Consider the following 243,793-nt stretch of genomic DNA (forward strand, 5'->3'; position numbering starts at 1 on the left):
TGGAAGAGAACGATGGAAAGATCAGCACAAGGAAACTTGAGGATGAAATAGGAATAGATCACACTACAGCGTTTCGAATTTTGAAACGACATAAATACTATTCCTTCAAATATGAAAAGCACCAAGAGCAATGAGATGGGGACGAAATACGGCGGCAGGCCAGTTTTGTTTTGATATGATGGAAAGAGCAAACACGGATAGGGAATTTTTAAAAAACATGGTCCACTGACGATGACGAACGCACGTTTACCTTAAATAATGAACCCAATGTTCAAAATTATCGATATTGGAACAAAGAAAACCAACACAGGTTTGTCGAAACAAGGACGCAATATCCACAGAAAGTAAATGTTTGTGCAGGGATATTCGGACACAATATTATCGGGCGATTATTTCTTACGCGAAATTTAAATGCAGAATATTATTTGGAACTACTCGAAAATCATATTTTAGCTGCTTTACATGATGCCGCTAGGGAAAATCAGGATGTTTGGTACCAAATGGATGGCTGCCCGGCACATAGTACCCTGGCTGTTCGGGAATATTTAGACAATAGTTTTAACGGAAACGTTATTGGCCTATATCATACAGTAAATTGGCCAGCAAGGTCTCCTGATGTATAAATGATTTCTTTCTCTGGGGCCAGCGAATTTTATGATCACCGAAGCCGAATATTTGAACATCTTAAATCCTAAAGTTCTAACAATTTAATAGTAGGTACCTAAATTAATAAGTTATTGAATATTGAAATAATACTATAATTAACCTTGTAATTGATTACTTTATTTTACTTTAATTCATATTAATTTGTATTTATAAATACATCTTTAAGGTTTCCGATATAGGAATGAGTTTTCAACAATAATAAAGCACTAAATAGGTAAATTTCTGAAATGACAACTTCATTTGACAGTTATCTTTTACGTTGACTGGTGCTGGTGCTCATAACTAAAAACAGGTCCATAAGAAAGGAGAAATATTTAAAAAGAAATCGGCGATAACTCGTAAACGGGCTAATCAAAAATGTCGAAAGTTATTCTTTTGAATGTGGGTTTTAGTGCTCTTCAATAAACCTAAATAGAATTATTCTCTAAAATAATTAGGGAAGCCAATAATTGACCCCATTAAAATTTACATGGGATTTCCTGTGTCCCGTCCGACGATACAACACCGGTATGTAGGTTATTCAGCCATTTCGAATTATGCTGTAACCTCCCTCACATATTTAGATATTCTCTTTGTAGTTGGGCCCATTGTTGGCTATGCGGCGGGCCAAAGTTATCGCTGCTAATTTCCTAATATCATAATCCCATTTCAGGTTTGGTCTTGTTTTAGGTCTTTTAATTCCTCGTGGATACTATGGTGTAATTTTTGTGGTCCATCTGCTGTCCGTCTTTCTTGCCAGGTATTTTGCCCATTGCCACTTGAGGGACTTGATTCTGTGGATGACATCTATGACCTGTGTCTTTTGTCGGATCCATTCTATTCTTTTATGGCCTCTCTTGGTTATTTCCAGCATATTTAGTTTCATTGAACGTTGTGCAACCTGCAGTTTCCTTATAATTGCCGTTTTAAGTGCAGCACACATTGGTCTAACGTTTTCTTCTTTAGATAAAGTGATATTCTAGATTTGAATATGATGTCTTCCAAATATGAAGTACTCCATGCTAACTTAATTCTTCTGTTGGGGTAGTAGAGATTGCGAGTTGTGTATTAGCTGTCCCAAATGTATATGTTCCTCTACTATTTCCAGTTTTGTCTTATTTATTAGAATATCTTTTCTATCTACTAGGACGTTGTACCATAGTATAAGGAAACTAGTAGCTTTACTCCTTGTCAAATCCTTTGTTCTTTTTCTGCCACTTTATATGACCTTGTTCTACCGTCCCGTGACCACTGACGTAGCTGTATATATATCGTCGTGGTCTATAACTAGGCAAAGTATAGTCGTGGCACTCGCCATAGTTTCACAAATATGTATTTAGGAAAATATGAGTGCACAATAAAATAAAATAAAAAAAATTGATCATCGAGTAAAAACTTGCTTGAAAACAGAATATTTTCACATTTCGTGTAGGTAACAATTCTTCTGTATCTGAAAAACTTCTGATGGGAAGAAATGCGGAAAAAATATATAATGACATATTTTTATATTATTATCTATTTCAGAGATTTTCTACAACTTTTTTTGATTTAAAACAAGTTTAATTTTCTGTAGATAACTGGATTCGGCATAAAATGCTGCATATAGTACACTGTCTTTATTTAAAGCACACTGCGGTGTTGCCATTCTATTTCTTATTTACTAAAGCTTTGGTTAAAAACATTATATACGAAAAGTGGTAAAAAACTAGAGTGAATATCACTTTATTAATACTTAGCTATGTTTTCTTAAACATGAAGGATACCAGAATAAATTCGTGTAGAAAAATTTACTTTATCTTATACAGGATATTTTTTATGGCGTCACCAAAATCGTAATATTTAAAATGTTGTATCTCATTTTTTTTTAAATTCAACACCTTGTATATTATTTTTCTTTCAGATGTAGAATTAAAAGGTGAACATTTTTTGTATTTAAAGTGTTCTTAAATTTTTAGCCGTTTTGCAAATATTTTCTGGATTTCATTACATATGGGATTTTCAATGATAAAATATCAAACAAAGATCATATTAGGTGGCTTTGATAAAAATCTACTGTTGAAAGAGCCATATGTAATATAATACTATGAATATCTGCGAAACCGTTAAAAATTTAGAAACACTTTAAATAAAAAAAATGTTCACTTTTTAATTCTGCATCTGACAGAAAAATAATATACAGCCAAAAATAATACCATTTTAAATATTCCGATTTTGGTGACGCCAGAAAAAATACCCTATATAGAATAATATATATAGAACGATGTAAAATAATTAAAAAAAAACTAACTTTACCATAACTTTTTTTGTGACACCCTGTATATAACAAAATATTTTAGGATACGCCCCTTATAAACCTTGAAACATATGAATAAAACTTTTTTCACATCTTCGACAACGACGACGATATTGGACTTCCTCGCACTAATGGGCCACCCTGTATATTTACGGTGGTTTAAAGCTAGGTGTAGCACTTTTCTTCCCTCAAATATAAACCCAATATTTTGTCTATAATATTTTGAATATTGTTATACAGGGCGGCCCATCGAAAACGTTCCGCAAGGCATAACGGCCAGGGTAATTTTTTTTCAGAAAATTCAAAAACACGTCAATTTTGTTTGTGAGGGGGACAACTCAAATAGGAAGGGGGGTCAAGTGGTACCGCAATGAAAAGGGCTTTCTATTCTCTATACTTTCCTGCTTCGTTTTTGAAGATCGGTCGAGTCGTTGAGAAAATATGAAGGATTGAAATTTGGAAAGTTTTTTAAACATTTATCGGAGTAAATGATAAGGATAAATTCCTTCGACAAATTTGCTGTTTTTTCTTATTATTTCTAGATGTTTGCAATCGGGTTGCGGAGATATTCAATGAACGCCATCCTGACAAACACCTTTATGGCAAAATTGTTCGCCAGTTAGTAGCAAAATTTCGCGAAACTGGTTCCGTTATGAATAAAGAGAGGCAGAGGGAAAATCCTGTAGTAAATGAAGCTACGGAGGTATTCGTATTGGGCCAAGTTGCCATGGACAGTATTCTGAGTACAAGAAAATTAGCCAATGAGACCGGGGTGAATCGTACAAGTTTCCAAAGGATATTAAAAAAATACACCCGTACAAAATTCAGTTGGTACAAGAACTCAACGAAGACGATTTTGATCGTTGCTTGCAATTTTGTGAAGCTATGAGTGAACGAGTGACGAATGATAATAATTTCCTATTTAATGTGTGTTTTTCGGATGAGTGTACTTTTTGCGTACATTTTGAACGGTGTAGTTAATCGGCACAACTGTCGGTACTGGGCTGAGGACAACCCCAGGGTTTTTCACGAGGTGCACACACAAAACCCTCAGAAACTGAACGTGTGGGTTGGTATTTTTGGAAATTCTATTGTGGGTCAGTTTAACGATATTGAGAAGAACTTCAACGTATACAACACGTCACACGAACAGCTATCTAGCAACTACCGCACCTGATCGTTCAACGTTGTGGCAAGTGAAAAAATGCGTAAACATCTAGAAATAATAAGAAAAAACAGCAAATTGGTCGAATTTATCCTTAATTATCATTTACTCTAATAAATGCTTAAATAAACTTTTCAAATTTCAATCCTTCATATTTTCTCAATGACTCGACCGATTTTCAAAAACGAAGCGGGGAAATATGGAGAATAGAAAGCTCTTTTCATTGCGGCGCCACTTGACCCCCCTTTCCATTGGAAAAAAGTTGGGGTATGACACCCCCGCTTAGAGGGTTGAATATTTTGCAATCAATTTTGGGGCAAAAGTTGTCTCCCTCACAAACAAAATTGACGTGTTTTTGGATTTTTGAAAAAATAAATACCCTGGCCGTTATGCCTTGCGGAACGTTTTTGATGGGCCACCCTGTATATTACGACCACTTATAATAAAAAATAAATAAAATAAAAAAAACATAAAAAATACAGTCCACTAAACTTATAAGAGATTATGCTATTATAAAATTCTTTCAATTAAAAAATATGAATAATTTGTGGAGACTTTAGATGTACAAAATATTTACTCTAAAATTGTTTCAAAAACCAATCTATATAAATTATCTCGTAAATTATTATTGGAATGAAAATTTGATGGCAAAACCCCTGACCAAGAAATATTTTCATGTGCATATTTGAGACAACCTGTATATCTAAAAAACTATTTTTAAAATCTGCCCACATGCTAAAAAATATAATAACATTTAATTAATTACACAATATCTCAGCTTCTAAAATAAACAAAAATATAATTAAATGTTTATTGATAATTACTATCAGCTTGCCGATTTACATCCGATGGAAATCTAAAAAAACGCAAAGAACAATTTTTTGAATTATTACTACAATTAATAGCAGCACACAGTAAGGCACTCATTTTTTGTCAATCCATCTCTGTGCTGGGACGCAACCATAGACTTAAAATAAAATATAGACTGAGCATCTCATTCATAAATAGCTGGAACATGCGGTCAGACACTGTCTTGTTATTGTTGTGTTATTGTTTTAGGTTATAACGAGTGCGACACGAGCGATAGATAGGTTGTCTCTGTCGTAACGGTCGTTCCCCGACGACTCTGCCGAGAAACACAACACTGTCTTTCGTTTCTCAAGTACACCTGAACTCTCCGTATCATAGCCGGGTAATTTTTTTATTTTAATGAAGCTATAATTAAATTAAAAATATATCGTATTTAAACTTTTTTATATTTTATTAAGATTTAAGAAAGGTTTTTTAAATAAAAGTTTATAAAAAACGTCTTAGAGTCCAAAAAGGATAAAAATAATAAAATACACGTTATAGAAGAAATTTTATAATCGAAATTACGTAATTTTTGAAATTAATAATAAATTATTAATTTTACTCAAACATTTACAACCCCTAATATTAATCAAAACAGGATCTATTCCACAGATATAATAGAATCGGCGACAGGGAGAGAAAAAAAATATGATTGTTGTAATTTTTTTTCTGGTTAAGTGATGTCTTATGTAAATTAGAGAAAACATAAATCTGTTCCATTAAAGCAAGGAAGGTGATAGGAAGTGGATAAAATGAAAACTACATTTATTTAACTCGATACTGTCTTTATTATACCGGGTGCGTCTCAAAAGTGGCTCATCCCCATAATTTTTTTATATTTTCAAATAAAAAAACAAGATTTAGTTTGTTAGTACATGACATAAATTAGGATTGATTGACGCATTCAATTGTTTTTGGTCACTTCCTGTTTCACCGGAAATGACTATAACTTTTAATTTTTAAACGGCACCCTTGCTATATTTCTACTTTATTCGATAGAAAATGACACTCTGAATAGAATGACACATCATATGTCAACTTTTGACATTCTCGCATATGGTTTAATTGTAATTGTAACACGCGGTTCATAACGACAATTTGACTCGAAATACCAAGTGTGTGGTATGAATATATTCATAAAAAAATGCTTTTTCCAAATATGCTAATGAGTCCCTTGTTCCCTTGTTCCATTTGAAAAAATTGACATATGTATGATTAAAAATACGATTTGTACATCTTTTAACCGGCCTAGACAAGACACGAAACCCATTAGACGATCAAAACTATTTTTCCAAAGCTCTTTGATTAAAACTTAGTGTTTTTAACAACACCATGGCACCCTGGATTGAAATTTAAAATTGGATTTGTTTTTAAGCGACAATGTGAAAAGTTGACATATGATATGTCATTCTATTCAGAGTATCATTTTTTATCGAATAAAGTAACAATATACCGAGGGTGCCTGTAAAAATCAAAAGATGTAATCATTTCGGTGAAACAGGAAGAGACCAAAAACAATTGAATATGTCAATAAATCCTAATTTATGTCATATACCTACTAACATACAAATCTGTTTTTTATCTGAAAAAATAAAAAGTTATAGGGGTGAGCCACTTTTGAGACGACCCAGTATATTAAAAATATTGTTTCATAATGTAATATCATTTTAAAATTCTTGTATGTTATTTTAGATTCTGAAGATAATTTTAGAATAAACCGGAATATATTTTTAATAAAAACATTATTAATTAGTAACAGGGTTATAATTATGATTTTGTTACAATGTAAGTAAGTAAATAATGTAATGTAAGAGAAAAAATTCAGATTTTACATTTTACTAAAATATTATCTAAATAAGCGCCTTTCTACAACAACGCCACTGACTCCTAATGGGTAAATTGAAAGTTGCCTACCGGTCAAAAGTCGTTTCAAGACTTAAATATTATTTAAGTCAAATTTCCCGACGCACAAATTTGGCACTGGCGAACCATATTTTATAGTTTTTGAACAGAAAAAGTCAATAAAATAAACACTTAAGGACTACAAGCTAAGAAAATGCGTTAATACAGACGGGGAGATAGCGGCAACAGAGCTTTACCGCACACGTGCGACACGTACTACAAGGTAATAAATGAATGAATAGGCTCCCTCGCCTCTAATCGGTGTTGTCATATTGTAAAGAACTTATCCTTATTAAACAGTATCCGACTTATAATTTAGTAGTATAAGGACTATTTAATACATCTATGGAATATTAAAACCTACTTTATTAAACTGTAGTATTAATATCTCAATATATGTGTATAACAAGAAAAAAAATATTGATAATATTAAAGACGTAACAACATAGGCTGGATGAGGAAGGCTCGGTCGAGTGTACCCAGAAGTAAACATGTGTACAAAAAAGGTTGTTTGTCCGCGTTGAGATGTAAATAGTGTAGTCTATATTTTATTTTAAGTCTATGACTGAAACGCTTTGCAATCTGCCGATATTCGAAAGATTGCAAAAACTGGCAGAATATTTGCGAGAGTGCAACTACTCTTTTTCTTAAACTACGGTTGTACATTACTTTAGTTTTTGCTAAATTTATTTTGAGATCTAATTTATTGCTGACTGTATTTCGTTCGCTAAATAGTGCTTGTGGTTCTTCAGGAGTATTGGCAATTAGGACTATGTCATCAGCGAATCTTAGATGGTTAAGATATTCTCCATCTATTTTTATTCCTTTGTTGGTCCAGGTGCCAGATTGTTTTTTGAGATACGGGCTCTTGCCAAAACTCTAAAACTGTATGATGAGTTTTAACTCAAGAAACGAAAAAAAAATAATAGAGCTATATAGTCGCGGTGATTAATTTCCCGCTTTCATAGAATCTACATCTACATCCAGATTGGATATTATTTATGACTGGAAAAGGGCGTAGTTTCAAGAGCTTCGTGAATCTAACTAACCGTATTCTATTATTTAATCCCTCCAAATTGAATCATATTTCCTCAGTATTTTCCTCATGCCGAACTAGACTTACAATATTACCTCCTCTCCACCTTTTATTGAGCTCGCTGCATCGGGGATCGGAAAACTAAGCACCCTCGTTCGGAGAGAGGGTGTATATATTCAAAGCGAGTTTCTCTCTGGCCGGGGCAGGTAGCAGGAGCATCGCTCGTTCCTGCCGATGCCAATGACCCCGGAAAACCCGCCGCGGCGCTGGCCAGCCAGCGCGGTCCCGGAGCCGCCCCAACCGACAACAGCGCCTCTCCCGGAGACGGCTGCAGCGTATCCATGGTTACTACCCCTCCCGCTACCGCCGCCACCCTCGCGCTAGCGATCTCACCCTCCCCTTGTTCACCGCAGCGGCAGCATGGAAAGCGGGATCCGGTGCTGCTATGCTGCTGCTGCAGCTTCCTATGGTTTTTCCCCCCGGTCCGTGATCGTCTGGATGCGTATTGGGTCCGGGGTGTGTAGGAAAGCGGTGCTTGCGAAATTTTAACGACGATAAATGTTGATTATGCTGATGATTGTGTACTTAAGGTGGAGTTCCAATTAACGGACACAATTACAATTTTGATTAGTGGCAACGGCCGCGGGCCAGCTACGCTGAGACACCGATTCCCGATAAATCACCTAAGTGCATTGCCGCGCTTTTCCTTTGAAGGAAATTTATTTTAAAAAAATGTTAAATTGTTAGATTTTAAAATTATTAAATTGACAAGAAAAATTATGAAATTAAAAAGTTATAGAGAACCGAAAAAAAATAAATAAAAAAACAAGGTCTTATTAAACTGTGGAGTGTGCGTGCAAATAGGCCCTAGCTCTGCCGAAGAGATGGGGTGCGTTTTAAGCGCCACTGGCTTTGCACATGATAAGCCAGAAAACCCCCAAGATATTCTTAGAATCTAACAAGACTTGCTTTAAAAAAAAATATTAGAAAGATAAAAAAATTAAGGGATGAATGAAACACTAAATTTGATGACGTTATATATACTAAATTTAATTAAAAATTGAAAACTGAACCGTATGTACCTTGAACTCTTGAACCTTGAATCTTGAAATTAATATTTAATCTGAAGTTACCTTGCAGGGCTTCACAAAAAATGTAGTTTTTTCCTAACAGATGAATGTCCAAATTGCTGGATTCAGAAAGCAGAAATTACTGGAACAGGTGGTGGTTTTATGTTTCTCTTCCCAAGAAAATCGACGATGACAAAGAAATAAAACAAAAGGTTTTCCCTGTTGAGAAATAATTTGAATAGTATAAATCACACTAGACAAAATGGCTATCCAAAAAAAACAAACTTACCAGCCACGAGCAGATTAAAATCTCGTATAAAACGGCTCAGAGATACTTTTAAAAGGTAAGGTACAACTCAAACAGCAAAAGTATCCCTTATAGTTCTAGTCAGTGATTATCCTCAACAAACGGGTAAAACAGGAAAATTCCATCAAATTAAACTGACCAGCACACCTGCTTTGAAGCTGGAGGGAAAAATGGGAAACGTAGGTTTCCCATTTTCATCGATCAGATAGAGTTCCGGTCTGAAGAAATTTGATTTATATTGCAAAGTTGCAATTTAATATTCTGGAAATTTAGAAACATTGCCAAAATAAACATTAGAATTAGAAGTAAATTCCAATAACCATTCAAACACAAACATACCAAACTTTATGCAGGTGACGATGCATACACAATATTAGGAAAAGGATGTCGATTATGCAATCAATAATTATCAACCAACATCAGAATTGAAAATACCAACATCAGAATTTAAAGAAAGTACTGCTCAACCTGACAACAGCGTGTGTGCGCCGAATTCACTCATCTTAACTGATCTGAACAATTCAAATATAAATGACATTATTAATAATAATTGTTAACCTTACAATTTGCAGAAACTAAACAAATGATAAATTTCAACAAATATGCAGGTAAATAACTTCATTTTGAGCTCTATAATGAAATAATATTTTAGAGACAATCCACACTTGATAATAAATCTTCTTAGATAATATAAGGGTAAGCAGTACCGCAGAACTACTAGAAATTACGGCAAATATGCTAACATTCAGAAACATAAACAAGTCCAGAAATTAAAAGTAATATTTTGGTGAATTTGATTATATTAGCATAAGAGTTTCTTAAACATATTTCTTGTATACTAATGTACATAACTGCTGTGCCAATAGGTACTGAATAATTTCTAACAAGAAATAAATCTTATTTTTTTGGGTATTTGAATTGTTTCATTGGTTGATCCAGTTTCTCTTCTTCTTCTTCTTCTTCTTTTAGAAGGCGTATCGCCTGTTTAGTTCCGGTTTCCTCCTCGTCTAAGCAACTCTTGCGAGGTTGACTGCCAAATGTCTTGCCAACGTTTAGGTGGTCGTCCAGTAGGTCTTCTGCCATGGGGTACGCTGTTGCTAATTATTATGGCCATTCTGTCGGGGCCCATTCTATTGACATGCTGGTTCCATTCTCTTCTTCTCTGCCTTATCCATCTGACAACGTCGTTTGTTTGGCACTTTTCTCTTATGTCTACATTTCTCTGTCTGTCCCTCAATGTGTATCCAGTTATCATTCTTAAGGTCTTCATTTCAGTAGTTCGTAGGATTCTCTTTGTTACTGATGTTTCAGCTCTGGTTTCCGCACCATATGTCATCACTGGTCGTATGCAGGTTTTGTATATTCTTGACTTACATTCTGTACTCAAATGTTTGTTTTTCCATATGGGATATTTAAGATGTCCTGATATTGCGGCAGCTTTATTGGCTTGTTTCCTTACTTCTTCTTCCAGGAATCCTGAGCTTGTAATTTTGCATCCGAGGTATTCGAATGACATTATCTAATCAATAGTTTTGTTTTTTATTACCAATTTGCACCGTAGAGGCTCCTTCGTAATGGTCATGCATTTGTCTTATTTGTGGAAATTTGCATGTTAAGTTTTTCTGCCTGTCTGTTAAAAGCTTGTAGCATTCTTTGGAGGTCGTTCTCTGACTCTACAATAAGTACTGCGTCATCGGCATAGCATAATATGTTTACTTTATGCATTCCCATTCGATATCCTAATCCAGTATTCTTGACGGTTTTTATTACTTGATCTATGATTGTGTTGAATAACAGAGGGCTGAGGCTGTCGCCTTGGCGAATACCAGTTGTAGTTCGAAGATGCTGCGTTAAGGTAAAGTTTGTTCTTATTTGGGTTGTCGTGTTTGTGTTTAAGTCCTTGATAAGTTCTGTGAGTTCTTTCGAGACATTACTGCTTTCCAAATGGTGATGATGTCTTTTAGTTGAACTCTATCAAAGGCCTTTGTTAAATCTATAAAACATAGATAGGCTGGAGAGTTATATTCTAAGGATTTTTCAACTAGTTGCCTGAGTATGAATAGTGCATCGGTAGTTGATCGGTTTCTTCGGAATCCTTGTTGTTCCTCGCTTATTGGCACTATTGAGGAGATTTTGTCCGCAATGATCTTAGTCAGAAATTTTAGCGAGGTGCTCAGTAATGTTATTCCTCTATAGTTTGCTGGGTATGTTTTATCTTCCTTTTTAATACACATATGGTATTTTTTATACAAAAAAAAACATTTTTTATACAAATGGGTATTGTTATACCTTGTTTCCATTCTTCTGGTATTTTCTTATGTTGTAATATAATGTTAAACAGTTTTGTTCCAACAAACCAACTTTCCAACACATTTACTATGAATTATTGATACACAAACAAATAAACATATTATGTATATTAATAGATAAAAATCTATAAATCCTAATCTAAATGACTTCATGTCTCCTTTAACGGAAACAATTGTTAAAAATCATGAAATGTTCAAGAAGCATCCGATGTCTTAATTGAAGACATCGGATGAAGAATCTTCAGAGATATTGAGGTTGATAACATCAGAAGCTTTATTGTAACCAGGCCAGTAGAACCAGGCCTGTTTAACTTAGTAGCTTTTTAAACAAATATGAGAATTAAGACACGAAGGAGTGTATAAAAAGCTATCTACACCTTCAGATGTTTCTGGAACATACCATAAAAAGCATCATTGTACTAGAAACTTTCAATTTATTATACTTTAACAATTTTTTTCACAAAAATAGGTGTTCAACAAAAAGATTTACACATTTTTTACAACAATCTTTAAATATCTTTGAAAATGAGAGTTTCTAAGTATTGAACAAGCGGTCTAGAACAAACTACAACCCTTAAGACAATAACAAACTCTTCAAGTCACCATGTTTCTTATGGAAAAATCGTATAACCGCTCTCTGAGGATCTCCTCCCTTATTCTCCAACGTTCAAAGAAAGATCTATTAGTGTTTCGACTGACGTAAGAATCCAGAAGGGTAAAACGAGGTAAAAGGACTGGTAAAAAGGGATAGAAATACTCTAAGGGAATATAGCCAGAGACAGAGAGCGATGCCTGGCGATTTTTTGCCGGATCTCCCGGACAATTGGACGATGTCCGCTACAGTATAAACTGGACGTTTTAATATATTAGGCATTCTTTTGTGTAGTATCATTCCCTATTTGCTATTTCGTTTTTCCTGTGCCTCTTATTCAAATGGAATTTGTTTGGGGAAATAGATAAACGTGTGGACATTATGCGTCAAAGGATATAAGTGAATGTATTTTTTCATTCAAATATTGTTATACAGGGTGTTTCAAAAAACATTTGTCATATCTCGTGGAGAGATTCGTCAAGTAAAAATAAATTTATTTTTCATATCAACATAGGTCCGGTTCTGCTTTGTTTCGTAGCTACAGGGTGTTAAACTCTTAATATTCTTTTGATTTATTATAATTTTCTGCCAAGTACTTTTAGTAATTCGAATGAAATTTTGAGGGTAAAAGTTACTATAAATGCGACATATTTTGTAACTTTGTAAAAGCATGTACGCCACTGACTTTTTTTTCTCTTGTTAGCAAAATAGAGTAAGTAGTTTAATGCCGATTAAAAGTCGTATCTTGATATTTTGTCGATTTCGGTTTCCTTGATGAGATAAACGCAATTTTATTAATTTGCCTTGATCCAAGTCTAATAGCAACCTTTAAAACTTTTAATATCATTAACTTGCGAAAGTACTAAATAAGTACTCATTGATTCATCATCAAAAATATAAAAGAACGTTCCTATAAACATGGGTATGGAAATGCAGAATCTTAAATAGCATTATTTTTTATTTGAAATTGCTATAGGTTGGACTAATAGTAGTAATAATAACTAATAGAAATAATATTTAATAATGAATTAGGTAAAATATATAAATTATTAATTTTATTTTTATTTTAATTTTATTAATTGTGATCAATAAAATTGCCTTTAGCTCATCAAGGAGGCCGAATTCGACAAAATATCAAGAGATAACATTTAATTGGCATTGGCCTACACAATTTTGATATTAAAAGAAAAAATCAGTGGCGTAAATGTTTTTTTTTTAAATATTCCAGTGATAAGTCATATTCACGTCCCTGATGAATTTATCTCCACTTTGTTAGTATTAAAATATGTACCTAACACTTATAGTAACTTTTGCCCTCAAAATTTCATTCAAATCACTATAAAAGTACTTGGAAGAAAATTACAATAAATGGAAAGAATATTAAGAGTTTAACATCCTGTAGCTGGCGAAACAAAGCAGAATCGGACCTATAGTGATGTGAAAAATAAATCTTATTTTTACGTGAAGAATCTCCCCACGAAAGATGGGACATGTCTTTTGAAACACCCTGTATACATGGCTGGTCCGAATTGTATTCCGGAAACTTCGGCAGCCTATTCAGCAGATAAAAATAAGTAAAAAAGTTCGTATAAATCCCCTAAAATGCTTAGTTTCGGAAATACAGGGTGCAGAAGTTTCATTTTTATTTCGATAAAAATTCGATAAAAAATTTTCGTTTTACTTTTATTTTTTTCGAATTTTTGAACAAGTAACTTCAATATTTGGATGAAAGTTGTCTGAAAGATGTCTGGGAGTTTTTTGACATGAGAAATTTGATTTTGATGTCAATATGGGCTCTTTCACAAAAAATAAAATAATCCTTGATTTTGATGTCCTAATGGGCTCTTTCACAAAAAATAAAATACCCAATTCAAGGACAAAATCTGAAATAGAAGACTATTTTCAGTATATTTATCCAAAAAAAATAGTTCCATGACATTGATTAATTTTTTTATAGGCTCTCAAAATTGCTTTAATTTGAAATAATTTTAAAGTGCCAATTGATGACGTATGAAAAATACGCCCAATCACATTGCAGAACCGTACTCGTGCGCCAGCCAACAACTGGCAACATTGCGATTTCAATTGACCAGCACCACCTCAACTCAAAGCTTATCAACTTGATAAGGGCAAGACAAATATGGCGGCGAAGGCAGCGCATTATTAAATTGTTTACCTTTTACCTGAAAAGCCGGTAGTGGTTTATCGTTCCGATTGCATACCAGCAATAATTAATTATCTCTAGTTTGTTGTGCTTCTGCAACACGTTTGTTAAGTTCTTAGTGTTCAGTGCATGGTGTGATCAGAAAATTGTGATAAAATAACAGTGTAATAAAAATCCAAACCAGACATTCCACATAGGGAACTTCAAACTTTTGTGCTTGTCGTACTCCTCTATTATTAATTATTTTAAGGTAAGAACTAGAAGTATTTATCAAAATATTACACCTAAATGAGTAAAAAGCCTTCACCGCCAGTCTGCATAGTACTTTATAATGGTTACTTACAATAATCAAAAGATAGGTATTAAAGGGTAGGTATTAACATTTTATTGTAGCATGCCTTTTACATGCTCTGTTCTAAATTGTCACGGGAATAGAGGGGGTCCCAAGGTTTCTGCTTTTATATTCCCCAAAAATAACGAGCTTCGTAAAAAATGGTTGGCAGCTATTAAAAGAGATAATTTCACTCCTATTAGTAGTTCTCGGGTAAGAAGTACATTAAATATGCCTCAAAAAGGCCAAAGACCAAAGCCTCTGTTACCCTAGTGAGGATGTAGTCATGGCTACTGCTTACACTTACCTCACTATAAGTAAAATATTGGAAGAAGGATCAAGCTTTTCACATCAAAAAGATCACAGGAAGATACTGACAACATTGACATTTGAAAATATAAATGGCCTGGCTGTAAGTTTTTTTTAGGTCACAATTGCCCCTCACATACGTCAGAATTTATTACTAAATCAATCTTGTTCAGAATATCCAATATTTTATTGAAGAACTATGCAAAAAAAAGGAATGACGTCTTTACCACAAAGACAATGCCCTATGTAAAGAGAAAGAGTAAAGAAAACTAAGCTAAGCGTAAGTTTTACTTGCGAATCCCCAAAAAGGTATTTAGTTTTTTTTTTCTATATAAAATCTTGAAACATATATTATATTTTTTATTTATCCTCACCTATTATAGTTTAAATTTATTCCCATTTGTGTAATGCTGCAAAACATAGAAAAATATTCCATATTTTTTGACCGAAGCCAGTGTAGTTTATAATTCCAAGAGCATTTACCAAGGCTTTTACTAAGACAAGTAACTTCCTATACTGTCCATAATAGTATATATTTATCAAACGTTCAGTAAATTCTAAACTATGGTAGGTAAGTGTTTGCAATTGAATATTTAGTTTATATTGCTATTTTCTGTCATATATATTTCTGGTTACTTCTTTTTCCAATGATTTTGAACACCCTATATATGCTACCTCAAGTTTGAATATTTTAACACTACCTATTTTCTGAGAAAGCAGACCTTTTTATAAAAAGTAACTAACTGATGTTTTCATAAAAGTAATAATACAAAAAATTCCACACTTATGTGGAGAACTTTAGACTCCCTGTATATTAAAAAATTAGTGAAATATTACGTAATGTAACCCGACATTTGTGTGAAAAAGGTCTATTTGGAAATAAAACAGGTTTTAAAATACGCGCCATATAAAGCACTTCTATCTCCGCCATATTGGAAAAGGTTGAATGGCCTTGTGTGGAGGTGGTGGTGGGTCAGCATGGTGGCCCGGCCGCGGCCGTGTTGCCGCTTTTCAACATGCCAGGTGTGACGTATTAAAAATAAAGTGCGAATTTTGATTCTGGACTTTTTTGTTTTTATTTATTTTCTTCGACTTCAAATTTCTCGAAAGAACGACTTCAAATTTTTCGAAAGTGAGATAGCAGAAAATTCTAGAATTAATTGCTTTGTTCAATTATGCTAATTCCAAAATATAGCGAAAGAGCCCATTGTCGAGGGCGCCACCTACATATTTTTTAACTGGTTTGAAGTGTAATAACTTTTCATCCATACCTGCATAAAACTACCCAGTGAAAAAAACTACCCATTCCTTTAAGGGTGAAGTCGTTGTTACGTTACCAGGCCCTTCTTGTGCTATATGAAGCAATAAAACGCAGATACGTAACTGTTCTCTAATGTTCCCTAAATGTGACAAAACTTTGCTCACTGGGTACTAATTAAAAAATATACATTTACGGCGTTTTTTATGTAAAAAAGGTCTCTTGGTAAAAATACCTACGAGTAATGGTTCTCGAGATATTTGCAATCGAATTTATCAATACCTGACATAACCAACACTGATATAAATTAAACATGTTGACTAAATGTGTTATTAGAGTGAAATCATAAATTTTCAATGTTTTTGTGGTAAAAGTTCAACAGAAACTGTTTTATCATCATTTTTTCGAAGAAAAATTTATGATTAATTAAGAAAAAAAAAGAAGTTCCTAAATTTACCATTTCGGTCAAATAACTACCTACGCAAAACATGTTCATTTTTTGTCAATAATGACATGTATTGACTATTTCCGTTCTAAATATTGTTACGGATCCCGTGGGGCCACTATATAAACTCACGATAAAATATTTAACGAATTTATTTGTTTCACCCTGTACACACAACTTATACTATTTACAACACAACTTATGCAACTACTATTACTCTAACGGTATTTCGCGGTATTTTCAAACTACAGACTATCTTCAGACTTTAGACTTCAAACTTTAAACTTGTCCAACTGTCAAAGCGCGGGCCTTATATGCCCCCTGGCGGTTGTTTCTAGATTTTTCTAAATAATTCTATAATTTTCTTTACTTTCTGGCGAATGCGCCAGGTTCCTCAATGCACCGTTGCGGTTATGCAACCAGTAATACACCTTGACCTTAACATTGCCCCCTTCTCAAATTTGATCGTCCCGATCAAGGTTTCCTGTCTGGTATCTCTTAATCGATCGAGATGAACTACTTTCATCTTACTTCTAGGGCTGCGTTGAATCCGGTACACAACATCATTTATCCTCTTGATGACTGTATAAGGACCTTCCCATGCTGGAGTTAACTTTGGGGACCTTCCTTTCTTGCGCTGTGGGTTATACAACCATACCCTATCGTCTTGTTGTAATCCCGTAGAATTAGCTCTGAGGTCGTAACGAGCTTTCATCCGGTCACTGGCTAGCGTAATCTTACTTCTCACGGTCTTATGAATTCCCAATAGCACAATTTTTGATGCTAAGCGTCTTATTGGTAGAAGATTTGATCCTTGCATGCAGTTGCTCTAGGTTGTAATTTAACGTATTTTTTCTAATCTCATTTTATAATAAATTAGTGTATAAATCTATATTTAAGAAAATGGCAAAAGCACCAGCAGTTGGTATTGATCTTGGAACAACTTATTCCTGTGTTGGAGTATTTCAACATGGAAAAGTTGAAATTATTGCTAATGACCAAGGAAACAGAACCACTCCGTCATATGTAGCCTTCACAGATACGGAGCGTCTTATTGGAGACGCTGCCAAAAACCAAGTAGCTATGAATCCCACTTCTGACACCAATTGTTACGGATCCCGTGGGTCCACTATTTAAACTCACGATAAAATACTTAACGAATTTATTTGTTTCACCCTGTACACACAACTTATACTATTTACAACACAACTTATGCAACTACTATTACTCTAACGGTATTTCGCGGTATTTTCAAACTACAGACTATCTTCAGACTTTAGACTTCAAACTTTAAACTTGTCCAACTGTCAAAGCGCGGGCCTTATATACCCCCTGGCGGTTGTTTCTAGACAAATAGGAGTCACAATGACACCAAACCAAAGCAAAATCAAATTTTTTATGTTAAAAAACACCAAAACACCAATTTTCATCGAAATATTGACGTTGCTTCAGAAATTATTTGGAAAAAATCGAAATAAATATGAAGCTGCCGAAGTTTCCAGAATACAGTTCGGATCACCCTGTATTCGTTCTCGCTTAATAGGAAATGTCTAAGGTATATACATCAGTAACAAAAGCAGGGATAATGTCGTTTAGCGCAAGAGTAGTGACTCAGACCACCCCCTTCTTTCACTTAATAAGATAAATTACGATCGCGAAGGGTGCCCAGGGGGCTCTAGGTAAAAGGGGGCACGCTTAGGCCTTAAGTAGCGGGCCGTCATATTTCATCTTGGAATACTTGGCCCCTTAAATCACATCTGAGCAGGCCGGGGCGATAAAAAGAATATTAATGTACGGAAATGTAAGGAGATTTTGGAGAAAAATCGATTTTTTTGGTATCTGGATCCTTTTTTCTTACTTTTTTTGTATCTCTAACTAGACTTTGAGTAAATAATCTACAGGGTGAGTCAACGATTATCTCGTTTGTTTTGAGAATAAGGAAATTAATTTTACAAGGGTGAGTCAACGATAGAGTAAAGTCAATTCCCTTATTTGTTTCGAGGTTTACAAAAAATATTAAATATAAAAGTTATAGGGACGGTTAAGATACACATTTTAAAATTATTAAGTATAGAGTATAAAGGGTGCTTCAAAAAAGTGTGGCGAATATAATATACAAGGTGCGTCTCAAAAGTGGCTCACTCCTATAACTTTTTTATTTTTTCAGATAAAAAAACGAGATTTGGTATGTGAGTAGGTATATGACATTTTTGGTCACTTCCTGTTTAACCGGAAATGACTACAACTTTTGATTTTTAAATGGCACCTTCGAAATGTTTTTACTTTATTCGATAGAAAATGACATTCTGAATAGAATGACATATCATAATATGTCAACTTTTGACATTCTCGCTTAATAAAAAATTGTATTTTAAAATTATTTTTATTATGTTAAAAATACTAATTTGTTATCAAGGAGACTTGGAAAAATAGATTTGATCGTCTAATGTTTTTAGTGGCTTGTCCTGGACAGAAAAAAAATTCTCAAATCGTATTTTTAATCATAATTCAATTTTTTCAAATGGAACGAGGGTGGCTCATTAGCATATTTGGAAAAAGCATTTTTTTACGAATAATTTGATACCATACACTTGGTAATTCAAGTCAAATTTTTGTTACAAACCGCAAGTTATAATTTCAAATAAACCATATGCGAAAATGTCAAAAGTTGACATATGACGTGTTATTCTATTCAGAGTGACATTTTCTATCGAATAAAGCTTTGAATAAGAAGACTAAGGAAGGAGCATATCAAAAATGGCCGACTTAAATTCCGGTTTATAAGTGCCGTTCTAATTTTATTTAAAAAATGTAAAACTATGATGTAGGGTAGGCGTGGGGTAGACTCAATAATTTTTTTTATATTTTACGTTGTGAATAAATGTTGGTAGTTATTAAAATTGTTATAAAATATAAAATTCTAATAAAAATAGATAAGTTATAATAATTATTTATAACAATAAACATCCGATACGTTACTGAAGCAGGTAAGTCAAATTGACGTATCTAAATTCTTTGACATCTAATCTTTGACAAATAGTAAATAAAAGCAAAAATGCAAGAAAAAATATACAATTAGGTAATTTACACTGCTACAATTTCCATCTAGATTTACTACCTTTATACAACTATCAGTAGTCGAATGTAAAAAGCAAAACAACATGACCAGATTGAACGTACGGGGTCTAGAAAACAACAATACCGCCGACGCCCTCCGGGAAGCCATCAAAGAATCACTTCCACTGATAACTTCAATCTCAGTATTGGAAGCTGAACAAGGCTGGACACAATTAAGGGATGCGATTCATAAAACCAGCGAAGCAGTACTGGGAAAGTCGAACAAAAAGAAACAACCAGACTGGTTTGACGAAAATCAACCGCATATACAGGCTTTGTTGGAACAAAAGCATAGAGCATATCAAGCCGTCACTGCAAATCCACATAATCCAAGACTGGTAGACAACTTTAAAGCAGCCAACAACACGCTTCGAAGAGAACTGCGCCAAGTAAAGGATAACTGGTGGTCACAAAAAGCGAATCAGATTCAAGAGTACGCCACGCATCACGATTATCGTAAATTCTTCGAGGTTGTAAAGAAGTATACGGCCCAACTAAGAAGGTAAGCTGCCCAATCATGGCTCAAAATGGCGAACTTCTAAAAGAGGAAGAACAAATTAGAAATCGCTGGAAAGAACATTACAGCCATATCCTTAACCAAGAAAACAACCCCAATATGGAAGCATTAAACACAATACCTCAGTATAACAGCCTCGATGTATTAGACATCCCAATAACAGAACAAGAAATAAAGACCTCCATAAAACAGCTTAAAAACAACAAATCAGCTGGCTGTGACGATATTCCGGCGGAAATCTATAAGTGTGCAAGTAAAGAACTTATTGGTCATCTTAAGGCTCTCTTTGATGTCGTATGGGAAAGCGGAGAGGTACCTCAGGATTTTCGCAATGCGAATATAGTGAATATATTTAAGAACAAAGGAAGTGCATCAGACTGCGGAAATTACCGGGGAATTTCGCTATTGGCTATCGGCGGAAAAATTCTTGCAAAAATAATGTCAAACCGCCTGCACCCATATATAGAAAAAATCCTTCCAGAATCGCAAAGGGGTTTTCGTACCAACCGCGGCACCGTCGATTCCATATTTTCCATCCGTCAACTACAGGAAAAAGTAAAAGAGCAGGAGTCTAAACTTTATGTTGCATTCATCGATCTAACAAAAGCCTTCGACTCTGTGAACAGAGATGCGCTTTGGGCAATTATGGAAAAGTTCGGAGTACCCAACAAATTTCTTACAGTGTGTAAAAGCCTCCAAAACAACAAGTCAAGAGTGTCACATCATGGATCACTGAGAGACCCATTCCTAACAAATACAGGAGTTAGGCAGGGATGTGTCTTAGCGCCTCTCCTATTCAACATATTCATGGCAGCGCTCTCCATTATAGTGGACAGCAAACTGCAGGAGAGAGGATTGGGCATTAGATACTGATATGACGGCGGTCTGTTCAACATAAAAAGACTCAGGGCAAAAACACGTACAAAATTTATCACAGAACTTCAATACGCTGACGACTGCACTCTAGTTGCAAACACGGTACAACAATTACAAGAAATGTTGAACACATATACCTGGGCATACGAGGCTTTGAGCCTTAAGCTAAACATCGACAAAACTAAAATCATGTGCACTCACCCGGAAGATCACAACAATGCTATAAAAATCGGAGAAGAACTATTGGAATATGTGGCGGAATTCAATTACCTTGGCAGTTTGATTTCGGAAAAGGCCAATATTGACTCTGAAATTCAGCACAGGATTAGTAGCGCCTCAAGGGCATTCTGGAAATTAAAAGACAGGGTTTTTACAATCATGACTTGAGTACAAAAACAAAACTTGCAGTATACCGAGCAATTATAATCCCCACCATGATATATGGGAGCGAAACCTGGGTGCCTTACCGCCGACACATGAACGCATTGAACAAGTTGCAACAGAGACACCTTAGACAACTCTTAAGAGTCCGGTGGTTCCATCATGTCTCAAACGTATCGGTCCTTGAAAAATCTAACTGCGAGAGTATTGAAGTCATGGTCACAAAATCCCGCTTAAGATGGGCTGGTCACGTATGCAGAATGCAAGAAAACCGCATACCAAAATCTCTGCTTTACGGTGAGCTTGTGGACGGTAAGAGGAGGCCGGGTGGACAACTGAAAAGATACAAGGACATTTTCCACGAAAATTTAAAGGGAATTAACATGCAGAATGAGTGGGAAAAAGCAGCTCACAATAGAACTCAATGGAGAAGGGTTGTAAACTCAGTTAACAGCGGCAACCAAAAAGTAGAGAGGCAACAAAGCAATGAGATTTTTGAATGTCCGGAGTGCGGTAGGCAGATAACATCACGTATCGGGCTTTTCAGTCACAGAAAAGCTCATGAAAGAAAACGCCTTGCGTGACCATTTTCTTTATGTGTGTCGAATACTCGTCAGCGAGTAACGGCTGTATGTATGTATATGTAGTAGTCGAATAAATAATAAATAACATAAAATAAGACTGACAAATCCACAAAATTTCAAATCAAATTCAAATGTGTCAAATGAATTGTCAAACAGAACTGTCAAGGATCCCCACTCTAGAGTCCTTTTCCCGCCCACCATGCATGAATACATGGATAGCATTATGCTCCTTCCTTAGTCTTCTTATTCAAAGGAATAAAGTAAAAAAATACCGAGGGTGCCATTTAAAAATCAAAAGTTGTAGTCATTTCCAGTGAAACCGCAAGTGACCGAAAACAATTGAATACGTCAATCAATCCTAGTTTATGTCATATACTAAAATACCAAATTTCGTTTTTTTTAACTAAAAAAATAAAAAAGTTATAGAAGTGAGCCACTTTTGAGACGCACCCGGAATGTTTTCTTAAATACAGCACCCCTATTTTTTATTTTATTTTTGGATTCTGGGTAAAATACCATAACATTTTTATATATAATGTTATATATACTCTGTTTTTTTTCTCAGGTAAGATTTCGACAGACGATGACAGAAGAAAAGCAGATGACGTCCCATACCAATTTATTTATTTTACTAAAAAAAGTTTCTAATAATTTTTAAGTTAACTATGGATGGGTTTAAATATAAATTCGTCATGCGTCGTCACTTGTTGTTTTTAACCAGTTTTATTGGTTTATTTCAAAAATGACAGATCGTATTTCAATTTTATTGGTTTGGCGGAACGATGAACGACAAACGGACGCCGATGCGTATGAACCCGCCTTTAGATTTTTGACGTTTGTCAAAGTCTTGCCAAATTATAGGTTATAATTTTGTGACAATTTTTGTCAAATACCCTGCGTTTTGGAAGATGATGCATTTTGATTCGTGTTATTACGTGTGTTTTGTGTCTTTTGAAGTCAAGTGGAGGAAAAATTGAGTGAAAATTAACTGTAGAACCCAGAGCACAGTTTATGGTTAATACTCGCTGCCCAGGCAGAAAGTATTATACAGATACACCAATAAAGTTACTATCAATAAAGTTCGTATACCATCTCGTCGTAGATAAGTGCATCTCGAATATGGTAGAAGGACCATACTAAACACATACTAAAAACTGGAGTAGCTGTAAAATATCGACATCACACGATAGGTAAATAATGGATTTTAGTACTGCAGAAAAATAATGTCAAAAGGTACTGGTTTAAAAAAAAATAAGATTAAAGTTAATTAATCAACCTGTGAGGTATAAAATTTGGTAAGTGTTATTCTTAATAAAGTAGTTTGTTTTATTTATGTTGGTTTTATTTATTCCTGCGGAATATTACAAATTTGTATTTGTACATAAGTTATATTGATAAATATAATCATAAATGCGGGAAGTTTCATAAAGCTTGAAAGTAAGAAATAGTTCTTTTTTATATTTTTTGGTATGTGGTGTCTTGTTTTTGTTTGTTTTGTATTAACGCATACCGTTTTTTATTAAATAAAATAACTCGATTACATTTTTTCAGTTTTATACAGTTTTTTTTCACAATATTTTGAAGTTACTTGTCAGTCAAATTTTAAATACATATATATTAATTTCCTGCTGTGCGTTCCAGTTGTACCAACTTATTTCTTTGTAAAATAAAATAAACTACTTTGAAATTAAAATGACAGACACATCTATCACTGTCAAGGATCTTCTCGTTGGACAGACTATACCTAAAATTAATAGTATTTGTTATATTTAAATTTGTTTAAACAAATGTTAGATTGCAGTGTGGTAAAAAATTGTCAGTGATGCCATTGTTTCTGAAGTTGGACAACTAACATTTTCAAATATGGTTTATTTGAAATTGCAACATGCGATTCGTAACGACAATTTGACTGAAAATACCAAGTGTGTGGTACCAAATTATTCGTAAAAAATGCTTTTTCCAAATATGCTAACGAGCCACCCTCGTTCCATTTGATCAAATTGTGATATGATCAAAAATACGATTTGGGTATATTTTCCCAGGACAAGACACTAGAAACATTATAGACGATCAAACTGCCATGGCACTCTAGATTAGGGTGCCAACTTTCAAAATAAAAAACAGAGGATGAGAGGGCAAAAAAGAAGCACAGGCAAAACATTTTTTAAAACTTCGCCCAAATGTCTAGAATTTACCAAGTCAAGGGTATACGATTGGTGTCTTTCTTACTGTCTTAAAAATATTTATTACTCAAAACTTGTTAAAATAAAACAAAGCATTTTCAAGAAACTTTTTTTTCAAAACATAATCTAACAGTAAGTAAAATTAAAATAGTTAAACATGTTTTCCGCTTCCAGAAATATATTTCTTGAACATTAATATTTCTTCATTTTCTTTTCTTTACAAACGAGACGGAGTGGCGAAAGACACAGATTATAATAATTTTTTGAGGCATTGTAGTGATAGACAAATATTTTTTTAGATTTTGAGTTTGGTATGTAAAAATAAAGAGGACCTTTTTAATACGTGAGAGGACAGAGGAGAATGAGATCAAAAAGAGGACTGTCATCCGGAATAGAGGACGGTTGGCAAACCTACTCTACATTGAAGTTTAAAATACAATTTTGTTTTAAGCGAAAATGTCAAAAGTTAACACAGAGTGTCATTTTCTATCGAATAAAGTAAAAAAATTACGGAGGGTGCCATTTAAAAATCAAAAGTTGTAGTCATTTCCGGTGAAGCAGGAAGTGGTCGAAAAGAATTGAATACGTCAATAAATCCCGATTTATGTAATATACTAACAAAACAAATTTTGTTTCTTTATCGCAAAAAAAAATTTGTGGTAAAAACTTTTGAAAAACACCCGGTATAAAGACACTTTTTTACCGGATACTAACAGTATTTTATAAATGCTATTTTATATTAACAATATAAATTTTCATTGATTAATTATCCAATGTCTTGAGCCACAAAGCAAAGAAAAAAACATTCCCTATACAAAATTGGATCCATTACGAACACCGGGGGTTCCTGATAACGAATTTGATGAAAGTAGAGGGAGGCGAATGTAATAAAACAAATAAGGCACGTCTTTTTACCCCTCCTGTATCCCTCCATGTTCCTTTTTACCAGTAGGAATTGACAGAAATCCGACAAATTCAAAATCTCTCGGGACCAATTGAATTGGGTATGCAGCCAGCTTGTATACAGTATTATAAGGGGTGACAACGAAAAAGTGGATTGTTAGGTTTTTCTTTGCTTTTCTAGATAATATTGAAATACTTGTTTTTTTTTTCTCAGGTAAGATTTCGACATGACAGAAGAAAAGCAGATGACGTCCATACCAATCCATTTATTTTACTAAAAAAAGTTTCTAATATATTTTAAGTTAACTATGGATGGGCTTAAATATAAATCCGTCATGCGTCGTCTCTTGTTTTTAACCAGCTTTATTGGTTTATTTCAAAAATGACAGATCATATTTCAATTTTATTGGTTTGACGGAACGATGAACGACAAACGGACGCCGATGCGTATGAACTCGCCTTTAGATTTTTGAAGCTTGTCATATTATAGGTTATAATTTTGTGTCAACTTATGTCAAATAACTGCGTTTTGGAAGATGATGCATTTTGATTCGTGTTATTACGTTTGTTTTGTGTCTTTTGAAGTCAAATGGAGGAAAAATCGAAGGAAAATTAACTGTAGAACCAGAGCACAAATACCAATAAAGTTACCATCAATAAAGTCTGTATACCATCTCGTCGTAGATAAGTGCATCTCGTATATGGTACAAGGATCGTACTAAACATATACTAAAAACTGGAGTAGCTGTAAAATATCGATATCACACGATAGGTAAATAATGGATTTTAGTACCGCAGAAAAATAATGTCAAAAGGTACTGGTTTAAAAAAATTAAAATTAAAGTTAATTAATCAACCTTTAAGGTATAAAATTTGGTAAGTGTTATTATTAATAAAGGAGTTTGTTTTATTTATGTTGTTTTATTTATTCCTGTGGAATATTACAAATTTGTATTTGTGCATAAGTTATATTGATAAATATAATAATAAATGCGTAAGATATGTAAGATAAAATTCTTTTTTATATTTTTTTGGTATGTGGTGTTTTATTCTTGTTTGTTTTGTATTAAACTAAAAAACTAAAACTAACTCGATTACATTTTTTCAGTTTTATACATTTTTTTCACAGTATTTTGAAGTAATCACTTTTCAGTCAAATTTTAAATTTCCTGCTATGCGTTCCAATTGTACCAACTTATTTCTTTGTACAATAAAATAAACTACTTTGAAATTAACATCGTTGGACAGACTATATATGTTCACTTATTTTACCGTGACATACTATGCTTGGTACAACCCTACCCAGGTAAATGAACCCTTTTTACCACCGGAACATCTGTACCGTACCATAAAGGATTTTCTTCTTCGGTTTTTTTCTTTGATTTTTTTACGTAAAAGCGGAACCCATATGGTCAAAAAATAACGAAATAAAGGTAAAAAACACCAATTTGAGTGTGGTTCACATCTGGCCCTTTTATTCACCAGAGATTGCGTGTTGGTTCTTACCTGGTCTTGTATCGCCCACAAAAATGACCGAAAAATGATACCTTGTATTGAAAAAGGATAGCAACTGTACCTAGTGTGCCAAAAAAGGAGTTTTTAGAGATAATTTTGTATAATAATTTAGATTATTTGTCATTCAAATTTTTAATCTGCTACAAGAGAAATTAACTAATAACTAACCTATGTATTACTTTGATTAAAAAATATCTATCCTTAAAATATACAGGGTGGTCCGAACTGTATTTCGGGAACTCTCCAACAGCAAAGTTCTATCAGTGTTTGTCCTAAAATGCTTAGTTTCAGAGATACAGCGTGTAGAAGTTTCATTTTTATTTCGATTTTTTCCAAATAGTTTCTGAATTAACGTCAATATATGGATGAAAATTGGTGTCTTTGACATGGTTTTTGACATGAAAAATTTGATTTTGATGTCATTATGACTCCTACTTGTAGAGGGCGCCACCTACATATTTTTTAACTGACTTGAAGAGTAATAACTTTTCGTCCGTACCTGTATAAAACTACTGAGTAAAAAATATACATTACATTTGTGTCAAAAGATCAACAGAAACTGTTTTATCAACATTTTTTCGAAGAAAAATTTAGGATTAATTTAAAAAAAAGTTCCCGAATTTATCATTTCAGTTAAATAACATATACAGGGTGGTCCGAACTGTATTCCGGAAACTTCGGCAGCATATTCTGCAGGTTAAAATAAGTAGAAATGTTCGTATAAATGTATGTCCTCAAATGCTTAGTTTCGAAGATACAGGGTGTAGAAGTTTCATTTTTATTTCGATTTTTTCCAAATAATTTAAGAAGTAACTCCAATATTTGGATGAAAATTGGTGTCTCGGAGTTTTTGGACATGAGAAATTTGATTTTCATGTCAATTTGACTCCTACTTGTAGAGGGCGCCACCTACATATGCTTTAACTGGTTTGAAGAGTAACAACTTTTCATCCATACCTGTATAAAACTACCAAGTGAAAAAATATACATTTACAACTTTTTCTACATAAAAAAGGTCTCTTGGTAAAAATAGCTACGAGTAATGGTTCTCGAGATATTTGAAATTGAAATTATCAATACCTGTCATCATTGACAAATTAAACATGTTGACCAAGTAGTTATTAGACCGAAATCTTAAATTTGAAATCTTTTTGTCCCAAAAGTTCAACAGAAACTGTTTAATCATCATTTTTTCGCAGAAAAATTTATAATTAATTTAAAAAAAATAAAAATTTATTATTACAATCAAATAACTCTATTCAACGTGTGCTTATTTTTTGTAAATTTTACAAAAAATAAGCAAAAAAGTTTTATACAGGTACCGTCGAAAAGTTATTACTCTTCAAAAGAGTCAAACGTGGGTGGCGCCCCCTACAAATAGGAGTCATTTTGACATCGAAATAAAATTTCTCGTGTCACAACTCCCAGACACCAATTTTCATCCAAATATTGATGTTAATTCAGAAATTATTTAGAAAAAATCAAAATAAAAAGGAAATTTTTACACTCTGTATCTCCGAAACTAAGTATTTTAGGATATACATTTATACGAACTTTTTTACTTATTTTTATCTGCAGAATATGCTGCCGAAGTTTCCGGAATACAGTTCGGACCACCCTGTATATGACATATATTGACTATTTCTATTCTAAATATCTTGAGAACGGTTGCTCGTAGCGATTTTTACCAAGAGACAATTTTTACGAGGAAAATCATGGAAATGTATATTTTTTCACTCAGTAGTTTTACACAGGTACGGACGAAAAGTTATAACTCTTCAAAACAGTTAAAACACATGTAGGTGGCGCCCCCTTAGAATTAGAATTTAGAATGAGTGGGAGGGGGTTAATCACTTCGACCTTAGAGATCCATTGTGTCCCCCTTTCTTGAATCATAACTCATCATACAGTCCCAGGGCTTTGACAAAAGCCAGTATCTGGGACGGTTTTATAGAGGGTAGTTCTCCATCTCCAATATCAGTCGTACCAAAATTCATGGCACGAATGGTTGTCGTCTCGGCGCACTCAGTGATGAGGTGTACTGGTGTTTCCCCATCTTCCCCACAGAATCTGCATTCGCCGTTTCTTCTTAGTTTCAATCTACTGAGGTGTTCGTTGAGGAGACAGTGTCCTGTTAAAAACCCCGTGACAATCCGAAGATTGTTCTTACTCAGACCCAGGAAGATCTGTGATTTTTCTTCATCATAAGCCCTCAGAAACTTCTTCGAGTGTCTTAGACCATTGGAAAATTTCCATTCCAGGTTGCGGATGGAATCTTCCAAGTTCTTGAGTTCCGCCTTGAGTTGGTTACCACTTGGAAAGCAGAACGGTTCTGGTTCAGTTAGTGGAGTGTTCGCTGCTTTCCTAGCTAGATTATTTGCTTTTTCATTGCCTTCTATCCCTTGGTGAGCAGGCACCCAGTGTAGGAGGACTTTGTTTTCTTTGCCTAATTTATTCAGCTTCTCTATGCATTCTTTGACCAATTTCGAATTGATTGATACTGAGTTGATCGCCTTTAACGCTGCTTGACTATCAGATAAGATGGCTATTTCTTGTTTCCGATAGTTCCTATCTAAGATAAGTTGTACGCATCTCTCGATAGCGTAGATTTCTGCCTGTAGGATACTAGGGTAAGTGCCCATTGGTTCAGAGTAATTAGCTCTCGGCCCAAACACTCCGATCCCTGTTCCCGTATTGGTTTTGGAAGCATCAGTATACCAAGTTATGGTATGGTCTTTTAACTGCTGGGCAAGCGTTTCGCTCTTCCAATCCTCCTTATTGCTTGACATGTTTGTCAAAGTTGTACGTTCTTGGCATATCGTCCACTGGGAGTTGCAGAAGTGGTATTTCCTTTTTGAGGGTGTTCCAAGCCCCTGATCTGCCAATTCTCCCAGTACTAATTCCGTTAGTGACCATTCTAATCATTGTCGCATTGGCATATCTACCAATGACAATGTGCAGTGGTGTTAGATCTAGAATGACCTCAATTGCTGCTGTTGGACAGGTTCTCATGGCTCCTGTGATGCAAACACATGCTAGTCTCTGGACTTTGCATAGGTTTAGCCTTGCCGTCCGTTGCTCTAGTTTTGTGTACCAGGCAACTGCTCCATAAGTAATCATGGGTCTTACTATCATGGTATACATCCAGCGCAAAATGTTAGGGAGCAGCCCCATCTATTTCCGGCCAGTCTTCTGCATATCATGAGAGCCTTTATGGCTTTGCTGGTAGTGTTCTTAATATGCCTGTTCCACAGGAGTTTACTGTCCAGGGTTATTCCCAGGTATTTAACTTCCTGTGTTGGCAGTATTTCCTTTCCATCTAGTTGGATTCTTTTCAAGTTTTTCAGACTTCGCCTTCTGGTGAATGGCACTATCGCGGTTTTGTCTGAGTTGATAGTCAGCCCGACAGTCCTACACCATCTCTCAGTGATACGGAGTCCTCTTTGGATAATATCACACAAGGTGCCTTCATGTTTCCCCCGAGCGATCATGACTATGTATTCCCGCTAGAGTTAATTCATCTAGTAGTTCATTCACCACCAAGCTCCACAGCAAAGGGGAGGTTACTCCACCAGGGTGGCGCCCCCTACAAGGAGTGATATTTACATTAAAATCAAATTTCTCATGCCAAAAAACTCCCAGCTACCAGTTTTCATTCAAATATTGACGTTACTTCAGAAATTATTTGGAAAAAATCGAAATAAAAATGAAATTTCTACACCCTGTATATCTGAAACTAAGCATTTTAAGACATATATTTATAGGAACTGTATACAGGGTGTCCCAGAAATAAGTGCAAGTATTTTAAAGGGTGGTATTTATCGATAAAAGAAACATATTTTTCCTTTATCATTTTTCAAATAAGTCTCAAATAACGGAGTTATTTTACTTTGAACATTTCCAAAAAAAATATTTTTTGCTAAAATTTTGAGAACCACTGGACCTTTTCTGGATTTTCTTTATTCTAAATTTAATCTACTACCTACGTTGCCATATTATCAAGAAATTATATTTTTTGACTAAAAACTAGAAACATTTCCAAAATTTTTTTCAAAAAATTCCGAATTTTCCAATTTTTTTTTCGCGAAAAAACCTTATAGGCATGTTTCTGGGGTTGAACTATACTTCCAGTTAAAATACTTGCATTTATTTCTGGGATACCGTGTATTACATGCTAAAAATGGATTTTGAATGTGTGTACCATTTTTTCTGTAGACAGAAACGTTTACACAGATACTGATTGGGGCTACAAGAAGACTTGAAAACTGAAGCGACAGCCAGAAAACACCAAATTTGTTTATAAATGTATTGCATTAGATAACAATGTAATTATTTATTACTATGTACTTACACCAAGCTACACTGAAAACTTAAAACTAATCTAATCTAATGTCAACAAACATCATTAAAAATAGCCAGAATGCGTTTTATTTTTGTTTTCCTTGTCTTTACATAGGATTAAACGTAATATATATTATTTAAACTGTGGTAATACACATTCAATGTTACTCGATATAAAATTGCAATTAAAAATTTACCGAAGGAAATACAGAAATACAAGGTGGCCCATCGAAAACGTTCCGCAAGGCATAACGGTTAAGGTATTCTTTTTTTCAAAAAATCCAAAAACACGTCAATTTTGTTTGTGAGGGGGACAACTTTTGCCCCAAAAACGATTGCAAAATATTCAACCCTCTAAGCGGGGGTTTCATTCCCCAACTTTTTTCAAATGGAAAGGGGGGTCAAGTGGCGCCGCAATGAAAAGAGCTTTCTATTCTCTATATTTCCCCGCTTCGTTTTTGAAAATCGGTCGAGTCATTGAGAAAATATGAAGGATTGAAATTTGAAAAGTTTATTTAAGCATTTATCAGAGTAAATGATAAGGATAAATTCCTTCGACCAATTTGCCGTTTTTTCTTATTATTTCTAGATGTTTACGCATTTCTTCACTTGCCACAAGGTTGAACGATCAGGTGCGGTAGTTGCTAGATAGCTGTTCTGTGACTTGTGTGTTGAAGTTCTTCTCAATATCGTTAAACTCACCTACAACAGAATTTCCAAAAATACCAGCCCACACGTTCAATTTCTGAGGGGTTTGTGTGTGCACCTCGTGAAAAACCCTGGGGTTGTCCTCAGCCCAGTATTGATAGTTGTGCCGATTAACTACACCGTTCAAGAAGAAAGTACACTCATCCGAAAAACAAAACACATTAAATAAGAAATTATTGTCATTCGCCACTCGTTCAATTCACAATTTTGCTATAAAGGTGTTAGGTTAGGTTAGGTTAGGTCAGTCGGGATGGCATTCATTGAATATCTGCGCAATCCCATATATTCATTATTTTTAAAATAAAGTTCGATTATTTCCACTTTATATGCAAGTGAGTACACCGTAATTGATAAAAAGTTAAACGATATTGAGAAGAACTTCAACGCACAAGTCACAGAACAGCTATCTAGCAACTACAGCACCTGATCGTTCAACATTGTGGCAAGTGAAAAAATGCGTAAACATCTAAAAGTAATAAGAAAAAACAGCAAATTGATCGAAGGAATTTATTCTTATCATTTACTCTGATAAATGTTTAAATAAAGTTTTCAAATTTCAATCCTTCTTATTTTCTCAATGACTCGACCGATTTTCAAAAACGAAGCGGGAAAATATAGAGAATAGAAAGCCCTTTTCATTGCGGTACCACTTGTACCCCCCTTCCCATTTGAAAAAAGTTTGATTTTGCAATCATTTTTGGGGCAAAAGTTGTCCCCCTCACAAAAAAAATTGACGTGTTTTTGAATTTTTAAAAAAAATACCCTGGCCGTTATGCCTTGCGGAACGTTTTCGATGGGCCACCCTGTATAATAAACTTAAGCTGTAATATAAACAGAATGTAATGTATAAAGAGTTTCCGGAGATGCACTTAAACTATTAATATTATAATGAACAAACGTGATATTAATAAAACTTGTTTTAGTTGCAGTCAAAAAATGAGGAATTTTTATTCTTAGTATTAATAATATTAATAATAGTAACAACTGGCAGAGAAGTTTTTATGCTATATCTACAGGGTTGTTCACCACATACGACACGGCGTATTGTGGCTAAACGATTAGATTTTTACAAATTGTAAGTTTTGGGTTCGTTGAAGGACTATTAGAGCTACAATTTTAAAAATAATTTAAGATACAGAGTGTCCCAAATAAGTAAAAAATATCATAGTTGTATTTTTTGTGAATAGAACACTCTTATTTTATTTTTAAATTCTACTATTGAAATAAAGATAAAGCTGATTAAGGTTTATCACACTTAAACCTTACCGTTTTTGAAATATTTTCAATTTTGTGAAATTGCAGTAAAAAATTTAAGGCTTTATTTCTTCAAGAGTATCAAAGTTTTTAATACTACATATTTACTGAAGATTATTTATTGATCAGTTATTGTGTTGCAATAATAAAAATTATACTACCTTATACAGAACACCCTGTATATTTTACGTTCAGATGAGATTGAACCGATGTAAAAATTGTCTATCAAATTGTATTATACCATTTTTTACCTATCTCGTCAAGTTTTCATAGAAAATGCATTTTCTTATAATTTAGACCTCTTTTATCATTATACCTATGGAATATTGACATTTTAGATTATTTTTAAAGATGTAACAAATTTTCAACGAGTACAGATACCAATATTGTCGATATAGCTCGCTTATTTCATTAAAAAAAACTGATTATTTTTTGTTAAAGAAAAACCAATTAATATGATTCCAGTATTCAAACGACATTAATTGACTGTTTACGTTGATTAATAATAATAATTGCTCCAAATACTAAAAAACTGAATTTTGTCTGTGTATTAGACAGTGTGGTAAAAAGTAACACCTTATAAATTTTAATTAATTTTTTGACAAATGCTATTTATAAAAACATTCATTTTTCATAACTTATTATTATATTGATTTCTGAGTCAATCCCACATTTATTTAGAATAATTTATTAATTAAAACAATTAAGTATGTTTGTACTAGTTTTAACTAATTTTTGGTCGGAAATAATGGTGGTATATTTAATTGTCATACTCTTTTACAAAGATTTAAATAGTTTTATTTTTGTAAACCAATGGGCTTGCAATATTATTCTTTTTACCATCTATACATTTTGTAGTTATATGTGTTGCTTTAAAAAAAATCTAAAATGTCAATATTCCATGGGTATAGTGATAAATGAGGTCTAAATTATAAGAAAATGCATTTTCTACGAAAACTTGAAGGGATAGGTAAAAATGGTATAATACAATTTGATAGACAATTAAATTGTGCATCTGATTCACGTAAAATATACAGAGTGTTTTATTTAAATTAAACAAGTTATTGCCGTTTAAAGCTAGTAATTATTTAATATACATTTTTGGACACTCTGTAAAAGGTAGTATGATTTTTATTGTTGCATCACAATATCTGATCAATAAATAAATTTCAGTAAATATGTAGTATTAAAAACTTTGATACCGTTGGAGAAATGAAGCTTTAAATTTTTTACTGTAATTTCAAAAAATTGAAAATATTTCAAAAACGGTAAGGTTTAAGTGTAAAAAACCTTAATCAAATTTACCTTTATTTCAATCGTAGAATCTAAGAATAATATACAGGGTGTTCCATTTAAAAAAATACAACTATAATATTTTTTTACTTATTTGGGACACTCTGTATTTTGTAAAATTGTAGCTAATATTTTAAATTGTGGCTCTAATAGTCCTTCAACGAACCCAAAACTTACCATTTGTATAAATCTAACCGTTTAGCTACAATACTCCGTGTCGTATGTGGTGAACATCCCTGTATATGATTAAAATAGAAAAATGAAGACATTTAATCATTAATCCTATTGTATATATTAATATAATAATTATTCAAAACTATCCTATCTGCAGGAAAATTCAAACCATACTGCCCCCCTTTTTTGACTGCCACTGGCTGACACCCAGCACCACCCATTCCTTCCAGAAAAATTCTAATTCCCAGACACAGATGGCGAATTTGCCGCACCAAAATTACCGAAATATCGAACATATAAAGGAGGAAGCTTGTGAAATGGGGAGGTGGGGGTTTACCGCAGTCTCCCCCTTCCCCCACATTCATTCAGCACCGGAGGAGTAAGGAGGGAACGAGCAATTTTACGTATTTGCGCCAGAATGCCTTTTGGAAACTAATTAAAGTGTAATTTTGTATCTTAGAGTGACATTTATCTGGAAAATTCTTATTATTAGTATTTTAATCAAATTAAAACGATATTATTTCTTATATCCTTTTCTGTATTATCGTAATTTAGAATCTTAATGATGCGGAGGGTGATTTTCTGTTTATCAGTGACATTTATCTGGTAAACTTATTTCTTATGTCTGTTCCATTAATGGAATTGAAATGAACGCCGAATTTATCGTAGAGATAATAATTATATTGAAAATAAAAAAAGAATTTTGGACTTCCATTGTCTTTATTTATTTTGATTAACACGACAACGTTGCGGTCAGAAAAATTACTGACCGTTATCAAGTGTAAACTAATCTAATTCCTCAAATTATTGAGCTTTTATTCTACTACTACTACTACTATTGCCATTACTCGTTGACGAGTATTTGACACGCATTAGAAGATGGTTACGCAAGGTTTTCTTTCAAGAGCTTTTCTGTGACTGAAAAGCCCGATACGTGGTGTTATCTCTCTTTCGCACTCTGATATTCAAAAATCTCATTGCTTTGTTACCTCTTTACTTTTTGGTTGGCGTCTGTTAACTGAGTTTACAATTCTTCTCCAATGAGTTCTCTTGTGAGCTGCTTCTTCCCACTCATTCTTCATGTTTATCCCCCCAAGTTGCATTTTCACGACTTGCGACCACATGTTTACTAAACACAACGTTGGATTAGTTACAAAAAATAGTTAGCTCCCTACCTTGGGTATTAAAATAAATATAAACGTTTTTATAACGTTGTGCCGACGTTGGACTAGTACTACAGCAAAGTAGAAGCTTCTGCGACGTCGAAGAAACGTTGTCTTGTAACCTTTTTTGCTTAAGTGAACTTTAGGTGATTCGGACAACGTAGTTACAACGTTGGACAATATAGAGTTTTCCGACGTCAGTTTCAGGACCTATTCCAACGTTATGCAAACGTCGTCAGTTTTACTAATTCCGACGTTGTTTAGATTTCCTTATTCTTACGTTGGTAGGACGTCGAGTCACCACCTTTATGCAACTGTATTGAACCATAACCTTAAATCTGAAATTTTCACTTCATTGTTCTGTTCAGTCAGACAGTTCAGTGCTGTTTTTGTTTTTATAAAAAAAACTTAATTAAAATGGGACATAAGAAAGGTACATATAAAACTAAATTTAAATATACATCGACATATATTACCGATAGTTTATCCACTCCCTTGTTTATTTAGATTATAGAGGGGGCAGCACAAGCTAGACTCTAGGATGACTAAATTAGGCAATCTTGCGACTAGTGTACTACCTGTTAAGGCCGAACTGCGACTTTATTAGTCCAGTATGCGACTACTCGAACTACTCCATCTTAATCTCCAAAACAACAAAGTGAAAGCCGCCATGTTGTTAAATAAGAAAATGTTTCGTTCTAAAATAACATTCCTGCTTTTTGAATACATTAACTTGAAATATTTGACCCTAAAAACACGCGGAAACAATTTTTTCGACTGCGAATAAATTATTCTCATTTTACTAAAAAAAAATTCAAGAAAATTTTTAAAACTTCTTTAATTTTAAGGCCCATTAGTATTTTTCAAAATAGAAACAATACATTTATCAATAAAGTTGTTTGCGTTTAACTTTTTTGCCTTGGGTAACGAGTTACAGAGTCGGTTAAAGTGTTTCAATAATTATGATCTTCAAACTTCCTCCACACTTAAATACTTTTGTTTTGTTTTCCTTCACTGTCATCTGACATATGTCTCTAACTAAATCATAAAAATAATATTTTTACTATAATTATCCCAATTTAAGATAAAACGCAACTTAGACGCCATATTAATTTTGTATTTCTGTGAATTAGGATTTTAAACAACGTTGCAGTTTGTACTAAATTAGGCTTCTAGCCAACATCGGTATCCAACGTCGTTTCGACCTAAAAATTATTCTCCAAACTAGTGCAGACTAGGGTTGGCACGAGGTTGTGCCGACGTTGCGCCCCGACGTTTGGTCGCGTGACACAACGTTGTCCCAACGTCCAAATGCTGCTTGAGCCCTTTAAGTTTTCGTGGAGAATATCCTTGTACCTTTTGAGTTGTCCTCCTGGTTTCCTCTTACGGTCTACAAGCTCACCGTAGGGCAGAGAATTTGGTAGGCGATTTTCTTGCATTGTGTATACGTGACCAGCCCATCTTAAGCGGCGTTTTGTAATCATGACTTCAACGGCTCAAGCAGCTAGCTTTTTCAAGGACCGATACGTTTGAGATATGGTGGAACCATTTGATTCTTAAGAGTTGTCTAAGGTGTCTCTGTTGCAACTTGTTTAATGCGTTCATGTGTCGGCGGTACGGCATTGTCATCCAGGTTTTGCTTTTTGTGCTCAAGTTATGATTGTAGGAAACTATGTCTTTTAATTTCCAGAATGCTCTTGAGGCGCTGCTAATCCTGTGCTAAATTTCAGAGTTGATATTGGCCTTTTACGAAATCAAACTAGTCATCAGCGTATTGAAGTTCTGTGATGATTTCTTTTCTGTGATGAGCTTTTATACTACAACCAGGCATTCATCCATTGACCAAACATGGTCCGCAATACCTGACTTCATTGTTTCATATTTTGTACATGTTTTTTGTGCTCGCTAAGTCGTACATTTAGAGGGCATTTAGTGTCTCCAATATACGACTCAGCGCATTCAAAAGGAACCTGGTAGATGCATTCTTTGTCTTGTTCCAATGATTCCAGCTTTGTTTTTGTTAGAAGGCTTCTAAGAGTCGATCCAGATTTGAAGACAGTTTAAATGTTATACTTTTTGGCTTTTCTTTTTAGTCAATTGAGAATTTAGAGGGTACCAATAATTGAAAATTGAGAGGGTACTAAAAAAATCTTAACATTTCTTTTAGATATAACATTCCCACTGTTAATTATAATTATTTACAGATCTAGTTGAATTTATAATACTGCCTTTGCACCATCGTAGAATAATTTTTAATCTTGTGATATTGTTTAAACTTCTCAGCAACCTTTTAGATGTTTCAGATTTTTTTTTTCAAAAATTAAACTTTATGCACCTGTCGGACGGTTTAGGGCTCAATATTGTTTTTTAATTCCATATAGGAGAACAGACTTGGATTATAATTCTCCAATATGTCGCATAATTTGTGATAATTATTTTTTTTTATTATTAATGTCAAATTTAAGGCATCCTTGTTAATTTTAGTGGCTAGATTTAATTTTATTAGTATTTTAAGCTTAGTCCTAAAGCTGTTTTTAAAGGTTCTGCATAATCGAATCCGAAGAAAATGTGAGCTAAACATAAGTAACAGCAAATGGGATTTCGCGAGGGACTGGGGACGCGAGAAGCCCTGTTTGCGATATCGATGCTTTTGCAGAAGTGCAGAGATCAACAAAAGGAGATACACCTATGCTTCATAGACTACACGAAGGCATTCGACTGCGTCAACCACAGGGAATTGCTGAGCATCCTTGAAAGAAGAGGCCTGGATACGCAAGACCTGAAAATTATCCAAAAGCTATACGAACAACAAGTAGCGACAGTAAAACTACAGGACACTGAAACAACAGCAATACCTATCAAGCGTGGAGTTAGGCAAGGATGCGTATTGAGCCCTATGCTCTTCAATATGTACTCCGAACTAATATTTCGAAATGCGCTTGAGGGATCAGAAGACGGCATAAAAGTGAATGGCAGGCTGATTAACAACATGAGATATGCTGATGATACCGTCGTTATTGCAGACACCACTGAGGGCCTGCAAAGACTTCTTGATAGACTGTCCTCGGTGGGCGACTCAATGGGTCTCAGGATAAATACAAACAAAACAAAAGTCATGGTGATAAATAGAGATGCAAGACAGGCAACGGAGGTAGTCGTAGGTGGGACACCAATAGCAAGAGTCTCAAAGTTTAGATATTTGGGCAGTTGGATTAGTGAAGACCTAAACCCAGACATTGAGATCAGAGCTCGAATTGAGATGGCTAGATCAAACTTCCTAAAATTGCGGAACCTACTGTGCGATAAACGTCTCAACATCCATATAAAAGACAACTTCGTCAAGTGCTACGTACTTTCCACACTTCTCTACGGGGTTGAGTCGTGGACACTCAAAGTAAGCGCAATGAATAAGTTGGAAGCATTTGAGATGTGGGTATATCGCAGAATGCTGAGAATACCATGGACTGACCGTGTCTCGAATGAACGAGTTCTAAACCAAATGAACACGGACCGAGAACTCCTCGACATAATAAAAAAGAGGAAAGCAGCCTATTTGGGCCATATCATGAGACATAGCAAGTATGAATTCCTTCAGCTCATCGAGGGTAAAATTGAGGGAAAGCGCGGACCCGGACGACGGCAATGCTCCTGGCTGAAGAACATCAGAGATTGGACAGGCCTGGACTCACATACTTTGCTGAGAAGAGCGAAAAATAGAGAGAAATTTGCCATGGTTGTTGCCGATCTTCACTGAATGGAGAAGGCACTTTAAGAAGAAGAAGTATTTTAAGTTGTTTTGTTATATAGAGTTTTGTTTTTGATTCTTTTAGGCAATAAGGGCTACCTGTTTGCTAAAAATATATATCTAAGTGGATATTGCAGTGGAATATTTGTTCTGTATGTAGCCTAAAGGTAAAAAAATAAATCTTCACTGTTATTTTCAACTAAAATATAAAAATAAATCAATCTTAACAATTACTGCAGATCTCTATCGCGATATTACAAAGTATTTTCAATCAAGTTAAGTATATACTTTCTTGTCTTATGTGGCAATACAGGGCGTTGAATAAACTGAGATCCGACTGATTCGTCGGTTGATACCAGCGATTTCCAAAATGTAAACGTTATTTTTTAAAACTTTAAGTTGAATAACTCGGTTATTTAATTTTTTTTTAAAATGGTAAATATAAATATGTTTTTTTTGTCCAGATCTACTCACTTTTAAAATTCTTGCACGTTTGTAAGATATACCGGGTGCGTCTCAAAAGTGGCTCAACTCTATAACTTTTTTATCTGTCAAAAAAAAATCTGACTAATGATGTTTTTGCCAGAAACACATCAATTTTAATTGAGAGTGCCGTGGCCATAATGGTAACGACAATTTGACTTGAAATATCAAGTGTGTGGTACCAAATTATTCATAAAAAATGCTTTCTCCAAATATGCTAATCCTCGTTGAACTTGAAAAAATTGAGATATGATTAAAAATACGATTTGTGCATCTTTTAACCGGCCAGGATAAGACACGAAAAACATTAGACTATCAAATCTACTTTTCCAAGCCAAAAATTATTTTTTAAGCGAGAATGTCAAAAGTTGACATACGTCATTCTATTCAGAATGTCATTTTCTATCGAATATATAAAGAAATGCCGACGGTGCCATCTAAAAATCAAAAGTTGTAGTCATTTCCGGTGAAACAGGAAGTGATCGAAAACAATTGAATACGTCACTCAACCCTAATTTATGTCATACACTAACAGACCAAATTTAATTTTTTTATCTGGAAAAATAAAAAAGAGGGGTGAGCCACTTTTGAGACGCATTTATACGTATATTAACTAATTGTGAAGAATAGGATAAGGAAGAAGGTAGGATATGAAACAGTTTTTGGTTTTCAATAAAACCACAATAAATTTTGAATACAAATACATTTTATTATCATAATTATAATTTTTTGCTATATAATATACTATGTATGTATATTTTACTCGTGTATGATGAAAATAAATTAAGTATCGTAGTAATGCGTTTAGCAACATTTATTATATGTATGTATTTTAATAATAGTTTATGTAGAAAGGTATATATCAATTAATTAGACAATATATATATATTTCCCAAAAAAACCTGTAGTCGTACAAAATACTGTAATCGCGCATATTACAATAATTGTTTGTCTTTTTCATTATATTTTTAAATATAGAATTGTCTGTATAATATGCTACGTATGTTTTTTTTCAATTTTTTTTGTATTTAATCAATATTAAAATATACATATATATGGGGATTGATTTGGTTATTAAATATCATTTATTTTAAGACCAGGAATTAATATTATACTCACTTTTAATTGATTTTCTTTTCTTGTCTAGATAACATTAGCACAATTATAACATAATTATGCCCAAATTGTTCATGTATCTTTGGTTTATAAATAGTCTTACCATTATTTACCTTTTATAAATACTGGAAAAGATTTTTTTAAATAAGAATTTCAAAAACCCTCATGAATTTTACTTTTATATGAGGTTTTTCATCCAGAACGTTGTTTTTTCCAAACCTTTTTATAAAATTAGAAAGAAAACAGTTAAATTAAATGAAAACCTGTACGATACTGTTGTACATGCTGTCCAAAAATATATTTGTTAATTTAGAAAATTGAAATAATTCGAAAATGGCATTGTTATTTGTATTTATAATAGACAAATGACAGTAAAGAGTTAGGGACATCATTCACAACAAACATATAGAAATATATTTCACATCGAGAACACTGTTACATTAGATGGGACAGAAATCTTGTGGGAAAAAGTTTAATAATCCAAAATATCTTTGCGGAACATAAATATCTTAAAGTTAAAATGTATAACTGCTTCTGTATAATATATAGCCTTTATTGGGCATTTTTGAAGCAGATATACTTTTTAAGTTAATATATTATTAAAAATTCTCTATTAAATAGATTATCTTCACGCATATATGTTATAAACGGCATCTGAACGTGAAAAAATATAGATTTTTTGATCTGAACATAAAAAATTAGACTTTCCAAGAAAATAGAACTATGTTTCTGTTATTTTTCGCCAAAATGTAGTCTAATATTGATCTAACCTCAAAAAGGAGTTCAATTTTTGAAAAAATCGACCAATCTTATTTACACTATGACATGAAAATAATATTTTTATGTTTATTTTTATATTTTTCTCAACTGAAGCAGGGGATATATTGCACATAAATACGAACAATCTGGGACAATATACAGAATTCCATTATCTTATTTGCCAGCTTTAAGGAAACCTTTCAAACACACCGTTTTAATCCTTCCGTCGTTTCAAAAGCTGGCAAATAAGTTTTAACATATAGATCGTACATGAAACCCGATTATAAATATATTATATTCGAAATACATGAAACACATATTATGATTATGATTTATTTTATTCATTTCTTCGTTTCTCAAAATTTTTTTGAGAACTCTGTACACAAATTTTAAAATTAAATTACGAAAAGTTCGTGGATTAGCGCAGTTTTCAAGGTCTTCAATTCTAAACGTCTTTATAGCTTATTTATTTCTTTTTTTGTTAAAACTTGTTAAAATCTAGTTTATGTTCTAGAAGGACTTACCCTAAAATGTGTCTTAAGTATATATTCCTTATGAGTCCTCGTATTATATCTAAAATTTTATTTATAAATGATAAACAGATGGTTTTTAGAAGTATTTAGCATGCTAAAAAAAGTATATACCCATATTTCATGAATTGAAATCATCTTTTAAACAATACAGAATTGTTTTTACTTTGGCCGCGAACATAAGGTTTATAATTTAATAATATCTAATTTCTTTATGTTATAATAAAGAACATAGGTTTTACCTATGTTCACTTAAATATAGGCGAACTTATGTTTGATCTAAGTTTACTTAAATAAACCGGAACATAGGTTTAACCTATGTTCTTTTAAAATTTAAAAAGTGAACATATATTTGAGTCATGTTTACTTAAATAAATTCAATTTTAAAAGTGGACATAAATTTGACGTATGTTTACTTAAAAATAAAGCTAAACATATGTTTGATCTATGTTCACTTAAATTGATGTGAACATAGGTTCATTTAAATACAAACGAAGTTATGTTTGATTTATTTTTTACTTAAACAAATCGGAACATAAGTTTGACATATGTTCCTTTAAAATTTAAAAAGTCAACATTTATTTGGGTCATGTTTACAATTTTAAAAGGTGACATAAATTGGACATGTTTACTTAAAAATAAAAACTAAACATAGGTTTGATCTCTGTTCACTTAAATTGATGCGAATATAGGTTTTACCTATGTTCACTTAAATATAGGCAAATTTATGATTACTTAAATAAATCGGAACATAGGATTGACCTATGTTCTTTCAAAACTTAAAAAGCGAATATGTATTTGTGTCATGTTTACTTGAGTATATTCAATTTAATAAGGGGACATAAAGTTGACGTATCTCTACTTAAAAATATAAACTAAATCGGAACATAAGTTTGACATATGTTCCTTGAAAATTTAAAAAGTCAACATTTATTTGGGTCATGTTTACTTAAAAATAAAAACTAAACATAGGTTTGATCTCTGTTCACTTAAATTGATGCGAATATAGGTTTTACCTATGTTCGCTTAAATATAGGCAAATTTATGTTTACTTAAATAAATCGGAACATAGGATTGACCTATATTCTTTCAAAACTTAAAAAGCGAACATGTATTTGTGTGATGTTTACTTAAGTAGATTCAATTTAATAAGGGGACATAAAGTTGACGTATCTCTACTTAAAAATATAAACTAAATATATGTTTGATCTATGTTCACTTAAATTGATGGAAACATAGGTTTTATCTATGGTCTTTTGTAGTAAAATTCGAAAAATTCGGGACATTTGTCATATTCACGAGTTTGCATTAGGATACTGTTTAATCGATATTGATTGATGTGAACCTATTACAAATAATGATAGAGACATAAATCTATTATAAACCTATGTTCTACGCCAAAATAATATATTTTGTATTATTTCGTTATGATTTCTAAAAAACGCTTGTTTTTATTTTATAGTGTTGCTCCACATTTCCTGTATTATCGATGTTATGATTAATAATTAAAAATGCAATAATTGTTTAAAATTCAATACCCTGAAATGACCTGAAAAAAAATTCCTGATGAAATTTAGCTCAAAACAAATTTAAATAAAATTTAGTCACTCTGTATATCTTGAACACGATGATGTCTCTCATGAATATTTCTAAAAAAATAATATAACTTCATTCATAGAATTATTTATTATTATATCTTAGCCGGCCGCTGTACTAGAATTATTGCTTTTATTCATTTATTTTAAATAAAATATCAGTAATATGCTTCAACAATTTTTTTTTCATTTAATTAGTAGTATATTTAGTAACTTTCGTTTTGGCACCAGATTTACAATCGTGTATTGTGTCGCTTATTTTCGCGTGTGTGTATTATTGTTTTAATTATTTATTTAAATATTATTATTTAGGAAATACCTATACAAAGCAATATTTATTAAAGTAATTTATGTGGTTTGAGTCGATGTCTTATATGTTCCCCAATATATTTTTAACTCTTCATCCTCGAAATGTAGGTTTTAATGTAAAAACGGTTACGTAATTTGTGTGCAAGTCTACTTTTAAAAGCGATGTTGTCAAATGGACAAGCCTTTATAAAAATCGAATTCTTTTTTTCGTATCTTGGAAAGAGAGAAAATTTCAATCAAATCAGAAGATTAATCAAGAGAATGGCATATTTTTGCTTTCAAATAGTATTTCATTTTAGCAGGGTTATTGAGACATCTTTTATTACTATTTTCTCTTTCTTATTAATGATTTTTACTAGACAGAATACCTTAATTACATAGAGAATTATTTAAATAAAAGAAATAGTCTAGAGAAAGATCGGAAAGGAAGAAATTCTGGTCCCAAACGATAGATGTGGATTTTGAAGATTTCAGATTAAAAGTATGAAGACTTAAATCACCCTGTATGCTCTAGACCGTAAAAAAAAACAATTCGATTTTTTCCTGTCCACTTATTCTATTAATATTTTCACTAATCAAATCCTAAGTAGATTATTATTATTAATTATGTCAGATTTTATTAAAGGGCTTCAAAGCAACAGTGTGTCTAGGGAAAAATTACATTTTTAGCAGCGGTATATCAGCTGTTTTGGTTATATTTCTAGAGAAATAAGTAAACATAGAGGAGCACTAACAAATAGAACTCCTCTATTTTTACTGATTTCTCTGATTAGTTACCATAATCAAACGTCGCTATAGAATAAGAATAGAACTTCATTATATTATTATCGATTTGAAATAGATTAATAACTTTTTTATATTACTTAGTAGTAGTGGTAGAAATGTACTTAAAATATCTAAATAAATCTCTATAGTATAGTACGATTTTGGTTGTGTTTTATTCCGTTTTTTCTCTGTAAAATGCTAAAACAACAGTCACACATAATATATTTTTCCTTTATATTTATTGTTGTTTGTTTCTTGAAAGTTTGTATAGTTACTAGATCCTTCTCCCGATTAGATTTGTTCCAAAATATAGATACAGATTTTTTTAAAAAAAGAAAATTCCGGAAAATTTAATATACAAGATAACTATATTTAATTCTAATTAAGAAATAAAAAATCGTATTTTTTTTCTTTTTCTTATATTGGCAATAGACTTTTAATGCTCTATCTCTCAAAATGTCATATTTATGTCAGTCTTAATCATCACAGTAAGGCTTTGATATGATGAAATTATTGTGCTTGGTTATTTATTTTTCTTTAAAACTCAAAAATCACCCAAAATGAAGTCCTGCACCTCAGAAATATGCTCGTGTTCATTTTGTGTTTTCGAATAATTTTTTCTATTATTTTTAATATAATATTTTTTTCTTTCCATAACAAAACTTCATTTCATTCGATCTAATATGGTCTAAATATCTATATTTGGAATGTATTTTTTCTTCGGAATGTGTATTTTTTTCTTTAAAAAATGTTTATTCGTCAATATTGTGAGGAAAATCAAACACATTATAATATAATCTACATACATATAACATTGAATAGAAAATATACGGTTTTAACAATAAAACAGTCAATATAACAATAAAAACTACAAAAACACAGAAGATAGACGATAATAATAAAGAAATAAAATTAAAAATAAAATTAAAGAAAAAAAGTATTTCAAAAACAAAAAACTAAACACTTAAAAAAACTTTCAACAAAGTAAATAAAAAACGCAATAAAAAAATTTAACAAATTAAAAATAGTAGCATCTTCTGTATTATTCGCTAAAATATTTTTGTCTCTCTGTAACTAAATATTCTTCTCCTAAACCATTAACAACAACATTTTTGCTATTTATAGAAACTATGTTGGTTATCGACGTATATCATGTTTTTGAATTTTTTTCGAAAGGATCTAATAACTATGAAAAAAAAAATTGCAGAAAATTTTTTTATAATATCTAATATAATATATGCACGTTCAAACAGACACATAGTACAATAAATCAATAGAAAGTATTTTCAACGTTTCTGCTGCTAAATATAATATATATTTTTAATGTATTACACAGTTTAGTTCACAATATTTTATCAGTAATGAGCGATGAGACATGGTTGAAGTCGCAGGTTTCTAACACGGCTTTTCTTATCCACAGATTAGAAAATTCAGCCTGTCAAATTTCCTCCTACTATTTTATCAAATTTCATTCCCAAAAATACTTTCTAATCTGTGATAATGATTTATTTATTTCATTAAATTTCTGGTCTAAAATAATTTTCTAACCTAAGCCCTTAGTTTAAATATAAGTAAGTTTTTATTTTTCATATTTTCTTTTATTAATATTAAAAAGTAGATAAATAGTTAACTTTTAAAAACTACTATATTTCGTTAATTTATTTATTGCTCTGAGTTACCATTAGAAGACAAAATTTTCAAATGTCAGTCTGTGGAAAAAGTTACTCAAAAAAATATATTGTGTTAAAATTATAACTTTCCAATAAATAACAACACACATAACTTTACAGAAATTAATTTCTATACAGAGTAACCAGCAGTTCTGAAAATTAATCTACATGGATTTATTATATAATATACAGGGTATTAGGTTAATAGAAGCCTTAGCGAAACAAGGTACTGATAGACCTGATATTAAGGTAAGTGTCCATCTGAGAGTAATTCGTGCGAGTGACTCTCGATAGTCACTCCAAAGAGAGTATACATTTGAGAGCGATTTAAAGAATTTTTGCTATCGGCTAGATAACTAAAAACTCTCCAAATGCTTACTCTCATACATATCTGTCAGGAGGGTATCCATTTGAGATTTCTGTTTCATCAACTGCCTTTCTTTGTGTATTAACGTGTTTTGTGTTTTTTTTTAATCAATTTAGTTATTCCCTCATATATACAACACATAAATAATGTACAGCATATATATATCATAGAAGGGTGTCGTCCTTCATCTGTCGCATCAGTGACCTGTTGGTACCAGATTCTGTCGTCGATTTCTGGATTTAGTGTATGGTTCTATTTAATATTAACCATTTGATGCTCTTTTTGAATGGTATAAATTTCAATTTTTTTACCTTCTCTGCTAAACTATTGAATGTTTGAATTGTTTCTGCAGTTAGTCTCTGTGATAATGTCTTATTTTTTACTTTATGGCATCTAATATGTGACTTTTTCCTTGTTTGGTAATTCTGAACTTCCTTGTTTGTATTTAATTTAATATTTAGCAAGCTATTAAAAAGTATTAATTGTTTTACATCTAGTTCTTGCACTGTATCACATAATATGTGTGTTGGTGTTCTTTTGTGTAATTTATATATTAATTTTTAAATTTTATTTTGTTGACGTTGCAATGCGTTTAAATTCTTTTCGGTCGTATTACTCCATATATTCATTAAATAGTTCATCCTGGAGGTAACAGTGCGTGATATAAGGTTTCCTCATGTTATTGGGTATCAATTTTTGAATTTTTATTAAAACTGCAATTGTGCCTATATTTTCATTTTTCTTTACTACATGAGCATCCCATGTCAAATTATTTTGTATTTTTAACCCTAAATAGTTGATTTTTGATGTTTCTCGTAGAATATGGTTTTGTAGTTTTATTTTTGTTTTGTGGTTTCAAATATCATATATTCTGTTTTTAGCTCGTTTATGGTTAGGAGATTGTTGTAGCACCATGTTTGCACTTTTTGCAGGTCTTTGTTGATGTTTGTTTCAAGGATGTTCTGATCTGTTCCTGTATATACTAAACATGTACCATCGGCATATCCATATATGATGCCATTTAATGATTTAATGCTTGTTCGCAGAGATCGTTTGTATAAAGGATATACAGGAGAGGTGGTAGATTTCCTCCTTGCGGTATCTCATATGGCGCCATGGTAGTTTTACTTTCAATATTTTCCATGCAAATTTTTTGTGATCGATTTTTTAAAAAGCTTTCCGTTAGTTCTAGTATGTGTTGATTCAGTTTGTATTTTTGTAATTTTTCATTTAATTTGTTAGTGAATGAATAAATGAATAAATAATGTGTAGTGTGAAAGAAACATAGAAGTGCAACTAGTTAATCCCATGGTATCCCACAAAACAGTATTTTCTTCGTATATACTTATTAAAGTAACGTCTTTTGACTACTCTTTGCGAGTAGCTGCCATTTTTAATTAATAATTCTCTGCTAGAACTATCACAATACGAAACGTAATCGTATTTCAGAAGTAACTATCCGCTATTAAAAATAATATGTATACACTTGAGAGTAAAATCGTTACGAGAAAACTATTAATAGTAAAATGAATATTCTCCGATAGGTAGTCGCAGACGTGTATCGACATGCGAGAACTACTATCGAGAGTTTCTCGCGCGAGTAGTACTCTCAAATGGACACTTACCTTTAGAAAGTCTCGCCAATATGCAAAGAAGCCAAAGCAAGAGTAATGATATATAAAACAACCCCAGAGTTCCCAACTGGCAAAGGAATACGACAGGGAGACGCAATATTCCCAAAGCTGTTTACAACAACACTAGAAGAAACCTTCTGTCAACTGGACCAGCAAAGGATTAAAAATATATGGAGAATATCTTAACCATCTAAGATTCGTTGATGACATAGTCTTCATTGCCAATAGTCCTGAAGAACAACAAGAACAAATTAATGAACTAAAAACAGCCAATAATAAAATAGGTCTCAAAATGAATTTAGCAAAAACACAACAGCGTGGAGTACTTAATTCCACTTTATCTAAAGAAGAAAACATTCGACCAATAAGTCCTAACAGTAATGACCTATGCATGCGAAACTTGGACACCTCAAACGGACATTATAAGGAAATTGCAGGTCGCACAACGCTCAATGGAACGAAATATGCTGGAACTAACCAAAAAAGACCTTAAAAGAAAAGATTTTAATAGACGTCATCCACAAAATCAAAATCAAATCCCTTAAGTCCCAATGGTCAGGACACCTGGCAAGAAAAACGAACAACAGATGGACCACAAAAATTACAGCATGGTACCCACTAGGAATCAAGAGACCTAGAAGAAGACCGAACCTGAGATGGGACCATGATATTAGGAAATTATCAGGGATAACTTGAACCCGCAAAGCCAACAATATAGACAACAATGGGCCCAACTGTAGAGTATCTAAAAATGTGAGGGAGGCTACACCATAATTGGAAATGGTTGAATAAGCTGAAAATGATTATGATAATATGGTGGATAATGATGGAATGATGATGATACAGGGTGTTCCATTTGAGAGAGCCAGAGAGCTAAGATAGGTATATTTAGTTTTAGCTAACCAATCAATTTTGCTTATTTACGATTAGTTATGAACAAGAATCTTTAAATAGGAAGAAAATTGTATCAGAATTAATTTAATTATTGAGAGAAACACATCCATTGAGAGAAAAAAAAAATATATATATACATCAATACTTGAATCGCACCCATACATCTAAGAAAAGATATTTAAAAAAGCACTACTATTGACCGTATATTTTACCAAACTTTCTTTCGTAACTCTAGTCACCCTGTATTTAAAAAAAATATAAATACTTAAAAAATGTATTTATTACTTTAAAAAATACTCAAAATAATAGTTAATTAAAGAATAGGAATTATAATTTTAACCTGGTTATCATTAAAAGTCATTACAATTATTACATTCTGCAAAAACTCCAAAGCATCCATATCCACAGATTTACTCATTAAAATCTCTATGTTTGTATAAGAAGAAAGATATGACAAAAATTATTCTAATTTTGTATTGTGTCATTTATTTAAAAAAAATAGTCTCAAATTCTAATTGTTTTTGAGACTAAAAATGCAAAAGTCTTTTTAAATACCTTGCTAAAAAGTGCTTTATTTATTTATGAATATATATTTTACTATATTGTTCTAAATTCTAATTGCCAAACTCTTTAAGCCTCTAATGTCTATCAGTAATCGGTATACAATTTATTAACCCTTATTTTGTTCTCCGTTCCTATTATAATATGCATTTAAAACTATTACTAGGTACTACCATATTTTAGTACCTGTTCAAATGGTAACAAACCTGCGACCTCAAATATCTGTCCTACAGGAGGCTAAAAAAATTATGTATATATCCTTTTTTTTTAATTATATAAATATCATCTCATTTCTTCTTAAGCTATAATATGGTATATGACGAACAAAAGGAAAATCAAAACATATCTATATGTCCTTATCGACCTTATCACCTAATTCAAAAATTTCCATAATATATAATACGAAATATATATTTTTATTATAATTTTTTATATATAATATATATAATAGATATTATTACTTATATATTGTTAGTTAGGCCTGTATATTAATTTAAATACGCTAATATACAGAGTGATTTGCGTGGGGGATGTTAATTTAATTTAAAGTGTGTGTAAAGGTTATGTTCTTGTAGTTTCTGTGTGGTGATTCTTAAAAGGAGTTGAAGAGGGAGGAATTATAGAAAATTATAGTTTTATGTTTCATGTTTTGGCAGCATCATGCAAATTTCTCTACGCAAGCGCGATCAGAAAATATTTTACCGATTCACATTTTGCACTAATTTTGAATGAAATGACTTGTTTTTTTTACAAGATGGTATAGCTAGAGTAATTTCTAAAATACTAAACAGTTACTTTTAAAGTCAATTTTTGGTTAGAGTGGTTCATATTTTATTTAGATATTTGGTCATCTATATAACAAGATAAATTAAATATATAAAAAAATATTATAATCTGGTCGAGAAATATAAAATTTTAGTGCAAGGAATATTAATCTAAGAGCTAGCAACGTTTTCCAGAAAATATTTTAAGACGTCTGGCTCTTTGATATATCTTTTACTATGCTCTCTGGAACAGCATGCGGCCCGTCTGGCTGCCGATACCCGTTGCGTTCACTACTGCGCATCGGAAGAAGATCCGATATTTTTTATTAATTTAGTCCTATAAATTCTAGTATTGAATATAAATCGAACATCGTCTCCATAGCGCAGTGCGTAGAGTTTCGTTTATATTCTGATAGTAAAGTATTAAATAATTCTGGTAATTAAAAAAAAACAAATATTTAAAACTTTACTATCAGAATATAAACGAAAATACAATAAAAAAGCCTTTCCCCTGACCCGGACTTGAACTCTGAATCATCGGTTCGTGGTCGGAAACTCTACGCACTGCGCTATGGAGACATGTTCGATTTATATTCAATACTAGAATTTAAAGGACTAATAAAAATATAGAATCTTCTTTCAATGCGCAGTAGGGAACGCAACGTTTACCGGCAGCCAGACGGGCCGCATGCTGTTCTAGAGAGCATAGTAAAAGATATATCAAAGAACCAGACGTCTTAAAATACTCCAGAAAACTTAATAGACACGAAGAATTTACCAAAAAATATTTTTTATTACATAATCTCAGAAAAAACATGAACCTCTTTTACCAAACAGATATTGCACAGGTTATCAATTATTGCGTTTCTAAGAAAAATATAACTACTTTTAATTTATGATACACGTTGTAGTTGGCGATCGCGCCAAAGCATTAAAAAGCCCTTTCTAAAATTTTTCCCCCGGTCTAAAGCGGGACACACACCTCCGATCAAGCCGCACGAACGTGTATGACTGGCTACCTAACCTACAAATACTAAAAAAAAGGTTCCAACGAAGTCTGTTCGTTTGTATGCTTACGCGAAGCGCCTATTTAGGTAAGTTTAAGAATATAAAATTTTCTCCTTAAAGATAAAAGTTATAAAAAATGTATGTTTCTTTTTAAAGATGATCTCTCGGGCGGGAAGACTATTATTTTATGGTTGCTACAGCACCAACCAGCGCTAAAGTCGTACCCTTTTCACCGAACGACGCCGTTTTGTCCAAAGCAGTACCTTATTTAATTTTCGAAAAATTTTTCTATTTACTACAATTTATTATTTTAGCTAAAAGAGTGTGGGCGCCGTCCAACAAAACATCCCGAAATGATAGGTCGTACATCCCATAATATCAACCGTTTTGAGCATTGTTAGTTTATTAATTTTTTATTATTAATAATAAATATCTTAATGCAATGACAATGACAGCCAAATAAGTTCGTCCGACACGCCAAAAAATTTTCCTTTCACAAATTTCCTTAAAGTCAACAAACAAAAGCCCCTTTGTTTTCCTGCTAAAGAAAAGCAGGCTTTCTGTTTTAAGAAATAATGAATTTTTTATCTTTCTGGAGATAGAAGTCTTAAATCTAGGTCTCTCAGATCTTTTATATTTTTTTAATTATTTTTTTTACCTAAAACTAATGAAATTGTACTAAAGCAAGTAATTATATCACGAATAAACATCAATATAATATAATGTCTCTCAATTTTTTTAGATCAAACTTTAACATCATATTCTATATTCTATGAATCATTTTCACCTAAATATATTTTTTTTGTATGTCATATGATGTTATAGATAGCAATACAAAATAATGTGTGTGTGTGTGTGTGTCATATATCAAAGATATTTATACATTAATATAATGTACAATTATTATTTGTGGTATCAAACCAGAGGTATAGATGTAAGAAGAATGAATTTCAATGATTTCCGCTCCATGTGAAACAGCTCTTAAGCTGCGTCCACATTGCTCGCGAGCAGGCCAAACGAACACGTGCAACGCGAAAAACATGGGCGCCATATTTTTATTAGCCTAGGGCGCATATATGTCGTAATCCACTGCGCCTGGTATTACTTTTGAAATGCTTTACTTGGAAACTTAAATAACCGAAAGCTCCAGTCTCCAGTTGCAAGGAATTTTAATGTTATGGCCACTCTTTCTTCAACTCTTTCTTTAACCGGAATACACTTCCAAACAGTTGTATTTTTTCCTTCTATACGGGGGCCAACTAGTAGCGGTCATGCGATAAAAATTATTAAAAAACATTCTGTCTGTAAATCGTGTGGAAGTTTACTTCCACTGTGCTGGGATCTACTTTTGAAATAATTATTAGACATCCAACACCGCCTTTTTTTCTTTTTGTCTCCTTCGTTTTGCAATAATGATCGCACTAGCAGCCGCTATTAAACATACTTTACTATGATTCATGTCCGAACAGCACGAACGCCAACACTACATTATAATATGGACGTCGTTGCTTGTGAGCCGAAAGATCTTGAGAAACAGGACAAACAGGAAGCGCAATCAACGCAAGCAGAATCAGAAGCAAGAGCGCGAGTAGGATCACGAGAAGTATGGACGCACCTTTAGAGTTTTGATTTTTATATTTATGTCAAGCAGTGAACTTTCTGGAGACTCTGGCCAAGTTAATATACCTGTGTGTTAATATAACTAAGTTCTCGAAAGTACCATTGAAAAAAATATAAACTGCCTCATATCTGAGTGTATTTTGAAAAAAAAAATTGTTTCTAAGTGTGCGAACACAGTGCAAGCAGGTTTGCCGCTTTCTGGTAGCCAGCGCCAATCTGGGTACCTATTCTTGACATCGTTCGCAATTTTGCGTATACGCATCACGTGTATTGTTATAAACAGGGCATCCCAGAAATAAGTGCAAGTATTTTAAAGGGTGGTAGATCTCGATAAAAGAAACATATTTTCTCTTTATCGTTTTTCAAATAAGTCCAAAATAACGGAGTTATTTTACTTTGAAAATTTCCAAAAAAAAATGATTTTTTGCTAAAATTTTGAGAACCTTCTTCATGTGCCTTCTCCTCATCGGAGGTTGGCGACCATCAATTGGAATTCCTCCTGTCTTGAGCCAAACGGATAATTGCACTTGCCTCTCCTATATTAAACCACTGGCGCAAATTCCGCAAGCAGGAAAACCGTTTACGCCCGATGCCTCGTCGTCCTTCAATCTTTCCCTCAACGATCAGCTGTAGGAAACTATATTTGTTATTTCGAAAAATATGACCAAAATATGCTGCTTTCCGTCGTTTTATTTTAGTCAATAGTTCTTGGTCCTTACATATTCTTTCCAATACTTCGAGATTTGTTTGAGAACCACTGGAGCTTTTCTGGATTTTCTTTCTTATAAATTTAATCTACTACCTATGTTGCCATATTATCAAGAAATTATTTTTTTAAATAAAAACTAAAAAAAAATTGCAAAAAAATTCCAAAAATATTTTCAAGAAATTCCGAATTTTCAAAAAAAAATTATTTAGAAAAAAACCTCATAGGCGTGTTTCTGGGGTTGAACTATACTACCAGTTAAGTTAAAATACTTGCACGTATTTCTGGGACACCCTGTATATGGGTACATAGTAGCGCCGCGCCGCCTCGCGCTTATAACCTTGAAAAAATAAAGCGTGTTATCAAATCGGCTAGTTCACAGTGAAAGTAGGTAGGAGCCGTCAACCAGCGTTCATCGGCGTTCTCGCTTTTACCGGAACGAAAATTTATTTATTTCTGCTTTTGCAGGCGCCGACGGCGCACAGAGGGTATTAAGAACTTAAAGTTGGCCAAAATTAAGTTGTATAATTTTTTGCTTTTTGCTAGTAATATTAATTATTAGAGGAGAGGGTGCTAATATGGAACCTCATTTTGTTTTCCTACACAATATTTTTTTCCTCTACTCTGAAACCCTTTCCACCGATCAAATAGGGCCATTCTGTACAAAACCAAGCAATTGGATGAGGATGCTAGAACAAGAAAGTAATTTGTATATTATCGACGATATTTGAGCGAGGACGGGTGTTATAGGGTAATGACTATTTTCTTTAAGAATCTATTTAAATCAATGTTTTTTGGCAGTGGCAAATATTGGCAAGATTTTTGTACATATTCCAAAGCTGGAGACTTTAAGCATTGAACGGATACTAATTTCAATGCGGAATATTGCCGAATAGTCTTACACCTTATAAAAATGCCTCTCATTTTTTAAATATAAAACATTATAAAGAAATAGAATGGAAGGAAACGTTTCAAAAAAAAATATGGCATAAAACAGGACTTGCCAGCTGGCTCTGTATCCATCATGACAGTTATTATAAACAATTTGCAAAAAAAAGCACTACAAACAATTCCACTATTTTATAATCTTAGAAATATTCAGAATACACTCAAGATAATTCATACTTATAATTGAAATATATTATTTATTTGATAGTCAACTTACGACTTAAAAAAAGCTAATAAACGTGCTTTACATTTAGTATTTATAGATTTGTATTCAGTTAAGATAAAAAATGAAAATAAAAAAAATATCACTTTTGGCCAGGTTTATAGACCAAATACCCCTATGTGCGGCCCCGGCGCGGCGGGCGCGGCGTTTCAATATGGTTAGGTTAGGTTAGGTTAGTTAATCTGGTAAATTTCCTCTTAATTAACTACTTCCGAACCCTGCTCGCATCTCCGAAAAAGCCATATAACAATACACGTGATGCATATACGCAAAGTTACGCATCACGTGTATTATTATATGGCTTTTTCGGAGATGCGAGATGTGAGCGATATTTGAAGATGCGAGTGGTCAAGAATAGGTCCCCAGAGACGGCGCTGGCTGCCGGAAAGCAGAAACCTGCCTCCACTATGTTCGTACCCTTAGACGTTCACGTTTTAATTAAAAATTTTCTGATTTTCAAAGTTTACTGTTTATTTCATTTCCTCTTACTGTAATTATTAAACCTACAAAACATAATTATTACAGGTTATAGTCGTTTTTCTGGCTGTCCTGTATATTTAGTAAAATGGCGCTTATCATTTTTTTCCCCTGGACCGTTCATACAGGGTGTCATTGAAATGGTGTAAAAAAAATCAGGGGTAGTACTCTTAAAAATAGTAAAAAAAGTTCCTAAAGTATAGGGCGGAAAATGCATATTAAGGGAGTTAGGGGCACTGAAAGGGTGAATTTAAAAAACGCCTTATACTTATAGGAACTTTTTTTACTATTTTTAGTACTATCACCCCCCGATTTTTTTACACCATTTCAATGACACCCTGTATATGGTTTGGAAATGATGATAAAGTTTGATCTATGTTACTTGAGACAGTCGAAAATTCATAAACGAGTTACATAAACTATACATCGACACAATTAAAATGACTAATAAACTTAAATTTAATATCTATAGACTTATATCAATATTATATTTCTATACCTTTACCTAACCAAGAACTTGTTTGGCTGCGCCATATTACATGTGTTTTAGCTATATAATCTAAAAAAGTCACGCGTATACTAAAATAGTTCTTTTTATACATATATATGTTTATATTATATTAAAATATAAAACGCGAATTTAATTTTACTAATTTAATATTTTCTCCATCATATTTTTTTATTTTTTTTTGTGCATTGAGATATAAACCTATTTAAATATATATAGACTCTACCCTACGGTACTCACTAACATGCAGAGAGATGATGAGTTTTACAACACCAAACGACAAAACAACATGGAAAATGTGACGTAAACATGCGGGAGGGTTGTTTTTGATGCGGATGGTAATAACAAATAGGAGCAATCAAAAGATAGAGAATTAATAGAGACATTTTTTTTGTTTGCTAATTAAAAAAAACTATAAAAAATAAACTCTAGTTCTTCTATCATTTTTCTCTATATAGAGAAAACTCGTATTAGAAAAACTAAATAAAACAAAAGTGAGGGAAAATGGTTTTTATGTTCCTTCAATAAAAAAATATGAATATAAGTTATGCATAAAAATATATTTTATTTTGCTTGAAAATTCGCTGAATTAATTCTAAAATATTTCATTTTTTTGTTGAATTATTTACGCTGTTTGGTATTTTTATTAATATACAGGGTGTTTCAAAAAACAAAAAAATTAGATTTATTTCTTATATCAACATATGCAGGTACGATTCTGCTTTGTTTCATAGCTACAAGGAGTTTGTCATCATTATTTTCCATTTATTATAATTTTCTTCCAAGTGCTTTTAGCGATTCGAATGTAATTTTGAGTGTAAAAGTTACTATAAGTGCGACATATTTTAATGATAAAAAGTGATAGATTCCCCAGGGACGTGCCTACAGGGACGTGGGTTATTTATCACTGAAAAAAAAACTGTACGCCACTGACTTATTTCCTAGTTACAATAGCTGTGTAGCCTATTAATGGCGATTAAAAGTTGCCTCTTAATATTTTATCGATCTTCTTGATGAGATAAACACAATTTTATTAATTTACTTTAACCTAACACTGACAGCAACTTAAAAATATAATGTCCTTAATTGACCAGTATTAAATAAGTACTAATTAATTTGTCGTCAAAAAGTATAAAAAAAAGTTCTTATAAACATGGGTGGCCGAGTTTTAAATCTACAGGATATCAAATCTTTAAAAAAATAGAAATTTAGTAATTATCTTAAATACCATTATTTTTTTCTTGAAGCTGCTCTAGGTAGCTCTGTACACTAGTCCTATAAATTTCAATAAAATTTAAAATAAAATAATATATTAATTTTATTAATTGTGATTAATGAAATTAATTGCTTTAATCTCATCAAAGAGATCGAAATCCACAAATATCAAGATACAACTTTTAATCAGCATTAAACGGCCTACACAATATAGCTAAAAAGAAAAAGACAGTGGCGTACATGGCTTTTTAGAAAAATATTCCAGACCACATGCACGTCCCTGGTAAATCTGTCGACAATTGTAGTATTAAAATATGTAACACTTATAGGACTTTTACCTCAAAATTTCATTCAAACCGCTAAAAGCAACTAAATGAAAAGTATAATTAATTAATAAAAAAAATGGAGACTAACTTAACTATAGCTACGAATCAAAGCAGAATCGGGCCTAAGTTGAGATGGCACAGGTTTTTGAAATACCCTGTATGTTAAAATAAAAAATAAATTTCCTTTATTAATATCTTTTCAATATATTTTATTTCTAAAACTAGAAATTTTCTTTTTTTTAAGTTTTTGCCCATCAATTTCTATTGAAAAAACATAAATGGGGTATTGTGGAGGAAAAAAAGAAATAAAAAAAACAATAACAAAAAAATATAAATCACGAAATTTATTTGGTAGCATGTAAAAATTATAAAAAAATCAAAAATATCTTAAATTATTTGCTAGTTTTGCATATTGACACCTAAAGCGTATCTCAGTCTCGACATACTCACATAAAAAAACCATTTTTAACATCTATTAATAATACTAGTGCATATTTCTTCAGATAAAGGAATACACCCACGTTTCGGTCGGTGCTGCAAGACGCTTTAGATGTCCATAGACGCCGCTGACCAAACAGGGTTTAAGCGTACACGATAAGGGTGGGGGTATCAGTCACTATTTATTCGTAGTAATTGAGAAAAAACCGTCTAATTTTTCATAAATTTCTAAATAGAAAAACACACTTATACATTTGCAAGATTCAAATAATAATAATAAAAAATCAAAATATAAAATTAGAAAAAAATCAAATCGTAATCATCACACTTTACGCCGTCCTATACAAAAAAAGTCTCTCAATAATATATCAAATATAAATATATCTATGATAGATCTAACTAATAAAAAATTATAACTATTTTGAAATAAACAGTCACTCGTTCGCGTTACTGAACTTGTACTAACATCCGTAATAATAATAATTATTATTAATAATAATATATCTTTCTCAGAAAAAAATATGTAAAAAAATAAAATAATAAGTTTAATAATAATATAATAATAATAGTATTGGTAGTTTTTTTTATATCGCTACAAATCAACAATCTATTTACAACGTACGTATTTTAAAAACAATCTAAATAAAATAGGGGAGGTGGTCGCGGGGGCTCCGGAGGGGATAGGAATAATTTCGATACGAACTTAGATAAGTCTAGTAGTGTAACTCTCCACCACCCCCCTTTTACTCCCCCCTATATACGTCTTTTTTCGTTTCTATTATTTACTATAGTCATGTAGAAACAAATAAGTGCAAAAAAAATGATTTTTCGGCACTTATTTATTAAACACTTTGTATATATAACCGATATGCGCGCTCTTTGCCCAGCAAGCAATAATAATATTAATAATAATCATAATAAAATATATATAAATTTATCTAATAACGACTAATTTCCAAAATACTATTCTATATACGATAAAAAAATAAATAAAAAACAAAATATAGTTTCTTACTATTTAAATACAATAATAATAATAATAGATACTACATATAATATATTAATATAATAAGTATATAAGCGCATATATGTATGGAGGAGCGGTATATCGGTATATGCAAACACTGCGGGGGGTGGGGCGTGTTATACAGTGTGTGAGAGCTCGGTATATCAAGATTATCATAAATACAATATAAAGAAATTCATTATACATCAACAAATCAAAAAAAGTTAACCGTAATATAAAGTCTTGTTCACGATACAACCTCAAATGGGCGTAAGTAAGTCTTGTTCAAAAAAATACGAAAAGTTAGCGAATTAAAAAGAGAACACCCTGTATGTCTTCAGTTGCTTATTGCTTAGAAAGTGGGGTTTGGGTTGCACCAATCGCCGAACAAGAAATACCTACTTTTTTAACTGTAAAAAGTAAAAAATAAAATAGTGAATATAGGATCAGGAAAATATTGAGCAGTTATTAAAAAAGTCTTCTTATATATAATTTATATATTTTCAAAATATATAAAGTATACATAAAAAGTAGGTTTGTAAGTTTAAATTGTACTAAAATCATCATAGCTGATTACCAACACCGGTAATATGAATAATCTCCCATTTTCTAACTGATCCTACCAAACCTGCGCCAAAAATCGGAATCGGAAATAACCAGTATTTCTTGAATTTTTAAGCTTTCTTTGAGGTTATGTCGTAAAAACATTTCGCGAGACGGGATAGTAAAACTTTTCGGTGAATACTGAAGTTTTTAGAGCTAGAACAGCAACAAACACACCAACCTAGAGTCGTTTTATGAAATCGTAAACAATGTCTTCGATTTATTTTTTGAAGAAACCAAAAACCGATATACTTATGAGCCGAAAAAAAATATATAAAACAAAACTATCTACGCCAACTCCTTCGAAACGTTCGCGAGGTCATCGTTCAATTTTTCGTCGACATTTCGTCGATCAAAAATATATTATTATATTATATCTAGAAGTATATCTATATATTAGTATAATATATTATATAAAACTTCGCAATGCACGAGAGTCACAACAGAAGAGTCAAACATCAACAAGAAGCAAATATACATCATAATATAGTCAACTAACAATAAAAATGGGATATGTATTTAGTTATTAGGGGGAGCTCGGTGACGTCGCGAGCGACTTAGGGGGAAGGTGGCGTAGTTTGGGACAGTTGGTGGCAGTCAATTGTGGATCACAGCCGAAAGGCGCACAGGTGTGTTTGTTGCACGGTTCTCTAGATATATTTCTTTTAATTTTTTATCTTTATGCACTTTCGTTTCTCTATCTCTGTTGTTTTCATTTAGTTTTTTTCTCTCCCTCATGGTTATATATTTAAAAATCGACTACTTTATACGATAGGATAAAACAAAGGAAAAGAAGTCTCACTCCCAACCGAATATATACAAAGCGATTTTAAAATACTTCGAAAAAATTTCAGATTCAATTTATTAGATAATTTTGAATTTTTTTTGAATAAACATATTTACTAAACTGTTTTGTTTTATAAACAAATAATATGCAATTCACTATTAAAAGGAATCAACTAAAATCTATTTTTTTGTTATTAATCTGTTTAGAGAAACTCTCTTTCCTGAAATTTTCTAGGCGTATTTTAGCATGGCCCTGTATATATTAGATATATTTTAAAAATTTTCGCTACAATATTATAATATTTACGTGTATTTTTCTCACGCATACACTCTCATCTTACGCTTTCCTGTCTTTAAATATTATTACATTTATTATATTATAATATATATTATATACTTATAAATTAAATATTTTGAGAATTGCTGTTTCAGACTTTTTAAAGACGTGATACTTTTGTCACACAATGGCGGAACTTAAAAAAATATATTTAAAAAAATAACACGGGATACATATATATTTATTTTTTAAATACACACGGTAGTATAAAAATTTACGTTTTTTTTCTTTCTCTTTCAACATTTCTTTTAAACACTTTTATGTCTTTTATATTTAGTTTTTTTTGGAATTTTTTTTTGTAATAATAATATTTAAAAAAAAACGTAAAAAATTAATCCGATTAATTTTTCTCTCTAAAATACTATCAAACACATTATAAAAAACGGTAATAATAATAATAATTAAATAAAAAAAAGAAAGAAACTAAGAAAAACTGGCATACGATGACTATGCTTCGTCGAAAAAAAAAAGAATTCTTCGATACAAAGAAAAAAAAATAGAAAAAAAATCAGACGAAAACAGTCTAATCAAACAAATATCTCTTTAATATATTAGTAATAATAATAATAGTAATATATTCGTTGTATTGAGATTTTTCTCGATATCGAAGAATTCAATTCGACTCAGCAGAACACAGGGCGCGCATACGGGAATGTGAAGAACCCTCCTCTTCCTCTTCTCAAGCATTTTTTTCTTCGCCCATCAAAAAAATTCCGATTTATTTTCTAATACTGCGCGAATGAGCTTTCAGAAAAAAAACATTCTTGAGAAATAAAAGGAGGATTCATTAGTTGGAGGGATGAAACACGTGGTCTCCTTAAGGGTTGGGCGAGAAAATACGAATGGCTTGAATCGCTGGCATCGAACAAACAGGACACTGAGCTTCCGGGGTCTCACAGAGACGATTAGCGCAGTCCATGCAGAAGAAGTTGTGACCGCAGGGCACCAAAGCGTGCGTAACTTTAGCCTCACCGCACACCAAGCACTTGGTGCTGGACGACAACAAAGAATCGGCTGGACTTGTGCTGTTGGTTGGCGATGGTCTGGTGGGTGCCGGTACTGATGGATACGACCAGATACTAGACAATGCCGTTGACGTCTCGAAGCTTGGCGAGTCTCCAAGTCCTTCATCGCGGTCTGTTGATCCCCAAATAGTTCCCAGGTCTCTTCCACCACCACCTCCGCTGCTGGTAGATGAACTACTACTAGAAGAACACGATCCCGAGCTTGAAAACGCTCCGCTGCTGCTAGTTGACGAGGTCATGGTGGGAAAGGAATCTGTCGAAGGCTCCATGTAGTTTAACAGAGAACTAAGTCCAGTCTTGCACAAAGAAGCGATCAAATCGCATTCGTCTAACCCTCCTAGACCTGATAACGATCCTAAACCTGTGGTATTTCCAGTCCTGACAGCTATATGAGCTTCGATCTCCCTCCTGGCAGCCTCCACGCTATCTGGCAGACCGGTGACTTCGAAGACTGGTTCTTTATCCCTGCTGGGAGTGACGATGTACGTATGGGTCTGGTGCTGGATACGTTTAATGGTAGCTCCCTTTGGACCGACTACCAGTCCAACTACGCGGTAGGGTACTCGAACCTGAATGGTGACCTGTCCAGGGATGTTGGCTGGGGGTCCTGGGGGTGTGCTGGCACCGGAGCCAAGGCCTGCTAGGTTGTTCTTGCGGGATGCGCGGATCTGGGAGAAGTGCTCGGCTGCGGAAAGGATCTCGCGCTTGGCCTTGGCCACGTCTTCTTTGCGACCGGTGACGACAAACACTGGTTCTTCGCCGCGCACGGGTGTCTTGATGTAGGTGTTGGTTTTGGCGCGGAGAGCCTTGATCTTGCAACCTGGAACAAAAGAAAAATTGTTTTAGTTTGGAGTTTAATCTTAATGGAGAATTATTGGATGCATATCCATTATATGGTTCGCAGAATAAAAACTACACGGTCTTAGGGTTAATAAAATTTAGTGTAACCAAAAAACAAAGTATCGAGAGAGGATGTAACTAGATACTAAAATTATTTTTAAATTCTCCTCATTTTTAAATGACTTAAGATTTAAGTCTTTTTAAAACTGAGTTGTTACAGCTCTGACTAGAACACAATGTATAAAACTTTAAAATACATAAAAAGGTAGTTTTCGTTTAAGGAAATGAACTCAAAATCATATTTTGTTGTTACAGTTATAATTTCGTATAATATATTTTTGCTTTCAAGCCGTTTAAGAAATATATCCTTTAACTACACATACATACATAAGTTTTCCAGTCTAAGACTCAATCTTTTCCTCTGTCTATGTTTATTTTTGTCGGTCGAAAACCTGTACTCGCCGTTTTGCTCTCTCATCCTCAACCTCGTCTTATTTTTTCTCTCTTTTGTGTGTATGTTTGTTTGCCAACGATCTCGTTCAAACAGCGTATGAATTAAAAGCCATGGGAATAAAGAAAGAAGAAGAAGAATTATAAGAAGAGGAGGAAGGCTTTTAGAGCACGTAGGCGAATCAAAGGATAATAAAATCGTCTTTGAGATGTTTAATTGCTACCAATCTCGTTTTGTGATTGTTTTTGTTTTTCCGCTTTGTGTTTTCCCTTGCTGTTGTTAGCGCTTGAGCTCCTTTATTATTTTTTTTTACTTGAAAAAGCTTTAGACTACAGCGACTTAAATATAGTTCAGTTTTAAATAGAGCACTTATTTTAGTTTTCTAGTATATTATGGTTCTAAAGAATAAATAAGGGCAGTATATAATATAAATATATTTATATTTGATACCAATTAAACTTTTAGTCAAGTTGCCATATTTATTTATTTATTTCCATTGTTATTCGTTTTGACATTTTAGTTTTGTATTATATATGAGTTTTTGGTTTAAATCAATACTGTTGTGATACTTTAAGCTTCAAAATGTTTACTAGCAGACCTTGCAGTCAAACACTGTCTTGTACACTTTGCACTAAAAGAGGTTCTAAAAATAGAACCTCTTTCAGTGCAAAGTGTACAAGAAAGCTTAATAGCCGTAAAAAGCTCATGGTAACTTTATTAGAATATTTTGAACGGGAAAGCGGTAGTATGTAAGCGGCCCTTTATGTCCCTTAAGTGCTGTTAAGAAGGTGAGTTTTGTTGATTTAAAAATAACTGTTTATATATTTATAATTAATTTATTTTTGTCGCTAAAATTTCGCTGTGCCGGTCAAGCTTAATCACGTGACTAAAAGCTTATTTGGTATGAACTGTATATACACTGTGTCAATTTTAAAACCTCCCACCCTTAATATATTTCTTGCAGTTAAAAATATTAAAAATCGGAAAGACACGTCAATTTTATTTGTTAGGAGTATACTTTAAATGAATATGTTGAGCCTTTTTCTTTCAACCCCCTAGGAGGGGTAGATGTCACGTTTACAATCTTAAATGGGAATGAGGGTCAAGTGGCACATCATTTAATGCTCTTTTCAGTAGTATCCTACTTTGTTGCTTTTTGTCCAGAGGCTTTCGAATAATCGCGTTTCAAAGTTGCAGAAATAATTAAACATGCCTACATTGAGATTTTGGTTTTCAGGCTAGTGTTTACACAAAAATTATTGCAATGGATCTCCTTGTAGTACAAATGATTAGAATATCCTACATACTACACCACTTACGCCCTTATAAGTTGTTCAAAATGTTTTCCATTTTTCTGTAAACAATAATAAAGCCTGTAAACATTTCGGAAAACTTCACAGGGAATTGACCGACATTCTGCCGTAATTCGCATTTTCAAATCATCAATATCAGTAGGTTGTGTTTTATAAACAATGGATTTAAGATGTCCTCCAAGAAAAAAGTCTAATGGTGTTAAATCAGGTGATCTTGGAGGTTATTCAATTGGTCCCTTTCTGCCAATCCATGTACCCGGAAATCTCTCGTTTAGTTACTGTCGGACCGGAAGAAAATAATAAGGTAGAGCAACGACCTGCTGGAATGTTAACAAATACTCCTGTAAAACTGGATTACCCTCTGCATCAATTTGAGTTTCTAGCTCTTGTGTGAAAAGAAGATTAATAGTCTCTTGAAGCATATTAAGATACAGATCACCTTTTCCTTCAATCACAACAAGATCACACAGTTTCCTTCAATAAATAAAGGACCAATAATAGCATTTCCAAGAATACCAGCCCAAACATTAACTTTTTGGGGATATTGTGTATGTCCTTCTCGAAAAATATGCGGGTTTTCATCACTCCATTGTTTCTTAACATTTCCTACATTTATCGGAAAAACAGATATTCGGCAGAATGTTAGGGTTGGCTTTGACGAATCATGATTTCACAAAACTCTATTCTTCTATCAAAATCATCCTATAGAGTTCTTGAAGTATCTGCATTTTGTATGGATGGAATTTATGCATTTTCAGTGTTTTTCTTACAGTCTCGTGTGATATTCCTGTCTTTTGTGCTACTGTCCCCAAGGAGCTGGTGGGCTCTGCTGCAAATAATCCCAAAACCTCAATTTGAGCTCCTTCGTTCATCACTCGTAGGTTATTTCTTTTTCTATTACTCACCGAACCAGTTTCGGAGAACTTTGCCACCAAATCCAGCACATATCTGTGACTTACTTCACGATTTTGATTTCATTGATTGAAAACCAGTGCCGTTCTTCGTGCGCACTTTCCCACTTCTCCATAAATGAAAATAACTTCAGTTCTTCCTTGAAGAGAATAAACCATTCTCACACTTTATGCACTTAATAAAAGTTATCACTGAACAGCCCAACAAGCAAAATCGAATTAAGAATAGTCATATTCCTGTTTTAAGTTTTTTAGCTATCTTTTAAATTTGCTGAACATTTTTTTTGTTAAGACAACAACGTATTTTTAGAGTTTGTTGATAGAATAGCAAGACATTTTGTGGAATTTTAGTGATAAGACATCGAATAAACGCAAATTAACTAGGTAGGTACTATTTTTTTAGATTATTTTTGATTACAGTTGAGGGTTGGAACCTTTGGTGTTAAACAGATAATTTGATGATTATAAACTTTAGCAGTTTATAATCATCTGCTGATGATGCTAACATGGTTAGCGAAACGCGCGTCCAGTGTAAAAGTAAAAGTGTTTTGGTGTATTGTGGTGATTTAGTGTTTTTATTTTGCTTTTTATTATTTTTGATGTAAATTTTTTGAGGTTACTTTGCCAATCCCGAAACAAAGCTTCAAACGGTGCCACCCATGCCTCCCTCGAAGTTGCCACCTCATTCGAATTTGAGAACAGAAACGTTAATATTTATGATGTTTTCTGTTTATTAGTATTTCGACCCCCCTAGAAAAAAGTTTAACTGCAAGAAAGTTATTAAACGTGGGAAAGCAAAATAAAAACACTAAATCACCACAATACACCAAAACACTTTTACTTTTACACTGGATGCGCGTTTCGCTAACCATGTTAGCATCATCAGCAGATGATTATAAACTAAGTCAGTTTATAATCATCTGCTGATGATGCTAACATGGTTAGCGAAACGCGCGTCCAGTGTAAAAGTAAAAGTGTTTTGGTGTATTGTGGTGATTTAGTGTTTTTATTTTGCTGTGTAACACCAAAGGTTCCAACCCTCAACTGTAAAGGTGGGAAGTTTTAAAATTGACACAGTGTATTATGTACTTATTAATTATATAGGTCAAATTAAAGGTAAATCGTTCAAATATATAACACTCCCCCAGGATATCATCAAATACATCCTGTCAGTAAATTAGATTTAATTAATTGTGGAATGTTCTATCTAATAGTTCCCCCTCATTGTTAAAATTTCGACCTAGAACTCTCTAACATAACCTATTCTTTTTAGATTTGTTTCTATTAATATTTTTTTAAACTTCATAAGTAATTAATAATTTTTAACTACGTTCTTTAAACAAGTCCATTTCCATTTTTAATTGACCAGTTTATCGCAATGAAAACTGGTCTCATCAGAATGTGATTTTTATTTCAATTTGCAATAATCTAATAGTAAATATCGCATATATGTTTGTGACAGACATAAAGCCAGATAGACAGAGGGAGAGCTGGCAATGCTGGATAAAAAAGGATAAAAGGACGAGTTGCAGCGTTTTTACTCCGATAGATAAAATTACAGGTAATTAAAGAGTAAAACCAATCGGCCTGTTCTTGTTTATGTGTGAGTGTACGTATGCGGCAGGGTCGTCCTTCAACTTGCGAATTTTTCCACCAGGGTTGCGTAAAACCAACATGTAAATTTGTCGAAAAATTTACTTGTGGACAACTTTACATAGAGTTGTATTAATTTTTGATGTTATATAAAATGTATTTTTTGATATAAAACTGAAAATATCACACAGAAAAAAACAATGTCTTAAATTGAGTATATACAGGTTTGTTCATCACATACGACACGGAGTATAGTAGCTAAACCATTAGATTTTTGCATATTCTAAGTTTTGGATTCGTTGAAGGGCTATTAGAGCTATAATTTAAAAATATTTTTACAAGATACAGAGTGTCCCAAATAAATAAAAAGTATCAAAGTTGTTTCATTTTTTTAAATGAAACACCCTGTATATTATTACATTTTTAGTTTCTACGGTTAATATAAAGGTAAATTTGATTAAGGTTTATCGCATTTTAATCTTACCGTTTATGAAATATTTAGTTTTTTTTGTCAAAATACAGTAATAATGTTAATACTTCATTTCTCTAGGCGTTATTTAAGTTTTTAAAACCAAATATTGTACTGCAGTTTTTCTGTTTACTAAATTTTGTATTGCAATAATAAAAATAATACTACCTTATATAGAGTGTCTAAAAATTTATTTTAAATAATTACTAGCTTTAAACGGCAAAAACTTGTTTATTTAAATGAATCACCCTCTATATTTGAGAATCAGATGCACAATTTAATTGTCTATCAAATTGTATTATACCACTTTTTACCTATCTCTTGAAGTTTTCGTAGAAAATGCAATTTCTTATAATTTAGACCTCATTCGTCAATATACACATGGAATATTACGTTTTCGATTATTTTTAACGATGTAACACATTTTTAAATAGCAGAGATACTAATATAGTCGATATAGTTTGTTTATTTGATTAAAAAACATTAAAAAACTGTTTAAATATGTGTTAAAGAGGACTAAGAGGAATAATTAATATGATTCCAGTATTCAAACTACATTAATTGACTGTTTGCGTTGATTAATAATAATTGCTCCAAATACTAAAAAATTGAATCTTGTATGTGCATTAGACAGTGTGGTAAAAAGTCACAACTTAAAAAATGAATTTCATTTTTTGACAAATGCTTATTTATAACAACAGAGACGTTCATTTTCATAACTTATTATTATATTGATTTCTGATTCAAATCCACATTTATTTAGAGAGAGAATAATTTATTAACTAACACAATTAGGGCGGAAATAATGGTGGTATATTTAATTAATGGTATACTCTTTTATAAAGATTTAAATAGTTTTCTTTTTGTATACAAATGGGCTAGTAATATTACCGTTTTTAGCACCTGTACAATTTGTATTTTTGTTACTTTAAAAATAATATAAAATGTCAATATTCCATGGGTACATTGATAAATGAGGTCTAAATTATAAGAAAATGGTATAATAAGTACAACTTAATAGACAATTAAATTGTGCATCTGATTCTCCTAAAATATACAGGGTGTTCCATTTAAATTAAATAAGTTATTGCCGTTCAAAGATATAAATTATTTAAAATACAACACAATAACTGGTCAATAAATAAACTTCAGTAAATATTTAGTATTAAACACTTTGATAATTTGAACTTGGAGTTAGCTAACTAAGTTAGAGTTACAGGTTCGTTGTTTTAACGCGACATATTTAGGACGCTGGATCTCGTTCAATCGAACAAATCGAACTGAACGAATCCCCTGGGTGAATTGATTAAAATGGATCGAATCGGCAAAGCGATTCATTTTGGCTGTGTCTATTTACCAACCCTGAACGCGACCACGTCGGCCGTGGCGGGCCCGCAGGTCAAAGCGATTCACCTTGCGCGCGGACACTCAACCCTACGCCCAGACACCGTGCGTGATGCCGCAGAATGCGGTGCAACCTTCGGAGAAGACTGCACCGAAAGCTGCTGCAGTCGCCGGCCACCGCAGGGGAAGGTGCATCGCAGGAGATGCACAATAGAGCGGTACTACGGTTCCAATGATCGGAAAATTGCAATAGTAATCTGCGGGCTTATAGGCCACATTAGGGTGTTGCAAAATATATTTTTTAGCCGACTATACCATCAGGTAGGCTATTAAACTCGGCAAAAAAAGTTTTTTTTAATTTCACTCAAAATGAGTTATTTGGGTCATAAATGACCTAAATACAAAATATTTTCATGGTGTCTGTCTGTCTGTCTGTCCCTCTGTCCGTCTGTCTGTAACACGATAACTCAAAAACCGCTAAACCGATTTTAACCAAATTTGGCACAAAAATACTGTGGCACCCGAGATTCTGGCCATTAGTTTTTGGTGGGGGTGGGGGGTTGGTAAGGGGGTATGGGAGGGGGTTAAAACTTAATTAAATCGAAATTGGAAAAATTTCTTTACTTTGAAACTAAAAGAACTTTTTATTAACATATTTTAGTATGGGCCTCCCGGCGCCAATTTTTTTCTTATGGTGTTGAAAAGTTGAAAATACATTTAAAACAAACATTTTGGCGCCTAGTAGAACCCTTAATATTAATATTAAGGTTTGTCTCAATTTATTTGTTGTTTTTCCATTTAAAAAACACGGATTTTTTTTTATTTTTGAATTTTAATAATTTCGGAAAGATTTGTTTCCGCAACATTCTCGTGGGAAATTTTATAGGAAATTTCACGTTCTACAAAAAACGTCAAAGTTCCTCAGATCAACCGTCTCAAAGATATCAGCGATCAAAAATAATACCAATCAAAAATTTCAAATATTTTCTAATAAAACTGCAAAAAAATATCATACTCGATATTTATATATAATTTTTCCGGTAAAATCACTTACACAAATTATTTTTGTTAATTTACTCAACACCGTACCTCACAAAATGCACAAATATATAAATATAAGGGTTAAAAATATCAAATAAATCAGTTTTGGGTAGCTTTTATAACAAATTTGTTCTATTTTCTTCTGAAAAATAAAAAATAACATAGATTAACAGAATTGAAGTGATTTTACTGGAAAAATTATATAAATATCGAGTATGATATTTTTTTGTAGTTTTAACAAAACAAAACAAAAAAACAAACCACGCTTTATTGTACAAAAAGCCAAAACAGCTTCATTGACAAAGCACTCACAAACAACAAAATCACAAAAAAATACACTATACAAATAATACAATTCAAAAAAAATTAAGTCTTTAAAATTACAAAAAGAATATACATGGACAATTTTAGAACAGTACGCAGTAAATAGATATAATTTTAGAGTTATAAAATATTAAATACTTGACCTTTGACCAGTGTGTGAGATTAAAATTTTAAAATTCAAAATTGTTCATAATTAAACACCAACAAAAAAGTCGTTTACCGCATATAGGGCTCTCTCCAGTAGGTATGATTTTAGAGCTTTTCGAAATGCGGGAAAGAATGAAAGCGACTTGAAATTCAAGGGCAGATGATTGTACATTTTTTTTGGCATTGTACAGTATTGAACCTTTAACTAGTTCTGAGCTCGGGGTTGGCAGATAAAGATCGTGCTCTGCATTCCTAAGTGGATAGTTATGAGATGGCCTTTCGGGAATAGCAGATATGTGCTTGCGGATTAAGCAAACGGATTCAAAAATGAATAAAGAAGGAAGAGTCAGTATTTTCAAATTTTTAAAGAAATTCTGGCAGTGAGTTCTACTGTTCAGTCCCAATAAATATCAAACTGCTCTCTTTTGAAGTCTGTAAACACGATCAAATTTTGTTGCGCAGCAAGTACCCCAGAATGGAAGGGCATAACGAAGATGTGACTCAAAAAGGGCATAATAGGCTATTCTAGAGGTCGTGAAGTTGAGTTCCTTAGAAACTGATCTTAGCGCAAAACAGGCAGCGCTTAGTTTCTTTGATAGAGCTTCAATGTGAAAGTCCCATTTTAACGAGTTGTCTACAACAAGTCCTAAGAATTTCACACGAGTCCACGACGTCAATGGTGGTGTTATTAAGTACAAAAGGTTGTATAGTACTTTTATATGACAAAACTTTAGTTTTTGAAAGGTTGAGGCATAGGAGATTAGAATCGCACCAAGACTTAATGGTGCGTAAGTCACTGGATATAGTATCATATAGTGCCGCAACATCTGGGCCGCTCCAAGTGAAACTAGTATCGTCCGCAAAGAGGCAGATTTTACCGCTGATGTCTAGATTTGCAATGTCGTTGATAAACACCAGAAACAAAATAGGGCCAAGTACTGAACCCTGAGGGACACCACATTCTGTAGGCTTACAAGACGACATAGACGTATCAATCCTCACAAGCTGCCTTCTGTTGCCAAGATATGACCTAAGCCATTCGAGCCAATAACTCATTTTGAGTGAAATTAAAAAAAACTTTTTTTCCCGATCTTAATAGCCTACCATACCTGTTGGTATGGTAAAAATAAAATAAGGCTAATAAAAACCTGAAAATTGTAAACAAGCACAGTTAGTAGTTAATAAACTAAAGTTTGAATGTCCTCAATGCTGTTATCTGTACGTGGAGCAGAGGAAAGTTTTTCCTATGAAAGTTGATGAAAAAAAAAACGTTGGGAAAGTTCGTATGAAGCGTTTCATGGCATCGTCGGTGGAAAATTCAATTTAGAGTTGTTTTCCGACCGACTGCTGTTACCGGAGGCTCAAAACACTTTTAATCAAATCTAACAAAGGGTTATATATAGTTAGACAACTTTTATATTGAATGTCTATGTTTATTAAATTTCTGTTTCGGCAAAAAAACCTTATTTCTATTTCTGCCCATTTAACTTCAAAAAAATATCGAATACTTTTTTATATACAAAGTGTCCTAGAAATAAGTGCAAGTATTTTAAATGGTATACTCTGTTTTTTTTCTCAGGTAAGATTTCGACAGACGATGACAGAAGAAAAGCAGATGACGTCCCATACCATCTATTTATTTTACTAAAAAAATATTTTAATATTTTTTAAGTTAACTTAAAAATATAAATCCGCCATGGTCGTCTCTAGCTGTTTTTAACCTGTTTTATTGGTTTATTTCAAAAATGACAGATCATATTTCAATTTTATCGGTTTGACGGAACAATGAACGATAAACAGACGCCGATGCGTATAAACTCGCCTTTAGATTTTTGAGGCTTGTCAAAGTCTTGTCAAATTATGGAAGATGATGCATTTTGATTCGTGTTATTACGTGTGTTTCGTGTCATTTGAAGTCAAGTGAACTGTAGACCCAGAGCACAGTTTATAGTTAATACTCGCTGCCCAGGCAGAAAGTATTATACACCAATAAAGTTTGTATACCATTTCGTCGTAGATAAGTGCATCTCGTATATGGCACAAGGATCGTACTAAACATATACTAAAAACTGGAGTAGCTGTAGAATATCGCAAACACACGATAGGTAAATAATGGATTTTAGTACTGCAGAAAAATAATGTCAAAATGTACTGGTTTAAAAAAATTAAGATTAAAGTTAATTAATCAACCTTTAAGGTATAAAATCTGGTAAGTGTTATTATTAATAAAATAGTTTTGTTTTATTTACGTTGTTTTATTTATTCCTGTGGAATATTACAAATTTGTATTTGTTATATAGTATATATAATAATAAATGCAGGAAATTTCTTGAAGCTTGAAAGTAAAAAATTGTTCTTTTTGATATTTTTTTGGTATGTAGTGTTTTGTTCTTGTTTGTTTTGTATTAACACATACCGTTTTTTTAAATAAAATAACTCGATTACATTTTTTCAATTTTATACAGTTTTTTTTATCACTTGTCAGTCAAATTTTAAATATATTAATTTCCTGCTATGCGTTCCAATTGTACCAACTTATTTCTTTGTAAAATAAAACACACTACATTGAAATTAAAATGACAGACATCTATCACTGTCAAGGATCTTGTCGTTGGACAGACTATAGTATAGTTCGACTCCAGAAACAAGCCTATGAGTTTTTCGCAAAAAAATGTTGTTTATGTTTTCCGAAGAAAAACTTTTGGGTGCCGCTTGTTCAGTTTCCGGAAATTTATTTATAGTGCTTTGAGAGTTGTTGCAATGTTGCCACCTCCTACGCTATTCACATTGTGTGTGTTTATAAGTTATATTAATACGGTAATGACAACCATTCATGCCATAAACTTTGGTACGACTGATATCAGAGATAGAGAGCTAGCCTCTGTGAAGCCGTCTCAGATACTGGCTTTTGTTAAAGTCCCCAGACTGTATGATGAGTTATAACTCAAGAAAGGGGGAGAAACAAAAAAGAGATCTGTAAGGTAAAAAATACACATAGGATGAAACTTAAAAATGTAAGCAAACCAAAGACGAAGCCCAAGGCCTTACATTTAAATAAACAACTGTAGTATTTGTCAAACGATATTTATAGCAAAACCATACAAAAAAAGAACTATTATCGGCAAAACCCTAAAAAGCTGTACCATGAGACCACAGCAAAGAAACCTAAAATAGAAATGCGTGCTTTTGTATCGTTGTGGGAGGCTGAGTACTGCGCGACTGGTAGGTACTACTCTATTTCTGAATTAAACGAACCAGTTTTAATATAGCGAGCATTAAACTTAACGACATTTTTTTTTTATTATTTTTCATTTCGACATTTATGTTATTTTTATTTTTTAAACAAGATACATAGGGTTATTTTTAGAATTGTCTGATTGGTGACATGCTCAAACTACGACAAGTTTTATTTTTTGATAAAAATTATATGTCCTAAAAATATCAATCTATACTCAAGAAACTATATTGGACAGGGTATTCCAAAAATACACTGTGAAGTATGAGTGTGTCATATACAGGGTGGTCCGAACTGTATTCCGGAAACTCCGACAGCATATACTGCAGATAAAAATAAGTAAAAAAGTTCGTAAAATGTATGTCCTAAAATGCTTAGTTACAGAGATACAGTGTGTAGAAATTTCATTTTTATTTCTATTTTTTCCAAATATTTATTTTTAAGTACCGTCAATATTTCGATGAAAATTGGTGTCTGGGAGCTTTTTGATATGAGAAATTTGATTTTGATCAATATGACTCCTATTTGTAGGGGGCGCCACCTACATGTGCTTTAACTGCTTTGAAGAGTAATAACTTTTCGTCCGTACCTGTATAAAACTACTGATTAAAAAAATATAAATTTGCCACGTTTTTTAGGTAAAAAAGGTGTCTTGGCTATCGCTATGAGTAATGGTTCTCGAGATATTTGGAATCGAAATTATCAATACCTGTCATCATTGACAGAAATTAAACCTGTTGACAAATAGTTATTAGACTCAAATCATAAATTTGAAATGTTTTAGTGCCAAAAGTTCAACAGAAACTGTTTTAACATAATTTTCTCGCAGAAAAAATTATGATTAATTTAAAAAAATTCCAGTTTATTTTTTTTGTCAATAATGACATGTATTGACTATTTCCATTCTAAAATATCTTGAGAACGGATGCTCGTAGCGATTTTTCCCAAGAGATATTTTTTACGTAAAAAGTCACAAAAAAATATTTTTTTTAGTCAGTAGTTTTATACAGATAGGGACGAAAAGTTATTACTCTTCAAAACAGTTAAAACACATGTAGGTGGCGCCCCCTACAAATAGGAATCATATTGACATCAAAATCAAATTTCTCATGTCAAAAAACTCTCAGACACCAATTTTCATTCAAATATTGACGTTACTTCAGAAACTGTTTGGAAAAAACCGAAATAAAAATGAAACTTCTACACCCTGTATCTCCGGAAACGGAGCATTTTACGACATACATACATTTACTGGAACTTTTTTACTTATTTTTATCTGCAGAATATGCCGCCGAATGATTTCCGGAATACAGTGTCATCAAAAGACATGAAAAAAGTTTCACTGATCTCACTGGTCAATTGCAGTTTTATTTTATTGTATGTACCGTATAACCGAAAAAAAAATGGCGTCCAGTTGGCTGGGAAATGACGATCGATGACATCTCCCATATAAATTTACATATAAAATGACAGCGATCTTCATTTCATTGCCATCGCTGGCGCCGTTTTTTCTCGATCATACGGTATTAGTTTGTCTGTAGTTTTAAGAATGTTGCATAGCAAATTACGATTTATAGCATGGATGTTCACTATTGCCAACAGCATACTCAAAAAAATAATGGTATTTAAAAATTCTAACACTCCGTATCTTCAAAATTATGCATTTCTGGACCCACGTACATAGGCAAGTAAAAAAAAACCTGTAGAACTAATTTTCTGAAAAATTATATTAGTTATCTGTATGATTGAGATATTGTAGGGTACTACACCAAAAAAATTTTGTTGTACTCGATGACAAACTAAAATGTATTTAAATATAGCAGCATTTCGTTGAACTGCATCTAAAATAGTACGCATTTTGAACTTCTAGGTCATATGAAACCTGATCTGGTCAAAGTTCTTTAATTTGCATTGAACAATACTCCTAGAATTAAAAACTCTTTTTTTGGTTCAAAAATCAGTGGCGTGCATATAATGTAGGCAAAAAGGCGTTAAGCTTAAAAAGGGTTAAAATGCAATAATAATAACATCTACCCCGCTGGCAAGCAAACCTTTAGGTCGGCGTTTACGTGTATAGGAGTGAGTCGTTATGGCAATCTAGTAAGTCGTAGTGAGCAAAAATACGAAGTATTTATTACATAACTACTTAATATGACGTTAGATTCCATGCGCTTGGGAAAATAATCGCCTTCTGTCTTTATTCAGTAGGTACATCTTATTTTACTAAGCGTGTTGACCGTACTCTTCGTACACATGAAAACCTGCACCCAAGACCAGAAATGCCGACCATTAGTATAACAGAACCAGATAGATAATAATAACATCTTTTTTTCATATAATTACAGTATAGGTTAATTTAACTAATCCAACAAATATTCTTCATAAGCATTTATTACCTTAATTTTATTTTAGAAGTTATATAAAAGATTAAATAAAAAATCATAATGAGACATAGGGCATGAAAATGAATATATTAATTTTTAGAATAAACCAATTATATAAGACCTTTTTAAATTCAACAAAATGTAGATGACCCCTTTGGCAATACATCACCCCTTTGACAATACACTCCTTTGACAATACATCACCCCTTTGAGAGTATTGTAGCCATTTTCTAAAATTATCAAAAAACAAAAATAAAAAAGGGACAAATTGAAAAATGGTAAATATTGTGGTACTATCTAAATGTACTGTGGTATAAGTAAACCATTTTTTCGTCTTTATTTAATCGAAAACAGATTTTTATTTCCACCGGATGTGAGAGTACCAGACAGACCTTTTCACAGATTCGTCTGTTTTTTTTTCTGTTCTTTCTGTCTTCGTGCTCGGTCTTTGATCGTTAGGGTACTACCTTTTTTTGTTCCTTCTGTGTGTGTGTCGTACCTCCCGCTTGTTTATTTTACCGCCAGAGCGTATATTTGTTTTGGAATATGGGTGGTACCGTGCTATATGTCGGTCTGGTTACGAAAGGAGTAGTACCGGGACAAGGGGACGAAGATGTTTGTTTGTCTAGTTGCCTAACTGCTACCTGCCTGTTCGGTGGAATTTTCAACACAAATTTTTGAAACATCTAGTTTTCTTGGGTACACTCTAAACTATTAGAATATTATTTTTTGTCCTATTTTTAACATTCTTTAATTGTTTATATATACACGGTGGCCTAGAATAATATATTTTCAAAAAATCCAAAAACACGTCTATTTTGTTTGTGAGGGGAACAACTTTTGCCCCAAAAATGATTGCAAAATCTTCAACTCTCTAAGCGGGGGTGTCATCTCCCAACTTTTTTCAAATGGGAAGGGGGGTCAAGTGGTACCGCAATGAAAAGGGCTTTTTATTCTCTATACTTTCCCGCTTCGTTTTTGAAAATCGGTCGATTGAGAAAATATGAAGGATTGAAATTTGAAAAGTTTTAAACATTTATCAGAGTAAATGATAAGGATAAATTCCTTCGACCAATTTGCTGTTTTTTCTTATTATTTCTAAATGTTTACGTATTTTTTCACTTGCCACAAGGTTGAACGATCAGGTGTGGCAATTGCTAGATAGCTGTTCTGTAACTATTTTACTCGGCAGTTTTATACAGGTACAGACGAAAACTTATTACTCTTCAAACCAATTAAAAAAATGTAGGTGGTGCCCTCTACAAGTCGAAGTCATATTGACACCAAAATGAAATTTCTCATGTCAAAAAAAACCCAAACACCAATTTTCATCCAAATATTGACGTTGCCTCATAAATTATTTGGAAAAAATTGAAATAAAAATAAATTTCTACATCCTGTATCTCCGAAACTAAGCATTTTAGAACATACATTCATACGAACTTTTATGCAACAGAATATGCTGCCGAAGTTTCCGGAATACAGTTCGGACCACCCTGTATATTATAAACGCGAAAGCTTGTTTGGATGTATGGATGGATGTATACTTTCTGTGTTACTCTTTCACGCCAAAACTACTGAATGGATATTAATGAAACTTTACAATATAGCTTATACAGCAGAATAGCATATAGGCTATAATTTACAAAGATTATTATTCGGTTAAATCTGTCAAACGACTATCTTTATTCATAGACTATCAATTACAACTAGACACATAATGGACGAGTTAATAATCGAAATAGAAATCTATAAATAAAATATTGAAACAAAAAATCTTTTTCTTTTTTTTTCAATTACTTAGCGATAATCCCTCGTATTCTCTCAAATTCCCCGATGCTTCACAACAAAATTTCTAGCGGGGATTTATTTTTTCCTAGTGCATTATTGGGAACGAGACACTGAAATGTCACCGTTCTGGCCGTTATCCAGACCAGGATACATTACACTTCTGTTTGACTCGTCACCGCAATCCAGACAGAGAAAGACATATAATTAGAGGCCGTGGTAGTAGTTCGCACTTCTCGAAATAGCTTTAGGGTAAATGCCACTTGGAAAATAGTGGAGCCCGGTTAAATGTCCAGGTCAGTGGCGTACGTAAGAAGCGTATTTTTAACACGGCGTCGTAACATTGATTGAATTGGTCAATAAGAATCATGTTGAGAGAGCTATGACAGAGCAGATAAATTTAAACATAAGATATACGGGTTGGTATAGATTAATAGAAAAGGACGGATTTGAAGAAGGCTTTTGACTCAATATATATTCTAAGGCAATAATAGAAGCCTTAGCGAAACAAAGTATTGACAGGCCTTGCATAGAAACTCGCCAATATATACAAAGAAGTCAAAGCAAGAGTAATGATGTATAAAACAACCTCAGAGTTCCCAACTAGCAAAGGAGTACGACAGAGAGATGCGATATCTTTAAAGCTGTTTACTACAACACTAAAAGAACTCTTCCGTGCCCTCAGCACTCCTTCCAACGCTATCTAAGATCATAGAAAGGTTGGTTAAAAGAAGGCTGATATCTTTTCTGTTTAAGTACAAAATACTTACTGAACATCAATTTGGATTTCTAAGCAACAAGTCCACAAATGACGCTATGTTTTTCCTCCTACAGCAACAATTTTCTGTGATTTTTCTAAGGCGTTCGACTGTTTAAATCATAAGATCTTAATTAATATGCAGCACTATGGGTTCAGGGGAACATCTCTCGAATGGTTTAAGTCGTATCTGAGCAACAGAAGTCAACTTGTGAGGGTGGATACCACGTTGTCTTCTAGCAAGCCAATAGAATATGGAGTACGCCAAGGGTCAGTACTAGGCCCTATTTTGTTTCTTCTTTTTCTTAACGGCATTGCTAACATAAACATCAGTGGTAAAATATGTCTTTTTGCGGACGACACTAGCTTCACTTGGAGCAACAAGGACGTCACGTCACTTCATAGGATTATATCAAATGACTTAATCACCATTAAATCTTGGTGCGATTTGGTTGCGAACCTCCTGAGTGTCAACATTTCTAAAACTAAAGCTATGTCGTATAAAAACTCGCTGCAGCCTTTTGTACTTAACAACACCACCATTAACGTCGTAAAATCTGTAAAATTGTTAGGGCTTGTTGTAGACAATACTTTGAAATGGGACATGCATATTGACGCTTGGTCGAAAAATTAAGCTCTGCCTGTTTTGCATTAAGATCTGTTTCTAAGGAATTTAACTTGTCAATGGCTAGAACTATTTATTATGCACTTTTTGAGTCGCACCTCAGATATGCCCTTCCATTCTGGGGTACGTGTTTTGCGACTCAATTTGACCGCATTTTCAAGCTCCAGAAGAGAGCTGTTCGATATTCACTGGGACTAAACAGCAGAACTCATTGCCAGGACTTTTTTAAAAAATTAAAAATATTAACTCTTCCTTCCTTATTTATATTTGAATCCGTTTGCCTAATACAAGCATGTATAGCTTCTCAAGAAAAGCCATCTCACACTTATCCACACAGGAACGCGGACCAAGATCTTTATCGACCTACCCCACGCTCAGAGTTAGCTAAAAGTTCAATATTATACAACTCGAAAAAAATGCACAATCACCTGCCATTTGAAATCAAATCCATAACATCATTTTCTTTAAAAAAATGCTCTCACAGTAGGCACGCTTAAGAATAAAGGCGCGTAGTCTTCAGATCAGTTGATATTAGAATGAATGCATAAAATTCCTTTCTTAAATATTTTTATACTTTAGAAAAAAACTTAGTCGTTCAGGCAAATCGGTCCCATCAAACCATTAATGTCCACGACTTACTTTAGGGCGAATTTTTCCGGGACTTTTGCCAACAATGCACCAAAAAATTTATAATAGCTTCGCGCATTTACTGAGAGTTTAATGTCTCTCTATATTTCCTTCTTTTATTCCCAGTCGTGTCGTTGAAGATTTTACGGCCATTTTGGTATAATTTTAATGGGAATCTTCGAATGGCGTTTGCTATTTTTTGTGCTCAGGGGGAGGCCATTTTAGAAAATGAGATTATGGAAAAACGGCTTTTTTATTGTTATTAGGTTCTTTACTTGAAGGAGCAGCTTTTATTCGTTTGGTACGAGTGGATATTTTTATTTTATTATGTATTTCTTCGTTTTAGATAATGTTACATTTTTATATCATCACCATTTTCAGTTTATTCAACCATTTCCAATTATGGTGTCGCCTCCCTCACATATTTAGATACTCGCTTTGTAGTTGGGCCCAAGTTATCCCTGCCAATTTCCTAATACCATGCAGGTTTGGTCTTCTTCTAGCTCTCTTAGACATTTCTTCAACTGTGTAGTATCAAGGTATAAACAAAACGGTTTAAATAAAAATTACAGAAATGGCATCAGGCTTTGTATAGCTGGGAGTGCAATATGCAGTAGTAGTTTAAAGAACACAAAAACAAAACGGTATTAATAGAATCTTTTATACATGCAGCGATCGTCATCTCCAAGTGAGAACACTAAAAATAATATTTCACTGCTAGGAAGATGTCTGCGTGTGTGACTGAATCACCAGATGATTAATAGGGTCATTAAAGAGGTTTCTAAACTTCTTAAAATCGTCGTCAAAATATGTTGATATATAAATGTATTTTTATGAAGAAAAACACTGAGCTTTATGGCTAAAAACTTGCTTGACAACTCTCAATTAAATCTAAAGGTTATATTGCCACCCTACCTTATCTTTATGTTAATCATATTTATTCAAGAATTTGCATCATATTAATTAAGAAAGAAGACACAAGAATTTTTTAAATGATAATATTTTAAATGCCCCTTTAAAAAGTATAAACGAAACAAACCACTATACAAATCTATACTAATATATAAAATCCTTAAATGACTGACATACTGATTAATCACGATCCTGCTCAAACCACTCAACATAAGAAGCTCAATTTTGGCATACAGGTTGAGTTCGATAAGAAGAGATTTTTCGAAACTCGAATTCTAAGGGGGTGAAACTATCCCTCAAATATTAAAATATTTTTTATTTAAAAACCGGTGAGTTTTTCGGAAAAACTCTTAAACACGTATATTTTATTTTGTTGTGATATTTTAAGATTTTTTATATTCTGCTTAAACTGCTTGACGTTTAAAGCTGATTTTTGGCAAACTGATTGACTGTGGGGTGTAGAGGTTCGATAAGGAGGGGTTCCTGGTGTCTAATTTAATAGGGGGTAAATAGTATCTAATTTTAACAAAGATTACAGTTAGGGGTTGGAACCTTTGGTGTTACAACAGCAAAATAAAATACTAATTTACTACACTACACTAAAACACTTTACTTTTACCATCGTGTTTTGCTAGCCATATTAGTATCATCAGCAGATGATTTAATCTCAGAGATGATTGAAACATCAGAAGATGATATAAACAGTTTAATTTCGTTTAGGGTATACTTTATAATAAAAATCGTCACTGTCTGTAAAAACAATTTTCCAAAATGACTTGTATTAATTTAATGTGAGAGAAAAGAAACGCAAATAAAAGGAATTTAGGAAAAACACGACAAAATATTGAAAATAATATTATACAGGTGTCTCAATATACCGTGGACATAGTACTACGTATTTTTGGAATAAAAATAGGTTAATTGACCGCAATTTACCTCTATAGATGCTCGATTGCTTGGTTTGTCCGTTAAATAGCACGAAATTAAAAAAAAACACGCATTTGTTAAAAGATCATGAGATTTCGTGTATCTATGTTTTGCTAAGCTCTTTAACATTTGACTATTACCAGAAAACAGAGTACAAGAAAGGTGAAAAATACCCTCATCCCTACATAAATTCTAGCAAAAAGGTTTTGCACCTTCAACTGATTTTTTTCGTAAAAAGATTCTACTAATATTTACTAAATTTTTTGTCTCTAAAAACGACATCACGCATAGTTTTTAAGAAAAAATATAGTTTTCCCAAGCTGACCTACAAGATATTGATTGTAGTATTGCTAATGTAATATTTGAACACCGGGTATACAATATTAATGTAAAACATATATCTTTTTATGTATATTTCAAACAAAAAATACTGAATGATCTTAAAATTCAAATTAATCTTTCTTCAACTAATGTGGTCTGTTTGGTAGCTATTCTATAGAGAATTCAAAACGACGAATTTTACGTAAACAAACCAGGGCCTACTTAGAAATAAGCTGTTAGAGAGAGACAGGCTCGTTCGTTCGTACCCATGTTATATTAAAATTAGATACCGGAAGAATGACAGTAATGTTGTCACACGTCCAAGGCGACACATGCGTGTACACTGAAAAAAATGCCCGACAAATATTCAACAAATTTATCTGATGAAACTTTCCATGATAATTTAACGAATTTTGAACTTCATTTATACATATAACATATCGGATTACTGAGTGTTATTATGGTTCTCTTCCTCAAACGTATATGTCTTAAAACGTGTTGTCTTTACACTCTTGATTCTTTATTTATTTAGTACTTCATTTCAGGAAAAAAAAACCGTCGCAACTGAAACAGAAATCTAATAATAGTATTATTTGTTAGATTTTTAGCAAAGTACCAATATTTTAGAATCTAAACCGAAATCGGAATGTTAGTGACTGAATTTTTACTAGCCAACAAATTTTAAGTTTATTAGAAGGCCCAGAGTTTTAAGAAACATTTTACAAAAGTAGTGTTCTAGTAGTAAGTAGTAGTTTCATCATCATTTTCAGATTATTCAACCATTTCCAATTATGGTGTACCACATATTTGTGAATGAGTTGAGAAACAAAGCTTCTTCGTCTAGCAATATCTCTACCTCGCCTGAGAGCCTTAACGATTACTTTGTAAATGTAGCGAAAAACTTAACTAATACCATATGTCCTCCTCATGATCCACTTTCTTATCTCTCTAATGATAATGTAAACTTACACAGTTTCTTTTTTTCCAGTACAATTAATACCATCAAAAATAAATCCTCTTCTGGGACCGACGGGCTAACTTTAACAATGTTTTCGAATCTGCCAGAAAGCACTCTGAATCACCTAACAACTTTAATAAACATGTCGTTCCAAAATGGTATTTTTCCAAAATGTCTTAAGACGGCAATAATCATTCCTCTGCACAAAGGAGGAAACAAAGATGAAGCTTCTAACTATCGCCCAATTGCACTCCTTCCAACGCTATCTAAGATCATAGAAAGGTTGGTTAAAAGCAGGCTGGTATCTTTTCTGTTTAAGTACAAAATACTTACTGAATATCAATTTGGATTTCTAAGCAACAAGTCAACAAATGACGCTATGTTTTCCCTTCTTAATAAAGTTTACTCCAGCCTAAACAACCATCATTCTACAGCAACAATTTTCTGTGATTTTTCTAAGGCGTTCGATTGTGTAAATCATAAGATCCTAATTAATACTCTGCAGCACTATGGGTTCAGGTGATCATCTCTCGAATGGTTTAAATCGTATCTAAGCAACAGAAGTCAACTTGTGAGGGTGGATACCACGTTGTCTTCTAGCAAGCCAATAGAATGTGGAGTACCACAAGGCTCAGTACTAGGCCCTATTTTGTTTCTTCTTTTTATTAACGACATTGCTAACATAAACATCAGTGGCAAAATATGTCTTTTTGCGGACGACACTAGCTTCACTTGGAGCAACAAGGACATCGCGGCACTTCATAGGATTATATCAAATGACTTAATCACCATTAAATCTTGGTGCGATTCGAACCTCCTGAGTCTCAACATTTCTAAAACTAAGGCTTTGTCGTATAAAAACTCGTTGCAGCCTTTTGTACTTGACAACACCACCATTGACGTCGTAAAATCCGTAAAATTCTTAGGGCTTGTTGTGGACAATTCTCTGAAATGGGACATACATATCGAAGCTTTGTCGAAAAAATTGAGCTCTGCCTGTTTTGCATTAAGGTCTGTTTCTAAGGAGCTTAACTTGTCAGTGGCTAGAACTGTTTATTATGCACTTTTTGAGTCGCACCTCAGGTATGCCCTTCCATTCTGGGGTACGTGTTGTGCGGCTCAATTTGACCGCATTTTCAAGCTCCAGAAGAGAGCTGTTCGATATTCACTGGGACTAAACAGCAGAACTCATTGCCGGGGCTTTTTTAGAGAATTAAAAATATTGACTCTTCCTTCCTTATTTATATTTGAATCCGTTTGCCTAATACGTAAACATGTATCAGCTTCTCAAGAAAGGCCATCTCACACTTATCCACTCAGGAACGCGGAGCAAGATCTTTATCTACCTACCCCACGCTCAGAGTTAGTTAAAAGTTCAATATTATACAACTCGAAAAAAATGCACAATCACCTGCCATTTGAAATCAAATCCATAACATCATTTTTTTCATTTCGCAGAGCATTGAACTCTTATTTACTAGACAAGGCTTTCTACGCCGTAAATGAATTATATTTAAATTGAAAATCGAATTTGATCTTGAAAACACTGGTCTAATGTTTACTATTGCTATATTTACTAATGACATCGAAATTAATTTATTTGGAGGTCATTGATATTTTGCTAAAAACTGGCTAAATATTTTTGAATATTATTTTAATTTTTTTTGTTCTTTGACATTGTAAACATTTATAAATGTTTATTTTAACAATAAGACTGACAATATTATTTGTATAATGTTTTGTATTATCTTTTGTTTGTTTGTTTGTGTACCTTGTTTTTTTTACTTTGTTTGTTAGTTTACCTTTGTCTACAAATTGAAAATTTTTTTGACAATAAAGGCATTTATTTATTTACATATTTAGATCTCTGTTTGTAACTGGGACCATTGTTGTCTATTGTTGGTCTTCTTCTAGGTCTCTCAATTCCTCGTGGGTATCATGCTGTAATGTTTGTGGTGCATCTGTTGTCCACCCTTCTTGTAAGGTGTCCTGCCCATTTGAGATTCTTCTTCTTCTTCCTACTCAATATTAGGCAGATTGCCTGTTAATTCTTCACATCATGCCTACAGATTCAATCGATGGTAAGGTTCTCAAACCATCTTTTTCTTGGCCTTCCCGTACTTCTTCTTCCCAGTGGTAATTTGTCTCGAGCTGACCTTACTATTCTTCCCTCGTTCATTCGGCTTATATGTTCATTCCATTCCATCGTCTTCTGCTCAATACCCATTCATCAATGCTATCTACCTTGCATGTTTGCCTTATGTTGTCGCTTCGTTCTATCTAGCAGCGTTTTATCTGTGATTTTGCGGCCAGCATTGTTGGGCCGGAATGATTTTCGATAAATGCGGCTAGTGCTGCTGACGTCACACGCAATACCTTCCACTCTACGTAGGTAGCCGAAGAGGAATTAGAAATTCAATATGCAAAAAAAGTTCGCAAATTTTTCATGGCTCATATTGAAAAATTTTTAGTTCATCCTCAATGAAATATGGAAATAATGTGGATTTTTGCAAACATTGTGAACCTATAACTTTCGATTCTTTCTCGCGATTTCTTCTTCTATTAACAAGGAGCTTATAATTATTTTTTGTTTGTTGTCATTCATTGTCGAGAGTAGAGGGAGATGGCCGTTTCTGCATCAGGAGGAGGAGGAGGAGGAGGAGGAGGCGTAAATCAGCTAAGACCATGTGAAATAGGATAGTAATCAAGAATAAACAGGTTTAAACAAGAAACAACGGCTCTAAAACAGAAATAAACGGGTTTGAACAAAAAATGAACAGGTCTGTTGTTTTAAGTTAAAAAGCCGTTCAAAAGCAGTTCAAAGCGGTTCAAACATGTTTATTCTTGTTTATTAGCGTATTCTAACCGTTCTTAGCTGATTTACGCCTCCTCCTCATTCTGACGACGGACGGGGGGATATACCCCCTGAACCGTTAAACATTTTTTTTGATCAAATTTGTCTACGAGTACAAGGCCAAGGCTTAGATTCTATGCAGTTACAAATAATTAAATTTTATATTTATTAGATTTGTTTCATAGGCAAAATAGTCTGTATTTTTTTCAAAAAACCCTATGTAGTTGTTTTTTAATTGATATACGTAGATCTATATACAAATAATAAAAAAGAACAACGCTTTATTGTACAAAAAGCCAAAACAGCTTCATCGACAAAGCAAAACAAAAAAAACACAAAAACAATAAGTAGTAAAAACACATGAAAACCTTAAACTTTATGATGTAAACATTATATCTTTTTCCGTGTGTACTCAAAGGTAGACAACCTCTACCCAACGACGGTTTTCTATCTCTATCGTCGTTTTTTCTGGATAAATGTGGAACGGCTTATGCGTTATTTGGATCGTTTAGCTTCTTTTCCTTAATTGGGCTGTCAAAATTCGTTTATTACACTGTCAAAACCCGAGAAATATCGGTCTCTGTGGCAGACGAAATACTATACTGTTTATATCTCTTGTCCCTAAATTTTTTTTAATAAATATTTTGACATGTATTTTGATAAAATAATAATATTATTTTAACAAGAACATCTCTAAACAATACGACAATTACACAATTAGTGTTTTTTAATATTTTTTTCATAAGGTCACATAAATTTTTGAAACATCTTTTTTCTTGGATGAATGTAATATCAATGATATAATATGATATACAGGGTGGTCCGAACTGTATTCCGGAAACTTCGGCTAGGAATTTTCTGCAGATAAAAATAAGTAAAAAAGTTCGTATAAATGTGTGTCCTAAAATGCTTAGTTTCGGAGATACAGGGTGTAGAAGTTTCATTTTTATTTCAATTTTTTCGAAATAATTTCTGAAGTAACGTCAATATTTGGATGAAAATTGGTGTCTGGGTGTTTTTTGACATGAGAAATTACTACCTACTTATAGAGAGCGCCACCTATATATTTTTAAACTGGTTTGAAGAGTAATAACTTTTTATCCGTACCTGTATAAAACTACGTAGTAAAAAAATATACATTTACGACATTTTCCACGTAAGAAAGGTCTCTTGGTAAAAATCGCTACGAGTAGTGGTTCTCGAGATATTTGGAGTCGAATTTATCAATACTTGTCATTACTGACATACATTAAACATGTTGACTAATTAGTTATTAGATTGAAATCATAAATTTGTAATGTTTTTGTGTCAAAAGTTCAACATCATTCTTTTTCGCATAAAAACTTATGACGTAATTTAAAAAAATAAAAAATTTCCCAATTTATTATTTCAGACAAATAATTATCTACTCAACGTGTTAATTTTTTGTCAATAATGACATGTATTAACTACTTCCATTCTAATTATCTTGAGAACGGTTGCTCGTAGCGATTTTTAGCAAGAGACATTTATTACGTAAAAAGTGAGGGAGATGTATATTTTTTCCCTCAGTAGTTTTTACAGGTACGGACGAAAAGTCATTACTCTTCAAAATGTAGGTGGCGCCCCCTACAGATAGAAGTCATATTGACATAAAAATCAAATTTCTCATGTCAAGGCTAAAAAGCTGTAAAAAATCGTTATAATAAAATAATGATGAAATAATAATTAAAATTTAACCAAAATTGGGGGCTTTATAAGAAACACTGCATTTTTCTGGAACAAGAGAGTGTGTAAAAGTAAAATATCTACATTTTTTATTACTCTGAACCACAGTCTGAGTTCAGAATCACGGCCGATTTCGCAAATAAAAAGCCGCATTGTCATGTTTTAAGTATTATTGATATGTATATAAGCAGATCTCGTTAAGTGAGACGCTTATACGTGTGTCGGTAGATCGCCAAAGCATAAAAAGCATTAATTGCAAGTCAAATACGTACGTTTATAAAGCGTTCCTGCACTCGCTTCGGTTGCATCGAGAAAAAGTACAAATATTTGTCGGACCAATGCAAAGAAAAATGCAGAATTGCGTATGTGGAGCGCGGGAATATTCGCGTAGCCTTCGGTTTTCCGTTAAAGATATTTTTCATCTTTATATACAGGGTGGTACGAATTGTATTCGGAAAACTTCGCCATCATATTATGCTGATAAAAACTACTTGTCAGAAGTTAGGTTTACAGATATACAAATTTGCCTAACGAACAAAAAAATGCTTAACGTTTCGGAAAGTTTATCTCTTTCCGTCGTCGGAAGCAAAAAAAATACAAATAATAAAGAAAAAAAAATATTTAAAATACTTAAAGTCAATTATTCGAGAAAAATTTAGTTTTTTAAACAGATAGTCTATAAAAATCGTTGACGTTCTGTTAAAATGACATTATATCAAGTTAAACTTCAAAATTAACACACACAATTACTACCTGATAACAATTACTTTCTGTATGATTATTTTTAATTTTTACGTGTTATGTTTATTTATGTTATGTTCTTTAAAAAATCAAAGAAGCGATTGCCATACATTACTAACATCTACAGATGCATGAGCAATACATTTATTTTTATTAGATTGTATTAAAAAAAGCCTCTGTGATTTTTCTTTTAGAGACTATCGCTTCTTTCATGATAATTTTGGCGTTATTAAAATTTATTCTGTGTCCTGTGTCCCATAAATGCTGACAAATCAGATTTGTGAAAATCTCTCTTTCTTAAATAATCTTTATGTTCTTTAATTCGAACAGTTAAGGGTCTAGATATTTCACCAATGTAAAATTTATCTTTTTCTTATTAACGCAGAAGTGTTTACAAAAAATAACTATTTTATTTTATAGATTTTCTTGCAGTGGCGAAATACTCATATAGGATTTTTTTGGAGAAATTTAATGTAATACTAATGTAATTATGCGTACTTTTTTATTAAAAGCTTCTTTTTCCTAAGCTCTCTTCAAACATCAAACCTAAACTCCATTTCTTTTTGTACAAACAAACTCTGGCTGGAAATCAGCCAAATTAAAACAGCAGATTAAATTTTAAATTAAAAGTAAATTAATTGGAATAATGGACTGTTTTTTGCATTTTTTGCGAAACAAAAGACTCGTATGTGGCTGGTGAAAAAAAAACACGTCTCCCTCAGACTGTATTAGCGAAATTTCACAGCCTATTGGAGCAAAAAATTCTTTAGAGGCTCCAATGAAAGCGATACGAACTGATGGCTTCAAAAAAACGAAGTAAAACAATGGAAAAATTAAAACGATTATGGATAATTTAAAATATTTTTAATATTGAAATTCTACACAATTCTTATACCGAGTGCGTTTGAAAAGTGGCTCACCCCTATAACTTTTTTAACTTTTCAGATAAAAAAACGAGATTTATGTATGACATAAATTAGGATTGATTGGCGTATTCAATGGTTTTTGATCACTTACGACTTTTGATTTTTAAATGGCACCCTCGGTATATTTTTACTTTATTCGATAGGCACTCTGAATAGAACGACATATCGTATGTCAACTTTTGACATTTTCGTATATGGTTTGCTTGAAATTGTAACATGAGGATCATAACGACAATTTGACTCGAAATACCAAGTGTGTAGTATCAAATTATTCGTAAAAATGCCTTTTCCAAATATGGTAATGTGCCACCCTAGTTCCATTTGAAAAAAATGAGATATGATTAAAAATACGATTTGGGCATCTTTTAACTGGCCAGGACAAGGCACAACAAACATTAGACGATCAAAACTATTTTTCCAAGGCTCCTTGATTAAAAATTAGTGTTTTAACACAGCCTTGGCACTCTAGATTGAAATTTAAAATACGATTTCTTTTAAACAAAAATGTCAAAAGTTGACATATGATATGTCATTCTATTCAGAGTGTCATTTTCTATCGAATAAAGTAGACATTTACCAAGGGTGCCATTTAAAAATCAAAAGTTGTAGTCATCTCCGGTAAAACAGGAAATGACCAAAAACAATTGAATACTTCAATCAATCCTAATTTGTCATATACTAAAATACCAAATTTCGTTTTTTTTTATCTAAAAAGTTAAAAAAGTTATAGGAGTGAGCCACTTTCGAGACGCAGCCGGTATACAGGGTGATTCAGGCTTCCCGAAAAAGATCTATACTAAATTTTTGCTTTGTAAATTTGAATTCCAAACCCTTCCTCACATCATGAAAAAAAAATAAATTAAATTCACAAACCAAAAACCTAATAGATATACCTAGAGCTTTTGAAAAGCCTGAATCACCCTGTAATAAATAGATTAAAATAAGGAATAAAATACAGAAACACCGGAATACATGTATGTATGAAATATCAAAGAAATGAATAGTTTAAATATTAAACAGCCTACGGCTGTTTTGTTGCTCCCCCTGGTGTCACTACAGACTATACAGAGAGGAAATGAAAAAATCAACCCTCCGCAGAACACCGCTCGTATAGATAAATAAAATTCACCCCCGTTTCCGCAAACACATTCGGAGCGCCAAAGTTACCCCATTATCCCCTAAAATACCTTCCCCCCTAGAAATATTACGAAAAAAAAAATACACAGAGCGTTGCAGCATTGTTTTATTCAGTTTGTTCGTTTTACGTTAAAAAGAGAAAATTATTCAACAAATAACGAGGCTTTGGGTATAGAAAGTGATTAAAAAACATAATTATTGTTAAGAACTGTTTGCGTTTAGAACATACTATATACAGGGTGTGTCTTAAATAAGTGCAAATATTTTTAGGGGTTTTTTCGACCTCGAGAACAAAAAGATATTGAAAATAGTGCATTTGGATTTAAATTTTCCTGTATATTTTAGAAAAATTTTAGAACTGCCTGTTCACCGCAAATTTTTCCACGGTATAATTTCTTATTGATTGTTACCAATTCGGTGGCTCTCAAATATTTTTAAAAATAAATATTTTTTTTAAATTTTAAAACCTGAATAACTCGGTTATTTTGGACTTATGTCTTTTTATCGAGATCTATATCAACCCTGAATATATTTGCACGGCTTACCCTGTACACAGGGTATTTCATTTAGAGTTCATGCTCGTAAACCAGAAGATACAAAGATGATTCAGAAAAGTTGGAGCAACTTCCTGAATCTTTTTTTCTGTTTCGAAATTTAAAAAAAAATACTTCGAAGATATTTCGAAAATGTTTCCGATTTTCCAAATATCCAATTTTCAGGGTCCAGGTCTCAGGTGCAGGAAAGACCGATGTGTTAAGTAATTTTACTTTGTTGATTAATCTTTCTTCCATTTATCGTCAGTCCATGTAAGACCCTTCTCATTATTTAGTTCACTAGTTCAATCAGAAAATTATCTATTCTTCATCAGCAGAACGAATTTTTAATGTCCTCAAACTTTTCCTTAAATCCAAGGATAAACGACAAATTCGACAACGTCGCCGCTTCGCCAATGCCACGTTGGCAATGCGAACCGCAGCAACGGCACTGCTCCCCCGAGGGTGCGGTCCTTGCGCCCTTCGGAAGTTTATCGGCTTCGCCTCAGACCTCCCCTACAACTGACCTCCCACACCCCGCAACTCCCCTGGAGGCCGCATTGCCACGTTTCGCCGGAAATACGATAAATTAGGGAAATATATCGAAATAACAATATCGATTCTGAATTAGTCCTTCGAACTACAGTAAATTGGCAGGCAGACGGCCGGCGATGGTGATATGATTAAAAATGTAGGAGTCGCGGGAGCGGCTGTTTTCGTATCGGTAATTCCCAAATTGGAGCGGAGAGTGGCGTTTCGTGTATCCCCGTGAGGTTCGACGGGAATATTTGGCGAGAACAGAGTTTTGATGGATCGGGTGTGGGCGAGTTTAAGCGAAAAAACGATAAATATGTGTGGGAATGAAAGATAGAGGCCAATACCTTAGGGGGAATAGCGCGTAGATGTTTTTCTTTTTTTCAACGTCTGCAGTCAGCAAAATTTGATGTCACAGCAAGAAAAATGAACGTAATAATTGGTAAAAAATACATACAAATACTCTGGCTAGAGGATACATTACACGCTTCTTTTTGCAACATTCTATATTCAAGCAAATAACTCAAAATTTATGTTATTGTATAATAGACAACAATAAAAGTAATATAAAAAAAGATAAATATGAGTAAGAATATATGCTATAATAATAATCCTCAATCATTTCAGAACAAATGCTCTTGGCTCTTTTTGTCAGAAGCACGGTTTTTGCGGAAAAAATAGGTTTGTTGCAACACAGCAGAGAACGCACAGTAGGGAAAATGCACTCCAAACATAATTATGATCGTTTAAAACTGTGTGTCAGCTGATTATTCTTTTTCTTTAATTTCTTTGGCTATTTTTTTTGGCAACTCATTTTAATGTGCTAATTCCTCAAGTTTTATTTGGTATTTATCGTTTAGATACAAATTTTAAATAAAGACTTTTATATTTTTGTACTAAATATGATGAATGACGAAGAAGACAGTGATACTGAGTATATGGGTACTACTGAAGATAATTTGAAACGTTCGTTAAATAAGGTAAAGGTGATTTCTTAATTAGAGATTATTTTTTTAAACCATTTAACTTTAGTATAGTAACAGAACTGTCAAAGTTCAGTAACAGAACTGTCAAACGTTCGTTAAATAAGGTAAAGGTGATTTCTTAATTAGAGATTATTTTTTTAAACCATTTAACTTTAGTATAGTAACAGAACTGTCAAAGTTCAGTAACAGAACTGTCAAACGTTCGTTAAATAAGGTAAAGGTGATTTCTTAATTAGAAATTATTTTTTTAAACCATTTAACTTTAGTATAGTAACAGAACTGTCAAAGTCCGTATAATGGCATAAATTTATATTCCAACAAATTTCTTTGTTAGAACAAACCTAATAAAAACCAATTTAATGCATGGCTAGATTCCCAAAAATAAATACTCTAGCAAAAAAAAATTATGGTGTTTAACTATATTATTAGTTATTAACTATATTATGGTGTTTTGTATCTAGTCTGTTTTTGTTTTTTTTACGCCAAGGTAAAATTTGAGAAAACATTTTTCATCGATAAATGCCCGTTAATGCTGTAAAGACATGCACCAAATTTCATAAAAATATCTGGAGTGGAAATCTTTGACAACCTAGCATTTTAAGACACATCATTGCATGAACCTTTTTCCTTAAAAATGATCGAAAAATCTTGAATGAGGTGAAATATAGGACACTCTTACTCTGAAACGTCCTGTATAAGAGTTCCATAATGCGGAAAGATTACAAGACTAAGAAGTCTCTAGCATAAAGAAAAAAAAACATTAAATCATATTGTATATTTATATTGACCTACTTATGAATTTAAAACAAATCATCAAAAAATATTTATTATTTTGCGGAAAAAACACGAAAATTATACTTTGAAACCCTTTTAGGTAGATAATCTATCAAAACAACCTTTCCAGACAACTCCAATTATATAATCGCATCATAAACAACCCCCCGCTGCCCTATTTCACCACCGCCCAATATGGCAACATGACCGCTTAACGGGAAACACCATTGCCACATCACACACACAACATTACCAGATTTTTAAACAAAGTATAAAATTACTTATTCGTTTTTTTCCCAAGCAGGTTATAGTTTATTCCGACTACCCAATTAAGCGTAAACATCAAAAACAGAATAAAAAATGATCAAAATTTTAAAAAAATCTGTAGATATTGGGATTTTTCTCACGGTCCGACAACCCCGCAGCGTCGGGGTGGCAATGACTCTTATTGAACGTGAACTGCCGTCGACCCCGACGGTATAGCGTCGCGACGCGTCACCGGGCCACGTTGCGGCGACCGCCGCGTTGCCAAACTTACCCCCGACGACGTTGTCATAGTATTAAAAAAGGAGAGAGCGAGGGAGAAAGCTGCTAAAACAATGGTGGCGGGCGAAGCAAATTCATACAGTAGGGGGTGCGAACGGCGGCAAGATGATTGATGTTTTGTATTGCCGGTGTAGGGGGATGGGGGGATTACACTGGCGGTTAGAAATAAAGGTGGGGTAAGGGTAGTTGGGATGGAGAAGGGTTAGGTATTTATAACGAAATAGGTCCTAATGAAAGGTTAATTTCAATTTAATTCACTTGTTAATATTCTAATTCGGTTTGTTTTGTCTGTGTCTCTGAATAATTCAAGTTATAAGTGTGTTATTTGTTTTAGTAATGTGTTTATCTCTCCATATTCTGTTATAATTATATTTCCAACTTTATATTATTTTAGAAGTTCCAAATATACTTAGTTTAAATTAACAATTCAGTCTATTTTCACTGAGTATGACGAGAGGACAACCATTCGTACCATAAACTTTGCTACGACTGATATTGGCGACGAAAAACTAACCTCTGTAAAACCGTCTCAGATACTGCCTTTTGACGAAGCCCTGAGACTGTATGATGAGTTATAAATCAAGAAAAGGGGACACAAGATCTGTAAGGTGGCAGTGATTAACCCCCTCTCATCATTCTATATTCTAGTTCCAAATTGTTTTAGAAACTTTTTTATCGAGGGTATATTCTACAAACTAGCTAGAATTAAGTAAAGTAAAAAAGTGATTATAACATTTTATTTACTACACTACCTAATTTTAATAAAAAGATATCAATACTTGTTTCAATCTATTTCGTAATAACATGACATCGTAAAATATTAGCATAACCGTGGATTATATGATACGCATTTTAACTTTTTTAAATCACTCAATCAAGACAAGCATTTTTCAACTGTAAGGCTGTAAAACTAACAAAAATAGTATTAGAACTATTGCACAGAAACTTAATTTGATTTGGTTATCAAGATATGTCTAACTCAGATCAGAGAAATTTCGGAAAACTAAGTAAATTTATTGATAAGGTCTGGGTGTTTCCCCTTTTGGGTGGCCACTTTTTCAAACAAAGATAAAATGTTAGTCTCCTTACCGCTACCTTCCATTGCAGAGACATCTATTATAGCCTAGTAGTCATTACATAAAATCAAACTTTAAATTAACAGTTACCTAATATCTTTAATTTACGAAAACTGCATCTATTTTTAAATTAAAACTGAAAAGGTAATAATTCAAAACCAGACAAATATCAATATGCCTTAAGTTGTCAATGTATTACAGATTGAATTCAATTTGTTGTGCTGTCTACGCTATGTTATATTACCTACGATTAGTGTGCCCGATATGCATTTTTGTATTTTAAAACTTGAAGTTGACAACTTAAGGTATGTTGATGGTATGCTACTTTAACAGCGAGGATAGGTTAAAAACTTTATTTCTTCTCGCAAGTTTTTTAATTGCTTCCATTTTTGAAAAATTTTGTATTCCTTTTCATAAGTTATTCGGGATTTAAATGGAAGTAGCTTGGATATGGTATGAAAAGAAAGAGCATAAGAAGACTGAACAATCTAAAATATATTCAAGCTCATCAGATTTATCATTGCCTGCCTTTTCCTTGCATGACAGTACCTCAGATGGCTCAGAAACTTTTTCCGATCTAGAAAAAGGCAATAATGCTAGCGTTACAAAGCAAAACAAAGATGAAAATACTATTTTAATAATATCATATTATGCCCTATTTAATGATGAGAATTATTACATTGGCGGTGATTGAAATAGTTGACAACAATAGATTTAAAATCAAATTCCTTAAAAACGAATTTAACCATTTTATTTGGTCTAGAATTGAGGATATAGATTGTGTGGAGAAAATTTTTGTTTTATGGACCCATAAATATATTATGGTGCGTCCAGACCTGACGATTTTTTGACGCAACCCTGCTACGAGACAAGCCCGAGTTGGATCATAGTGAGAGGAAGCCAAAACATATTAAATTGTAATTGAATTTAACAAACGATGGCCAAATAATGATGCATACAGTTAGAGTTGTGCTTGGTCAATTGACCGCGGTCAATTGACCGAGATTTTGACAGATTTTGACCGGAAAGATTTTGACCAGGTCAGGTCAAAATCTTTTAATTGGCGTAAACCGAATAACAGGTACTGACTTGCCTAAAGAACTCGCGACGCGAAAGAATTGTTAGTTGCTGTTTTAATGTTGACTCAATGAGTTCAATGATGACTGTGATGAAGATGAGATTCCGTTGTCTAGATTAGCCTGTGCTACCACCACTCATTAGTATTTTTTTATTGCTATTATGCACTTTTTTCCGCTACCTCAGAATGGCTTTATATTTGTTTAAAAATTATTAGTCTTGTTCGGTTACTACGACTTAGCCGCGAGCTTTCTTTGATCTCGGCCGTCGAAAAACCGACAGGGAACGGATAGCAATGAGGCTCCGTGGGTTGTCTCGCCAGCCTCTCGCTAGACCCGTCCACACTTAGCGAATTTGGAATGTCTCGCGCTTGGCTCCTCAGGTCTGACGCACCATAAGCCGCCTCGTGTGTCCTCACCCTAAGTGTTATCTAGTATTATCCTTATTAACTAAAAGTTAATTTAGGTAGTAAGACGGAGAGTAAAACCTTCGTTCGCGCAACATTCTCTTAATTTTAAACAATCTTTTTTCACTACTATTTAGAAGAATCAGTATTAATTTAGTGAGAATTGTAGGAATTAAGAGGAATTATATACAATTAAGAGGAATTACTAGGAATTAGCAGGCATTCTTAGGAATTAGGTATTATGGGGAATTGTGGGAATTACGTAGGAAATGTCAATTTAATTCCCAAATTAGGCATTGGTGTACAAAAATTTAATCAGCGGTTTACCCCTCGCGCCAACCCAGCACAATATTTTTTCTATTCGTAATACATTTCTTGAAATAATAATTTCTGAATATTTTTTAAAACGTAACTCGCTATGGAAAAAAATATTGTTTTATACACGACGATAAAATTGCATTATCGTCTATCGAAATTAATTCACTCGTGAATTGATCTTTTCGGTCGACGATAAAATACCATTTTATCGACTTTAACAAGGGAGCCAATAATAACTGAACAAATTTGTTTCGCATCTCCTATGTTTTCAAGGACTATATGCAGTACCCGGTATATCACACTAGTATTATCAATTATAAAAAATTAAGACACATCCTAAGAAAAAAAAAAAGAAAAATTCTTGCATAGAAAAAAAACACTTATACAAATTGTCAAAATATAAAATAAAATCTCTTCAAATTCATAAAAAAAGACGATTTAAAAAATCAATAAAAAAATAACAAACTGTTTACAAAACCTGCTAATTATACGAATATCCAACCCCACCAATTAATCCAAGCTTATTCTATTTTTGCATAGATAAACAATACCAGCGAATCCAGGAAAAACTTTTTAATGAGCTCTACGCTATATCCCCCCTTACCCCCCACCGGCTTTCTAAGCCCTTTCATTAGTTTTTAATGTCGAATTTGGTCGATATAAATGGGGAGAAACAGAATGACGGAGAGGTGCAGTGGAGGGGAGGCGAAATACCAACAACGAGGGTCGTGAAATGTGCTGGGGAGCAAGGAGGGGGGACAGACCGGGCGTAGTCACGTGAAAATACGGACGGGAGCGATGTTGCCAAGTCTGTTGGCACGCGATAGCCACTGACTGTATTCAGACGGGTATGGTAGTAGGGATGTATAAATTATATCGATATAATTTAATTATTTTTGATAATTTTTTGACCCAGCTCTCCCTCTGGTGAGATGTCGTGAGTTCTGTCTCGTTCCCCTCTCGTGAGATCTTTCAAAATTTGTATTTTTTGAGTATAAATGTCTTGTATATAAAAAAAAAGATACTATAATCACAAAGACTATAATCACAGTCCTAATAATAAGAAACGCTTAAAAGGGCTTAAAACTACTAAAATTAATAGGGAACATTCATTCTTAACTCAATCAATGAATACTAGTGCATGATGTCAAGAGTGAATGTTGGTTAAACAAATGACAGAAGTTCGACAGTCTTGAGAAATTTAAACTAGGCGCCATAACCTTTCAACTAATAAGGAATCGGTTGTCCCCCTTTTCGATATATCCATACTAAATAATTTTGCATCTATCGTGATATTTAATATACAGAAGAAATGTATGATATTTCGACATTTAGTGTAGAAACATGTTTTACTTCAAATTAATCTGATGTTTTCACAATTTTGCACTATTTTTTTAGTTTCGAGAACATACTATTTTCTATATATGGATTTTAAACTAAATTCAAAATATCCGAGCTATTTACGTTAAAAAATATCGCTAACATTTTGAGAACCTCCGGTATCAACTGGAAATCAGGCGGCATTTTTTATAATCGACCTATGTTGCCACATGAAGCAGAAAATACACTTAACTCGAATAAAAATACTTTGTAATATAATTCTAAAGATGTGTTCTTTCAGTTTAGTTTGAAGTAATTGTAAAAATGTACTAAAGTGTATTAAAAAAATAACAGTGCCTTTCTTTAGAATTAAATTCAAGAAAATCAAGGCCTCTGATATAATTAAAATTAATTTTTGCAATGTTTTGGATAATTAAAATTACTGTAAAGTTATAAACACACAAGATGCTTGATTGAGCTTTTGACAAAGGATTTGATATACATGTTTTTTTAATTATCGATAGTTGTAAAAAATGAGTACATCCCTACATTCGATGCTAAGGGGCAAGGAAACGGAAGGGAGAAAACGGTCTTTTCCCATCGTGCAGCTCGTTTTACCCCACCTCCCCCTTCCGAAAACGTTGCTGAATGATTAATGGTTGCGGAACCTCAAAAGTGGAGCGAATGAAGGACGCGGAACAGGGGAGAAGGGTTCAAAAGCAGACGGGGGAAGGCGGCGAATTTCGGACGCTTTGGAGTAGCAGCTAATGTGATTTGGACGAAGTTCTTGTTTCAGTAGAAATTTAAAAGAAATACTGATATAGGCTGTCGCGTAATAATAAGGTCGAATTAATAAAAGACGATTTAATAAAATTAAGAATTAAAACTAACCGCAAAATAATTATTTTTTTAGTTTAATCTTGTAGTAGCTAATTGAGAACAACAATGAAAATGAGTACTGTGCATCGTTAAAATAGCTTTATTTAGAGAAGGACTTTTTCTCTCTTATAACTGTTTCCCTGCTGAATTTTAAAACTTTTCAAAGAAAATGCTTTCTCCTTACAACCCTCAGCAATCTCTCCCACACACACTCCCTAAGTCATTCATCCCCCAAGTTCTGGTCTTGTTAAATGTCATTCAATCCACAAAATGGCTCTTTACAAAAAAAAACCTTTGAATCGATCACACGACTTTCGCTTTATCGGTTCGTTGCTGACCGAAAACGAGACTTTGCAAAAAGTCGTGGAGGAAACAGGGGGTTGTTTCCCCTATCCCCCACTTCTACCTCCCTGTATCGTTAATGGAAGGTTTTGATTTTCTCTAATGACCAAGATTATGATTATATCAAGCTAAGAAATTTGAATAAAATGCTAAACAAGGAAGTAAAATCGCGTGTTGTTATTAGTAGCATTACTGTATAGACAGTGGCGTACTGTAATAAATGTCTCAATCATCGTGACCATTTTAAATTAAACATATAGAAAAATACGGAAGAGGTTCCCGGATCATCTTCATAAGAGAAATATCATTTAAATAAAATATAGTCTTCATAAAAGTTTCACTTGGTCTAGAATGGCTAAATAAATGTCTATCAGTACAGAAGAGTACTGATTCTGTTTCTGTCCACTGTACTTGATTTGTTAATTGTTGATATATATTTTATATTGAAATGTTTTGTCTTGTGCAAGTTGTAAAATGTTCGTGTTATAATAGGATTATATTCAATGACTAAATGTTTTACTCCTGAAGAAGTTAATAAAAATTAACGAAATATCGAGTTTAAAAACAAAGTATTAACATTTAATCTGTTTTAGACAAAAAGTTTTCAGATAAAAGTTCTAGATAATCACATCCCTATCTATATGAATGCTACGAAAAAGGTGCTAATAGTTATTGTCGATGTTAAAGAATTAAATGATGAAAATATCATAATTTTCCGGTTAACCTATTGCTATATCAACGTATTTTCTCCATAAACCTTCCAACTTCAACCTGCTTCTGTCTATTTAGAGAAAACACGTCTCCACACCACCAGCCCCGGCTGATTTTCTAATAAATAGCTCGGAAAACGAGGCCATTTCTCTTTTCTTTCCGTTCCCGTCTCTCTCCATCCCTTATTAAGTTTCCCTCTCCCTCTTTCTCGTTTATTTGTTACGTCGTACAGGGATGATGATCGATAGCGTCTCGTTCTGCAGCGATTTTGTATTTTTACCGGAGCGAAATTACTTCCCCGAGGAATGGAAGTATTTGGGAAGGGAAATAACGCCCGAACGACAATGTTATGTCATCGGGAGAAAAAATACTGGATAATAAGCAAGATTCTTTTTTAGAAAATGGGACGAGAAATCGTCGAAAATAATAAGGCTTATAAATAATGGAAAACATTTTTTATGTAGCCTAATTTGACGTTGAATTAGATTTGAATTCGGTTGTTTTCTCAATCTTCTGAGGTCTGGATGGAAAGAAGGAAGTTAATCACAGGAAGTTAATCACGTACAGGGTCGTCCGATTTGTATTCCGGAAACTTCGGCAACATATTCTGCCAGATAAAAATAAGCAAAACAGTTCCATCAAATGTATGCCCTAAAATGCTTAGTTTCGGAGATACAGGGTGTAGAAGTTTCAGTTTTTTTTTTGTGACAATTGGTATCTGGGAGTTTTTTTGACATGAGAAATTAGATTTTGATGTCAATCTGACTCCTACTTGTAGAGGGCGCCACCTACATATGCTTTAACTGGTTTGAAGAGTAACAACTTTTCATCCATACCTGTATAAAACTACCAAGTGAAAAAATATACATTTACAACTTTTTCTACATAAAAAAGGTCGCTTGGTAAAAATAGCTACGAGTAATGGTTGGCTATTTGTTGGGGGCGTCACCTACATGTATTTTAACTGTTTTGAAGAGTATTAACTCTTCGTCCGTACCCGTATAAATCTACTGAGTGAAAAAATATACATTTCTGTGATTTTTTGCATAAAAAATGTCTCTTGGTAAAAATCGCTACGAGCAGCAACATGTCGTTATTTGATTGAAATGATAAATTTGGGAACTTTTTACTTTTTTATATTAATCATAATTTTTTCTACGAAAAAATGACGATAAAACAGTTTCTGTTGAACGTCTGGCACAAAAACATTTCAATCTAATAACTATTTAATCAACATGTTTAATCTATGTCAATTATGACAGGTACTGACTGACTATTTAGATTCCAAATATCTCGAGAACCATTAAACGTACCTAGCGACTTTTACCCAGAGATCTTTTTTACGTAAAAAACGTCGTAAATATATATTTTTTACTCAGTAGTTTTATACAGGTATGGACGAAAAGTTATTACTCTTCAAACCAGTTAAAAAATATGTAGATGGCGCCCCTTATAAGTAGGAGTCATATATTGACATCAAAATGAAACTATATTCAGACAGTTTGTTATGTTTTGAATAATCTCGACAAAGAAACAAATATATGTTACTGACAATGATGTATACAGGGCATTTACAATAATACCCGGTCAATAACATACGTAAATAATTTTATCGGATAATATCGTCATAACCCGGATATTTACAAAAATGGACAAGAATGATGATCAGTATTTATAATATTACTCTTTTATTATTTTCTTTTGTCAGTCATTGTCCGGACAGTAACGTTATTGACTACATAATATTCAGAAAAGTTAAAATACAACAGTTATCAGCAGTAACTAAAATATAAAAAAATTTTACACTGAATCGCCCCTTTGACATTGAATTTTAAAATCAAGACATTCAAACCAATCAAATTCGAAATTAAAAAAATGATAATAAGATAATCTATACTAATATATAAAATCCTTAAGTGACTGACAAATCACGATCCTGCTCAAACCACTCAACGTAAGAAGCTCAATTTTGGCATACAGGTTGATTCTAGGGTGTAGAGGTTCGAAGGGATTTTTCGAAATTCCAGTTCCAAGAGAGTGTTTCGAAAAATGCCAGGGTGTTTCGAAAAATCTGGTCATTGTTTAATCACGATCCTGCTTAAAGCGGTAAAAAGCTGATTTTTGGAAAACAGATTGACTTTAGGGTGTAGAGGTTCGATAAGGAGGGGTTTCTCGAATCTCAAATTCCAAGAGGCTGAAAACGCCCCTCAAATATTACAATATTTGTTATTTAAAAAACGGTTAGTCTTTCGGGAAAACGCTTGGACAAGCATAATTTATTTGGTTTTTTTACATATTTTGAAATTTTTTAAAAATCATACAGGGTGTTCCAAAAAGTTGGGTAATTTCTTAACCACGATTAAACTGCTTGACGTAAAAAGCTAATTTTTGGCAAACGGATTTTTCGAAAGTCAAATTCCAACGAGATGAAACTACCCCTCAAATATTACCAAGTTATATAATAATATCGTCATATTGTTTTTTCTTATGCTGACATAAATGTGAGAAAATTTTATCCAGTTTGTATGTTAATGGAAATTCTTGCTTTGCTTTATCATCACCATTACAAATGATTAATTCGACGCGAACGAAGTCGCTGGTACACGCTAGTCCTTAATAATTTAATTAATCAATTAATTTGTTAACTTATAACTCATTAATAATAATAATTAAGTGTAATTAACAATTAATTAATTATTTTTTTTTTAAATATGAAACTGAAAATATTGATAATGGAACTTGTCTTTATCAATCATTTGAGATTGTTCGTATTAGCTCCTTATTTCTGTATGCAAATTTCTTTATAAAACAAGTTCCATATCTCCTGTCAAACATTTTCCAATTTCCCACCCTAATCATCGATACCTTTCCCGGTTTCACCTTTTTCCAGTCACGTTTTCGATTTGTGGGGATTTTCCAGAGGTGTTTTAACCCTATACCCAGGTACCCGGGGACTTATATTTAATTTTCCAATCACCTGTCACCCTTTTTTCGGACCTTGAACCGAGGGACGAAGAGGGAAAGAGAAGAACATCTCCCAAAACATCTGATAAACGTGTATTTTCTCCCGATTTATCCGTTTCTGTCGGAAAACGAAGCCGACGTTTTGATCCAACTCTCGGTTTCCCCGTTTTCAGTTTCGGTGGAGATGTAAGCCCTTGGAGGGATAAAGCAGGGGACGGAAGAGGGAGAATGAAGGAGCAGAGAGAAGGGTCTCGTTTTTTCAAATATTGTTTTAAGCGACGAAAGAAATTGGGCTCAATTTTTATTCGGATGATTTTTGATTATATTCGAGAGTTTTTTTTTGTTTTTCTGTATTATATGGGACCGAAAATAAACATGGAAAAATCTGAGTTTATTTAGAAAGTTTAAGCAGTAAAAAAAGTTTGTTATCTTACTGTAAACACGAAGTTTTAATTTGAGTATTAAACAAGTGTAAAAATCAAATTTTCCGGAATTTTACTTCTTTCAGTAATTAATTTTTTGATTTTTCACTTCTGACAAATGGAGAATATACAGGATGGTCCGAACAGTAGGTATTCCGAAAACTTCGGTAGCATATTCTTTAGATAAAATTAAGTAAAAAAATTCGTATAAATGTATTTCTTAAAATGCTTAGTTTTGAAGATACAGGGTGTAGAAGTTTCATTGTTATTTCGATTTTTTTTCCCAATAATTTCTGAAATAACGTCAATTTGGGGTAAAATTGGTGTCTGGGGGTTTTTTGACATGAAAAATTTGATTTTGATGTCTATATGAGTCCTATTAGTAGCGTCAACCTATATATTTTTTAACTGGTTTGAAGAGTAATAACTTTTCGTCCGTACCTGTATAAAACTACCAAGTAAAAAAATATGCATTTACGAGATTTTTTACTTAAAAAAGGTCTCCTGGTAAAAATCGCTACATGTGTTATGGTTCTCGAGATAACTGGAATCGAAATTTTTAATATCTGTCATCATTGACATAAATTTAACATGTTAACTAAATAGTTATTAGACTGAAATCATAAAATTTCAAACGTTTTATCGTGATTTTTTCGAAGAATGATTAATTTAAAAAAATAAAAAGTTGCCAAATTTGTCATTTCAGTCAAAAAACTATCTACTCAACTTGTTAATTTTTTGTCAATAATGAATGAAATGTATTGACTATTTCCATTCTAAATATCTTGAGAAAGGTTGCTAGTAGCAATTTTTACCTAAAAAGTCACGGAAATGTATATCTTTTCACTCAGTAGCTTTATACAGGTAAGGACGAAAAGTTATTACTTTTCAAAACACTTAAAACACATGTAAGTAGTGCCCCCTAAAAATGCAGTCATATTGACATCAAAATCAAATTTCTCATCCCAAAAAAGTACCAGTCACCAATTTTCATCCAAATATTCAGGTCACTTCAGAAATTATTTGGAAAAAATCGAAATAAAAATGAAACTTCTACACCCTGTATCTCCGAAATTAAGCATTTTAGGACATACATCTATACGAAGTTTTTTAAACCTGTATATTTCCTGAATGGGAAGCATTTTTTGTTGTTCTGGCAAATTTCTTGACTAGTAAAAAGCTACTGACAAGCTGTTTTCCGTTTGGATTCAGGCAGTGGCAGTTTACAAAAAAATAACTCCAGAAATATGCTGTAATATCGTTTATTTGTTAGTCTTCCATACAACTGAAACCATTCATAATGGTTTAGAGGTGTCTCACTGTTGGAATTACATGTACATTTTCTTGTCAGTAGCTGGCATCAGTCTTACAGCAGTCCATTATAATTATATGGCGGACATAGGCAGTGTTCTTTGCCAATCGCTTGTCAGTAAAATTATATTTTAGCCAAGTGGGACACCCCTCGATATCTTTATCCTAGGTTTTATGTTTAAGTGACTTGTTATTCCCATAAAAATTGTTTTGCTCAGCTGTTGTTTACTTGCCATTTCATCTGAGCAATGTCGATTTACTATTATTATCCTTAAGTCGCTGTAGAAAACGCTGTTAAACTGTAAGTATTAAATAAAAAATACTAAATGACAATCGAACAAGAACAAGAGCGAATTGGAACGGAAACGAACGTACAGTCTGAGATTAAGGGTGCGATAAAAAGAATCGTAACCATGACGACTGTGCTTCTGCCGCCGCTTGCTGCACTGCCGCGAATCTCGGCGTCACGTGACGCCGCAACGACGTCGGTTGCAGAGCGAGGTGCCGAAAGACGCATCGCGTCGCGACGCTCGCGGATTTATTTGCATCGGGGGAACGGATTACAGCGCTGAAAGGGCGACGGAGGGTGTAGGTCTGTCTAGTATGTTTGTGTGTACTTAGGGAGATCGATAGCTTTTATAGTATGCAAGAATGTACGTGCATGTATCATGGGTTTTATTTGTGATGAATTACACACACCGGAAAAGTCTAGGAATATTACAATTTTATCCAGCCATCGTCAGTAATTTTATTATTTGCATTTCTGATATAATAAAATTAAAATAAACAAATAGTTTATACAGGACGTATTGGAAATAAAAATGCGAAATTTACCGAATTTTTCAAATTTACCTTGATTTTTATTGAACTCAAAAAAATACACACGTTTTTTTTATTCTAAACTGTGAATTAAAAAAGAATCCATTTTTACTTAATAAAGGGTATGGCCTCCTCTACTGTTCATTACAGCCCTACATCGTCTCTCCATGCTCCTGATCAGGTTGTCGATCTCTAAAAAGTGCGGAATTTTCCCTATGGAAGAAATTTTCTGTGAAAAATTACGGCAAACTAGGCACTCTTTAGAATGTATAGTGCTTGTTTTTTAATTTTTTGCAATATATAATAAAATCATAGCAAAAGTACAGCATGTGAGAGAAAGGAGTTCAAATATTGCAAAATATATTAAGGAACCTAGTGACTATGAACTTATTAAACGTTTTCGTATGCTTGAAGTAGCGGGTTTGAAAAAACGAATAACTCCGGTTGAAGAAAATTGGGGTGTACTTATATTTATATATTTTGTCCACGATGAAGAACTTTATTAAAAAATACCTTGTACCAGTAAGTAATCTTATATTTATGAATGTTTTTTTAATTGTTTTGTACACTTCAAAATGTTTACTATGTTTTCTCTTTTAATAAATATACTAAACAAGTAAATTGCAATTTTAAGATATGTGGATCAGCTTGATTATTGAGATGATCCAATATTCTTTCTCTAAAAGTTTTATTTGTTTTAACTTCCACTAACATTCTTCCTCACCACACTCGCCCTATACAATAGAATAACTTTTACTGGCAACCTTTAGTAAATGTTACTTTCACTGCGGTGAATGTTAGAAATTACTAGGAAAACTCCACAAATCTCTTTAAAACACCAATGCGTAATTGCTAGCATTTCCGTATTGTTTTAGCTGTTAAATTAGAGGATTTTTCTCTTGATGTTCGTGTAGGAAATACGTTTTTCCTTGTGCCTGCTACTCCGTCGCCACCATATGATGTCGGGGAGTTATTGATCGCGAAAGACCGGAGGTTGGGCACGTGATTCGACTGCAAACGGTCGCGTTACGAGGTTAACTTTTAGCTTAGAAACGTCTAGAACGACGACTAAAATCACAAGCGTCTTTTACTCGAATTTTCACGCCTTGTTTTAACATTTTCAGTCAAGCTTTCTTCCTATTTTTATTAATAAATTATTATCTAGTAAATATATTAAAAAAAATTGTAACTTCGAAGAAAAATAGTACATATATGGATAACACTTAAGTACTATTTTTAGCACCACAATACAACAAAACTCTTTACTTTTATTAACACTGAATGCGCGGCAAAATAAATAAATGCAGAAACAATTATTAACAAAGATTATATATTTCAGTTCCGTCCACATTGAAAAAAATATACGTAATTTTACAATAAAAAAATATTGACACATTATTACTAGTAATGAAACTTAAAAATAAGATATTTTTAAATAAACTAACGTGCATAGAAATCGGCCCACTGTGAACTTTTGGTTTTAACTGTGTCTTTTAGAATCTATTTATCATGGCAAGTAAAAAATATGAGCTGTTTCAAAGACAATTTAATATTCTTTAATATGAGCATAAATTTATTCAGGGTACTTATTCTTTATATGCGTACCAACGGGTACACAAATAAAAGGTATTTATGTTGTGGTGACAATAAGAATAACCAACTTGTCAAATATTGCAATTACTACCTCTGTAATCGAAATTTTCACATTGTTCTTTTAGTCTTTGACTAGTTGTGTTTCATTGTTTGATTAGTGTTTCAATTTAATGCATACATCACCGGAAGAAGCCGCCCAAGTAATCGCTTTAATCGAAAATGGACTTAGAGAGCTGTAGCTCGGCAACTACATATGACACGCGGAGCTGTTCGAAGAGTGTGTGAACGATATGAGGAGACTCGATCCTTTCGTAATCGACCTGGAATTGGTAGAAAGAGATATACAACGGACCGTGATGACCGCTCTATTGTGTCAACAATGTTAAGAAATCGGCGCCTTAATGCTATTCAGGTGCAACAACAGCTCCGTGAAACACGAGGAGTGAATATTAGTCAGTGGACAGTAAGACGAAGATTGAAGGAAAGTAACATGACACCCAAAACACCCGCAATTGGTCCAAAACTTACCCAAGCTCATCGTCAAGCACGCCTGCGTTTTGCACTGGAACATCTGAATTGGACACTAGAACAATGGGAATCTGTTTTATTCTCAGATGAGACCAGGATATGCCTCTATGGTAGCGACCAAAAAAGAAAAGTGTACCGGAGGCCAGGTGAGCGATTCGCAGAATGCTGCATTGAGGAGCGGATTGCTTATGGAGGTGGTTATGCATGATCTGGGATGCAATTTCTATGACTGCGCGAACCGACCCAGTTTTCATCCGTTGGGACGACCGTCGGCACGGGAGAGGAGGTTTAACTGGTGCAAGGTATATTGAGGAGATTTTAGCAGTTCATGTGGTACCTTACGTCGACTACATTGGGAACGAATTCACTTTTATGCATGACAATGCGAAGGCACACACATCAAGAATCGTACACGATTACATTTTAGATGTTGGGTTATGGAATGGCCAGCATGCAGTCTAGACTTAAACCCGATAGAACATTTTTATGGGATGAGCTAAAACGAAGAATTCGTACTAGACGAAGAGCCCCAACTTCTATCCCAAAGCTCATTGTTGCAGTAGAGGAAGAGTGGCTTAACATCCCGCAAGAAACAATATCAAATTTGATCGAATCTATGCCAAATCGTATGAGAGATGTTGTTAGAGCAAGAGGTCATGCCCATTATTGAAAATTTAGTTTAGTTAATTGTCCATAAATAAATAAATAAATAATAACATACACCTCTTAGTAATAAAAAACGATAATTTGTTTCATGCATTAATTTAATAATTTTAATTCAAAGAAACCAAAATACAAATTAATATCTCTAAACTCTTTTCAAAGAATATGAAATTGTCTTTCAAACAGCCTGTATTTTTTTCTTAATCTGACAAATAGATTATAAAAAATATATAGTTAACTTTAAAATTTTGCTTTGGGCCGATTTCTATGCACGCAAGTGTAGTTTCACAAAAAAATGTGATAAGTATATTATATTAATTATGTTACAACAAATAATAAATATTATAATTATAAACGTGTTTTATTATAAATCTTGATTAGGAAAACAGAAGTACAGATATTAAATAAAATTTATTTTCTGTTTACCTCAAAACGGTACAATTTATTACAATATCATCTATTTCGATCTAAATTCCCCGCTAATCCCTCAAGCCTTTATCCTTTTTGCAAATAAACATTTGTTTACCTAAAAAAACGTTCGACAGACGGAAATATTACCCAAATAAAAACCGTTATCGTTCAAATTCGGTTCAACCCGCCGAAATATTTCCCTTTAAAATCACTAATCCAATTTTCTGCGAATAAAAAAGAGTTATACAACCCTCAACTCAATCAACCCCTACCTTCCACCCCTGATTTCTTTAGAATTTCACCCCCAACGAACGCAGTCATCTTATTTTGTCAAGCCGACTGCCGGTTGGCGCGACATCATAAATATTCATTTTTAGCTCTATCATCGTTCTCCGTCTCTTTCTAGCTTTAATTTTGTAGTTATCTCTGTCTTTGTCTGCAGCTGTTTCCCCATCGAGCTTAGAATCCTCGTCTGACCTAGTTAACTCTTTTGTGACGGATTTTTGCATATTTTTTCGCTTCTGCTATTGTCATTTAAATGGTATATTTTCTTTATTATTGTGAATTGTTAAAAATGGTATTATATTTTAATGCCTGATATTATTCTATGAATATTATTATATAGAGCACATAATATGAGTATATTTTTTCGCGTTTCAAAAGTGGCTCACCCCTATAACTTTTTTATTTTTTCAGATAAATAAACGAGCTTTGGACATAAATTAGGATTGAATGACGTATTCAATTGTTTTTGGTCACTTCCTGTTTCACCGGAAATTACTACAACTTTTGATTTTTAAATAGCACCCTCGGTATATTTTTACTTTATTCGATAGAAAATGACGTCTCTGATCAGAATGACATATCATATATGTCAACTTGGTATTTTCTCTTAAAAAATCGTATTTTAAATTTCAATCTAGAGTGCCAAGGCTGTGTTAAACACTAATTTTTAATAAAGGAGCCTTGGAAAAATAGATTTGATCGTCTAGTGTTTTTCGTATCTTGACCTGCCCGATTAGAAAATGCCCAAATCGTATTTCTAATCATATCTCAGTTTTTTCAAGTGGAATAAGGATGGATCATTAGCATATTTGGAAAAAGCTTTTTTTACGAATAATTTGGTACCACACACTTGGTATTTCGAGTCAAATTGTCGTTAGGAAACGCATGTTACAATTTCGAATAAACTATATGCGAAAATTTCAAAAGTTGACATATGATGTGTCATTCTATTCAGAGTGTTCATTTTCTATCGAATAAAGTAAAAAATACCTAGGATATCATTCAAAAATCAAAAGTTTAGTGATTTCCTGTGAAACAGGAGGTGAAAAAAAAGACAATTGAATACGTCAATCTATGTTAATTTATAAATGTCATATAATATAAATCTTGTTTTTTTTTTGGTTATCTAAAAAAAAATAAAAAAATGATACGGGTAAGGCATTTTTGCACCTAGTATATCTATCCCCCAGCATAAATTAACTATTAATATAAATAATATTCTTAATACTAAAATTTGAAGCAAAACCAGTTTAAAAAATCAAATAAACAAAATAATTTATTGATTATTAAATATAGATATCAAAAATGCATCATTTCTATATTAAACCCTAATAAGTCATAAATAAAACTCAAACAGGACTAAGTCAGGCGATCCGACAGGCTTAAGACCCGAATGCATTGTGTGAAATTGCATAATAATGTACCAAATCCGATTAAAAAAATAGGAAGAAATCACCAAACATCTGGTTTTCGACATGAAGAATGCTTAATGCCCTGGAGCAGCTGTCGGTTTGCTGACAGTAAAAAACTAGTCTATTGTATTCAACCTATTGTAATTGAAATAACTTATCAATAAAAATTATAAGAACTGTCACTTCAAAAACCTCCAATATTCACACGTTATATACAGGGTGGTCCGATGTGAATTCCGGAAATTTCGGCAGCATATTTTGCAGATAAAAATAAGTAAAAAAGTTCGTATAAATGTACGTCCTAAAATGCTTAGTTTCGGAGATACAGGGTGTAGAAGTTTCATTTTTGTTTCAAATTTTTCCGAATAATTTATGAAGTAACGTTAATATTTGAATGAAAATTGTTGTCTAGGAGTTTTTTGACAGAAGAAATTTAATTTTGATATCAATATGACTCTTATTTGTAGGGGGCGCAACCTACATGTGTTTTGGCTGTTTTGAAGATTAATAACTTTTCGTCCGTACCTGTATAAAACTACTAAGTGAAAAAATATTCATTTCCGTGACTTTTTACGTAAAAAATGTCTCTTGGTAAAAGTCGCTACGATCAACAGTTTTCAAGATATGAATAAATAATTCTTAGACTGAAATTAAAAATGATAAATTTGGAATGTTTGTGTGTCAAAAGTTCAACAGAAACTGTTTTATCATTTTCTCGCAGAAAAAATTATGATTAATTTAAAAAAAATCCCAAATTTATTATTTCAGTCAAATAAGTATCTACTCAACGTGTTTACACAATAAACATGAAACTTCTGCACCCTGTATCTCCGAAACTAAGCATTTTAGGACATATACGAACTTTTTTTACTTATTGCTATCTGCAGAATATACAGTTCGGACCACCCTGTATTGTATAATACGCTTATAATACCAAATCTAAAAACCATGAGTATGGTGTGTAGAAAAGTATGTACTTCCAGCCTGTGTACATATAGTTTATGAAATTCTTAAATAATTTGATACAGTTAGTCACAAGCGAGATAACGGAGTAGATAAATTCATAGAACCATATAATTTTCGACATCCTTAGATAAGAACTTTTGTTATATTTATATTTCGTAGGTACACAGTATTCGTGTTCCTTTAATCCGTTATCTGGAAATATTCAGGTCAAACATTATATATTTCTGTTAAATCACACTTTAATAGATAAAAAATAACCATATACCTACTTAAAAATGCTAGATTTTTTTATTATTGTTAACCCATTATTTCAAAAAATGTCTACCTTTTGTCTTGCCATTTCTTCATGTTTTTAGTGTCAAAGTTTCAAAATAAACTAATTTTAGATGTTTATAGAAAGAGATATTTAAATTTTCAATCAAACTACAGTATAAATATAAAAAAGATGTCATAAAAAGTTTATACAATAGGGCAAAAATAATATGTTCAGACAATAATTCACTAAACAAAGATATAAAATATAAACCACATCAAAAATGCATTAATAAAAACGACTAACCACCATATTTTATTGACAAAACATTAAACGAAATACAAATCCCAAACCATAGGCAGAATACACACAATAATAACAATACACAATATATACAACGCATCTGTACAAGCTCATTTATCGCTCAGCATCTTTCTCTCGCATCTATACAAGCTCTTCACTAGGATTATCAACAACCGACTCTCTACGAACCTAGATTCCTATCAGTCAATAGAACAGGCAGGCTGTCATTGAAAAAACAACAGAATACAATATACCTCTACATTTGGCATTTGTAGACTATCAAAAAGCCTTTGACAGCATCGAAACCTGGTCATTTCTAGCTGCAATGGAGGACGCGAGAATTGATTCCAGATATTATTCCATTATTAAAAATATCTATGATAGTGCAACCTTCCAAGTTAAATTAGATGATGACCTCAAAACAGAAAAAATACCACTCGGCAAGGGCGTGAGACAAGTAGATACCATCTCTCCCAAGTTATTTACACTGGCACTGGAAAATGTCTTCAAGAAATTAGAATGTGAAAATAGAGGTCTAAACATCGATGGGGTACACCTTAGCCATCTGAGGTTCGCAGACGATATTGTCTTGCTGAGCACCGACATTCAAGAACTAAACACCATGCTAAATGAGCTAAATGATCCAGAAAATTGGCCTTAAAATGAACTTGAAGAAGACCAAGATAATGAGCAACAATATCCATAACATAACCGTTGACAACGTTATTATTGAAAACGTAGACCAATATATATGTTTAGGTCATAAAATCAAGCTGGGCAAGGAAAACCAAAATACAGAGATCAAACGCAGGATCCATTTGGCATGGGTAGCATTTGGAAATATGAGCAATATTTTCAAGGATAAAAAGGAATGAACCTAAAGAAGAATGCTTACAACAGCTGCATTCTACCTGTGCTTACGTATGGCTTAGAGACTTTGGCAATTACCCGAAAAACAGCAGAACAACTACGAGTAGCACAAAGAGCCATGGAAAGAATCATGTTGGGAGTCACCATTAGGGAAAAAATACGGAATACCCACATACGTCAAAAAACAAAATTAACAGATGTCGTTAAAAGAGTGGCAAGTCTGAAGTGGCAATGGATAGGACATGTGGCAAGACAGGATCCAGACCGATGGCCCCAAAAAGTAATCCTATGGAGACCTAGGGGAACAACAAGAAGTGTGGGCCGACCAAAAAAGAGATGGGTCGGTGACGTCAGGGCAGTGGCGGGAAGACAATGGATAAGATTGGCTAGAGATCGCGAAGCATGAAAAAACCTAGAAGACGCCTATATCCAACACTGAATGGAACCAGGCTGAGAAAGAAGAAGAATATATACAACATACAATTCCATACATACGGGGCGTTTCGGAAAAAAATATGAAGGATAGGAAAACAACATAACATACGAACATCCTTCAAAACACAAAATACACTTAGATCCATTTTAACCCATACTAAACCAATGAACACTGATCAACAAACAAAAAATGTAATATAAAAAATATCATGTGAATGTGATAAATTTTATATTGGTGAAACATCTACAGACTCTTAAATGTTCGAATTAAAGAATATAAAGATTATTTAAGAAAGGGCGATTTTCACAAGTCTAAGATTTGTCAGCATTCACGGGACACAGGGCAGAGGGTAAATTTTAACAATGCAAAAATTATAATGAAAGAAAGAAGCGATAGCCTCTAAACGAAAAATAAAAGAGGCTTTTTTAAAGCAGTCTAATAAAAACAAATGTATTGCTCAGTCTCAGGCATCTGTAAAGGTTGCAATGTATGGCATGGTTTGATTTTAATGAGCATAACATAAATAAAATATAACATAAGTAACAATTAAAAACCAATAAAAGAATAATTATATACAGAAAGTTTGAGGCTTTTTGGTTTTACCTCATTAATTATTATCAGGTAGTAATTGTTAATTTTGAAGTTTGACTTTACATAATGTCATTTTAACAGAACGTCAACGGTTTTTGGATGTATCTGTTGAAAAAAAATACTAAAGTGTTCTTGAATAGTCTTTTTATTTCTTCTTTGTGTTTCTTTTGCTTCCGAAGACAGGAAGAGATATACTTCCCGAAACGTTAAGCAAATTTGTTTATTAGTATATCACTCCTGAAAAATTGGTCTCCGTTGGATTAATGCAGCAGTGTTTACAAAAAAATACTATTTTATTTTGTAGTTTTTCTTACAGTGCCAGTGGCGAAGTACCCACAGGACTTTTTTTGAAAATATTTATTTTAATTATAATAATATATAATAATAATAGCTCCCGTATATAGCGTTTGACGCCTTGAGAGTAGCAAGGTACAGCTTGCTATGCTAGAGCCGTTCGGTATACAAGGAAGGTAATGTGGTCTACACTACGCTTCATGTGGTCACTACGCTTCACGTGGTCACACGCTTCACGTGGTCACTACGCTTCAACCGCCTATTATTACCTCAGGATTATGAAATCCCAAGTACTCATTTAAGGCTGACTCGACCTAGGTACCCAAACTATTTTTATTTTAATAAAAATAGTCGACTGATGAAATGCCGGGTGTAGGATTTGAACCCACTACCGTGAGATTGGTAGACGAGAGCCTGTACCTCTACGCCACCGAGTACCATTTTTATTTTAATTATTTATTATTTGTTAAAATGTTATGATGATGCAACTACGGTACCTACTCTAGACTAGACGATACATTTCACGGTCAAAATGTCAAAGTCAGCGGTACGAAAAGAATAAAAAAATGCAGAATGCGAAGCTGACATCATTTATTTTTTCGTGTATTACCATAAATTATATATTTATGCATTATATTTGGTTGCATTCTATTTAGAAAAAACGTGCTTTATCAAACATGGATCGTGTTACAAAGTAATGTTCTTGGTAATTTGTCGTTATAAACAAATGTTGCATAAAAGTGGAGCATATCTGATTACTTTACCTGATTTCGTTTGGTGTATTTTTTGGATTCAGTACATACCTGAAAAAGAAAAAAAATATGGTTAGAAAGTATTAAACATTATTTAAAACTATAAATGTACCAAAAAAAACAGGGTTACTGTTAAATAAAAAAAAAGTACAATTCAAATGGATCAAGTCCAATTTCCTACTATTTTAAGATAATCGTCTATATACGTTTATAATTTTTTTTCCTGTAAAGAAATGAATCAAGTCATACTTCACGCATTAAGCAGCTATATAGCCTGTTTCTATTTGGTTTCTGAATATTCTGTTGGTTCCTTTCAGAAGCGAATTGGATCAAGTCCATAAAATTTAACGCTGTGCGCGATTTTAACACACGTGCTAAAAAAAAGAAACAAAGTCTGAACCATTTGCACCAAGTGAATCAGATTATCAGCCATCTGAAAGGTCTGATTCTATCGATTCTGAAAGTATAGTTTAATATATCATTATTTTCACAATTACTACATCAATAAGTTAAGCTGTTTTTCTTACAAATACAAATATATATGTGAGATGTTGTTCATCTCAAAAAAACTGCACGAGGAAGAAAAACCTTATCATTTCATATATACGTAACGTAACACACTCTAAAAGGCAACACATGAAAGATCTTCCTCTCCTTATCCTGCATATATACCAAATTTTTTATTAAAAATCGAAGAAAACACTATTAATAGACAATGAAAAGTCAACAAATTCCTAAATGACGAAGAAGAATGTACCGATGAACCAATTTATATCTAAAATTTCAAATATTTCCAGAGATAAAATGGTTCAAGTCCAAAAAAGTATAAACAACCATTCTTAAAATAACCACAGTTGTATTTTGAGTTATTTTGGTTTGCAATAATATAATTTAAAATATAATAAAGCACTGTGTCAAGTTTCCTTCTTTAATTATTCTCATTTTAATTAAATAACATTAAAAAACTTTAACTCTCATTTCCTTCACTTCTGAACCCCCTCATGTAATAAATATGTAGGTTGTAGATAATCTGTACCTTTATTTTTCATTGAATAGTACGATATCGATAGATGGGATGTGTTGAGTGACTCACTGTCAATGACACCTTGATGTCTTTTTCCATATTGAAATTCAAGATCGTATAAAAACATGTACTACGGTCGTCATATCCGCATTTACAAATAAGTCGATTCGACGTTTATTATTGCTTTAAGACCTCCCAGGAAAAATTTAAAACTATCTTGGAACATTCAGTCAACTTATTTTATAAGAAAATATTGACACTTGATATACAGCACGATGCAACGATTTATATTAACAAGTTTACAGAATCTATACTAATATATAAAATCCTTAAGTGACTGACTCACTGATTAAGCACGATCCTGCTCAAACCACTAAACGTAAGAAGCTCAATTTTGGCATACAGGTTGATTCTAGGGTGTAGAGGTTCGATAAGAAGGGATTTTTCGAAATTCCAGTTCCAAAGGGGTGAAACTACCCCTCAAATATTACAAATATTTTTTTATTTAAAAAACGGTCAAGTTTCCGAAAAAACGCTTAAACACGTATATTTTATTTTGTTTCTTACATATTTTAAGATTTTTTAAAAATGTATACAGGGTGTTTCGAAAAATCTGGTCAATGATTAATCACGATCCTGCTTAGAGCGATTGACGTAAAAAACTGATTCTTGGAAAACGGATTGACTTTAGGGTCACCTAAGGGGGTGAAACAACCCCTCAAATATTAGAATATTCTTTATTTAAAAACTGGTGAGTTTTTCGGAAAAAATCTTAAACACGTATATTTTATTTTGTTGTTTTACATATTTTAAGGTTTAAAAATTTATACAGAGTCTTTCATAAAATATGACCATTGAGTAATCACGATTCTGCTTAAACTGCTTGACGTTTAAAACTGATTTTTGGCAAACGGATTGACTGTGGGGTGTAAAGGTTCGATAAGGAGGGGTTTCTCGATTGTTTTTTCTCATGCTGACATAAATGTGAGAAGCTTTTATCCAGTTTGTATGTTAATGGAAATTCTTGCTTTGCTTTATCATCACCATTACAAATGATTAATTTGACGCGAACGAAGTCGCGGGTACACGCTAGTAAAATATATCGGCATCAAGCAGAATTACCAAGATTTAGCCATTAAGGACAGAACTTTGACTGGAAATAAGTCGTTAATTTTTATGGAAATCCGATTTATATACAAGGTGGTCTCATTCTGCAGATAACTAAAAAAGTTCGTATAAATTTATGTCTTAAAAAAGTTTGTTTGAGAGATAATACAGGGTGTAGAAGTTTAATTTTTATTTCGGTCTTTCCCAAATAATTTCTTAATTTATTATTTCGGTCAATTGATTATTTCCTGTTTATGTATTGACTATTTCCATTCTAAATATCTGGAGAAGGGTTGCTCGAAGCGGTATTTACAGTAGTAGAACGTCGATGTGTCAGTAATATCGATGTATCGTTTCCATCCCTAATGCGATTCCTTTATGACAGTTTTTTTTTTATTTAAAGCAGTCAAAATTATAAGTCTTCAAATATACTGTTTACTTTCAAATTTCGATGTAACGAAAAATCTAAACAGGTAATCATGGTTCAAACACGACTGCAAAAATAATTATGAAAAAACAAAATAGAAATATGTAGTTATTTTTTATACAAGACGATAAAATGGTATTTTATCGTCGGCCGAAAAGGTTAAGAATTAATTTCGGGAGACGATAATGCAATTTTATCGTCGTGTATAAAACAATATTATTTTAGAAATTATTATTCCAAAGAATTTATTACGAGTAGAAAAAATATTGTGCTGGTTTGGCGTTGGTTTCTATGTAATTTGACAAATTAATATAGCTGTCTCTTTAGTTGTCAGTTTTGAGTCAATATTTTTTAATTCTCTTTCGTGTCGATTGCTGATTGAATTGGAGCCAGAAATGGCTCAAAACGAAATAACTAAATTACCAACATATATTCAAGCTGAGGCGACAAACGCCATTTCCAAACTACTTCCCTTTAAATCCCGAATAACTTATGAAAAGCAATACAAAAATTTTCAAAAATGGAAGCAATTAAAAACGCGCGCGAAGAAAGATCAAGTGAAAACATTCTTTTAGCATATTTTTCTGAAAAATCAAAGAAAATGCAGCCGTCCAGTTTACGGTCGTACTATTCAATGCTAAAAAGTACAATACTGGTCAATGAAAACATTGATATTTCAAGGTTAAAGATAAGCTATACCGTTTAAATTTCGGTAGTAGTATAGTAAGATCTAAACTTTGTAAATATAGCAAGTTAATAGCTTTCTTGAAGAAGTCATGTAGCGGTTACAAACCGAAAAAGTCAAACATTTTAAACCCAGAAGATGTAGTGAAATTTCTTTGCACTGCTTTAATCTACCCTTACGGTTAAATTAGTAATTTTATCTACTATTTTTGATAGATATAAGGCAATTTTAACAGTTGCTATGGAAAAAAATATAAAAAATAAAATTACTTTTAAAAAAATCTCAACAGGTCCTCCATTGAATACTAACACCTTGTTATTTTTGAATGATCGGAAATGAGATGAGTTCCAATACGTTCTCAAGGTCATGTATCTCAGATGAATACAAAATAGCCGGTGTTTTCGTACGAATTTTTCGAGACTGTAGACCTTTGTATTGCCGCGTCTCTAAAATAAATTAATCGGGAAAACGCAAGGACATCGAGTGAGAGAGTATGCGTTTCGCCACTTTATCCACATCATAAATCTCGCGGAACAACCGTTTTGGACCCTTTCCAGAATAAAAATCTCTAAAATATTAACTAGGAGGGAAAACAGAAAATGCTGTACGATTAATAAATATAAGCATATTTCTTCAATTTTTTTTTGTTTTTAGTTACATAATAAATTATAGAGGTTGTACTCGTGTGACATTGGGCAGTTTCATTAATATTCTGAGGCAACAAGATGAAAATTAATGTTAATATTTTTATCACATCAAAATGGAACTTAATTTGAATATAACGCGATTCTCTTAATTCCATATCAGATAGAAAAGGTTTATATGTATGTTATGTCAATACGGGAACAGATCAATGAGTTGTAAATGGTATATTTACGATCTTATATCTCCTATGCATATATAACAAAAACATATCTAAACAATTAAAAAAAGGCTTGTTCACTGCCTAATATTTCCTATATTAATGTATGGCTCCGAGTCCTGGACGATGAGATAGTCAGAAATGAAAAAAATTGACGCAACTGAGATGTACTGTTGGCGACGAATGCTCAGAATTCCCTGGACTGCCCGGCGAACCAATGAATCCATAATCCAAGAAGTGAACATCACAGAACGCCTCTCAATTTCTATACAGTCACGTGTACTTAAATATTTCGGTCACGTTATGAGGAGGGATGCTGACTGTATGGAAAAACTCATTACACAGGGCAAGGTTCCGGGAAGAAGACCAAGAGGCCGCTCGCCCTCCCGATGGATAGACCAGCTATCAAAGATCACCCACAAGCCACTACACACGCTTGTACATGAAGCACAAGACAGGGAATTATGGAGACAAACCTCACACATCACCTGACCACTACATTCCTCTTGTAGGAATAGAGACAGAGAGAGAGAGATCTCCTACGCGGAGCAAAGAGCTTCAGTGAAAGCTCTCCATCGGTTTCTAATTTTGACAGTTGTTTTTGCTTCCTTCCATGTTGACCCTACTTGCTGAAGCTCATCCAGTATGGAACGTCTCCATGTTTGAGCAGGTCGTCCTTGCTTTCTTTTTCCTTGGGGATTCCACTCCAACGCTGATCTCGATATATTACCATCAGGTTTCCGCAAGGTGTGACCTATCCCACCCCATTTTCTTTTGCAAATTTTAATGCCTACTTCTTGTTGGTTTGTAAGATGAAGCGGGTCGGTATTGCTTATAGAGTCTGGCCAAAAGATTTTTAGTATTTTTCTCAAGCAGCGATTAATAAACACCTGTGGGCGGTTGATAGATATTGTTGTCACTCTCCATGTCTCGCAGCTGTATAGTAAAATGGTATGACGTTAGAATTGAATATTCTTAATTTTGTTTGTATGAAGAGTTGACGGGAGGTCCAAACTGATTTTAGTTGGCCAAAGGCTCGCTGCGCCTTCCTGATCCTGCTGACAATATCCGCGTCTGCGCCACCATTTGCTGTTACAATACTTCCCAAGTAAGTAAACTCTGTTACATTCTCGACATTTTTTATTCCTACGTTAAATGGAGTACTGTTGCTATTTGTTTTGATGCGCATTGATTTTATTTTGTCGATGTTTATGCTTAATCCTACTTCGTCTGCTTCTGTTTTTAGGCGTCTGAGCATCACTCCATGTCTTTGAAGGATAGCGTTGTGAGACAGATATCATCATCTTAATCAAGATTCGTCAGATGCGATATCAGTTGGTTAGGTTAGTCTACTGTACTTCCCTAATATTTGCTGTGGCTTTAGGCAAAACGCTGTCGAGCACGATAGTTGGTGCGAAATGGCCCTGAGAGGACTGTCCTCTGGAATAGAGAACGGTTGGCAACCACGCTGTAAGGTCACGATGATTAGCCTCCCTCCAACACATTCTACATTCTTCTACCTTTCTATTTTAAATAGAACACCCAGTATTATAGTATTGCAATATTAAAAACAATCCAACACTAATTCATTTCTATATAGAATGATATAATAATAAGAGACAAAAGATATAACGTTCGCTTTTTACAATTATCGGTTGCGATTAAAAACTGACATAAAAACAGCGTTTCTGCTGTAGACTTGACTTTTGTTTGCGCCGATAAACCGGAAGTGGGCCACATGGCGCGAATTTGCGGCCGTTTGTGATCCAACGGCAAAATAACGCCTAGTATTTAATATACGTAAATATGTTTTAGTCGGGTTCCTTGGCATTACAAACATGACCCGTCGACGTGTTAAAAATTTCCAATTACTATTTAGTCGCCCGCTGTCTGTTTTCGCTTTTAATTCATTCACATGACTTTATTACAATATTTTGACCATCTACAGCAGTGATGGCGAATTTTTTGAAAAAAGTAAAGTAAAGATTTCAGTTAACGTCTCCTAGGGCTAATCTGGACGGGACCTAATTTGTTTACGCGGAAATCAGGGTTGGGTAGGTAGAAAATTTTATATTTTCTACCTACATCATCGGCACTGACCTGCGCATTAAGAGTGTGTCAGTAGATTATTGACTTTTACAGGCCTTTTTAAGACCAAAAATTTCGGAAATGTATTTTTTTTTCCTTCAAGTTCAATGCAATTATTCACACAATAGAAAATATTAAAAAAAAACAGTAAGTACCGGGAAATAATATAAAATAAATAAAATATAAGTACCGACCAAATACGACCTTTTCCTTGGCCTTGTCAATGTCCGCAGTAATTCGATCAATAGTGCCGCGTCAATTAATTTAAGAGAAGATGAAGAAGAAAAAAAAGAGAGGAAGACAAACACAGATGAAGAAGGCAAAAAATGTGGATCGCTCGTTTTGGGCGGGATGCGTCGCGAAATCGAGATGCAACGCGCAACAAAAATTCCTCGAAGGTCTATCTGCAGGGTCGGAATGGCAGAAGGTTTGATCCAAACCAGGATTGGACAACATTCGATTTTTATTAAAAAAGAAGTCAAAAATCTAAGATTTTTTTTTGGCATGTAACAAAAAAAAATAATTTTTACACTATTAAAAATATTTTTTTAATTCATTACCTTTTCAACATTTCAAACTACATTTTTTCAAACATGCTTTTCAAATCCCTAAATTTCACTTCAGATATGCGTACATAGTGCACACACAATTTTTTTTAAAGAAAAATCTTTTTCTTATTAGTTTTTAACAAAATATGAATTAATTAACTCTGACCGAAACCCTGAAAATACTTAACATCGTTTTCGTGGCCATCGCCAAGAAATTTTCAACATATTGTTTCTAACCACACCAAAATTACCATATTCCGCAATATCATTTTTATATTTATAGACTTATGCTTGCGTGTGGCAACTTATCGTTAATAACACTCGTCCAAATAGGCTCGTTTATAGGTTATGTTGCTCAACGACATGAACAACCTCCTCTCCTCCAACCATGAGCATACTAATTAATTTGTGTTGTAAAATTTGTTTCGTTTGCTGTTAATTTCGTTTTGTTGGTGTAAATCACAATCAATATGTTTATTAATTGTTTTTTTTTAGAAATTCATAGGCCCACAATCCTCCTGTGGCGCTGCAAAAGCAGTTACAAGAATTGTAACCCTTGTTTACAGATCATTCTCTGAGGTTCTTCAGCCAGGATGTTCATTTTCTGTCCCGACTACGTTCTCCCTGGATTTTTCCTTCCATAATATTCTGAAGTAATTGGTATTCAGGACCTCCTATAACATGTGCAAAATATTCTATTTTTTTCCTCTTAAGGGTTTTATATATTTCTTCTTCCTTGTTCATACGGCGTAACACCTCGATATTTGAAACTCAATCAACCCAAGAAATCCGTAACATGCGACGATAACACCACCTTTCGAAAGCCACCATTTTTTTTAAATTTCGGCAGTTTTAATTTCGGCACCATACAATAAGGTCAAAAACACGTAGCGTCGGAGCATTCTCATTCTTAAATCTAAGTTTATATCTCTACTGCAAAGAAATTTCTTTTAGTTTTAAAGTCTTCTTTTTGAACACGGCTATTTCTGGCTATCCCAATCTGACCTTTATTTCTTGCAATTGTTCGGGAGTTTCATTTATTATTGTCCCCAAGTATTTGTAGTTTTGGAAATTTTCTATTGGCGTGCTGTCTATTGATATTGCAGTATTTACATTTTGGTATTTTGTAATAATCATATAAAGAGAAATTAAAACAACTTTCGGTGCACGTCATCAATGACACCATGCGTCGTCTTATGGAGTTTGCTGGTGGTCGTATTATGATGCGTGCAACCAAAAGTTATTTTAATTTCCCTTATATTTTGTTTTCTTCAAATTAATATTCAGCCCATATTGTTTGCAGGATACATTTATTCTTTAAAGTAGACTCTGCAGATCTTCACTATTGTCTGTCATTTACTACTGCATCGTCAGCGTATGTTATTAGCTATTGTTTCCCTCATCTCCTTCTTACAAAGCTTTTTGAAAGATAGCCTCACTATACCGGGTGCGTCTCAAAAGTGGCTCACCAATATAACTTTTTCAATTTTTCAGATAAAAAACGAGATTTGGTATGTTAGAATATGACATAAATTGGGATTGATTGACGTATTCAATTGTTTTAGTCACTTCCTGTTTCACCGGAAATGACTATAAATTTTGATTTTTAAACGGCACCCTCGGTATTTTTTTATATTATTCCATAGAAAATGGCACATCATATGTCAACTTTTGACATTTTCTCGTATGGTTTATTTGAAATTGTAACATGCGGTTCATAACGTAATTTGACTAGAAATACCAAGTGTGTGGTACCAAATTATTCGTAAAAAATACTTTTTACCAAATATGCTAATGAGCCACCTTCGTTCCATTTGAAAAAATTGAGATATGATTAAAAATACGGTTTGAGCATTTTTTAACCGGCCAGGACAAGACACTGAAAACATTAGACGATCAAATGTATTTTTCCAAGGCTCCTTGATTAAGAATTAGTGTTTTTAACATAGCCGTGGCACTCTAGATTGAAATTTAAAATTGAATTTCGTTTCAAGCAAAAATGTCAAAAGTTGACATATGTTATGTCATTCTATTCAGAGTGTCATTTTCTATCAAATAAAGTAAAAAATACCGCGAGTGTCATTTAAAAATCAAAAGTTGTAGTAATTTCCGGTGAAACAGGAAGTGCCCGAAAAGAATTGAATACGTCAATCAATCCTAATTTATGTCATATACTAAGAAACCAAAACTCGTTTTTCTATCTGATAAAATAAAAAAGTTATAGGGGTGAGCGACTTTTTAGACGCACCCAGTATATTAAAAACAAGGAGAGACAAGATGCATCCCTGACGCACACAAATTATTGCAACAAAACCTGAATTTTTAAACTAAGTAACAGCAGATACATTTATATTAGTTGATAATACAGGGTGGCGCCTCTCATACGCCGCGGAGGCTCCAAGGAGAACGACAGTTTGTATTGAAATGAAATTTTGTGAGCTTTTTAAAAATATAGAGAGTTCTACAGGGTGTCCCCAAAAAAAGTTACATATCAAAGTTGTGTTTTTTGTAATGGAACACCCTATATATTAATTGATTTTCGGATTCTAGGAGAAAAATAAAGGTGAGTTTTATAAGAGAAGTATATGACTAAAATGTAAGGTTTTTGACATATTTAACATTTTCTAGAAATAAAGAACAATTTTTAAATTACAATAAAAGCTACCTAAACTGGAATTTACCCGGTCTAGCCTAATATGTAATTAAACTAACTATTCTACTTTAAATCAAATTAAAACTTGATCCAAAAAGTTATACAGGGTGAGACAAAATTAATATTGAACATTGGTCACCTTTAAAAGCATGTTACTCTCTTATTTTAAATGGTACAACACCCAGTATATTATTAAGATATTTAATGGAGAATTCCTGTCTCTTCAAAATACTATTAAGGTTGCCTACCCCTCAAACAAAGATTTTCCTAGATATTTTCATTTACATGATTTGATCTGAGTAGATCTTTATTATTTGATAAAACCTAGGTGGCTGTGATATGTCTGACGTTACTTCAACATCGCTATCGAATTAGTTCAACTTTAATAACTAGTTATAATTTTTTGTCAGTTAAAACAAAAAAAAACCTCAGGAATTTGCCGAAAATGCAAACTTATCCTACACCAGAGAGAATTTATATGATTCTATTAGTTGGTGAATGCAGTGTGCATTCACCAATTAATAGAATAGTTAAATGCTTCTGATTTTATCAAGTCTGGGTTTTTTATGGGGATATGTTAAAGACAATGTTTAAAAAACTCGACCAACTAGTGTCGACAGCATGAGATAAATTATTGTAGCTGCTTTTTCAGGTAGAACTCCACATATGCCTTTTAAAATGAAAAGATAATCGTTTTATGCAGTTAACAGGAAAGGAAGCATTTTGAGCATTTGATTTCATCCAGCTAATTTTTGTCGCATAATTATAGGTTTATATCTAGTTTTAATTCTGTAATAATTAAAATATGTTTTAAACGTGTATTTTTTTATTACCCTTGAGTATTTTACTCCACAATCTTTAATTTTTGTTAAATTAATAAAAGGTATATCACACAGCCACTTAGATTTTTTCAAATAATAAAGACTTACTGACGCAAAATCATAAAAATTAAAATATCTGGGAAAATATTTGTCTGAGGGGTAGGCAACCTTAATAATATTTTGAAGATATATAAATTCCCCATTGAACACTTTTAAAAGTACACAACATTGAACATTTAAAAGTACTAATGTTCCATATTAATTTTGTCTCACCCTGTATAACTTTTCGGGTTAAATTTCAATTTGGTTTAAAATACAATGGTTACTGTAATTAAATATCGGGCTATACAAGGTCAACTAAAATTTAGGTAGCTGTTATCGAAATTTAAAATTTACTCTTTATTTTCACAAAATCCTTAGATTTTAGGTATATGCTTCTTTAATAAAACTCACCTTTATTTTTTTCCTAAAATCCGAAAATCAATTAATATATAGCGTGTTTCATTAGAAAAAACACAACTTTGATGTGTAACTTTTTTTGGGGACACCCTGTATAATTCTATATATATTTATAAAATGCTTTCAGTTAACCTACATATGCTGCCAAAGTTTCATTTCGATATAAACTACCGTTCTCCTTGGAGCTTCCGCGGCGTATGAGAGGCGCCACCCTGTACATTTACCGTGCTACAATTTAGTATCAACATTTTCTGCTCGATTTTTTTTCTGTGTGTCCGAATCAGAAAAGTTCTTCCTCAGAACAAAAAATTTTGAAAAAAAAATTTTTTCCTGCAACAATTCCCAGCAGGAAAAATCTTAGCCCGGTCCTGACCGCTCGTCTTCGTCACACTTCCTGCGCTCCCATGGTCCGAGACCTTGAGACGAACCTAGTTCAACATCCGCACCGCCGTGTGTCTGTTGTGCGACGGCGAGCGTGTGCACCGGCTCCGCCTCGCCGCTGGTGCCCCGGCAGGCGGGGGGGACGACAGGGACCCAGAGAATGAAGAGACGACCGTGGCGAAGAGCGCTGCAAGCCAGCAGCACCAGCAGGTTTTCACTCATTTCACTTTCGTTCGATTCACTGCAGCAGAAAGAGAAGAAAGAAGAATAACAACGATGGTGGAGTTGTTCAGTGGAATCGAAATAGAACCATTTGTTAATTTTGATATTTTTTAGTGCTTCGTTAATTAATTCGTTTTTTTTTTCGAGTATTTACTAAACAACTTCGGATTTTAACGGTTTTAATCGTTTCACTTTCGTTTGATTCACTGCAGTAGAAAGAGAAGAATGTAAAATCACCTTACGCATCTATTTTGTCCCTCTTTCTTGAGTTATAACTCATCATGCAGTCCCAGGGCTTTGACCAAAGGTAGTACTGACCAAAGTAGTGAGACGGTTTTACAAAGGTTAGTTCACCATCTCCGATATCAGTTGTATCCAAGTTATTGGCACGAATGGTTGTCGGCTCGGCGCACTCAGTGATAACGTGTTCTGTTGTTTCCTCATTTTCCCCACAGGATCTTCATTCGCCGTTGTTTCTTCCTTCAATCTACTGAGGTGTTCGTTGAGGAGACAGAGTCCTATTAAAACCTCGTGATAATCCGATGATTGTTCGTACTTAAATCAAGAAAAATATTTTATTGTTCTTGGTCGTAAGTCCTGAGAAATTTTCTTGAGTAAAAAGATGAAAGAAGAATATCAACAAAGAAGGAGAACAACGCCAAGAGTACCAAATTTGATATCAAATTCACACACAAACACACATTCCTTCAAGTCAGTTAAATTGCTGTAACTTGATCATTTCACTTGACTTGTGAAAAGGCGCTTTAAATAATTCCTTATTTTTGATATTTTAATCGGCACAACTGTCGGTACTGGGCTGATGACAACCCCAGGATTTTTCACGAGGTGCGCACACAAAACCCTCAGAAATTGAACGCGTGGGCTGGTATTTTTGGAAATTCTATTGTGGGTCAGTTTTACGATATTGAGAAGAACTTCAACGCACAAGTCCCCGAACAACTATCTAGCAACTACCGCACCTGATCGTTCAACCTTGTGGCAAGTGAAAAAACGCGTAAGCAGCTGGAAATAATAAGAAAAAAACTCAAATTGGTCGAAGGAATTTATCCTTATCATTTACTCTGATAAATGTTTAAATAAACTTTTCAAATTTCAATCCTTCATATTTTCTCAGACCAGCTCTTCTGAGTGGCTGAGAAGTTCTGAGTGGCTTCAGAAGAGCTGAGCTGGTCTGGAACAACGTGAACTCTTCGAAATCATCAAGAAGAAGAAAATAGCCTATTTGGGACACATACTACGTGGAGAACGCTATCACTTTCAGCGTCTGATTCTCCAGGGTAAAATAGAGGGGGGCAAAAGGGGGATAGGACGAAGGAAGCTATCCTGGCTGAGAAATATTCGTCATTGGACAGGCATACAGGACTTCCAAGCACTCCAAGTCGCGGCAGTTAACAGAACCATCTGATGAGGAAGAAAAAGATGAACGCCTACGCAGGAATCTGCACGGCACCTTAAGAAGAAGAATATTTCGACTCGTTCATCAATGATTACATTCAATGACTCGACCGATTTTCAAAAACGAGGCGGGGAAATATAGAGAATAGAAAGCTCTTTTCATTGCGGCCCACTTGACCCCCCTTCCCATTTGAAAAAAGTTGGGGGATGACACCCCCGCTTAGAGGGTTGAAGATTTTGCAATCATTTTTATGGATTTATTATTATTTATTTATTTATGGATTATTTTTTTTTTTGTATTTTTTGAAAAAAATAATACCCTGGCCGTTATGCCTTGCGGAACGTTTTCGATGGGCCACCCTGTAGGTATCTATGTAACGGATAATTTTTGAATGTGAATTTTACTAACTTTAAGACATCTCATTAAAGTCAAACTTTGCAAAATGTATCAAGAGAAGATGAACTGATGACCAGGATAAACAGGATTAATAGTTTCTTGATTAATTCACACCAAAAATGTTTAATATTATAGTATAACCAACATTAATGTGAATTTAGTGCCTAAGTAAAGAAGTTTACTAATGCAATTGATGTGTATGCAGTTAATTGCCTGCATAATATTCTAAATTAATGACGTACAAAAATTCGATAAGTACTAAAAATTAACGAGATAAATCAAGAGTGGTTTATACTCATATTTTTTATAAAAAAATGTTTATAATATATAAACTTTATTTTTCCATTCGCTTTCGTTTCGCTGTTTTTTGGATGATTTCTTAAATCACCCTGTCATTTTGTTAAAATAAATAATTTATTGTCGGTTTTCTTAATGTTTATTACACGGACGAAGAAATGACATGACACTCTTTATATAGAATTGAACACCAACAAGATTTTATTGCAGTGGCGTGCCAGGTTATTTTTTTGCTTAAATGCAACGATTTTGAGACCCTCAGGAACACTTTTATATCTAAGGTGTAAATAGAAAGACAGTTAAGCACGTATAGTACCTTTTTCACAGTTGTCCATTACAGTCTCTCACATGATGTATATCTAAATTCTTCTGCTCAGAAACAGCTCACCCTCAAAAATTTTACGAGTATTTCTGCATGGAGAAAGAAACATTCATGTATATTTTCAACAAAATTGAAAACCGTATAAAAAATGCTGCAACTTTCAAAATATATAGATGTACAGGGTGTCCCATTTTGGTTGAAATCATACGGTATCTTCGTTCTTAGTAAAGATAAGAGAATGCGGTTTGCACAAACCTGTCCCACTTTTGTGTCAAACGGAAGATAATGTAAACAAAATTTTCATAGCCCTCTTCGTTTCTGAGCTACAGGGTCTTTTCGAAAGTTTTGCAATTTGGGACAGCCCCCGTATTTCCGTTGTTATGGATGATTACCTCATGTCAACTAAGTTTGCCCCATGTCAAGTAAGTTTAAAAGCTAATCAATATTGTAACGATGAATAGATTGAAGTGTGGCATATCGTTGTACCCAAGAGACCGAGTTCTTTCAAAGTCTGAAATAAAAAATGCAGTCCCGTATTTAAAAAAAATAAGTTGGCCTCTGTATCTCGCAAATTATCAGCTAATTTGAAAATCTAAAAATACTATCAGATAACCCTGATAAAGTGGCTATGAGAATGTCAAATTGGTTTTTTGCTTTTCTAAAAAGAAATGACGGGAAAAAATAAAATTGATTTTCAAAAAAAAAAATTTCTCCGAAAAACTCAGCAATCCTTGAAATTATGAAAACTTTTTTGATGGCATCTTGGTGAACATCCCAAGGCGCAACTTTGCCCCAATATATTACGGTTTCCGAGATACCAATGCTCGTACCTCGAATTTGTAGCACCCTGTATATAAGGGGGACATACAATCTACAATCTAGGGAAGTGTGTGGTGCAACATAATAAATACATTAAAACTCAGCAACGTAACATCTCGGTATCCCTTTATATCACCCACTTTCATTCAGCATTATCGACTCCCAGCTGGCAGGAACGCGAAACCCCTTCGTTCCGCCGCTGCTCAGATCCGAAAATAATCCTGCCGTCGTCCGTCGCGTCGCCGGTCGCGCCGCGGGCAGGCAGGATCTCGTGCAACGCGCACCTTTGTCAAAACCGAAGAAATATATGTAGCAGGTGCATCGACTTCAAAGCTTATTTGCATAAGGCGATTTTTCCTCATTAAGCTCACGGCGCGGAGGAAAAAGGCGAAAAAAGAGGGAGCACCGCGGTACGAGAAAAATAAAACAGACGTGTATACGCGTATGTAAGTGTGTGAAGGGAGCGAGTAAAATAATGCCGTAAAAACATACCGAGCATTTATAAGCTGGTATACGAGGTGTCCCAGAAATAAGTGCAAGCGTTGAATTGAAGAAATAAGATGCGCAACCTTATTGGAGATTTCGTGGCACAAAACCTGGCCTTTAAACGTATTTGCCTGGCCGAGATGTAGCTGGTGCATATACATATAACTAAAATATACTCCAGGGTTCCCTATTTAACCCCGTGTGCAGTTTCTGTGCCGTAAAAGAAAGACAACATAACCCAGCTCCATATTAATACTGCATAAGTCTATTTCACACGGATTCAACTGCGATTGCGCCAAACTCCGATTGATAGTTGTTTTAGTTCTGTTTGGATTATTTTTTATTTATGCTCGTAAAAGAGTGATTTTGTTTAGTTTATTGTTTCCAACTATTTTTTGATATTTTTTTTTGGTAGAAATTTAAATATGTAAAATTATAACTCATAAACATACAACATACAGGGTGGCCCATCGAAAACGTTCCGCAAGGCATAACGGCTAGGGTATTCTTTTTTTCAAAAAATCCTAAACCACGTCAATTTTGTTTGTGAGGGGGACAACTTTTGCCCCAAAAATGATTGCGAAATCTTCAACCCTTTGAGCGGGGATGCCATCCCCCAACTTTTTTCAAATGGAAAGGGGGGTCAAGTGGCGCCGCAATGAAAAGAGCTTTCTATTCTCTATATTTCCCCGCCTCGTTTTTGAAAATCGGTCGAGTAATTGAGGAAATATAAAGGATTGAAATTTGAAAAGTTTATTTAAACATTTATCAGAGTAAATGATAAGGATAAATTCCTTCGACCAATTTGAGGTTTTTTCTTGTTATTTCTAAATGTTTATGCACTTGCCACAAGGTTGAACGATCAGGTGCGGTAGTTGCTAGACAGCTGTTCTGTGACTTGTGCGTTGAAGTTCTTCTCAATATCGTTAAACTGACCCACAATAGAATTTTCAAAAACGCCAGCCCACACGTTCAATTTCTGAGAGTTCTGTGTGTGCACCTCGTGAAAATCCCTGGGGTTGTCTTCAGCCCAGCACCGATAGTTGTGTCGATTAACTACACCGATCAAAAAGAAAGTACACTCATCCAAAAAACACACATTAAATAGGAAATTATTATATTCGCCACTCGTTCACTCATAGTTTCACAAAATTGCAAGCGATGATCGAAATCGTCTTCGTTGAGTTCTTGTACCAACTGAATTTTGTACCGGTGAAACTTGCTTTTTTTAATATCCTTTGGGCACTTGTACGATTCACGCCGGTCTCATTGGCTAATTTTCTTGTACTCAGCGTACTATCCATGGTAACTTGGCCCAATACGAATACCTCCATAGCTTCATTTACTACAGGATACTCTGCCTCTTTTTATTCATAACGGAACCAGTTTCGCGAAATTTTGCTACTAACTCGCGAACAATTTTTCCATAAAGGTGGTTGCCACGATGGCGTTCATTGAATATCTGGGCAACCCGATTGCCACATTCATTATTTTTAAAATAAAGTTCGATTATTTCCACTTTTTCTGCCAGTGAGTACACCATAATAATTGTTAAAAAATTTAACGATATTGAGAAGAACTTCAACGCATAAGTCACAGAACAGCTATCTAGTAATTACCGCACCTGATTGTTCAACCTAGTGGCAAGTGAAAAAATGCGTAAACATCTAGAAATAACAAGAAAAAAACTCAAATTGGTCGAAGGAATTTATCCTTATCATTTACTCTGATAAATGTTTAAATAAACTTTTCAAATTTCAATCCTTCATATTTTCTCAATGACTCGACCGATTTTCAAAAACGAAGCCGGAAAGTATAGAGAATAGAGAGCCCTTTTCATTGCGGTACCACTTGACCCCCTTCCCATTTGAAAAAAATTGGGGTATGACACCCCCGCTGAAAGGGTTGAAGATTTTGCAATCATTTTTGGGGCAAAAGTTGTCCCCCTCACAAACAAAATTGACGTGTTTTTGAATTTTCTGAAAAAAAATTACCCTGGCCGTTATGTCTTGCGGAACGTTTTCAATGGGCCACCCTGTATGTGGATAACGTAAGAGGTGACAACATTGCATTCTCTCAAAGCACTTTAAACAAATTTCCGAAAACTAAACAAGCGGCAAAGTTTTTCAATATTTAACCTAACCGGAAAATGTCAAGAAAAATAAAAAAAATTCAACATTTTTTCGCCAAAAAAAACTCATGGGCTTTTTTCTGGGGTTGAACTATACTACCAATTAAAATATTTGCATTTATTTCTGGGACACCCTGTATTCTGCTATATGTCAGTGCGAGCGTACCAGTGAATCTGGCGCAAAACTGGATAAGTGTAAATCAGCCTTAATGTTCTATATTTTTTAAAAATGTGCAAAAAATGTGATTCACTGACACCAGGTCGATATTCAATGCAAATAATGCCTCAAATTTATTAATTAAATTCATGAAATAATACGCAGCTAGTACCATAAACAATATTAAAGTTCATTTGGGTTTGGAAAATTTAAATTATGATGATTTTGTTTACCTCTTATTATAAATTCAATAAAAAATATATCAAACCGAGAAACATCTACACCTTAAGGTGCGTATTCATTATCCGCACGAACGAACGAACGAACGAACGAACGTACGCTAGTGGTATGGACGGGGACCGCACGATAGAACCGCACGAGAAGACCGCACGCATTTCTTCATTCGCGCGCCAGTTCAAATCGTCAAGATATTGTTATAAACCTGTTTTTTTTTGTTTATATACCGTCATTGAATTATCGCTAAGCAAGTTACTATGGAGCAGTGCATAAGGAGTCGGGCTAGGAAGCGAGAGACCGGAGTTCGAATCTCGGCCGGAACATCACTTTTTTTTTTTTTTTAAATACTGTTGTATTCTATAGTTTATTTTTGTAGTATAAGAAAAGAACTATTTATTCTGTTATTTTTAATCTCCGTTATTAATATAAATTGATTGTTAGTACAATACCTCATTTAATATAAAATAATATTCTACTTTTTGAAATGTATCGGGCCCTAATTGTACCTAAAAGTAATATATTTTTAGTGATATACCATATTGTAAACTATTTAATATTTCAGTCGCTTAAAAAGTTAGTTTGCATTGAATAATTGCCTACCATTAAAGGAAATTTGAGCTATATAACCCTTGATGGGCATATTCTGGGTATGCAAATACTTCCTTTAAATTTTGGGTGTGGTTCAACCGATTTATTCTCAAAACCAGAAACATCTACATATAAAAAGAAGCACAGGTCACTAATTATAATTAACTTCACCCTTGGTATTACTTCCACTAATTATAATAAACTTCACCCTTGGAATTACTTCTATCACAATTACAATACGTTCATCTGCATTGGCATTTTCTACTTTTCGATGGGAAACAATAAACTTCCCAACATTTTTTAAATGATGTAATAATTCCTCTTGTGGTTACTTTTCCATAGATATCCTCATCTCTGTCCTCATGTGAATTCAGAGGCAATAAAAATGAAAATTATTTACCATAAACATCGCAAACTAAAAACCTAATAAACAATTTTATACCGAATATAGAAATAAATTTAGTATTTTTACCTATTATCGTCCAAATCCATGTTAATAGATAATTATTATTTTTAAATATATTTTTGGAACTGCTGGTTTTAGTAATTATTAAATTAAACGAACTAAAAAGTCTTAAAAATAAACAATTCTTAACCATAACCTCAAAAATGCAGATCTCCTGTCTTCTGTCACAGGTGGTATGCGCGAACTGAACGAAATTGGAGCCGCTATCGATCGTACCTTGTATTCTTTGTACCATGACGTCTAAACGCCTTTGATGTACCGACTCGAAGCGGATGGTCGAGCGCACGAACGAACGAACGGCCGCATGCGTTCGGTCCCCGTCTAAATATACCGCACTTTCATTCGTTCGTTCGTTCGTTCGTTCGTTCGGATAATGAATACGCACCTTAAATCTGAAAGCGCACGCAGGCGAACGCCTTTGGTGTACCGACTCGAAGCGGATGGTCGAGCGCACGACCGAACGAACGGCCGCATGCGTTCGGTCCCCGTCTAAATATACCGCACTTTCATTCGTTCGTTCGTTCGTTCGTTCGTTCGTTCGGATAATGAATACGCACCTTTAGACTTATATAAATATGTATAGAGGTGTCCTAACCTATAAATAACGATTGGGGTTATGACTAAATAATTACCAGGCGAAAAAATAACCTATAGTAATCGTAAAACAATTTCTGATGCGCCTGATCAACTGTGAGTGACAAGCAATGGCGACAGCGTTGCCAGATTGTGATGGATTTATGAGATGAATCTTAATTTAAAATTGACAAACTTATTTATTATATCATTTTTTAAAGAGTTTTACGTTTCATTTTTAATTTGATAACTAATATTTTAGTGATTATTTGATTTATTTGTTTTATAGCTTATTTTAGTTATTACATATTGGCAAAAACTAGTTCTTTATGAAGATTTATTATAAGCATTATTATGGGTTATTTATTTCTTGATCTTACAACACCATAAATGGTAATAGCAAGTAAAGAGGGTGCTATTAATGCACAAACTAATCACAGAATTTAATACAAACTAACTTTGAAAGTGGTATTATAATGTTCTTATCAATCAAACAGAAAAAAAAAACAGGGAAGCTACAAACTCTTTGCTTCGACTATTTAAATGCTTCGGCAAATTTTCAACACACAGTTTCAAGAAATGCAATACAAAAACTCGAAAATTTAGTTCTTAAAAGAACTGTTTGTGCTTAAAAGTACAATTTTTAAAAAAAGACTATGAAAATAGGCAAAAAAACGAGAATTACTCGCAAAGATTCAACAACAACACGATATTATACAAAATAATGACTGACACTAGAATAATTGTCAAATAATAAACGACAACATTGCTGAACACGGCGCAATGTGACCAACATAGCGATAATAAAATTCGCTTTAAACTAATTTTTGCAGCTTTAATCTAAATTAAATAACTGTTATAATCATTTGCTCTATAAAGTAAAATGAAGAGCTGCCCGGTATATCCTTAATATTATAATAATATTAAGGAATGTTTTTGAAGAATCTCAACAAGAGAACCAGCCAAGACTCATTTCCCATTCATCAAAGTCCATTTCTACCTGTCCCGCAATCGGTACTGACCATGTCACACCAATATCCCATCCTTTTCTACACCAAAAAATCCACGTAGAGAGCAAGTGAGAGCGAAAACAAGACACGTGGGTGACGACTTATTATAGTTCCAAGTCGTATATGTGTGTGCGAGAGCCGTATATACATATACGTACACATATAGTCATTGAACAGTGGCCTAGGTCAGGGCTGACCGTCGAACACCGACGCGACGTACGTCCTTGAACGTGCGAGCGTGTGAAAAAGCGAAAGATGGAGCGAGAGAAGTCGTGGATGTGTTCGAGCGGCCGTTCGGAAAAATTAGCTTCATTACAAAGCGGAGGTTCCGTACAGGACCGGACTTTAACAATTTATTAGGACAAAATTGTTAAATTTAACAATTTTTTTAGTATTAATTTTTATTAAATAACTGTATTAGGTATAGTTTTCATTTATATTTCTTTCCATATGCGTCTCAAAAGTGTCTCACCCCTATAACTTTTTTATTTTTTCAGATAAAATAACGATACTTGGTAAATTAGTATATGACATAAATCAGGATTGATTGACGCATTCAATTGTTTTTGTTCACTTCCTGTTTCACCGGAAATGACTACAACTTTTGATTTTTAAATGGCACCTTCGGTATTTTTTACTTTGTTCGATTGAAAATGACATTCTTAATAGAATGACATTCATATGTCAACTTTTGACATTCTCGCTTAATAAAAAATTGTATTTCAAATTTCAATCTAGCGTGCCACGGCTATGTTAAAAACACTAATTCTTAATCAAGGAGCCTTGGAAAAATATTCGATTGGATCGTCTAAAGTTTTTAGTGTCTTGTCCTGGTCAGTTAGAAAATGCTCAAATCGTATTTTAGTCATATCTCATTTTTTTCAAATGGAACGAGGTGGCTCATTCGTAAAAAATGCTTTTTCCAAATATGCTGAGCCAGCCTCGTACCATTTGAAAAATTTGAGTTATCATTAAAAATACGATTTGGGCATCTTTTAAGCGACCATGAAAGGATACGAAAAAAATTACACGATCAAATATGTTTCCAAAGTTCTTTGATTACAAATTAATAGTTTTAACTCAGTCTTGGCACTCTAGATTGAAATTTAAAATGCTATTTTTATTTAATTGGAATTGTCTAAAATTGACGTATGGTATGTCATTCTATTCAGAATGTCATTTTCTATCAAATAAAATAAACAAGTACTTAGGATACAATCTAAAAATACAAAGTTGTAGTCATTTCCGGTGAAACAGGAAGCGACCGAAGGTAATTGAATACGTCAATCAATCCCGATTTATGTCATATACTAACAAACCAAATTTCGTTGTATTATCTGAAAAAAAGTAAAAAAGTGAGCCCCTTTTGAGAAACACCTGGTAGAATCGACTGAAAATGAATACAGGTCTTAAAAATACACTATAACGAATAATCTACCAAAAGACCCCTGTGACCCTCCGCCTGCTAAATATTGATTTTTCAACGATAAAAGTTCTTCAACTGTTTACCGGTTAATTTATTTAATAAAATGCTTGCACTCGAAATCCGGGCACTCGAAAAAACAGCGACTACCTAAACGCATCCTAGATCTATAGAGCAAACTGGTTGTCGCATTCTTCCCCGCACAGTCCTCGGGACCGATGCGATGGCCGCGATGGGCTGTGTCGTCGTTTACGACCTGCTGCTACGAGTATATAGTGGTAATTATATATGTTCGCGAACGTTTTGTTCGCTTAGCTTGGACGCGGCTTAAGACAAACATTCAACATTTGTATTTCGGGTATAAATGCATTGAATTTATTTTTTAAAAACACAATTGGCTTGATTGTTTTATCAAGACTAAAGACTAGTATTTGAGATTATTCAACCAATAAGGAATCGGAAATCACATTTTCGATATATCAACAATACTGTCAAAATGTGTGTGGCGACATCTGTCGGGGAATGAGCCAAGTAGAAGAAAAGCGAGTATTTTTTAATGCAACTTGAATCCATTTTCTCAAAACAATGCAAGAAAAGGTGTCTGTGTATAAAGAAAACATCTCGTCTCAAAATACACCTACCCAGCACAATTTACTGGTTTTTTGTTGCGCTTGACGACAATCGTACATACAAAATCGTAAAAAAACATAATAAATTAATTTCAAAATATCCACCATTGTTTGAAATTCCGCTCCTTAATGTTATTAATATCAACTAAAAATAGGCAATAATAAATACGAATTCAGTAACTTGCGCGATTTTGATGTTTGAATGTATAAATAATTTCGACGTTAATATATCGGGGTCAAGGTTCTTAATCAACAAACACAGTTTTACCTAATTGACGTAATTATTTAATTAACTCGGTACATACATGCACACAAGTCATTTTTTGCATGAATATCTATATAATATGTTTATGTATGTGTTATTATAGTAGTCGTGTTAATTTTTGTTTAAACAGTTTGTAAATATCGTGTGTATATTAACCTAATGAAATAAATTCGAAAGAAAATAAACTGATTGAAGTAAGCATTTTTTTAGAAAATCTTTATATACAGGATATTTCATGTAATACTGGCTAATACCAATTCTTATTAACGAATACAAAGCCTAATATCCAGTATTTCGCGTTCTGCCGTAACCACCGTAATAACAAACCACTAAATTCTACGTAAAAAAAGTGCTTTGGAAATATTTTCATACAAATAAAAATTAATAATTAAAAAGTTACCGCAGCTTTCTAAAAACGCACATTTTTGAAAAACTCCCTGTAACTCTGAAACCGTAACAGCAATAGACGTGCGAGTTTTTTCATTGTTTTTGGTGTAACTTGAACTCTAGCGACCGATATTTTTTTTGCCTATCTTCTTGCACACCCTGTACAGGGTGGGTCAAATTCGACGCTTTTAAATGGAAACACCCTTTTCTATAGGAGATAGACGAAAACTAATATCGGTGTCTGGGCCTAATATGTCTCAATTTTCATCAAAAACGTGATGGTGAAAACCGCACATCAATATCTGTTACCGTTTCGGAGTTACGGGGTGTTTTTCAAAAATGTGCATTTTTAACAAATCGCTGTAACTTTTTTGCTATGGAAAATTTTGTATTTCCATGAAAACATTTCCAAAGCACCTTTTTACGTAGAATTTAATGGTTTAAGTATAATTTTTTTAAAATTAATAATTTAAGTGTTATCAACAGAAAAATTGATTTTTTATTTGGGACACCATCTATATTTTTAATTAACTGAAAAGAATTTAATATTACCTTTCTAAAAATATAGCACACTTGATATTTTGTTATAATCCCCTTCGAAATACAGAATTTTTAAAAGTTCGCCACTTTTAACTAGTAGGCTTTGGACCCCTTATTGATGATTTGCCCTTAATGGAACTCGAAAACATATTTTTCCAGCAAGACGACGCGCGACGCACCGCCTCTGAACGCTTAAGTTATCAGTAAATTTTTGCAGCCAATTTCAAGAATAATTGAATACCAAGATTCCAGCCATTGGCCGTCGAGGCCTCCTGACTTAGTGCCCATGGATCTAATCCTATGGATATATTTGCGGAAGAATAAAGGTTCCTTATTCTTCCGTATAATCTAGACAAGAATTAAAAATACTTAGCAGTTAAGAGAGGGTATCTTTCACCCCCACTGAGTTAATTAATTCCGCGAGAAATGTTCAAAAACTACCCCGTCTGTCCATAAAGCGGCGTTTACACGATGCAAGTTTTGCTTGCGCAAATACTTGATTGCAAGTGCTTGCAATTGAACAATTTAAAATTGTATGTTCACACTAGTCAAGTTATTGCGCAAGAGCTATGGATACCACAGAGATTGTTAAATATGGTGTAAATATTTAATGTTGTACGTTAAGTAATGATTTGCGTAATTTGTAAGAAAAATCAAAAAGCAAGAGTATGGGTAAAACCATGGATAAATCTAAGGAAAAATTATTTATTCCAAAACGCTTTCAGAGACAGCATCTCTCATATTTTGATTTCTATAGTGTACACTTCAACGTTCTACAAATATTGGTGCTTTTCGGAAATTTAACTTTATAGTTTGGTCGTCAGACAACCAGCTTGGTGCCATTTTTTCGTGCAACTGCTACTGCAAGAACTTGACAATGTGTTTAAATGTCAAATTTTCGCTCTGCAAAAAGTAGACCCTCGATCAACTTTACCTGCAAAGTAATTTTTCTTGCAAAATCATTTGAGCATTTACTTGAAACACAGTTTACATTAAGCAAGTACTTGCAATCTAGTTCTTTCGCAAGCAAAACTTGCATCGTGCAAACGTAGCTTAACAGAAGACGGTCGATATGTCGAACACCTGTAGCAAAATCTCATGTCTTGGTTTGCTATTTATTTTTATTGTTATTAGATATAGTTCAACTATACTGATGTTGGTTAAATATACTTTAAATTGTTATAAAATTCTGCACCTCTCATAGCAAATATTATTTTCGTTTTAATTGATGCTGACAGCTAGAATTTTTTTTGCATCACAGCCGGTGCCGTTCAAAGCCTACTTGTTTAAAGCGGGCGAATTTTTATATACTCTATATCTCGAGGAGGAATCGAGCAAAATATCAAGTGTGTTATATTTTTGGAAAGGTAATTTTAAATTATTTACAATAAATTAAAAATATACAGGGTGTCCCATATAAAAAATCAAATTTTCTGTTGATAATTCTTAAATTATTAATTTTAAAAAAAGTATATTTAAACCATTAAATTCTACGTAAAAAGGTGCTTTGGAAATGTTTTCATAAAAATACAAAATTTTCCATAGCAAAAAAGTTACAGCGATTTGTTAAAAATGCATATTTTTTAAAAACACCCCGTAACTCCGAAACGGTAACAGATATAGATATGCGGTTTTCACCATCATGTTTTTGACAAAAATTGAGCTCCAGACACCGATATTAGTTTTTGTCTATCTCCTATAGAAAAGGGTGTTTCCATTTAAAAGCGTCGAATTTGACCCACCCTGTACATGCTACATGTTCTATATAAAATATCATACAACATACAATTGATTAGGAAAGAAAGAACATCCGTTCAGATAAACCCTAACCAAACATACAAACATCGGAGATGAAAGAGCAACAAGCAAACATATTCCATCCAGTACACAGACTAGGTACTGTTAAGATTCAAGAAAACCTTCCGAGATAAGAACGAGCCTAAAGGTACTCTACCTACGGAGATATCTAACAAAAAGTTTTAACACTAACTTAACAACTGGCACAGGTAGAGAAATAATGTGATTATCTTCAGGGTTTTTATGTTATCTAGAAGGTAAAAAGGGACAGAAATCTATTGTCCTGTGACGGTCTAACTGTAAAATGTTTCGAAATTGATGAAGTGAAAAAATGTTTTTAATGGCCGGGGATGGATTTAAGTGGAAAGAAGGGATAACAGCCGAAGGTGTCAAGGTATAGAAAAGGATAAGAAAAACAGAGAAAGAGAGACAGTATTCGTTAAATCTCCCAGTATTCAAGATATGTGATATTGCAATCAACTTCTACTGCTCTTCTAAATGCTATATCACAACAAATAGTAACACAGATCTATAGTAAATAAAGTAATTCAGGTTATCCATCAGAAAACACTATAATATCAGAACTGTGTTTAAAAAATCAGTTTAGACAAAGATGAAATCAAAACGTCCTAAACAAAGCAAGTTAGGTATGTATTTATTATAAGGCTCAATAGTTGAAAATCTTGCATTGGGAAAGCAAAGAAACCACTAGAAGTTAGGCTTAATGAACATGGTACAGTAAATTCATAATCGGCACTGTACAGGGTGCCCCATTTTGGTTGAAATCATACGGTATCTATTATCTAATAGTGAAGATAGAAGGGTGAGGTTACACAAACCTGTCTCACTTTTTTGTCAAACGGAAGATGCCGTAGACAAAGTTTTCGAACCCCGCTTTGTTTCTGAGCTACAGGGTCTTTTTGAAAATTTTGCAATTTGGCACAACCCCTGTATCTCTGATATTATTATAGGTATCGAAAAGGTGAAAATATTTATTATAGAACCTTTTACGTAGAATACAGTGGCGTCTGTTATTCTACGAAAATAATATTTTTAAAGCTGTGGACTAAAGTTGTGTTTTCTTAAATGGAACATCCTGTATATTTATAAATTATATTATCTTCCCATAAGCTTCTTAAAAATATATATCACTCTATATTTATTTTCACTATTTACTGCAATATTTAAAAGTTTTTATTAAAAGATCATATTTATTAGTCGGCCATGATTGATAATAAAAGAAACTAAAGAATTATTAAAAGTATACTGTTATCTGTCTCTTGTTTTGTTTTGGGAGCCACTAATAAATTCTTTATATATTAGGGAAACTTAACTCTCTACCGCTATTTGTAAATCTTGGAAGCTATCATACTGAAACTTCTAAATATGCCTTTAGTTAATTCCTCACAACTTGAAAATCTTCTCACAACTTGAAAATATTAGAATTTTGTTAAATTATTATTTCTGAAATCAATGAATTGGATTGACATAATGATGGCCTCCCTGATTCCCGGATTTGTCCGGTCTCAGTTTCTGATTTTGGGGATTTTTGAAATATGAAATACTCGTATATCGTGGCAACTACAACAATGTCGAACACCTGAAAAATACTTTAATAATGTGTAAAACAACGGGGTCGTTTGACCACAGGAAAAAAACCTCTTGTGACGTCCTGCCTTCGAGTTGGTCTTGAGAGTATGAGGTCTCCATAATGTCTTCTCGATTGACGATGCGGCGTTGGGGTAGTGAGCTACCCCAATTAGCTTATTCGATTGGGATGCGAATCTGTTTAGCGGCAGAATTGCGCCCCGGGGGAAGCCCCTATACTATTTCAGGTGACACTAGCTAGTTGTTGAAGATTATAAACCAGTAGATCCGAATAATATTTGAATTAGATGGAAGATATGGAATGGGATATATTGAAAAAAATATCAGTGATGTCAGTGGCTAGGGGGTGGAATACCTCCGGGTGAGTCTTACTATTTAACTATCAATTTTATCCAGATCAGTAAATGTTTGTTTTGTTATTTTCATGTACAATGAGAGAGTGCTTGCCAATGACCAACTAAATGGATATTTGAGGAGAATTTGCATTGTGAGACCCGGTTGAGTAAACTCCAAAAATAGCGATTTTACAAATGCAAGCTTTTAAATATTTGCAAACCTTTACATCCCCTTATAATAAATTCCGTTAAAAAAGAAAAATATATTCAGAGATTCAGTGGTAACAAAAGTAAAATATATCAATCCCAAATAAAATTTTAATATGTTTATGACTATTTTAGTAAATACCATTTTGATTTTTTTGTTATTTATCACGACCTACTAATAAAAAAATTATATATTTTAAATACTGCAGTAAATAGTGAAAATAGATATAGAGTGATATATATTTTTGAGAAGCTCATAGCAACAATGATCATAAAATTCATAAATATACAGGGTGTTCCGTTTGAAAAAACATAACTTTAGTTTATATTTTCATAAATATTTTTTTCGTAGAAAAAGAGACTTCGCCACTGTATTCTACGTAAAAAGTTCTACGAGAGTCAGTTTTCCCCTTCTCGATATCATCCATCCATAGCGGGGATACGAGGGCTGTCCCAAATTGCAAAATTTTCGAAAAGACCCTGTAGCTCAGAAACGAAGTGGTCTACTGTATGATTTCAACCAAAATGAGACACCCTGTACATTATAAAAGCGACCCTATCGAGCTAAGAACCGTGGACGTAGCGAGCGAGTCTCGTAACCTTCCCTAGATGGCGATGGTATCAGGTGCTCGTTGTCGTCTGGAGGCATTCTAGACGTCGTCTCTTGGTCAAGAATCAATCTGGGACCATTAAGTTTAAGGCCGATGGATTAATAGAATGCGATCGAAAGGGGAACCGGTTCCGACGCGGTTTCGATTTCGTTTTGTTTGTTTCGCTTTTATTTGTTCCACCCGGTTTTTGTTTTTTTTTTGGTCGTTGACGTTTCGGTTTCAGCGAGAGAACAAAGGAGTAAAGCTTATCTTGATGATTATGGTTCGCGGTTAATTTGGTAGGTCTAAATAGGTACCATCCCGAATAAAGACTTTGTTTGGAGAAATATAGCCACAGACTATTTAGTACCAGCCGACCGACTTATGGTCTTATACATTAAAATTTCTGATTCAACATAAATATTCGGTTACTCTAGGAGATAGACGAAAACTAATATTGGTGTCTGGAGCTAAATTTTCATCAAAAACATGATAGTGAAAACCGCACATCGATATCCCTTATCGTTTCGGAGTTACGGGGTGTTTTTCAAAAATGTGCGTTTCGAACAAATCTCTCTAATTTTTTTCCTATGGAAAATTTTGTATTTTTATGAAAACATTTCCAAAGCACCTTTTTAATAAGGTTTAAGTATATTTTTTTTTAAATTAATAATTTAAGAGTTATCAAGAGAAAATTTGATTTTTTATTTGGGACACCGTGTATATTTTTAATTAACTGAAAAGAACCTAAAATTACCTTTCCAAAAATATAGCCCACTTGATATTTTGTTATAGTCTCCTTCGAAATACAGAATTTTTAAAAGTTCGCCACTTTTAACTAGTAGGCTTTGGACCCCTTATTAATGAACTGCCCTTAATGAAACTGGAAAACATATTTTTCCAGCAAGATGAGACATCGCCTCAGAACGTTGAAGTTATCAGCAAATTTTTGCAGCCAATTTCGAGAATAATTGAATAGCAAACCATGATCCCAGCCGTTGGCCGTAGAAGCCGCCGGACTTAGTGCCTATGGATTTTTATCTTTGCGGAAGAATAAAGGTTCTTATTTTCAAATTGCCCTTATAATCTAGACAAGAATTAGAAATACTTAGCGGTTATGCGAGGGTATCTTAGGTAACCCCTACTAAGTTAATGAATTCCGCGAAAAATGTTCAAAAACGGTCCCGTCTGTCCATAACAGAAGACTTGGTTTGCTATTAATTTTTATTGCTATTGGATATATAGTTTAAATGAGTTGATGTTAAATATAGTTTAAATTGTTATAAACTTCTGCATCTCTCATTGCAATTATTATTTTCGTTTTAATTGCTGGTCACAGCTAGAATTTTTTGCATTACAGCCGGCGCCGAATTTTTAAACTCTATATCTCGAAAAGGAATCGAGCAAAATATCAAGTATGTTATATTTTTGGAAAGGTAATTTTAAATTCTTTTCAATGAATTAAAAAGATAGAGTGTCCCATATAAAAAATCAAATTTTCTGTTGATAATTCTTCAATTATTAATTTAAAAAAATTATAATTAAGGGCTCAAACGCACTGACGACCGGGTCGCAGCGACCAGCATTTGATTCAATGTTATTACTGGTCGCAGCTGCTTTTCCTAATAACATTGAATCAAATGCTGGTCGCTGCGACCTATTAAGTTCTACGCATAGGGTTCGGAAATAGTTAATTAAGAGGTAATTTAAATGGTTAGCTACGTGTAGTTTTTCTTCAAAAATTACGTCTTTTCCCGTTCATTAACTACAAAAAACTACGTTAATGAACTACGTATTGATATTATGATAAAAAAAAACATCCTATAAATAAAAATGTTCATTTTGATAGAAACATGTAATGCATATGCATTTTAGTTAATTAAAGAATTATAAATTTATAAAAAACAGAATATAATGGATAACATAATATATTAAAATTATTATAAAATACGAAAACTCAAAACAATAAAACACATTTATGCGTTTTCTAAAGCTTCAACTCATTATAACCTCACCTCAAACCTGCCTCAAACCTTTGATATTTAAAAGTTACATAATATGTACATAGGTTATACAGGGTTGTTCACCACATACGACACGGAGTATTGTAGCTAAACGATTATATTTTTACAAATTTCAAGTTTTGGGTTCGATGAAGGACTATTAGAGGTACAATTTAAAAATAATTTGACAAAATACAGAGTGTCCCAAATAAGTAAAAAATATCAAAGTTGTATTTTTTTAAATGGAACACCCTGTATATTATTACATTTTTAGTTTCTACGATTAAAATAAAGGTAAATTTGATTAAGGTTTTTTATACTTAAACCTGACCGTTTTTGAAATATTTTCAATTTTGGGAAATTGCAGTAAAAATTTTAAGGCTTCATTTCTCCAAGGGTATCAAAGTTTTTAATACTAAATATTTACTGAAGTTTATTTATTGATCAGTTATTGTGCTGCAATAATAAAAATAATACTACCTTATACAGAGTGTCTAAAAATTATTTTAAATAATTTCTAGCTTTAAACGCCCATAACTTGTTTAATTTAAATGGAACACCCTGTATATTTTAGGAGAATCAGATGCACAATTTAATTGTCTATCAAATTGTATTATACCATTTTTTACCTATCCCTTCAAGTTTTCGTAGAAAATGCATTTTCTTATAATTTAGACCCTATTTATCAATATACCCATGGAATATTGACATTTTAGATTGTTTTTAAAGCAACAAATGTACAAAATGTACAGGCTAGTAATATTATCGTTTTAGCAAAACGATAATATTACTAGCCCATTTGTATGCAAAAAGAAAACTATTTAAATCTTTATAAAAGAGTATACCATTAATTAAATATAAAACCATTATTTCCGCCCATATACTAATTAATTACATACTTAATTGTGTTCGTTAATAAATTATTATAAATAAATGTGGATTTGAGTCAGAAATCAATATAATAATAAGTTATCAAAATTAAAGTCTCTGTTGTTATAAATAAGTATTTATTAAAAAATGAAATATCATTTTTAAGGTCTTTCTTTTTATCACACTGTCTAATACCCATACAAAATTCAGTTTTTTTATAGTATTTGTAGCAATTATTATTAATCAACGCAAACAGTCAGTTAATGTAGTTTGAATACTGGAATCATATTAATTGGTCCCCTTTAATAAATATTTAAACAGTTTTTTATTTTTTAATAAAATAAACAAATTATATCGACAATATTAGTATCTGTACTCTTTAAAAATTTGGTACATCTTTAAAAATAATCTAAAATGTCATTATTCCATGGGTATATTGATAAATAAGTTCGAAATTACAAAAAAATGCATTTTCTACGGAAACTTAAAGAGATAGGTAAAAATGGTATAATATAATTTGATAGACAATTAAATTGTGCATCTGATTCTCGTAAAATATACAAGGTGTTCCGTTTAAATTAAACAAGTTATTGCCGTTTGAAGCTAATAATTATTTAAAATAAATTTTTAGGCACTCTGTATAAGGTAGTATTATTTTTATTATTGCAACAAAATAACTGATCAATAAATAAACTTCAGTAAATATTTAGTATTAAAACTTTGATACCCTTTGAGAAATGAAGCCTTAAAATTTTTACTGCAATTTCACAAAATTGAAAATATTTCAAAAACAAGGTTTAAGTATAATAAACCTTAATCAAATTTACCTTTATTTTAATCGTAGAAACTAAAATGAAATAATATACAGGGTGTTCCATTTAAAAAAATACAACTTTGATATTTTTTACTTATTTGGGACACTCTGTATCTTGTAAAATTATTTTTAAATTGTACCTCTAATAGTCCTTCATCGAACCCAAAACTTACAATTTGTAAAAATCTCATCGTTTAGCTACAATACTCCGTGTCGTATGTGGTGAACAACCCTGTATAAACTACACCCTCTACATTAACTACATATAATGTAGTTTATGTAGTTTTTAAGAGTAACATGTAGTTTTCCGAACCCTGGTTCTACGTAAAATGGTGCTTTGGGAATGTTTTCATAAAAATAAAAAAAAACATAGTTACAGACATTTGTTAAAAATGCACATTTTTGAGAAAAAAACGAAACCCTGTATATTAGCTAAATACCCTTTTGTTAATATTTGTTGAATCCTTTTTTTTCTCTGATATTTTCAAAGTTCAAATTAAGTCAAAATTAAGAAAAACATAAATCTTATCAAAAAAATCCCGGTAAAGCGACAGGGATTATTAGCCTAATTAAATCATTAGCTTAAATACGGTCATATCTATGTAAATTTCGGCGCATAATCGCGACATTCTCTTTTTTAATGCTTGTTCTCATCTGCCTTCGGCTTTTGTCGGCCTGGCTTTATTGTCAGACAGGTAATAACACTCAGTATATAAATATAGCCGAGTTATTTGACCAGGCAAGCGGGCCGGAGAGGTATTTATTAATTTTGAACTTCTTTCCGATCACCTTGGAATACTAATTTTGGCGGGTGCCCACCTCCATTCAGTCGTGCGAAATTTTAATGGGGCGGCCTTGGAAAATCACGCAAAATATCGTATTTTATGTTGTGCGTGTGTTGAACAATTACTTGAGACATTATTTCATACGCTACAGAAATTTAATCGCTTAAAACTTGAAATTGTATTAAAATCTCGATATACACTCACTCAAATTTTGTTGTATTTTGAAGTTTTATATACTGTGTTGTAGTGGAGCGATTTTGATAATTTTTTAAGCAATTTCTAGTTAAATTTTTTAACTTTTTAGTATCTCTTTCTAAATTAAAAATGAAAGTTCATATCTGTCAATTATACAAGGGAAACTAAAATGTTGATATTTTGGTAAAAGTTTGAAACACCCTGTGGAATATGTTAACAAAGCAAGGAGTTTAAAAATCACTTTATCATCTAGATACATCTTTTCTCGATACTTTGTTTTTTGGTTAATTAAAAATATTTACTAGCAGACTTTGCAGTCGAACATTTTTCTTTTTAGAACCACTTTTAGTGCGAAGTGATAGCTTATTAGCCGTGAAAAATCTCTTCGCAACTTTATTAGAATATTTTGAACGGGAAAGCGGTAGTAATGGCTCTTTATGTATCTTGTGCTGTTAAGAAGGTGAGTTTTGTTGATGTAAATAATAACAAAAATTGCAAAAAATCTCCAAGGCGAGTATCTGCGGTCAAAATATAAAATCAATTAAAAACTCGCACTTACTAAAGAAACATCCTATATAATTCATAATTCACCAAAAATAAAATGCATACTAATTTAAATATGTACTCACGCAATGTTGAATGATACTTGTGTAGTTTTGAAAGACACATACCTGAAAAAAAGAAAAAAAATATTTAGTATACTGAAATAAAATTAGGTTTAAAAAAGGAAAAAATGTAAAATACAAATTAAATCACATTTATACAATAAGCCCCAGGCAACAGCCCAGCTACGTCGAAACACCGGTTCCCATTAGAACACCGAAGTTAAGCGACGTAAGGCGATGCTAGTTGATGGACGGGTGACCGATTCGAAACTTTGCATCGTGCTGTTGTCCAAGGGAAAAGTGTAAAATCTATTGATACACACTGCTCATTCACGCCGGTTCGAGGCCGGATGAGATCGGATATCTCGTGAGTAAGAGTTAATTTAGACACTTCCTAAGTCGGTAGGCCATTGACCATGATATGGCCGAGGACCGCGGTTCGGATTCCGCGTAAACAAAGTAGGTCCCGTCCAGTTTAGCCATTGCAGCAGAAAGGAGACGTTAACTTGAACCTCACACACAATAAGCCCCTCACGTTTTTCGAGTTCTATAATATTTTCACCAATTTTTTTTGTTATTTCGATTCAGTTGAATATATTTTATTTTTGCATTGTTTTTTATTTTTATAATCTCCCCCACTCAGGGCCGGCGGAAGGGCCGGGCGATCCGGGCGACCGCCCGGGGCGCCGAATGTGAGGGGCGCCACGCCAGCAACTAAAATATTTAAAAAAAATTGTTTGTGGTATTTTACTTATAACTGAAAAGCTATCAACTTTTTGTAAATAACCCTTCTTTCTGTAATTCTTGATTTTATAAATTTTCTCTAAACAATAAACTGTTTTGGGTCAAGATCCAGCAAAATTGATAGTTTTAGACTGACCGTTCAAAATTGCACTTTGTCTACTACCTACACCCTTTATTTGTTAATGGCTGATCTGCCCTAAAATTATATAAAACAAATATTCAATTCGCAAGAAGCTAAATAGAATCCCGATATCATTATAAAAAAAGCTTGTAAGTTTGCCTCATTAATTTATTGTTGCGAGCCGGTGTGGACTCGACCTAACCTCACAATATGGCCCGCCCTCGGATGACCTTAACATCGCATAGACACCGCAATGATTCATTCCTTCGAGAAGAATCGAGACCCACTAGAATGGACTAGTACATACGAGAACATTCGAAAACCTTCTCTATGCGCCTAACGATCTATGGACTATTCTAGATTTCTTTTGCTGTAGGTATAAAAGCCGGCGGCAGTGGCCTAGAGAGGGCAGTTATAAATATACAGTTGACGCGCTAAAATTAAAAATAAATTCTTAGTTATAAATCGTTTGTAAATAGTTCTATAAGTCTTTTATCGTTATTATTTTTGTTCATTAGTGTTAAATAAATAGTGTTTAAATAAATTGTGACTTTCTATCCACACGGAACCGACGAAAAACGTAACATTATTAACAGTAGTGGGAAAAATATCAATCTTTTGGTGATTTTGATTTTTCTGGATTGAATATGTAGTTTTACATGGCAAATGGTAACAGAATCGTAGAAATTTATCATTAAAGCAAGACAAATGAATGCATCTCAAATCTCGAACACTTGCTGATCCTCATTTTGAAGCCGACAAAACTGTATCTGATCATACCTTTACTGATTCTGCACCAAATAATTGATTGTGAAAAAGAAAAGAAGTTTTTCTTAAATTCTTATAGAAAAATAATGCAATTGGTTGCAACTAAATAGTAATGTTTTCAAAGATCACTTATACTTATCATTTATATACCGGGTGCGTCTCAAAACTGGCTCACTCTTATAACTTGTTTAATTTTTCAGATAAAAAAACGAGGTTTGGTATGTTAGTATATGACATAAATTAGGATTAATTGACGTATTCAATTGTTTTTGATCACTCCTCTTTCACCGGAAATTAATAAAACTTTTAATTTTTAAATGTCAACCTCGGTATATTTCTACTTTATGCGATAGAAAATGACAATCTGAATAGAATGACATATCATATGTCAACTTTTGACATTTTCGCACAATATGGTTTATTTGAAATTGTAACATACGGTTCATAACGACAATTTGACTCGAAATATCAAGTGTTTGGTACAAAATTATTCGTAAAAAACGGGCCAGGTAGGGTATTCGCCCGGTCTCAATAATTCCCTTCCGCCGGCCCTGCCCCCACTCTACAAGTTCAAAATTTAAAGCGTAAACCGATTTGTCTTTTTTCTCCACCTTTTAAACATGCTTTCCGGATCGATCGAGACATTTTACAACCGTAATAAACATGGCTGCCGTTTAAGTGTCAATTAAAATAGACGGCATTCTGTTGATACACTTTTCCTTCCTTTTTTTAACATGCCGTGTCTTTTGCATTTTAAATATGATGGTCAGGAAAATAACTGCGAGCTATTCTGAGAATATATCAGACTAATCAATGAACGGCTTTGAAAAATTATTTTAAAATATTTTGGAAAATTAAAAAAAAAATACAAAATTATCAATATTTAATTTGGCGAAAAAAAAAAGTCCAAAAAAAGCTAGTTACGCCACTGAATTCTACGTGAAAAACTCTATAGGACTAAGTTTACACCTTTTAGACAAGCTATAAATAATAACTGAGATACGAGGGTTGTAAAAAATGGAACAATGTTAAGTTCGACCTGTAATTCATCTACTCGTAAACCAAACCAAACACACGATAATAGGACACTCAGTACAATGCGCTTTTTTATTTTTTTTTTGTCAAATTTTGCCGGAAATGTAAAATTTTAAGCAAATTTGCTGGAAATAAAAATCCCAAGGCAGTGTTTCTTGGGTTGAAATACAGGGCGGTCCGAACTGTATTCCGGAAACTTCGGCAACATATTCTGCAGATAACAATAAGTAAAAAAACTTCATATAAATGTATGCCCTAAAACGCTTAGTGAGGGCCCCTAAAACGCTTACAGGGTGTAGAAGTTTCATTTTTATTTCGATTTTTTCCAAATAATTTCTGAAGTAACGTCAATATTTGGATGAAAATTGGTGTCTGGGAGTTTTTTCACTTGAGAAATTTGATTTTTATGTCAATATGACTTCTATTTGTAGAGGGCGCCACCTGCATGTGTTTTAACTGTTTTGAAGAGTAATAACTTTTCGTCGGTACCTGTATAAAGCCACTGAGTAAAAAAATATACATTTCCGTGATTTTCTACTTAAAAAATGTCTCTTGGTAGAAATCGCTATAGGCAACCGTTCTCAAGATATTTAGAATGGAAATAGTTAATACACGTCTTTATTGACCAAAAATAAACATGTTGAATAGATAGGTATTTGACTAAAATGATAAATTCTTCGAAAAAATGATGATAATACATACAGTTTCTGTTGAACTTTTAGCAAAAAACATTTCAAATTTATGATTTCAGTCTAGTAACTATTTAGCCAACATGTATAATTTATGTCAATCTTGACAGGTATTGATAAGTTCGATTCGAAATACATATCTCGAAAACCTCGTCGAAAACTATTACTCGTAGCGATTTTTACCAAGACATTTTTATACGGTTTTTTAGCGATTTTTACCAAGACATATTGACGTTACTTCAGAAATTAGTGAAACTTCTACACCCTGTATCTCCGAAACTAGGCCCCATTTTAGGACATACATTGTATATCCCTGTGTGGACCACCCTGTATATCCCTTAGACTAGTTAAAACACTGGCACGTATTTAAGGGACACCCTGTACAGAAGGAAAAAACAAAATCAACTTTTATGCTGCCTGAAATAATAGACAGGGCCTTTTGGACAGTGGTACCTTTTTCGGGTCAAGGAAAAAACCTTTACCTGTTGCGGCATGGTACCTTTGTGGTTTTGGTTCTTTTAATTTTATTTTTTCGTCTGCTCGCACACAGACATCGATCGAGAAAGAGATTCACAGGTTCTCAGGCCTACGGTTGATTATAGGAATGTGCAATTCTTTTTAGAAAATTCATTAATAACAATTTACAGTACTGATATGTCGAATAAAATTCTTCTTGTAACCAGCGTAAAAATCATGTCCAAAAAAAAATATATATACACGGTGTCCCAGAAATAAGTGCAAGTATTTTAAGGAGTGGTAGATTTCGATAAAAGAAACATATTCTCTCTTTATCGTTTTTCATATAAGTCCAAAATAACGGAGTTATTTTACTTTGAAAATTTCCAAAAAAAATGATTTATTGCTAAAATTGTGAGAACTACTAAATTTTTCCTGGATTTTCTTTTTTGTAAATCTAATACCTTTGTTGCCATATTATCAAGAAATTATGGTTTTTAACAAAAAACTAAAAAAAAATCCAAAATTTTTAGTTACAGTTTTTTATTATTTTTTTTTAGTTATTTAATATATAAATAAAAGTATCGATCTTTTGGAGTATCGATTTTCGTGCTCATCCCTAGCGAACCATTTACCTGCAAAAGCAGAGGTTGGCGCCCGATCGAGAATTTTTTGCGGGGTTCCGATGGTCGATACGATTGTTTGTGCCGAAACGTTTGATCTTCGGCAGGCAAATCTTCAAAAAGGAATCCCTTTTTGCCTGTTTTCCCTCTTTTTTTTCATATGTTTTAAAGCACTTTAATTATCTCTCAAGAAAAAAAATACATATCTATTTTTTTCTTTAAAAAAATGTTTAGAGATAAAAAACAGTTTTTTAAAGATTATAAAACGTTTTTTTTTTTTGAAACGCCACAATAGTTATTAACGTAATAAGGCCGATAAACAACAAATAACGGCCGGGCTGAAGTTTGTGATCCGAGGCGATAGCCGAGGATCATAAGCAGCCAAGGCCGTTATTTGTTATCGGCCGTGTTGCGTTCTAGATTTTTCGTCATACTGCAGATTTTTTAGAGCAATAAACACTACTATTTAATAACAAATTTTATTGAACAATAACACAAGTAAGGATAAAAATACATAATGTCTTATACTAAAATTCATTTTTCATGATAATGAACATGGAAATTAAAAAGTGCACTTGTTGTTCTTAGAAATCTGTAATCCTTCCCAGGGATTTACAGATTTTATAGAAGAAGATGATGCTACTGAAGAATGGCAAATATTTGTATCCACTAAAGACACATTATTTTTGGAGCTATCATGAAAAAGTTGATTTGTTATTTTCATTCTTTTGGAAACTGATTTTTCTATGTAAGTTTCTGCCACTGTTGAAGACTCCCATCCTCCTAGCTCCTTTAGCGATAGTAAATCACCACCATTTTCGGCGAGCATGGTTGCTGATGATCTACGAAATGAATGCCTTGTATAACGTTCTGGATTCTCCAAGTTCAAAAATTTTGCAATTTTCTGCGGTACGCTCCCGATGGTATGTATACCGACGATTTGCTTAACACACTTGCCTTTCTTGTAACCAATGAAAATTTTGGATTGTCAAAGTTACGAGGACGCAGGTTGATGTATTTTTGTATAAACCATAGGCATCAAACGGAAGGCCCGTTTTTGGAATAAGAAATTTCCTATCTTTCTTATTTTTAGTATTTCTTAATGAGACAAGAATATTTTTCTCCGAATCTTCGAAATCATCAACTGTGAGTGACCAAAGCTCGCTGCGCCTACAAGCTCCAAGAATACCAAGCACCAATACAATTTTTCGAGTAACCAGGTGTAATCATCGGCATCAGTAGAAAATTATTTATGTCATTCTCCGACAGAACTTTGGCTTTTTGGTGAATAACCTTCGTTTTGCGCCTCAGAAACATGAACAGTTTACCAAATCTATGAACAAATATAATTTAGATGAGTATGATTAAATATCGAAGAATATAATGGCTTTTTACCTTGATATGTCGATGTTTTCATATACTCTCAACGCAAGCTTCAGCATGGATATCTTTGTCCACAGTGATGTAGGAGAATACATTTCAGACATTCTTTTAGCATAAGCCAGCAATACCGCTTCATTTACGCTGTTTATACTTCTATCCTGCCGCCACTTCAAAAATTGTCATATTCCTGCTGATATCTCTCTCTGGTTATAGTCGGAAGTAAATTTTGAGTAGCCGCAGCCGCTTCCTCCTGTATTTCCAACGGAATTTCTCGCGACATCTCGCTATGGTCTATTTTCCCCAATTTTTGAAAAGTCCAACTGACAATAAATAGTCATTGTTGCAGGTGACAGACGTTACGATTACCTTAGAAACTTAACGGCCGCCGGCCGTTATGATAACGTCCGGCGGACGTTATATGCATCTTTTCCATTCTGATTTTGCTTATGTTATAATAATATAACAATATAGTATGACGAAAAAGTATTAATTTTTGCAACGTGATTGACAATATAAAAGTCACTTTTACGCCTAAGCATAAAAGTACGAAATTATATTATTAAACTGACATAAAGTGTCAAATTCAACGAGCGTAACCATAGTTCCTCGATATATAATTACATACAAGGTATGACTTTTCAATCTTTTTATATTATTTGGAACGTTTGAAATTGATAAAAAAATTATTTGTGGCGTTTGGAAAAAAATAGCATGTTCTATTCGGAGTAAAAGTGACTTTTTGTGCCTCGGCTGTATGTCGTATGTCAAACGTACAGTCTCGCCAAAAGTGTCATTTTTACTCCTAATAAAACAATATACTATTAGCAATAAAAACAGTTTTTTAAAGATTATAAAAAGTAATTTATTGATTACAAAAACTAATTTTGATTTTATTTGTATATTATGTAGTTTTGACCTTAGACTAAGATTTTTACTTCAAAACCTGTAAACACATCGAAATTCCTACTCTTTTTACCCTGTTTACTGAAAGAGGATCGAGATAAGAACAAAGATACGAAAACGACGCTAAAGCTAAATGAGTATTTTACGAACTCCTTTGTAAATTTTTTATTATTTTTTAATAGCTGGCGGTTTTTTTAAGGCACGAAATCGACTTTTATGAGGTCGCGACTTACTGACCATGAAATGGCCAGACGCTGAGACTTTCAGAGCTAAAAAAAGACAAATAAAGAGCTACCAAGGATGGTGAGATACGTATATCGAAAACTACACGTCAATTAATTCCTGCTTTACCGAGAACTCTTTTGTTTTGCCCGAAATATGTGGTCAAAAATTCAAACCCCATAAAAAAATATAAAAAAAAACAGATCTAAGACACTTGCTCACTACAAAATGTGAAAACTCATGTAAAACCAAATCAATTATTTTACTTTGTGTCTATGGAAGCACTAATTAGTCAACAACTTTGTTATAAATTGGTACCTATTCAACTACCTATCAACAATTATAGTAACCGTATGAATATTAGAAATCTAGTATCTCTATGTCCAAGCCAATGTTCTAATAGATGATACACCTATGGAGAGAGTACAAAAATATAAATATCTAGGCAGTTGGTTGACCGAAAACTTGGATCAATCAGCAGAAATAAAAGCTCGAATAGAAATAGCCAGAGCGTCTTTTGTAAAACTCAAAAAATGTCTGTGCAGTGGAGACATCAACTTAAAGCTTTGATTAAGAATGCTAAGGGGTTACATATTTGCAACTCTACTCTATGGTTCAGAGGCTTGGACACTTAAAAAGGCCGAAATGGAGAAGCTTGAGGCCTTCGAAGGATGGACTGACAAGGTTACAAATGTAAAACTGCGACGCAGAATTCAGAAGGGCGAAGAGGTGATTAACACCCTTAAAAAGAGAAACCTTGAGTACTTTGGACACATAATGAGAGGACCTAAATATGCCCTGCTGCAGAACATAATAGTAATAGAAGGAAAGATAAAGGGCAGAAGGAGCCAAGGAAGAAGAAGAACATCATGGCTAAAGAATTTGAATGGTTTTCGAATGACTTCAAACCAGTTATTCAGAGCAGCCGTTAACAAAGTTAGAATTGCCATGATGATTTCCAACCTCCATTAGGAGATGGAACCCGAAGAAGAAGAAGTATCTCTATAATAATTCAATAACTTGTTCTACTAATTAAACAGTCCGTTTAACTAATTTACAGCCGAACTCTGTTGTAACGAATACTCGCTTGCTAACTAAATTTTTCTGTTGATTTCTGGTAGTAAAGATCCCTGCTGAGAATCTACTTTGTCTACTAGTTCCTTGTACATTACTTTAGTTTTTGCTAAACTCATTTTGAGACCAACTTTATTGCTGGCTGTATTTATTTCGTTAATTTGTGCTTGTAGTTCTTCAAGACTATTGGTAATTAGGTCTATGTATTTCTTCTAGTGTTGCTGTAAACAGCTTTGGGGATATAGTATCTCCCTGTTGTATTCCTTTGCCAGCTGGGAACTCTGAGGTTGTTTTATATATCATTAGTGTTGCTTTGGCTTCTTTGTATATATTGGCGAGAGTTTCTATATAAGGCCTGTCAATATCTTGTTTCGCTAGGGTTTCTATCGAGTCGAAAGCCTTCTCGAAGTCTATAAAGGCTATGGCTAGTGGAAGTTCGTATTTTGTTCGGCTGATACCTAGTTTCTCTTAATATTTTTAGAATTTAGAATTTAGAATGAGTGGGAGGGGGGTTAATCACTTCGACCTTCCAGATCCATTGTGTCCCCCTTTCTTGAATCATAACTCATCATACAGTCCCAGGGCTTTGACAAAAGCCAGTATCTGGGACGGTTTTATAGAGGGTAGTTCTCCATCTCCAATATCAGTCGTACCAAAATTCATGGCACGAATGGTTGTCGTCTCGGCGCACTCAGTGATGAGGTGTACTGGTGTTTCACCATCTTCCCCACAGAATCTGCATTCGCCGTTTCTTCTTAGTTTCAATCTACTGAGGTGTTCATTGAGGAGACAGTGTCCTGTTAAAACCCCGTGACAATCCGAAGATTGTTCTCACTCAGACCCAGGAAGATCTGTGATTTTTCTTGATCATAAGCCCTCAGAAACTTCTTCGAGTGTCCTAGACCATTGCAAGATTTCCATTCCAGGTTGCGGATGGAATCTTCCAAGTTCTTGAGTTCCGCCTTGAGTTGGTTACCACTTGGAAAGCAGAACGGTTCTGGTCCAGTTAGTGGAGTGTTCGCTCCTTTCCTAGCTAGATTATTTGCTTTTTCATTGCCTTCTATCCCTTGGTGAGCAGGCACCCAGTGTAGGAGGACTTTGTTTTCTTTGCCTAATTTATTCAGCTTCTCTATGCATTCTTTGACCAATTTCGAATTGATTGATACTGAGTTGATCGCCTTTAACGCTGCTTGACTATCAGATAAGATGGCTATTTCTTGTTTCCGATAGTTCCTATCTAAGATAAGTTGTACGCATCTCTCGATAGCGTAGATTTCTGCCTGTAAGATACTAGGGTAAGTGCCCATTGGTTCGGAGTAATTAGCTCTCGGCCCAAACACTCCGATCCCTGTTCCCGTATTGGTTTTGGAAGCATCTGTATACCAAGTTATGGTATGGTCTTTTAACTGCTGGGCAAGCGTTTCGCTCTTCCAATACTTCTTATTGCTCAATACTACATTGACATGTTTGTCAAAGTTGTACGTTCTTGGCATATCGTCCACTGGGAGTTGCAGAAGTGGTATTTCCTTTTTGAGGGTGTTCCAAGCCCCTGATCTGACAATTCTCTTAATATATGTATGTGATTAATCGTGCGCAAGCCAATTCTAAAGCCTGCTTGTTCTCTTGGTTGTGCAGCGTTTAGGTCTTATTAGTCTATAGTTTCTGATGTCTTCTTTAACATCTTAACTCTAAGGTATGATTATATATGATACAGCAACATAGCCAATTAAGTATGTCCTCTAGAACAATAAAAATTAAAATTCTTGCTTTAGCCAAAAAGAAAATACACCTAAGAATTCAAAATTATGAATTTTATTCTCAAAATTAATTGATAAACCATAAGAAACATTAGTAACGGTATCACAGTTCCCTTTGATTCAAAATTATAATTGAAAAAGCCACTGTAATACTGTTTTTTGCTTTCTATAACATATGTACCAACTCAAATATTTTAGTATTTCTTAACACAAAAATTACCACTGTAAGTATAAACCTTAACCTACGTAAAGTTCTCTAACGCACAACAATACATTTCTCCAAATAGCATTCTTATGTCTTGCTCATTAACATACACCCAAAAACGTTTCTTTTCATTCACGATTTATCATCATCAAAGATCGCTTTGTGTTTGAATGGAAAAGTCTTTGGAATTGACTTCATAAAAGTTAAGGAGAGTGTAGCGTATATACATATTTCCGTATTAGGAATATAATCCTATTGGTAGCCTGGCATATGAATAACTTGATGTCTTTTCTTTATTTTTATTTCATTGAATTCTTTTTTAGTGGCTTAAATCTATACTAATATATAAAATCCTGAAGTGACTGACATACTGATTAATCACGATCCTGCTCAAACCACTCAATGTAAGAAGCTCAATTTTGGCATACAGGTTGATTCTAGGGTGTAGAGGTTCGATAAGAAGGGATTTTTCGAAATTCCAGTTCCAAGAGGGTGAAATCACCCCTCAAATATTAAAATATCTTTTAATTAAAAACCGGTCAAGTTTTCGAAAAAACGCTTAAACACGTATATTTTATTTTGTTTTTTATATATTTTAAGATTTTTTAAAAATGTATACAGAGTGTTTCGAAAAATCTGGTCATTGATTAATCACGATCCTGCTTAAAGCGCTAGACGTAAAAAGCTGATACATTATTCACACGAGCCAACTCCTCTCAAAAACGCTACAACCAACACCAGCTGATGGCCTATTATCTCTGCCGAGCTCCAGGTACCGTCGTTACCGTCGGACGGTTCGAGTACTACATTAGTCGGTTCTAGGTCGGTTCTGTGTCGCGCCATCTGCGGCAGCTGGCCGGAAAGTGGCCGCCATGTGGCCGGGGACAAAGGCTGTCTTGCCGCCGTCCGCCTTGGGGCCCTCTATCAGGCCCTCCGCAGCTGTCTGTGAACAGTCTGGGCCGAGGGATTGGAGAGAAGGAAGAGAAGGTGCCCCAGAACACTTGTCGTGAGCATACCCAGCCAGTGTTGCCAACAAAATTCAAAATTTCCCGTTTTTTTTTCTAAAAATACCCCCACAGAAAAGAACTAATAACGTATTTTCAACAATAGTCTTATTGAGAACAAATCCATTCGTACAAAACATAGTGCAGTTAGCAGATAGTTATTTTTTATACAAGACGATAAAATGGTATTTTATCGTCGACCGAAACGATTAACTTAATAATTTCGGGAGACGATAATTTTATCGTCGTGTATAAAACAATATTTTTTTTCCATAGCGAGTTACGTTTTAAAAAATATTCTTTAGGAAATTATTTCAAGGAATTTATTACGACTAAAAAAAATATTGTGCTGGGATGGCGTTGGTTTCTATGCAATTTGACAAATAAATAAAGCTGTATTTTTAGTTGTTGTTTTGAGACAATATTTTTTAATTCTCTTTCGTGTCGATTACTGATTGAATTGGAGCCAGAAATGGCTCAAAACGAAATAAGTAAATTACCAACAGATATTAAAATATTAAACGCCATATCCAAACTACTTCCAATTAAATCCCGAATAACTTATGAAAAGGAATATAAAAATTTTCAAAAATGGAAGCAATTATAAAACGTGCGAGAAGAAATAAAGTTTTTAACCTATCCTCGCTGTTAAAGTATCATTTAATAAAAGTACTATTTTATCTACTATTTTTGATAGATATAAGGTAATTTTAACAGTTGCTATGGAAAAAATTATTATAATCGTTTTACCTAGTTTAAATATAGACATATTGTTAAAACTGACAACATTTTATTATTCGACTTAGAACAAATCATATTCAGCGAATAAAAACATTAATTTATGGTAAACTGATCCCTCTAATTAAACGTAATGTAACTAATAGTTAACGCTAATATTACTTATTTTGCAGGGACATTTTCATATCATCGTGGCAAGTAGAGATGTTCTTTTTCCATCAAAGCGTTGCTGAAATTACAACGATTAGACCAAAGGATTAGACATATAGTTTAGCACATTTTACCTTGCAACAAATCAATTATTTAACTGTCATGTAAAATATAACGCAGGTTTGAATCGAACGCAATAAAACTTGTGGTACTTTTTGGATGGAGTTACAGAACCACATGTTTGCTGGTATTGTGTAATGGCAGGACGCCTTCCGAAAAAATATTTTACTTATTCTTTATTATTTTTTTTGATGAGTTTATGTTGTTTTGACGATTGAAATGGAAAATGACAATCTCTTGGACGGAAGAATCAATGAACGCTTTATTAGAATCATAGAATAATGAACCCATCATGCATGTAGACAACGTTTACAGAATATATAATAATAGTATTTATTCTGTAAACTGTATACCTACATATATTTAGTTATTTGTAATATTTATTAAATCATCATCAAATTACTATTTTGCTAAGACTTGCACCACCCAGAGGTCGAACAAGAGTGGGAAAAACACACTGAAAAAAGAAAAACTTTGAACTAGCGATTGTAGTAGTCGAAACTGTGATATTTTTTTATGATTGTTTAATTTCTAGGTAGCCTTGAGTAAACTTAATTTAATAAGAAGGAAGAAGAAATATAAGGTTAATTATTATTATATCAAATGTAACACTTTATTTAAACAATAATAAAAATGAATAATAAATATCGCCAAGAACAATATAAACTTAATTCCCAGACATAGTCACATTGCTTCAAACAAGATTAAGTTCATTCAATATCGTAATATTTGCAACAAAAATACACTCCCATTGAACTCCAATTAATTTCATCGTTAAATGATGTATTGAAAACCAGTGAATTCCTGAGTTAAGACAGTGAATACAATAAAATGATTCATTTTGATTCAAACACTGTTATAGTTAAGAAATGGGGAAGGTAGTGTATCTTTGGCGTAATGATTTTATCTTTGTAGATACGGCAGTGTTTTCCCTGTGTATAAATTAAAAAAAAAGGATAAAAAGAATAATTTTTGCTGGATATAGGCAAGAAGATACGTCATAAAATACAAATAAAAGGTGCATATTTATTCCCCTATGGCTTGCGAAGCGACAGAACAGCCTAACAAGCAACCGCCTGTGAAAGGCGGCACGACTGGATTCACATCGGCTGGGCAACGTTCTAGAAATATTCTAAAACCTGAATTAAGGCCTGCATAATCGTTAGAAATACGTTTAGTGCGTCTTTACTGCACTAGCACTGCATTTCATGTATAACTCGACTTTCAATAGTTTTAATCATAATTTGTAGGTATATCGATATAAATTCATAGAAACATTAATTATTTTATACAATGCAAAAAAAACATAACGAAAAAGTTTTTGGTCAAACTTAAAGTATTATTTTCTTAATTTTTAGTCCTAATTTCATGATTTTTTTAGCACACTGTATATAAATACAGGGTGGTCCGAACTGTGTTCTGGAAACTTCGGCAGTATATTCGGCAGATAAAAATATGTAAAAAAGTTCGTATAAATGTATGCCCTAAAATGCTTAGTTTCGGAGATACAGGGTGTAGATGTTTCATTTTTATTTCGATTTTTTCCAAATAACTTCTGAAGTAACGTCAATATTTGGATGAAAATTGGTGTCTGAGAGTTTTTTGACATGATAGTATATTTGATTTTGGTGTCAATATGACTATTACTTGTAGAGGGCGCCACCTAGGTACATATTTTTTACTGGTTTGAAGAGTTATAACTATTCGTTCGTACCTGTATAAAACTACTCAGTGAAAAAATATAATTTTTCTTAGAAAAAATGATAATAAAACAGTTTCTGTAGAACTTTTGGCACAAAAACATTTAAAATTTACGATTTCAGTCTAATAACTATTTAGTCAACATGTTTAATTTATATCAGTGATGAAAGGTATTGATAATTTCGATTCCAAATATCTCGAGAACCATTACTTAGCAGCGATTTTTACCAAGAGACATTTTTTAACTGAAAAAGTTCGTAAATGTATATGTTTTTTCTCAGTAGTTTTATACAGGTACGGACGAAAAGTTATAACTCTTCAAACCAGTAAAAAATATGTACCTAGGTGGCGCCCTCTACAAGTAATAGTCATATTGACATCAAAATCAAATTTCCCATGTCAAAAAACTCCCAGACACCAATTTTCATCCAAATATTGACGTCACGGCAGAAATTATTTGGAAAAAATCGAAATAAAAATGAAACTTCAACATCCCGTATCTCCGAAACTAAACATTTTAGGACATACATTTATACGAACTTTTTTATTTATTTTTATCTGCAGAATATGCTGCCCAAGTTTCCCGAATACAGTTTAGATCACCCTGTATATCAACTTTAATTCGTAAACTTACTATACAGGGTTAATCGAAGGGCTGTTTTTTACCCTAAAACAACCTGTACAATAATTTCGTGAGTACATTTTTCTGAAACATTATTTTTCGGTCAGAACCATGACTCCTGAGCTTCTTGTTTTTTGATTCATGCATGCCTTGCTTAATTTTTAAGAGCGAAATGAACTTGTCATCAAAAATTTGAAATTTTTTAATTATCATTGCATTACACGTTATTTTTTAACATGACGAGGTGGCGAAGTGCCCATCACTATTCACTAGTCTACGATAGCTTTAGGATGATAAAACCGTGTAGGTTATACTTTATTAAGCTATCTGGTCCTCAAAATAAACTAAAACATAGGGGATTATACTTGCTAAAAATATATATTTTTATCACTGATCTGAATCACTTTTGTTTACAAATTTCCGAGTACCTCTTCACCATAAACGTTGTTATGAACATTTAACGCTAAATTAAAGATAAAACATTTATTAATGTTCTTATCGGACTTTTATACATGTACGAATACGAGCCATTGATAAATAAAAGTTAATAAAAATTTAAATGACAAAAATTATTTATGTATTTTAATTTAGCATAAAAATAAGAAATAAATATATATTGAAACTAGCGTGTACCCGCGACTTCGTTCGCGTCGAATTAATCATTTGTGATGGTGATGATAAAGCAAAGCAAGAATTTCCATTAACATACAAACTGGATAAAATTTTCTCACATTTATGTCAGCATGAGAAAAAACAATATGGCGATATTATTATATAACTTGGTAATATTTGAGGGGTAGTTTCATCTCGTTGGAATTTGACTTTCGAAATATCCGTTTGCCAAAAATATGCTTTTTACGCCAAGCAGTTGAAGCAGAATCGTGGTTAATCAATTACCCAACTTTTTGGAACACCCTGTATGACTTTAAAAAATTTCAAAATATGTAAAAAAACAAAATAAATTATGCGTGTGCTAGCGTTTTCCCGAAAGACTAACAGTTTTTTTAATAACAAATATTGTAATATTTGAGGGGCGTTTTCACCCCCTTGGAATTTGAGATTCAAGAAACCCTTCCTTATCGAACCTCTACACCCCACAGTCAATCCGTTTGCCAAAAATCAGCTTTAAACGTCAAGCAGTTTAAGCAGAATCGTGATTACTCAATGGTTATATTTTATGAAACACCCTGTATAAATTTTTAAAAAATCTTGAAATATGTAAAACAACAAAATAAAATATACGTATTGTAATATTTGAGGGGTGGTTTCACCTCCTTGCAACTGGAATTTCGAAAAATCCCTTCTTATCGAACCTCTACACCCTAGAATCAACCTGTATGCCAAAATTGAGCTTCTTACGTTGAGTGGTTTGAGCAGGATCGTGATTAATCAGTGAGTCACTTAAGGATTTTATATATTAGTATAGATTAAAGGCTTTATAAAAACTATGCACTTATAAAATAAACGTAAAATACAATAACGTGTAGCAACAAAATAAATTAAAATTCTCAAACTTCCCCATGACTGTAAAATTAACAAAACAAGTATTAATTTCCAGTGCCCTCGTTTCACACGCATCCCTGTTTTTAGGGGTAACTGTACCTACATTTAGGGAACATCCCAGGTAGTTTGTTCCTGTTAATTACCCAGATATTGGAGCTGGGAGTTGCTCGAAATAAAAAATAACAACGGTAGTTGTGTTCCAGAGGGAACGCATTTGAAAAAAAAGGGTTCAAATTAGGTGAGAAAAAAAGTATTTCCCTTCAGTCTAAACGCGGAATAAAAAAAAACTTTTTAGCCAATTTGGATGTAAATTAGGGCAACATGCAGTGGCACATTTACAAATTATTGATATTTTTATTTTTTAGGTTTTCTGTTTTAATGGCGAATTTGGCGAAACAATAAATTAATTACAGTGAATACCTAATGGTTATGACAGATTCATAAAAAAATCCTGGATATTGCGCCACAAACTTTGAATTAAAGACCAGAAATATTTTTTAGTGATTGTTTCTCTAGTAATTTTAGATTTTTTAGTTGAGTGTTGATTAATTTCGATGACTTCCTGTTTCACCGGAAATGACAATTTTTCATTTTTAGATGCCACCCTCGGTATTTTTTTTACTTTATTTGATCGAAAATAACATTCTGAATAGAATGACAATCATAATTCAACTTTTGACATTTTCGGTTTAAAAAAGAAGCATTTTAAATTTCAATCTTGAGTGCCTGTTAAAACCACTAATCAAGGAGCTTTGGAAAAACTGATTTGATCGTCCAGTGTTTTTCGTGTCTTTTCCTGGCCGGTTAAAAGATGTACAAATCGAGTAACTAATCTATACTAATATATAAAAGCCTGTACTTAAACTGCCGTTAAACGGTAGCTTACTAAAATGCCGTTAATAGGTATGACGTCGTTGATGTGACGCACTTGACGGCTTTATGAAATATAGAAATTTTATAAGGACTAACCAACGCTATCCACCCCACCAAATAACCAACGCAACTAACCTCGACACTGATAAAAAATATAAAAAACAAATATAAATTAGTAAAAATCAACCAACCCCAACAAATAACCAACTAACCAATGAATTAACACACTCCAAATAACCACGCTAACCAACCCGCCAAATAACTAAACCAATCCAACGAAAAAGAGTGAAACCAATGCAATAAGATCACGCTAAAGCAAAAAAAAAATGAAGTCTTGGTCAGCGTGAGATTTGAACCACGGACCATTCGCTTACGAAGCGATAGCCTCAGCCACTGCCCGACAGGTGCTCTTGCAGAAGGTAGTTGTACATTAGGTAAAGGGTAGTAGGCATTACTTTCCGCCGACATGAACGACGTCACAATATCTATTAACGGCATTTTAGTAGGCTACCCTTTAACGGCTGTTTAAGTACATCGTATATAAAACGATGTACATCGTAAGCTTCGTAAGCGAATGGTCCGGGTTCAAATCTCACGCCGACCAACACTTTTTTATACATTTTTTTGCTTATAGCGTGATCTTATTGCATTGGTTTCACTCTTTTTATTTGGATTGGTTTAGTTATTTGGCGGGTTGGTTAGTGGTTATTTGGAGGGTGTTAATTCATTGGTTAGTTGGTTATTTGGTGGGGTTGGTTGATTTTTACTAATTTATATTTGTTTTTATATTTTTATCAGTGTCGAGGTTAGTTGCGTTGGTTAAGTTGGTTATTTGGTGGGGTGGATAGCGTTGGTTAGTCCTTATAAAATTTCTATATTTCATAAAGCCGTCAAGTGCGTCAACAGTTTAAGTACAGCCTATATAAAATCCTTGAGTGACTGACATACTGATTAATCACGATCCTGCTCAAACCACTCAACGTAAGAAGCTCAATTTTGGCATACAGGTTGATTCTAGGGTGTAGAGGTTCGATAAGAAGGGATTTTTCGAAATTCCAGTTCCAAGAGGGTGAAACCACCCCTCAAATATTACAATATTTTTTATTTAAAAAACGGTCAAGTTTCCGAAATAACGCTTAAACACGTATATTTTATATTGCTTTTTTACATATTTTAAGATTTTTTAAAAATGTATACAGGGTGTTTCGAAAAATCTGGTCATTGATTAATCACGATCCTGCTTAAAGCGCTTGACGTAAAAAGCTGATTTTTGGAAAACAGATTGACTTTAGGGTGTAGAGGTTCGATAAGAAGGAATTTTTCGAAACTCGAATTCTAAGGGGTGAAACTATCCCTCAAATATTAAAATATTTTTCATTTAAAAACCGGTGAGTTTCTCGGAAAAAACTCTTAAACACGTATATTTTATTTTGTTGTTTTACATATTTAAAAAATATTTTTACATATTTAAAAAAGTTTTTATGCAGATTTTTCGAAAAAGCATATTTTTGGCAAACGGATTTTTCGAAAGTCAAATTCCAAAGAGATGAAACTACGCCTCAAATATTACCAAGTTATATAATAATATCGCCATATTGTTTTTTCTCATGCTGACATAAATGTGAGAAAATTTTATCCAGTTTGTATGTTAATGGCAATTCTTGCTTTGCTTTATCATCACAATTACAAATGATTAATTCGACACAATTAATGGTACACGCTAGTAACTAATAAAACAATACGAGTATACTATTTTTTTTTTGGAAATTTTCAAAGCAAAATAACTCGGTTATTTTGGATTCATTTCAAAAACGATAAAGAGAAAATATGATTCTTTTATCGAGATCTACCAGCCCTGAAAATATTTGCACTTATTTAAGACCCGCCCTGTACATCTCTTCGTTATTTTCCACATAAGCGATCGCCGTGTATGATTGAATTTTAAACAATGAGGTTATGTAAGCTTCTCTCGCCCCGGACTCATTAAATAATTAAAATGGCGAAAGTTTTGACGGTCGACTTCGTCGTGCAGTGGGCGACTTGCTGAGTCCGTACAGGGTCGCTCGATTTTGTTTTTTATGATTGCACCGTGAATTATGTCACGTTACGTCACTGCAATCGGCGGAATAATAATCGAAATTTCGTGACTGTCGAATATATTTCTTTCTTTCTGCGTTAACAAGAAACTGGGATACGCTTATATCTGATCGGTAACCTGTAATTATCGCTTGAAATTTGATATTCGAAAATCCGTGGGAATTTATAAAAAAAAGTATGAGACTTAAATCTGCTATTGGGTCATCAAATTAACTTAAAATCTTTGTTACTCTCAAGTATATAATTACAAAAATACTCTTGTTATACAGGGTGTTTCAAAAAATATATGCCATCTCTCGTGGGGACATTTTTCACGTAAAAATAAGATTTATTTTTAATATCAACATACACACACCGGAAAAATCTAGGGATATCATTTTATTAAAGTTAAAAATAAATGTTTTGAATAAACAACCACATATTTGTAGGCCGATTCTTTCTACTTCGATTGAAACGAAGTAGTCACACTAGTTATTTCTAAATTTGGGATATTTGCAGAAGTGTTTGTGCATTTTTTGTCAAATGTATAAAAAGCACCTAGCATCAATTGTTCGAATTTAACCTGTACTGGCTATGTTTTTACGATAACTGGCCAGAATTCATTCAAATAACTCTGTTTAGTATTAAACGACATTATGGAGCGTAGACATCTTAACAGAGACGAAATGCTAAGGGCCATGATTATACTTGAAGCTGGAATGCGCCAAATCGACGTAGCTAGAGCATTAAATACAACGCAAAGTGTAATATCGCGATTAAGTGCACGCTACCGTGAAAGTGGTGATGTTGCTGAAAGGCACACAAAGCAACATCGCATTACTACTCCTCAGCAAGATCATTTTTTACAATTAAATGCTCGACGCCGACCGACTCTTACAGCACCAGAGCTTAGTTTAATTCTCCAGGAAACATATAATGTAACCGTTAGTTCTGATACTATTCGCAATAGATGAAGAGAGGTCAACTTAAGAAGCAGACGCCCCTGGGGAGCTCAAACCTTAACGAGAGGAAATCGAGAGGTACGATATTTGTGGGCTGAAGATCATGTTCAGTGGTCGAATGAACAATGGGCCAATGTTCTCTTCACGGATGAGTCACGCTTTGGAATTCATCCGGATTCGAGAAGGCTTAGGGTATGGAGAGAACTGGGAAATCTTATTCGGTTGGATCATGTTCAGGAAGTGCACCCTTATCAAGGTGGAACAGTTATGGTCTGGGGAGGAGCCCAGTTAGGCCGAAAAAACGATCTCGTTTTTCTTGAAAGGTTTCTAACAGGAATCACATATCGTGATTTAATTCTTGAGCCTGTCGTGTTTCCTTCGCCATATTCCAAATGATTTTGGGAGAAACTTCATTCTCATGCATGACAATGCTCGGCCTCATACAGCCAGACTGGTAAGTGAGTTTATCAATGCTCATCAATAGCATCTTACCCTGGCCGGCACAATCTCCTGACCTCAACCCCATCGAGCACGTATGGGACGCGGTCCACAGAAGAATTTTGAGAATGGGTATGCCTCGTGAAACTCGTAGGGATCTAGTTCGGGCCGTGAATGCAGCGTGACAGGCTGTACCTCAGAAGAGATCGACAACCTGATCAGGAGCATGGAGAGACGATGTAGGGCTGTAATGAACAGCAGAGGAGGCCATACCCTTTATTAAGTAAAAATGGTTTTATCTTTTTTTTTAATTCACAGTTTAGAATTAAAAAAAATGTTTGTATTTTTTGAGTTCAATAAAAATCAAGGTAAATTTGAAAAATTCGGTAAATTTCGCATTTTTATTTCCAATACGTCCTGTAAACTATTTGTTTATTTTAATTTTATTATATCAGGAATGCAAATAATAAAATTACTGACGATGGCTGGATAAAATTGTAATATCCCTAGACATTTCCGGTGTGTGTAGGTCCGATTCTGCTTTGTTTCGTAGCTACAGGGTGTTAAAGTCTTAATATCTTTTCAATTTATTGTAATTTTAGCGTGTCGAATGAAATTTTGAGGGTAAAAGTCGCTATAAATGCGACATAATTTTAATGCTAAAAAAGTGTCGACATATTCACGAGCGACGTGCATATAGATTATCATCGGAATATTTTTCTAAAAACAAGCATGTATGCCACTGACTTTTTTTCTCTTGTTAGCGAAATAGTGTAAGCAGTTTAATACCGATTAAAAATTATCTCTTGATATTTTGTCCATTTCGGCCTCCTTGATGGGACAAAGGCAATTTTATTAATTTGCCTTGATCCAAGTCTAATAGCAACCTTTAAAAAATTTAAATATTAGGATTCCCATTTAATTGATTTCCACTTGAGAAGCAGTTGTAGTCTAGTTAGTGGAGTATTCGCTCTACCTAGATCTTTCTTCGCTTTCCTAACTAGATCATTTGCTTTTTCATTACCTTCTATCCCTTGGTAGGCTGTAGTACAAACAGTAGAAGCATAGTAGAAGGAAAAAAGTAGTTACACTATCCCGAATATTTTCTGCCAGTTTTTACAATCTGTCGAATATCGGCAGATTGCAGAGCGTTTCCGTTGAATTCCGTCCGTCGACCTGAAAATTTTCTGTTTTCAAGCAAATTTTTACTCGATGATCAATTTTTTTTATTTTATTTTATTGTGAACTCATATTTTCCTAAATACATCTCTGTGAAACTATGGCGAGTTCTATGACTATTATTTGCCTAGTTATAGATCACGACTATACAGCAACGTCAGTGGTCACGGGACGCGAGAACAAGGTCAAATAAAGTGACAGAAAAAAAAAGTTTCCTTATACTATGGTAGAAGTACACACAGTAGGCACTCACAGTAGAAGGACTTCTATTTTCTTTGTCCAATTTGTTCAGTTTCTCTATAGGCATTCTTTGACCAACATCGTATTGATTGAGGTACCCGGTAGATGCACTGTTTCTCTTGTTTTGATGTTAACAGTCTGGATTTTGTTAAGACCGTTCTAAAAGTAATTTCAGACATAAAAACAGTTTTAATGTGTTTGGTTTTTCATCTGAACTTTACTGATCTTCCTTTTAGCTATGGAATCAAGAGAAAAAGACTCTTCCTGGAGAGCTGATGTCTGTCTTGCATTTCAAAGTAATTTTATTTTATTCAATTTTAATATTACAGTTGAGGGTTGGAACCTTTGGTGTTATACAGCAAAATAAAAACACTCAATCACCAAAATACACCAAAACACTTTTACTTTTACACTGGACGCGCGTTTCGCTAACCATGTTAGCATCATCAGCAGATGATTATAAACTATACAGTTTATATTAGTATTGTGGTGATTTAGTGTTTTTATTTCAATTTTAATAGTTAACATATTTTGTCTTACTGAGCATTATACTAGTAGTTTCATCACCTGATTTTCCTTATAAATCACATTAAATATATTCTCATTCAAGATAACCTAATTTCGGCTAATTAATGATCATACTATCTGTGTAGTTCGTATTTTTTTATCGCCTCTATACGGAAGTGACATATTGAATAATATATTGTGTAGGTCTTCAGATGACACCACAATAAATAATGTTGAAAATTGATTTATCTTTTTTGGTTCCTCTAATGCGTTTTTGTACATAGGTCACTAAGGTTTTTGTTGACATGTATCAACAATAATGGAAATATAGTTGAGGATAATTTTCCATCACAAAGAACATTTAAATTAAGAGTTCATTGATCTTCCAACCTAATTTTAAGAGGAAAATAAGAAACAAACGTTTTTGTAGTTTAAAAATTAGGTCACTTGGAGTTCACGAGTATTAATTTTTTTTAGTACTTTATTGAAGTGAAACTTCTTTACGCGCGATGAACACCACGATAAAAAAGGATGGCGCAAACACCAAAAAACATTTGATTTAAAGCTAAGAAAAGCATTATAATAAACTTCATACTGTACCTGTGTACCAATATCCTCTGTTGTGTGTTAGGAATTTTCATGTATACATTTTCATCGATAGCTTTTTTTTTCATCAAAGTCTGAATAACGGTCTAGGTAAAACATCTATCTCATTTGCTAGCCTCAAAATTAGAATTATTAAAGTTAAGCAACTCGCATTTTCATTCGAGGATATTGTCATATTTATTTCAAACCAATAATCAACGGCAACGAGAATCTATACTAATACATAAATTCCTTAAGTGACTGACTCATTGATTAATCACGATCCTGCTCAAACCACTCAACGTAAGAAGCTCAATTTTGGCATACAGGTTGATTCTAGGGTGTAGAGGTTCGATAAGAAGGGATTTTTCGAAATTCCAGTTCCAAGGGGGTGAAAGCACCCCTCAAATATTACAATATATTTAGAGATGTGCAATTATGCACTCGCATAATTGCATAATTTTAAAAAGGCTTTAAAACGGTTCAAAGTTGATACCTGAGTCATCACTAAACCTTCCTGAGGGCGAATACACCCCGCATAATAACGCATAATCGGGTCGTTTTGCAGCATAATGCGCAAAGTGCATAATTATCGCATAAAGTGGCATTTTTTCCTGTTTTCTGCAGTTTAAGAAGACTATTGTTTGAGCCAATTAAAATTGTTGTGGCGACTTGTGACGATGTTGGAAAAGAAAAGCAAAAGATTCATCTGTTACACAAAGTACCTACGGCTGATTTCAGAGTTTTACATGGTATAATGTTGGATGAGGTGAAAGAGGCAGTTCGGAACTCCAAAACAAATAAAGAGAACACAGATTTTGTATGCAAGGTACTGTGGATCTCAAGGATTGAGACCCAATTATCCTTAGTTTTTTACATACTGCATGCAAGTTTTGCATGTCTCAGTGGCAAATGTCGATAGCGAACGAGCTTTTTCAGCCTATTGAGATATTCTCTCCCCTAGACGTTGCAGACTTTCTCCTGAAAACGTTGAAGTTATGATGTGTATGTATTTTGGAGATGATTGTTCGGATTGGGTTGTCGAAGATGATGCTGAAACTTTTTTTTTTCTTTAGCTTTTTTTATAAAATTAATATTTGATATTATTAAACTTTAATAACTTTAAAAAAATGTTTTATAGTTACCAAAAAATTACATTGTTTAAATATAATATATTGCGTTTTGTAAAATCTTGTGTGTCTTTTTCTGTTTTTTAAAAAAACTAACCATTTTCAACACCTTTAACGAAAATACCGACCTTTATGCCCTTTTTTACGTAAAAACATAAAATTACTTTTCTAGGAGCATTTTTTCGCATAATAAGTAACTTTTTAACGCATAATAGCCGCATAATGAGCCATTTTTAGGCGCATAATATAACAAAATTTGTTCGCATAAAATATGCACATCTCTAAATATATTTTATTTAAAAAACGGTCAAGTTTCCGAAAAAACGCTTAAACACGTATATTATTTTGTTTTTTTTTAGATATTTTAAGATTTTTAAAAATGTATACAGGGTGTTTCGAAAAATCTAGTCATAGATTAATCACGATCCTGCTTAAAGCGCTTGACGTAAAAATCTGATTTTTGGAAAACGGATTGACTTTAGGGTGTGTTCGATAAGAAGGGACTTTTCGAAATTCGAATTCTAATGGGGTGAAACCACCCCTCAAATATTAGAATAAAAAAAACCAGTGAGTTTATCGGAAAAACTCTTAAACACGTATATTTTATTTTGTTGTTTTACAGATTTTACGATTTTTTAAAAATTTATACAGGGTGTTTCATAAAATATGACCATTGAGTATTCACGATTTTGCTTAAGCTGCTTGACATTTAAAGCTGATTTTTGGCAAACGGATTGACTGTGGGGTGTAGAGGTTCGATAAGGAGGGGTTTCTCGATTGTTCTTTCTCATGCTGACATAAATGTGAGAAAATTTTATCCAGTTTGTATGTTAATGGATTAAGACCAACACTTAAGGCAGTAAGCGCCGTTAAAAATAAAAAAGAGTGCGAGTCACGTAAATAACGTCTAGAGCTTGACCTCGCCAAAATTATCATCGATTATCATTTCCCAGCCGTCTTCGACGCCGTTTTTTTTCAATTGTATAGTACCATTCACCTTTCGGCGAACTAGTCCCCATACTCTGTACCTTTCCACCTCTTCATAGAATTGAAAACGCAAATACGCTTTAAATGGTAGTTGAGCACAAAGGAATATTAGATGGCAAGGTCACGGTTGCCCAGGTCGCTTACGTACCCGGGCAACAATTAGATCGCTTCCGATGAAGAAGAGGTCTTTGGTACCGGTCAGGGTCGACGGTACCGCCTCGGAGTTCGTCGTGCCTATTCAAACCATAAAAATGACGGTGTGTATTTGTTGTTTTTTTTTCGATTCCTCAAAACGGATCTATTTGAATATAAATTACGAAATTATAATATAAAAAAATATATTTTATTTTATAATTATATTAAACTGCCTTGTTTCAAAGTTGAAGGTAAAAAGATGATTCAGAAATTACAAAATATCATTTTTTAAGAATTTTTTGTTTATTATATTTATTAATTTAATACTTCGTATTGAAATATGAACAGGGTGTCCGATTTTCGTGTGATTTATGGGATTTCTCGTTTTATGAATAGAGATACAAAGATGCGGTCTTCACATCAATATGCTACTTTTTTATGAAACTAAAGATGCTATACACAGATTTGTCCTAGCTCCTTTGGTTTATGAAATACAGGGCGAATTTGAAAATACTGTATTTTACGACCCCCTTCGTATTTTTTTTTCATAACGAGGGGCCATCCTCTGCCGGAAACACTGCGACCTGTGAGGCCTATTGTGCCCTTCGTATCTTGATTGTAGACAATTCTCTAAAATGGGACATGCATATAGATGCTTTGGCGAAAAAATTAAGCTCTGCCTGTTTTGCAGTAAGATCTGTTTCTAAGGAGCTTAACTTGTCAGTGGCTAGAACTGTTTATTATGCACTTTTTGAGTCGCACCTCAGGTATGCCCTTCCATTCGGGGGAACGTGTTGTGCCACTCAATTTGACCGCATTTTCAAGCTCCAGAAGAGAGCTGTTGGGTTTGGTTTCGATATTCACTCGGACTAAACAGCAGAACTCATTGCCAAGAGACTTTTTTAAAAAATTAAAAATATTAACTCTTCCTTCCTTATTTATATTTGAATCCGTTTGCCTAATACGTAAGCATGTATCAGCTTCTCAAGAAAGGCCATCTCACACTTTTCTACTCAGGAACGCGGAGCAAGATTTTTATCTACCTACCCCACGCTCAGAGTTAGTTAAAAGTTCAATATTATACAACTCGAAAAAATGCACAATCACCTGCCATTTCAAATCAAATCCATAGCATAATTTTCTTCATTTCGCAAAGCATTGAAATCTTATTTACTAGACCAGGCTTTCTACGTCGTAAATGACATATATTTTGATAATCGAATTTGATCTTGTAAACACTGGTCTAATATTTGCTATTACTATATTTACTATAAACTTACTAAATATTTTTGAATCTTGATTTATAAATGTTTATTTTAAACAATAAGACTGACAATGTAATTTGTATACTTGTTTTGTATTCTCTTTTGTTTGTTTACTTTACCGTTGCCTACAAATTGTAAAATTTTTTGACAATAAAGACATAGACTTGGATAAAGGAATTTACTTGATTATCTTATAACTTATCATAAAGGTGAAAACTGAGCCCAATAGAGTTTTTACGTGAAATTCAGTGGAGTATTTTGTTAGTTTTCAGCTGAGAGCTTCCTTAATCTTATTATTCAAAGATGAAAATAAAAGTGTCTTTTGTGTTTGCTTCAATTTTTTTTTAGTTTTTAGCATACTAAAAAATAAATAAAATGAGATTGATGTTTTGTTCGGTAAAACACTAAAAAACCGAATTTATTTTTCTTTTCTGAGGGTATGCGTCAGCGACCTCTGTTATTTTCCAATTATCTGTCGGAAGCTGAGCGAATATTTCGGTGACCTTAATGACTGAATTCTGGTGCTTTGTCTCCAGAATCCATAGGCAGATTCGTCGGCCAGTTTCCAAATCAACTATTTAATACCATGAACATTAAAACTTGTAGAATAACAACGTTCTTAAATGACCATGGTTTCCAAAACTTTCACACAAATAATTTAAAACAAAACGAAAGTAGCCAAGTACACAAACCATATGTTACAATTACAAGATTACAATAAATTACAAAATTATACAGGGTGGTCTGAATTGTATTCCGGAAACTTGGGCAGCATATTCTGCACATAAAAATAAGTAAAAAAGTTCGTATAAAATTATGTCCTAAAATGCTTCGTTTCGGTGATACAGGGTGTAGAAAATATATTTTTATTTTGATTTCTTCCTAATAATTTCTGAACTAAATTCCGTATTTGGATGAAAATTAGTATCTGGGTTTTATAACACGATAAATTGTATTTAGATGTCAATACGACTCCTACTTGTAGGGGACGCCACCTACATAACTTTTCGCCGGTCACTGTATTACATTACTGAGTGAAAAAATGTACATTTGTGCCTTTTTTACATAAAAAATGAACGAACAATTTTCAAGACATTTTAGTATCATAATTTCAACTGAAGCTGTTTTAAAACCTAACAGTAAGTTTTCAAGAAATTTCGCGATTTTTGAAAAGTCGTATTTAGGTTAAAATAAGGAGTTATTTAGAGAAAAAAATATAATTTCGTAATATTTTTCAAAAACTATGAAATTTCGAGGAAATTGACAGTTAGGTTTTAAAACAGCTTCTGTTGAACCTTTAATAATAATAATAACAGTTTATTTCTCTATGACAATCGTAACAAATTCTTTAACATTAAGGACAAAATAATCGTACAGAAACAAACATTTCCCCACTAAAGTTTCCTTGCTCTTGGATTTATCCGTCCCTGTACGAATAATTCTGACCCGTGTATTTGAAATGTTTATTATATTTGAAATGTTTGGTATCAGAACGTTTCGAAAATTACTAATTTACTCAAATATCTATCTAGTGAACATGTTTAATTTTTGTCATTGATGGCATGTATCGGTTATTAAGAATCCAAATATCTTAAAAACGTTTGCTCGCAGCGATTTTTACCAAGAGTCATTTTTTACGTTGGTAAAGGTACACATGTATAAAACTTGGAAAATAAGTTTGTTATAATAATACTTTTATTCATTCACTCTTCTAATAAAGAATATGCTTTCCTTGAAAGTCGATTAGAGAAAATAGTATGATTCATTGGAAGGCGATGTAAATATTTGTGATTAGGTAAAATTATGATGTAAGAGGAGGCTTAGCTTGCCGGCGCGCGGCAGTTCAGTCAGTAGTTGATTGGCCGGCCGGCTGTGTAGTGTTGTGTTTTGTCACAGAGCTGACAAATGGGGGTTGCGAGTCTTTTGACTAACATAGTTGTAAGTCGTTTGACTGTAAGCCAACGGGGTCGTTTGACCACAGGAAGAAAACCTCTTGTGACGTCCTGCCTTCGAGTTGGTCTTGGGAGTTTGAGGTCTCCATAATGTCTTCTCGATTGACGATGCGGCGTTGGGATAGTGAGCTACCCAATTAGCTTATTCGATTGGGATGCGAATCTGCTTACCTGCAGAATTGCCTCCGGGGGAAGCCCCTATACTATTTCAGGTGACACTAGCTAGTTGTTGAAGATTATTAACCAATAGATCCGAATAATATTTGAATTAGATGGAAGATATGGAATGGGATATATTGAATAGAATGTCAGTGATGTCAGTGGCTAGGGGGCGGAGTACCCCCGGGTGCGTCTTACTATATAACTATCAATTTTATCCAGATCAGTAAATGTTTGTTTTGTTATTTTCATGTACAATGAGAGAGTGCTTGCCAATGACCAACTAAATGGATATTTGAGGTGAATTTGCATTGTGAGACCCGGTTGAGTAAGCCCCAAAAATAGTTATTTTACACATGTATATTTTTTTCACTCAGTAGTATAATACAAGGACGAACAAAAAGTTATTACTCTGCAAAACAGTTAAAATGACAGAGTCATATTGACATCGAAATCAAATTTCTCACGTTAAAAACCCCCCAGATACCAATTTTCATCCAAATATCGACATTAGTTCAAAAATTATTTCGAAAAAATCGAAATAAATATGAAACTTCTACACCCTGTATCCCTGAAACAAAACAATTTTAGGACATAAGTTTATACGAACTTATATACTCATTTTTATGTGCAGAATATGCTACCGAAGTTTTCGGAATACAGTTCGGACCACCCTGTATAGTCGTATTATGATTATTATTAATTTAGTGATCTTAGCCTTGACATTGCACAAAAAGCAAGACCAAGAACAAGACTAGTGTTACATCTACAAGATCAAGACCAATATAAATTTAAACTAAATTCCTTATTAACATTAAAAAAATTTTATTCATTAAAATTAGAATTCTACATGTTTGAACGTCTATGATTAAAATCATAAGGTGGACCATGCCAGAAAATCTATTTTTCACCTCTAAAACATATAAGTGAGAGGAAATATAACAAATAACTTAGAAAACTTACGAGGACAGACAGAACAATAAAGTATTTTTCCGTTTCAGTAGGTCAAGAATGACGCGCAGATAAGTTTTTGAGCATTTTTTGAAAATGGAAAACATTCCTTTTTGTGGTAAAATCCTTGCTTTTCTTTGAAACTTAATTTCTTTGAAGGAATTCCTTATTACCGTGAGTCAGTGGTTGTAAAATTGCTTAAATGGCTGTAATATACGCGTAATACACATACGCTTGACTACGCCCTGTGCTACTAGAGGAAACAACAAAAAACAGGCCTAAGACAAGACAACTATGACAAAATCGAATAAGCTATATAATATAATAGGTAAGTATGGAGTATGTGTTCAGCCGGGAATTTTTTCAAACAAAAAGTGTATACCGGGTGTGTTATGGAAGTGATCAAGATTATCTATTTTATTCTAAATACAACAAACTATATAATATTTAATTTTAGGATCCTAGTGATCAGCTCGGCATTGCGCCAATAGAATGCAGTCATTGAACCTCGTGGCACAATGTTCTCGAATTCTACGAATTGCTAACATCAGATAGAACTACACGATACATGTAGGTACCAAAGAAAGAGTATGAAAATAAAGAGCATAAGAAGACTGAACAATCTAAAATACTTTCAAGCTCATCAGATTTATCATTATCTGCTTTTTCCTTGCATCATAGTACCTCAGATGGCTCAGAAACTTTTTCCGACCTAGAAAAAAAGGTAATCATGCTAGCATTACAAAGCAAAACAAAGATGAAAATACTATTTCAATAAAATCATATTATGCCGAGTATTATGCCATATTTTATGATGAGAATTATTACATTGGCAGTGATTGAAATAGTTGACAACAATAGAATTAAAAGTCAAATTCCTTAAAAACGAATTTAACCATTTTATTTGGTCCAGAATTGAGGGATATAGCTTGTGTGGAGAAAATTTTTATGTTATATGGACCCATAATATATTATGGTGCGTCCAGACATGACGAGCCGAGCGCGAGACGAGAGCGAGACATTTTCTATCCATTTTTTGACGCAAGCCTGCCACGAGACAAGCCCGAGTTGGATTATTGTGAAAGGAAGCCAACACATATTAAATTGTAATTGAATATAACAAACGATGGCCAAATAATAACGCATACAGTAATCCTTATCTAGATTCAGAACTGGTAGGACATCGAGTTGGCGAGTCATCAACTCAAGGGAAGAGGACTCTGGTCAGGTCTACACAATAAGAACTGGCTTCAAATACAATGAGGCAATAGAGAAATATCCTCGGAAATATCCTCTATTAAAGATTCGGGACAACACCGCTATCAGGTCTCAGGAGAGACCAAGTTAAAGAAGTGGAGAAAATGGAGACGCAGATCCTCCAGCTTCCACCTCACGGGTACCTCAGCCGGAGACAAACTCCTCGACTGTGAAGGGCACGAAGGGCCAAACTCCAATCGTGGAAGGGTGTATACCCTCAGAGGTGGTAGATGTCCCCTCTTCGCGGAAAGAACATCTATTGTCAGAGAAGGATAAAAAATAATATGTCCCCCCTACAACAAGAAAATCCCCATGTATGAGTTATAACTCAAGAAAGAGAGACACAATAGATCTTTAATGCCGGGTAGATCTTTAAGACCAAGCAGACGAAAAGTAAACACGATTTTGAGACAAAAACAAGACAAACTTGCGACAAAAAATGGGGAATTCTGACAAGACAAAGTTGAGACAAATTGTCCACCTCACAAGAACAAAGGTATAACAAAGTCAAAAGTTTAGTTGTTGTGAATGAGTTTTATTAACCATGTGTGATTTCACTGGTCTCCTACTGTTGGCAGCAAACGCAATCCACACTGCGCCGACAACTTGTCGTAAAATATACAAACAAAACATAGACACTTTGATCTTTACCAACTCGAGACGGGACATTGAAAAGTCCCCGAATTTTGACAACAAAAAAAAACAAAAATGAGACAAAAATGTTGCAGAAGTGTATTGGATTTGTCGCAATTTTGTCGTAAAACATGAATGTTTCTATCTTGTCGTTGTTTTGTCTGCTTGGTCTGGACCCGGCGGAAAGTAGCGGTGATAAACCCCCCTCTCACTCATTCTACATTAGATATTTTTATAATAAGACACTCTATATACGCAGATATTACATATTATATGTACATAAATGCATATTGCAAATTTTGTCGTACGTACATACATTCAACAATGATATCGTGATATCGCAACCAGCTTTGTGTGTGTGTATTGTTCAAGTCGTAGCGCGCCGCGTACATTGTTTTTATTTTTGCCTTTACACCTACTTCGGACCCGGCAATATGTCATTTAAATAAATAATATCGAGGCGAAAAAGAACCAGTCCGTTGACCGATTTTGCAACGCCGCAATATATACCATACTGCACTTTTCACGACCTACGTACCAATTCAATATTTCGATACGTTACAGGGGCTGACAGTGCCGACATCAGTTTTAGGACTTACACAGATAGAGAACAAAATTGTTTTAGTTATAAACGATTTTGACTGTTATAAAAACACTAGCGTGTACCCGCGACTTCGTTCGCGTCGAATTAATCATTTGTAATGGTGATGATAAAGCAAAACAAGAATTTCCATTAACATACAAACGGGATAAAATTTTCTCACATTTATGTCAGCATGAGAAAAAACAATATGGCGATATTATTATATAACTTGGTAATATTTGAGGGGTAGTTTCATCTCGTTGGAATTTGACTTTCGAAAAATCCGTTTATCAAAAATAAGCTTTTTACGTCAAGCAGTTTAAGCAGAATCGTGGTTAATCAATTACCCAACTTTTTGGAATACCCTGTATGATTTTTAAAAAATTTCAAAATGTGTAAAAAAACAAAATACCTAAATTATGCGTGTCCAAGCTTTTTGCCGAAAGACTAACCGTTTTTTAAATAACAAATATTGTAATATTTGAGGGGCGTTTTCGCCCTCTTGGAATTTGAGATTCGAGAAACCCCTCCTTATCGAACCTCTACACCCCATAGTCAATCCGTTTACCAAAAATCAGCTTTAAACGTCAAGCAGTTTATGCAAAATCGTGATTACTCAATGGTCATATTTTATGAAACACCCTGTATAAATTTTTAAAACATCTTAAAATATGTAAAACAACAAAATAAAATATACGTGTTTAAGAGTTTTACCGAAAAACTCACCGGTTTTTAAATAAAAAATAATCTAATATTTGAGGGGTGATTTCACCCCCTTAGAATTCGAGTTTCGAAAATCCCTTCTTATCGAACCTCTACACCCTAAAGTCAATCCGTTTTCCAAAAATCAGCTTTTTACGTCAAGCGCTTTAAGCAGGATCGTGATTAATCAATGACCAGATTTTTCGAAACACCCTGTATACATTTTTAAAAAATTCTTTTAAAAAATATATAAAAAAACACAAAATAAAATACACGTGTTCAAGCGTTTTTTCGAAAACTTGACCGTTTTTTAAATAAAAAATAATATAATATTTGAGGGGTGGTTTCACCCCCTTGGAACTGGAATTTCAAAAAAATCCCTTCTAATCGAACCTCTACACCCTAGAATCAACCTGTATGCCAAAATTGAGCTTCTTACGTTCAGTGGTTTGAGCAGGATCGTGATTAATCAGTGAGTCGGTCACTCAAGGATTTTATATTGTATATTAGTATAGATTATGTTTCCGAGAGAAACAAAATGTTTTATTTACAATCCCATTATGCGCGACAACAGATACAGATATAAATATTTCGAGATCGACATTCCATCGAGAAGAGTCCTATCATGGCCTTTCCACCGTTGGGGCTACTTTTATAGTTCCTTATCCCGCTAGAGGCGCATTAATCGCACCAAAAATTCACGCTATTTAATTTCAAATATCCTCGCCCAATAAGAACAAAGATCGTAATTAAACTTCCTGTTTCCAGTTCCTCCATGGTTCCTCCTCCACTTTAGTTTGCCATTTTGTAAAAGAGGTAAACAAAGATAAATTTTAGCTTTCGATGTGTCTGTTTCTAAATCAGAAGCGTGTTTATCCCAAACTATCGAGTTTGTTTCATAATTTTTAGTGCGGTTTATTAAGGATGTACGATTTGCCACCGTTGTGTTTTCCTTTCTATTTTTGTTCTGCCGGAAATAAAATTCACCATCACCATGCCGTCATTTTGTGGTATTTCGAAGTGTTTAAAAGAAGGGACCGAAAGATCATTGCTTTCCGAATCCAAAAAATAGTTTGCCCGAGTTTGTTATTTCGGTGATACGCAGCTGAAACAAATTTATAGAAGACAATATGCCACCAAAAAAAATTTTAAAGCTTATCGACATTTTACAACTGAAGATAATGCCCAATTAAAATATAAAACACTTCCGTAGATTTAGTTATGAAAGCCCATATTTAATATGTTAATAGTTTATATAGTTTTTAGAAGCAAGTGAGGGTTGCTGAATCAGACGTACTCTCCGATAGAAAAATTTATATCAGGTTCAGATCCTCAGAGTTCCATCTTGAGGCCTCTGTTATTTTTAATATATGCAGCTGATTTACCACTCTAATATAATTATGTATGCTGATGATCCTAATATTTCCAATTTTTGATTCTTTTGATTTGAATCAACTTGGCAAAAGGTAAGTAATAAGCTTTAGATCTAATACTAAAATATGCTAAATTTTATTCACTAGCCATTAATCCGGTTAAAACTAAAACTTCTATTTTTACATGCAATATTTTTTTCAAAACGAACATTATATTTTAATGTATTTAATGTAATGTGTTTTTTTAATGTAAATATTGTGCTATTCTACTAATTTAACTAGGTTTAACTAAAACTTCTAACTTAATAGTTGAAATCTGATTATAAAAATGGAAAGAACAACGATTCAAATAAAAGCGGTAATACAGGTTTCTTTAATGTGCAAAAAACTGTCCCTCGTGCTACTAGATGCCGCTATAATACGGTTCCTAAAATAACATGGGAGTGAGCAATCTAAAGTAATCTATGAGTCCTATGGCACTGAATAAATCATATCTTGTTTTCACTTCTTTCCGAATTTTTTGAATCAGCGCCATCTATTAAATAGGTCAGATAGTCAACGTTTGACCTACATTTAAACACATCATCAACTGATGAGCTGAATTTTAGGTTATGGTTATCCAATTCATTTATTACTCAAAACAGTAAACCTCTCACAAAACCAGGGGGGTGACAGTAAACCGGAAAATTGGAAACAGTTGTGGCGCGGTTCTACCCAGGCAGAAAGCATGGCCTTCTAGACTGTCCTAGACAAAAATCTGAATATTTCTATATGATTTCTGTCAATTTCTGCTACGGAACATTTTTATGCACGTCGGCGTCCTGTTCTTTTGTCTTTTGTCTGTGTGTCAGCGTCAGCTCCCGAGGCCTCTGGCAAGGTCGGGCGCCATTTTAATTTTTGCCGTTTAGATTTGATTGGAAGTTTGTTTCTGATATTTCGGCTGAAATTTATAAGTACAAAGATGTTTTTTGGTATAAAGTTCCTTGTTAACACTTTAATAAAGTATATATGATATTAATTACACGAAGAAAATGATGAAATCGACGTTTCTGCGTGTAGTAGGTATGGGCCATATTATATGTAAAAATAGGTAATATATTAACTGTTTTTATATTTTTTAGCTTTAAACCCAAGGATCTTGGGATATTCTTTGCCAAGGATTTTTCCGTATCTCTACTTTAAAGACTGATCGGTGATTTTGAGCAATTGAAAGCAAGTTATACAAGGTAAATTATGATTATTGAACTATTATTAGCCTACATTAATTTTCTACAAGATGAACAGAAATGCGTAATTACATATCACATAGGTACCTATTATGTATTTTCATAGCAATAATGCTATAAATCTATGTATGTAGATTATTTTTAAAATACAAATGAGGTATTAGATGTATATGTATTATATTTTTTATTCATTTTATTTTCATTCAAGTCCTGTTTGATTTAATTCGCAAAAGTCTTATGTACCTATATTTATGTTTTTTACATATTTTTTTTTGATTCCAGGTTTTGTGTGGGTTCCGGTTGCCTTTTTCCTGCTTCCAGTTATTTAGTTTTATGTCCGTGAAGCTGTGAAAACATTTATTTATCTTCAAGTTTCTGTAAGTCAATGCACTGTTACTTTACTAATTCACTTTAACACAGCATCTGTGATATTATTTAAATATTTGATTTTGATACAGTAGTTTATTGGATTATAGCTCTTTAATTGTGTTGATTTGCATATTTACATTGCTCTAAATTCCAAATAAATATTTTTGAGTAATTTTGTTGTATTATTTACTACTAGAAAGAGTAAAAAGTATATTAACCCTCATTTAAACCTCCTAAACAGCCCGCCATTAAAAACCGGAAACGGAAATAAATTTCATAAAATTGAAATTGTCATGTCTATGTCATGTCAAATGTCCCAGCCGCCATATCTGAAAATTAGTTACCCAGGCAGCCACGCTGTTTCCATAATTTAACATTGACTTGACACTTCTTCTTGTATTTATTATTTTATGCACAAAACTAAAAAATAGGCAAATATCAGCCTGTAAAAATGCTTTTTTTCCATAGCAACTGTTAAAATTGCCTTATATCTATCAAAAATAGTAGATAAAATAGTACTTTAACTGCAAGGGTCGATTAAATGATACTTTAACAGCGAGGATAGGTTAAAACCCTTATTTCTTCTCGCACGTTTTTTAATTGCTTCCATTTTTGAAAATTTTTGTATTCCTTTTCATAAGTTATTCGGGATTTAAATGGAAGTAGTTGGGATATGGCCTTTGTCGCCTCAGCCTGAATATCTGTTGGTAATTTACTTATTTCGTTTTGAGCCATTTTTGGCTCCAATTCAATCAGCAATCGACACGAAAGTGAGAATTAAAAAATATTGACTCAAAACTGACAACTAAAGAGACAGCTTTATTTATTTGTCAAATTACTTAACCAACGCCAACCCAGCACAATATTCTTTCTATTCGTAATAAATTCCTTGAAATAATAATTTCTGAATATTTTTTAAAACGTAACTCGCTATGGAAAAAAATATTGTTTTATACACGACGATAAAATACTATTTTATCGCCTTGTATAAAAAATAACTATTAATATTCAAATAGAAATATCAATTACTTTTCATAAAAACAGATTGTAAGATAGAAAAATAGAAAAGTTTAAATTCTTAAAAAATAATCCTACATAGGTGGATCCTACACGTGGGTATTTAGTGTAGTGCTGTCAAGAATCGCAGTGAAATGTAGTGTTGTTAAGTATAGTGTTGCGGTTTTAGATAAAGTGATAAAACGACGCTCTAAGCTAATTACATCTATCTGCTATCCATCGGAGTCCAGTTTTTTAACGTTAGTTAGGGTTTTTACAGAAATTATGTTTCTTTTGGTCGTTTCCTAGGACACCCTGTATAAATAAATATACACTGATAAAAAAGATAGACTTGAACTAAAGTCGTCATCGTTCTTGAAAAAAAAATTAGTGGCAAGAGAATTTATTTCAGCATAAAAGAAAATATGTTCCCTGAAGAAAAACTCTCTTCGCTCAAGAAAACTTGTTCTCTTGAAAAATTCGAAAATTTCTCTTGAATCTATTTTCATTCAACCAAGTTCAAAGTTGCTTTGTTTTAAGATAATAACAAAAATACGCTAGGAAGTACTTCATTCAAGAAACATGGCCATTTTTCCAATAGCTAAATATATGATGAAAAATAATAACGACACGCAGACCATGACGAAGGATGGTATATACGATCAGTGGGCAGTCCGATCAGTCTCACGTCGCATTTGATAGGTCGCACATCATATTACGCACGGGTTTTGGTGCTTGGAATTTTCCATTTGAAATTTTGCATAATTTGCTTTTTAAACGCATATCATATAACAAATTAGTGATCGTTATTAACATGTATTTGTCATTTTTTATGGACAAATTTTAGGATATATGGATTCTTTAAAGGAGTTTCTAAAAAAATGGAAATCAGAGCATTTATTTGCTTTATTTGAAGGTAAGAGACATTTACCTAATGCACCTGTTTAGATAATGTATGCCTGACTATAGATAGAATAAGAATATAGGTATCGATTTTTTTATGCAAATAATTACAAAAATTTTAGAATTTCAAGTCGTCGTATTAAAAAAGTTCAAAATGTGACCAAAGCTTATAATTTTAATAATTTGTTTGCTTTACTTTGATTAATCGTGATGTAACATTTTTTTGTAATTTGTAGAGTGATGAACCACCCCAAAATATACCAAGGAGTGAAGAAGCAGAAATAACTACTATCGAGGAAAATAATATCACTTTACTTACTACAGACTAGGAAAACCTAAATTTATCAGAAAATAATATACCTACCTCGTAATATGCCTGTATGCCTGTATATGATGTATAGACTTCTCTTAGATCAAAATAAATTTTAGTTGAGGCAATAGTATTCGCTATTGGTTTAAGAAAAGTGTCTCTTTAATCAAGAAATGTCCCTTTTCAATCAAGAATTTTTGCATGAATCAAAGAGACTATTGAAATACTTTGGACAGATAGATTCTTCTATTCTCTAAAGTAATTTTTTAAAGCTTATGAAAAGATAGTTAATGTTTTGGGCAAAGAAACGTCGTTCTTGGCCCTATTGAAAAGCGCCAATCTTTTGGGTCAAAGTCATATTCATTTCGACTGAGAGATCCTTTTTTTCAGTGTAGAAATAAAAGTTTATTTATAGTGATTTTTTTTCTTGGCGAATACAGTACACAATTAAACAACTTTAATTAAAATATTTCGCGGTTAAAGAGCGAAAAAAAAACGAGAAATAAAAAGCCGGGAAGGCTGAAGAATGAAACATTCATAAAGAGAGGTCTTTGATTGGATTCACGGTCACGAAAAAATCACCGGAATATTTTTGTGCGTCGTTGCTGTTGTTCTTCGACGTGCCGAGCACCGTGGTACTGCCAACGGTCGTTCTCTGTAGATTCGGAGAGATATTTCCGGGGCAATAAACGGCTGTACGTACGTAATTGGGCATGATTTAAGACGCAAATCATCGCTAGAAAATGTTAATGCCCTCCCCCGATCGTAAAAACAAGGAGTTTACAACGAGAATGGCGCGATTTGGTGCTGTTTTCGACTAGACGACCGATTTCCGTAATTTCGCTCTCGATTTTACCGACAAAGTTATATATTATATCAGTTCTTCACCTAGTCACTACGAGCCCTATTGTATTGTATTGTATTTGACTAAGAGTGGGTCCCATAGGGGACCCTCCACTGAGGCCGCGAGGGCCTATTGTGGCTCAGTTTCTACAAGCTCTAATTTACAAGAGCGTCAGAGTTCATCCTCAAGACCCAGCCTCTTAATAGAGGCCGTTATGTCTGAGGGCGATATGTCTCCTAGGTCTGATAGGTCTAGCATGGGTTTGCCAAACATCTCAAACCTGGTCCTGCTCCCAGCGGGCAGGTACACATAACGTGCTTCATTGTTTCATCATCTTCCATACAGAGTCGGCATTCGGCGTCTTCCACCAGTCCCGTCCTCTGTAGGTGAGATCTCAGCCGGCAGTGGCCCGTGTACACTGCAGTGAGCACACGCGTTCCATTCCTACCGGCCTTTAGGAGTCTCCTGTTCTATGTTTGGATGGCCCTGCTAGGATTTTCTTGGCATGTTCCATTCCGGGACTGTCATTCCAGTCCCGGAACGTCGCACCCCTAACCCATTCACAGAGCCTGTCTCTTGCGAGATTTTTAGGAACGCTAAGTGTCGGTTCTGGGCCCACGAATGACGAGCCTGCACCAATTTTGGCGAGGGAATCAGCACGTTCATTTCCCTCTAGGCCGACATGTCCCGGTATCCATATTAGCGACACTTTGTTCCTATCACCCAGTATATTGAGTAGTTTCTTACAATGAAGAATCGTCATAGACGTGCTTTTCGTTGCCTTAAGTGCTTTCAGCGCAGCTTGACTATCCGAAAATATGCATATTGTTTTCCCGGTGTATTGCTGTTCTACCAGCAGTTGCACACAGGTTTCAATAGCATATAGCTCAGCTTGGAAGATCGTGGTGTGTTTTCCAAGACTGTGGTAGATCTCAGTCTTTGGACTGCTGCAGTAAATTCCTGCGAGCCCTAACAACTATATGTTGGGACAAGGTCTTTTTTTGCAATAAAAATAGTAATTTGTTAAAACGACTCAATTTATTTTGTTTAATATTCTAAATTCAAACATTACAATATGTTCTAGACAATTTTACTATATTTTTATAACTTTGCAAAAAAATCACTTTTGATAATAGCTTATTTTGACAAAATCAAGCCATATTTGCTGACAACTATATATTGGGACAGCACAACAAGAAATTTGTTTAATACGGAGTTACATCCCCTTTCGCCTTAACAACTGCCGGAACTCTTAATGGCATTGTATTTACCAAAGATTGGCACATTTGAGGAGAACAATTATCCCAATTTCCTGCAGTTTGGTCCGCAAATCAAAAATTGTTCGTTGAGGGTGGTTTCTTAAATATTACTTCATTTTATGCCACACAGTTTATATTGAGGTCCGGACTACTTGAAGGATGGGATAGAACTTTTATATTATTATTACCGAACCAATTTTTAGTTGATCTTGCTGAATGGCACGATGCTCCATCTTGTTGGAAAATATAGTCTTCGTTTGGAAACAATTCTTGAGCACTAGGCAAAAGTGAGGTCTCAAGAATATGTTGCTATTTTTGGGCGTTAACAGTGGCATCTATAAAATTTAATTTGCCCAAACCTCTTGCTGACATGCAACCCCAAACCATAATCCCCTTAGGAAATCTAACAACCCTCTTTAAGCAATCTTTATGAAAGGCTTCTGCTTTATTTCGTATTATTCGTTTTCGATGATCTCCAAAGCAAACATCAAATTTAGACTCATTGCTAAATATGACCTTATTCCAATCATTTTGTGTCCACGATAATTTAGATTTTGCCCAATTGTAGCGATTTTTCTTTTGAATTTCTGTCAGTAGCGGTTTTTCTTTGGCCTAAATAAGAATTTGTATCAATAATCTTCAGGTAATTGATTATCCACACAAAATAAAGTTTACCTTGTAAAACCCCAGACCGCATTTGTGGATATATTTTCGGCAACATTCTCTTGATATATTTAAACCAGTTACTGTATTCCATTTAACTGTTACTTCATGAAGAGTACTTCTTCTCGCAGACTTGCAACTTTTACTAAATTTCGTAAATCTCTCTGAGATACAACTTTTGGCCTTCCCGAACTTTTACCTCTAACGTCTACATTGGCAGATTCGCCGTATTTTTTATTATATTAAATACCGTGGTTTTTGGAATACTTAAATCATCAGAAATTTTTCGAATTGTTTTTCCCGTACTGTATTGACAAATGATAATTTAGCGTAGTTTTTGATTTGTAGCTTTTCCACAGACCATTACTTTGGATTAAATTAACAAAATTGAAAATTAAAAAAATTAAAATTTCTTACAGTAAATCTCACTACTCAAAGTATCGAGTCACTTACAAGCTGTCAATGCTGAAGTAAACAGTTTGCGACATTTGTGACGTTTATAGCAAAGCCGCCTATGATGATATTAATTATTTAAAAATACTTGTCCCAACATTTAGTTGTCAGCAAATTTGTCCTTTTATGAACAAAATCCGCTACTGTAAATATGGATTGATTTACAAATTCATAAAAATATTGTCAAGTTGTTTAGGATATAATATGGCTAGTTTATATTTAAAAAATTAAACATATATTTTTCAGCCATTTTGAAAAACCAGGGCAATAATTCCATAATATGACCTTGTCCCAACATATAGTTGTTAGGGCTCATAGTCCGAAAAAGTAGCAAAATCAGCGTTCGGCATTAAACGTTTTATGTAAAACAGGCTAGGTACTTTTACACAAATGAAGAAGGAAATTAAAGAAAAAGGATTATACTATATCCGTATTGTAGCACATTTTTAGACAACTTCTTTGTTTTTAAGATTTTGATGGTCAAACATCAACAAAATATTCCTTATGTTTGGACTAAATTTTGTCGAAAATAAAGACATAATTTAAAATTCCGTTACAATACGGAAATAGATTGAAGTTTTGTGATTACAGTGATATATAATTTATTTGGTTTTGTAACAAATTGCTCGCTATTTTATGGCAAATGCTGAAGCTCTGCAAACCTTAATCAAAGCACGTGTTTTTAGAATTTTGGGTGTGGCTTAACACGACAGGATCGGGCTAAGCTTTAGGCAGATTTCTGAAATATAATATATATTTCCTTCGGCCACGCACCCGCTTTACCCGACCCCTGAGAGCGACCAGAAAGTACAACGTAATAGACTCTTAACTAAAGGTTTGGACGTAATTTTCAGCTACTTTCAGATGCGAGATTAAATTAGGGTTGCCAGCTGTCTGTTTTTCCAGAGGACAGTTCAGTATTGAAAAGGTAGTCTTTTCTGAAAAGGTAGAACTTCTATAGGGATGAGGGTGTTTTCACTCTTCTCGTGCCCTTTTTATTATTTTTTCAAAGTGAAATGAAACATCCCAAATCTCATTTAAATCGGAATATCAGTTCATAAGATCTTAAAAATTGTAATTATTTATTTAAAATTTGATGTTACCAACGGAAAAACTGAGCACTTTCCTATACATTTAAATTGTGTTCAGTTAACTTATTATTATTAAAAAAAAGTACTTCTACGTTCACGGGATAGTGGCACACCCTGTATACTAAACCACAATTTTATATTTATTATTATTTTCTAGTTTATATCTATATTTTATTTAGTTTAGTTTAATTTAACTAATAATTGACGCTTTTAAAAATTATTTTTAATTTATATTTTATGTTATCCAACAGCGATAAAATGTCAACTAACCCGATAAAATTAAATAATTAATACTTTATTATCAAAAAGAAATTAACTTAACTCAATATCGTAAAAATATATTACTTTTTCAATTTACCATTATTTAAATTCAATGATAAATTACACAAATTCAAACCTATCAACATCAATAATAATTCAATTATTCTAAACTGGCAACATTATAAACTAAATGTCAATATTTATATTCATAATAAAATTATTATTACACCATAATTATGACAAAGTTAAAGGTTACCTCAGCCTCAAGCCAAATAAAATAATATAAATTCATAATTTTACGATAAAAATCGATTCTCGTAAATTTTACGATTAAAATTCAGATAAATTTTACTGATTGACACGTATGAAATATAAAAATAAAACAAACAAAATATACAAATATAGGTAGGTAGGTGTTGATATCGACAGCAGATGTTGAGAGTCGGAAAAAATAAATACATGGCGATAAGAAACGTACAATGTAGTGAATTTGTTGTAAAATAGTTAATTTATAAGTGGCAGTTAAAAACGGTTTTTAATATTCGAATTGTTTTAAACAATTTTTTGTTAAACGCCTTAAAAAACGTTATACAGGCTGTCCTATAACGATATCATTATCAATAATTGGTCTGGAACATTTAGTTTTATTTGATTGTTCTACACATTTAATTTATTTGTATCTATATTAATTTCAAAATTGCCTTTAAAAAGTTTAACTTTCTCATTCACTTCGAAGTTTAACTTTCTCGCTGCTTTAGTGCTTACATCAACATAGCCACACAAAAGACCTATTTTAGCTAATATGACTTGCACAACAGTCCTGGCTTTTTCCATTTTTGAAGTAAAGGTGTGTTATTTTTTCAAAGGATTTTTACGTAATAGCCAATTATCAAATTTTACTGCAGGTACTATCATGATTTTTATTAGCTAACACTGCCAAACTTGTTGCTTAATGGTTTTATCTCATTTTCCAGCACTTTTTAAAATTTATGCTACTTTTAGTACGTCGATCCCACTTCTGATGTCAGCATGAAGTACGTATTTTCCAAGTAAAACACTGGATTTCCTTCATAACTCCTTTATTCCGTCGTATTACATAAGAGCGACATTCTCAACCCCCCTAATTTTAACTAACTACAGTAAGTCCCCGGATTTTCTTTACAAGAGGAAAAACATTTTATTATTGACATTTTGAGGAAAAAGCATTCTTCACAAAAATGTTTGTTTGTTTTAAAATCGTTAATCACATGTGTACTATTCCCAATTTTCATACCGTTTTAGAGAAAATTGAAAACAAAAAAGTGAAAATACTGAAAACATCTTTGATTTTTTAAGTTTTAAAAACCAAAACGCGTTTCTATGGTGATATAATTTCGTTTTCATTCTTTGGTAGATTGTTATTGATAAAATTTTAATTACCGTCATATTTTTTGCTATTTGAAAATGTTAAAGAAGCACAAAATCATTTAGTTTAATGCTACGGAAAGGGTGATAATAGCTATCGGAAAATGTGATACTTTAACAACACCAAATAATGACGTTAATCAAAATCAATAATAACCCTCCATCAAAGAATGAAATCGAACTTGTATTACAATAGAAAACCTTTTAATTTTTAGGACTTGAAAAAATCAGCCATATTTTCACGTTTTTTCTTAATTTTCTCTAAAACGGTATGAAAATTTGGAAAAGTATAAACAGGATTAATCATTTTAGACAAGCAAAAATTTTTGATGAAGAATTCATTTTTCTCAAAATGATAAAAAAGTTTTTCCTCTTGTAAAGACAATCCTGGGACATACTGTATATCGAGCATAGTGTTTCTCATAAAGTTCTGTTTTTGAGTCTAATTCATCTGTTTTCATAGAGCTAAATCTCAAATGTATATGCAGTTTTAATTAAGAACACCAAGACAATTCATAACTTTAAAATTAAACAATCGGGTAAAATATTTGTCGTTATTTCAAATTACATATTAGGCGTGTGTTAAAATCAGCTGATGACACAATACCAAACCATCAATGACATTAAAAATTTAAATGTGAGTGACCCAGTGTGCTCGCTGGTCACACACTACCGATAATGTTTACCTTCAAAATATGCTAATTATTTTTAACATTGAAAATGTTTCTGTTATCCTATATAAGGGAGCCCAAATCGAATTAAAATGCTACATTTGCCACACCATGACGTCATATATACAAGGGTATAGGAAATCTCGTCGCAGCGGCGGCAGTCGGCCAGCGCGCGCAAAAACCATTACATCGCTAATTGCTTATTGATATATCTTTATTAGTTTAAAAGCAAAAAATATGGGGTTTGCTTTGATACCTTGTCAAGACATAAGCGAAACTTTTATATAGTTTCTTTTTTTCATTTAGGCCTTCGTTTTTCGTTAAATGAAAGTTATATTAAAAAAAATCTATTTTTAAACTAAATTTTCGCATGACTGAAATGATTATTCATGTTTAAAGTTTTTTTTGATCATAAGCGCTAATGGAAATGTTTTTTTGCAAATAATTATAAAAAATTACTCCCCACGAAGACTTTATTGTGTACTGGATCAAAAAATAAGTATTTGTTTTCTCTATACGGTGGTATTAATATATCGATTTTTGATGATAGTGCCCTTTTACCCGGTCTAATTTTATACTACTTTCGGAATAAGGGTGCCCATATCATGTACTGTACTTCCATCCCTGAAAAATTCAGCTTGTGACACCGAAGTGAGAGGTAACGTCAAAATAAGCTTTAATCTACCTACATCATAGGTAGGTGTAGGTACTCTAGGTATATTCTACCTAGACAGTAGCTGAACTAGCTGACAGTAGTAGGTAATTAATTTGTTATCCAATAAGTAGTTGTCATTATATAAGTTTAATCATCTTATACCTCCTATAACGGTAGGTTTTGGATTTTTCCTGATTGGTTTGTTAAACAAAAATATACTTGGCATATAAATGTCTGTTACAGGTTAATTCGTTAAAGAAATATGTTATACACATATTATTTTAATAATAATAGTATAATAGTAATAGCTATATTATGTTATAACACATACATATGTATTGAATGTACTTATTTTAACCAATGCATTGTTTTGTTTTTTTAATCTCACAAATAAGAAATGTTTTATAGTTTTTATTATAAAAAACAGTGATTATACAATTTATTTACACCCCTTACACTGTTTTCTGTAAGGGGTGTAACCAGGAGTATATTTTGTAACCTCTTACGATATAAGAGGGCACAAAGTGTTTTATTACTTAATGCTTAAAATTTAATAATATATTTGTACATAAAATAAAATAGACTGGAAAGTCAATTAATTAATATTGACGTAATTACTAAATAAGTACAAGATTTTTTTCTAGTTATTTTAGTGTATTTTCAGTCACCTAATTATAAAGGAGAGATATCCAACCATTGCATTATTTTACTCACAAATAAATGTTTTATGGTTTTTATTATAAAACGATTAATTTATTATACACCCCTTAACCCAAACACTCCAAGGAGGATATTTCGTGACCCCTTATTTAAAGTGGACAAGCTTTATTAGTCAATGTTTTATATAATTACCCAGCATCTTTAATAAAAATCTCACCTAAATGCTCTAATGTAATTTTTCATAGAAATGATCTGACATAAAAAGCAAATTTTATCAAAAAACTTTTTGATTATCTACAAGGAGTAAACCGCTGACAAATGTCTGTATACTAATGCCAAAGTAATGCCAAAAATACAAATTAAATACCAAAATTTTTCATATAATGCCCCACAATGCCAAGCTGATTCCAATATAATACCACTAATACCACGAATAATATTTGTTTCACGAATTAACATGTAACAATACTGGTAGGTACGTGCACAGATTTTTTCCTAGGTAACTTAAAAGTCGTTAAAAAGTCTAATTATATTTAAAGAAGATATCATTCCAACAAATTACATTATAAGGCCAATAATGCACAAGTAATACCATTAAAATTTTAGCGTTTTTAACTTGTGTAACATATTTCTTTAACGAATTAACCTGTAACAATAGTGGTAGGTACGCGCACTGATTTTTTCGCTAGGTAACTTATTACGTCGTTAAACAGGCCTATAACAGCTATAACAACATAGGTAACTAATATTTATAATTTAATTCGAGTTTTAATCTCAAATAATAAATGTTTTTACTGGTGTATTTCTGAAGTGTTCATTATTAAAAGTAGATATTCTTCAAGTTATGCGAAGTAATAATGTTTCCGGTGAGACCGCGTATATGTCACCGGATTCAGGTTAGTATAAAGATTTTTTCTATAGAAAGAGTTTTTTTCTATATTTTCCTTTCAAAATAAGACAATTTCTTATTCTTTTAAATATTACAGTGTTTCGTTTTCCCAAAATGTTATACTTAATTTTCGCTTAAAATTAAAAAATCACAAATGGAGGAAAATATACGTTATTGAATAAAGTTTATACAAATCACTTTACCATAACAAAAAAGTAAAAACATGTCATGGCGGAAGATATCCAGGTGGCATTTCACACATTTATCCATTAAAATCGAGATTAAAATAATAAAGTTGTGTAACATGTTATACACGAGATAGAAAGTTTCAGAATCGATTAATACGCAATACGCTACGCAGTCAACTTATTCCTATGCGCGGATGAGCGTCTTCAAGACTCTTCCTTCGGCCAGGGTAACGACGCCGCCGAAGAGGAATCGGCCTACGTTTGGCTAAACAGGCTGGACACGGTGGAGTACGATATTGGCGAGTCTGAATATTTATAAAAATTTGCAAAGTAAAATATGTTGGAAAAATAATTAATCCATACACATATAAAAGCTCAAAGGGTTTTTTTGTTGCATCCATCCCGCCGAAACCGCTTTACCAATCTTGATGATTCTTTTTTTTAAATGAAAGGTATATATGTGTAGATTTGTTATGAAGTATTTTTATAGTGCTTAATGGCTATTTCTTTGTGTAAAACGACTAAATACTAAAACATACCTGAAAAACACCTACACACAATCCCTCCAGAAATAAATTATTTGTCATTGTCAGTGGTGTGTCAATTAGATTATATATTACGTTTTTAGATATTTTAGAGTGAGTTCATGCCGCCAGCTTTAGATACATAAATATTAGCACAAAGGTTCGTTTAAACGACATTAGTGAATTAGCTACACAAAGCGATTTTAGGAAATTCATCCTCTTAGAGAGTAAAATTATCTCGGAACAGTTTTTTGTATGAAAATTCCTTACTATTTGGTCTAGAAGAATGAAATCCTACAAAAAGAATTAGAAGAAATTTTTGAAATTCGTCAACCAAATGGGTAAAGTTAGTAAAAATTTATATAAAACTTGGTGACCGCTGGATTATACACATAAAAATTGGCACAAAGGTAAAGCGAATTTATGAAATTTATACCCTTAGGGAGTAGAATAGTGAATGAAAGTTTGCTGTACGAAAATGCAATACTATAACATTATAAACCAGACAGTATCAAATTTTATACAAGGGTTTATTTAGTGACATCATAACGAAATATATCTTCCTCAATTATCTTTCAAAGAATAAAAAATAACCTATAAAGAGAGTATTAGTGCTCTTAATAAATAAAAAAAAGATGAAAAATAAAAAAACATCTATGCTCACTAGCTTTCTATAAAGAAGTAAAAAATCATTTAAATCAATGCATGAACGATTCGAGGTGTAACGCGAACGTAGTCGCGAGAAAGAGCTAGTAATTTATTAAATTATTTTATTTAACTCATTAATTTTAATTGAAAAGGAATTTTTGTAATTCGCCACTATATTAGTTAAAAACTAAGAAACTCATATCAAATTTAAGTTTTGCGATTTTGACTTATACTTTTTACAAAATCTGATCACATTTTAAAAGAAAAAAAGTTTTTGATAATATTTTTGTAGATTGACTACAAGTTGTATAACATAAATTTGTACGACCGGTCTACCTAGTGGTCTGCAGCATCGCCTTGTGGTGCAAACGTGGGCCTGTTAATCTGTGACGTGACGCACAACAGCCAAGAAAAACAGAAGCGTGGCTAAGAATTTAGTAATTTAAAAAAAGTCTTTTAGATACAGTAGTAGGTATTAAAAAGTTTTGTGTTTAAATGGGGTTTGCCTATAACAGTTAAAAAATTATATCGTAAAGTGTAACTTTCCGTAAGAATTCTTTATCTGTCATTGATCATGATCTGTCATCATGTTAACCTGATGTTTTGTATGTTATTTTGTTTTTTTCGAGGTTTTTTTGCTTGCTTGTTTTACGGATAGGTGCGATCGTATCATTGTTATTGATAATGTTTTATTTAATGTTACCACTACTACTTTTTCAGTGAATCTTTAAATCAGTTGTTTTTTGTTAAGTTCGTTATTTAAACATATGTATGTAATACACTCATATTAACACTGATCATATTTTTACGTTTTTATTCATCATTTTCAATGCCCCCCCGGTTGCATCTTTGTAAAGGACTGTGAATTTTTTTTATTTCGCACTCGCCATTGCGATTATTTAATACTCGATTTAACGTCTTTATTTGGGTACCAGTAATAAAATAGATATAATAGTTTATTTAAAGGCGTTAAAAAAGATCCATTTTAACCATTCAAATACTATATGTTCCAAAATTCTACAAATTAGTACAGGAATTTATGATAAGATTATTTTTAACCGTAAAAATTTAGTATTTTACTTCCAATTTCTGCGAATCAAGCTTTTTTATTCTATATACAGGGTGTCCCATGTCCCGGGCTGAGCGTGCATTAGAAGTTTCTAGAAAACGATTTATTTTAGGTATAGGAACCTGCATAGTCAAAAAGTATCGAATTGAAAAACCTTTTCACTAGTGAAATAAAAAAAGTGTGTTTCCATTTGGAAAAAATGATTTATGATTAATTTTTTAATCGTTCAGTTCCATGACAGCTAAGGTCAATTTTATATAACATTCGAACAATTTAATATTTGAAATAAACTGCCCGTCAAATTAAATACCACAGCGATTTTTTTACTCATTTTCAACGAGTTGTAACTTTGAAAAAAATGGACCAATTTTGTTGATTTTTTTAGCATATTAAAGATCGGTTATCGTAAATTGATCTGATTTTTCTCAATTTTGTATGAGATTTAGTTTTCTATGATATACAGGGTGAGAAAAAAAGAAATGTAATTTTTGTGTTGCTGCCATTTTGCTAAAAAACTAAATTTAACTAGAATTAGAAGTTCTGGGTATAGCTAAGACTAATATCTCGGGACGTATTTGGAATTTTTACGATAACTCATCTGGAATAAAAGATAATCAATTTTTACTCTAACTTGTATTTTTCTACCTTTCTTAAGAGATATGCTAACAAAACTGAAATAACTTTAACATTGTAGGATATTCGTTACTTTTACAATGTAAAATTTTAAAAAAACTATTAAGTTGCAGCTAAACTACAGATTTTTAGACACAAAAAGAGTTTTTACAAAAATATCAAATACGTGTCGAGCTTTTATAGTAACCTTATGGGCTGTTAAGTTCAGAATATTAAAAAAATAATTTTACTTTTTCGCTGGTCGTATTTTTAAGAGATCCTGTATTAAACTGCGTTAGTTAAATAATTTCTTTTTAAATTTCACATTAGTAACGAATATCCTACAATTTTAAAGTTAATTTCAGTTTTGTTAGCTTATCTCTTGAGAAAGGTAGAAAAAATACAAGTTAGAGTCAAAATTGATTATCTTTTATTCCCGATGAGTTATCGTAAAAATTCCAAATACGTCTCGAGATATTAGTCTTAGCTATACCCCGAACTTATAATTCTAGTTAAATTTTGTTTTTTAGCAAAATGGCAGCAACACGAAAATTACAAAAATTACATTCCTTTTTTTCACACACTGTATATCATAGAAAACTAAATCTCATACAAAATTTAGAAAAATCAGATCAATCTACGAAAAACGGTCTTTAATATGCTAAAAAAATCAACAAAATTGGTCCATTTTTTTCAAAGTTACAATTCGTTATTTTGACAAAAATCGCTGTGGTATTTAATTTGACGGGCAGTTTAGATAGCCACATGTCTTCTCTGTAAGTCACAGTTTAGGGTATACAACTTTTTTGGCAGTCACTTTTTTTCGTCCAAAATTTTATTTTTTACAGAGAATTTAAATATATAATAAAAAATGAGAGCACCCATTTAAAATAAGAAAATTGCTGTCGACTTCCGGTATTTCCGGAAGTGCCGCGATATTGATAATATTTTTAATCGATAGATCTAGTTGTGAAACAATGATGTGCAAAACATCTCCGATCTAGATGATGTAGTTCTCTAGAAACTTGTAATGCACGCTCAGCCTGGGACACCCTGTATATTTAGGCATTATATTTTGCTGCATTTTATTTAGAAAAAAACGTGCTTTATCATCAGAGCGATCGTGTTATCAACTAATGTTCTTGGTAATTTGTAGTAATAAACAGAAGTTGCATAAAAGTAAGGCATATCTGACTATATACTTTACCTGATTTTGTTTGGTGGATGTTTTTGGATTTAGTACATACCTGAAAAAGAAAAAAATATGGTTAGAAATTATTAAACATTATTGAAAATTATATATGTTCCGAAAAACAGGGTTTCCGTCAAATAAAGTACAATAATCAATAATTTTACTACATATAATAGAGATGTAGATAGTCTGTATCTTTATTTTTCATTGAATAGTACGATATCGTAGTTCAAATTTAAAATGCCACTTTATCTAAATAAGAAAACATTCTGCCAACATGCTCGCACAACGCTCAATGGAACGAAATATGCTGGGAATAACCATTTTTTTTTTATAGATGGGAAACGCCTTTAGGGCCGGAGTGTGGGGATCTCCCTCATGCGACAGGGTCTACCCACTAAAAACCCATCTGTGTTCTAAGCTTGTCAATCCCGGTACTGCCGAAGGCATTTCATCAAGATTAGAGACTTATCATACTTCTATGTTGGTCTTGTCTGTACCCAGATCTTGTCTTTTTCGTCCTTCGCCTTTTTCTTCATAATGTTCCTTAACATGCCGATGATGTTAGAAAAGGTTTCCGACGTTTACTCTAGTAATCTTCATACCACACACTGTTTCTGCGTTTTCCCGTAAATCTTCGTGCGCGTGACACTCAAATAGTGTGTGGTTAGCCGAGTCTGACACCTCGCAATACCAGCATTTAGGAGAGTCAACCTTGCGGATCCTGTACAGATACTCGCCAAATACTCCATGGCCAGTCATGGCTTGCGTGATGTAGTAGTCCGTGTTTGCTTGGTCGCATTCTATCCGATCTTTAATATTGGGTATGAAAGTCTTTGTCCATCCGCTATATGCTTCCTATCGTGTCTGCCATTGCTCTGGTACCATGTTTCCGGAAGGAAGTTCCATTTTTATATATTTGATTTCTTTCCTGGATCAGTAGACTGACTGGAGGTATCTTAGCAAGACACAGTACCGCTACTGTTGGACATGTGCAGTATGCCGATGCAACCCTGAGTGCTAACTTCCTATTTATCTTTTCTAGCATGTTTTCGTAATGCTCGAAGCGCATGGATCTGTCCCAGATCGGCGATGCGTAGAGTATGGTCGAATGAACTACCGAAGCGAGAAGTCTTCTTTTTTCCGCGCGAGGTCCTCCGATATTGGGAGTTATTCTCGTCAGATACTGGATGATGCCAGTCGTTTTATCCCTGATTTCTGTGACGTGTGAAGTCATTCGCATGCCCGAGTCGAACCAAACCGCCATGTATTTAACCTTCTTTTGAGGTTTTATAACTAAATTATCCAGCTTTATGCTTAGATCTTTTGCCTTGCGTTGTCCAACGAGAATGACCAGCTCAGTTTTTTCTGGGGCCAATTTGACGCCCATGCTTTCCAACTTATTTTTAATCACTAGCGCAGCCGTCTGAATCTTTTCTTCGAGGATCGTGTAGGTGGATGCAGTTATTAAGAGGGCTAGATCGTCCGCGTAAGCTAAGATCGTGTTGCCCAGGCCTGTATCGGTTCTAAGTATCTGATCGTAAAATATATTCCAGAGGGTGGGTCCGAGGATCGAACCTTGAGGGACTCCACACGTCATTCTGTGTTTTCTGCCGTACTCTGTGATGACATATCTATGTCATGTGCAGTATGCCGATGCAACCCTGAGTGCTAACTTCCTATTTATCCTTTCTAGCATGTTTTCGTAATGCTTGAAGCGCATGAATCTGTCCCAGATCGGCGATGCGTAGAGTATGGTCGAATGAACTACCGAAGCGAGAAGTCTTCTTTTTTCCGCGCGAGGTCCTCCGATATTGGGAGTTATTCTCGTCAGATACTGGATGATGCCAGTCGTTTTATCCCTGATTTCTGTGACGTGTGAAGTCATTCGCATGCCCGAGTCGAACCAAACCGCCATGTATTTAACCTTCTTTTGAGGTTTTATAACTAAATTATCCAGCTTTATGCTTAGATCTTTTGCCTTGCGTTGTCCAACGAGAATGACCAGCTCAGTTTTTTCGGGGGCCAGTTTGACGCCCATGCTTTCCAACTTATTTTTAATCACTAGCGCAGCCGTCTGAATCTTTTCTTCGAGGATCGTGTAGGTGGATGCAGTTATTAAGAGGGCTAGATCGTCCGCGTAAGCTAAGATCGTGTTGCCCAGGCCTGTATCTGATCGTAAAATATATTCCAGAGGGTGGGTCCGAGGATCGAACCATGAGGGACTCCACACGTCATTCTGTGTTTTCCGCCGTACTCTGTGATGACATATCTATGTGACAGGAACGACTGTACCTTGCGTACAAGGTATGGGCTAATTCCCTTATGCTCTGATTGAGTTGCAATGCCCAGCCATGGAGCCGAATTGAAGGCGTTCCTTATATCAAGGGTGAGTAATGCCAAAAATCGTCTATGTCGGTAACTCTTGGTTTTAATTCGATCTACTTCGTTGACCACCATGTTTAATGCGTCAATGGTGGACTTCCCTTTATTAAAGCTGAATTGATTAGGGTGAAGTTTGTTGCCTTCTTCTAGTTCTGATTCCAGTCTATCTCTTAATAGGCATTCTAGTAACTTTCCGCTGGAGTTGAGTAAACAGATTGGTCTATATTTTTTGGTATGGTCGTTCTCCCTTTTCGGTTTTTCGATAAAGACCAGCTTTGCAACTTTCCAAGGTTTTGGGAATTGGCCAAGCATAAGGCATTTATTCATGACTTCAGCTACGGCGGGCGTATCGTGCATGGTAGCGATTTTAATAATTTCTATCGGGATGGTGTCCGGACCAGGTGCTTTCCGATTTCTAAGCTTGCAGGCGGCTGTAAGTACTTCTTCCTGGGAGAACAAAGGAAGCACGTCTGTTGATGGATTAAGTGGCCATTTAATATTCGGCATACTCGCTGGGAATAGCCAAGAAATACCGTAAAAGAATAGAGTGGATACGACAAAAGGCCCAGGTAATAGATGTCATCCATAGAATCAAATCCCTCAAGTGGCAATGTGTAGGGCACCTGGGAAGAAGAACGGACAACAGATGAACCACAAAAATTACAGCATGGTACCCACAAGGAAATAAAAGAGCTAGAGGAAGACCAAACCTGAGATGGGACCATGGTATTATGAAATTAGCAGGGATAACTTGGACCCGCATAGCTAACAATAGACAACAATGAGTCCAACTAAAAAGAGAGTATCTAAATATGTGAGGAAGGCTACACCATAATTGCAAATGGTTGAATAAGCTGAGAACGGCGATGAGTATACGATATCGATAGATGGGATGTATTGAGTGACTCACTGTCAATGGCATCTTGATGTCTTTTTCCATATTGAAAATCAATATCTTATAGGAGCAATCTCTAGAAACTTCTAATGCACGCTCAGCCTGGAACACCCTGTACACCTACTATTTGCCATACGTAATGTTGCACCTGGATCAAAAAGTATCCCGAATCTTATCAAACTAAAGAGATAAAGAATTTCGAGTAACACACTCATCGTTAATCGTTCAGCAATAGGTTATAAATTATATAACGTCTGTATGAAGATTTATAGTAGGTGTAAGTACGTATTTATTTACGATGGTGCGACTATAGCGGCTATACACGTCACAAAATAATTTCTATGTATATTTTGCATTGAAAATATACAGATAATATACAGTTAATTTTTTGTTTACTGCTATTCGTAGAACTATAATACCTACATAGCAAATCTATTAAATTAGAAAAATCAAGGAACTGTATGCAAAACCTAGTTGAGAAACAGTTAAATTATATTACTAGGCTCAAACAATACTATTTTCAGAGACAATCTAAAATCAATTTATACCCTCTTGAGCGAGTTTTAAAAAGCCTGAAACCTTCAGTATGGTCTTCCTTCTTGTTAAAAGGATGTTAGGGATCAACTTCCTTTACCTGTACCGCTAGTAATTTGATATTTGTGAAAAACGGAAATCATTTCTCAGGTTCTGAAGTACCCTACAGAACCCACATGCCCTTCTCGAGACATACACGGTCTGGTTTTGAAATTTTCTGCTATTAAGTTCAAGATGACATTAATCAAAGGAAGGCAAAGATGGAAATAGAGCAGATCTGTATACAGGGTATCTCAATATTCCGTGGACTTAGAGCTACTATACATATTTTTGGAATCAAAATAAGTTTATTAGACACAATTGAAATCTATACATTCGTTTGTCCGTTAGAGATATCAAACTTTGCCATAAAATAGCAAGCAATTTGTTACAAAATCATATAAATTATATATCACTGTAATTACAAAACTTCCGTATTGTAACGAAATTTTAAATTATGTCTTTATTTTCGAGAAAATTTACTCCAAACATAAGGAAGGAAGATTTGAACTGGATGGCATTTGTCCATCAGCAGTTTATCATTAGCTGAAGAAGTATGATTCTTGGATTGGAGGGTATAAATTAATTATTAAATAACATTATTATCGTCAAAAGAATATACTAAAACCAAATTACAACGAGAAAACTTTCCTGGACTGGGTCCTTTTGAAATGGATGGTATTTGTCCATTAGCTGATAAAGTATGATTCTTGGATTGGAGGATATAAATTCATTATTAAATAACATTATTATCACCAAAAGATAAACCGAATTATAATGAGAAAACTTTCCTCGACTGGGTCCTCTTGAACTGGATAGCATTTGTTCATCAGCAGTTTACTATTACCTGAAGAAGTATGGTTCTTGGATTGGAGGGTATAAATTCATTATTAAATAACATTATCATCATCAAAAGAATATACTAAAACCAAATTATAACGAGAAAACTGTCCTGGACTGGGTCCTTTTGAACTGGATGGCATTTGCCCAGCAGCAGTTAACCATTAGCTGAAGAAGTATGTTTCTTGGATTGGAGGATATAAATTCATTATTAAATAAAATTATTATCATCAAAAGACTATACTAAAACAGAATTATAATGAGAAAACTTTCGTCGACTGGGTCCTCTTGAACTGGATGACATTTGTTCATCAGCAGTTTACCATTAGCTGAAGAAGTATGATTCTTGGATTGGAAGGTATAAATTCATTATTAAATAACATTATTATCATCAAAAGAATATTCTAAAACCAAATTATAACGAGAAAACTTTCCTGGACTGGGTCCTTTTGAAATGGATGGTATTTGTCCATTAGCTGATGAAGTATGATTCTTGGATTGGAGAGTATAAATTCATTATTAAATAACATTATTATCACCAAAAGAATATACTAAAACCGAATTATAATGAGAAAACTTTCCTCGACTGGGTCCTCTTGAACTGGATAGCATTTGTTCATCAGCAGTTTACTATTACCTGAAGAAGTATGGTTCTTGGATTGGAGGGTATAAATTCATTATTAAATAACATTATCATCATCAAAAGAATATACTAAAACCAAATTATAACGAGAAAACTGTCCTGGACTGGGTCCTTTTGAACTGGATGGCATTTGCCCAGCAGCAGTTAACCATTAGCTGAAGAAGTATGATTCTTGGATTGGAGGATATAAATTCATTATTAAATAAAATTATTATCATCAAAAGACTATACTAAAACAGAATTATAATGAGAAAACTTTCGTCGACTGGGTCCTCTTGAACTGGATGACATTTGTTCATCAGCAGTTAACCATTAGCTGAAGAAGTATGATTCTTGGATTGGAGGGTATAAATTCATTATTAAATACCATTATTATCATCAAACGAATATACCAAAACCAAATTATAACGAGAAAACTGTCCGTCTGACGATGTTGATGATTGACCATCAAAATCTTAAAAATAAAGTTGTCTAAAAATGTGCTACAATACGGATATACATAGTATAATCCTTTATCTTTAATTTCCTTCTTCATTTGTGTAAAAATACCTAGCCAGTTTAACATAAAACGTTAAATGCTGAACTTATTATTATTATTATTATATATTATATACTATGCTTATTTTGCATATTTTGTTACTACTATGCTTATTTTGTTACTTTTTCGGACTTGTGAAATGGACTCTTAACATTGGACTTTCACAAAAAAAACAGGAAAAAGTATGGGAAGGGTGATAACTACCCCCACCCCTACATAAATTATAATAGAAATATTTTCCAATTCTAATGTAAAATGGTCCTAGTATTTACTACATTTTTTGTATGTTGTAATATTTCCCTCAAAAAATATGAGCGGTGGCGTTGAGGAATAATGATGGTACAAAATAAGTATAATCTCCTTCAAATTCAATTTCATCAAAATTCGATACACGTTTTTTATGACGACTTGATAATGTAATATTGTCATTGGTTTCACATTGGGTGCCTTCAATGAAAATGTAAAACGAAAAAGAAATTAACGTACCGATGTTCGTACATAACACTAACAGAATGAGAAAATAAAAAAGCACGAAAAATAAGCCGCAGAAGTGGGCCAAGTACATCGACAAAAATGAGAGCGATCGAGATGGATTGCCGGGCTATTTCAACAGTTCGAAGGTGTACGACAGGCATAGGTAGTATTTCGTCGGCAATTTAATCGATCCAAAAACAGAGTCACCTTTTCATGTACACGGTGTCCTAGAATATATATATATAGTATACAGTAGAACTTCTCTAATTCGGTGTAATCTGTAGTTCGGTGTCTCTTATCAACCGAACAATTTTGATATTTTTACATATTTATTCAGGATGCCAACAAAATTCAAAGGCAAATGAATGAAAGTCCGCATTTTTCTTGGACAGTGAATGGGTAGATGCAGTGTACTCTTTTCTTTGTAGTATAGGTGTCAGGAGTATCGTATATTTACTGTCCTCCATTCACGCAGTTGTGCAGCTCTGAACTGTTGAAGAACGCGATACTCTCACTCCATTCAATTGAGTCATAAAGTTCAGAACTGTTCCGCGCCATATGGACTGGTGCCTCCATATGTGTTATCGCGCACAGCTCCTTTCAGAACCGATCTCGAGTAGCCCAGGGCGTAAAGCTCTGGAACTTGAAATTCGCGGATGGAGGATAGCAATTACTGTTAAAAATAGAGCCAACTAAACGACAAGAAATGCAAGATTCGAATGCATTGACGAGGAAGGAAGAATACGTAATATTTCTGTTCCATATTTAACATTCCATTTTTTGCTGTTCCCAAAATTTAATATTTCAGATATACAAAATTAAAAAGACCAAGACCAAAAAAATCATATCTATCAAAAAGAAATAAAAAAATTAAACCGGATACAAAATAAAAAATTTTAAATGAAGGAGAAAAAGAGTTTGTTTCTGGTTTGACTGAAGAGTATAATAAAGATACAAATTGAAAAGAAAATACTAAGCATTGGAAACAAAGGGAACAAACGACGACTTAAGTGAAACAGAGGATCACAATGTTGGGTTGAAAATAAAACTTAGCAATGCTGTAAAATCTTAATCAAAAAATATTTAACGATGTTTCTACATCGAAAAAAATATAAGTAATTTTACAAAAAAAAAGATACATTGAGTATTTTTAATAAGAAACTTGTAAAAATAAGATATTTTTGCACAATTTCACAAAAAATGTAATTTTGCAAAACAGTTTATTAATATTAAATGATTATTACAAAACGACACTATTTTCACAATGAGTTTTGTGAATTTAAAATTAAATTTAAATTAGAAATACCTACAATATTGTAGTAAAATTGCATGTCTCTAGGCATATTCACAAAACTTGTGTAAATTCACGTCACGTGACTTCCTGTGAAGCTGATGCGTATTAAGTAATCGACGTAAACATTTATTATAATTATTTGCAAAACATTTGTAAACATTTATTATAATTAATTGTTCCACGATCTCTCTATATCAACTCTAATCTCTCTAAGTATTATTTATTCTATCAGACTGTGTTTCGGAAGGACAAATTTAGTAAAGAAATCTAACCTAACCTAACCTATCTAATGGCAATTTTGTTCCTATTTTAGTTAGGTGCAGAATATGCCAAGAACGTACAACTTTGACAAACATGTCAATGTAGTATTGAGCAATAAGAGCGAAACGCTTGCCCAGCAGTTAAAAGACCATACCATAACTTGGTATACTGATGCTTCCAAAACCAATACGGGAACAGGGATCGGAGTGTTTGGGCCGAGAGCTAATTACTCCGAACCAATGGGCACTTACCCTAGTATCCTACATGCAGAAATCTACGCTATCGAGAGATGCGTACAACTTATCTTAGATAGGAACTATCGGAAACAAGAAATAGCCATCTTATCTGATAGTCAAGCAGCGTTAAAGGCGATCAACTCAGTATCAATCAATTCGAAATTGGTCAAAGAATGCATAGAGAAGCTGAATAAATTAGGCAAAGAAAACAAAGTCCTCCTACACTGGGTGCCTGCTCACCAAGGGATAGAAGGCAATGAAAAAGCAAATAATCTAGCTAGGAAAGCAGCGAACACTCCACTAACTGAACCAGAACCGTTCTGCTTTCCAAGTGGTAACCAACTCAAGGCGGAACTCAAGAACTTGGAAGATTCCATCCGCAACCTGGAATGGAAATTTTCCAATGGTCTAAGACACTCGAAGAAGTTTCTGAGGGCTTATGATGAAGAAAAATCACAGATCTTCCTGGGTCTGAGTAAGAACAATCTTCGGATTGTCACGGGGTTTTTAACAGGACACTGTCTCCTCAACGAACACCTCAGTAGATTGAAACTAAGAAGAAACGGCGAATGCAGATTCTGTGGGGAAGATGGGGAAACACCAGTACACCTCATCACTGAGTGCGCCGAGATGACAACCATTCGTGCCATGAATTTTGGTACGACTGATATTGGAGATGGAGAACTACCCTCTATAAAACCGTCCCAGATACTGGCTTTTGTCAAAGCCCTGGGACTGTATGATGAGTTATGATTCAAGAAAGGGGGACACAATGGATCTGTAAGGTCGAAGTGATTAACCCCCCTCCCTCTCATTCTAAATTCTAAATTCTAGGCGCAGAATTCTAGTAAGGTTCTTCTAGACAAGAAGAGATGGCAATGAGTATCTTACATAATTTCTGTTTTGTGACTTTTTATAAAACTTTGCAATAAATATTATAATAATTACAAACACGTGTTTTATTAAATTTTTTAATATTTACTAACGCTTTGTGAATTTACAAAAGTAATTGTAAATTCACTATAATAAAATACTTTAATTTTGTTATTACTCTATACTCTATAGTAATATTACAAGAAGTTGGCGATTTTAAAAGATAAATTTACAATGAATAAGTAAATTTACTATGAGAATGAGATAATAATGGTGATGATAAAGCAAAGCAAGAATTTCCATTAACATAAAAACTGGATAAAATTTTCTCACATTTATGTCAGCATGAGAAAAAAACAATATGGCGATTATTATTATATAACTTGGTAATATTTGAGATTTGAGGGGTAGTTTCATCTCGTTGGAATTTGACTTTCGAAAAATCCGTTTGCGAAAAATAAGCTTTTTACGTCAAGCAGTTTAAGCAAAATCGTGGTTAAGAAATTACCCAACTTTTTGGAACACCCTGTATGATTTAAAAAAAATTCAAAATATGTAAAAAAACCAAATAAATTATGCTTGTCCAAGGGTTTTCCTGAAAGACTAACCGTTTTTTAAATAACAAATATTGTAATATTTGAGGGGCGTTTTCACCCTCTTGGAATTTGAGAGTCGAGAAACCCCTCCTTATCCAACCTCTACACCCCACAGTCAATCCGTTTGCCAAAAATCAGCTTTAAACGTCAAGCAGTTTAAGCAAAATCGTGATTACTCAGTGGTCATATTTTATGAAACACCCTGTATAAATTTATAAAAAATCTTAAAATATGTAAAACAACAAAATAAAATATACGTGTTTAAGAGTTTTTCCGAAAAACTCACCGGTTTTTAAATAAAAAATATTTTAATATTTGAGGGATAGTTTCACCCCCTTAGAATTCGAGTTTCGAAAAGCCCTTCTTATCGAACCTCTACACCCTAAAGTCAATCTGTTTTCCAAAAATCAGCTTTTTACGTCAAGCGCTTTAAGCAGGATCGTGATTAATCAATGACCAGACTTTTCGAAACACCCTGTATACATTTTTAAAAAATCTTAAAATATGTAAAAAAAAACAAAATCGTATATACGTGTTTAAGCGTTTTTTCGGAAACTTGACCGTTTTTTAAATAAAAAATATTGTAATATTTGAGGGGTGGTATCACCCTCTTGGAACTGGAATTTCGAAAAATCCCTTCTTATCGAACCTCTACACACTAGAATCAACGTGTATGCCAAAACTGAGCTTCTTACGTTGAGTGGTTTGAGCAGGATCGTGATTAATCAGTATGTCAGTCACTTAATTCTATATATTAGTATAGATTTTACGTTGTAGTTTAGATAAAAATGTCAAAAATTTTGAGTTTAGGTTGGAAACAATAAAAGAATATCAAACAATAACATTAAAAAAATATTCCTACAGTAACACGGATACTTCATTAATTCGGCGGTAGCTGTTCCGATATGTATCCGAACTATCGAAGTTCTACTGTTACGGAAACACCCTGTATACGTCTTCTAGTCCAGAGAAAACGAAAATGAAAAATTTGAAAGTACTTTTGCTTAGGATTTTCCGCGCTAAAACTCTTCAGCGATAGTGAACAATCTGGCGACCTTGTCGCGGCTCCTATCTTCCTCTCTCCTTCGTTTTCTCTCTTCGTCTGGCGTGTCCGCGGAGGTCAAGGAGAATGTTACGCTAGGTTGTCTCTGTCGGTCGGTGTACGTTGCGGTTTCAGGATCATGTCCCGTCTTCGTAGCACAAAGAAAGCGAGAATATTACCACGTTTTTCTGCATCCACAATAACAATACCACTTCATTAAAATGAAAACACCTTACCGTCTTTTGAATCTTTTTTAAGAAAGATGGAGAAATTATCAAAACTACACCGAACTGCGTTATAAAGCTTAATCTAGGGTTGCCAACTTTCAAAATAAAAAATAGAGAGGGTAAGAAAGAGGCACAGGCGAAACATTTTTGAAACTTTGCCCAAATTTGCCAAAAAATTATGTAAACGTTATGCGATTGATGGTCTTTTTTACTTTCTTAAAAATAGTTGTACTCAAAACTTGTTAAAATAAAACAAACCATTTTCAACAAAACTTCCGAAACAAACTGCCGAAGTTTCCCGAATACAATTCGGAGCATCTTGTATTTTTGTTATAAAAAAAAATGTTCCCACAAACAACAACCACAAACTCTTTCACAGTATTTTTTGTCATTTCCAACATTTTTGATATAGTTAAGAAAAAACAGTCGATTTTTTTAAACGGTCTATTCTAAACATACCTAAGTATGTACGTATGCTTAAAATATTATACAGGGTCGCCATTATGTATGGAAATGGAAAGGTCGATTATTAAGTAAAATATAGGAGGTATTGCAAAAAGTTAAATACAAAAGTTATATGGTTTATAAATATCTATTAGCGGGTAATAAATTTAAGTATACAGGATCGGTCATAAAGTCGTGGAACATCAAAGTTTCACTTTTTTAAACTGAACCCCCTGTATATTATTGCTTTTTTCGGTTCTTCTTTCAATTCTAAGCAAAAATCGAAATACACACAATGTACGCCAAACCAACCGTTTCCCAGTTATTGACTTTATTTCGATATGTTATAACTTTGTGCGGCACCTCCTATATTTTACCTAATGATCGACCGTTTCCATACATAAAAGCGACCCTGTATATAAATAGTTACTTCCCTACACACACAAATAGAAATATTTTTTATTTCCTATGATTACAAAGAAAATTAAAATGAATTTACTCGAAACCGCTCTTCTTTTTTGGTTCTTCCTTTTTCATACCTGCCTCTAACAACCAGGCGTAAAAGTATCGCGTCTCATCATCAAAAAAAATAAAAAAAAACGCTCAAAAATCGCCAGACATTCAATAACTTTTAGGCGGCACGCAATATGCAATCGGGTGTATAATCGGTCTCCAAATTGCATTAATCCCGCACGAATTAACCGCAAAAAAAAATGAATTTATTTTGGCCTCTTTCGTCTGTTCTGTTTCTGAAAGAAACTGGGTCCGGAGGAAATAATCGTTTATACCTGCGTTTACAACTTTTGCCAAAAAAAACCTAGTATTAAGTTTTAAAAAACATATTATAATAGTAATAAAGAGTCTTGCTTTGTTCTGGTTTAAATAGATATAATGCTACGTAATTTCCATCCAATTTCCACAAGATTGTAGATTCTCAAGTAGCATTTTTCTTGACACAAAATGGAAATGGTATGCCACAAATAGGAAACATTTTCGTAACCTATATATTTTATATGGCTATATTACATGTGTTACAAATATGGTGGCACTGTTTCGATGCGGAATCAAAACTTTTAGAGCAAATGTTTCGAAACTTTTCTGCAATTTGTGTCCAAGATGTTCCCGTTTTCAGCAGCCACTGTTACTAAATGTTAAGAAACTAAATACCAAACAAAAATAGTATATGTCTGTGTGTGGATTTCAAAATGAAAACAACCATCAACAATGTCAACCTTATTTGTTTTTAGGTTATCTAGCCAAAAAAAGTCTGGCAAAAGCAAATTCATCGTCTGTTTCAATAGTGTACTTTCATATTTTTAATGCCCCTTCTATCTTCTATATATATATCAGTATTTGTTGCTACAAAATATTTTGTTGTTTGAATAAACTGAAATACTATGTTGTTTGAAATGTAGATTTTTATTTTTATTTCTATATCATGGTTCTGAAAATAAAAAATATATAAAGTTTAAAAGCTCAACCGCCGATAAAAACATATATTTTTAGTTAAAAACGCTATCACTAGCCAACATGGCGAAATTTTAATTCATTATTTTATAAAATTGACATGGAGTCGGACCCAAATCATCTGCATTATATCACATTTGTGTCTAAAAAGAGGGAAACTCGTGTTTCTCCCTTTTTTAACAATGAAATCGATAATGAATCGATAATAAATGGAAAGTTTGTTTCCAAAATGTTTCGATTTAGCGCTATCTGTGTAGAAATTTCAAACAGGTCACCTGTTAACACGCCAATCAAAACTTCTGGTCAACACAATTAAAACATAAAAACTTGTATTCCATTGTGGAAAAAGAGAAAACAACGTTTGCTGTTTTTTTTCTTCGGTTCCCTGTTGGGTTTCGGTAGTGGCTGTTATTACATTTATTCTCAAAAAATCATCTCTGTAATGCGTATAATAAATAATTATAAAATCGCAAAAGAAAAATATCTGTATTTGTACTCAACACCTGCTTTTTTAATTATACTACTATAAAAACTTGAAGAATGCTTAAATGCAAAAACTGCAGAACAACATCAAATAAATTATGAAAACTTTTCAGGTACAAAACGGGTACGAAATCTGTAAATGTGAGCAACAACTGTTTCTTAAAAGTTTCGAAAAATTTGTGACACTAAGATCTTTATTGTTATCGCTTAAGTAGTAAAACCATATTTTGGTAAAATGTTTCGAAACAAAAAGCGACTTATGTTACAAAACATATGTATCAAAAATGTGACGAAACTGTTTCGCAATGTTTCTCAGCAGAGATTTTGTTTCGATTTTGTGTCTAAAAATGCTACTTGGGTTATATGGGAGGCAACTATTGTGTCCCCCTTTCTTGAGTTACAATTCATCATATCCGACTCTGTATCTGAGACGGTTTTATAGGAGTTAGTTCTCCATCTCCGATATCAGTCGCACCAAATTTTATGAAATGAATTAGGAATTTACACTACTCTCCCCTCTACTCCGTCTAGCCGTTTCAGCCTTCAGCTCCCCTATTTTTTCTCAGTGTTTTTTTTTCTCGTCTCCATCGAGCACCACACACGCTGGAATTCCTTGAATAGCGTCTGTGACGGTGGTTCTTCTCATCGCGGCGGTACCGCTGTGGGTCCTCGCTCTTTTGTGCCTCTGTATGCGTGCGAAAGTGGTTTTTAACCGTCCCCGCTTGTTTTGTTGTAGCTATTCGTCAACGAACATTCGGCATTGTCGTTGCTGCGATAAAGGAGGGGCTGGGAATTTTACAAGGATCCTTTAGGGTCCTTAAAAGGGGTGGAGGAAGAGTAGAGACGGAGGTCCTTTGTCAAGGACGAATTAAATTAATTTTTAAATTTCAATTACAAAAACCTAAGTAGCATACAGTCTAAAAAACTATATATACAATCTAAACTTCTGATTTTTCAACCTATAGTGAGAGTGGGATTCTTAAGAGTCTATTACGCTGTACTGTTCGGGTTGCTCTCAGGATAAAACGGGTGTAAAGGAAATATATACACACATCGGAAAAGTCTAGGGATATTACAATTTTATCCAGCCATCGTCAGTAATTTTATTATTTGCATTTCTGATATAATAAAATTAAAATAAACAAATAGTTTACAGGACGTATTGGAAATAAAAATGCGAAATTTACCGAATTTTTCAAATTTACCTTGATTTTTATTGAACTCAAAAAAATTCACACATTTTTTTTAATTCTAAACTGTGAATTAAAAAAAAGATAAAACCATTTTTACTTAATAAAGGGTATGGCCTCTTCTACTGTTCATTACAGCCCTACATCGTCTCTCCATGCTCCTGATCAGGTTGTCGATCTCTTCTTGAGGTACAGCCTGCCACGCTGCATTCACGGCCCGAACCAGATCCCTACGAGTTTCACGAGGCATACCCATTCTCAAAATTCTGTGGACCGCGTCCCATACGTGCTCGATGGGGTTGAGGTCAGGAGATTGTACCGGCCAGGGTAAGATGTTTAATTGATGCGCATTGATAAACTCACTTACCACTCTGGCTGTATGAGGCCGAGCATTGTCATGCATGAGAATGAAGTTTCTCCCAAAATCATTGGCATATGGTAACACGACAGGCTCAAGAATTATATCACGATATGTGATTCCTGTTAGAAACCTTTCAAGAAAAACGAGATCGATTTTTCGGCCTAACTGGACTCCTCCCCAGACCATAACTGTTCTACCTTGATAAGGGTGCACTTCCTGAACATAATCCAACCGAATAAGATTTCGCGGTTCTCGCCATACCCTAAGCCTTCTCGAATCCGGATGAATTCCAAAGCGTGACTCATCCGTGAAGAGAACATTGGCCCATTGTTTATTCGACCACTGAACATGATCTTGAGCCCGCAAATATCGTACCTCTCGATTTCCTCTCGTTAAGGGTTGAGCTCTCCAGGGGCGTCTACTTCTTAAGTTGACATCTCTCAATCTATTGCGAACAGTGTCAGGATTAACGGTTAACATTATGTGTTTCCTGGAGAATTAAACTAAGCTCTGGTGCTGTAAGAGTCGGTCGGCGTCGAGCATTTAATTGTAAAAAATTATCTTGATGAGGGGTAGTAATGCGATGTCGCCCTGTGTGCCTTTCAGCAACATCACCACTTAATCGCGATATTACACTTTGCGTTGTAGTAATGCTCTAGCTACGTCGATTTGGCGCATTCCAGCTTCGAGCATACCCATGGCCCTTAGCATTTCGTCTTTGTTAAGATGTCTACGCTCCATAATGTCGTTTAATGCTAAACAGAGTTTTTTGAATGAATTCTGGCCAGTTATCATAAAAACATAGCCAGTACAGGTTAAATTCGAACAATTGATGCTAGGTGCTTTTTATACATTTGACAAAAAATGCACAAACGCTGCTGCAAATATCCCAAATTTAGAAATAACTAGTGTGACTACTTCGTTTCAATCGAAGTAGAAAGAATCAGCCTACAAATATGTGGTTGTTTATTCAAAACATTTAGTTTTAACTTTAATAAAATGATATCCCTAGATTTTTCCGGTGTGTGTACTATATTTTAGAAATCTGCCTAAAGCTTAGCCCGATCCAGTCGTGTTAAGCCACACCCAAAATTCCAAACACACGTGCTTTGATTAAGGTTTGCAGAGCTTCAGCATTTGCCATAAAATAGCGAGCAATTTGTTACAAAACCAAATAAATTATATATCACTGTAATCACAAAACTTCAATCTATTTCCGTATTGTAACGCAATTTTTTAAATTGTCTTTATTTTTGAAAAAAATTAGTCCAAACATAAGGAATATTTTGTTGAGGTTTGACCATCAAAATCTTAAAAATAAAGAAGTTGTCTAAAAATATATAGGTTTCGAAAATGTTTCCTATTTGTATGGAATGGCATACCATTTCCATTTTGTGTCAAGAAACAGACACAACTATTAGAAACATTACCTAAAATGTGTCCAAAAATGCTACTTGGGGGAACCCCCCTATATAATCTAAAAACTAAATTTAAACTAACGAATATATTCAAAATTACAGATACATTTCTTGCGTCTGGCATTTTAATTCACTTGTATAAATGGTATCTTCTGTCATTTTTTGGTTCTGACTCATTTGACAGACTTTATAACGAAAAATCTTCGAAATCGTACTTAAAAGTGAAATAAACTCTCTTTTACGTCACGCAAACGTATAAAAATAATAGTTACAACTAATGAAGAACTAAGTGCTCTTGACCTTCACTTCGGCCGAGTTGAATATACTTGACGTACATTGCCGTGAACTCGAAAAAAAGAACCAGATTATACGTTTAAAAAATCCCGATTGTATAGCACTATCAGACCATGTCACGGTTTACAATAAACATTTTTTCCAGAACGGTTTCTTTTGTCTTTGTTGTTTGTCGATCGAAAAAATCGCCGCGTTTATGAAGAAGTGAGATAATATATTATATACAGGGTGTCCCAGAAATAAGTGCAAGTATTTTAACTGGTCGTAGGTATAGTTCGACTCCAGACACAAAAAAAATGTCGAAAATTTTATATTTTTCTTGACATTTTCAGGAAAATATTGAAAAACTTTTGCGTGCCGCTTGTTCAGTTTGCGCAAACTGGTTTATATTGCATCGAGAGAATGCAATGTTGCCACCTCCTACATTATCCACATTTTGTATGTTTATAAGTTCTAAGTTCACATTATGAAATTTCTACAAAGAAAAATTCTATAATTAATTTTATTTACTGTAGATTTTTTAATCGCCTTAGATTACTATTAAGTTATAGAGCAACGTCTCCTATATTTTAAATACCTTTTTTACAGTTTATTAAATTAAAATAATGAAACTAAATGAAAAATTATAGCAGCTTTTCAGAATCAGCGCCCACTATTATACAGGGTGTTTCAAAACAAATGCGAAAAACTTCAGGTGGTGATTCCTTGTTCAAAGTAAAGGGTAGTTTGCTTTATAAACGTTGGGTTAAAAGTCAACCATTAGAGAGATATCGCGGTACAAAGATGGCGGAAAAATAAAGTTTGTATTTTTTATCTTGAAAACGAAAAGAGATAGACTAATGAAACTTTATGGAAGCATTTCTGTTATGAAAACACACTTTCTGGTAATTTTTTCACTTTTTTAAAATGAGGGGAAGGGGTTGAGATAAACTACCCCTATCATTCTTGTTAACGAAATTTAAAGAAAAATCTTATCAAACACATGCAAAAAAAATAATTTGGATAGTTTAGTTTGTTTAGAAACTTGTTTATCTCTTGTGTTTTTTTGATAAAACTCACCGATTTGAAATTAAAATATAAAATGTAAAGCATTACATGTCAGGACAAAAAACATTTTTAGATTAAGAATCTAGTGATAATAACGATAATAATAATAATCTAGATAATAACGTATTGCAGTAGAGTAATGTCAAATAAAATAATATTAGAAACATCCTAAAAAGTGACAGCGGCCGACTAGATTTTTTTCCTAAAAAAATTACAGCAGTCCACTAGATTCTTTATCTAAAAATGTTTTTTGTCCTGATATGCCCCTATAAAAAATACTGTCCCTATTTTTTTAATTAATGATGTGGGTTGTAAATAAAATAGTATACAAACCTCGGAGGAAAGTTTTCATTGTTGTCTCGAGATTTACTTTTTGAAAATGAAAATTTTTCATACCGATCGATGTATGTATGCACATTTCAGAGATTTTTAGATAAAAAGCTAATAATAAAAAAGGAAGTAATTGACGCTAGCATATTGAATCCATTTAAAATTACAAAAAAATGTCTGGTATTGCCTTCGTTGTGGTAACAAGAAGTCCTAGACCTTTCAAGGCCTCAAGGGTAGCAACTTCACACAGAAATACGTTGAACGAATGAACAACCCTTTGAAAGAGACCCTGGGGATTCTTACCTTCGCGACAAAACAAGTCAAACTGGATTCACGGTGATTAATGAATCGATCGTACACAGTGCTATAGTCTCAAGAATGTCGGGACAAAATCAAGTTATACAGGGTGATTCTTGCATAAAAACCTTTTAATAAAAGTATTTTAGGACCATATTTGGCTACAAATATGTTTTGGATTGATGGTATTTTTTGAGATGTACTTTCCTATTTAAGTATTTTCCGCTTATAGTGTAGAGTATACAGGGTAGTTCGTATAAATGTATGTCCTCCTAAAGTGCTTCCTTTCGGAGATACATGATGTAAGAGTTTCATTTGTAATTCGATTTTTTTTCAAATAATTTCTGAACTACGTCCATATTTGGGTAAAAATAGGTGTCTCGGTGTTTTTTATCATGAGACATTCCATTTCGATGCCAGTATCACTCCTACTTAACTGTTTGAAGAGAAATAACTTTTCGTTCGTACCTGCATTAAACTATTGAGTGAAAAAATATACAGTTCTGCCCTTTTTACATAAAAAGTTCCTTTGGTAAAAATCACTACGAGCACCCGTTTCAAGATATATGGAATGGAAATTATCAATACATATCGTCATTGACAAAGAACAAACATGTTGACGAGATAGTTATTTGACTGAAACGATAAATTTGGAAACTTTCATTTTTTTAAATTAATCATTAATCTTTCTATAAAAATATATAACACAGTTTCTGTCGATTATTTGGCACAAAAACATTTCCAAGTTTATTATTTCGGTCTAAAAACTAATTTTGGCCAATTTTACTTGTACCTACTTATAGAAGAGACACTCTGTGGATTTATCGTTGAAGATTGTTATGTGGAATAAAATAAAAAGTACTAAGAACTCGATTTTTATTCAAAATTGTTTTTTTTTTGTAAAGACCGAAATGACAGAAAGTTGTTTAAATTTTGAGGACCACTGGATTTTCCCTTTTTTTGTTACTCTAAATTTACTCTACTAGCGGTGTTGCCATGTTATCAAGATATTATGTTTTTTACTGAAAATTTAAAAAAAAATAAACTTTTTTCTCGAAAAAAGAATTACAGACGTGCTCCTGGGATCGAAATATACCAAACCACCCCCAAAAATATTTGCACTTATTTAAGACTCACCCTGTATACATATTTTACTCCGGAACTCTATGAATCGACGAAAAATTAACAAATTTCAGAAGGTTCTACGTTGTTGTTTGAAAAGATAAGATAAACACGGTAAGTTGTGATATAAGCGTAAGCTAGGCCCTTTTTATGTATATTCCACTACGTAAACAAACCAAAAAAGTAAATATGAAGTTTATCTCGACCGGCTTTAAGTAAACATAGGGTCCTGTATTGGTAAATGTAGGTTCACATGTGTTGAAAAACGTCCACTGTGGTTTATATTGGTGTTTTTTGGTTATATTCTTCGTAGGTATATGTTAACATGAACTCACTTGTTCACTAGATGATTTACTTTCTGAACGACAGCTTTATACTTGACAGTAAACCAATGACTAAAGAATCCAAGGACAAATAACACCCGAGAGCAAATTGTGACGATGTCACCAAAGAGTGTTTTCTTAACCTAGCTGTTTGAAGAGATATTTATATTTTTTGATAAATGTTTTGACTACGCCTATGGTGTATACGGTGGTATCATACTAATTAATTCAGATAGTAAAGTATTAGATAATTGTTTTTTTTTAATCACGAGAATTATTTAATACTTTACTACCAGAATATAAACGACATTAAAATAAAAAAAAAACGTTGCGCAGTAGTGAACGCAATGCTGTTCCAGAGAGCATAGTAAAAGATATATCAAAGAGTCAGCTTTCTTAAAATATTTGCTTTCCAGACGTTGCTAGCTCTCGTACTATTATTAATCCAACAAAAAGGATGTTGCCAGTGGAAAATTAACTCTAGAAAAAAAATATTACATCAATATTAGATCATCGAATTCGCTAGACATGCCATCAACCTTTTGAATGCAGCATAACTCACATTGTTTCAATGTATTTTTATAGTTACCGAAAACCATAAGATAAAAAAAATATATTAAAATATCATATTAAAATATCAAAACCCTTCATTTTTCATTGGATATCTGTCACAGGCCGAACGCTGCGCTAACCAATGACGCATATCGATCGGGCAGTACCTTTTTTGTCTGTCTAGGACGGAGGGTCCATTGTGAAAAGAACAAACCGGGGCCCAGCAATTTACATTAACATATTGGTAGTTAGTGTGGGAAGCGGTTATTCCTCATTTAAATCAACCGAAGAGAGAGATGCATTTCAATTCGTTCTGATTGAAATTGATTTGTTTAGGAAGGAACAACAGAGACAGAGACAGTCACAATAAAAACCGTCGTGCCCGTTTAAAACCCTACATTGTCGTTCGAATGTTTTTTTAAATATTTAAAAAATATTTTTATTAAAAATGAAACTTGCAGTGTACAGAGCGATAATAATCCCCACTATGTTATATCGAAGCGAAACCTGGGTACCGTACCGCCGCACAGTAGGCAATATGTCCAAACCAAGTTGCAAAAAATAACATCCACAGTTAGCATTTATGGCAATAACATTAGATTGGAAACATATTAGTTAAGAGGAAACCACATAAAACTAACAAAAAAACATATTCGGAGTCTCTTTCGAGTGAAACGAACTTTGCGCAAAACCTACATTTTCAGTTAATTTGTGTCCAATAACTGCCTTTTTTCTACAATTTTTTAAATAGAAGGTGTTGCATTCAAGTGACACAGTATTATAACAATTGAATCGGACGACCTTAGCTTGCTGTCAATAATTATTGTGAAATTGTCATAATGTGTTTTACGTAGATTCCCGGTTGCGGTAAATTTAATGTCAAGGTAAGTAAAAAGGATCTTTTATTTTGATTTTTGGATAAAAAACTAGGTAAAGGTCAAAGTAGAACATAATCATTTAAGGTTTTTTGATAGTGGCATATATTCTATCTAAGAAAAGTTAAGTCACTTTAAACTTATTGGAAGCGTATGTCTCCATGCGTATGTATATAGTAAGATCCTTTATGTGTATACTTCTCATAAATTAATTGTTATAGTAGCTAGAGAAGAACTTGAAATATAAAGTTACGTAATTTTTCTCAAGATTTCCGAAGAGGTATGTCATAAATGTCAAATGACATTTTTTGAAAAATTGACAAATTTTTATCTTTTTATTTGACGTTTCCGAAAACTGTCTCAAATGAAAGTGGTTTTGAATAAATTTGCCAAAAAAGTCTATTTCGCATATCCAAAGTGCTTCAAAAAATCTGGGCGTGGTTCAACTATCTTATTTCAAATTAGGTATAGGATATGCTACATAAAAGTAGTTAGGATTTTTAGAAGAAAATAAAAAAAAAATAAATAAAAAATTGGGTACTAATTTGAAATAAGAAAGTTGGGCCACGCACAGGATTTCTAAGGCACCCTATACATATATGCAAAGAAGACTGTTTTGAAAAATGTATTCCAGACCATTAAATTTTTATTCAAGACACTTTTTTCGAAAAAGTCGAATAAAAAAGATACAGAGGATGTCAATATATATACCTACCTTAACAAACCCTGTATATGCCGGAGGAGTAATAATTGCTCAATATTTGTCTGTTTTATCTTGGCTCTGCCAAAAATCGTAAAATTTAGTGAAATGTAAAATATTCTTACCGCATTTTGGTAGCTGTATTAGTCAAAAGATGATTTTTCCATTTTATGAATCCCCCTCACCACCCTCAGCCAATCTCAAGTCAGCCAAAACTAACTGGGTTCACGGGCTACTGGCATAGAATGTTTTTACCAAATTTGAATGAAATCGTACAATAAACGAATTTTTGCAACATACTTCTGGATTTTTGCCCACTGTGCGCCGCACGATGGGGTATTAGCATGAAAAAAGTGATCGAAATTCGAAAAAGCAAATGTGTTTAAGATTTCCCAAAAAAAGATAAATGATAAGTTAAATCATGTCTGCCATGAATGGCGTTGCTATGAGTGTGTTTAGTTGCATTCATTTGTTTCAACGAAACGTCAAAGTTGTTACTTCTCACGGATAAGAGGTAAATGGCTAAATTTTATGTTTAAAATTATAAATTGTTGTTGTTCTTGTGCTCTTTTACGTTTATATTATTGTTTTGATTGAAAATGGCTCAGCAAGCTGCAGGTATGTATTCTACAAAACCGTATTACTTATTTTGATATTCTCTACTAACGATTTTTTTGCAACTAAAAGTTAGGCGTTCAGAAAAATTTGATTAAATTTGTGACATTTTTTATTATACTTAGAGATTTAGTTGCATATTTCGAAGAATTCAGCATATTGTCTATATACGTTTTACTTAGTAAACATTGGGCTTTCATACAGTAAAATAAAATACTGCGACTTTTTGCGACTTTGTTGATAAATATAGAGAGATAATAAAATGAGAAAACATTCTGGTTTCCTCTAATTTGCCAATCAGTGATATACTAATGCGAGGTGTAAACCGCGATGGCATTGTTGTGTACAAAGCGATCGCATTAGTGCCATTAGCAGTATAGCACAATTTGGCATTAGTAGCGACTTTAGTGGTATGGGCATTGCTCGCGGATCAGTCGTAGCATTAGTAGTATTAGTTGCGATATTACTACTGTCAGCATTGACCGTGGAAACACTGGAACAGTGATTTTTCTTTCTTTTTTTAGAATCGACGAATTATCCTTTATTTTGTTCATATTATTTCCTCTTTAATTGAAAATAATAATTTATATAAGGTCTACATAAAAAAAATTCGATCAACTATCTGTGTCAAATACCCCACTGTGCGCCGACACATGAACGCATTAAACAAGTTGCAACGGAGACACTTTAGACAACTCTTTAGAATCAAATGGTTCCACCATGTCTCAAACGTATCTTTCCTTGAAGAAGCTAGCTGCGAGAGCGCTGAAGTCATGATTACTAAATCCCGCTTAAGATGAGCTAGGCACGCAGGCAGGATGCAAGAAAACCGCCTACCAAAATCTCTTCTTTCCGGTGAGCTCGTAGACGGTAAGAGAAAGCCGGGTGGACAACTCAAGATCGAGGTACAAGGATATTTTCCACGAAAATTTAAAGAGAATACGGATGCAGAATCAGTGGGAAAAAGCAGCGCACAATAAAACGCAATGGAGAAGAATTGTGAACTCAGTTAACAGCGACAACCAAAAAGAAAAAAGGTAACAAAGCAATGAGATTTTTGTATGTCCGAAATGCGGAAGACAGATAACATCGCGTATCGGGCTTTTCAGTCACAGAAAAGCTCATGAAAGAAAACGCCTTGCGTAACCATTTTCTGATGCGTGTCAAATACTCGTCGGCGAGTAATGGCAGTAGTAGAAGTAAAAAATATATCTTTCCCACATTAAGTAGTTGTTTTTGAAAATAAACCAGTCTTTATAACGAGAAGACACCGGGTCTCCAAAATGATTCGAAATTCGTAGAAACTTGTTTTTATTATCTTTTAGATAAAGGCACAATGTGTATCAAGTCCACGTATTCTTTTATCTAATTCTTAAACCAGTTTTTTTAGAAATACACACAGTAAAGTTCTTTAAAATGAAGAATACTTCAAGAATTTAAGTCCGAGTCGTTACTGAGGCTGTAGACATGGCAATATAACGAACGTTTAAGTGCCCATTTAACTGAAATAAGTTCTGACATAATTTGATCGTAAAGTTGAATTTTAGCAGGCCCTTAAAATAACTTTTATGGGAAATTGTCATATAAAGTTTGAAAAATTAGGTATCCATATACCTATACAGGATGCAAAAAATAATGTATCTAAAAATTTGATTAATGTAAAAAAATTCCCTTAATATTAGTGTTTTTTTTATTAATTTTAAGATTTTCTTTGTAATACTCGTATTAGTTTTTTAAATATTGTTATTTTTTATGTTCTAGGTCGAGTAGACCTTTTGTAGCTTATAATAAAATGTTATTTGGAACACATAAAGTTTTATGCTAAGAGCTGGCCATGGGCGCCGGACAGGGGGGGCAAGAGGGGGCATTTGCCCCCCCCCCCTGGATCACTGAAACAATAAAAATAAAAGCTATCTTCTTACATCCATCTGTAAAAAAAATAATCATTATTATGAAATTGTTAGGTGTTACCTGTCAATTTCCAACATTGAATTTTTCTTTATTTCGGCCCTATAAAGTAATAATTTCACTATATTTTCATTATATTATAGTTTATCTAAAAGCCACACTTGATTGGGGATAGAAAAACATTTTACGGAAAAACACTTTTCTTAACAAAATAGCAAAGAAAATTGAGACCAGATGGAAGTTTGACATTTGATATATCCTTCTTTCTCTCTCCTATGTAATAAGAGAGACATATATATTCTAGACCTAATCTAGAAATTTGATTTACAACGTTGCCATATCTTCTATTTTTTCGGGTGATTACGGATTTTAAATAAATTACCTATTATGAGATCGACAATAATTAAATATACACTTATATCCACAAAATTACGCGGAAGAGTTTTGATTGCATTGGTTTTAACTTCTTTGCAGAGGGGGTTAATCTTTTTTTAGTTAATCTAATAATATAACAACAAAAGATCAACACCCTCTGCATGGAAGTTGTAACCAATGCAATCAAAACTCTTTCGTGCAACTTTGTGGGTAGAAATAGTCAGATCTCGTTGGTAAAATAGCAGTTATGGGAAGGAGCCGTTCTTCTGGCGACCGCCTTTCGTAATTCCAGAATGAGCGAAAAAAACACGCTAAATTTAGGTTTAGCATTGACAACGTTGCTTTAAATGCCAGAAACACATAAACTTACTTCGGGTTTCTCTTATTACCGATTCTGAACCGTCCTAGAACTGTGATGCGTATGCGCAGAAGGAAATACGAAGACATTATTTCATTTGCGCATGCGCTGCAGAGTTCTTGGACGGTTCAGAATCAGTAATAACAAGAACCCGAACAAAGCTATAACCTAACATTTTCAGATTGTTTACAAATTTATTTTAGCAAATTTTCCTCTATTATGCATAGAATTGGTTAAAAAAGTAACAGAAAATAGCAAAAACATTATAGATTATTGAATACCTAACAAGATATGTGCTAGAAAACCTTAAAAATATGAGAAATTAAGAAAAAATCGATATTGAAATTATTTTCCGTTTTTCTGAAAAACGGTAAGAGACCGCCAAGAAAAAAGTTCAGATTCGTAATCTACGACTTCAAAATAGGGTGTATACCAATTTTGGTGAAAATCGGACGATTTCCAGTTTTCCCAATAATTACCAAAAATGTCAATTTTTTATTCATTTTTACCTTGCCCCCCCCCCTAAATTTCATTCTTCCGGCGCCCATGGAGCTGGCAAAGGTTAGTCTGCGGTCGAGATTTCCGTATGTAAAAAGAGTACAATGCGTTTATAATGTACTGAACAGAGAGAGGACAGTAAACACGTTGCCAAACGTATGAAATAAACCGAGAAACTGTGCACATCGCTAAGAGACGTGGAAGGGGATATAGCAGATTTGTCGCAGTTGACCGGTCGACCCAATCAATACCTCTGTCAGTACTTAAAGTTCTAGGGAAAGGTGTACGTCATGCGTTCAGCTTCACGATTTAATTACGTCTCGTGATATTTAATTTGTTTATTTATTAACGAGTCGTTGTAATTTTCCCTATAGCTTGAATTTTTTAAGTGCAGGCTAGAAGCACTTGCATTTTTGGTACAAATAAGTGGAATTGAGTGGGTGTTCGATAGTGGTCGCGCTATTAGAACTCTGAATTTGAATTCGATATCTCGAAATCTATTAGAAATAATAGATTGTAGTTTTTTCAAGAACTTTGTTAATATTTCTGCTGTATTTTCTTTGTAGACAGTATGTGAAAATCTTTATCAATGAAAAAACTACACGATTGCTGAAAATTGCTATGCTCTGAAAGTAAATAAATGGATTGTTTACAATTTTTGAATGGGAAAAACAACCTTACCGAATTTTTCTTATGTAAACATATTGTAAAATATCCGATCTTGAAAATAAAAAAAAAGTTTCAATATCTTTCATCAAATTATCTCTTGAAAAATAAGTCTTTTAAAAATAAGCGGTTTGCGATCGTGATTTTACTTTACTTGAAAGGCGTATCGGCAACGCCGCAACAGCACACCGTCGCGCGTCGCGTCGGTCCACACATGTAAATGCCGACACAAAAGTAACAGTTGCCAGCACGGTATGCCTACATAATATATGTATAATTATATATAAAACAACCCCAGAGATTTCTTGTAAAATTATTTAACATACATTTTTATCACGAAAGGACTTCCTCTCTGTTGAGTTTTTTGACTTAAAATTTTTAGCATTTACTGCCACCCAGGTCATGAAGTATTACGTACATATAGTAGGGTGTAATTTTAGTACACTGTGTAACTCAATATTTCGTACAGCCTGTAGGTGGGTATTGATCGACAAGATATTCGATATCTCGTTATATTGCATCCTGTGCATTGTTTAAAATTTGAAACCTTCATTATTTTATTCCACGTATGAATATTTATTGGCAAATATTCTAATAACTACACTAACCGGCACAAAAAACGGGCACCTTAAAATTTTGATATATTCTAAAGTTTTATACATATATACAGGGTGGCCCATCGAAAACGTTCCGCAAGGCATAACGGCCAGGATATTTATTTTTTTTTTCAAAAAATCCAAAAACACGTCAATTTTGTTTGTGAGGGGGACAACTTTTGCCCCAAAAATGATTGCAAAATCTTCAACCCTCTAAGCGGAGGTGTCATCCCCCAACTTTTTTCAAATGGGAAAGGGGGTCAAGTGGCACCGCAATGAAAAGAGCTTTCTATTCTCTATATTTCCCCGCTTCGTTTTTGAAAATCGGTTGAGTCATTGAGAAAATATGAAGAATTGAAATTTGAAAAGTTTATGTAAACATTTATCAGAGTAAATGATAAGGATAAATTACTTCGACCAATTTCGAGGGGTAAACCGCAGAGGAATTATGGTGTACACTATGAAGGAATTCTACAGGAATTCCAAGGAATTACGAGGAATTCCAAGGAATTCCATAGGAATTACTAGGAATTCCAATTATTTCCGTAAGAATTCCAATGAATTCCTTAGAAATTTAGAGGAATTCCACAGGAATTAAGAGGAATTACAAGCAACTTTATCAAATTATCTCTTGAAAAAATAAGTCTTTTAAAATAGAAAGCGGTTTGCGATCGTGATTTTACTTTACTTGAAAGGCGTATCGGCAACGCCGCAGCAGCACACCGTCGCAGCGTCGCGTCGGTCCACCACATGTAAATGCCGACACAAAAGTAACAGTTGCCAGCACGGTATGCCTACATAATATATGTATAATTATATATAAAACAACCCCAGAGATTTCTTGTAAAATTATTTAACATACATTTTTATCACGAAAGGACTTCCTCTCTGTTGAGTTTTTTGACTTAAAAATTTTTAGCATTTACTGCCACCCAGGTCATGAAGTATTACGTACATATAGTAGGGTGTAATTTAGTACACTGTGTAACTCAATATTTCGTACAGCCTGTAGGTGGGTATTGATCGACAAGATATTCGATATCTCGTTATATTGCATCCTGTGCATTGTTTAAAATTTGAAACCTTCATTATTTTATTCCACGTATGAATATTTATTGGCAAATATTCTAATAACTACACTAACCGGCACAAAAAACGGGCACCTTAAAATTTTGATATATTCTAAAGTTTTATACATATATACAGGGTGGCCCATAAATACCAGCCCACACGTTCAATTTCTGAGGGTTTTGTGTGTGCACCTAGTGAAAAATTCTGGGGTTATCCTCAGCCCAGTACCGACAGTTGTGCCGATTAACTACACCGTTCAAAAAGAAAGTACACTCATCCGAAAAACACACATTAAATAGGAAATTATTATCATTCGCCACTCGTTCACTCATAGTTTCACAAAACGCGACGATCAAAATCGTCTTCGTTGAGTGCTTGTACCAATTGAATTTTGTACGGGTGGAACTTGTGTTTTTTTAATATTCTTTGGACACTTGTACGATTCACGCCGGCTAATTTTGCATTGGCTAATTTTCTTGTACTCAGAGTACTATCCATGGCAACTTGGCCCAATACGAATACCTCCATAGCTTCATTTACTACAGGATTTTCCCTCTGCCTCTTTTTATTCATAACGGAACCAGTTTTGCGAAATTTTGCTACTAACTCGCGAACAATTTTACCATAAAGGTGTTTGTCAGGATGGCATTCATTGAATATCTGCGGAACCCGATTGCCACATTCATTATTTTTAAAATAAAGTTCGATTATTTCCACTTTTTCTGCAAGTGACTACACCACAATTGTTAAAAAGTTTAACGATATTGAGAAGAACTTCAACGCAAGTCACAGAACAGCTATCTAGCAACTACCGCACCTGATCGTTCAACCTTGTGGCAAGTGAAAAAATACGTAAACATTTAGAAATAATAAGAAAAAACAGCAAATTGGTCGAAGGATTTTATCCTTATCATTTACTCTGATAAATGTTTAAATAAACTTTACAAATTTCAATCCTTCATATTTTCTCAATCACTATACCGATTTTCAAAAACGAAGCGGGAAAGTATAGAGAATAGAAAGCTCTTTTCATTGCGGCGCCACTTGACCCCCCCTTCCCATTTGAAAAAAGTTGGGGGATGACACTCCCGCTTAGAGCGTTGAAGATTTTGCAATCATTTTTGGGGCAAAAGTTGTCCCCCTCACAAACAAAATTGACGTGTTTTTGAATTTCCTGAAAAAAAAGTTACCCTGGCCGTTAGGCCTTGCGGAACGTTTTCGATTGGCCACCCTGTATATTGTAAACTAATGAATCGATTTCGATGATCTTTAAGAAATTTTTAGCTAAATTATTTGACTTTTTAGTATCTCTTTCTAAATTAAAAAAATTATAGTTATTAATAACACAAGTTCGATACGAACATCGTAATGAAACGCGTGTTTTGATGTACCGACTCAAAACGGATGGTCGAGCGAGCGAACGAACGAACGAACGAACGGCCGCATGCGTTCGTTCATTCGTTCGTTCGTTCGGATAATGAATACGCACCTTTAGACAAGTTTCATTAAAAAGTTCGTATCGAACGTGTATCATTCAAAATTTAATCTACGACTCGACACGAGGGACGATCCAAAGAGATTTGATTTAATTTCAAATATCAGAGATATCCTCATAAAACTAAAATTCAAAATTATCAGATGCCCATATTAGTCGACGCCGCGTCGTGGTAACCGTGCTTGTTGATTGTTTCCATTTTGACTTTGACAACTCAATTATTGATGTTCAATTTTGTGTTAAACGTTCAGTTTTAGCAAAAGCAAAAATAATATTAATATGGATGATTCTGATTCTGAAAGTGTCCCTTCGGATATTGAAGGCATTGCGCAAAACGTTGTCGATTCCCAAGGACTGTATATATTCTAAAGGACTGTTCGATCGCGTCAAATCCAAGGGCGTAGATAAGGGGGGGGGGGTACTGGGGGACAGTACCCCCCCCCTGACGCTTGACGAGATACGAGAATTGAAATAGTCATTGACTATGAAAGGATTTTTTTTTAATTAATATCGACATATAAGAACACTTTGTATGCTTTTAATTATGTTTATTTATCGTTTATAATATGTTCGACCTAATTAAAAGCACACAAAGTGTTCTTATTGGCCAGGACAGATTAGTGGAGTTAACTCTAATCAATATCCATAAAGATATTGAAATAAATGTTGATGCTGTTATTGATAGGTTTTCCAAACAGCGTACTAGAAAACTTGATTTTGTTTTGTAGTTTTATTTATAGTTTTTATAGTTTTTTTTTGATAGTTTAGATTTTTTTTATTTATAGTTTATAGAAAATTAACTAATAAACGTCGTTGTTTCATTTTTGTGTATGTTATTTACAAATCTATATTTTAATTTTTGTGTTATGTTTTTATATCTTTTGAAGACAAAAAATCGCCGTCGTTTTAATTCGACAAAAAATTCCGACGGTGATTTTTTGCGACTTAATCATAGTACCACCCCCATAGCATACACCTATCTACGCCCCTGGTCAAATCGCCGCTGTCGTAGTCGCCGTGGAATGCTACGTCACGCGCTCCACAGTGCGGCGGATGGTTATTCTAGCGGGACAAAATCTCAAGAGCAATGTTTGGGACTTAAAATCTAAGAACGTAGCAAATGGTCTAATATATAGCAACTATATGGTTAAATTCATTTATTTATTAACAACTTAATTTATTAATAAATAAATACAAGATAATAAAACTATGATATTATTCGTACATGACACACAAAAGCCGTATTGTAAACTATTGCCAAATACATAAAATTATGATATCAAAAAACTCTTTAGCAGTTTTTTTTTAATTAATTTGTAATCTTGTGACACCCTCTATAATTTATTTTAAAAAAATATATTTTATTTTAAAAATAATAAATAAGATAGATATTTTAATTTTAATTTTAACACTCGGTAATTGTAAATTCATATATAGTAAGTATCTAAGACAATTTTTTAAACTCAGTGCCTTTTGATGGAGTTGTTTTGTTTTTATACTATCCGATTGAAATGAATCTTTTTGGGCATTCACCTGTTAAGCTTGAACTCCCTGTGACTGTGACTACCTGTGTTGGTAACTATTGGTAACTCAAAAGATCTACATCATTCAATATATCGATATTTGAAAAAAAAGTGAAAGTTTGATATCTGCAGAACAAAGGCACGAAGGATTTTAACAAATATATACCTACAGTAGAAAAGTACATACCTTTGGCAATCTTCAACATAATTTGGCTTTCTAATAAAATGTATAAGCACTTGTAAATATTTTATTTTCGTATGATCTCTGCCTTGCTGAGCAGAAAACGACCAAATTTGGTTGATAAAAATGTATCGAAATACAAAGAATATTCATGCATTTTTGTATCAATTGGAATGTCTACTATTTATTCAGTAGACATTTTTTGGCTTATTTCTAACCAAACGCTTTTGTCCCGCTAAATTTATCTTCCAACGCACTGTGCGCTCGTCCGTCAAATGCAAAAATAACTGTCACTGTCTAAAATCTTTAGCGCCAACTTCAACTAGGTCAGTAGATGACGTAAAAAACTGACAGTGCAGGAAGATAGGAATCGAACTATCCTTATCTCTATAGTATCCTTGGTAGATTCCCTATTCCCGAAAAATCACCTTTTTTTACTTGTTTCTTATTTTAAAATTTGCGTGTTATTATGAATTCATAACAGCATTGGTGCTATTATGAAAGCTATAATGACATCTAAATGACGATGTTAAATGTGTCATAATGACATTGTCGTAGATTAAAGTTTTATATACAGGGTGGTCCGAATTGTATTCCGGAAACTTCGGCAGCATATTCTGCAGATAAAAATAAATAAAAAAGTTCGTATAAATGTAGGTCCTAAAATGCTTAGTTTCAGAGATACAGGGTGTAGAAGTTTCATTTTTTTTTTTCGATTTTTTCTAAATAATTTCTGAAGTAACGTCAATATTTGGATGAAAATTGGTGTATGGGAGTTTTTTGACATGAGAAATTTGATTTTGATGTCAATATGACTCCTACTAGTAGAGGGCGTAGTACCTGTATAAAACAACCGAGCGAAAAAATATCCATCTCTGTGACTTTTTACGTAAAAAATATCTCTTTGTAAAAATCGCTACGAGCAACCGCTCTTAAGATATTGTTATGATTTTTATGTAGTACCTTGTTTATATAGTGCATTGTTATGATTAACAAATTAAGGTTTATGTATATGTCGGACTGTATTATTCATAATGCATGGTTTTTATGACAGAGGCGATAGAATGTTACGGGAGATAAGATATTGTGAGCGAGGCTCCCGCGGCCAGTCGGTACCCGGCGCTCGCACGAAGCACATGTTTGTGTCGTAATCCTGAGTACTACGATGTAATAAAGGAGTTATGAGAGAAATCCAGTGTTTTATTTGAAAATACAAATTGTACTCTTACATATCAGAAGTGGGATAGAACTAATAGAAGTACCACAAGAGTTTAAAAAGTGCCAATATGCCATGTTGTGTGTGAATCCATAAATTAACTTGCTGGAAAAGGACATAAAGCCATAAAGCAACAAGTCCAGCAGTGTTAGTGAATAAAAAGGATAATAGTACATACAGGAAAACTTAGAAATTAGCTATTATCTAAACATCCTTTGGAAAAATATCACCTTCTACTTCAAAAATGAAAAAAAAAGCCAAGGCTGTTACGATGTGCAAGGACCAAACTACAAGCCATATTTGCTAAAATGAGTCTTTTGAGTTGCCATTTTGACATAGACACTAAAGCAGTGAGAAAATATCGCTTCCGAGGATACATTTGAATAAGATAAGCACACAAATATCACTTAAGTGAGGAATATAAAACTTTTGGTTGCTTGTTTATGATTTTAAAGGCATTATTGAAATTAATATTCCAATAAATTGAATTTGTAGAAGAAGCAAGTAAAATAAAAGGTTCAAAAAGAGATGTAGGAATAAAACTTTTGTTAATTATTTTAATACCGATTTATGTAACTTTCTGTGTGCATCGTAGGCAGGACAAGTACGGCGAGCAAAACGCTGACGTGCCGACTTTCAGTTTCGTTGGGAACAAGTTTCCTTCTATCATTTCGACCTACGTCTTTGCAATAGCACCGCTTTTGCTTTTTTGGGCCCCCCTTTTACATAATAACCTATATAACGGCTTCGGCTTTGTCATTTTACCTAGAATCGGTCGCCACGGTGTATGATTCTTGTATAGCTTAAAATAAAATAGGTGTTAAATGTTGTAAAATCAATATTAATAGATCTATATTTTTTAAACAAAAGATGTTATCGTGGGGACTATAATAAAAAAGAAGAACGAAATTATTGGGCAACCTACAGTAAGATTAGCCACGAAACATGGCTAAAATACGACTAATTTTAGCCATGTTTCGTGGCTAATCTTATTGTAGGTTGCCCAATAATTTCGTTCTTCTTTTATACGTTTTTATCTATATCGTTCTACAACAACGCTTAAGAAAAATTTTGAAAATAATTTGACGCCTAACCTAACTAAACGAATTGGTTTAGATTTATGGTGCCTATGTTTTTCTAAGCGCTTTAACATTTGACTTGGCAAAAAAAAACAAGAAAAAGTATGGGGACAGTGAAACCCCCAGTATTTCCCTACTTTATGACGTCTTAATCATTAAAGATTAAGAAAAAACTGTAACATAGGGTTCATAAATTATTATAAAACAGGATAATTTATTCAAATTGTATTATTATTACTGGGTTATTTAACGAAATATACCAATAAAATAAAAAAAAATTCAAAGAATTATTTATTAACTAATAATGAAAATAAATTTTACAGTTATAGGTAGGTATATTATACCTTGTTGGATATCAATATGCAGGATGACTCATTTATGAGAAGGTGTACAAAATAATTTTAGAATATCCACCTTTATAAACCAGGCAACATTTCTATTATACTTTTTTCCATATTTTTGTTAACAACGACGATGTTGGATTTCCTCGCAATAATGAACCACCCGGTATATTAAGGAAGAAGAAAACAATAGCAAAAAAATAATTTCAATAATCTCAATAATAATAATAAAAAACTATGATTAAATTAATTTATCACTTATTAATACATATAAGGTTATTCAGCACATATGACACAGAGTATTGTAGCTAAACGATTTGATTTTTACAAATTGTAAATTTTGGGTTCGTTGAAGGACTATTAGAACTACAATTGAAAAATATTTTTACAAGATACAGACTGTCCCAAATAAATTAAAAAATTTATAGTTGTATTTTTTGAATTGAGTATATTATTTTATTTTTAGATTCTACGATTGAAATAAAGGTGAATTTGATTAAGGTTCATCACATTTAAACCTTGCCGTTTTTGAAATATATTTAATTTTTTGAAATTGTAAGCAGGAACAATTTTACGGCTTCATTTCTCAAAGGGTATGAAAGTTTTTAATGCTAAATATTTACTGAAGTTTATTTATTGATCAGATCATCATTTTGTTGTAATAAAAAAACAATAGTACCCTATACAGTCTCTAAAAATTTATTTAAAATAATTACTAGCTTTAAACGGCAATAACTTGTTTAATTTAAATGGAACACCCTGTATATTTTAAGAGAATCAGATGCACAATTTAATTGACTATCGAATTGTATCATACCATTCTTTATCTATCTCTTCAAGTTTTCGTAAAAATCATTTTCTTATAATTTAGACCTCATTTATCAAATACCCTCATGAAATATGTATAGCAACAACATTAGGTCCGAAATAATATGTTAAAATGTACATTAATATTATATGCAAATAACATCACATAGGAGAACATTCCCATAAGGATAGCTTATATAAAAATACTCTATAAGAATCCAGACATGTGTACAGATCTTAAATAAATACAAGCATCAGAGCTTTGATTTTAATGTTTCTGGTACAAAACCACAAAAAACGCACAGCCTAAGTACCTAAAACCACAAATTTGGATGCATATGTGGTAAATTATTGCCAATTTTTAGATAAAATACGAGATATAATAATATGATACAAGATTTATTGTTATATGAATATCTAGGTCTTATAATATAGGTTATATGAATATCTAGATACTTGGCCAATAAAATTGAACCAAAAAAAAACTAGACAACTATTTTTATAGATACAAATTTAGTATGGTGTATATTTGGAATTTATTGCTCCCTCAATAAATCATAACCCTACACCAGAATGATATCATCTAGGAAATGACATTAATTGATTTAGTACAACTACAGTATTTTTATTTTTCAAAAAACGTGATTACCTAGACATCAAATTGGGGTAGAAAGTAAAATAGTCTCAAATTATATGTAGGTACACTAAAGTTTTTCAAATCTATCAAACTGTTTGTGTTTAATATATCCAAATAAATTTATAATTTGTGTTGTCAATACTGAAGTTAATATACTATCAATGGTTAAAAACCTTATTTTTTTCAGGAATAAATCACCTTACCATCAACAGATGATTAGAGAAAAGCTTTGATCATCTGGTGATGATGCTAACATGGTTAATGAAAGCATGCTTCCAAAGTTAATGGAAATTTCATTCTGAAATGAAATTCAAAATGGTCAACTTGTTATGATGAACTCTTTAAAACAAAAATCAAATCTACACCCTTAAAACGGCCATGTTTCGGAAATCGTTTACTTACAACTCTGTATGTATTTTTAATAATTTAAGAAAAGATATTCAAACTTTGTTTTTTCTATGTTCATCATGTAAATTTAAATCAAGTCTGAAAAACTATTTATTGCTGGAACAACAGACCCCAAGCTTAGGATAATTATTGTGATATTTTTTGTTTGATTGTTTACTTTTTAAATTTTTTGTGTTTGTTAAAACGTATTGGTCCATACAATCGAGCCACATTTATTGCTCATTTTATTTTCATCTGGACATTATTTTCGAATTTATGTTTCTTTCCTTATTATGCATATTATAAATGTATTGATTGGGTTAAGTATGAATGGCTCTGTGAGCTAGACTTCGCCTATGTAATTAATTAATACATTATTGTAATTGATTAATTATTAATAAAGACCATTTTTTATTATTATTATTATTAAAAGTTACAGCAATCTAAAAAAAACTGAAAATTAAGCTTTTGAACATGGTTTTGATAAAAATTATACAATAATAAACGCTCTAAATCATCAATGTCTTATTTGGGGTGTTTTAGAAGTGCTTTGCATGAAATTTGATCAGCATTATCTCCAACTCATTCCAAATGTACCCACCTTGTCTACCGACGATCTCAGCCACATGCTCCGAACTGGGCACCGGAACGCATTCGGTCATGTTCTGCGACTTCTTGGACCTGACCTCGTCCAACCCCACGCTGGTCAGCGGGTTAACGAAGGGACCCAATTCGTCCCTGGGGTCCATGGGGGGCTCCACCACGCTGCCCAAGGGCTCGTTGAAGCCCAGCATCGACAGCTCCAGAGCCAACTGGAGGGCTCTCTCATCCCCTATTCCGCTGGACCGGTCCATGTCTTGAAACAACGTAGCCGGCATAATGATAAACGAAGATAAGTCAGTTCTGGCGATGTTTGATGATGATGATTGTCGAGAAAATGTGTAACGCGTCGCGAAATTTTCGGTCAGTCACTGATACTCATATGAAAATGATATCGAGAAGAGATGGAGAGTATAATCGCTCGAAAAAAACACGTATTATCGACGACTTAACAGTTATTTATCCTCGAATACAAAAATATATTATTTTATATTAATCTAGGTTATATCTCTGTGATTATTTAGAAATAATAAGTTATATTGTGAGTTCCTGCGGTGGTAACGAGCCAAGCAGAAACGGAATCTACGGCTGCTTGGAAGTAACTGAAACGAAAATGCAGCCGGGCGGCGTGACTTGGAGAACCATGTGCGCAAAAGATGCCGGTCGGCGCGTGCGCAGAAGGAAGCCGGGTGGCCGGAGCGGTAGGCCACGTTGCCAAATGTCTTGGAAAAAAAAACCGGCTGGAAAAAGTCCACATTATCTTTATCAGAACTTATTATGAATAATAGCTCTTAGTATTATAATAGTCCTCTTTGTGGGGGTTACAGTAAGGAGAACATAATACAGGGTATTCTGTCAAAAAACAACCAATATCTACTATGCGTTATGCTATACGAATCAGTTTTCAATTCAGAAAATCGAATTTCTGTAACGTTTAGCATTACGAGGGGAGTCTGAAAAGTTTCCAACCTCACAATGAAACAGAAACAATATTTATTTGTTTATACAGGGTGGTTCGAACTGTATTCCGGAATCTTCAGCAGCATATTTGGCAGATAAAAATAATTAAAAAGTTTGTATAAACGTATGTCCTAAAATGAATAGTTTTGGGGATACAAGGTTTTCATTTTTATTTCGATTTTTTCCAAATAATTTCTAAAGTAACGTGAATATTTGGATGAAAATTGGTGTCGGGAGTTTTTTGACATGATAAATTTGATTTTGATATCAATAAGATTCCTATTTGTTGGGGCGCCAACTACATATGCTTTAACTGATTTGAAAAGAACTTTTCGTCCTTACCTGTATAAAACTACCGAGTAAAGAAATTTACATATCCGTGATTTTTGAGGTAAAAAATATCTCTTGGTAAAAATCGGTACAAAGCAGTGGCGTCTCCAGAGGGGGGGAGGGGGGGCCGTGACCCACCCTGGATTAGCTTGGGCCCACTAGTGGCCCACCCGCGCAATGTCCAGAAAATATACCGTCAACTTTCATTGATTTGTAATAAAATTATGTAATGCAATCTATACTAACATATAAAATCCTTAAGTAACTGACTCACTGATTAATCACGATCTTGCTCAAACCACTCAACGTAAGAAGCTCAATTTTGGCATAGAGGTTTATTCTAGGGTGTAGAGGTTCGACAAGAAGGGATTTTACGAAATTCCAATTCCAAGAGGGTATAAACTAAGGGGGTAAAATGTATAATACTTGAGAGGTAGTTTCATCTCGTTGGAATTTGACTTTCGAAAAATCCGTTTGCCAAAAATAAGCTTTTTATGTCGATCAGTTTAAACAGAATCGTGGTTAATCAATTACCCAACTTTTTGGAACACCCTGTATGATTTTTTAAAATTTTCAAAATATGTAAAAAACAATAGTTATTTTTTAAACATGACGATAAAATGGTATTTTATCGTCGACCAAAAAGAGAAAAATTTCGGGAGACGATAATGCAATTTTATCGTCGTGTATAAAACCATATTTTTTCCATAGCGAGTTACGTTTTAAAAACTATTCAGAAATTATTATTTCAAGGAATTTATTACGAGTAGAAAAAAATATTGTGCTGGGTTGGCGTTGGTTTCTATGTAATTTGACAAATAAATAAAGCTGTCGCTTTAGTTGTCAGTTTTGAGTCAATATTTTTTAATTCTTTTTTATGTCGATTGCTGTTTGAATTGGAGCCAGAAATGGCTCAAATAGAAATAAGTAAATTACCAACAGATATTCAGGCTGAGGCGACAAACGCCATATCCAAACTACTTCCATTTAAATCCCGAATAACTTATGAAAAGGAATACAAAAATTTCCTGAAAATGGAAAAAACATGCGAGAAGAAATAAAGTTTTTAACCTATCCTCACTGTTAAAAAGTATCACTTAATCTACCTTTGCGGTTAAAGCACTACTTTATTATCTACTATTTTTGATAGATATAAGGCAATTTTAACAGTTGCAATGGAAAAAAATAAATTATGCGTGCCCAAGCGTTTTCCCAAAAGACTAACCGTTTTTTAAATAACAAATCTTGTAACATTTGAGGAGCGTTTTCACTCTCTTGGAATTTGAGATTTGAGAAACCCCTCCTTATCGAACTTCTACACCCCACAGTCTATCCGTTTACCAAAATTCAACTTTAAACGTCAAGGAGTTTAAGCAGAATCGTGATTATTCAATGGTCATATTTTATGAAACACCCAGTATAAATTTTTAAAAAATCTTTAAAACAACAAAATAAAATATACGTGTTTAAGAGAATTTCCCGAAAAACTCACCGGTTTTTAAATAAAAAATATTCTAATATTTGAGGGGTGTTTCACCCCCTTAGAATTAGAGTTTCGAAAAAACCCTTCTTATCGACCCTCTACACCCTAAAGTCAATCCGTTTTTTTTTTAAGCAGGATCGTGATTAATCAATGACCAGACTTTTCGAAAAAAAAATTGTAAAAAAATAAAATAAGATATACGTGTTTAAGCGTTTTTTCGGAAACTTAACCGTTTTTTAAATAAAAAATATTGTAATATTTGAGAGGTGGTTTCACCCCCTTGGAACTGGAATTTCGAAAAATCCCTTCTTATCGAACCTACCGAACACATTGCGAAAAATGTTTCCATAGAGGAAGTCTAGCTTAATAACCTTTTGCTTGTATTGTTGTCTGTTTCATTTCATTTTAGCTGTTCATAGAAATTAATCAACAATTATTATGATATGGTAAATTATCTAGCCCACCCGAATAAAACTTGTCCCAGTAGTGGCCCACCCTGAAAAAAATATCTGGCGACGCCACTGCTACAAAGAACCGTTCTCATGATATTTCGAGTGGAAATAGTCAATACATGTCATTATTGACACAAAATAAACATGTTGAGTAGATGGTTATTTGATTGAATTGAAAAGTAAATTGAGATCTTTTTATTTTTTTAACTTTTTTAATCATATTTTTTTGAAAAAATGATGATAAAACATTTTCTGTTCAACTTTTGGCACAAAAACATTTAAAATTTATGATTTCAGTCTAATTACTACTTATTTAGTCAATATGCTTAATTTAAGTCAATGATGACAAGGTATTGATAATTTCGGTTCCAAATATCTCGAGAACCATTACTCCTAGCAATTTTTACGAAAATTTTTTATTTTTTTTACGTAAAAAGCGTCATAAATGTATATTTTTTACTTAGTAGTACACAACATCAAAAAGTAATGATAATTGAAAAAAGTGCAAATTGTTGGTGGCAACTTTATTTCGGTCTTAAAAATTAACCAAGGCATTTGTTGACATGAGCCAAAAAACAAAATTCTCAGAAGACATGGTCCTGATAGAAAAATCATGTTTTAGGAAAATTTGCTCACGAAATTATTGCAAGATGTGGCAAAAACAACCCTTTGATTAACCCTGTATAATAAGCCAAATACTAAAGTTAATAGAAAACTGACTTTAGCAATTAAAGTAGATATATTTACATACAGTTTGCTAAAAAAACATGAAAATAGGACTAAAAATTAAAAAAATATAACACTTTAAATTTGACACAAAAATTTCCGTTGCGTTTTTTTACATCTCACTGTATTTGACAAAATCATAAATGGTTATTGTACCAACTACCTAAGATAACTGGTTAATATTAAACCAATAACGAATATATAGTTTGTAAACTAGTTTCTGGTTATCCGCTATTTTGCAAAAATAGGCGGATTGTTTCAAAATAACGGCGCTGCTAAGTTTTAAGACAAACTAAGTATTCATTCTACCCGTAACAAATATACAGCTTCATTCATATTCTAAAAATAGAAACCCTTAGAAATCAATCAAATTCCTGGCAGGTGTACTCCAATATTTCCTCAACCCGCCCGACTTCCCACCTCATCGTGGCAACACCGCTCTCCGCCTCTCCGCTATTGGCCGGCACGTTGGGGATTACGGCGCAACGAACGCGGCCCGAGGGCACAGATCTGGCCCGATCTCGGCCGAAATTGGCCGATCGCCGTGGGGGGAAACAAAAGGAAACACGTGCTCGCCGGAACCTAGCTACGGGGGGAATTCGAGAGGAAAGGAGGGAAGTAACCGGCAATTTTTTTTCTGGTGTGATTTTTTGTCTCTCTTTCGTACCCTGTAAGGGATTGGGGTGTTGGTGGGGAAGTAATACGGAAAATAAGGGGTGGAAGGGGTTGAAAAAGATTATTAGAATGGAGTTCTGAAGGAACAGGGTTGGTTAATTTTCTAGGTTATTAGGTGGACTGGATTTGAGAAGGTCTTATACTTTATATAAATTATTTTATATTTTAGAAAGTTTGGCGTAGAATTATAACGATTACCGATTACCATATTTATAGCAAAGTAAGTGCAGACCATCTTTTTTCTTAAAATCAGAATATGCACTCTAAATTCAAGCAAATAACTTTTGAAGAAACCATTCTTTTTTTCTGTGTATTATTATAGTATAGCATTAACGGGGGGTTACACTGTGATACAATTATCACAGTAACGCAATACCCACGGTTTTCTAGGCTATCCTTCTCGCAGTCGAATTTAAGCATATAGCCGTCGATTCTAAACGTAAGGCAAAAGGGCCAGGGCCGGTATAGTAAAAAGGGAACGGCAGATGGCCTCAGCTTTCGAAACCCGAACCCCGCTTCCCAGAATTCGCGTCTCCGCGGAGGCTCGAAGGACCACAAAAGATCTCTTCGCCGAGCGCAGGTAAAACCGATTTTGTAAAACAGTTTTGTAACGCTTTTGGCCGGCTAAAATCTCCTTTTTTTTGTTTGGGAGAGATGGGTAATACGAGCGTAGAGAAATGCGATTTTTGAAAATTTTTGTACTCTCCTCTGTAGGCTGTTAGCAATTTATCTTATCCCAATTTTAGTATCTTACAGGTTACATATTCAATAATAAAAATATATGGCTTTTAGTCATATTATGTTAATACGGATTTAGAAAAAAAAACATGGAATGACCCATGTGAATAAAAATTTAACAATTACTGAAAACCATTAAGAGTCCATTTCACTAGTCGAAAAAAGTAGGAAAATAAGCGTTCGGCATTTAACGTTTTATGTAAAATTGGCTACTTATTTTTGCCACAAATGAAGAAGGAAATTAAATATAAAGGATTATAGTATATCCGTATTGTAGCACATTTTTAGACAAGTTCTTTATTTTTAAGATTTTGATGGTTAAACATAAAACAAAATATTCCTTATGTTTGGACTAAATTTTCTCGAAAATAAAGAAAATGAAGTTTTGTGATTACAGTGATATATAATTTTTATGTACCTGTAGCAAATTGTTCCCTATTTTATGGCAAATGCTGAAGCTCTGCAAAGCTTAATCAAGCCTTACCTAATCAATGCACGTGTGTTTGGGATTTTTGGTATGGCTTAACACGACAGGATCGGGCTAAGCTTTAGGCAGATTTGTGGAATATAATATACTTATATTTCCTTCGGCCACACACCTGCTTTTACTCGACCCCTGAGATAGTGGTGGAGAACTATCGATAGTCGTCACCATCGATAGTTCTCGATAGTCAAAGTGTTGACCATCGATAATTATCGATAGTATTCGATAGTTGGAAAATATTTAAATAATTTATTCTTAGATCATCTATATAGGTTTTTATTACGAAACATTATTAATTATTTCAAAAAACATTTGTAGGTAAAGATTATAACGAGAAACAAATATAATATAATCATTAACAGTAAAAACAATGAAATATTAAATAGATAAATATACAAACACAACCTACGAAACCTAACCTTAATATCTAATCCCTATTTAAAACCAATATTAGTTTTTTTTTTATTTTTTAATCAACCAATTGTTTTTGTTGATAAAAACCAACATATCAACATTTTTGGGTTTCAGTCTAGCTCTTCTATCAGTAATTATTTGACCAGTTTTACTGAATATTCTTTCAGACTCCACTGATGAAGCTGGGATGCATAGATATTTTTGGGCTAGTTGTTTTAAGGGTCTGAAATCATTTGCATTAACCTAGAATGGAAAAAGTTTAGATTAGTAGAATTAAATTTAAAACAAAGTAGGTACTTACTTTCCAAAATAGCAGTGGGTCTGTATCCGAGGCTGAATTCTGGCGTTCCATATAATGCCTTATATATGCCTTATACCTTATAAATGCCTTATTATACCTTATATATGCCGTTCCTTATAAAGCCTTATACTGCCTTTTCATTATAATAACACCTGCTGTGGTTGACTTTATTCTTTGCTGTATTTTGCTGTCCATGAAAGAAAATAGAGAGCTTGATCCCAAAAAACTTGAACTAGTACCTTCAGAACTTTCCTTGATTAAATCACTTGATATGGATGTAACTTCTTTTTCATTTTTTTCTACATAACTCATTTCTTGTTCCATAAAATGCAACGCTGATTTGATATTGTCGTCATTTCTGAACCCATCTTGTTTAAATCGCGGATCAAGTAATGTCCCCATTTGGGGAATTGTTCTTTTTTCAAATAGAAACAAACGCTTTCTTACAGATTCTTGCAATTTCAAGCAAATTTGTCTCCCTTCGTCTGTTTGCATTTCTGAGAACTTCTTTTCCAAAGTGTTATGAATTCCCTGAACAATGGGGATAACAAAAGAAATGGTAACATATTTAGTACCAGATACTTTTGTGGTCGCTTCTTCAAAACATGCTAAAACATCCACAACTTCCTTCAAAATAATAATTTCCTCCGCAGCTAGAGGTTGAGGAGCTCTAGGAATTTTCAAAAGAGTTTTATTGAGTGCATCACTAGTTTGAACAATTCGTTTCACCATTTGAAAAGCGCTATTCCACCTAGTCGAAACCTCCTGTATGAGTTTATATGGGGTGGCAGTATCTTGTTCCTTCTTGAACATGTCTGCAGCTATATTGCTGCTTTTCATAAACCTGACAATTTCTTTACATTTTATTAAGACATCCTTAAGTGGAGAAATACTGATAGTGTCTTGGACCACTAAATTTATGGTATGGGCAAAACAAGGAAGACTTTTCTTTTTCAAAAGATCACATGCTTTCATCATGTTCGCAGCATTGTCCGTTACGATACCTGAGATTTTGTTTTCTATACCCCATTCCACAAAAAGATCTTTTAGTGCGCATGAAATGTTTTCAGCAGTGTGGTTTACACCATTTTCCAATGGTTTTGTGGAGAGCACTGCAGATTTTAATTCAAAGTTACTACTAACAAAGTGACATGTTACTGTCAAATACGACTCAGTAGCCCTCGATGACCACGAGTCAGATGTAATAGCAACATATTTGACATTCTTCAATATATCTTTCAGCATCTGATGACTGTCATCATATATTTGTTTCATGATTTTTTCTCTTATGGTAAATTTACTCGGGAGAACATCTCTAGGATCCATCAAATTCACAAAAATTCTGAAGCCGGTATCATTGACTATGTTAAATGGTTGAAAATCAGAGGCAATCATTAATGTTAAAGCATTGTCTAACTGCTTTTTTCGTAGAGAGTTGTCACTGTACTCAATTTGTCTTCTGAAAAATGGGCTTACTGACCTTGAAGAAGAACGAGTATTGGAGCCAGCAAAGGTAGACGGACAATCATCACCAAATTCACTGTCTACTGGTATGTTTCTTAATAGATTAGGATGAAACCTATTTAGGTGGTCATTTAAATTTGATGTGTTGCCACTTGTCTTATATTCTTTGCCACAATCGAGACACTTGGCCAATTTTTTATCACTTGATCTTTTAAAAAATTTCCAAACCTTCGAGATTTTTTGTCTTTTATTAGGTTTTTCATTTTCTGCTCTCGGTCCACCAGTGTGAAATGAATCAGTATCTGAAATACTGCTTTCGCCTGGATCAACTAGGTCAACTACAGTCTCAGTAGTAGGTTCACCTAAAATTCCAGAAAAAAAAACATGAAAAAAGTATTGTTTCTACTGGTTTTGTGCTCAATGAAAATGTTATGCTGATGTGCACAATTATTACAAATTTAGACGTACCTGTTCCGGTTTTATGATTAGGTTTAGAAGAACTCTTGCGAGAGATATTCAAAAACTTCTCCATTTTTTAATTTTCAATGCACAAAACACGAAAAAAAAATTCAATGCTTTGTATCAAATCATCAAATCAATAACAATAACCTGTAACCTCACTTTCAATTTGACATTTGGCGTGATTACAGATGGCACCGATGCATCGATGTTTTTAAAACGACAACATTTTTCGATGTTGCCATCCCTAGACGCAGCACGATTACAAGAGAAGTTGTCTCGCTCGGGAAGGTGTCGCCGAAACGAAAAGTGACTATCGTAAACTATCGATAACGTAATAAAACTATCGATAGTATCCGATAGTAAAAACTATCGATATTTATCGATAGTACAATCGATAGTTCTCCACCAACCCTCTGAGTGCGACCCGAACAGTACAGC

The 243,793-nt window shown here is 33.3% G+C and overlaps 2 protein-coding genes across 2 annotated transcripts; both read right to left on the reverse strand.

Annotated features, from left to right (window-relative positions):
• Positions 1-58,239: 58,239 nt before the first annotated feature.
• Positions 58,240-235,452, reverse strand: LOC115886008 (RNA-binding protein MEX3B). Its single transcript, XM_030905034.1, has 2 exons — positions 234,868-235,452; positions 58,240-62,925 (listed from the first exon to the last, which is right to left on the reverse strand). Exons 1-2 carry the CDS (start codon positions 235,142-235,144, stop codon positions 61,898-61,900), a joined length of 1,305 nt encoding a protein of 434 aa, XP_030760894.1. The 5' UTR covers positions 235,145-235,452; the 3' UTR covers positions 58,240-61,897.
• Positions 235,453-241,543: 6,091 nt separating this feature from the next.
• On the reverse strand, positions 241,544-243,425 carry LOC115886031 (zinc finger BED domain-containing protein 1-like). Its single transcript, XM_030905061.1, has 2 exons — positions 243,362-243,425; positions 241,544-243,255 (listed from the first exon to the last, which is right to left on the reverse strand). The coding sequence occupies exons 1-2, from the start codon at positions 243,423-243,425 to the stop codon at positions 241,544-241,546; spliced, it is 1,776 nt and encodes a 591-aa protein (XP_030760921.1).
• Between the last annotated feature and the right edge of the window lie 368 nt (positions 243,426-243,793).

The sequence above is a fragment of the Sitophilus oryzae genome, unplaced genomic scaffold, assembly GCF_002938485.1.
Source record: "Sitophilus oryzae breed Bouriz unplaced genomic scaffold, Soryzae_2.0 scaffold_466_pilon_pilon, whole genome shotgun sequence".
NCBI lineage: Eukaryota > Metazoa > Arthropoda > Insecta > Coleoptera > Curculionidae > Sitophilus > Sitophilus oryzae.

Bases quoted from the DNA above. Each gene is read 5' to 3' on its own strand.
- LOC115886008 (XM_030905034.1), bottom strand. From the start codon at position 235,144: ATGCCGGCTACGTTGTTTCAAGACATGGACCGGTCCAGCGGAATAGGG. The intron at 62,926-234,867 runs GTGGGTACATTT...CTTTTGTTCCAG, and splicing joins TGAGATCGTCGGTAGACAAG to GTTGCAAGATCAAGGCTCTC.
- LOC115886031 (XM_030905061.1), bottom strand. From the start codon at position 243,425: ATGGAGAAGTTTTTGAATATCTCTCGCAAGAGTTCTTCTAAACCTAAT. The intron at 243,256-243,361 runs GTACGTCTAAAT...CTGGAATTTTAG, and splicing joins TAATCATAAAACCGGAACAG to GTGAACCTACTACTGAGACT.